This window comes from Choloepus didactylus, chromosome 16 (genome assembly GCF_015220235.1).
Source record: "Choloepus didactylus isolate mChoDid1 chromosome 16, mChoDid1.pri, whole genome shotgun sequence".
Classification (NCBI taxonomy): domain Eukaryota; kingdom Metazoa; phylum Chordata; class Mammalia; order Pilosa; family Megalonychidae; genus Choloepus; species Choloepus didactylus.
Genome location: NC_051322.1, coordinates 29,581,760 through 29,866,895, shown reverse-complemented (window position 1 = coordinate 29,866,895; position 285,136 = coordinate 29,581,760). Strand labels below are relative to the sequence as shown.

Genomic DNA, 285,136 nt, shown 5'->3' with positions numbered 1-285,136 from the left:
TTTGAATAAAAATGAAGCTGAATTCATTATTACAAATTTTTTACTAAGAATTCACTCTCCCAAATGAATATTTATTTAGGCTACACACAATTATTCCCAAAAAGAAGATGAAAAGAAAGATTCTTCTTTGATGAAGAGAAATTACATTTAATTAAATAACATAGCAACTCAAAATCTAACAAAAGAATGACATTTATTGTGTGTGTGTGTGTGTGTGTGTCTATTTAAAAAGAGATGAAGTATTTGTATTAAATGGCATTTTAAAAAATCCTTTCAGAAACAGATGTAGGAGGAGAGCACTCTGGATGTTCTATATTTTGCAGAACATCACTTTTCTACTTTGGATTTTTGCAATTTGAATGGCGCGTTTGTTCCAGTGTCTCCATATTCAAGGGCATCAGAACTTGGTTTTGATTACAAGTTATACACATTAAAATGTGATTTTAAATTATACACATTCCGTTCTTCTACAGGTTGGAAGATAGGTTTTAAATACTCAACAATCACCCCAGGACAAGGTCTTCTCTCGACACATCAAAGTAACAATCTTTTCTACCTTACTGAATTTCTGTCTGGAGACTGATTATTCAGAGTCCGATATTTATTTGCTTACCACATTTGCCTTGGTTGTCCTGACTGTGTCATTAAACATATATTTATTCATTTGATAAAAGTTTATTAAAAATCTCCTGGGTGCCAGGCTCTCTGCCCAGCACTAGGGCACAGGGGATATAAAGATAAATATAAAGATTAAAAACCATATGGTTCTTGCCCTCAAAGAGACCACCAGCTGGCAGGCCACGGCTCTTCTGTCCAAAGTCTGTTATGAAGTTTGTTCAGCACCATCAGGGCCAGGACTTAGGTGAGGCTAGAGAGACAGCTGGGGCTCAGCATTTTGGGAGATCTCCCTCTTGGGATCTCTGAGTGCAGGACGACCTGAGAGTGAGTGCTAGGTGCCTCCTAGCTTCTCCCTAATCCCGGCTCTGAATGCAGTGGCTTTCACTGACAGGCGAAGCAAGATCATTCAGTGTCATTTTACATACGACCGAATGGAAGCTCCGAGAGGGTGACTTGCACAAGCTACACGGATTTTAAGTGGTGGAGGTGGGACCTCAGCCTAGGACCCTGACTCCCAGATTCTTTTGCAGTGCTGTACGATTGTTCTTAATTGTTCATCTTTGCATGTGGAATTTAACTTTTCCTCTTTCATTGTGATCTACATCTGCCCCCTCCCTACCACTGCTCCCGTTTGGGCCTCTCTAAGATTCCTGCAGAAGCATCCTACCTGGTTCCCTGCCTCTTTCCCCAATCCATGCAGCACGCTACTTTGGGAGTCATCTTTCCGGAGCACCCAGACCGTCATGCCACTTCCCTGGCTCCCCACTACTAACAGAATAAACCCCCTCCAGGTCAGCATTCCAGGCCTGCCTGTGCCCTAACCCAGAAACCTGCCTGCCCGATGCACCCCCCACCCCCTCTTCCCCTCTGCTGCCCTTTCCCCATCACACAGACATACTCTCTCATTCTGCCATCTCATCCCAACCAGCCACTTTCGCTTCCCTGGATGGACTATACTCGGTGTCCAGTTTTCATGCCTAGGAACATGCAGCCCTCCCCCCATTCTGTGAAGTCTTCCTTCAGCTGCCATTTAACTATTTTTTCCAGGCCTTGTTGGAACCCCACACTGGAAGGCATCCTAAATCTAACAGCCTGAGGGGCTTCTCCCCATGCGCTTTGTATTCCTGTGCTGGCCTTTACCACCAACCAGTATGTATTAGAATTATTACATAGGGGTCTCTCTCCTGGCCCCGGGTGAAGCCTGGTGGAAGCAGATGTGTGTTCTCTTCCCCAAAAGCTCCCACTGCAGAGCCAGAGCACCCAGCATGCTGCTTTGTACCTGGTGGGCTTTTAGCAAGTGATTCCTGCATTGGTTTGCATTTTTACCATTTTCAGCACATTTTTAGTCTTTCTTTTCTCTTTAACAGAAGCAAACATTGCTTTGAAGCATTCACCCTACTTGTATTTATTCTATAAAGCCAAGACAGGAATTATAATGTTAGCTTATGAAAAAAAAAGCCTTTTCTTACTTCCCAGCAGCTAATTAAATGCAATAGCTTGTTTAAGTAAATGGAAATTTTGTTTAATACTAATTTCTTGGTGGGAGGGGGTGAACTTATCTATGACAAGAGGCTTTCTTTTGTATAAAAACTAGTCACTCCCCAGTCACTTCTTTGGATAATACCACTATCAAATGGCCTCTAATAGAGAATTACACAGGCAACTCTCTTCAAATTGGGCAGCTCCTAACAATGGCTCTTTACTGATGATGAGAATGTGGTATTGGGATGGAATTAGATGTGGTAATTCTAAAGCTAATGCTCCCTTTTCATTATTAAGGCACATCACTTCATCAATGTAGGAATTGCAGACTCCCCCCCATACACATACACACACACATCCCAATGGTTTTCTAAGTGTACAATTAGGATAGTTCTTGAGCTGGTGGTATCCTGGAAAAGTTAGAGGCCCGGGATTCTTTGCATGATTTTAAGAATGGCATTTATTCTACACATGCCATGAAAGGGATTGATCAAGCACAGTCAAACTCCCTTCCTCCACTTCATCACTCCTCTTCCACCTAAAATGTTTAATAATTAAAAAAAAAAAAAAAATAACCACCACCTGCAAAATGTGGAGTCAGGTGGGATATTTCTAACGTGCAATGAATTTTCAGTTTTTCTGCTGAAATCAAAATAGGCGTTGTCAACCAGGCAAGCTTCCAAATATGCAAGTTCCAGAGCAGATCTGGGAGATGTGCCTTGAAATATAGCTAGTGTTGGCCAGTGGGAAACTACAAGAATCTCAAACTGATCGAAAAATGAGCTTCGGAAAAGTTTGAGTGAAAACTGAAATTCTGTAAAATCAATGAGCTTTTAAAAAATCATAGTTGGGATTTGGTTATTTTCAAGGAAATGTGAATGAAGAATTATCTCCTATTTTAACTGCCTTCAAGGTTTGAGTTTAGGACTTTTTAAGAAGTAGCCAGCCAGTTTTTGAGGCTCGGGTTTCAGGACCTACAAACCTAAGGAAAAGGAGAAGGCAATGACGAGGAAACCTGTAGAGATGTTACTCAGTTTCTGGAATGCTGGGCTGCCTCATTCATTTCTATTGTTAATGAGGGAGAGGGAGAGGGCTGGCCCTCTGTCTTCTATTCTCTGTCACCACATGTCTATTACTCTTTGCCTAGGTGGGTTCAGAACCCAAACTTAGGGTTATCATGAAATCACCAGATTGAGAGTGACTTCCTGGCATAACAAACTACCACCAAGTAACTCATTCCAATTATCACTAATGTTCTCAGAGATCTCCTGGAAAAATTTGCAAAATTTCCAGAGTCTCAATGCTTCAATCTTGAGCATCTGTTTCTCTATAATACTATCACTTCATTGATTTGGGCCTGGGTAAACAATTATGATCAATAGTTTAGAATGCATGTCCTGGACATATTGTGATTTATTCTCACAAGGATAGCAAATAGATGGAAGCTGAAGCACCCACCTTAAGGAGTTTATAGATTAATTAAGGGATCAAAACAAATTCCCCTGACTTCCTTCACTGCCCACTTCACACCATCCCACAGCATCCAGCTAGTCCTCCTAGAACCCTCAGGAACTTTTCAAGGTTAAGTTCAAATATCTCATACAGATCCTCAAAGTTTCCCAGGCATTGCCCCCATTTTTCCTTCCAACCTTATCTCCTCTGGACTGTTATGCACACCCCTTCCCCTCTCATCCCCCATTCCAGGCAGCCCAGTCTCTCGTTCTCATGAACATCTTTTGCTTATTTCAGCCTCCTTGTCATTGCTCATGAAAGTTCACCTCAATGGCCTTGGTCAACAAAGGCTTTATGTAAGAGATGGTTCTAGAAAATGAAAGACTATTTTAAAGTTCTCCCGTTGTGGCTGGAGTTAGTTAGCTTCCATCTCTTCACTTTGGATTTGCTCATCTTCATCCTAATAATCTTTTATATGTCAGTTTTATATGTAGTAAAACTTAATTGATTCTCATTATTTGGAATTTATGGTAATGCAGACAAGTGTTGATTTGAAGATTGATTTTTACAACTGACAAATAGCATCAGTTAATTTGGTATGAGCAAACTTGATGGGGGAAAAGTTTGAATACCTTAGAAAATCACATATTTTTAAAGCAACTTCAAGCACTTTAGGGATACCTTTCACAAAAAAATGACTGAAGTGATAATTAGAAACAAACATGTTTATTAAAGTGAGATTCATTAGGTAATCTAATATTTTATTACTTGGAGGTATCATAATACTTACAAATAATAGAAATGTACTTCCTTGACATATTATGTAATTTATCTTTGTCTTTAACACAGATCACCTTCAATTTAGTGCATCATTAAAATAATTCTCTAGGCTTAATTCCTGGCTCTAAGATTTACTGAAGGCAAGTTACTTTTAACATCTTTGAGGCTCAATTACCTCATGTGTAAAATGGGGAAAATGATAACTCTTGTGAGACTTGTGAATATTACATGTATCTACTTTGTGCCTAGCATCGGGAATATAATGATTGACAAGGATCAATCTGTTATCTCCAAGGAGGTGATGCTCTGGAGGGAGACAGACTAGTAAGACAATAGTGCAGAAGCAATAGGAAGTCGTAGGTGCTATGACAGAACATAGAAAGGTGCAAGGGGAGACAAAGGCAGGAGATGTCAGTTCTTGGTGGGGAAGTCATCAGCATTCTAATAATCTGATTCCTCTACATCAGAGACTTTCTCCAGAACCAGCATTTTTCTAAGACTGGTCCAGCAGTGTGAGCTCAAATAAGAAAAATTTGGTTTTGTTTCATGTTGTGAAAGAGACATTCAGTTAGGATTGGCAAAAGTCATTTTCAGTGGGTTTGTTCAGATGTGTTTTCCCTTGGTTAATAATTGCATATGTTATAAACACTTTAATTAAAATATTTATTAGAAGAGGAACTTTCAGGGAAGATGGTAGAGTGGGGAGCTGCAGCTAGTAGACAGGCAAAAACTGCCTGAAACAACTGCTCTGGGGCTCTGAAAGCCAGGGGAGTACCGTGCAGCATCCAGGGAAGAGCAGACAAAGACATTGAGAAACTGCTGTGAAAAACTGTGAATAACTTGCTCAGCTGTGGTCCTGGCACCCATTCCCCACTCTCGAGGCAAGCAGACTCAGGTCTGGTTCCTGGATAGCTGGCTACTGTGGACAAAGAGGGACTTGGAAGTCCTCCTCAAGAATGGGGGCCAGGGGAGAGCACAGCTGTGTGCACATCACAGCTTTTGGTCCACAAATTTAGACTCTTTTAGCTGGCCCCAGACTGGAGCCACTGAACCATTGTTTTGACTCTGCCTCTGATAGGGGTGGAGCCAGAGGACATTTAAAAACACACTGGCTTCTTAGGGCTGCAGGGAACAGCTTTCCAAAGAGCATTATCTGCTGGAGAGACCAGCAAAGTGCAGCCTCAGGAAGCCAACAAAAAGGCTTTTTAGTGTCTTTCCTGACCCTCTCCCCAGGGCTCTTTGGAACTGGTCTGGGCACGCTTCAGGGTCCCTGGCCCTGTTTTGGCTGGAATATACTAATGAAACAAGTGTGATTCTTGAAGACGATCATATAACTATATAGCTTATATGGTGTGACTATGTGATTGTGAAAAACTTGTGACTCACATTCCCTTTATCCAGTGTATGGACCGATGAGTAGAAAAATGGGGACAAAAATAAATGTGTAATAGGAGGGGAGGAGGAGAATGGGATGTTTTGAGTGTTCTTTTTTACTTTTTTTTTTTTTAATCTTCATTTTATTGAGATATATTCACATACCATGCAGTCATACAAAACAAATTGTACATTCAATTGTTCACAGTACCATTACATAGTTGTACATTCATCACCTAAATCAATCCCTGACACCTTCATTAGCACACACACACAAATAACAAGAATAATAATTAAAGTGAAAAAGAGCAATTAAAGTAAAAAAGAACACTGGGTACCTTTGTCTGTTTGTTTGTTTGTTTGTTTCCTTCCCCTATTTTTCTACTCATCCATCCATAAACTAGACAAAGGGGAGTGTGGTCCTTATGGCTTTCCCAATCCCATTGTTGCCCCTCATAAGCTACATTTTTATACAACTGTCTTCGAGATTCATGGGTTCTGGGTTGTAGTTTGATAGTTTCAGGTATCTACCACCAGCTACCCCAATTCATTAGAACCTAAAAAGGGTTGTCTAAATTGTGCATAAGAGTGCCCACCAGAGTGACCTCTCGGCTCCTTTTGGAATCTCTCAGCCACTGAAGCTTATTTCATTTCCTTTCACATCCCCTGTGCCAGTTTGAATGTATTATGTCCCCCAGAAAAAGCCATATTCTTTTATGCAATCTTGTGGGGCAAGCATAATAGTGGGGATTAAGTTGGAATGTTTGGATTAGGTTGTTTGCATGGAGATGTGCCCCACCCAGCTGTGGGAGGTGACTCTGGTGGGATACTCCCATGAAGGTGTGGCCCTACCCATTCGGGTGGGCCTTGATCAGTGGAGCCATAAAAAACATGCTGACTCAAAGAGACTGAAGAGAGTGCAGCTGGGAGTGATGTTTTGAAGAGAAGCAAGCTTGCTAGAAAGGAACATCCTGGGAGAAAGCCGTTTTGAGGCCGGAGCTTTGGAGCAGATGCCAGCTGCCTTCCTAGCTAGCAGAGGTTTTCCGGACACCATTGGCCATCCTCCGGTGAAGGTACCCGATTGCTGAGGTGTTACCTTGGACGCTTTGTGGCCTTAAGACTGTAACTGTGTAGTGAAATAAACCCCCATTTTATAAAAGCCTATCCATCTCTGGTGTTTTTCATTCTGAAGCATTAGCAAACTAAGACATCCCCCTTTTGGTCAAGAAGATGTTCTCCATCCCATGATGCCGGGTCTATATTCCTTCCCGGGAGTCATATTCCATGTTGCCAAGGAGATTCACTCCCTTGGGTGTCTGATCCCACATAGTGGGGAGGGCAGTGATTTCACCTTTCAAGTTGGCTTAGGTAGAGAGAGAGGGCCACATCTGAGCAACAAAGAGGCATTCGGGAAGAGGCTCTTAGGCACAATTATAGGGAGGCCTAGCCTCTCCTTTGCAGCAACAGTCTTCCCAAGGGTAAATCCTGTGGTAGAGGGCTCAACCCATCAAACCACCAGTCCCCTATGTCTGTGGTCATGTTAGCAACCATTGAGGTGGGGTAGGCCAATACCCCTGAATTCTCCACAGGCTCCTCAAGGGGGCCCTACATATTTTTTCCTTGTTTTTTTTTTTTTTTAACTTTTTTTTTTAAATCAACTGTATGAAAAATAAAAAATAAAAAAAATAATTAAAAAAATACAAGAAAAGAATATTTCAAAGAGACCATAACAAAGGAGTAAGTAATTTTTATTCCTTTTTTTTTTTTTTGGAGTAATGAAAATGTTCAAAAATTGTTGTGATGAATGCACAAGTATACGATGATGTGAACAAGTGATTGTACACTTTGGATGATTGTATGGCATGTTAATATATCTCGATAAAATTGCATTAAAAAAAGAGCTGTAACACAAAGCCAATCAACATCAAAACCCTAGACAAGAGAGAGAAACTGACTTTCAGATTAAACTCATCAAGATAATCAGACACCTAGACATATGTAAAAAATTACAAGCCATACTAAGAAACAGGAAAATATAGCCCAGTCAAAGGAACAAATAAAAAGGTCAGAGGAGAGACAGAATTTGGAACAAGTAACCAAAGATGTTCAAACCAATCTCCTAAATAAATTCAAGGAGATGGAGGAAAATATGGCTAAAAATATAAAGGATATTAGGAAGGCACAGGGTGAGCTTAAAGAGGAATTCAAAAGGATAAAAAGAAGCATAACAGTTTATGGCAATGAAAGGCACAATAGAAGAGATTAAAAATAGACTAGAGGCATACAACAGCAAATCTGAACAGGCAGAAGAAAGAATCAGCAAACTAGAAGAAAGGACAATTGAAATCTCACAGACAGAACAGATAAAGAAAAGAATGGAAAAAAAATTGAGCAGGGTCTCAGGGATTTTAATGACAGCATGAAGCACACAAAAATATGCATCATGGGAGCCCCAGAAAGAGCAAAGAAGGGAAGATGGGCGGATAGAATATTTCAGGAAATAATGGCCAAAAATTTCCCAACTCTTATGAAAGGCATAAATATACAAGTCCAAGAAACACAACATACTCCAAACAGAATAAATCTTAATAGACTTACTCTGAGATGCGTACTAACCAGAATGTCAAATGCCAAATATAAAGAGAGAAACCTGAAAGCAGCAAGACAAAAGCGATTTGTGATGTAAAAGGGAACAGCAATAAGATTAAGTATCAATTTCTCAGCAGAAATTATGGAGGCAAGAAGGCAGTGGTATGATATATTAATGGTGCTGAAAGAAAAATTGCCAACCAAGAATTCTTTATCAGGCAAAACTGTCCTTCAAAAGTGAGAGAGAGTTTAAAATATTCACAAACAGAAACTGAGGGAGTTCTTCAAGAAGAGACCTGCCATACACAAAATACTAAAGGGAGTTCTGCCGCAAGGAAAAGAAGAGAGGCTTTGAGGAGAGTGTAGAAATGAAGATCAGTAAGGATAGCTAAAAGAGTAAAAAGAGAGAAAAATAAGATATGACCTGTAAAAACCCAAGGATAAACTGGTTGATGTAAGTACTGCCTTTTGAGTAATAACATTGGATGTCAACGGATTAAACTCCCCAATCAAAAGACACAGATTGGCAGAATGGATAAAAAAATATGATCCATTGTATGCTCTCTACAAGAGACTCACCTTAGACCCAAGGACACAAATAGGTTGAAAGTGAAATGTTGGAAAAAGATATTCCATGCAAACAATAACCAAAAAAAGAGCTGGTGTCACTATACTAATATCAGACAAAATTTACTTTAAATGCAAAACTGTTAAAAGGAACAAAGAAGGATACTATATATTACTAAAAAGGGCAATCCACTAGGAGAAATAACAATCATAAGTATTTATGAACCTAACCAGGGTGTCCTAAAACTCATGAGGCAAACACTGGCAAAACTGAAGGGAGAAACAGACACCTCTGAAATAATAGTGGGATGCTTCAATACCCCACACTCATCAAAAGATAGAACATATAGATGGAAGATCAATAAGAAAACATTGAACTTGAATAATATGATAAATGAGCTAGATCTAACAGACATATACAGAACACTGCACCCCAAAACAGCAGGACATACATTCTTCTCAAGTGCTCATGGATTGCTCTCCAGGATAGACCACATGTTGGGTCACAAAACAAGTCTCAATAAATGTAAAAAGACTGAAATTATACAAAAAAAAAAAAAAATTTCTCTAGCCATAATAAAATGAAGCTGGAAATCAATTACAGGCAGAGAACTGGAAAATTCAGAATATATGGAGGTTAAAAAACACACTATTAAACAATCAGTAGGTCAAGGAAGAAATTGCAAGAATATCAGTAAATATCTCAAGATGAATGAAAACAAGAACACAAAATATCAAAAATTATGGTATGCATTGAAGGAAGTGCTGAGAGGGAAATTTATAGCCCTAAATGCCTACATTAAAAAAGAAGAAAGACCTAAAATCAATGACCTAACTGCACACCTAGAGGAACTAGAAAAAGAAGAGCAAACTAATCCTAAAGTAAGCAGAAGGAAAGAAACAACAAAGATTAGAGCAGAAATAAAAAAAATTGAGAACAACAACAACAAAAAAATAGAATCAACAAAACCAAAAGTTGGTTCTCTGAGATGATCAATAAAATTGACAAACTCTTAGCTGGACTGATGAAAAAATATAGCAGACACAAATAACTAAAATCAGAAATAAGAGGAGAGACATTACTAGTGACCCTATAGAAATAAAAAGGATCATAAGAAGATACTATGAACAACTATATGCCAACAAATTAGACAATTTAGGTGAAATGGACAAATTCCTAGAAACACATGAATAGCTACTGTTTCTGTTTGCTAATGTTGCCATTATGCAAAATACCAGAAATGGATTGGCTTTTATAAAGGGGGTTTATTTTGTTACAAATTTGCAGTCATAAGACCATAAAAGTGTCCAAACTAAGGCATCAACAAGAAGATATCTTCACTGAAGAATGGCTGATGGCATACAGAACACCTCTGTTATCTGGGAAGACATGTGGCTGGCGTCTGCAGGTACTTTGATCCCAAGTTGCATAGCTTTCAGCTTCTGATTCCACTGGCTTTCTCTCTAAGCATCTGAAAGTCCTCTCTTAGCTTCTCCAGGGCAAACTCTGGGCTTCATCTCTTAGCTTAGCATCTCCAAACATCCTTCTGTCCACATCTCCAAGCATCCCTAAGCATCTCCAAGTGTCAACAACCATCTGGGGCTGTGTTGGCTCTTAGCTTCTCTTTTAAATACTCCAGTGAACTAATCAAGACCCACCCTGAATGGGTGGGGCCACACCTTCATGGAAATAATTTAATCAGAGATTCCACCCTAATCAACAGACTGATCGGTCTGCCCCGACAAGATTGCATTAAAGAATATGGCTTTTCTGGGGGACATAATATATCCAAACTGGCACACCTACCCTGGCTCAAGAGGAAATACAAGACCCCCACAGACCAATTACAAGAGATTGAATCAGTCATCAAAAAGCTCCCAAAAAAGAAAAGCCCAGGACCAGATGGTTCACAGGTAAATTCTACTAACCATTCCAACAAGAATTAATATTAATTCTGCTCAAACTCTTCCAAAAAATTGAAGAGTAGGGAACACTACCTAACCCATTCTATGAAGCCAACATCACCCTATACTAGAGCCAGATAAAGATACTACAAGAAAAGAAAATTACAGATCAATTTCTCCAATGAATATAGACACAAAAATCCTCAACAAATACTTGCAAATCAAGACTTGGAAAAGCTAGTTATCAAATTTATTTGGAAGGTAAAGGGGCCAGAATTGCCAAAAACATCCTAAAAAAGAAGGAAGTGGAAGGACTTCCACTTCCAAACTTTAAGCCTACTATAAAGCCACAGTGGTCAGAACAGCATGGTATTGGCACAAATGTAGACATATTGATTAATGGAATTGAGTTGAGAGTTTGGAAACAGACCCCCATATCTATGGTCAACTGATTTTTGATAAGACAACCAAATCCACAAAACTGGGACAGAATAGTCTCTTCAGCAAATGGGGCTGAAAGAACTGGATAGCCAAAACAAAAAGAATGAAAGAGGACACCTACCTCACACCCTATACAAAATTTAACTCAAAGTGGATCAAAGACCTCAATATAAGAGACAGCACAATAAAGCTCTTAGAAGATAATATAGGGAAACATCTTCAGGACCTAGCAGTAGGAGGTAGCTTCTTAGACCTTACACCCAAAGCACAAGCAACAAAAGAAAAAATAGACAAATGGGAACTCCTCAAAATCATAAAGCTTTTGTGCTTCAAAAAGCTGTCAAAAAGATGAAGAGGCAGTCAACTCAATGGGATAAAATATTTGGAAACCATGCATCTGGTAAGAGACTGATATCCTGCCTATATAAAGAAATCCTACAACTCAATGACAATAGTACAAACATCCCAATTATAAAATGGACAAAATATATAAAAAGGTATTTTTCTGAAGAGAAAATATAAATGGCTAAAAAAGACATGAAAAATGTTCATCTTCACTAGCTATTGGGGAAATGCAAATCCATGCCACAATGAGATACCATCTCACGCCAATAAGAATGGCTTCCATTAAACAAACAGGAAACAGTAAATGCTGGAGAGGATGTGGAGAAATTGGACTCTTATTCATTGCTTGGGGGAATGTATAATGGTATAGCCACTGTGGAAGACAGTTTGGCAGTTTCTCAGAAAAACTAGATATTGAATTACCTTACAATCCAGAGATTCGACTTTCTGGTATATACTCAGAAGATTTGAAAGCGGTGACATGAACAGACATTTGTACACCGATGCTCATAGCAGCATTGTTCAAAATTGCCAAGAGATGGAAACCACCCAAGTGTCCTTCAACAGAGAGTGGATAAACAAAATGTGGTATATACATACAATGGAATACTATGCAGCAGTAAGAAGGAGCAAGGTTCTGAAACATATGGCAACATGGATGACACTTGAAAATATAATGCTGAGTGAAATAAGTCAGACACAAAATGAGAGATACTGTATGTTACCACTTCCACGAACTCCCTGATCAATGTAAAATCAATATCTTATAATGTAGAATATTGGGGACCTAGTGATAGACAGAAGCTAGTGAGAGGGAATGATAATCTAATACATTCAGATATGTTAATGATGGTGAACTCAAAGGTATGTGAATGGATGGGGTGGTGATTGTTTGTTAATGGGATTAAAACTGTCAGAGCTGTATTAAAGACAAATAGAATTGGAAGGGCTGAAAAGAGCTACAAGGTGTGTTAGGTCATGAAAATTATTTAAAATGGAGAGTGATGAGTATTGTACAACTAAGGGATGATAATGTGAGACATGGATGGACTATTGTAAACATAACGTATGCTATGTGAACTTAGGAACCCCTACTTTATAAGTCAAGCCCTCGATCTTGAGGCTTGCTCTGGTGAAACTTATGGTTGTAAAGGCAAGGCTAAGCCCACCTATATTTATGCCTAGGAGTCACCACCAGAGAACCTCTTTTATTGCTCAAATGTGGACTTTCTCTCTCTAAGCCGAACTCTGCAAATAATTCATTACCCTACCCCAGACGTGGGACGGGATCCTCAGATGAATGTGTCTCTCTGGCGACATGGGATGTGGATTCCAGGAATGGGCCTGACCCTGGCATTGAGGGATTGAAAAAGCCTTTTTGACTAAAAGGGGGAAAGAAAGGCCCAAAACTGGCTAAGAGAATTCAAGTAGAGTCAAGAGGCTGTCCTGAAGGTTTCTCTTATGCAAGCTTCAGCTAGATTTGCCAAACGACCACAGTATGATAAGCCCAAGTCAATAGTAGTCCCGAAAACCCTAAAGAATACCTGATCCCCATCTGAGACTCTATAAAATTTTCACTCACTAAGTTTATTCTTCAGAAACTTAAATCCTCCCGAGAACTCCTATGCCAGCTAAGTCCCAAAACCCAGAGGCAATAGCCTCTTTAAGAGTATCAACCAGATATGTCCCCTTTTCCCATAATGTCAACATTCCTTTTCAACATGAATAAGCTAGGGTGGTCACTGCTTAGCCATCCCTGAAGTTTAGGAAAGTGATTAGACTAGAGGAAGGGGTAGCAACAGACAAGATGAAATTAACGAAGGATTATGAATACTGCATCTCTATATAGTTTTCTTTCTCTTAGTTGCTAGGGTACTAGAATAGCTAGAAGGAAAGAATTGGAATGGTGGAACTGTAACCCAAAGCATCTTTGAAATTTGTTCTATAGCTACTTGCTAAATTGTAATTTGGATGTTATCACCTTTTTGTATATTTGTTATATTTCACAGTAAGGAAATAACTGAAACTATGGTACTTAACTCATAACATTTTTGGAAATTTCCTATATAACTACTTGTTAAATCATACTTCAAAAGATATTGCCTTTTTGCATATTTCCTTTCACAATAAGGAAATAACTGACACTGTGCAACTGTAACCCATAATTTCTTTGAAATTTGCTCTTTAACTACTTGTTACATTGCATTTGGAATGTTATCACTTTTATGTATATATGTTACATTCTTCAATAAAAAATACGATTAAAAATACTTGCAAATTGAATCCAACAGCATATTAAAATAATTCTACACCATGATCATGTGGGCTTTATTCCAGGTATGCAAGGGTGATTCAACACAAGAAAATCAATTAATCGAATACACCACATTAACAAATTGAAGGGGAAAAAACACATGATCATATCGATTGACATAGAAAAGCCATCTGAAAAAAATCCAGCATCCTTTCTTAATAAAAACATTTCAAAAGATAGGAATAGATGAATTATATGTTATTATTCCTCAACGTAATAAAGGGCGTATATGAAAAACTCACAGCTAACATCATACTTTATGTGGAAAGATTGAAATCTTTCCCTCTACTATCTGGAACAAGACAAGGATGCCCACTATCACCACTGTTATTCAATACTGTGCTAGATATTCTAGCTAGAGCAGTTAGGTGAGAAAAAGAAATGAAATGCATCCAAATTGGAAATGAAGAATAAAACTTTCACTATTTGCAGATGACATGATCCTATATTTTGAAAGTCCCCCCAAAAAAGCTACAAGAAAGTAATTAGAACTAATAAATGAGTTCAGCAAAGTGGTAGGATACAGGATCAAAACATAAAAATCAGTAGTGTTTCTACACACTAGCAATGAGCAATCTCAGGAGGAAATTAAGAAAAAAAATCCATTTACAATAGCAACTAAAGGAGTCAAATAACTAGGAATAAATTTAACCAGGGATGTAAAGGACCCATATTCAGCAAACTACAAACATTGCTAAAAGAAGGCAAAGATACCTAAGCAAGTGGAAGGACATTTCATGTTTATGGATCGGAAGTTTAAATACAGTTAAGACATCAATTCTACCCAAATTGATTTACACATTCCATGTAATCCCAATCAAATTCCAACAGCCTACTTTGAAGAAATGGAAAAGCCAATCATTAAATTTATTGGGAAAGGTAAAGGGCCCTGAATAGCCAAAAACATCTTGAAAAAGAAGAACAAAGTTGGAGAAATCACACAGCCTGGCTTTAAAGCATATTACAAGGCTACAGTGGTCAAAACACAATGACATGGCATAAAGAAAGGTATACTGACCAATAGAATAGAACTGAGAGTTCAAAAATAGACCCTCACATCTATGGTCAACTGAGTTTTGACAAGGCTTCCTAGTCCACTCAGATGGGACAGAACAGTCTGTTCAACAAATGGTCCTGGGAGAATGGGATATCCATATCCAAAAGAGTACCTATAACTCACACCTTATACCAAAATTAAGTCAAAATGGATCAGAGACCTAGATATCAGAGCCAAGACAATAAAACTCCCAGAAGAAATTGTAGGGAATCATTTGCAATATCTTGTGGTAGGCAGCTGTCTCTTAGAACGTACACCCAAAGCACAAGCAACAAACACAACAAATAGATAAATGGGACCACCTCAAAATTGAAGACTGTTGTGCTTTAAAGAGCTTTGTCAAGAATGTGTAAAGGCAGCCTATCCAGTGGGAGAATATATTTGGAAACCACATATCTGATAAGGGTTTAATATCCAGAATATATAAAGAAATCCTACAATTCAATAATAAAAAGACAAACAACCTAATTATAAAATGGTCAAAAGACTTGAATAGACACTTTTCCAAAGAGGAAATACAAATGGCTAAAAAGCACATGAAAAAAATACTCAACACACTAGCTATTAGGGAAATGCAAATCAAACCACAATGAAAAAAAGAAAGAAAGAAAAGAAAAAAAAAAGAAAGAAAGAAAACTACAAGTGTTGGAGAGGATGTGGAGAAATAGGAACACTTATTCACTGCTGTGCAGTGTAAAATGGTGCAGCCACTGTGGAGGACAATTTGGTGGTTCCTCAGGAAGCTAAGTATAGAACTGCCATATGATCCAGCAATCCTGCTACTAGGTATATACCCAGAAAAACTGAAAGCAGGGACGTGAACAGACATTTGCACACGGACATTCATAGTGACATTATTCACAATTGCCAGAAAATGGAAGCAACCCAATTGTCCATCAACCAATAAATGGATAAACAAAATGTTATATATACATACAATGGAATATTATTCAGCTATAAGAAGGAATGAGTCCTGGTGTATGCTGGATGAAACTTGACATTATGTTGAGTGAAATAAGCCAGACACGAAAGGACAAATATTGTATGATCTCACTAATATGAGCTAATTATAAAAAGCAAACTCATAGAATTAGAATCTAGAATACAGGTTACCGGGAGATAGAATGATGCTTAATTTTTATAGAATTTCTGATTAAGTTGATTGTAAGTGTTTGGAAATGGATAGAGATGATGTTGGAACATCATTGTGAGCATAATTAACAGCACTGAATTATATTGGTGAATGTGGTTGAAAGGGGAAATTAGGGTCATGTATGTCCCTAGAAGAAAAGCTAGGGGATAAAACACAGGACTGTATAACACAGTGAACTCTGTTGTAGATGATGACTGTTGACTGTAGAATGTTAAGAATGTTCTTTAATGAACTATAACAAATGTACATCACTATTACAAGGTGTTAATAAAAGGGTGATATAAGGGGAAAATATACCTAATTCTAACTTTTAAAAAAGATTTATTAGTAGGGGAAAATATAAATATGTCTTTGTTTTCAATGATGACAGAGATTCATCTTTGCCTATCAGGATGAGTTCTAATTCATGGGAAGATAGTCAATGGGGAAAAAATGATTTCCTGTTTTTCTTCAGGGCCAATGTGAAGTCATTCACTTTTTTGACTCTTGGTCACTTGTGATGGCCATATTTGTATGTGACACTAGGAATTGTGTTGGCACCTATTTGTGACCACCAGCCTCTGGATTCACTCCCTCAACTTTTGGCTAAATGATGATAAGATTAGAAGTTCAGTTACTTCATGTATCAACTAGTATTTTCCAAACTGCAAATTGTGACTCATGAAACCCATTCAATGGGTCTTAATCAGCTTTTTTTTTTTTTTAAGAGAAGAGGGGAAAAAATAGAATAGAAAAATATCCGAATGTGTTTCACCTAGTTAGGTAAAGACTATTTCTTAAAAATTTTGTTTTAATTGTGTGTATATGTGTATGTATGTATGTGTGTTCTGTCATAGTATAAAATATATTTCTTGTTGTGTCACAGTCAAAAAGTTAAGCTACTTGTGACTCTAATCCCATGATGTTTTAGCCATCTAGCAAACATTTGTTGAATTGATTTGTATTTGTAGATTTACTCAACCAATAATTTCTAAGTTTAACATGTACATAATACTGAGCATGTAACCCCTCATTTAAATTTTGTGAAAATGCAGGACACTAGCAAGTTCTCAAAGGTTAATAAGATTCACTAAATGCCTTTTTTTTTAGGGATCAATCATCTTAACCCATTTAAGCTGGTTTAACCCCCACTTGGTGTCAAAAATAGATCCTGAGTTCTCTAAACTGGTGTCCAGAGAAAAACCCTGTGAAAGCATGAGTTTCAATGGGTCATTAGCAAACAGCCTTCCAGTCTATATTGGCTTCAGGAACACTAGTCCTAACCAGATTCAACCCCTTCCCTCACAGTCAATGAGCATGTCTACATGATGTCCTTTCCCCCAGAAGAGACAATGTCACAGGTCCTGGTCCCCAGTGGTCCTTTTTCAAGTCTTGGGTACTGAGAGGTATAATGCACCCCCAATCTCATAAAGCCAGCAGCTCTACCACCAGAGGCTTTGCCCACCCCAGAGGCCACATTCTCACTGCCCCTCGGTAGGCACAGCTCCCCACTGTCCAGAGCCATCACATTCTCAGTTTCCAAGATGCACCCCTGAGGATCTCCTGCTGTGCCCAGGAGACTCAGCTTGCCAGATCTGGGCCAAGCACCAGGCCTGCACTACCTGCTCTTCCCTCTCCTTTGCCTGCCTGTATTAGATAGATCCTCCTGCAGGTTTCAGAGTTCTCTCCCTGCCTTGGGCAAGGGGGCCAAGCTGTGGCAGGGTCACTGGACTAAGAATACAGTGACAACTAAGACCTGGTCTCAGACCTGCTTCTATTCTGGTGCAGGGCTTGGTAGTGGTTGCTCTGCAAACATGTGAACAGACAGGAAGTTAGGCAAGACTGTCAGAGGCCCCCTGCCTCCTTCACACCCTCACTCCAAAAGGCAGTGTGTACCCGTGCCCCATCAGCAGGAACCTGCTTCTCAGGTGTTCATGCCTCTGCCATGGGCACCTGGAACAGCGAGCCAGTGCTTCTTGGAGCAGGGCTTGTTGCTTCCCCTCCCCACTCTCCTGAAGGGCAGGCATAGTCAGGTATCCAAGTCCCGCAGTCTCCGGTGACTCTATATGAAAGTCCAACTTGGATCAGTCCGGCTCCGTGCCACTTCTGCTACCTTCCTGAGCTTTCTGCACTCCCCTGGCAAGCAGGCAGAGTAAAAGCTTCCACAGTAAGCAATCGACATACTGAAAAGTCATCTTTTCCCCTGTCCTGATCTGCGTCCACCTTATGCTGAGGATTAGTGGGTGTTTCTCAGCCTCATTCCCCATCAAACCTTGGCTTCTACTCCTTCATTCTCTCTACCTAGGCTTCCCCATGATCCGAGAGCCCCAGGGAACAGGGGAAAGGGACAGGCTGCCTCATCCCATCCCAGAGTCGGGAGTCACAGACCACAGGCATCAGGGCTGTCTAAGGAACCCAGTTTGTCCTTGCTTCCATTCCTTACAAATTCTCCCCAGTGGTTGATCATTACTGATGCTGCCTGGTTTGTTCTGTGGAGAGACCAGCCTTCAAAGGTCCACATTCCTGTAGGGAGAGCTGGAGAGGGGAGAGCAGGAGTGGCTTCGGTGGGGTGGAAGCCACAGCCCATTGCCCAGGCAGAATCTGCAGAGGGGTCCATTTTGGTACCCTTGGTTCCAGATCCAAACATGCTACCAGTCCTGCGTCTGTCTCTCAGAGCAGCTCTGAGTTCCAGACGCTCAATGTGGGCAACTCATGAATGCAGCAACCCAAAACAGCGGATGAAACAGAGCCACTGGCACTCCTTAGGGAGACCCTCTTTAGAACCTGAAGAGAAATTCTTCATTATTCCTCTGTGATCTGGAATAGTAATTACTTGCCAGCATTTTTTTTTCCTAATTAAAAATAATCCAGCAACCAGTGACAAGTTTTTTAGCTGTCAGTCGTCTGGTTTGGGACACGGCAGCAAAATGGTTAAAAATTTGCCCTTGTGCCCAGGAACTTGGGCAGAAGTCTCACTCAAGGCCAGTACCCAGCCTGGCAGAGACTGTCTGCACCATCAGGCATCCTCTGTGCCACCAAGATGCGGGAGAGGAGGGCCAACTCAGCTCAAGGGGTGTGGGGAGTTGGCGAGGCTGTCAGCTAAACCTGATCCTGCAAGAGTGAAGCAAAGCCAAAAACGGCAGCAGGAAAGATAAACAAATGCAACCAAAAGAAAAAGAGGAGCAAAGGGAAAATAGCTCAAAATAACTAACCAAGAAGCTAAAGAGGATTTATCTGCAGCAAATACAGAAACTAAAAATGAGGAGAGTCAAGCCTCTAATGAAGCAGGAGAGAAAGTCTGATTAACACTGGATATCATGTTTTATCAGCAGCCCTTCTGACTTCCTTCTTGTACAATCCAGAGGACTATTTTTTATTAACTATTTTGTGATGCAAGTTCTTAGTAGCTCTAGAAGAAACATTTTTAAGGAAATTGAAACCCCACCTCATCCCATGTTTTAAGTGCGAATGCTTTTTTTAAGAGGTGAAATCATTTGCTGGTTTTTGTTTATTTTGTTTTGTTTTATGAAACAATCAAAAAATAGTGGGATATTGAGTTATGGGAGACTTTGTCTTGTATGTCAACATTCCATGGGCAGAGGTGGTGGTGGCAATTTTTATATCCTATAATGCAACCCATACTAAATGGCAATTTGGAGTCACAGTCATACATTTACTATGTTTTAAACACTTAAAATTACTTCTAATCCCATGTTTTCTAGTAGAACTGTTTCCTTAAAGAAAACCACTCCCTGATCCTGGCTCTCCCTGCCAGAATTGCGTGTGCATACTCTGTGACATCTTTGGTCATGGTGTCCACTTTTCCTAATAACTTTGTTATATGATGTGAAAGACTGGAAATTTGAGTATTTAGTGTACAGTAATCACCAAAATCAACTTTAGAATGTTTTCATCATCCCAAAAAGAAAATTCCATCCCCATTAGCAGTCACCCTTCATCTGCCTCCTCTCCACCCCCCACCCCCCCACCAGTTGTAGAGTGAGGGTCTGCAAATCTATTGATAATTAAAGAAAGTGAGGCCCAGAGGTAATTCAAGGCTACACAACTAGAGCCCAGCTCTCCTTTCTTCTCCGTTTAGTGCCCTCCCTGAGAAAAACCACGTGTCCTCCTCCAGGGAGGAATTTGAGATTCTGCCAGACAGTCGATTGCTCAGTTGTACTCATTTATTTTTAGTGTTGAGAAAAGAATGAATATCCCCAGGAATTTTCCAACCGTCAATAATCCCATGGCTATACCAATTGTATGATTGTGGTGCTAGGTATTTGCTTCTTCTGCTCTGGTTTATCAGTATATTACATTCTTACACTTATGCATCCTGTTTATTTCCCCTTGGTAGGATGTATAAAGCACCCTACTCAGGTAGTGTAGAGCTATCTGAGGCAAAAACAGTGTTTGTTTTTTTTTCTTAAACAGTTTTATTTCACACACCAAAACATTAGCTTTTTACCCACGCAACTAAGGTTTAACTCTTAACAGTAATGTCAGCAAAGAGCCATGATATAAATTGTTCAGAAATGCTTCCTGTAGTAGGGGCCTTTCCCAGGGACCCACAAATAAACCCTGTGCTGGGGAACAGCAGTGTGAGCCTGGTGCCTGGGACAGACGGTGAATGTGGGCTGACTCCCTTGTTGGAAGTGCCTGGAGATAAAACTCATCCCCTAGCAGATAGGCCTGCTCCTTCCTTCCCCTTCTGCCCTCAGCACATATAAACATTCCCAGACTAAGTAGGTAAGTTTTATGGCACCTGAAGGAGCAGAGTCCTTCCACTATGACACAAGCACAAGATGTGTGTAGACCACCTCCCCACGTCGGCCACAGATTGAGATCTGCTGGCCATGGGGAACAGATGCTTGCTAGTGAAGCTGACCTTGCTTTGTCTCTTCTATATGGGAGTAAAGCTTTTCCATCCAGTGCCTGTGTCTTGTGCTTTTGCTGGTGACCCTGACACCTGCAAACCATGGGACTGCTGCTCCCGGTGGGAGTCATCGGTCAGCTCTTTGTTACCCTCCATGCAGTGAGACTCCTTCCCTGGAGGTCATAGCTGGTGCCTCTTCTTCTGCAGGACAGTTTGGCACAGCAAGCAAACAGCCAACACACCCACATTATCCCCACCTGAAATGTAGAAAGAGCAATGTGAAATGCCAAAATTAAATTATGTAATGGGTTATGTGATTCTAGGGTGTTCTAGTTTGCTAATGCTGCCAGAATGCAAAACACCAGAGATGGATTGGCTTTTATAAAAAGGGGTTTATTTGGTTACACAGTTACAGCCTTAAGGCCATAAAGTGTCCAAGGTAATGCATTGACAATCAGGTACCTTCACTGGAGGATGGCCAATGGCATCCAGAAACCTCTCTTTAGCTGGGAAGGCATGTGGCTGGCATTTGCTCCGGAGTTCTGGTTTCAAAATGGCTTTCTCCCAGGACATTCCTCCCTAGGCTTCAGCTCCTCAAAAATGTCACTCTTAGTTGCTTTTGGGGCATTTGTCTTCTCTTAGCTTCTCTGGAGCAAAAGTCTGCTTTCAAAGGCCATCTCCAAAATGTCTCTGTAAGCTGAAGCTCTTCTCTCAGTTCCAGTGCATTCTTCAAAGTGTCCCTCTTGGCTGTAGCAAGCTTGCTCCTTCTGGCTGAGCTTATGTAGTGCTCCAGTGAACTAATCAAGGTCCACGCTGAATGGGCAGGGCTACACCTCCATGGAAATTATCCAATCAGAGTTATCACCCACAGTTGGGTGGGGCACATCTCCTTGGAAACACTCAATCAGAGAATTACAATTTAATCAACACTAATACGTCTGCTCCCAAAAGATTGCATCAAAGATAATGGCGTTTTGGGGGACATAAAACATTCAAACTGGCACACTAGTGTTTCTAGTAAATAATTTTATGGTGGAAAATAATTCTATTATGCTTTCCTTCAGTGTGCATAATGATAATATAAATAATTTTAAATATCCTTTTGCTTCCATGATTACTTGATTGAAATCAGACAAACTTTGGGCTTTAACTTTCTTATATTTGTTATCAGAAGGTGGTGTTTGCATACATTTCCTCTAATTTGAAAAGGTATTGTTTATGTTTGGTGCAACATTAAGCAATTTGCTGATTTTGAGCTTTGTTAAAGAAAATGACATTAAATGCAATAATTTTTTTATAAAGATTTTCAACATCTTTTCTTTTAGATGGTGTTGCAATGTTGTTATACATATTTATAATTTATATTGCATGTATAAAAATATTGCAGGTCACAAATAATACATTTGTTTTACATTATTATAACATGGGGTGGGGGGGTGTATTTAAAACTAGTATCCAGTAGTTTTTCCCCTTTCATTGTAGATTTTAAGATGTATGGTTTCCTTAAATACCTTTGTTCTTCCCCTCCTCCCCAAAGTCATTAGTTTGCAAACGCAGAAAACCATCGGTTATGTTTCAAAGCTTTTAGATGATGTCTGTATCAGTTTTGTACATCTGACATAATGTAGGCTTCCTGTGTTGTTGGCTAGATAACATTATTGACTTGTTAAATTATAATCCAAGGTAGGAATAATAATATTTTTATTTATGGTTGCTGACTGGCTCCAAAACAATATCTTTAAGAATTAAATATATACTGTGTTCATTAGGGGAAAATGTAGCCCTAATAGTTGAAAATTCCATTGACTTTTTCTCTAGGACTAAATCAAATCCAGCCTGATTTTCTATGGCTTTAGAAGTTTTAAAGATTTTAAGTTTCTTAAAAGTTATTGCCCAAAATTAACATTTTGCGGATTGTTAAAACGTCATATACGATTTACAAGCCACACACTGCTGATATATTTGAATTAGAGTGATACTTCACAGTTATCATAAGTTATACTATGAGAGCTCCCTAAGTCTTTAGTCTAAGCTTCCAGACATTATATGTGATTGTAGAATCATTTGAAATTTAACTTTGGTAAAAAACTTCTTAAGATTGGTGGTTGTAAGGAGGTAGTAGCTATAGAAACTGACATCTGGATTGAGCCTCCAACTCTCCTTTCCAAGTTTACACTATAATGTAAACTTAACCATGGCAAAGTCCTAAAAAAGCCTAAATTTTGTCAATAACGGCAATTTTTACTGAAGGGACAGTCTGGGCCAGATATAGTTAACATACAATACACATGTTGTTTGATCCTACATAGTTCTGAATTGGGATAATCTATTGCAAGGATTTTCACAGCCTTTATAACCCTTTGTTCAAAAGCCTTTCATAGATGTGTGAGCAAGTACAACAGTTACAGGCTAAGTGGATCTGGCTGAAGTCATTGGGGGGGGGGGTACCTAGTCGTTCCAGGGCAGGGGCTTCTACCCTCTCATGTGAATTGAAGGGCTGAAGAAAGTCTTGGTTCATGCAGAGCATATTTTTGTAGCTAATAACTTAGTAAACTTGTTTTTGCCACTGACATTGATTTTTTTTTTTTTAATTTGAGTTGTTTTTCATAGTTTCCCGCACTTTTCTTTATCATAGCCAAGGCGTTTCGAAGTTTACAGCAACAGATATGAACTGCTTTTATACTCAATTGTTTTCTAACTTTGCTCCTAACATTTATCTTCATTGTCCCCTAATCATGGCCATTGGGCATACTCGGTAACTAGAATAAGTTGGTAAAATTCATTTTCACCAGAAGCCTCTGTGGGGACCCAGGGCCTCCCTGCTATACTGAAAGTGAGTTATTTGGCATAGCTGATTGGAACAGACTTCGGAGGGGGTGGGGGTGGGAAATGTTTCATAAACAAAGCACTGAAACTCCCCTCGCCTGATCACTGTTGATAACAAATCTCCACCCCCTGTGTCACAAGACGCTGGGGAAACTGTAATCACACCCAATGGAATGTCCTTGTCCTAACCCTTATAAACCATCCCCTGGCATACTCCCCACCCCACCCACTGTCCCCACCCCACCCCCGCTCTTTGCCGGGTGCTAACTTCCACCTTTCCTTGGAGGCCACCAAGAAGAACCATCTCCTGGCAGTAAGTCCTATTAAATTCATGTCTAACTCCATGACTTGTGGGTTCTTCTATCTTAGGGCTGAGCTGGGTTGGAACAGCCTCAAAGCTCAAGGTCTGGAAAGAGGCACTTCTAGTCTAGGAATCCTGCCCTCCCTTCCCCCCCAATAGATATTTTCCTGCCCTTGCATACCTGCTGCTGACCCTGCTTATCCACAAGCAGGAGCTTTTGCAGAGAAACTTACACTGAAATTTGTGGTCAGTCCAAAATAATCTTATCCTTTTCTTTCAGAGGACTTCCATGGCTATTTATGCAGGTGCATTCTCTATAAATTGATCTGATCAGGTCAACTTTGAGAGTTTCTCAGGTGCTGCAGCGACAGTGCAATATTTTTTAAAAGAAATTCCCCGAGCTTGCCGGTCATTTAAATGGAGATGGTGGTTTTAAGGATCAAGTGAGACTGTATATAAGTGTTCAGTATAGTGCCTGGCACCTATAGAAACACTCAACATATGGTTGTTGTTATGAGTCCCCATATTCCTCTATGCACTTTGCCCACTGGGATTGACAATCTCTTCCCTGTATAGTAGGAGAAGGTGACATCTTGCAATATTACTTTTCCTATACCTTTAAGTTGAACTGCGAGTTTAGTAAAGAAAAGGAACCAACATTTATGATGTGCTCAGCCCTGCCGGACATTCTTTAGCTAATTATATCCATGACAGTCCGATGAGGTAGACAGTATCCCCATTTCTCATATAAGGAAACCAAGGCTGAGAAAGACAGTTGTGTGCTTGATTGATGGAAAAGCAAAAGCAAGCTTTGAAAGGAGCCTATCGTAGTTAATCAGCATTCTATGTGGACCAGGATTTCTAAGGCCTCTCAATGTGATGAAATTATGAACTGCCACAAAATTAGAAGTACCTCTCTAGTTCTTAAAGGAGGAGCTTGGTTGATGATGATGTCACAAAATATAGTAAATATAACACCCATTTGTGTTTTCTAAGAGCCTAACAAATATAAAGGAATGCAGCCTGGCTTTTATTTTCATATAAATGACAACTGTAGTAGAATGTCAATGCCATATAATTATATATTCTCTGTTTACTTGGGTTGGATGATAAGGCAAAATGAAATGTGATTTATATTCACACATTTGCAAAAAAAAAGAAAAAAGCCGATCAGCTCACCCATTTAGATCATAGGTCTAATTAGGCAAAAGTCAGTTTTCATGCACGTGCCGACCACCCAAGTTTTGTATCCAGAGAGCTTCCTTGCTACAAATTGTGTCCCTGACCCTGCCTGCTTATTTTATTAACATGTGTCTTTAGGATCTGAGTGGGGGAATAAATCACACAGAGAAAAATGATTTCCATGCATAGAAAATTCAATGGTCAGTGATATGTTGAAAGAAATTATGATTTCTTATTCTTAGGCTGGTTTTGGCTCATTATTATAAGATATTAACTACTACCCATAATTGGTTTCATTTGTTAAAATATTTTAACTTTAACTTGATTTCTTAATTTTTATAGCAATGTATTTTCCAAATCTGTTGACTACTGAGTAAAACTGGTGCTTACCTATTTTATGGAGAAAAACCACATCATCATTAGATATAGTGGCATCTGAAATAAATTTTAAAAATTAAAAAAAAATTGAAAGCAAGAACCTTTCAAGTAGGCTAATGTATTTTTTGTGCGACCTAGTTTACTTGATTTAAGGGCCTCAAAAGTTAGGAACAATGTATTCTGCATTGTTATAAATATAGCCATGCATTGTTTGTCCTTTCTTTGACTATCAAGACATTTAAGACTCAGCAAAGGATTGCAGAATTACATAGCCAACCTAGAATAGCCTGTGGTTTGAAGGTCCAATAACCACGGCCAAATACCCACTGGTGAGATAGGCTTATAGCCACACTCTGCCTTCATGTTGAGGTGTGAGGATATTCCAGGCCTAAAATCTGGGAACAGGCCCAATACTTCTTGAGTCAAAAGTCAGAGCATGGTCACAGTTGTTGTATAGTTCTGTTTTAATACAGGCCCCTCCCAGCAAACAGCTCCACAACAAAATTTGTGGTTCTTCAAGCCCTAGAATAGAATCAAAGATGTGAACCACCCTTATTCTAGAAAAAGGCATTCTAGAAAAGACATGTTATAAAGGTACACACCTTTTCCCAGCTTGTATGCCCCTCCTGCCTCCCAAATCAGAAACTCAAACCTTGTTGATTTATGATATGGGCAACCAAAAAGGGGAATCTAAGCAAATTACAGGTTGTTTTTTGCTTCTGTGATACATTTATCTACTACTAATAAAATAAACTACCATTAACAACATTAATGTTCAGATGAACTCACTGAAACGTAGAATCCTGAACATATAGGACAGATCCATATCAACAAGGAGAGGAGAGAAGTACTAGGACCCAAACAGTGTTCTTCCCCTCAACTTGTATTGAGACTCCTCTCCCCGCTCTCCTGATGCTCTCTCTCTGTCTGATGCCATCATCAATTTTTCATCACCCAAGACGGAGTCATCTTGGACTCTTTCCTCTTTTTCATCTCCCTTAACCCATGTTTGGGATTGAAACACATTCCCCACAAAAGGCATGTTCAGGTCCCAACCCCTGGTCCTGTGAGCGTGAACCCATTTGTAAACAGGACCTTTGAAGATGTTATTAAGGTGTGCCCGAACTGAATGAGGCTGAAGCACTTATAAGTGAAGGAAATTGGACACAGAGAGGAAGCCATGGGTGGAAGCAGGATGTCAGTGGAACCAGAGGAGAAAGAAGAAGTCACCATCATGTGCTTTGCCATGTGAGAGAAAAGCCAAGGACCAAGGATCGCCAGCAGCCAGCAATAGAATGCCCAGTCTTAAGGGAGAAAGCATCATCCTACTGACATCTTGATTTTGGACTTCTCCTAGCCTCAAAACCATGAGCCAGTAAATTCCTGTTGTTTAGTCAACCCACTGTATGGTATTTGTTTTACCAGCTAGGAAATTAAAACTACCCACTAGTCACCAATTTCTAGTCATTATTTCCTTGAAAAGTCTCATGTTTTCTCTTCTTCTGTTCTCATCAAGTACAAGTCCTATCATCTCTTACTCTAGTCTCCTCTCCATCCGATCTTCCCAGTACATCCTTGCCAGATATCTTCCTGAAATGCCTTCTTCATCAAGTCACTTTCTGGTTCAAACACCTAGAATGGCAGGTGCCTGGTGCCTCTACATCAGTCTGTAGACCACTGCCAGGAGGTCCTTAATAATTGAGATTCCTCCACTAGACATTCACCTCCTGGATGGCAAAGCTGGTCTTAATGACCCCCTGGTATAAACCTGCACAGTGTACAACACAGAGTAGGCACTGAGTAAACTCCAACCAAATGAAGCAATGAAACTTGAAACATGTGGAGCATGTTAATTATAATTAAATTATAATTTAATTATTACTGGAGCAGAGTAGTTAATGAGTGGTATGAATGGTTTGCTTTTGTATAGGCGAGAAGGCATGGGAAAGGCTTTTGATAGGTCAGTGCTTTGCAGGATCTTGTAGATTCTTGAAATCCATCTTGGGTGCAGGACAATAAAACATAACTATTTTATGAGTACTTGCAAATAGTAGAAGTGATGTCAAAAATTTCTTAAAGCTTACTATGCCTAAGTTGAGGTTATAATAAATATTCTGATAATAACTCATTGATTTTTTTGTCATATATGCTCACACAAAAATACAATTACTATAAAGAGAGCCACTTAATATTTCTGGGTCTAAGAGTCCTCATCTATAAACCGAGGAGGCTGCACAAACTAGATGGTTTCTATGTTCCTTCAGTTATGATGTTATTTGATTCTGTATACAAAACCACCCTTCTCCTCCTTAAACCAGCAGTTTCATTAGTTTGAATGTAGGCCAGTAAAATTCTCTCTTTCCCAATTTTTTTTCTTTGGGGGGATCATAGGGTTAGCATTTTTTCATTTTTTTAAGGAAAGGAATTTTGACTTTTGGTACCACCGCTCTACAAACCACCACCATCCTGTCATTTTTTTTTCTTTAGCTTTAAATTGTACTTTAATTCTCAATAACTATAACCTACTGGTTAATTGAACCAAATGTTGAATATTTCGATGACTTACTATGAAGTGTGTCAAATCAATGATAGAATGCGCAGAAAAATGGAGGTTATTTTGGGGAAGGTGTAAGGTGGCTAATGTGGAAAATGGTTAATGCTAGTTTTAAACCAAAAATGGTACTATATGCAATGGGAGTTAAATTAATATAGTATAAAAGAGAATAGCTTAAATAAGCTGTTACACATATTACAATAGCAAAGTTATGAAAGAATGAACTGAAGACAAGAACAGTTCTGAAAATTTTCTTTTCAGTCTACTTTCACATAGGAATAGGCTTTGTTTCCATACAGTTTGATGCCTGGTCTATACCATAATATATCAGAAAAATAAATTCTTTAGCAATGTAGAAACAGTTCATAAAATTCTTAAAGTTTAATTTTCTTTGCCAGACATGCCAATGTTAAACTGACAGCTATAAATTAAAGCTATATAGACAATAGGTATAAGTAGTATAGAACAAGTTAAGAATACTACATTTACTGGATTTAAAAAAATTACTGTACTTTCTTAATTAATGTGTGCTTTGTGATAGGGATAACAGGGACTTTGTTTTCTTAGAAAAGATAATAATATGTAAGATTATAACACAAGATAATTTATAATATATATGTGCTTCAATAGCAGCCTGGTTCATGTCATCTTGACTTTGAAGTTAAAATTAGAAGTACAATACCTAGGACATAACAGTTGGGAAAGACAATATTTATTTTAGGAAAAAATGGAGCATATCAAACTCTTAGGAGCCTAAAATCTCAAAATCTTCTGTTTACTATAAACCTCTAAAATGACCTTAAAATTGCATTATGAATGAAGTTTACCACATTGACCAAAGAATCTTTCTTTACTATTCAAAATATGTCCTAGCAATGAAAATCAAAACATTTTTTTCCTTTCCAGAAAAACATGGCATGGGTTGATAATGAAAGAATTTTGAATAAAGCCTAACAAAACAATTTACCTATGCCACCTGTTCTGAAAATTTTGTCCATAATTTAGTGTTCTGGTTGCATCTTCACTAACAGAATTTTAACCCCAGAAGCAGCAGTCATTTACAACAAATTTGTTGCCAACATCAAAGGAAAAAATTATTTTAAAAAATGGCGTTTGGGGATATATACACAACCATGTGATGATACTATGAGCTATTGATTGTATACTTCAGATGGCTTGTATGGTATGTGAGTATATGTCAATATATATTGCATTTAAACATGGTGCAAGAGCTATTTTGGATTTTAGTACAACATGTCACAGAAAGGGATGTGAACACCAGTTTGTAATTTTATATATACACACTCCAAAGAGGCTGTCAGTACCCAAAGTATTTTTATTGCTACAAGCAGTGGATTTTTGGATATGTTTTTAAGGGCTGCATAAAAATAGATTCAAGGAACAGATTAAATTAAAGTCCTAGATTAAAATGTTTGGCTTAAATAATGTTCTACAACAAATTTCAGGTTTATATAGGAAAAGTTATATAACTTAGTAAGAAAATGCCATGAACTATTTTCTACACTATACTAAATGTATTCCCCAAGAGGGAAAAAAATTTAAACATCTAAAATGTATTAGATTAAGATTACAAAACCATCAAAGATCTTTTGAACATACTTCTGTTTACTGATTTAATAATATACAAAATATTGATTTCATTATGGACCCTGAAGAAATGAACTGGTGACAATTATCTTTTGCACAACATTATCAACTCACTTTAGCCACAAGCATGTACCTAGTATGTATGTGTGTACAAGAAATATGTTCATTTATTTCTTATCGTATCATCCACAGGTTTACTTAGAACTAAAGATGAAGGTGTAGAAATGTGAAATATGTTAAGTGGATTTTTTCTTTCTTTCAAACAACATCCCAAGTATGGCCTAAGTAGCCTGAAATTATAAAACACTTAACTGGGATTTTTTGTTATCTACACAGACTGCTAGAATGTAAATTAAATTTCCCAAATTAGCACATTAAATAACAAAAACAGCCATAAAACAGGCTGAAAAGCATTAAATGTTTCATATATTGTGAGTCTTTAAATGATCCAATTTCTATAGAAAAATTTTATTCACAATATAATGTGACAGAAATTGCCACAGGAATGATACACTAATTGCAGTAACATTGCATGTACCAGCAGCTTTATTTTTCATAGCTATTTTTGTTTTTAAAAATTAAATCTCTCCAGTTATGCTTTTCACATGGTCTTAGATCTGTCATGTAAATGAAAAAGGAATGCCATATATTTCAAAGAGAAAATGTCTCATCATTTTGAATGTGAATTTTTTTGTAAGAAACATGAGGTATACCACTGAACCCTAAAACACATGTTTAGATTTGATTTTTGTCCAACTTCAGGCAATCTCTTTCTATTTGTAAAACACCAAGAGGATCAGTCTGTGATTGTGTTTGTGTCCGCTGAGGTGGCAATAGGGGTGGTAACTGAAGCAGTACCCTTGGTTCCACCAACTGTCCTGGGTTTGAAGGTGGTGGAGGAGACAGTGTTCGCAGGTTCTGCAATTTCTCCATTGTATAAGAAAAGCTGACAATGTTGAATGAATGTTTCAACAACAGGTTGAAGGATTTTAGACAGAAGCTCTCAGTTTTCAAAATTGGGTCTCCTCAAGGCTAACCCTGCTTATAATTGTGCTTAAGAGTCTCCCCCTGAGTGCCTCTTTGTTGCTCAGGTGTGGCCCTCTCTCTCTAACTAAGCCACCTTAGCAGGTGAACTCACTGCCCTCCCTCCTATGTAGGACCCAACTCCCAGGGGTGTAAATCTCCCTGGCAACGCAGGATATGACTCCCCGGGATGAATCAGGACCCAGCATCATGGGATTGACAGTATCTTCTTGACCAAAAGGGGGATGCAAAATGAAACGAAATAAAGCTTCAGTGGTTGAGAGATTTCAAATGGAGTCAAGAGGTCACTCTGGTGGGCATTCTTATGCACTATATAGATAACACTTTTTAGGTTTTAATGTATTAGAATAGCTAGAAGTAAATACCTGAAACTACCAAATTCCAACCCAGTAGCCTTGACTCTTGAAGACGATTGTATAACAATGTAGCTTACAAGGGGTGACAGTGTGATTGTGAAAACCCTGTGGATCGCACTCCCTTTATCCAGTGTATAGATGGATGAGTAGAAAAATGGGGACAAAAACTAAATGAAAAATAAGGTGGGATGGGGGGTGATTTGGGTGTTCTTTTTTTATTTTTATTTTTTATTCTGATTCTGATTCTTTCTGGTACAAGGAAAATGTTCAAAAATAGATTGGGATGATGAAAGCACAACAATAAGATGGTACTGTGAACAGTTGATTGTACACCATGGATAATTGTATAGTATGTGAATGTATCTCAATGAAACTGAATTAAAAAAAAATTGGGTCTCTGTTGCTGACAGGGCGGCACAGGAATGAGACACAGACACAAAGTTAAGAATTAAGGGACCAGGGGGCCCACTGCATCTCATGCTAAGTGGATGATAATGCACCTTTGCTCCAGTTATTTATTTCAGAAGATTGGGGAGTATATGCTAAATGTCCTCAGGCTCTGGAGAGCCCACCAGATACCTATGTTTACATCCTGTTGCATATCAGAAGGAACAATCTAGGTTTAGGACAATAGTAAACATTGTTGTCATAGTCACAAGACACATATCTTTACAGGGCGGGCCCGCACGGCCGTTCCATGCAGGCCTGAGGCTTAGCGTTCTAAGCCACCACCCTAGATATGCCTCAGGCAACATGGAAGACTCAGTTTCCCACATGTCCCCCTTTTTATTTTAGCTGCTGGCCAGATCTCTGTCTGCCACTTGGACTCCAATCTGAGCCGGGCGTGGGAAACAAAGTAGCCACAGGGGCAGGAGACCTCCCTTAAAAGGGATGAGGGTTCAGACCCTTGCAAAGCTGGGGGGGGTGAGGTTCTGTGCCCCACCTCTGTTGGCCCCCAAGTTTTCTCCTGATGACTCCTCTGTGACTGTGCCTGTCTTAGGTTGTTCCTTCCCTGAGGAATCTTACCCGTCTCTGGCTAACCAGCCATCCTCTGGGGCCATACAGGGTGATGTAAGGGAGGGGCAACACCCCCCAAAAGGGTTAGTTTTGTCTCCTTCACAGCCTATGCCCCATGGCCTCCATGCCCAACAATGGTTTGGACCCAGGCAGCCAAAATAAGAAGGAGGGAAAACTGAACGAACTGTTTTCTTTTGCATTGCCAACGTTTATATCTTGTTGCAGCAATGGGGGGTTAGGAATATAAGCCCAATAGGTATAATTTCCAGAATAAGCACATGCCAGAGATATACTCACAGCAATAGCAATAAGAGCCAACATTGCTGCCATCAGATTAGAACCTGTCATAGGCAGCTTGTCTCGTTGGACTTGTTTTTCAGCATCCTGACATAATTTCTTTATCTGACCCCAAGTTGGATGTTGGGCTTCCCTACTTCGGGGTGTTGGCCTGATCACTGTTGTCTTCAGTGTCAGACCCTGGAACTGCATCACTCGACGTCCCATAGGAATTTTCTTTTCTTTGCTGGGTTCATGGTACGGCTTCAGTCGTTGGGCTGGTATCCAAAGTGGTGCTCGTCTGTCACCTGAGGAAACACAAGCATAACCTCTTCCCCATGTTAATAAAGTACCCATTGTCCATTCATTAGTTAGCATGTCCTTCCACCATATAGGAGGTGCTTTCTGGAAATAATGTTTCAGTATTATCTTTTCAGCTGGAAAATGTCGTTCTGCGGCAGTGCCACCCAGTTTTTCATAAAAATTTAGAAAATTTAAAGTAAATAAAGCTTTTGATAATCGTTCATGGGGAGTTCCATCATCTCCCCCTTTTTGTTTTGTTAACATAGTTTTTAAAGTATGATGGGCATGCTCAACAATAGCTTGTCCTCGGGGATTATAAGGAATACCAGTGATATGATGAATGCCCCAAGTTGTAGTAAAAGTAGCAAATTTTGCAGATGTATAGGCTGGGCCATTATTGGTTTTTAAAGCACGGGGCAAGCCCATAGAGGCAAAACAGGCAAAAAGGTGAGTACGAACATGTCGAAATGTTTCACCAGTTTGTGCTGTGGCCCAAAGAAAGCCAGAGTACGTGTCAGTGCTGACATGAACAGTGGCTAAGCGGCCAAAGGAAGGGGTATGAGTAACATCCATTTGCCATAAATCATTGGGGGCTAGACCACAAGGGTTAACACCAGGATCCTGCAAAGGTGCAGCAGTAAGGAGTTGACAATTAGGACAAGAAGAAACAATATCTTTAGCTTGTGTTCTAGTAAGGGAAAATCGAGCCATGAGTCCTTGCACATTGAGATGAGTAAGCGAGTGAAAATGAGAAGCTTCTGAAATAACAGGCAGTAATAATTTATCCGCAGCAGCATTGCCAGCTGCTAAAGGGCCTGGGAGGTTGGTATGGGAACAAATATGGGTAATATAAAAAGGAGATACACGAGCGTGAATAGCTGATTGTAGCTCAAGAAAAAGGTTAAATAAACAAGGAGGCAACTGTTGCTTAATGGATGCTGTTTCAATTTTACTAGCTACATGAATAACATAGGCAGAATCAGATAAAACATTAACAGCCTCAGAAAAATCTGTTAAAACGGCTATTACAGCAGCCAGTTCAGCTTGCTGGGCAGAGAAATGAGGAAGATCTACAACTTTGGACTTAGGGCCAGTATAGGCAGTTCGACCTTTAGATGACCCATCAGTAAAAACAATGGGAGCATTGATTAAAGGCTCACAAGAAGTATACTTAGGCAGTATCCATTGTGTACGTTGAATGAACTGGAAAAGATCATTTTTTGGATAATGATTATCCAGCTGGCCAACATAGTGAGCTAGAGCAATTTGCCAAGCTAGATGTTGTTGCAAAATAACTGAGAGTTCTTTAGCAGTTATAGGGAGCACAATTAAACGAAGGTCAAAACCATTGAGTTGTTTTGCCTTTTTTCTGGCTTGAGCAACTAAAGTAGCTAAGAGATCTAGATAAGGGGAAATGGATTTTACAGAAGAATTGGGCAAGAAGATCCTTTTTACAAGCTTATCATTTTGCAAAAGCAAGCCTGTGGGGGATTTAGGAGTGGAAAAGATAAGTAGAGATAAAGGTTGTGTAGGATCAACACGGGATATCTGAGCTTGGTGAACTTTAGCTTCCACTAATTGTAATTCCTTCTCTGCAGCTGAAGTTAAAAATCTAGGGCTGTTTAATTTTGAATCCCCACAAAGGAGAGAAAATAGGTTGGAGAGCTCATAGTTAGCTATACCTACTTTGGGGCGAAGCCAATTAATATCCCCTAGTAGTTTTTGTAAATCATTTAAGGTAGTAACAGCATCTCTGCGGAGTTGTACTTTTTGGGGTTGAATTGTAAGTCTATTGATACTAGAACCCAAATACTGTACAGGCATAGTACGTTGCACTTTGTCAGTAGCAATATGCAATCCTACATCCTGTAAAGCTTTTTGAACAGCATAGAACAAAGCTTCTACTTCAGTCTCCTGAGGTGCAGAGCACAAAATATCATCCATATAATGGATTATATAAGCATTAGGAAAATTTAAATAGACAGGCTGTAAGGCACAGTCGACATAATATTGACATATTGTAGGACTATTTAGCATACCTTGTGGTAAAACCTTCCACTGATATCGTTTAGAAGGGGTTTTATTGCTAAGGAACAAAATAGTAAAAGCAATTTTTTCCTTATCTTGATCAGCTAAAGGGATGGAAAAGAAACAGTCTTTAATATCAATGACCACTAAAGTCCAGTTTTCAGGAATCATGCTAGGATTGGGGAGCCCAGGTTGTAAAGGTCCCATGGGCTGAATGACAGCATTAACACCTCTTAGGTCAGTTAACATTCTCCATTTTCCTGATTTTTTCTTTATTGGGAACACAGGAGAATTCCAAGGACTAAAAGACTCTTCGATATGCTGCAAGGACAATTGTTCTTGAACCAATTCATGTAAAGCCTCTAATTTTTCTTTTGTAAGCAGCCACTGCTCTACCCATACCGGTTTTGTTGTAGTCCATACTAATGGGGCAGGTTGGGGAGGCGAATGAACAGCGGCTGCCACTAAAAAGGTTTATATCCTAAACCAAATTGATCACATTTGGTGAGACTTGTGTGGGTGAAGGGGTACCTTGCAAACATACGCCAAGCCCACAGCTAGGGGCATACCCCATATTTGCCATCATTTTGTGGCTTTGAATACTGTACACTCCACTAGGAGGAGGGATATGTACAGTAGCACCCCATTGTTCAAGTAGGTCTCTGCCCCAAAGATTAAGAGGAAGAGCAGCCACATAAGGTTGTAAAGTGGCCTTCTGTCCCTCAGGGCCAAGGCAAGGCAAAATATGAACACTTTGCATAAGTTCCTGAGGGGAGCCTAGGCCCACAACAGTAATTCGTGCCTCTTGCAAAGGCCAATGTCGGGGCCAATGTTGTTGACTAATAATAGAGACATCTGCACCCATATCTATAAGTCCAGTAAAGCTATGCCCATGAATTGTAAGAGTACACATAGGGCATGGCTCCTGCAGAGCCTCTGTGAGAAAAATTCCTGCCTTGCCTGTGCTACCAAAACTTCCATTTTCCCAATTTTTAGAGGAGGAACCAACAGGTACATAAGGTAATAATAAGAGTTGAGCAATTCTTTCTCCTTTATGGGCAGTCCATGGAATAGAAGAAGACATGACTACCTGAATTTCCCCAGTATAGTTAGGGTCAATGAATGCAGTGTGTACACGAACACCCTTAAGATTGAGAGAACAAAAGACCCACCGTCCCTTTAGGTAAGGGGCCATAACAGCCGGTGGGGACCTTAACAGGATTATTGGGGAGAAGACATACTTCAGCATTGGCAGCGAGGTCTACTGCTGCTCCCTGCTGTAGCTGGGGAAAGCTCCAAGAAGGAGGGCTTGGAGTTGGTGGAGGGACAGCACATGGCCTCCAGATCTCCACGCTGCCTGGCTTCTGCCAGACCCTGCTGTACACCAGAGAGGTGGGCAGGTTTAACTACCGAGGTAGAGCTATGCTCAGAAAGAGGCAGCAGAGGAGGCGGGAGCCATTCCTTCCAGCAAGGCACAGAAGGAGGTTTTGGGCATTGACAAGAATAAAAAACTTTAGCAGATTTTACTGGATCTTTTTTACCCTTACCATCATCAGAAAGAGGATTGGGAGCAGTATTGTCATCAGACTCATAGTCTTCCTCATCATCATCAGTTTTTAAAGGCTTAACAACAGACTTAATTAAAGACCATGTAGACCAAATAGTAATAGGTAAATTAACTCCTTGCATATGTTTTTGTTTCAATTCCTTACCTACCTGCTCCCAGTCATACAATTCAAGGGAGCCAAGGGTAGGGAACCAAGAGCAGTATTTTTCAATAACCTGTAGCAATCCTAAGATTTGTGACTCCCCCACCTTGACACGGCTGGCCCGCAGCAGCTGCCGTAAGAGGGAAACATAGGGAACATATTTATTGTGTCCTTCAACATTACCCATTACCCTGCTTATAATGCTCAGGGTCGTTCTACAAGGAACGCACACAAAAGACGGCCATTACCTTCACCCGAGTTCCAGTGCCGCTGTACCTCAGTCGTTCAAGAGATTCTTCTGTCAGGAACCAGGTCCAGTTCTTCGAGCCCCACGTTGGGCGCCAACTTGTTGCTGACAGGGCGGTGCAGGAATGAGACACAGACACAAAGTTAAGAATTAAGGGAGCAGGGGGCCCACTGCATCTCATGCTAAGTGGACGATAATGCACCTTTGCTCCAGTTATTTATTTCAGAAGATCGGGGAGTATATGCTAAATGTCCTCAGGCTCAGGAGAGCCCACCAGATACCTATGTTTACATCCTGTTGCATATCAGAAGGAACAACCTAGGTTTAGGACAATAGTAAACGCTGTCATCATAGTCACAAGACACATATCTTTACAGGGCGGGCCCGCACGGCGTTCCATGCAGGCCTGAGGCTTAGCGTTCTAAGCCACCAACCTAGAGGTCTCCTCAAGATTGGCCAAAAACAGACGGATAAGTTGTCTGCTGTCATTAGGTTGATTTTATTTTGCTAACTAACCCTGTTTAGATGCTGTTCCAGTTTGCTAATGCTGCCATTATGCAAAACACCAGAAATGGATTGGCTTTTATCAAGGGGGTTTATTTTGTTACAAAGTTATAGTCTTAAGGCCATAAAGTGTCCAAGGTAAGGCCTCTCTACAATGGGGTACCTTCACTGGAGAAAGGCCATTGGCATCCAGAAAACCTCTGTTAGCTGGGAAGGCATGTGGCTAGCCTCTGCTTGCTCCCAGGTTGTGTTTCAAAATAGTGTTCTCCAAAATGTTGCTCTTGGGGCATTTGTCCTCTTTTAGCTACAGCTCCTCTTCAAAGTGTCATTCTCAGTTGCTCTGAGTTTGGGCCTGTGTGGCTCTTTTTAAATACTCCAGTAATCTGATAAAGACCCAACCTGAATGGGTGGGGCAACACCTCCATGGAAATAATCCAATGAAAGTTCTCGCCCACAGTTGATTTAGTCACATCTCCATGGAAACACTGAACCAATAGGTTCCAACCTAATCAGCACTAATACATCTGCCCCCACAAAACTGCATCAAAGATAATGGCGTTTTGGGGGACATTGTACATCTAAACTGGGACACAGGCATTATCACGTATCTGAATACATCGTAGTTTACAGGATGGAATTTCTCTATAATTTCTTTCAGTGCGTGAAGATGTTCTGTTTTATCTGGGTTTTTGCTGCTTCCAATATCTCTGGATGAAGAGAATATGAAATTAAAGGATCTGACAGATCTGCAAAGAAAGCTTTAAGAGCTCCACCTACAGCATTTACTGTTACTTCCATTGATACTAGATTGATACTATGATCTTGACCAAACTTTTTTGAATGTTATCTTGATCAGTTTTATTCCCACTAACATGGTAGAGTTCTTCAGTACCTAACCCTGTATCTTCAGGAAATGCCACACATTTTTCAAGAAATAGTTGTATGGGTTTCTCAGCTGTAACCAGATCCTGGGGGACATCCCAAAGTAATTACTTTACCAATTTCTACATCTTGATGGATTGAAGTTCTTAGTTTTCTTTTTCTGCTTTTTATCTTCTTTTAGTTTGTGGGTTTTCCCCTTCATTTTCTTATCATCTAACTCCTGGTCTCCTTTCCAAGTTTCAACTGGAGAAAGAAATGGATATTCTTCACTTCTACCATGTCTTCCTTTTCCTTTTGTTTCAGAAATGGTGAAAGCCTCATCATCACTTGCATCTGAATGTGTTTTTCCATGGTATGACTTAATTTTACCAAACAAGGTTTTAGCCTTGTATTTGTATTTTGAAGACCTCCATTCCCCATGAACTTTTGAGGTTCTATCAGAAAATCCATTTTCTTCATCTCCTTGGGTATTATTTACAAATGAGTTTCAAATTTTAATAATGTGATTATATCATCTGGAACAACATAAATCTCATCAAATAGCTCTTCTGCTTGAAAATTGTGTCAATAATTTCCACATAATTATTGGAAGGATCTATATCTTCTGGATGTGCCAAAGGCACCCAAGAAATCTGTTTGGATTTTTACCAATACTACCCTCAGTTGTGTTTAAAAGATTTGGATCTGCTTTCTTTACATTTGTTTTAGGCACAACTGGTTAGGTTTAATACGTGGAGGCACTTAATGGTTGTGTTCTTAGTCATGATAGTTTGAGGTGCTATGAATAGGATATTCATTTCCTTTCAAATCTAATCTATATCTGGAATGGTCATTAGGTGTTGGAAGTAACTGTACAGCATCCCCAGTTGAATTATAAGGAGGTGGTGCCTCTGTGTCATCATCTGAATCAAGGTAGTTTTTATCAGAAAACAGTTTCTGGGAGATGGTAGAAAAATATTTCACTCTGAAGTGTTGATGCCCTTGTATTATCAGAAAAATAGGAATTTTCTATCACATTTTTATCACTGAAAAAAGACCTCAGTTTGCTAATGATACTGAGAAAAAGAATAAAATGCTGGAAGGGTAGCCAGTAACTGTTAGCAGCTGTTCAAGAATGGTGTCCTGAACTTCAGATAGAAATGCTCAAAGCATTCCCAGTGATGCTTTCTGTTTGGCAGAGTAAACAAATAAATACCCATGAACCAGTTCCTTTTTCTTTATTCCATATTATTTATGATAATATTGTGATCTGTATTCCTCTTTTCACCAATGATTTTATCAAGCATTAAGGATAAATGCTGTTCAGCTTGAGCTGCACTGCAAGAATGAGAATCAAGGAAGGGTGAAAGAATAAGATCCACACTAAATGGATCACCACATGTGGCACACATGACAATTCTCAGGTCAGCTTCTGAGACATCCTTATTGGTGCGAACTGGGCTCACCACATCTAAATTGTGTTTAACTGATTCCAATTCTCCTCTTGGAGGTTTAGCTTTTTGGGGTTTTATTAAATTTACAAGGATAGGTATCAGCAGGTACATCTACAAAAGGACACTGTAACTTGTTTGCCAATTGCTGCCCTTGGTTCCTGAGAATTGGTAGATTCTTACTAGTGAAATCTCTCTGATTAGCCAGAATTAATGTAAATGGAAGATTAGCCATATATTTATCTTTTCTGATCTCAGAAGCTTCAGTTGTTATTTTTCCAATAAATTCCCCAATAAAATTCAGTGACTCAATGGAGTTAAAAACACAGAAGCACCCATGTGGTCCAAAGGTGGCAGTTTGTACCTGATTCAAAAAGTAAGGCAATTTGGCATCATCTGGCTAAAGATCAAGTTCATAAATTTTTCCATCTAAGGCATACTCATCATCAGACTATGCCCTTATCTCATCTGCTAGTTCTTGGGCAAGGCCATCTTTCCCTATAATAAAAAGGTTAAATTTATCTATATTGGTACTATCATGATACAACTTTAAGTCACCATGATCCAATTGAAAAACACTATTGGCAAACAACTGCTCCACTTTAATGTCTGTGTGATTTTGGCCACTAAGACATGTTTCTTTACCAGGGTGCTAAACTCTATTTGCTTAAGTAGAAGAGATTTCCTGTCAGGTGCAAGTTTCTGTAAAGCTTTATATCTAGGTTCTTCACTCAGAACTTGTGCCAGGTTGAATGTATTATGTCCCAAAAAAAAAAAAAGCCATTATCTTTGATGTAATCTTGTGTGGGCAGACGTATAAGTGTTGATTAGATTGTAATTCTTTGAGTGTTTCCATGGAGATGCACCCTACCCAACTGTGGGTGATGACTTTGGTTGGATAATTTCCATGGAGATGTTGCCCCGCCCATTCAGGGTGGGTCTGAATTAAATTACCGGAGCCCTATATAAGCTCATACAGAAGGAGTCAGCTTGCTACATCCAAGAGGGACACTTTGAAGAATGCACAGAAGCCGAGAGAATAGCTGCAGATGAGAGACAGTTTGAAGATGGCCGTTGAAAGCAGGCTTTTGCTCCGGAGAAGCTAAGAGAGGACAAACACCCCAAGAGCAACAGAGAGTGACATTTTTGAAGAACTGCAGCCTAGAGAGGAATGTCCTGGGAGAAAACCATTTTGAATGCAGAACTTTAGAGCAGACGCCAGCCACGTGCCTTCCCAGCTAGCCGGGGTTTTCCGGACATCGCTGGCCATCCTCCAGTAAAGGTACCTGATTGCTGATGTGTTACCTTAGATGCCTTATGGTCTTAAGACTAAAACTGTGTAACCAAATAAACCCCCTTTTATAAAAGCCAATCCTTTTCTGGTGTTTTGCATTCTGACAGCATTAGCAAACTGAAACAGAACTGAATGAATTTCTCTCATTTTATCTGAACTAGATGTTGCACTAAGATCTAAATCATAAAAAAGTTCAGAATGCTCAAAAAGCATTTCCTGAAACTCTTCTTTGGCAGTTTCAACTATTTCTCACTGATGCCTACTTACACCTCTTTGCTATCAGCCTCAGTGATATATTTGAAGGCTTCATGCTCCATTATAAAGCACATAACTTCCTCCCACAGCTGCCCAGCTGAAATGAATTGATTTTTTTCCCAAAGTCTTTTTAAATTTTTCCTTCCTCTTCCATGATATTAAATGTTGCACATGGTTCTGATAGACTTTCTCAGCTTCTAAAGTGCTTAAGAGGTCACATGGACTCCACCCATCAGTGACTTTGTCTATATGATCAGTTTCATCCCCAAGTGTTTTCTCTAGCACCACAACACGTAAATGCAAATCTATTCTCATTTCCATTAACGTCAAAGCTTCTGACCAATTCAAATGTTCAGTCTCTTCTATATTTGGCAAAAGAGTACTAAAAGCTCTTGGTAAAGTATTTATATATTCTTCTCTCCTTTTTCTTATATATTCCTGTTTTAGTTGTTCTATATGTTTTGAGAGTGTATTTCTGGCCTTTCTTGTTAAGTATTCTTCATAATCAGGATGAATTTTTAATTTATTACAGACAGTTTTCCAAGTAGCATGATAATCTCTTACAGTCTGCACAAGTTTTTCAAACTTATCTGTTGCCGTGACAACAACTTGTCTCTATGTTTTATAAGCATCCAGATAGGGTATGATTTTAGGCTTGCCATGAGTTTTATTCATCATTTGTACCATTGTGGTGAAACATGTCCCATGTTCACATTAAATTGGGCTGATGTTTCCACTACAAAAAGGTTCTTTATGTTTGAAGCAAATGCTTGAACTTCTCTAAGATAATGATCCACACATTCATTGCAATGAGTTGCTGTTATTATTACAGGTTTTGTTTTATTTTGAGAGTTGGACAGGAAGGTTATTCACAAATTAAGTTGATCATCAAACTTTCTATTGCATCCTGACTTACATCAATGCACAATAAAAATCCATCTGCATTGAGCTTCCCTTCAGGTATTTGCTTCTGTTAAAAGTCTTGCTCCAAACCTAGTTGACCAGTGCAAACATACATTAGTTTTTCTGCTGACTGCAATTTAGAGGCAGCTGCACGTTTTATATATGGTTGCAAATGCATACTCTGATGAGTCAAGAAAGTCTAGTCATCTGTTCAATGATATGAATTTTGCCTTCTACTCCATCCTTACCAACTTGTGTTATGTCACTTCAGTATATAAAAAGTGATCCTTGTTTACTACTTGTTCTCCAGAGTCTATCATGCTAAGCGCAGAAGTATGCTCTGAATAATATTCATCTGTACAAATCTATTGCACAAACAAGACTTTCCAACACCACAGTTCCCTTTGTCTTTTCAGTCTCCCACAGAGTCCAACTACACTGATAGTGTATAGGATGGGGGAAGAGGCTCTTTGTCTGTTTTTCCCATCATAATTCTCTTCTCATGTCTCTACATTTATAAAGGTAACCAGATATACTTTTCATTTTGAAAATAAGGTCATCTCAACACTCAGATCCCAAATTTCAGAACTATATTTGTTTATTTGTATTTTCCTCATTTCTGAGCAGAAAGGTCTTCAGGATTAAACGGATCATCTTCCTAACGCGGTCTCTCGCCTGCGTCCCCTCCTGGACGGCAGCGACCTTCCTGGTGCGCGCGCCGCCGCCGCCGCCTCCCCTCTGCGGGTCTCTCTTCCTGCGCGCGCTCCCGGGGCACCGCGTCCCCGCAGCAACTTCCCCCCGCCGGCAGCCCCCACACCCCGGAAACACCCAGGCCTGCGGCTCCCGCTCCCGCCACCTGACACCCCCCCTCCTCCTTCTCCCTTCCGCTGCTGCTCCAGGCTCGGTGATGGCTGCTGTCCGGGCTTCCTCGCACTGACAGATCTCATTCTGTCATTTTAACAAGCCATTTTAAGACCAGAAGTGTAATCTCGGAATATAAAATAACCCTTGTGTGTAATCCCTTTAAATTTATGAAAAACTCATTTCAACATCCCCATTTTTCTTCTCTCACCACAGATGAGTGAAAACTTTGTCATAGACTGATACCTGTTGTCATCCTGACATCACCTGTTTTTTTCCTGTGTGTGTCATACTATGTATTGAACCAGCTTCCCCATCTGCAAAGCAGGGATACGAGTAAAGGCACCATTTTATCATCCATAAAGATAAAATCTAGAATTTCAGGTTGAAATATAAATTAAAGTAAGGGTGATGGGTCCATCCATCCATCAGAAAGATGTTTCTATTCTTTCTGCTACACCACCAGTTTCCAAATTAACAGCTGACAACTGGACCTTTCCCTGACTCTGAAGGTGGGGGTGGGGGGGGGGTGAGTGAAACTGTAATAGCTGGCGATGCTTAAAAATGAGCATTTACTACCAGCTTCCGCTTTATACACCACATCAGTGAGTTGTGCATGCTGAAATGAGACTGAGGAACATGCACAACATCGATGGAATACAGATAAAATGCCCCATTTCTGTGTGTTTAACTTGTCCCCATTTTTCATGGCTCAATCCAAATGTCCGCTCTTTCAGGAAGGCCTCCCCATCTCTCCAGCCACCAGTAATATGTCCTCTTTTGAACTTCCTCAGAATTGTTTGACCCTATTTTATGGCAGTTGCCGATTTCTCCACCTTTGTGTTGTGGGAAAATTTGTAAAAAAACATTATTTCCTTTACCAGATTGTAAAGTCCTTCATGTCAGATCTGTGTCTTAAACATCATGCATAGCCAGAAACGTTCACAGAGTAGCCCACAGGAAATGGATTCTCAGTCAATTGAGGGAGGAATGAAGCGAGGCATGAAGAAAAAGGAAATCTGTTACATAAAGAAAAGGCTTTCCTGCATGGAAAAGTGCTTTAAGGGAGTATTCAAGAGAAAGTGAGACAGCAGAAGAAAAAAATGAGCTGGGTTAAAAGCCAACTGATTAAGGAAAGACTATGTCTAGACAAAGAGCAGATTGAGGTAAGAGAGCCTAGGAATATTTTATTTATATGGGTGACACTTTGCTTCACAGCTTGTGCTTTCCTTCTGTTAACCTGTTGCTTTTCAACATCACTTACTGAAGGAGTTCACCAGTTGCCCTTTCCTGTAACATTTGTGGAAGCCTCAAATTGGAAGTCAGAGTTAGGTATATGCAACTACCACAAGTAGGCTTAAACTCTAAGCCAAGAAGCCAGGCTCTGGGCTAGAATGAAACAGCTGTCTCTATGAAATCAATTAACTGGCTTGGTAAGAAACCTCTTCCCACTGCAAATGAACAGATTTGTCCCTACAGCCAAGTCACTGGAACATCTCGTTCAGCCAAACCGTTTTTTCTTCAAGGCAACCTCTGCCAATGCTGAAGATACCAGCCTGTTCCATCCTCGCCCAGGACACTAGCTTCACACAGAAACTTAGCCTGAGTCAGCAGGGGCATCGGGGCAGAAACCCCTGTCTCTGATTAGATTCAAGGGCACTCACCCACATACTGCCTATCAGACCAGCTCTTGCAGCTTGGATCTTATTTTCATTTGATGCAAGCTCAGCTTCAAACCTATGAACAACATCAGCCATATCTGGCTTCCCATGATTCATCAGTCTCCACAGAGCCTTAAACTCACTTGTCCAAGACAGAACCCTTTACCTTTCTGCATGCCAAGGCTGCTTTTCTTTCTGGCTTCTCAATCCTTGATAGGCATGCCTATTTCCCAGGTCAGGGAGCCTCAAAGGACTTACTCAGCTGCCGGGGTCACCACCCATCCTTGCTGCAACCTCCAGGGATTATTAGGAAAGACTCCCACCCCCACTCCCCCAAAGCTTGCCATTAAAACCAAAGTTAAGTCAAAGAAAAGAATGTTCAATCCCCTTTCCTATGAAGGGTTTTACAGCCACTCCCATGGCACAGAAAGCAGTAGTCAGTCGTAAATAAAGAACATGTAGTTTGCACCGTTGAAAAGATCAGAGTCTGAGGGGCTTCTAGACCCTGTTCCCAAAGGCAAAGCTCCCCCAAACCTCCCTTATGTCTTCCTTCTGCCCGAATCTCAACGAAGGAGGGTGCAATGTTTGCAGAACAATTGAACTGTCCTTTATCAAGCAATCTGTTTTTATTTCCGATTCTGGGACTCTGCCTAACCATGCAATGATCACTTTCCATTCTCTCACACCTTTTTCTAAAACCTATTCCCCAAATGTTAGAAAGAGTCCTCCCCCTCCTTCTGAAATAGAATGGTATTTCTAAAGTGCATTTGATCATGACACTACTCACACCCCACCTCCTTACCACTCCCCAAAAGCTTCCAGTGACTCTCCGTTGCTTAAAGAACCAAGACCACAGCCATTTGAGGCTTCCATGTTTGAGCCCCTTTCTGCCAGTCCAGTCATAAATTGTCATACCCTGGGTTCTGCTAAAAGAACAAGCCCTAAGACATCTACCCCTCTATCTGGAATGCATCTCTATCTGAAATGCATCTCTACCTATCGACAACCTAGCTTTCATTCAAGGCTCAAATGAAACAACACCTGCTACGTAAGCCTTCCTTGATTTTTCCTACCTGAAATGCTTCTTCCTGCTCTGGGCTCCAATGCTTTAACAGGCACCTTCTCTGTAGCATGCATCACTCTTTACTTTGTGTCCCAGCAACGTATGAAACACCCTATTTCCTCCTTCAAATTGCAAACTCCTTAAAGTCAAGGAAAGGTCATTGATCTTTAATCCCTTTTAATGCCTAGCAGAATCTCTGACATAACGTTACTTAATAAACTATTTGTTAATACACTAGTGGTGAATTTAGTCAACAACTTTTGTTTATAGGTAAATAGCTTCAACTTCAAATTCAAACTTTTTGAATTTGAGCACATCCTGCCAGGAGATTACGTTAATCATTTCTCATATAATCATACTCTCAGTCCAGAGGTTAATTTATAAAGGAATGAGCTTTAACTATGGATCCAAGTAAATTATATTCCACATAATCGTGTGGTGCCTACCTGCCACTTTATATAAGAACCAACTCTAATATATTCCCTATGAATTGGGGGAGGAAAAGAACCAGAAGGGCGAGGAACATATTCAAGGTCTCCGGCAGGAACAAGGGCAGAGATTAGATTCAGAAGGCTGCAAGGTCGGGGGAAGGGAAGGGTTTCCACTGAGGTCCCGGGACTGGTGATCATCAGAGCAGGTAGTGAGTCAGCCCCGAAGGTGCTGATTAATAATCCATGAGAGTTGACCACAATGTCAGGTCTTTTGCAGGCAGGTGGCTGCCCCGTCAGTGTGGTACATGGAAAGGAGGAGTTCTGCTCCCATAGCCAGGAGAGCTGGGTGTTGGCCTGGCCCTTACTAGCAGTGGGTCCTGATTAAACTGACAATCCTCCCCCTATCCAGGCCTCAGCTGCATCTTCCCAGAATAATGACAACATGGGACTTACAAATAAAATCTGGAGGATTTTATTCAATTAGTCAGTAAACACTCTCAGTGAGTGTCTTTGTTGCATCTTTGGGAAGTGCAAAAGAGCTCAGAGCCCTACTGGGGAGGGCAAACTTAACACCCCTGAACAAAATAAACAACTAAGTTGAGGGGGGCAGTTAGAATAGGGAGGAAATAAAAGAGGGCCGACCCATGGAGTGTCTGGAGAGTCAAGCTGGAAAATCTGACCTTGAGTAGAAGAGGATAAGAGGAGAGGGGAAGGGGCCAGGGTAGAAAGGGAGCAGTGTGGAGGAGGGAGAGCATTAGATTTCAGACTTTTACAAGACATCTTCTGTCTCTTCTGAGCCTTAAAGTGTCCTAAGCACTGTGTGAGATATCGAACAGCAAGCAGGTTCAATCTAATGGTCAATAAAATATTTTAGGGCCCCCAACAATAGCGCTCTGGCTAATAATCTTGGTGGGGGATAAATACCAGACCACCTTCTGAACTATCAGACTCCTGTAATTTGTACTGGCTTCTCACCAGTCCTGGCTTCACACTTCACCTCCTCAGACTCCAGAAAGATACAGTAGCTGATGTGGGAGAAATGAAATATTTGCCCAGATTTCTGATTTGAAGTTCAGTGCTTCTTCCACAACCCTAATGTGGGAGCTTGATGTGATAAAAGTGCGGTTTTTGAAAGATAAGTTGGACAGGCATTCGTTAAGATGGATGAGTATTGCAAGGGGAGGAAGATCATTTATGAATGCTGAGGAAGGCAGTGTCAACAACAGGAATCAGGTCTTGGTGATAAAGTCATTATAAAGGATGAAGGAAAAATCATATTCAGATTCTGCTGATATTTATTGAGCACTTATTACATTTCAACTTATACACTGGAGTGCTGCTATATTTCTACTTTATTTGATCTTCACAACTACTTGGCAAAGATAAGTTTCATGGAGAGATGTTGAGAGATTGGCCATGGTCCATGGCTAGTAAGTGGTGGAGCAAAATTTGAATTCAGGCATCCTGGCTCCAAGTCCCATGTTCTCTTCATGCCATTATAGATTTACAGAAATGGCGTTTACAGAAGCAGCAAAGTTGGAAAGAGTTGTTCATGGGTAGAAAATATGCTGGATTTGATTTTGGACATGACGGATATGAGCTGCTGATAGGACATCCAATGGAGGTATTCTAAATGACCCAGCTCACCGCCCTCTTTCCATCCTGACTCACGTGAAAGCAAACCCCACCCCCACCCCGAGAGCTAGTGGCATCTGCTGCGTAGTTCCCACTGCCACACCCTGGGTCTTGCTGTCTCAGCCAACAGCTCCACACCAGCTCCACACCCAAATCCCACTTTCTGTCTACAACTCTCCAGCCCTCCAGCATTCCGATCCTCTTACTCCCATTATATATGCCTTTGACTTTTTGGAAACATCTGGCCCCTTGATCTTTTAATTTTCTCCCAATCTTTTATTATTCCCTCCAAACTTCTGCACCTTCCCAAATTACCCTAGAGTTCTTAGTTGATCATCCAAATCCTCCTCTTACCAGCACCTGCGATTCCTTTGCACTCCTATCCCTCCTTAGCATCTCTCAAATAACATCCCAAGCCTGGGTCAACATTACAATCTGCCTTTACACTTAACCTGAATTGCTGGAGAAAGATTTCTCTGCCTTGAAGAGACAACTTACAAATCCATGATCTCCAACCTCATCTGGGTCCTCAGAAACCTCTTATTCCTTTCCCTGCCTGGGGTCCCTCTCTCCTTGCCCCCTATTTCATGGAGAAAAGCTTAAGGCCATCACAAATGCTTTCCCCAGCTCTTTCCTATCTGTAACTGTATCAACACCCACACTTTCCCTCACTGCTTTTCCTCCCACAACAGAGAATCAATCGGCTGTCCCCTCTGGTCCTCCTCTGCCCCCCACAGGACCCCTCATGACACTGTGTAGTTCTCCCATACCATCATCTTTTCCTCCTCTGGCTCCGTTCTTTCAGCTCTAAACATGTTCCAACTTCCCCTCCTTGACCTCCCTTGACTCCATCCTTCCTTAGCTGCCACCCACTTCAGTGTGGCTTTCATTTGTGACTAGCTAATGAAACTATGTAAAACCCTAAGATCTTAAATGCCCTCCTAATTGACACATCTAATCTTTGTCTTCCTGGACCTCTCTGCTCTGTTCTTTAAAGCCCATTATTTCCTCGTTCCTGAAGCTCTGTTACATTGTCTCCAGTCCTCACTGCCAGCTCCCTCTCTCCCCTTCTTACTGTCCCTCTCTGGCTCCTTGGGAAGCTCTTCCTTTGCCTGCCCTAGCAGTCCGTTCAGTCAGGGTCAGATCAGGAAAACGAAACCACACTGGGCCTTTCAAACAGAGGGACTCAGTGCATTCAACCCGCTGAATTGTTTATACACACACTGGAAAGCTGAAGAACTCTAAAAGGGAGTGCCTGCGTGTTCCTCTGAGGCAGTGAACCCCAGCTGGAGCTGGGAGCGAATAAAGAATATTGAGGCTGGAAGTGGAGCTGTATTCTGTGCCTGAGCAATAATGACCGGAATTAGAAGGAGGAGGAAAGTCCCACTCTGCCCACTTTGTGCCTTCTCGTCTCCCTTCAGTGGCTCCCACTGGCAGAGCCCAGCAGAAATCCAACTGGCAAGGAAGACTGAGGAAAGCACTTTGCAAATCCCAGCTGTAGCCTCAAAGAGCAGAGTGTAGAAGGGAGGGCTGGGAGCCAATGGACAATACAGTGACCACTTCTCACTGAGCACATATTGTAGGAAGGGTGTCGGTCTTCTAGTAGTAAACTCTCACAGTTCTAACCACTACCTAAGTGCTGATAATATCCAAATCTACCTAGCCAATTCAGACTAGTGCATTTCTGAACTTCAGGTACATTTTTTCCCCAGTTGCTTGCTGGGCCTCGAATTAAACTGGCTACAAACTAGAGTTGTTGTTTTTCCTCCTCAACCTGCTCCTACCTTTTTGCCCTCTGTCTCAGGTGGTGGCATGTCCTATGCCAGGTAGCTAATCCAGAAGCCTGGAGTCCTCCTCAACTTCCCTCCCCTCCCAATTATCTTTCTGGTCCCTCACCTCTGCTCCATCACTGCATCAGTGTCTTAGCTTGAGCTCTTGTTCGGTTCCCCCTGTACATTCCACAACCTCCTAAATGTTTAACTGGGCTCACCTCTTGCCCCTCTTAACTCACACAGCTGCCCAAGTGATCTTTCCAAAATCAAAAACTGGCCATGTCAGTCCCTTACTCAAAACCCTAATGTCCTTACCTCATTTGGTCCTAACTTCCTCTCTTGCACCATCTTGTCCCTTTCTATCCTGCCCCCCCCCGCCCCGCTCCAACAATTCTGAATTGTTGGAGCTATGTGGTTTCACACATTCTGTTCCCTCTGCCTGGAAAACCTTCCTCCTCCATACCCTCTCTAGGCTAACCTTACTCATCTTTTAAAACTCAGGTCAGCTGCCCCCCAGAAAATGTTCCACAAAGCTCAAATAAGAGATACACAGGGTCACCGGGAGTCTCAGTGCCTGGCTTGATGACTGGCACACGGTAGGTCCTGCTAAATGTCTGTTGCATTAAAATTAATGAATTTACCACCCCCATTCCAGATGGGTTTGGTGTCTCTTCTCTATCCCCATAATACTTAGCAACATTTATCTCTATTATTGCACTAATATTTTAATTATCTTTAGATGTATCTGCTTTCCACCTCACTTCACCCATCTGTCCTTTCTTGCCACACCCTTCACCACCAGGGAGGCCAGGGACAATCATATACATGTTTGGTTGAAACTGAGCAGGCACTCAAAAAATATTTACTGAATGAATGGATCCTACAGGGGAGGAAAGGACTGGATCAAAGGTGAAAATTCAGGGTGGAGGACCCAAATTTGGGAGTTGTCTCAGTGGAGTGAAGGGAAGTTAATGAACTCAACCTTGGAGGCAGTTTAGGGTTGACCCTTGGGGATCACCTCTAATCATGGAGCAGGAGGAGGTGGTGGAGATGGCAAACATAAGGCCAGAGATTGTAAGAACACTGTGCAAGGAAGCCAAAGGAGGAGTTTCAAGAAGGATGGGAAGGCCAGAACGGTCAAATTTTTTGCTGAAAGAATAAGGAAGTTGAAGAGTGAGAAAAGGTTTTGAGTTTCACCAAAAAGGAGGAACTTTTGCACAAACAGATTCAATAAAGTCATGGAGATGGAAGCCAGATTGTAGGAGATACAAAAGGAGCTGGCTCAGTAAGAGAGAACATATCTGTAGGCTATTTGTCGAAAGGGCTAGGCAATGTGGAGGAGTCCCCCATTTGGATGGAGTAAAATGAGCTCCAGAATGTTCTTTCTGTCACGTTGTCTTCTCAGTTCTCCTTTCTGCCCTAACAAGTACAGAATAGGCTGACAGTCATGGGGTCCACGACAGGAAAACAGTTCAGTTTCCCTTTTCACACTATTATCATAATGATATTTTAATATTATTTTCACAAGTATCATAAAATAAAATTCTTTTCCATCCCCAAACTTACATGAGGATTACTGCCACTACTCATGACTATTCAGAGAATGTGAATGAAATATAAAACTATGAACATGTCCTTTATCTTAATATAAGGAGCTAAAATACATTTCCTACCAAAAAAAGTTGTAAAATGATTTTTAAAAATTCTCTGTAGTAGGCTTTCAAAACTGTATTCTAGAGAAATTACCCCAAGAGTAAGAATATCAGTTATAAATTACTTTTTTAACACATGTAACACTATGTGCCCCTGGCAAATTCCTCTTAACAAGAAACAGAAGATGACTAAGAGAAGTTTCCTAAATTATAAACCTTGGAGGCTGGGACTTTGGCCAATTTTCAACATGAAGGCAACCTCCCAGTGCTAATCAGTTAAACCTACATTTGTGTCATAATGCTGATTCACCCAGCAACAGGAAAGCCCAGGTAGAATTGCCCCAAGCAGAGTTCAATAAATCTCAAATGGAGCAGAGTCTGCTGGATGTCACAAAAAACATGTTGACAGAGAATGTCTTGGCATAACCTTGAAATTCAAAACCAGACAAAAACAATTGCTACAGGAAGCTGCTTTCCAGTATCACAAGGTGAACTCTTAAACTGCTGACAGGCAGTTTTTTTTAGCTAATGTTAAAAACTTATAGCCTACTACAGGGATTTTTAACCACAGTGGGTATGTGAACTTGGGATGGCAAAAATTTCTTTATTTTCATTAACCTCTGGTTGGAGTTTAGCTTTCTTTTTTCAGTTATGAATGTAGGGGATGAACCACTAGTATAAACAAAAATAACAGGCACTTTCATGCCTCATATCAGTTGCTGCAGATATTTTAAATCTCATTTATACTCATCCTTTCTAGTTATTAGACCTACCATTAGATTTTTATTTAAGGTGTTATAAAGCAGCAAATATATTATACCACAAATTTGGAGTATTAAAAGTATTTTGACAGCTTTCTTTCACTATAATTGGATTCTTCAGTTTTTCTATGTATTTTGTTTTGTGCATTTAAAAAACAATTCTGAGGAGTGTGCAGGCTTCACCATACTGCCAAAGTATTGAAGGCACAAAAAATTAAGAAATCCTGATCTGGTACTTTATGAGCAAAGTTATTGTTTCTTATTGCAGATACAAGGGTATGAATAACAGATTTTATATGCTTTATTGGTGGACTTAAGTTGGAATTAGATATTTCTTTTAAATTGTGGTAACATACATATAACACAAAATTTCTGATTTTAACCCTTTTTAAGTATACACTTCAATGTTATTAATTACATTCACAATGTTGTACCACCATCACCACCATCCACTACAAAGATGTTTTCATGACCCCAAACAGAAACTTTAAACCTATGAAGCAATAACTCCCCATTTCCCCCTGCTTCCAGTCTCTGGTAACCTCTAATTTACTTTCTGTTTCTATTAATTTGCTTATTGTAAATATTTTATATAAGTGCAATCTTACAATATTTGTCCTTTTGTATCTGGCTTATTCCACTCAACATGATGCTTTCAGGGTTCATTCATGTTGTGGCATGTATCAGAACTTCATTCCTTTCTACAGTTAAATAACATTCCATTGTATGTAACTACCACATTTAGTTTATCAGTTCATCAGCTGATATATACTTGGGTTATCATTTTTGCAAAATAGTGTTTTAGTAGTCATTCCATGTTCTTCTGTGCAATTTAAGTAAAATTTTGGTTCAGGTGTGTGCCGGTTTGAATGTATTATGTCCCCCCAAATGCCATTATCTTTGATGTAATCTTGTGTGGGCAGATGTATCAGTGTTGATTAGATTGTAATTCTTTGAGTGTTTCTGCAGAGATGTGCCCCACCCAACTGTGGGTGATGACTCTGATTGGCTAATTTCCATGGGGGTGTTACCCCACCCATTCAGGGTGGGTCTAAATTAAATCACTGGTGCCATATAAATGAGCTGGCAAACAGAAGGAACTCAGTGCAGCTGTGAGTGACATTTTGTAGAGGAGCTACAGCCAAGAGGGACACTTTGAAGAATGCACAGAAGCTGAGAGAGTAGCTGCAGATGAGAGACAATTTGAAGATGGCCATTGAAAGAAGGCTTTTGAGCTGGAGAAGCTAAGAGAGGACAAATGCCGCAGAGCAACTGAGAGAGACATTTTCCTAGAGAGGAACGTCCTGGGAGGAAGCCATTTTGAACCCAGAACTTTGGAGCAGATGCCAGCCACGTGCCTTCCAAGCTAACAGAGGTTTTCCGGACACCATTGGCCATCCTCCAGTGAAGGTACCTGATTGCTGATGTGTTACCTTGGACACTATATGGCTTTAAGACTGTAACTGTGTAACCAAATAAACCCCCTTTTATAAAAGCCAATCCATCTATGGTGTTTTGCATTCTGGCAGCATTAGCAAACCAGAACAAGGTGTAAGGAAGTAAAAATGTTCTACTTCCCTTTGGATGCCTGTTAATCCAGAATACTCCCAATTGCTAAACTGGTGCAGACCCCTAAGAATTGGTAAACTGGTGCAGATCCCGAGATGCCCAAGTCCCCAAGTGGATACTCTGGCAAGTGAGTCAAAGCTCTAGGAAGGTCCTGAGGTCCCCCAGACATTCCTGAGGTACCTAGTAGCCATGGAAAGCACATCTGGAAGACCTCCCAGCCCAGAGGTACAGCTTGCTGTGGGGGATGATTTGCTCTGGAAAGTGTTTTACAGTGTTAACAATTCCAAAGTGAAAAAAGTATTGGGAGGTAACGTACACCTGGGAGACTTCTTGTGTAGCTAGACCACAGTTTGTTGATGAAAAAATATATGAAATATTCAACTCAACAATGTCAGATAGGTTTTTAGGGTTCCGTTATCCCAAGTACCAAAGAACCCTTCAGTTATTGCTTGGTGAGAAAGATATTATAATCAGACCTAATTTATTAATTTAGTTTCCCTTAAAATACTATATCTTTTGTAGCTGCTCTGTTGTCCAGAGGAATCTTGAATACTTTATAGAAAAATGTCCCTGTACTGCCCCCAAGAGATAGAATCCCAGGGATAGCTTTTGATACTCATGAAGTCCCAAATTATGAAACCTGCAGGGTCTGTTAGGGACACTTCATGTTAAGAGTTATGGCCAAGTTGCCAGGAACACAATTTGGATGATCAAGGCAAAAAGTTTCTGGGGTATTCTTTCCGGACATCAGCCAGATATTTTGCATCCATCCCATTTGGTACAAACTGTCTACCCAAGGCCTAGTTCATAACTACATATCTAGTAAATGGACAATAAAATTATATTTTATAAATATGCATAAGTCTTAATGTGGCAAGGGAAGAACAACTCTGTTTGCCTTGGCACAGGAACTTCTTGAAAGTAAAGAAAGTGTCAGGGGCTTCTCATCATCCCTTATCTACAATAAAAACAACAACACTCAAAGCAGTTAGAGTTTGCAGAATCTAGAACCTTAGAGGTCCTCAGAACCTCTCAAATGTTAACGTGCATGGATCCACGTGGAGATCTTGTTACACTGCAGATTCTGAAATTGCAGGCCTACAGGTGGGTATTTTGGAAGGTGAGCCTAGATTTTGCTTTTTTAACAAATTCCCAGGTGATGTCAATGCTGCTGGCCCTTGAGTCCTCTCTCAAGGCCTTATGGATAATGACAGAGCCAGGACTTGGATTTAGAATAACACCAAGCAGCCTACAGTTCATTTTAGGAGTGACTTAGTAAGACTAGACCACTTTCATAAAAGAAAGAATTTCCACAATGAAAGACCCTAGTTTATTTTTGCCTTACTCCTTCCAGGTTACTTAATACCTAGGAGAAGAATCAAGTCTGGTTATTATTTTTAACATCAATACAATAATATCCATAAACATTAAAGTACTAAAGTGCTATTTTTCCTAAGGACTAAAGGTTTTTCTATTGTTACTAGACCTATGATATTTTTGTTTTTCACAAAAATTTCTAGAACTTTCCTTAAAATATTTGGATAACAAAGACACTGCTAATTATGGTGTTATTTTCCTCTTTTAGACATCCTGAAAAGTTACATTTATTTTAATTATGTAAAGAATTGTTAGTACTCTTTTTGGACATAACTCTCTCCATTGGTCCTTCATTGTACTTTGGGAATAATGAAAACATTATTGTTTCTTAATGATGGTACTTACTGATACCAAATGCTTTTAGTCTCACTTCCAGCTTAGGTTGACAGGAGGTGTGTTTCTGCAGTGTCTAGCACAAATACCTTTAGTTATACTTGTATTTTTTTAAAGATTTATTGCATTTTTAATGACCCTAATTTATGGGAGAACAATCTCCAGTGGTGTACTCAGCATTCTTTATTGATTTCTATGCTCTCAGATGGGGTAGTGTAAACCCAAAGATGTGATTAGCACAATCTATCTGCCTTTGTTATAGAAAATGTGTCAACAGAATACTGAGGATTCTACTCAAGGATACTACATTCTCATTAAAAAGAAAATGGCCTTCCATATTCTATGAAATCTCAATAACAACAGATTTTCTTTAAGGAAACATAGTAAGTCTATTTTTATGGCAATTAATACAAAGGTGTTCCCAGGCATCTTCTAATTTTAGGAAGGCCAGGGAATGTGGGCCTATCTTGAGATAACTGGCATACATACCACTTGAAACTCTGTGGGTATAGCAGATAAGCCACCTGGCCAGGTGTGCAGGACAGCCTGCCCCTTTAAGGCTCCTCCCCCTTAACTGGTGAGAGGGCCAGACCTCAAAGCTTGAAACAGCAGTGTGGATTCCCACCAGCACAGCTCTTAGCCTAAACAAGCAGATCCATGCCCTTCCCTATTTTCTTCATGATATTGCCCCACACCTATTTCCTCCTTCGCTATTGATTTCGTCCTTGGCATCTGGTTTGACTTGATCTTGCGCCTTGTAATCCATTCTTCTCCCAAGAAGAGCTTGTGTCTTTTTTTTAGATTCACCGTTGTTTATATTGTCTGCATGGACATTTTGACAATTTTGATAAAGTCCCGGTGCAGTACTCTGGGCGGCGCCACCAGGATGGGGGTGGGGCGTCGTGTGTGGGGCAGGGTGGGAGGTGGTGGAGGGGGTAGAGAGGTCGAGCTTCATGAACCGAGAATGGCTCGCTCCTGGCTCTCAGTTCAGGACACCAGGCAGAAGCCCACAGGTAGCAATGCATGTCGGAAATAAAGCGGTGCCTGTAAGGGAATAAACGCTCTCTCGGTTCTGGAGGAGAAAAGAATTTATTTACAATCTTGCAAGATGGGGCGTCCAGCCAAACACGCGGGAGGCTGGCGCGCCAGAGGAAGAGAATGGCGATGTTTAAATCCCCTACTCCTAATTCGCAAGTCCCTCCCCTGTTTCCCCATTGACTGGGTACTACAGAGGTTACAGCCTATCCGAGAACACTAACTAATTCATCTTTTGAGATTTTAATTTGTACAGCCAATCCCAGAGAGCCAACTAGCTCATTATTGAGATTTTGAACTGATTAGCCAATGCCCCCCCAAATTTTTATTTTTTGCTGTGAGTTCCCGCCTCTGATACTACCTCATGTCTCTTTACATCAGGCAGATTCTCTCTTCTCTTTGTCTGGGGCTTGTTTAAACTGGTTTTGCCTCCATTTCCCTTATTCCATGCTGTCTCTATGTGAAAACGAAACTTATTCCTTTCTTACAGATTCCCTCCTCTTTCTTTTTTAAACACTTTTAGTTTTCACATTTTAGATTCTCAAATTTGCTAAGGAACTAGCCTTTGAGCACACAGGATTATGTAGCACCCAGCTGTTATAAACATTTTGGCTGGAATGATAAGGAAAATTAAAATAGATGTTGCAATTCCTTTCCATTTCTCGAACCAATTTTCCAACCATTCTATGAGTGGGTTGTTAATGCTAGAATTCTTTTCTAGTTTCTGAAATAAGGCTGTTAAGCCTTGTAGGGCTTTGGTGATAGTTCCATTAGGCGCGGTATTATAGGGGATGAATGTGCGACAATTTCCCCCAACTATAGCACAGATGCCTCCTTTTTCAGCTAGCATCATGTCTAGGGCCATTCTGTTTTCCCATGCCATTCGGCTAGTGGCATCTAACTGTTCTGCTATTTCTTTAATGACATCCCTGGTATAGTTGATAAATTTTAGCTGATGATTGACATTTTTATTGATGGTGACCCACCAGAATAAGGACGATTTAAATTCTGCAGCTACTTGATTTTTAGCTTTAAACTCATTAGGAACTTTCTGGGGAACCCCTATACTATCTACAAACATTTTTTTTATTGAAGGAACTAGGTACACTTTGTACATTTTTCTTTTCTCCTTTGCCTTGGGTTGGTACTTTTTTATTACTTTCAAATGCCAGGGTAAATGAGATAGCCAATTGAACCAGAGCACAGGTTCCTCCCCACCTTTCAGGTAGTGTTGGCCAGAGGATGCCCTTCCCACAGTACCACCAGAGGTCTGCTCGGGGTATAGTTAGGCTGGAGAAGTTGCCAGTACTATCCTTGCTCACATTCCACACCTGTGTACACAGAGCCATGGTACCAAGATCCTGGAGCCCTTCTTCCCATCTGGAGAGACAGGCAGAGTGGTTTCCGGGACCGAGGTGAGACGCTGGTATGGCTTTGACACTTCCCTTCTGGACTGGAGGGAAAAGGGAGGACAACGTACTACAACTTTCACCAGGAGTAGCATTTTGAAAGAGGAGTGTTATACATTTAAACTCCCTTTCATGCTTTTTCATCCCCAAGGGGAAGGGCATAATCTGAACAGTGGGTTGTTTGGTTGTACAAGCATAACAGTCACTTCTGTTTAGACTCTGGATGGTATGTTTGCCCGATTCTACCCAGGCATTTGTATTTCCATAACCTGTCTCTATTTCTGTGGTTTGCTTTAAGTCTTTGGTCTTAAGTGTTCTAATGACCTTGGGGTCAATTTGAACTGGAGAGTTAAATTCCAGCCAAGTTTCCCTTAATGGTTTTTCCTCCAACCTGGGTAAGACCCATCCCTCATACTGTGTGGTCCACCAAGCAGTGTCCCAAGAATAACAGGGGTTAGGTGTCTCATAAGTTATACTCTCAAATGTTCGCCCCCCAACAATCTTGCTTTCTATTTGAACAGTCTGCTTACATAAATGCTTATATTCCTCACTCAGTTGTTGCTGACGTTTTAGATTTTTACAGCTCATTACTTGACAAACATCAAATTGTACAGTTTGAGACTTTAAGCCTTTGACTACACTTATAACCAGCTTAGCAGAACCTGTTACTCCTTGAATATAGAACATTATGATCAGTATAAGCAATTTCATCATTAAGCTATACACAGAGCACAATGCAAACATAGGGTTTAATTCAGCCCTTCCTCCCTCCTAGTATGTTCTTTCAACTGTTGCCTATTTAAAGTGATCCTTAGGGGATCTGAGGTAGGAGTCACTTTCCAGGATTCAGGTTGAGTTGCTGGATACTTATCGTCTGGTTCAGGCACCGGTCCCTTCACTCGTGTGTAATGAGTCCAGCCTCTTTCTGCCGTTCGGACTGCCGTCTCAGTTGTCAGCAAGACCTGATAGGGTCCTTCCCAGATCGGTTGAAGTTTGGATTCTTTCCACGACCGGATCAGAACCCAGCTGCCAGGCTGATGTCGATGGGCAGCAAATTCAAGAGGCGGGGTCTGAGCCAGCAGTCCACAGTGCCTGAGAGATGATAAAGTAGAAGACAAGGCCAGTATATAATTCTTAAGAAAAAGATCTTTTGTGTCTAGGGAGGGGAGCTCTCCAGTCCACCTGGGGAAAGGCAAACCAAAAAGCATTTCATAAGGGGAAATTCCCAGTTCTTTTCTAGGGGCAGTCCTGATTCTTAGTAGAGCTATAGGTAAGCACTTGATCCAAGGTAACTTTGTTTCCAAAACTAATTTAGAAAGATGTTTCTTTATGGTTTGATTCATTCTTTCCACTCTCCCAGAGGATGGTGGATGCCAGGGAGTGTGGAAGTCCCAAGTGACACCCAGGCTTCTCATGACATTCTGCAACACACAGGAGGTAAAGTGACTGCCATTATCAGAGTCTATATTTTCCACTAACCCATAACGGGGAATGATTTGTTCAAGGATAACTTTAGAAGTTCCCAATGCTGTAGCTGAGGATAGAGGGTAGGCTTCCACCCATCCAGTGAGGTGGTCGACAATTACCAAAATATATTTTAAACGACCGATTGGTGGCATTTCAGTATAATCAACTTGAATGCTCTGGAATGGTCTCAGGCCCGGCTCTCTTCCCCCTTGTACCTGTTTTCTTAAAACCTTTTTATTAATTTTTTGACAAATTATGCACCGCTCACAGATTTGTTTAGCAACTGTATAAAGGCCTACACATCCAAATTGTCTAAGTACTACATCACACATGGCTTGTACCCCCCAATGACTCCCCTGGTGTAGGACTGCTAATATCTCCCTCATTATTTGTTTATTTAACATTTGTCTGCCATCTGGGAGAAACCATTTCCCCTGATCATTTAAGGTTGCTCCTAACTGTTTCAACTCTTTTACTTCTTTGGCAGAGAATGTAGGGACCCCAAATTCCTTAGGGATAGAGGGTATTAGGATCATTATTTTTAAAGGGGGGTAGAGAGAGGCCTCCTTAGCCTTTTCATCAGCCAACCTATTGCCTTTTGCCTCAAAAGTAGGTCCCTTCTGGTGTCCATTTATATGCACCACTGATATTTCTCTAGGTAAGAGTAGATTGGTTAATACTTGTTTTACCAATTCCCCATGAACCAGTTCTTTTCCTTTGCTATTGATTAATCCCCTTTCTTCCCAGATCTTTCCAAAGGTGTGGACTACCCCAAAGGCATACTTAGAGTCAGTGTATATTGTACCATCCTTTCCTTCTAATAATTTGAGGGCTTGATTTAGTGCATACAATTCACAAGTTTGAGCTGACCACTTATTGGGCAATCGGCTAGCTTCTTTTACTTCACAAGTTATCCCATCCACAACTGCATAGCCATTGTGCCTTTCTCCTTCTAGGACTTTGGAGGATCCATCTATGAACAGTCTTTCCCCCGAGTGCAGGGGAAGATCCCTTAGGTCAGGTCGGACTCGAGTTTGGTATTCAATTAGGTCTAAACAGTCATGCTCAGGGGTCTCTACTTGCTCAGGCCCCTTCCAGAGGAAGGAGGCCGGGCTTAGGCTATGATCTGTTGTTAAGACCAAATCATCTTTTTCCATTAGGATTGCTTCATATTTTAAGATTCGAGAATCAGTTAACCATTTCCCTGCCCTTTGAGACAGAATAGTTCTCACTTGATGAGGAGTACTAACTACTAATGCCCCTCCAAAGGTTAATTTCCTGCTTTCTTCTACTAAAAGGGCAGTTGCTGCAATGGCTTGAACACACCCAGGCCACCCCCTAGAGACTGGATCTAAAACCTTCGAAAGGAAAGCCACCGGCCTTCTTTGGCCTCCCCAGATTTGGGTTAGGACCCCCAAAGCTGTTCCCTTATCTACTGTAACAAACAGGTGAAAGGGTTTTTCGAGGGAAGGAAGTGCTAGAACAGGAGCTTGCACCAGTGCCTGCTTGAGTTCATTTAATGCCTTTATTTCCACTTCCTCCCATTCTATCTTGTCAGGCTCTTCCTCTAGTAATTTTTGGTATAGCTCTTTAGTTCGAGATGCAAAGAATCTATCCACAATCTACAGTACCCTACCAATCCCAGGAATTTTCTTAGCTCTCTTTTTGTTTGAGGAAGAGGCAACTCTACTATGGCCTGGATTCTTTCTGGATGGATTTTTCTTTTTCCTTCACTTATGAGGTGGCCTAGGTACTTAACTTCCCTTGCTACAAATTGCAGTTTACTTTTAGATACCCTTAATCCTTGTTCCCCTAAAAAGTTCAGTAGATTTTTCGTAGCTTGAGCCACCACTTGCCTTTCTTTACCTGATATTAATAGATCATCTACATATTGCAGAAGGGTGATTTCAGGTGGGACTGGAAATTTTTCCAGTACCCTCTCTAACTCTTGCCCAAAGAGATTGGGGGACTCCGTGAAACCCTGAGGTAAGACCGTCCATCTGTATTGCTGCTTTCGCCCATTGAAGGGATCTTCCCACTCAAAGGCAAACAGGTCTCTACTTTCTGGATCAAGGGGACAGGCCCAGAAGGCATCCTTTAAATCTACTACACTAAACCACTTATGATGGAAGGGAATTTTACTCAGGAGAGTGTAAGGATTAGGAACTACAGGGTGTCAAACCTGGACAATTTTATTAATGGCCCTTAGATCCTGCACCATTCTCCAGCTACCATCTGGTTTCTGAATGGGGAGAATGGGAGTATTAAAAGAGGACATACAGGTTTCCAAGAGTCCATCCCGAAGGAGACCCTCAATGATGGGTTGGAGTCCCTGTCTTCCTTTAAGAGGAATAGGATATTGTTTCTGGCACACGACCTCCCCTTCCTTTTTTAACTTGATTTTAATTGGGGGAATTTGCAACCCTCCCCTGTTTCCTTCTTTTACCCATACCTCCTCCTTAATGTCTCTTTCATCTTCTTCAGTGAGCAGGGCCAAAACCTCAATCCGTCCATTCCTTACCTCTAAATCCAGTCCCATAGGTATTATTAGGTCTCTTCCTAATAAATTACGCCCAGCTTCTGGGATGTGCAACAAGGGAGCTATGATTTGATTATTTTCCCAACAAATGTTAGTAGGTTCAAGAATGGGAACTTTAAATCCCTCCCCTTTTACCCCTGTGACGGTGAGGGAACTGCCAGAGAGCCTGGCCCCCTTTGGAAGATGATTTACAGAGGAGCAAGCTGCTCCAGTGTCTACCAAGAATGTAATTTCCTCTTGATATGGGCCCACCTTTAAATTTACTAAAGGCTCCCGGTGGGCTTCTGAGATGAGGAGCCTCTGACTCTCCTAGTCTTCAAAATTCATTAGCGGTATAACTCGACCCTCCTTTTGTAAGTCTGGGCACTCCCTTTTGAAATGGCCAGGCTTTTCACAATGATAACACCCTGCAGAGTTCTGCATTTTCCTTGCTCCTTTTTTTAAATCAGCCCAGCCCCCTCCCCTATCTCGCCTCTGTCTGCATCCCCCATTTCCTGTTTCTAATCTTTTCTTGACCAAGTGGTCAACAGTGGCTATCATGACTTTAGCCTGCTGCTTTTGTTTTTCGTCCTCCCTTCTTACAAATACTTTCTGTGCTTCCCTTAATAACTCCTCCAATGGCTTATTCATCCATCCATCTATTTTCTGAATCTTTTTCCGAATATCAGGCCAAGATCCCTTCACATAGCTGACCTTTAACATTCCCTGGGCTACAGGGTCATCAGGGTTCATACCTGAATATTTCCTTACTTGTTCTCTCAATCTTTGTAGATAAGCAGAGGGAGACTCATCTTTCTCTTGATTTACCTCAAAGGCCTTATCCAAATTTTGAGATTTGGGTACCGCCAATTTTATTCCCTCTACAATGAGGTCTCTGAGATCCTTCATTTGTGCCCTATCCTCTTTATCATTATTATCCCAATCAGGGTCAGTATTTGGAAATTTTTGCTCTGCTGCCATCACCCCTTGCCCTGGCGGGTGTTGCCTTTCCCATTCTTTCATAGCAGCCCCTCTTATCATTCCTATCTCCTCTTTTGTAAAGAGGATGTTTAATATGGACATAAGTTCAGACCACGTGTATAGGCTAGAGCCTAGGAACTGATCTATTTGCTCAGCCAGCCCCATTGGGTCCTCTATTAGCAATTTCATCTCCTTCTTAAAATTTCTTACTTCTGCACTCGTTAATGGGGCATTTACATACCCGACTTCCTTTGGCCCCATAGGCACCTCCCTCAAGGGGTAAAGGGATTTAACGGGGTGATGTTCCCTTACTCTCTTTCCTTCAAGAGTTTTTGGAAATGGAAAATTCTGTACATCCTTTTTGCACTGTATTAATTCTTTCCTCAACCATTGATGGGTCATATCTGGTGGGGCAGTTGGCGCCGATGGGCCTCCTGATTCCCCTGGAACCTGTGCGGACCTTATTAGGTCCTCAGACTCTAACAATCTCTGCCCTGGGGGAGGAGGGGAATAGTAGGGAGGAGGAAGGCTTAATAAGGGGTCCCAGGGTTTAGATTCTACCAACTCATCTTCCAAGTTTGGGTTTTTATCTTTCACAAGGTAAAGGGGAGTTTTTTTTTTTCTTTAGCCAGCACGTGGCATAATCAGACTCCTCCTTAGAAAAGGGTTTCTTCTCATTAACATAAATTACAAGGTTGGCACAGAGCCAGTCCTCCTCTGACCCATACTTTGGCCAGAATACGTCTGGTGGTGAAATGCTTTCTTCAGTCCAAATGTAACAACAGTATTTAATCATTTTCTTTTTGTCCTTTCCCTTGGTCCGATCGCTATCGGTCCAATATTTTAACATCCTACCTAGTGGGCTATCTGGAGGGATGTCCCCGAGGGACTCTATAGGTGCCCCCTTTTCTTCTTCCCCGGCCGGCCAACTGCCTCTATTTCCCATCCTGAGTCTTGTCTGGGCTTCTTTCTCTCAGTTCCTTTCGCTTCGTCTGTCTCTGGCCCTTTCCCTCGCGGGAGAAGGGAACCGCAGATTGAGACTCCGCACTCGCTTCGTGCAGTATGTCGCACGTCTCAGTCACACACAAGCAGCTCCAGACTCATCAGGAATTCCCGACCACCAAGGCAATATATTACTTTCCTTACCTTGGTCCGTGCACGGAGTTGCCTGGTCAAACAGAGGCAAGCCCTTTCCCCCTTTTCTCATCCACAACCGGCAGATCCAAGCGTCTGGTCTCGGGCCCTTTAGCTGCCGGAGATGGGCCCCCAATGGCGGAGTCCGGGACCGCTCAATCAGCGGGGCGCGCCTTCCCTTTGTCCACCTCGGGGGTCCCCCTCCGAAGCTTTGGATCCCGGACGAGCCCCCAAGTTGTCGGAAATAAAGCGGTGCCTGTAAGGGAATAAACGCTCTCTCGGTTCTGGAGGAGAAAAGAATTTATTTACAATCTTGCAAGATGGGGCGTCCAGCCAAACACGCGGGAGGCTGGCGCGCCAGAGGAAGAGAATGGCGATGTTTAAATCCCCTACTCCTAATTCGCAAGTCCCTCCCCTGTTTCCCCATTGACTGGGTACTACAGAGGTTACAGCCTATCCGAGAACACTAACTAATTCATCTTTTGAGATTTTAATTTGTACAGTCAATCCCAGAGAGCCAACTAGCTCATTATTGAGATTTTGAACTGATTAGCCAATGCCCCCCCAAATTTTTATTTTTTGCTGTGAGTTCCCGCCTCTGATACTACCTCATGTCTCTTTACATCAGGCAGATTCTCTCTTCTCTTTGTCTGGGGCTTGTTTAAACTGGTTTTGCCTCCATTTCCCTTATTCCATGCTGTCTCTATGTGAAAACGAAACTTATTCCTTTCTTACAATGCACAATGCAAACTTTATTTTACATTAAATATGGATTACATATATAATTCAAACAGAGGTGTGTAAAGTACATAGATTTCAAGGGTACAGCTTGATGAATTTATGTACACATTTATGTTGACATTGTAACAGAGTTAAGAATTAACAAATGATTATGATAACTGAATCATTGTATAGATGCTTTTTAACTTTCTAGTATATTGTAGCATAGCCAAAAGCTAATACCTGAAATTACTGAACCTCGCTGAACTAGTCCCAGCCCTTGTTTATATTTGCTATTGCAATGGTAACCACTCCATCTTCCCTTGTTTGAATTCATGAAAAACCCCTAAACTCCTTAAATGGGAAGACAGATTTTTAGGCCACTAGGCCTTCTGATCTCCTGCTTCTCACTTAGCAATAAACTCTTTCTCTCTTTGAAACACCAGTCTCTCAGGAATTGGTCATTTGTGCCCATCGGGCAGAGAACTCCCCACGTTTGTTCAGGAACAATATCATCCAGATAGAGACATAAAACATTTCCAGCCCCCTAACCCCAGAAGTTTCCCTGGTGGCCCTTCTCAATTTTCCCCAAAGATAACTACTTAACTGACTTCTATCACCACAAAGTTCTCCTTTAAAAGCTAAGTTATTAAAACTCATCTAATAGTCATTTCTGTATTTACAGCAACAAGTAAAATATCATGATTATTTCTCATTCTCAATAAATGCAGCTTTTTAAGTAATGTAATGAGCAATTCTTGCAATTGTCTGCTTAATCCTAGTAAAATTGGAATGAAAACTACATATAAACTTTCCCTAATTTCTTGTACCATAAGAGGAGTTGCACTTTTTGATCATACAAATGGAGATTCACAATTTCTTATCTGAAACCCTTGGAACCAGCTGGGTTTCAGAATTGAGAAAATTTTGGATTTGGGCCAAACATTATAAGGAGCATATAGTATATATTACATAATACCCACTGTGGGATCTGGGACAGTTCCTCATGAACACATTTATACATCTGCAGAGAAAAAGATGACTACATTACAGTGAGGAAATAAAAGACTGTAAATAGCCTTGTGACAAATTCTTATTTGTTGCCAAATAAATTCTGGCATTACTAAAATTATATAAAAAAAAAGTTTGGGTTTTGAATTTATGGATCAGAGTTTGCAGACCTGTGCAGGTAATATATTAGTTAAGCAACCTTTCTAATTAAGTCAAAGCTTGTTTTGATGTCCTCCTGTCCTCCACAAAACTTTCTGAGGTAATCCAAGTTTAAGAAGTGATTCCTTTGAGAAGTGATCTTTGGAACTTTTACTGCACTTTGAGCTTATTCTTCACATATTGCCTTAATAAAATTTTTTTATAATGAAATGTTCAACTATATACGAAAGTACAGAATATAGTATAATTACTACCATATATAACATCACTCAGCTTTAACAAATAGTGACATTTTGCCAATCTTGTTTCATCTATCTGCATTCTTTTCATAGAATAATTTAAAGCAAATCCAAGACATCATGATCATGCAACTTCATCTGTAAGTATTGAGTTAACACACTGGTTTTTATTATACTTATAGGAGTAAATGCTTTGTCTCCACATACAATATAGACTCCTTGAGGGAAAGTAGTCTTTTTCATTGCTGCTTCCTAATTAGCTCTTCTCAGCAAGAAATTCTACACAGAAAACTAAACTCTTAAAATTATTGGTAAATGCAGGGCACTGGCCAGTGGTTCTTAAACTTGGGTGTGCATCTGAATCACCAGGAGGCTTGCTGAAATGCAGACTTCTGTGTCTCAATTTCAGAGTTTCATATTCAGTTGGTCTGGGTGGAGCCTGAGAATGTGCATTTTTTTTTTTTAATCATCATTTTATTGAGATATATTCACATACCACGCAGTCATACAAAACAAATTGTACTTTCGATTGTTTACAGTACCATTACATAGTTGTACATTCATCACCTAAATCAATCCCTGACACCTTCATTAGCACACACACAAAAATAACAAGAATAATAATTAGAGTGAAAAAGAGCAATTGAAGTAAAAAAGAACACTGGGTACCTTTATCTGTTTGTTTGCTTCCCCTACTTTTCTACACATCCATCCATAAACTAGACAAAGTGGAGTTTGGTCCTTATGGCATTCCCAATCCCACTGTCACCCCTCATAAGCTACATTTTTATACAACTGTCTTCGAGATTCATGGGTTCTGGGTTGTAGTTTAAAAGTTTCAGGTATCCACCACCAGCTACCCCAATTCTTTAGAACCTAAAAAAGGTTGTCTAAAGTGTGCGTAAGAGTGCCCACCAGAGTGACCTCTCGGCTCGTTTTGGAATCTCTCTGCCACTGAAGCTTATTTCATTTCCTTTCACATCCCCCTTTTGGTCAAGAAGATGTTCTCCATCCCACGATGCCGGGTCTACATTCCTCCCCGGGAGTCATATTCCACGTTGCCAGGGAGATTCACTTCCCTGGGTGTCTGATCCCACGTAGGGGGGAGGGCAATGATTTCACCTTTCAAGTTGGCTTAGCCAGAGAGACAGGGCCACATCTGAGCAACAAAGAGGCATTCAGGAGGAGACTCTTAGGCAGAATGTGCATTTTTAACAAGTTCCCAGGTGATGAGGATGATGATGGTGCTGGTCCAGGAACACATTTTGAGAACCCCTGCATTAGCGCAAGAAGGATATCAACATTGCTACACCTGCCCAAATAAACCAGGTGTTCTTGTCATTTAATTAAAGCATTAATCCTATGGGATTATTTGGGAGGCGTACAGGGAGAAATAATTTTTAAAAATGCCTAATCTCATGGAGCTTGTAAGATACTATATAAGAAGTACATAAAACAGAGATACAAGAGAGCTATTTAAAAAATACTAGGCTTAAAATACACAAGGTTTCTATTTGGGATGATGGAAAAGTTTTGGTAATGGATAGTGGTGATGGCAGCACAACATTGTGAATGTAATTAAAAGCACTGAATTATATATTTGAATGAGGTTAAAAGGGGAAATTTTAGGTTTTATTCCAGAATAAAAATTTTTTAAAAATACCTGTGTAACTACATAACAGTGAACCCTAAGAATTAAAAAAAAAAAATACTGGGGCTGGGGTCCCATATACGAAGTTTCTTTTTAATTGGTAGGATGAAGGTTCTTTTTAATTAGCTAGGCATCAGTAGGTCCTTTAAACCTACCAGGTGATTTCAATGTGCATTTACATACTATTGCCAGTCTTTGCTGAAGAGGTCAGATTAGACTTTGAGTTATGAAGAGGATCTTAATAGACATCTTACAGTGAGGAGGGCCTTCCCCGATTTGAGGTTGCTGTGAGGTGACATGATGCTCCAAATGCCCTTTCTGGTCTTTTCAAAACATTGAACTGTACATAAAAATATTTTAAAAATTCGGACAGTTTGTACAGCAGAGTTTGTATCCTCATTCTACTTATTAGTGGTACTGCTGGACAACTCAACCTCTAAGTTCTCAGTTTGTCATGGCAATTATGTGATTTCAATATATAGACAAGGAGCCATTAGCGTAATGCCTAGCAAATAATGTCTCAATAAATGATAATTATTATTTATTGAACACCATCTGCATGCCAGGCACGGTGCCTAACTGAAAATCTTTTGCATTTGGATGCTTTAAAAAAATTTTTTTTTGATTTTTTTAATTGTAGAATATAACATATATACATAGAAGTGATAACTTTCCAAGTGGAATTAAACAAGTAGTTAGAGAGCAAATTTCAAGGAATATTATAGGTTACAGTTCCACAGTTTCAGTTATTTCCTTAATGTGAAATATAACATATATACAAAAGGGTAATATCTTTCAAAGTATGATTTAGCAAGTAGTTATATAGGAAATTTCCAAAGTTGTTATGAGTTACAGTACCATAGTACTAGTTATTACTTATTGTGAAATATAACATATATACAAAAGGTGATATCTTTCAAATTATAATATAACAAGTAGCTATAGAACAAATCTCAAAGGATGATATGTATTACAGTTCCACCATTTCCATTCTTTCCTTCTAGCTATTCTAATACCCTAGCAACTAAGAAAAAGAAAATTATATAAATATTCAGTATTCATAATCCTTTGTTAAATTCTATCTTGTCTGTTGCTACCTCTTCCTCTAGTTTGGATGCCTTTAACTTTCCAAAGCCCTTGCATGTTTGCCCTCCAGTTTCCTCCTTGCAAAGCAATTTGAGGTAGGAAAGCAAAGTTTAATTGTATCCACCAGCCAGGAGAACCAGACATTGAGTGACTTAAGAGAGTGTGAGAGATAGTAAAAGAACTCCACTATTCCAGACTCTCAAAGTGTGCTCTTTCCCTTGATGTAAAAAATAAACAAACAAAAAAACCCCCACAAAATACAAACATAAACAACTGTTGAAGAGCCGAGGTACTGTCCAAGTAATCTGCAACCCATTCAACACACACACACACACACACATACCCCAAATGATCCCAACTACCTTCCTTTTATCATTCCCAGATTATCCACAGCTGGGATGTCTAATCTGCGGATAATGTATGCTCTGCTTGGAGTCATATTTCTTGTTCCGTTGTATTTCCAGTCCAGGATTGTCCGGTTATGGCTTCAGTCCTGAAAAGAACCCTGCATTTACAAGAGATTCCTTCATTATAGTCCCTCTTTTGCTGCGTTGGTTACCATAGCAGCCACATCTATCAGGCCCCACCCTTCAATGTGCAGAGCAGCAGTTGCTCCTGTCTTTACACAATTGTCGCAGGGTTTGAGAGCAGACAATTTACTTTACTCCTCAGTTTCCACTATCCTACATTTCCATCACTTTTTTTCTTATTCCATTGGCTTTGCCTCTTTTTTATTCTTTACATCTTTAGTTTTAGATGGTCATTACCATACCTTGTTTTTAAACATACACCAAGTTGCTTACAATAATTTTTTGTGAAAATATTTTCCGAAATAGGAATAAAGAAATATCCTCCAGGCAGGGGTGGTTACAGGTGTATTAAGGAAGGATCCTTATTGCTTTCAAGGAGATGACCAGTTAGGGAGATGACCAGTTAGTATTTCCAGTGTTTTTCCTCGAGATTGCAAGTCTATTTATGGGGATTGAGACTGTAGGGATGATTAGTAAATTCTCTGCGGGCCAGTAACTGTGTCAGCAGCTTGGAGAGTGGCAAAGAAATGTACAGAAGGCGACACACACACACACACACACACACACGTTCCATTACAAACAAGACAATGTAGCTCAGTTTCTACAGTGCGGAGGCCTAGTATTTCCTGGGTCCTCTTTCCTGCCTCTCCATTCCTCCGCCCCGAATCAACGTCTTAATTCTGTTGTCCATCCTTTCCCTTCCTCCACTGGTTGTCCAGGTTGAACCCCAAGTCCCAGCCTTCCTCTCGTCCCCTCCAACTCTGAGCCTGGTACCCACCGACTTGCCCCCCAGTTCCCGCCCGCGCCTGCGCAGAGCCTCCTCTCGCGCGAGCGCGCTGCCCATTCTCCCGCCCGCCCCACGCGGGGTCCTGGGTTATCCAGCCCCGGCCCCTTTCGTGGACGACGAGCCTCTCGTGTCTCTGAGCTTCTCCTCCTCTACCCGGCGCCTCCCACATTCCTCAGGATCGCATCCCCACGAGCACGCGCTCACCCTCGAAACCGTAACTTCAAAGAACTAGAGGAATGTCCTGCGGAGGCAGGAACCCCAAGCGGGCCAGAATCTCCGGGAGCTCCGCCCCCCGGTTTCGGATTCCTGCCTCCCCATTGGTCGGCGCTCCCGTCACTTCCCGCAGTGGGCCGCGCGGACCTTCCCCCGGGCTCCACCTTCCCGGCTCCCTGCTGCCGGCTCCTTCGCCGCGTTACGTCTGTCTCCAGGCTCACTCGCCGAGGGTCCGGCGGCTCACACCCTTCCGAGCCTGAGCTGGCGTCCACTGGGGGGAGCCCAGAGAAAGGGAGGGGCGCGCCGCGGAGGAGCGGAGCATTGCCTGGGTGGGCCGTGGCCTCTCCTCCGGGAGCACCTCCGGGAGCACTACCTGTCACCAGGAGAGACAACGGGTAAGGCTCCGCGCGGCGCGCAGCTGCTGGTGGCCGGGCGCGGCGGGGCGGGGGCGGGAGCTCGGTAAGGGCAGCGGGGCCGGCCTCCAGCCTCCTGCTCCCTGCCCGACCGGCTGGGGAGCTGAGCGCCGCCCAGCCGCCGGCTTCCGTGCTGCGACCGACACTGGTCCTCGCTTAGAGGAATGGGGGTGGGGTGGAGGATGTGATGGGAAGGGGCTGCCCGAATCCGGGCTGAGGGCGAGGGGTCGCGGGGAGCCCCAGGTCGAGAATCCGCAGCGCTTCTGCGGGCCGCGTTTGTGAGGTGCTGTTTCCTGGTTTTTAGATTTGCGGGTCCCAGGGCGCTCGCTACCTCGGTCCCAGAGTGAGGCCCCGTGGCCTCCAAATCTCGAGCATCTCTTTTACTCTGCTACTGAGCCCCTTAAAGATGGATTTTGTGGCTCTAAACCCCATTAGGCAATAGACCTCCTTTTCAGCGGGGAAGAATTACGGACATGAGTGAGACATTTTGTGCGTTTGTTCCTCATTTTAAAGAAAGGAGATTGTTGCACCTAGAAAGTTCTATGACTGGCATGATTCTGTCCACTCATATGAAATTCCTGCCACGGACTGGGGATTGGCAGGTGTTTCCGTGATGCTCGCAATAACCATCTCTTGGCTTGTGTGGTGTTACACTTGGGTTTCTGGATTGACTTTCTTGGTTCCGAAGATAATTCTAGAAGGTTTATGTTGCCTTGATGAGAAGCATGATTAGGATAACAAACCTCAGCAGAAGTGATTCTTTACAAAAATCGTCTCATGTCTGTTAATTTCTCTTCCTAATAATGTTTGTGGCAATCAGTTCTAAGCAGACCTGTTAATAGCATTGTTATCTGTAAGCGTTGCAATTGATGATGGTGATGATAACAATAGAAGCAGGTATTAATTGTTAGCCATGGGCCTGGCACTGTTTTGTCTACGTGGATTATCTCAAAACAACCCCGTGAGGGTAGTACTGTTAGTACTCCAAATCTCCAGTTTACAAATGAGAAAATTAGGGCTTCGGAAGGTTAGGTAACTTGCTCAAGAGCACAAGCCTGGATTCAAATTTAGGGAATCGGAACTCATAGCCACCACTCTTAACGCGTGTCTCTTGAGCACTGTTAATGTTGTTAGGCTAATTGCAATGTTGTACCCATAGGTTTGATCCTTATTTTCTAAGCATTCTGGAAGTTAAAGAAAAGAGAAACAGTCATTTTCAAAAAATGCTTATCTTTTGTGTAACTACTGTAATTAAGCAGAACTACTTCAGATGAGTTTTCACAGCTATGGTAACAATACTAAGTTACCTGGTTTGCAAAACTACAGAAACATCAGTCTAACTTGTCTTCTAATATCGAAACCTTAAATAATTGGCTTTGAGCACTGATTTGTAAGCTGGCATTTTTCATTCTTGGGAATTTAAACATGATTTTGCTCAGTAGCTATTCCTGATAAAGCAGGTGTCTATGCTTAATGTTTTTGTCTTTCAAAATATTTGTCATGAAAACATTTAAAAATTTGTAAAGGAAAACTCATTTACTGCTTGAGAATTTCTTTGGTAAATTAAAAACTCCTATTACGATAGTGTTCAGGGATAATTCATATTCAATTTCATGTAAAAGTAAGCTTTTCTAAACTACTGATTTTTGAATTACGCTTACATGAAAATAAATTCTAATTTATGTTCGTATATTTGAGACAACGTAAACAGCCATGTTTTAAAGTACAAATAATACTAAAATCTATAGTTGTTTACTGAGACTCAAGATTAGAGGCAAAATTCACAATGAATAACAAAGTTCTTACATATTTGATTTTATAAAAAGGTAATCATTTTTTGGCAGTCACTATTTTGATTATATGACAGCATTTAATATATATACATCTTTTGGCAAATAGTACAGATTTTAAGAATAAAAAATATATATGGATTCTGTAGATAATGTTTAGGGTGACATTTGATGTTACCTGGATCTGTATGTCATCCAAATTGTTATTCTTGACCTTGAGATTTAGTGCAAAATAGTTAATTGTTTAACATGCTTATTCTCATAGTCTCTTAATATGGATTTCACCATGAGAAGATGTTGATGCAGAAACTAAAGGGCATTTAGAAGACACTTTAGTCTATTTTTACTAATAATAATGCTTAAGATAACTAGCATTTACCTAGTGCTGGGATAAGCATCTTGCATGGATTATCTAATTTAATTCTTAAAACATCTCCATTTAATAGGTTGTGTTGTTTATCATCCCCATTTGAGTGGAGTGGAAACTGCAACTCAGGAGGTTGTGATTTACTCTTGATACAGAGTTAGTAAATGGCAAAGCCAGAATTTAAATCCACGCAATCTGACCCCTGAGCTTGTCTTTGGAACACTTGGCTAGACTGCCTGCATGTGGATTTTATTGAATAAACCTGAAAGCTAAGTAGTCAAACTCTTTTTAATGAAGATGGTAAAGCTCTAAGGGCTTGATACTTTGTATATCATCATTACTACACACAACTCTGCAAGATAGGATGTCCCCTCCTCCATTTTCCCATTTAATTGATAAGAAAAGTAAGAGGTAGAAGTTAAGTCAGTGGTTCCCAGGCTTTTGAACTTCATGGACAAGTTAAAAAAAAAAAAAGAGAGAGAGAGAGAGAGGGAGCACACAAACAAGTGTGTGGGGAATTGAAAACAGACGTGAGATCACTATCCTTTAATTTTGTTAAGGTTAAGGACTCTTAAAAACTACTAAATTCATGACAGGCATCCTTTCGTAAAAGAAAGGTCCTTTTAAACCATGAAACAGGTGGGAAGTTCATAATTACAAGATAAAAATGAAGAGAAAAAATTAGTGTTATGAGAAACTTCATTATATTGTCCTTGTTTTACTCGTGTGGTCACAGACCAGTGAAAACATGTCCTGGGCCAACACCAGTTTGGAGACTGTCATTTGACTGTCTGAGACCAGTTCATTCCCATGAATCACGGGCATACCCACACCTGTGCCTGTGTGACACAACTGATTCCACACTGGTAGTTAACTAAACCCAGGTTCAGACTCAGAGCTTATGCTTGTTGCATCAACACATGGGCTCTCCCTACCTTTGGTCACTAGGGATGGGTCTTTCCCAGGTGTTAACCTTCTTTCCATCCAGGTAGGAGGCCAGGAAGAGTGGTCTCAAGCAGCCAATATCCTAGCAGTTTTAGTTTCAGTCCAATTTACAGACACCACTCAGAGCATTGGTTCTACTGCCTCCCAATTCAAGAACCCCTCCTTTCAAGAAGGGGCAGGACAGCATGAATCTGCTCAAACCAATTTGTTCAGATGGACCACGGCCACACCAAGTGGAGAAACCATGGGCAGATCTCATGCCCAAGAGACTCAAGTAAGCAGGCTTGACTTCTGTATTTATTCAAAATTAGAAGCCCCACCTTCTTTTGTTTCCTGTCTTTACTTCACCTATTCTTTCCCAGCATCTCCCTGAGGTCGTCTGTTAAAGTAAGTGGCCTTACTTGGGTCCAGGTTAGTTCTGTAATTCTTCCGTCATTTCTGTGTAATATAAAGAGTTATGTTTCCCCACTTTATCTTATTGCCTCCAGCTGGTTTTAAGCCCACCTCTGGGTCTCTTTCTTTTAAACTATCTTTGGGTTCTAATTTTGGCAGAGGTTTTGTTTTTTTCTTTATTGTTTTATTAATGCCTACTTGTTTTAAGGAAACTTCTAAACTTTTCCATTTTATTTTACTCCCTATCACTTGATAATAATGAAGTTCTCTAATAATTTGAGTGATATAACACATTTCTCTATTTATTATACTCTTGTGTATATTACTTCATTTGAGCATTATAGTTACCTATGAGGTAGATGTTGCAAGTAGTAGTATCTTTGTTATACAGACTAGATTCATTGTTTGATAGGAACAAAATTTTAACAAGGAGATGAAAGTAGAAGATTTTATGTGGCAGAATGCTCCTCTGAAGTTGAATACTGATCCAGAAATGCATTTTTTTCAGGTTGTCTTTGATATAAAATAATAAAATACATTCCATACCATTTTAGACCTGCCTACTGTACTGATGACATTGTAACACTAATCTTTTCTTATGGTGTCAAAGTTCCAGTTGTGGTAAACAATGATATTTCTTCTGGGAGAGCCATACAAACATATGATCGATTTAAAAAAAAAAAAATTTTTTTTAATGGCACAGTCAAAATTTAAGTAAGGTTTTTTTTCCCCTCCATTCACTTGACTGGTGACCATCCTGTTTTGTTAATATTTTTGCTAACATGTTTGGGAGGAAAAAGAAAAGCTATTTGGTGCATGTTTTCTCTACCACTGTGTTGCTATAATTAATATTATTAGTAATTCAGCACTATTTTCCTAATTATAGAAGTAATAGGTGTTCATTGTACAAAATTGGTTTATACAGAATCCTGACCTTTAGAGCCAACTTCTAGTGCTTTCTCCAGTACATTAATAAATGAAAATAAAATGACATGGATTTTTTTATGCAACAGATGTTGTCTTGAGAAGATATGTAAAAGTCATGCTTGAGTAATTTGAAATTCTAGAGGGGGCTAAAGGAACTTGCTGTTTAAAGGAATCCAGTCAGGAATTCCCACATAATGCAAATTATCCTTGTCTCTCACAAATAGGAATGGAGTTTGCTCAAAGCAGACTCTACTTCCGTTTCTTCTTCTAGATTGTGCATATTAAGTACCTATCTGATACTATATTGAGGTAGTGAAGATAATTCATAGATACAAATGCAAGAGGAGTTATAAAAAAAAATCTTGGAAAGCCTATACAAGCCTCTATTTTTGAACTTAAAAGATATCAAGAAAAGAGTAAAATAGATATTTTCATGGTATAAAAATTCACAAAAGAGCTGTAGTGGGACCTTTCAGTTCACTGATGATAGAACATTAAGAGATTATCACATGGTAGTTACTTGATATATTCTATTGACTGTTTTTGAAGGTTGACTTAAAACCAAATCTGTCATGTATAAGTTCCATGGGGGCTAAAAAGATGAATCATACATGGGTTGCTATAAAGTTAAGTGAGGAATATAAGAATAATGCTGACTTTAGGCCTCATTCTGGCCCTGACTGCGGTAGGTACTCAATAGATGATTACTTAATTTTAACTACTTAATTAATTAACTAGGTTTAAAATGAAGATTGAATCAACTTCCAGTTGAGATGGCAGATTAGGCACATTGGTAATATTTTCCTGTTCTAAAAACACAGAAATGGTAGGTAAAACTGAAGCCAAGTTGGAAGGCAGGAAAGGGAAATCTCCACATGCCGAAGTGAAGAAAGAATCTATGATAGAGAGTTGGAGTTGAAGACAAATATTCCATGAGTATACAAAGAACAAATAAAAATTACTTAGGGGAAGATGGTGGAGTAAGAAGTGACAGTGCTCACTCCTACACCCAAAACACCGGGAGGACAGGCAGAAACTGTCCAAAGCAGCTGTTCTGTGGCTCAGGAGATCAGGGGAGTACTGTGTAACATCCAAGGAAGAGCGGATTGAAGAGACGGAGAAACTGTAGTGAGTGAACTTGCTTGGCCATGGCTCCTAGCGCCCACCTCCCAGCCTCAAGGCAAGCAGATTCTGGTTGGCCCAGTTCCTTCCTGGCAGGCTGCTGTGGACTGGGAGAATTGGGGAATCTTCCCAGGTGCAGCACAGTTCTGATCCAACTGTTGGCCTGCAAAATTGGACCTATGGGACCGATAGCCTTGGCCCCTCTGGAAAGGCACCCACAGCACCATTGTCTTCACCTTCTTCAGAAACAGAGCAGAGAGAGGTTTAAAAATAACCTGCTTTTGTAGGACCCTGAGAAATAGGTTGCCAAAGAGGACCATCTGCTGAGTAGGCTGGGAAAGTGTAGTCTTGAGAAGCTGCTTTCCTGACCCCTCCCAGGGCCCTTTGAACTAGTCTGTGCCCTCTGTGTGGGTGCCTGGCCCTGTTTTGGCTGGGAAATTCTAATGAACCAAGTGCCAAAGAAGAGCTTTAACACAAACCCAGTCAACAGCAAAATCCCAGACAAGAGACGGAAACCAGCCTTCAGAATGACTTCATCAAGATAACCAAGTGCCAGATATCAACAAAAAAAATTACAAGCCATGCTAAGAAACAAGAAGATACGGCCCAGTCAAAGGAACAAATTAAAAAGTTGATGGAAAAGGAAGAGATGTTTATTTGGTGCAAAATCTATACTTTCTGTAGCACACTAAATAATTTAACTTGAACAGTCAGTTTATTCAAACATTATAATTACATGGAACTTTGAATAGGAAGTGAGATCTGGTTGGTTTGTACGGGTTAGTGTGAAACTCCAATACATCCCAAAATAATTTGGGCAGAAAATAAAAATGTATTTGCAAAGCCCCACTGAGGGATTGGGGAAATGTGGAAATATTAAATTCCCTACCTGGAGAATTACTGATATTCTCACAAGCATTGGGAACTACTGAGAAGACACTGTGTGTGCTGGTTTGAATCTGTGATGTACCCCCAAAAAGCCTATGTTCTTTTAATCCAGTCTTGTGGGGGCAGACCTATTGTGGGTGGGAACTTTTGAATAAGTTGTTTCCATGGAGATGGGACCCTGCCTATTCAAGGTTGGTATTACTCCCCTTGCTGGAGTCATCTATGAGAGGTTAAAAGGCAGAGACATTTTGGAGAGATTTTAGACAGAAATCCAAGGACATTTTGGAGAAAGCCACAGAAACCAGAAGCTAAACCTGGGAGAGAAGGACCAGCAGACTCCAATCATTTGCCTTCCTATGTGACAGAGGTACCCCAGATGCCAACGGCCTTCTTCAGAGAAGGTATTGTCCTGTTGATGCCTTAATTGGGACATTTTCATGGCCTTAGAACTGTAAATTTGTGAACTAATAAACCCCCATTGTGAAAGCTAAACCATTTCTGGTATATTGCATTCCAGCAGCTTTAGCAAATCGAAACACTGGGTAAGCATAAAGAAGAATTTGAAAGCATGCAAAGAAAAATAATAGATCTTATGGGAATGAAAGACACAATAGATGAGAAAGGATCAGCAGCCTAGAAGATAGGACATTTGAAATCGAACAGAGAAAAGAACAGATAGAGGAAAGAAGGAAAAAAACTGAGCAGTGTCTCAGAATTGAATGATAGCACAAAGTGCACAAACATATGTCACTTGTAAAACTGAAGGGACTAATAGATGTTTCTACATAATAGTGGGAGATGTCAATACATCACTCTCATCAAGAGACTAGAACATCTAACAGAGGATCAGTAAGAAAACAGAGAACTTGAAGAATATAATAAGTAAACTAGACACAACGGACCTACATGGAATACTGAACTTCACAACAGCAGGATATACAGTCTTCTCAAGTGCTCTTGGATCATTCCCCAGGATAGATCACAGGTTGGATCACAAAACAAGTCGCAATAAATTAAAAAGACTGAAATTATACAGAGTACTTTCTCTGATCATAATGTAATGAAACTGGAAATCAATAACAGGCAGAGATCGGAATAATTTACAGATAATATGGAGGGTATATAACCCACTCTTAAAGAATCAGTGAGTCAAAGAAGAAATTGCAAGAGAAATCAGTAAATATCTTGAGATGAAAGGAAATGAGAACACAACATATCAAAACTTATGGGACGCAGCAAAGATAGTGCTGAGAGGGAATTTTAAAGCCCCAAACACTTACATTAAAAAGGGAGAAAGAGCCAAAATCAAAGACCTAACTGCACACCTGGAGGAACTAGGAAAAGAAGAGCAACCTAATCCCAAAGCAAGCAGAAGGAAAGAAATAACAAAGATTAGAGCAGAAATAAATGAAATTGACAACAAAAAAACAACTGAGTGAATCAACAAAGCCAAAATTGGTTCTTTGAGAAGATCAATAAAAATAACAGATCTTAGCTGGACTGACAAAGAGGAAAAGAGAGAAGATGCAAACAAATAAATCAAGCCAATTACAAGTAAGGAGATTGAGTTAATCATCAAAAACCTCCCAACAAAGAAAACCCCAGGACCAGGTGGCTTCACAGGTGAATTCTATCAGTCATTTCAGGAAGAATTACTACCAGTCCTGCTCAAACTCTTCCAAAAAATTGAAGAGGAGGGAATACTACCTAACTCATTCTATGAAGCCAACATTACCCTAATACTAAAGCTTGATAAAGGTACTACAAGAAAAGATAATTACAGATCATTTTCTCTAATGAATATAGACGTAAAAATCCTCAATAAAATACTCGCAAATCAAATCCAACAGCACATTTAAAGAATTATACATCAAATTGAAGGGAAAAAAAAGCACATGATCGTATCGATTGATGCAGAAAAAGCTTTTGACAAAATCAACATCTTTTCTTAACTAAAAACACTTCAAAAGATAGGAATAGAAGGAAACTTCCTCAACATGATAAAGGGAATGTATGAAAAACTCACAATTAACATTGTACTCAAAGGTGAAAGATTGAAAGCTTTCCCTCTTCTGGAACAAGACAAGGATGCCCACTGTCACTACTGTTATTCAACATTGTGCTAGAAGTTCTAGCTAGAGCAATTAGGCAAGACAAAAGAAATAAAAAGCATCTAAATTGGAAAGGAAGAATAAAACTTCCACTGTTTGCAGGTGACAGCCTATATTTAGAAAGTCCTGAAAAATGTATGTCAGAGCTACTAGAGCTAATAAACAAGTTCAGCAAAGTGGTAGGATACTAGAACATCACGGAAAGATCAGTAGTGTTTCTATACACTAGTAATGAGCAATCTCAGGAGAAAATCAAGAAAAAAAAATTCCATTTACAATAGCAACTAAAAGAGTCAAATAACTAGGAATAAATTTAACCAAGGATATAAAGGTTCTATATTCAGAAAACTACAAAACATTGCTAAATGAAATCAAATATACCTAAATAAATGGAAGGACATTTCACGTTAATGTATTGGAAGTTTAAATGTAGTTAAGATGTCATTTCTACCCAAATTGATTTACAGATTCAATGTAATCCCAATCAAAATGCCAAAAGCCTACTTTGAAAAATGAAAAAGCCTATCATCAAATTTATTTGGAAGGGTAAGGAGCCCCAAGTAGCCAAAGACATCTTGAAAAAGGTAGAACAAAGTTGGAGGACTCTCGTTTCCTGACTTTAAAGCATATTACAAAGCTACAGTGGTCAAAACAGCATGGTACTGGCATAAAGGTAGACATATTGCTCAATGGAACCGAACTGAGAGCTCAGAAATAGACCTGCATATTTATGACCAGTGAGTTTTTGACAAAGCAGCCAAGTCCATTCGATTGGACAGAACAGTCTCTTCAACAAACGGTGCTGGGAGAACTGGATATCGATATCTCAAAGAATGAAAGAGGACCCCTGTGTCAAATCTTACACAAAAATCAACTCAAAATGTACCAAAGACCTAAATATAAAAGCCAGGACCATAAAATTCCTAGAATAAAAAAATGTAAGGAAGCATCTTTAAGAGGGTTTCTTAGCTTACAACCAAAGTGCAAGCAATGAAAAAAAAATAGATAAATGGGACCTCCTTAAAACTGAATGCATTTGCACATCAAAGGACTTTCTCAAAAAGGTGAAAAAGCAGCCTACTCTGTGGGGAGAAAATATGTGGAAACCACATATCCAATAAAGGTTTTTAGCATCCAGAATATATAAAGAAATCCTACAACTCAACAATAAAAAAAAAAATTTAAAAATGGACAAAAAACATGTACAGACATTTTTTCAAAGAGGAATTACAAATAGCTAAAAAGCACAAGAAAAGATGTTCAACATCACTAGTTATAAGGGAAATGTAAATCAAAATCACAATGAGATATCATTTCATACCTGCCAGAATGACCACCATTAAACAGACAGACAACTACAAGTATTAGAGAGGATGTGGAGAAATAGAAATACCTATTCACTGCTAGTGGGAATATAAGATGGTATAACTGCTCTGGAAGATAGTTGGGTGATTTCTCAGGAAGCTGTGTGTAGAACTGCCATATGATCCAGCAGTCCTACTACTTGATATATACTCAGAAAAACTGAAGCAGGGATGCGAACACATATTTGCACACCAGTGTTCATAGTGGCATTATTCACAATTGCCAAAAGACAGAAACAACCCAAGTGTCTATCAACCAATAAATGGACAAAATGTGGTATATGTGTATATATATATTTATATACATACATGTATATATATACATTTATATATTTTTTATATACATATGTGTGTGTATATATGATGGAATATTATTCAGCTGTGAGAAGGAATGGAGTCCTGAAGCATGTGACAACATGGATGAACCTTCAGGACATTATGTTGAGTGAAATAAGTCAGACAGAAAAGGACTAATACTGTATGATCTCATTAATATGAACTAATTATAATAAGTAACTCATAGAGTTAAAATCTAGACTATAGGTTACCAAGAGTTAGAATGGGGAGTGGATGCTTAATGTGTGCAGAATTTTTAACTAAGTGAATTTAAATATTTGGAAATGAATAGAGGTGATGGTAGCACATTACGGTGAATGTAATTAGTAGCAGTGAATTATGTGTGCAGTCGTGCTTGAAAGGGGAAGTTAAGGGTTGTGTATGTCACTAGAAGGAAAGCTAGAGGATAAAACATGGCACTGTATAATGAAGTGAACCTTGTGGTGGATGATGACTGTGATTAATAGTACAAATATAGGTTTTACACCCAGAATGATGCCTGCAACTGAGGATTCCTCCTGAGAAGATGGCTCCTTGTCAGTATGGCTAAGGAATTTGTGAATAGCAAAATCCACCCTGGGATGGTGGTTGTGTTCATCAAGCTCACCTGCCCCTACTACAAAAAGACCCAAGATATTTTCTGTCAGATGCCCTTCAAACAAGGACTTCCAGAATTTGTCGATATCACAGTCACCAGTAACACAAACATGATTCAGGATTATTTCCAAGAGCTCATAGGGGCAAGAATGGTACCTCAGGTCTTTATCAGAAAAGAGTATATAAGTGGATGCTCTTATAAAGTATGCAAAAGAACGAAAAACTGGAGACCCAGCTACAGCAAATTGAAGCTCTAAAATAATTGCAGAGCTGACTCCAATGATGTCCCCCTTGGGAACTGGACAGCCTCACCAGTGAAGACATGGATGGATCTGGGGCCATTCTTACCCAGCTACAGCAACTGTTTATTCTGAAATACAGTTATCAAAATAAGAATAGAGTATGGGAATAGAGTATGGGCAGGGGGAAAAGCTTGTCTTCTTTTTTTGGATTAGTATTAAAAAGTAGACCAACTTTCCCCACACCGTGGGGCTGAAAAGATTGATGGACTGTCTCGGTTTCTTCTGGATTGGCCTTTTGGGTTCCAAAAGATCATGGCAAGTTCTGGTTTAGGATTCATCCATTGACCCAAAAGATGTTCTTTTGCACATGTTTTTCTTACTGTTCTCCATGTGCCAGCACTCTTCTACCTCTAAACCAGTGTTTCTCAACAACAACCATGTTTATTCCAAGCCTCCTGAGATGCATCTATATTTTGCTTTTGGTACTACCCGTCAGCCAAAATTATTTTCCTGGGTTTGACTTTCTAGAGTTTGCATTATGAAATCAACAGCTTCTTAAATGTGCTTTTTCAAACTACATGCATATCTCCCTTCACTGTCTTCACCCCACCTTATCCCATTTTGGGAATCATTGCCCTGAGCCAATGTTCTCAACCTTGACTACTTCTCATGGGAAAATATGCAATGAGAAAATAGGCAACAATTCCATGAAATGTCTGAGGACCCAAGTTGAGAAACTCTGCAGGAAAAGTTAAGCACTGTTAGTCTTCACTTGGTGCCACAGGGGTCAGAGACACAAGTGCAGCTGCTGCAGTCATTAGGCAGTATTTTTATATAAGCTTGTCCAGGTAATCCTGAATGAGTGTGTATTATTTTGGAGTATCATCAAAATTAAAATGCAAAACTAAAAAATTCTCTTAGAAATCTTGTAGCTCCCTCCACCAAGAATATATCTGTGGAAGGAGCTAAATTTGAGAAACACTGTCCTATATGATTCTCAATTTTTCTTTTCATTTTTCTTTTTTCCACTCTTTGAAAATTTAAGAATCCATTACCATGAAGTTTAATTTTGTGTTCTAGAATTGCAAGATTATGTTCATTTCCTTTTGTGATTGCTAGTATGAATTAATTTCTCTTCTAAAAAAGAAAAACCCATAGATGATTGTTATTTTTGTTAAATTCTTTTCCATGTCTTAAGCTTTTAAGAAATGGTATTAGTTGAAATACACAGAGTTAAACCTTTATTCATGTTTGGCCCCTCCTCTCATAAATAAAGGCATGTGTTGCTGTCAAAAAAAAAAAAAAGTACAAATATAAAGTTCTTTCATGAACTAAAACAAATATATGTCACTATTACAAGAGTTTAAATAATAGAGTGTTATATGGGAAAAATGCACCAATGCAAACCATGGGCTATAATTAACAGAAATATTTTAATATTCTTTCATCAACAGTAACAAATGTACCACACCAATGCTGGGGGTCAATAATGGGGGCAGAGGGTAAGGTGTATAGGAATTTTTTTTTTTTTTTGGGAGTAATGAAAATGTTCTAAAATTAATTGTGGTGATGAATGTACAACTATGTGTTGATACTGGGAACCATTTATTGTATACTTTGGGTGGATTGTATGGTGTGTGAATATATCTCAACAAAACTGCTAAAAAAAAAACAAAAACTACTTAGGTTCTTAGGTATTTGTGGCTTGCCCAGAGATGGGAACTGATTTCTCGGATCTTTTCAATATTGGGAATCAAAATTGTAGTCTCTGTGAAGCTGGGTACTGGGAAAGCATCATCCTCTCCAAAAGTGCAGCCAGAGAATTATGTTTCCTGGCAGAGGTTAACACCAGAGTTAAGTCACCCACCTCACACCAGGGGTAGAATCCTAAGCCTGAAACTCACTTGGATTTGGGTTTGGAATTCTGCTTCTGAGGAGTATAACCGTCTGACACAGAAACTAATATAGAAACTGATTTTGAACTGTAAACCCTCTAGATCTCATGCAGAGTCAATCTTAAAACTTCCTCCTAAGACAGATTCTACAATACACAACATGTATACGACACTGCCATAGATAGCTCCTACTTTTAAAAAAAATGAGCTCAAGGACAAAAAGTTACCTGTGAGAGAGTATAAAATTTATATCCAGATGCTAGAACAATCTTAAGGATCTTGAAAGAGATTTAAAATAGGTATTTAAAGGTTTGTAGACATAAAGGATGGAATTACATTCATGAGACAAGAATAGTAAATTATGAAACAGGTATTGAGTATTAAAAAGGACCAAATAGAAATATAGAGACAGAAAATAATTAAAGTTAAAAAAAGAAGAAGGCATACCAGAAATTGATAGCTAAAGAGATATAAGAATTTAGATGGTGGAGAAATTGTTTAATTAGGGAAATCAAATTTTGTCTTGGAAAATGGGATCTATAAGGGAAAGGGAGTAAATACATCAAAAAAATTAGGAAAAACATAGCCAAAGGTTCTGGTGCTGAAAAATTTAGCACATTGAAGGGAAACAAGATTAGAACCCTGGATTGTCACTAAATAGCTGAGAGGGGTTTGATAATGTCAATCTCTGGGATTTTGTTTTCCCTTCTCATTTAAGAGGTTTAAACTAGGTGATGTCTAAGACTCGTGGTAACTATAGTTCTGATTCAAGGAAAGTCTAAGTACATAAATCCATTAGTTAGAATAAAGCACTCTTTAGTTTGAGCTTTATGTACTTTGATGTGTGATATTTACTCTTCTGCTCTAGGAAGGAAAGCTGTATAAAGGACATCAAGGTAATTATGTTTTGAGTAGATAATTTTCTTCAATAATGTTTCTTTTGGCAACAGCCCCATTATATTAAAAATTCTTCATATTTCCTTAACATGAAAAGTAAGTGTAGGAAAATTGGTGGCATTAGTTGCTTCTAGAGAAGTTAATTGGCTAGTGAGGGTTGCGGAGTGGGGTGGGGGGGGCATGTAGGAAGGAAACTTTCCTTTTGTATCTTCAATTTCCAATCTGTGTAGATGTAATATAAACTCTTAAAAGTAAATAAAATTTAAATTGAAAACAAGTAAGCTACATGATTGTGGATTCTAAATTTTGCTTTCCTTTCTAAACAGTAAACGTATATTTTTAAAAATACCTATATTTTGTATAAATATGTTCTTATTAAATTTTTTTGAATAATACCAAATTACATCAAGTGAAAACCAAAAGTTGCACCTCACAATTCTCCATCCCCCTAAGACTTTCCAGGTCTTTCTGTATGCATTTTTGTGCATATCAATTTACAAATAAAGTGTTTTGTTTTTATCTTAAAGTAAGTGGAATCATGCTATATGCAATTTGCATTTTACCCTTTTCACTGAACAGTGTCTTACCATTTTAATATCTATAGATTTTTCTGATTCTTTTTTCCCACCCAAAGGAAACAATTAAAATTAAAGTTTTAATCTGTTTAGAATTGACTCATATAAATGATTCCATAGGAAGAAAAAAATAAGTGAATGAATTAACTTTAAAATACCAGTATTTTTGAATATCTATGCGATTCTCATTCTTTTTAAATTGTTACATAGTATTCTATTTTTTCCCCCCAAAGAATTTATTGCTACATGTGAAGCAGTAGATCAGATCTGTCTCCCCAAGTCTAAGGAGTTTAGGGTTTTCATGGATTCAGTCAAGGGGAGATGGAGTTGTTACCATTACAGTAACAAGTACAAACTAACTTTTGGCTATTCTATAATATACTAAAAGGAAAAAAATCTCTATAATGATTCAGTAATCATATCATTTGTTGAATCTTAAATTTCTCGGTTACAATTCCTTTTGTTTTTGTTCATTCCTCAATCTTGAGGGATATCTGGGTGACAGATGTTCTAAGTTCTCCATGCTGAGAAAGGGGTGTTGACATTGTGGGGTAGAGGAATGAAAGTGTTTGTCATTCTTGGAGAGCCTGGTACCTCTGGGTTTCAGGGCTTAACTGGCTTAGGAACAGTCCAGAGGCTTAAGTCTTTGAAAAATAAACTTAATAAGTAAATTGAAAACTAGAGGTTTAAATAAAAGGAGCAAAAGGATTATGATTAGGTGATTTATAACTGTGTTACATTGGGGAAATAACTTTTTATAACCTGGAGTGTTTCTTGGGGTTTTCAGGAATAGTGTTGGCAATATCAGGTTGAGATCTGCCTAAGGGTAACCTCCGGAATGACCTCCTGACTCTCTTTGAAATCTCTTAGCCAATGAAACTTTATTTTATTTCTTTTCCCCCTTTTAATTACAAATCCATGGTAATCCCATGGTGTCAGGGAGGTTACCCTTGAAAATCATGTCCCATGGTGTCAGGGAAATTTACCTCTGGAAGTTATGTCCCACGGTGGGGGAGGGGGGAGGTAATGAGTTTATTTGCAGAGTTTGGCTTAGACAGAGGCCACATTTGAGCAATATGGAGATTTTCAAGGATGACTCTTAGGCATTGTGTCAATACAGAAATTGGTTTTGTAAGCATAAGCTTCAAGATAGAGGACTTGGATTATCAGGTATTATTAGATATTTCCTTTTATTAGACAGAACTCATAAATTTTAGAGTTTATTTTTATAGGTCTCCTTGTTACAAGTTTAAATGGGGATAATTTATGTTTTTCAATCTTAGGTTTAGACCTTGCAAAGTTCTTTGATTACAGTTTTAGTAAATGAAGAGCCCCTATTGCTTGACAGACGAGGAGGAATTTCCCGGGTGAGTAAGTTTAATAATTCTATGCTTTCTTTCCTCAGTCCCTCAAGGGAATTGGAAATACTTTTTCATTTTTACCTAAAATACTCTGAAATGCATCAGGGCATTATATTAACCTCTACAGAATACTAAGATCTCATTTCTTATTCCAGGTTCCATATCAAACAAAGCTGAATTAGGTTGTTCAAATAAACTGAGCAGACAGATTGTCAGATAGTGTGCTTTATAAAGTTTAAATTTTTTGACAAAATAAATCCTCCTTTCTTTGGTGTCTCATAGAAATTAAAGTTTTAAAAATACAGTTGATATCACCCTTTACCCTGTATTTTATTTCACTTTAGTTTTCAACTAGATCAGCCCCATTCACTTCTTTAATTGAAGTCTGATTCTTTCTTTAGCTTTTTAGCAGTTGTATGGCATCATCTTTTTAGAATTAACGCTGCTTGTTAGTACCTTAGAACTATAGAACTTTAACTTTGAGTCTCAGGTATCACACAGACACCCAAAGTTCCAGGGAGCTACCAGATTATACACAAAGAGCAGAGCATCTCAGAATTTAGAAATCACAGTTAAAGATCAGGAATAAATGTGACTACTGTAAGAGCTAACAATCTAGGCGCTAATTTTCTTAGAAGCATTTCCTAAATGAAGCTATTTCCAGAAATAAAAACATTTGACAATTGATTTATATTGGGGTCATCAACCACAACCGTATCAGAAGTTTTGTCCTGTCTTACCTCTCTACATTTACAGGGTTATGTTAATTAACAGGTAGAACATAACTTATATACTTGCCTTGCTTCTATTTTAAAGTCCTGTTTTGTTGAATATGAAGTTCTGACTTGTAGCTGACCACGTGTACTTTTAGAGAAGCATCACAGCCAAGTAGTGTAACTAACAAGGAGATTTGGTCACTTCCATGACATGTAACTTTCTTCTAAGGATAACTAAAACTCTGACCAAGAAAATCATACTGCTATCTAACATCAAGCCTAACATCAATATCAGGACATAATGTGGGTAGTGAGACTATTGTCAACTTTTTAGGAATTTTATACAATCTCTAAATATATGAATAACATATCACACAAACAAATTTAACAGAAAGATAGAAAATCCCTTTAATAACTATAACACTTCCTATGTAATATATTGAACTACTTTTAGCGCCTCACTTTTACAAGGTGAAAGAACAAATCTTTTGCAACAGTTTGAAATAAAAGATATATTTTAGGACTTGATTTTGGGAGGGAAGAAAAAAGCTTAGTTCCTTTAAAAGTGAGAAGGCTTGTTTATTAAAATAAAGGATGTTTAGGTCAAGGTCAACATCAACAAGGATATTATTCTGATATGACATAGAATCTTTCTGGTCTAGACAGAATACTCAGATAGTTAAAAACTTTTTATAACCTTTCATTAACAGCACACCAACAATCCACATTATTTTAACAGAGAGAAAACTAAACTCCAGTTTTGTGTGAATACACAGTTTGACACAGAAGCTCTTAAAAAATTCTAAAAACAAGCCTAATGAGTTTTTGGCCAGCATTGACTATGACAAACAGAATTCACTTCCTCGGACTTCTACAGAATTCTCTATTCACCCAGGCCTTGCCTTATACATTTTCAAGGACAAAACTACATACCTTTCCTTACCAAAGCACATCTTGTATACTTGACATATCCGCATAACTTAAGTTACCAAAAATATCTTTGATACTGTCTTTTTAAACATCCTACAAAACATAGTTTTTAAAATAAAGTTTGTCAAAATAATAACAGTTTCATTAAACACAAATTGTTTTTCACCATCTTAAAGATTTATAGTGGTAGCTTATTTTATCAGTAAACTTGTATAAATTTAGGGAAAAGGTTCCTAAGTAGAATAAAGTTATATCTGTTTTGTTCAAAAGTCATCATAAAAACAAGAATAGGACTAGACTTTGTCACTGAAAATTTTTTTTTTTTTGCAGCTAGTTTGCCTTTTTTTTTTCTATTGGAGGTTAAAAAAAATCTGTTTTCCTAATATCCTAAAATTATGAACAACCTCAAAAGCATACTGACTGTCAAGCTCTGGAAAATATACTGTAATTGTTTAATTTGTGCCAAGCATAAATTCAGGAAAACTTTTCCATAGCTCTCAAGGACATTTTCCTTTACTTACTGTACTTTGACAGATCTTATTCAGCTCCCCCTATCCCAAGGCTATTTATGTTTTGATATTGATCTGTTGATTGCAGTTACTGTTGCAAAGGTATTATTTGGAAAAAATAATTTTAAATTGGGGAATTCTCTCAGAACAAACATGGCCTATTCCAAAACATTTACCCTGTATTTACCATTTCTAATTTCTAGGCTCGGTAGAAAGAATTTAAACCAAGCCCATACCTTCCCCATCTTTCTCCCCCCAGCCCTTCTCCCATAGCTGCCTCAGCTGGTTTGGCCAAGGTTTTTTTTTTTTTTTTTTTTTTTTAAGAGCATCATTGCCCTTTATTCTTTTTTTTTTTTTTTTAATCATCATTTTATTGAGATATATTCACATACCACGCAGTCATACAAAACAAATTGTACTTTCGATTGTTTACAGTACCATTACATAGTTGTACATTCATCACCTAAATCAATCCCTGACACCTTCATTAGCACACACACACAAATAACAAGAATAATAATTAGAGTGAAAAAGAGCAATTGAAGTAAAAAAGAACACTGGGTACCTTTGTCTGTTTGTTTCCTTCCCCTACTTTTCTACACATCCATCCATAAACTAGACAAAGTGGAGTTTGGTCCTTATGGTGGCCAAGGTTTAAGAAGCCCTGGGGACGGATAGGTGAGACAGAAAAGGAGGAAGCCTGGTTTTAAAAGTTTTTAATGAGGGTGGTGGGATTTAAAACCTGTAAGATGACCTTAGTATTGATGAGAGTTCCTATGCCCTGCTCTTAGTTGTTTCTAATTATTAGATCTATTTTACCTGAAGAAGTGACCCTGAGGATTGGAAAAGCCTTTGCTCTTTCCTGAGGCAGCCTGTGCTGCTGTCTGGAGATTCCAGTTTCTTTCTAATGTCCAGGTTTGTTTGCAGTAATTATAAGCACTAAGACCTTGAACCCTGATGCCTAAGGTTTGTGTTTTTTGTTTGTTTGTTTGTTTGTTTATATATATATATATATATATATATATATATATATATATATATATGTACTTATTTATCTTTAAGCAAGTTGAATAGAGCTCTTTGAAGAATTTTGTTTGCTAATTTGGCATTACCATCCAGAAGTAGGAAAATATACATTGAACAGACAGACACAAATAGAAGATTAGACACAAAAACCAGAAACAAGGAAATAACAAAACTCACTAATTTGAACCTTACTTTTTCATTATTTTCTAGTATGCTTGAATATGAGCCCAATTGGGGTTGTAGGTTGCTAGTATTGAGGTAACTAAGCTTCCTATTTTCTTTGGGTCTTCTCTATAGAGTGGGGTATTATTTTTCTAGTTATATAAATCTGATGTGGAGAATGGTGTACGCATATATACAGATTCTTTTGGGCTTCCCTGTTTGTTCCTGTAAGCACTTGGAATTTTTCCGACTGGCTCAGTTGCTGGTTTTAGAGAGCAGCCCTGGCCAAATTTAGTGCCCTATGGGTGCGGGAGGGGAACACCATTTCTAGCTCAGGCTCTTTTATCTCCAGTAAGGGGGTATACAAAGGAGCAGTTAAAGGCTGTATAGGAGCTTTCACACTTGAATCAGGGAGGACATTTTTCTTCTTTCCACTAATATTTTGCAGATAAAATTTTCTGTTTTCTCATTAACATTGACTTTTTTTTGTTTTGTTTGTATAAAGAAATAAAAAAGAATGCCTAAGCCATCCCATACCCCTTATCCCCTCTATTACATATATATATATATATATATATATATATATATATATATATATATATAGTCATTATTTTATTACTCATAGACTGGTTAAAGGGAATGTCAATCACCAGGTTGTCACTATCACATGGTCACATGATAAAAGCTATATAGTTATACAGTTATCATCAAGAATCTTTCTACTGGATTACTGTTCAACAGATTCAGGTGTTTCCTTGTAGCTATTCTAATACACTAGAAACCAAATAGGAATATCTATATAATTTATAAGAATAACTTCCAGATTGACCTCTTGACTCTATTTGAGGTCTCTCAGCCACTGAAACTTTGTTTCATTTCTTTTCTCCCTTTTGGTTAAGATGGCATTCTCAATCCCATGATGCCAGGGCCAGGCTTATATCTGGAAGCCCTGTCCCTTGTTGCCAGGGAGATTTATACCCCTGGGAGTCATGTCCCATGAAGGGGGAAGGGTAGTGAGTTTATTTGCAGGTTGGCTGAGAGAAAGAGGCACCTGTGAGCAACAAAAAAATTTTCTCTGGGGATGACTTTTAGATATAATTGTAAGTAGGTTGAGCTTCTCCTTTGCAAGAATAAGTTTCATAAGGACAAGCCCCAAGTCCAAGGGCTTGACTTATTAAATTGCGATTCCCTAATGCTTGTGGGAGTATCAGGAATTCCTCAGGTGGGGAAGTTTAAATATTTCCGCATTTTTCCTAGTCCCTCAAGGGGACTTTGCGAATATTTTTATATTTTCTGCCCAAAGTACTCTGGGGTGCATCAGGATATCATATTAACCTGTACAGAATAACAAGATCTCATTCCCTATTCTAAGTTCCATGTAATTATGCTGTTTAAATAAACAGGTTAAATAAGATAGTATGCTACAGACAATATAAACTTTGTACCAAATAAACATCTCTTAAGTAACAGTCACGACTCAGGGATAGATGCGATTGCTGTAAGAACTTACAGTCCACGAGCCTTTACAACAAGCCTCGCTGAATAGTCCACACTTCTGCATCGTTGATTGCCCAACCCCTGTCCACATTCTATCCCCTGGTACCTGTGCTCTCGAATTCAAGTCTCAGCATTTGTTCATTGTGGTAAATTTACATTAGTGAGGCCTTACAATATTTGTCCTTTCATTTCTGGCTTATTTCACTCAATGTAATGTCCTCAAGGTTCATTCACTTAGTTGCACACCTCGTGGCTTCATTCCTTTTTGCAGCTGTTCAGTGTTCCACTGTATGTATACACCACAGTTCACCCGTTCACCCGTTGATGTACCGTTAGGCTGCCTCTGTGCATTGCAGATCGTGAGTACTGCTGCCATAAGCAGTGGTGTGTAAATGTCTATTCTGTCCCTGCTTTCAGTTCTTTCAAGCATGTACCAAATAATGGGTTGAAGAATCACATGGTGAGCCTATACTTAGCCTCCTGTGGAGAACATTGACTTTTTTTTCCTGTTTTAAAATGCTTTCCTTTATTTTGAAATTATTCCAAAGGTAAATGAATGTAGAGAAAAATTAGAAAATGAGCAAAAATAAGAGCATCCAAATTCTAGTATTAAATATGAACACTGATATTTTAAAGTATATTCTTCCATGTACTGCCCCATGTAAAAAAAAAATAACACACACTTTCTCAATATAAGACCATGCTATACATACCATTTAGTAATCTCTTTTTCACCTTACACTGTATTTTGAATATCCTTCCATGTCAATAAAATATAATCTACATTATCTTTTTTTAATAGTTTGTTGAGATATATTCATATACTCCACAATCATCCAGTACAGTCAGTTGTTCATGGTACCATCATAAGGCTGTGCATTTATCATCACAATCAGTTCCTGAACATTTTCCTTACTTCAAGAAAAATAAAAGTAAAAAAGAACACCCAAAACATTCTATTCCCCCCATCCCACTCTACTTTTCATTTAATTTTTGTCCTCACTTTTTACTTATCTCTCCATACACTGGATGGAGGGAGTATGAGCCACAAGGTTTTCACAATCACACAGTCATACCGTGTAAGCTACATAGTTACATAATCGTCTTCAAGAATCAAGGCTACTGGGTTGCAGTTCGACAGCTTCAGGTATTTCCCTCTAGCCATTCCAACACACTAAAAACTAAAAAGGGGTATCTACATAGCACATAAGAATGCCCTCCAGAGTGATCTCTCGACATCATTTGAAATCTCTCAGCCACTGAAACTTTTTGTTTCATTTCTTTTCCTTCTTTTGGTCAAGAAGCCTTTCTTAATCCCATGATGCCGGTTCAGGCTCATCCCAGGAGTCATGTCCCACATTGCTAGGGGGATTTACACCCCTGGGAGTCATGTCCTATGTGTGTGTGGGGGGGGTGGGGTGGTGCGGGCAGTAAATTTACCTGCCGAGTGGGCTTAGAGGCTTAGTGGCTACATCTGAGCAACAAAGAGGTTCTTGGGGAGACTCTTAGGCACAATTATAAGTAGGCTTAGGCTCTCCCTTGCAGTAACAAACTTCATAAGGGCATGCCCCAAGATCAAGGGCTTGGCTACTAAATTGGTAGTCCCCAAAGAATACTGACTTTTAAGAGAGACAGTGTGCATGTGACATCATCACATCCCATTTTGCTTTCTGTTGCAGAACAAATCTAATTGTAATACAGTGTTTTATTTTGTTTTATTTTTTATTTTTTTTGTGGTTTTTATTTTTTATTTTTTTCAATAGAATCATTCTCAGGCCATTTCTGTCTTGATTCTAAATCATATTGAGGCCAAACTGTATTATAGAAAAAACTATTTTTGTTTTTTTTTTCATAGACTCATAACTAAAATCTTTCCGGTTTTTCAAAATACATCCTAAAGGGCTATATTCAGGTATGCTATTAGAATTAGAACTTTCCATTTTAAAGAATTTCAGTAATCGGTACCCAATTAGGAACACTTGAACAATACAAATGCAGTAACACACCAATTAATAATTTAAACAGATACTTAACACTTACTATATATTTAAGTAACACACCAATTAATAATTAAACAGACACTAAAAGACTAAATAACAGACACTGAAACACTGTATCTAAGTAACACTCCAATTAACAGGCACAAAACAATTCTATTAAATACCAATTAATTGTTGGATTACTTATTTTTCAGGAGTATGCTAAACAGAAAAACTCAGGTCTGGGCCTCAAACCCTATACAGAAGGGTACTCAGAAAACAAAACTGTAGAAGCCCGAGTAAGGGGGAGCATTCTGGAAGCAGGGCTCAGGGCCTTAAACCCGGGTCCAGGGGCCTTGAACCCCTGTACTAACTTCCTGATCCACTTCTACTTGGGGACCCAGTCAGTCAGAAGTCCAGACCAGGAACTGGAAACTGTTTCTCCCTTTGAAGCTTTAAAGCACCAAGGGCCTGGCCTGCTGGCAGGGAAAAAAACCCAGTTGCTGAGCCTTTAGACTAAGAGTCTAGCGCCTGCAGAATGCTCAATTTACCATGCTAACCTGCCTGTCCCCAGGCAGTCGGACTCTTTACATCTTAGGAACCTTGTCCTGCCTGAGTCGCCAAATTGATACGGAACAAAGGTGGGGTTCTCTGCCCAATGTGCATAGCAGTTAATCTGTGACACTGGCTTTCAAAGAAAGAGTTTATTGCTTTGCACAAAGCAGGAAGTCAGATGATCTCTTGGCCTAAAAATCTGTTTCCTACATGGTATTCTATAATATGGACATAATTTATTTAACCTTTCCTTGTGAGCATTTCAGATTGTTTTCAACTTTTTAATTATAAATAATGTTTGTCCATAGTAGTGTCCATCTAATTTCTTTGTGCACATTTACGAGCATTTCTCTAGGATAGATACCCTAGAATTGGAATTGTTGGGGTGAAATTTGTGATCAAAATTAGATTTTGCCAAATTCCTCTCTAAAATGCTATCAATTTATACTGTCGTGAAAGGTATATGAGTTGTTTTTTACATTTTAACCAACACTTTGATAATTTAGGTAAAATATTGAAACTGCTTTATGTTTTTTTTAAATTTTTTTTTAGTTTTTATTGAGATTGTTCACATACTGTACAACTATCCAAAGATCCAAAGTATACAATCAGTTGCCCATGGTACCATCACACAGCTGTGCATCCATCACAACAATTTTTTTTCAATTTTTAGAATATTTTCATTACTCCAGAAAAGAAATAAAGACAGAAAAAGGGAACTCCAATCCTCTCATACCCCTAACCACCCCCTCCACTATTGATTCATAGTTTGGTATCGTACATTTGTTACTGTTGATGAAAGAATGTTAAAATACTACTAACTGCAGTATATAGTTGGCAATAGGTATATTTTTCCTCCCATATGCCCCTCTATTAACTTCTAGTTATAGTGTCATATATTTGTTCTAGTTCATGAGAGGGATTTCTAATATTTTTGCAGTTAATCATGGACATTGTCCACCTCAAGATTCACTGACTGCCTTATGTTTTAATTTACATTTCCATGCCCACTAGTGAGGTTAATCATTTTAAGATATGTGTTGTCCATGCATATTTGTTTTTGTTGAGGTTTTTTTTTTTTCATTTTTAATCGTAGAATATAACATATATGCATAAAAGTGACAACTTTCCAAGTGCAATTTAACACGTAGCTAGCAAATTTCAAAGATTATTATAGGTTACAATTCCACAGTTTCAGTTATTTCCTTATTATGAAATATATATACAAAAAGGTAACATCTTTCAAAGTATGATTTAACAAGTAGCTATACAGGAAATTTCCAAAGTTGTTATGAGTTATAGCACCATGGTTTCAGTTATTTTCTTATTGTGAAATACAACATATATACAAAAAGGTATAGCTTGCAAATTACCATTTAACAAGCAGCTATAGAACAAATTTCAAAGGATGCTTTGGGTTACAGTTCTATCATTTCATTTCTTTCCTGCTAATGATTCTAATACCCTAGCAACTAAGAAAAAGAAAATTATATAAATATTAAGTATTCATAATCCTTTGTTAAATTCCTTCTTGTCTGTTGCTACCCCTTCCTCTAGTTTAATCACTTCCCCGATCTTCAGGGATATTTAGGCAGTGTGATGGTTAGGTTCATGTATCAACTTGGCCAGGTGATAGTGCCCAGCTGTCTGGTCAAGCAAACACTGCCTTAACAATTGCTGCGAGGATGTTTGTGGCTGGTTAATAAACCAACAGGCTGGTTTATTAAATCATCAGTCAATTAACTGCAGCTGTGACTGATGACTCACCAAAGGGTGTGTCTTCCACAATGAGAGAATGCAATTGGCTGGATTTAATCCAATTAATCAGTTGAAGACTTATAAGCGAGACAAATAGAGGACCTTCACTTCTTCTTTGGCTGCCCAGTGAATGTTTCCTGAGGAGTTTGTCGAAGTTGCTGGTTCATTTCCTGAGGAGTTCATCAGACATCTTCCTTGGAGTTGACAGTTTGCTGACTGCTCTACAGAATTTGGACTCGTGCATACCCACAGTTGTGTGAGTCACTTTTATAAATTTTATAGTCATAGACACCTCTCATTGATTCTGTTTCCCTAGAGAACCCTAACTAATACAACTTGGTACCAGGAGTAGGGTTTGAACCCACGCGGACACATGTCCATCGGAGGCAGTGACCACCCTAACCTGTTCATGTTGAAAAGTGGTGTCAACTTTATAAGCAAAGGGGACACATCTAGTTGATGTTCTTGAAGAGGCTGTTGCCTCTGGGTTCTGGGACTTAGCTGGCAGAGGAGCACGCTGAAGTAACCCAAGTTTCTGACAAATAAACTTATTGAGTGAAACCTTTATAGAGTCTCAGATAGAGATCTGGGCACTCTTTAAGGTTTTTAGGACTACTGTTGACTTGGGCCTATCATATTGTGGTCATTTGGCATATCTAGGTGAGGTCTGCATAGGAGTTAACCTCCAGGACAACCTCCTGACTCTATTTGAATTCTCTTAGCCACTAAAACCTTATTTTGTTGCTGTGCCAGTTTGAATGTATTATGTCCCCCAGAAAAAGCCATATTCTTTGATGTAATCTTGTGTGGGCAGACATATCAGTGTTAATTAGATTGTAATTCTTTGAATGTTTCCATGGAGATGCACCCCACCCAACTGTGGATGATGATTTTGTTTGGATAATTTCCATTGAGGTGTTGCCCCACCCATTCAGGGTGGGTCTAAATTAATCACTGGAGCCATATAAATGAGCTGACAAACAGAAGGAACTCAGTGCAGATGTGAGTGATATTTTGAAGAGGAGCTACACCCAAGAGGGACACTTTGAAGAGTGCACAGATACTAAGAGAGTAGCTGCAGTTGAGAGACAGTTTGAAGACAGCCGTTGAAAGCAGACTCTTGCTCCGGAGAAGCTGAGAGAGGACAAACACCCCAAGTGCAACTAAGAGTGACATTTTTTAGGAACTGCAGCCTAGAGAGGAATGTCCTGGGAGAAAGACATTTTGAAACCAGAACTTTGGAGTAGACGCCAGCCACGTGCCTTCCCAGCTAACAGAGATTTTCTGGACACCATCGGCCATCGTCCAGTGAAGGTACCTGATTGCTGATGTGTTACCTTGGACACTTTATGGCCTTAAGACTGTAACTGTGTAATGAAATAAACCCCTTTTTATAAAAGCCAATCCATCTCTGGTGTTTTGCATTCCGGCAGCATTAGCAAACCAGAACAGATTTTGGTACCGAGAGTGAGGTGCTGATGCTGCTGTGTTTGCAAATTCCAAACATGTTGGAACGGCTTTTTAAATGGATAAGGGGAAGATACTGGAAGAATTGTGAGGAGCTTGATAGAAAAGACCTAAACTGCTTTGAAGAAACTGTTTGTGGAAATATGGACTCTAAAGATACTTCTGATGAGGCTTTGAGCAGAAATGATGGATGTGTCATTGCCAACTGGAAGAAAGGCGATCCTTATTTTAAGGTGGCAGAGAGTTTGGCAAAGTTATGTCCTGGTGTCGGATGGAAGGAAGAATTTGAAAGCAACAACCTGGAATACTTAGCTGAGGAGATCTCCAGACTACATGTGGAGAACGTACCCTGGCTTCTCCTGGCAACTTATAGTAAAATGCGAGCAGAGAGAGATAAAGTTAGAACTGAACTCTTGGGTTCAAAGAAACCAGAAACTGATGGTTTGGAAAATTCCAGGCTTCCAGAGGATGGATCCCCAGAAGCTACAGCCCAATGTGAGGATTTAACCAAACATGGAACCCAGCTGCCATTTCTCTACAAGCCAAGATTGGAGATGGAGTTATCCAGAAAGGATTTGTGGAAAGTCCTATTCTCTGACGGTTTTGACCCCTGTGTGCTTCATACGAAGCCAACAGAATTTTTGCAAGATTTTTATAGATGGAGCCACTGCCTGTCTGAACTAGAGGCGACAGATAAGGAACAAATTGAAGGAAAAATTTCTTCAAAGACAGAGCCATGGAGGTTGAGGTTTGCAGTCAGGAGGTCTCAGGCTGAGAGAGTGGAGTGGCCCACACACACGGAAAGGGTGAGTTTGCACCGGAGGTCGAGGATGGGACTTCTGCCTCGATGCTCTGGAAGAGTTTTGCCACCCCAGGACTCAAAGAGGGTGAAGCACATTCCCAGGGGATTGGGGAGAGCCTGGCTGCCACCCCATTGTTCTGAAGGGGTTCAGTGTATGCCCCGGAGATGGAAGAGAATCCGGGTACTGCCTCGATGTTTGAGGAGAGTGGGGCCGAAAAGATGGTCTCCCCAGTGTGTGGATATGTTGGAGCACTCACCACAGCGTTTGGAGAGGAAAGGGCTGCTACAAAGGCCCTTAGGAAGGGTTAGACTCCTGCTCTCTCAAGCCCCAAGGATGCAACATTGTTTTGTAAATGACTCTCAGACTTTGAAATCTAATGGAGCTTGTCCTGCAGGTTTTAGGAATTCTTTTGGTCCTGTGAACCCTGTTTTCCTTTCAGTTTCTCCTTATGGCAGTGGGAATATTTATCCTATGAATGTCCCTCCTTTGTATATTGGAAGCACATAACTTGTACTAGAGCAGTTGCCTTTCTTTTCCCCTTTTTGGTCAAAAAAGCATTCTCTGTCCCTTGGTGCCAGGGTCAGGCTCATTCCTGGAATCTGTGTCCCACGTCGCCAGGAAGGCTCATTCATCTTGGAGGTCCTGTCCCACGTTGGGGTGAGGTATTGAGTTGTTTTTTGTCTTCACTGGTTTTTCTCTTGGGTTTGTCTTTTTTTGGGTGAGAGGAGGGTTGTCTTTTTAATTAATTTTTAAACGCTCTTCATCTATTCTAGACAGAAACCTTTAATATATTTGAAGGAAATGCTTTCTTTTAGTTTTTTATTTATTCAGCTATTTATGGTGTCTTTAAGTTTACAGAAGTTTTAAATCAAAAGTCAAATCTGTCCATTTTTTTTTAATGGCATCTGGATTTTACTTTTTTTGGAAAGGCCTCTTGTACTCCAAGATTATAAAGGCATTCTCATGTATTTTTTTCTAATTCTTTTATATGTATAGATTTTTAATGTTTAGATCTTTGGTGTTTGGAGCTGTGTACCCCAGAAAAACATGTTCTTAAATTTCATCCATTCTTGTGGGTGTGAATCCGTTGTAAGTAAGACTTTTGATGAGGTTACTTCAGTTAAAATGTGGCCTCAACCAATCAGGATGGTCTTAATCCTGTTACTGAAGTCCTTTATAAGGAGATTGAAATTCAGACAGACAGAGAGCAAGTCATGGAAGGCAAAAGCTGAAGGTCAGTGGAACCTGGAAGAGAATGGAGAGACCAGGAGAAGCCGCTATGTGCATTTCCATGTGACAGAGGAGCCAGGGACCAAGGATCACTGGCAGCCAGCTCCAGAATGCCAGTCTTCGAGAAGAAAGCATTGCTTTGTTGATGCCTTGACTTGGACTTTTTTCGTAGGCTCAAAAGCTTGAGGTACATTGATTCCCATTGTTTAAGCCAACCCATTGCATGGTAATTGCTTGAACATCCAAGGAAATTAAAACATCTTTAATCTATCTCAAATTTAGGTTTTGATGTCTGCAAGGGGAAGTCCCTACCTTGTTGTACTTTTTCAGAATTTTCTTGGGTTTTCTCACATTTACTCTTTCAAATGAAGTTGAGTCTTTCAAATGTACTTAGATGCTGAGTCTAAACCATTGTAAAGGTTCCTTTTGGGATTTTTATTGCATTTGCATTAAATCCACACATTTTTACAATACTGAATATGCTTATTTAGAAACATGTAGCTATCCAAATATGGGATTGTTTTATTTGTTCATTTCCCTGTTAGTTATAATCCTAGATATTTTATTATTTGTGTTGCTATTGTAAGTTGGCTCTTTTATTCCATTATATATCTTACTTTACTATTGTTGATACATAGTCTAGTAGGTTGAATATATCTAAGCCCTAACCCCTGGAACCTGTGACTTATTTGGAAAAAGGGTTTTTGTAGATGTAATTAAGGATCTTGCAATGCTATCTTGGATTTAGGGTTGACTATAAATCAGTAACAAGTGTCTTCATAAGCGAAAGGTAGAGGGAGGTTTGAGACACGGGGGAAGGCAGTGTGAAGAGAGAGGCATAGAGTGGAGTGATGTGTCCACAAGCCAAGGAAGGCTGGGGACTGCCTGCAGCCACCAGAAGCTAGGAGAGAGGCAAGGCACAGGTTCTTCCTCTGTGCCTCCAGAAGGAACCTGCTGTGCCAGTGCCTTGATTGGGGTTCCTGGCCCCACAACTGTGAAAGAAGAAATTTCTGTTGTTTTAAGCCACCTGGTTTCTGGTAATTTGTTACTGCAGCCCTGGGATATTCATACACATAGATATATGCTCATTTTATACCTACCCACCTTACTCAGATCTTTTTATTCTAGAGTTTTTTCAGTTAATTATTCCTAATTTTTTAGATAGAAAATTGTATCATCTGAAACTTTAGATAGAATTGTACATAAGTACACCAAAAATAACACTTCTTTTTTATCCTAAGAAAAACAGTTCACTGGTCATGAAGTGAAAATCTAGAATATTAAAAATTACCCTTTAAATTCCCTTGACTTACCCATTAAGTAGGATATACAATTCTATACAATAGTAAGTGTAAATATACAGAGTAATAACAATAAAGGCTCTAGATGTAAAATATAATTTTACAGTATTTTGAATTAAAATATTGAGATAGTAGCATAAATGAATCTTTAAGAAGAAGACAATAAAGCTGAACAGTTAACCCCTTTCATCCTGGTTATTTTTGTGACTCTTATGACAATGGAAATGCAGCAGTTAAAAAAAAATGCAGATGATGGTACAACATCTACATAGTGAATGATCATATAATTCAGCTGAGTGCTGTATATAATTCCAATAGTTTGTATTTCTGTTCCCCTGCAAGCACTATTATGATGTTAGAGCTTGATGTCTCTCTAGGAGATGGTCATGTTAGCACTGAGTAGCGGAGATTGACAGGAAATAATTTGCTTGTGTTTAACTCTAAAAGTTGCTTGCAAGGTTCATCTGCTGGTGGTTTCTCTTGTTATTGTCTTTTAAGCAGTTCAAATGTTTCTTACGAGAATTTCAAATCTCCTGCACATTATTTTGAGGTTCATTTTATTGATAGAGCATTTTGGGTATTAAGTCATTTGGAACACTTCAATAAATTTAATCATTTTTGAACACTTCAGTAAATGAAGATTTCAGATTGCTGGCTTTTGTTCTCAGTGGGCATCTTTCTGTTCTTCATGTTTGGTACATTCTTTGTTAGTGTTTCTTTAAGGCCCTTAATTAATTCTTTAGATTCTTCCTTGAGGATGTGAGCAAAGCCGTCTCTACTCTCTTGGCCTGGCCACCCATACAGTGCTTTTCACTTTTTGTGTCAAAGATCGGGAAACCTTGCACAGCCTTTCCGTTTTATTTCCTTACGTTCTTTGACTATTGAAAGCTTGATTGCATCCATGACCATTTAATATGAGTGAGACATTCACTGGCAGTGTGGAAGGCCTTCCAAACCACATCACACTTAATATTGGACACATCTTGAATGTTGGTAAGGCCATGAGCCTGATGCATTACAGTCTTGAAACAACAATTCATACCTTACTGCAGAGGTTGGTGGAAGAAATGGTGTGGTGGGGGTGGGGTCGGCCAAAAGACAACTTCATCCTGCAAACTGGAGGGCTTCAGTGACCAAGAGTTGAATGATCAGCAACACTTTTTTTTTTTTTTTTTTTTTTTACTTTATAGCAATTTTATTGATATAACACATAACATACAATCAAAGTGTACAATCAGTTATAACTGTATTGTCATATAGTTGTGCTTTCATCACCACAAACTTCGAACATTTTCATTACTCCAAAATATAAAATGAACATTGAAATAGAAAAGAACATCCTAAACCCTCCATTCCCTCCTCCCCTCATTGTTCATTTACTTTTTTTTAAGTTTAATTGAGATATATTCACACACCCTACAGTCTTCCACAGTGTACAGTCATTCTCAGCATCATCATACAATTGTGCGTTCATTCCCAGAATCAAGTTTTAAATCTTACTCCAAAATAAAAATAAAAGCAAAAAAGAACATCTAAATCTTTCCATACCCTCCATCCCACCCTAACCTTCATCAAATTTTTGTCCCCATTTTTCCACTCATCTGCCCATACACTGGATAAAAGGAGTGCGAGCCACAAGGTTTTCAGTCAACACAGTCACACTATTCAATCTACATAGTTATACAATTGTCTTCAAGAATCAAGGTCACTGGGTTGCAGTTTGACAGCTTCCAGTATTTCCCTCTAGCCATTCCAACACACTAAAGACTAAAAGGTGATATCTATATAGTGCATAGGAATACCCTCCAGAGTGACCTCTTGACTCCATTTGACTCAGTCACTGGAACCCTACTTTGTTTCATCTCTCTTCCCCTTTTTGGTCAAGATCCTCTCAATCCCTCAGTGCTGGGTCCAGGCTCATTTCCAGTAGTCATTTCCCACGTTGCCAGCGGGATTCACACCCCTGGGAGTCATGTCCCATGTAGAGGAGAGGGTAGTGAGTTCACCTGCTCAGTGGGCTTAGTGAGAGATGAGGCCACATCTGAGCAACAAAGAGGCTCTTTGGGGGGGACTCTTAGGCACAATTATAAGTGGGCTTAGCCTCTCCCTTGTAGCAACTAGCCTCACAGGGGAAGGCTCCACAATAGAGGGCTCGGCCCACTAAATTGGCAGTCCTCAATGTTTGTGGGAAAATCAGCAATAATCCAGGTGGCAAAGTCCACAGGTGGGGAAGTCCAACAATTCCGCATTTCTCCCCAGCTCCTCGGGAGGCCCCACAAATACACTTACACTTTCTGCCCATTATCACTCTGGGATGGATCAGCAACACTTTTAAAACAGGCTTTATATGAAGTCCGGCTTGGCTTCTGGATTGAAATATCTGTGGAACTGTAAGGGATTTGTAGCCTGTATTGCAGAAGTTAGCAAACTGTTTTTTAGAGGACCAGATAGTAAATATTTTAGGTTTTCTGGGCTACATGCATCTCTCTCATATAGTTGTTGGGTGTTTTTTGTTTGTTTTTTATGTTTTTTTTTATTTGTTTTTTACAACCTTACAGAAAATGTAAAAACCATTCAAGGGCCTTACAAAAACAAGCCACTAGCTTGTTGCTTTTTAGAGCAAGCCCAGCTTTAAGTGCCTAGCTACATTGCCATAAAACAGTGCAGTCTTGAGACACTTTGGAGCAGGCAGTTTGTCTTTCTAGTGCTGAAACAAACTGTGGTGGGGCTTTCTTTTTTCTTTCTAAAAGCTTTCTGGTTGTGTCAACATTTACAAAGTCTTTTCTTAAACATTAGAGGAAACTGAAACTGAGTTAAGGGTATATGGAACCCTCTGTACTATCTTTGCAATTTATGGGTTAATCTAAAATTATTAGACAATAAAAAGTGTATTTTAAAAATCTTGTTCTTGAAGATAACCTGTTTCTTCTGTGATTTTCTTTAGTTGGCCAAGCAAGGCTTCCATTCCCTCTTTATAAACAAAAGCAGCCTCACTAGCAGTGTACACATTTTTGGGATTCATGTTGTTCCTAAAACTCCTAAGCTATTTTTGGGAGGCTTTGCATTTCTTCTCATCAGAAAGCTTTCCCTTCCTTTGGTAGTAAATTTGATCAGAGAAGTAAGGCCAAAAACCTTTCTTGCAACATGTTGCTATCAGTAGTTACATAGTTAAAAGTCATATCTTCCAGCCTAAATGTAATGCCATTTCATTCACTGACATCGTATCATCCAAGTGAATTGCTACTCTGGCATTTATTACCATGTTTTATTGACAGTTAGACTTCTGCTTTTAAAAAAATTATTTTTAAATAATTTCAAATTTACAGAAGGGATGCAAGGGTTGTCACAAAGAAACTATGTATTTAACTTTCTGCCTCATTTGCTTTATCATTCTATCTACATTTATATGTATATGTATATACACATTTTTCTCTGAAACATTTGAGGATAGATTTCATTTCTCATATCCCTTTACCCCTTAATGCTTCAGTGTGTATTTTCTAAGAACAAGGGTATCTCTTATATAAAACAGTACAGTTATCAAATTAGAAACTTTAACATTATAAAATACTTTCATGTAATTTATAGTATGTTTTGATTTCTTGGCTGCTAAAACAGATACCATCCAGTGGGTTGGATTAACAATAGGAATTTAATGGCTCGCAGTTTCAGAGGTGGGAAGACTTACTGGAAGGCTTGCTTCTTTTCTTGGTCAGTATCTTCTGGGTGGCCAGCAATCTTTGGGGTTCCTTGGCTTTTCCATCATGTCAGTGCACATGGTGGTGTCTTTTTTTCTTTTCTGGGTTCAGTTGACTTCCAGAATCTGGCTGCTTCTGGTGGTTTCTCCTGTGGCCTTCTCTATAAGGCCACACCTTAACTAAAGATAACCTCATAAAAAAAGTCCTATTTACAATGGGTTCACACCCACTGGAATTGTTTAAGAACGTGTGTTTCTGGGGTACGTAACTCCAAGCCACCACATAGTGTATTTCCAATTTTGTCAGTTATCCCAATAATCTACTTTATAGCATTTTCCCCCAATATACAGTCCAGTGCAGGATCAAGTTTTGCATTTAGTTTTCCTGTTTGTTTAGTATTCTTTAAACTGCAGTAGTTCTTATAATTGTTTATCTTTTGTGATGTTAACTTTTTTGAAGAAAATGGGTCAATTATTTTGTGGTATCTCTCTTGATTCTTGATGGCACCAGTGATCATAGAGGATTGTTTTTGTCATATTTAGATACCACATTTGAGATCAGCATGCCATTTTTCAGTAAGTTCAACAGTTTTCTTTTAGTGTTAGAACTTTGAGCAAGTTTTTTTTTATTTGTTTTTTAAGTGTTATGTGAAATATACATGTTTCAACACTAGAATTATACTTTGCACCACAATATAAAGAGAATAGCCAGATTGGCTTCTCTCTTCTCATGGTCTCTCAGGGGGCATAAATTTATTTAATAGAATGATAAATGGAATTGCCTGCACCAGCAAATATTAATCTCTTTCTCTCCCACTTTTCTTTATATATGTAGTATAGTTGTAGACACATAAGAAATTTAGGAATGATTTAACTCCACTGAAATAAGAGTTTTTAAGTTGTGGACTTTTTAAAAAGAAAATTTGGCACCAACAGTGGTGATTTTTTTTTTTTTTTAATGTAGTCATTTTAATGCCTACTACTACTACTAGCATACCTTCAAATAGCAGTTATAGGTGTCATGCTAAGCTCTTACTAAGTTTATACATTCCAGTTACTCTTAATCTCAGAACACCAAGATAGAAGGTGGTATTCTGTCCACTTGACAATGATGACCTGGGGCACACAGCAGTCAAATAACTTACCCAAGAAACACAGTGGTGGAGAGAAGATTTCAGTGAAGGAGTTTTGCTCCAGGGTATGTGCTCTTATTCACTACTCTGTACTGCCTATAATATGTATTAAAATGTATCCCAAGTGTTCACTAATGTGACCGTGCTGTTATGAACCTTCTTATACAAGTGTCCATGACATACTGCAAAAATTTCTCTGCATACTATCCCTAAGCATGGAATTGCTGGGTCAAAGGATATGGAAATCTTAACTTTATTAGATTTTGCTGAATTGCTCATTAACATTTTTTGGTATATATGTTTGTTAGTTTTTAACCTGTTATCATTCATTTAAGCAGTGTATTTCCTTACATATTCATTGACATCTGGCATTGTCAGACTTTTAGTTTTCGCCAGTCTGATTGTGAAAGGATAGCCCTGTATTTAATTTGCATTTTTGTGATTATTTATGAAGTTGGGCATATTTTCTTATTCTTAATGGCCATTAATATTTCTTAAGTATTTTCTGTTCATTTGCTTTCATCATTTTTCTACTGGGTAAGATGTCTTTTTCTTATTGCTTTTTTTTTTTTTTAAATTCAATTTTATTGAGACATATTCACATACCATGCAGTTATACAAAGCGTACATTCAGTTGTTCACAGTACCATTATATAGTTGTGCGTTCATCACCAAAATTAATTTTTGAACATTTTCATTACCACACATACAAAAATAATAAGAATAAAAATTAAAGTGAAAAAGAACAATTAAAGTAAAGAAAAACACCGGGTGCCTTTTTTTGTTTTTTTTTGCCCCCATTTTTCTACTCATCCATCCATCCATACACTGGACAAAGGGGAGTGTGGTCCACATGGCTTTCCCAATCACATTGTCACCCCTCATAAGCTACAACAAATGATACTTGAATGCTTGAAATGTGACTAGTCCAAATGGAGATGTGCTGTCATTGAAATGTACACACTGGATTATGAAGATTTCATGTGAAAAATAATGTAAAATTTCTCAGTAATTAAAAAAATATTGATCACATGTTTGACAATATTTTGGTTGTGTTGGGCTACTAAAATTATTTTGCTTGTTTATTTTTATGATTTTTTTTTGAAATTCAGTTTTATTGAGAAATATTCACATACCATACAATCATCCATGGTGTACAATCAACTGTGCACAGTACCATCTTACAGTTGTGCATTCATCACCCAAATCTATTTTTGAACATTTTCCTTACACCAGAAAGAATCAGAATCAAAATTAAAAAAAAAAAACAAAAAAATAAACAAAAAGAAACCACCCAGATCACCCCCTCCAATCCCACCCTATTCTTCATTTAGGTTTTGTCCCTATTTTTCTACTCATCCATCCATACATAAAGGGAGTGCAATCCACAGGGCTTTCACAGTCACACTGTCACCCATTGTAATCTACACTGTTATACAGTCGTCTTCAAGAGTCAAGGTCACTGGGTTGGAGTTTGGTAGTTTCCGGTATTTACTTCTAGCTATTTCAATACATTAAAACCTAAAAAGTGTTATCTATATAGTGCATAAGAATGCCCACCAAAGTGACCTTTCAACTCCGTTTGAAATCTCTCAGCCACTGAAGCTTTATTTAGTTTCATTTCACACCCCCCTTTTGGTCAAGAAGATGTTCTCAATCCCACGATGCTGGGAGTCATATCCTGCGTTGCCAGTGAGATTTACACACCTAGGAGTCAGGTCCCACGTACGGGGGAGGGCAGCAAGGTCAACTGCCAAAGTGGCTTAGTTAGAGACAGAGGGCCACATCTGAGCAATAAAGAGGACTCAGGGGGAGACTCTTAGGCACTATTAGAAGCAGTATTAGCCTCTCCTTGCAGTAACAAGCTTCATAGGGGCAAGCCCCAAGAGAGAGAGCTCAGCACATCAAGATGTCAGTCCCCAATGTTTGTGAGAATATCAGCAACAATCCAGGTGAGGAAGTCCAACACCTATGCATCCTCCCCCAGCTCTTCAGGGAGGCCCCAAATATATATTTTTATTCTCCACCCAAATTACTTTAGGATGTGTTGCTATTTCATTCTAATCTGTACAGACCTACCATAGCTTACTTCCTATTCAAAGTTCCATGTAATTGTAGTGTTTGAACAAACTGACTCTAGAAGTTATATTGTTTAGAAAATATAGATCCTACACCAAATAAACATCTCTTCCCTTGGTCTCACATGGAAGTTGAAGCTTGAACACAGTCAGTTTCAACCTTTACCCTTTGGCCTGATTTGCTCTAGTCTTAACCAGATCTGCTTTATTCATATCTCTAATTGAAGTCCGGGCTCTGTTTCAGCTTTTTTTTTTTTTTTTTTTAAACAGTTGCTGTATGTGTAAATACTGATATTCATATCTGCTGAGTTCTAGCTCTGAATTTCAGGTGTAACACAGATACCCAATGTTCCAGAGACCAATCAGGTTATACATTAAGGGATCAACATCTTAGAGTTTGGAGACAGCCATTACAATTCAGGAATAGATTTGACTGGTATAAGAGCTTACAATCTAGGGACCATTACAATAATCATTTCCCTGTTAGGCTATGCTCTAAGATTTAATTCTGAGTTTACACATTGTAGTTAGTCCATATTGGTGAGGCATTATAGTGTTTGCCTTGGTTTCTGGCGTCCTTCACTCAACATGCTGTCAACAGGATCCATTCACCTTGATGCATGTCTTACAGCTTCACTCCTTCTCGTAGTTGCTCAATATTCCGTTGTATGCAGACACCACAGTTCACCATTCTGTTCCTCTGTTAGGGTACCCTTAGGCCATGTCCACCCATTGCAAATCATGAACGCTGCCTCCACAAATACCAGTGTGCAAATGTCTACCCATGTGTCCGCTCCTGGATCCTCCAGATACACACCCCACAATGAGGTCGCAGGACCCCATGGCCCCACATACTCAGCTTCATGTGGAGCCACTACAGTGACCTCCAGAAAGGCTACACTATTCTGCCTCCTCATCAACAGTAAATAGGTACATCCCTCTCTCTCTGTTTTCTCCAGCACTTTTACCTCTATTTATATTTTTTCTTACAATCTTTTAGAGATATATTCACATAACATACAACCATCCACAGTGTACAATCAGTTTTTCATGGCATCATCACATAGTTGTACATTTCTTATTGCTTTTTTAGAAATTTTTAATATCTGTATATTAATCCTTTGCAGAATTCATGCATTACAAATAACTTCTTCAATCCATGACTTTTTAAAAATGATTCTTTCTTTTGTTAAACAGAAGAGTTTTATTTTAATATAGTTAATCTTTTCTGTCTTTCAAGTATGACATGAGTTGGCAAACTTTTTCTGTAAAGGCCAGACAGTAAATATTTTTTTCAGCTTTGTTGACTATAGGGTCTTCATTGCAATTTCTCAGCTCTGTCACTGTAGTACAAAAACAGCTATAGTCAATAGGCAAGTGAATGAGAGTGACTATTTTCCAATAAAACTTTATTGAAAAAAATAGGTGACAGTTAAGATTTGACCTGTGGGCCTGGTTTGTCAGTCTCTAAAATATACCATCACTAAATTGCGTGGGTAGGAAGGGAGACGGATTATAAAATAGAGAGTCTACTTCCAATAATGATTAACTGTGTAGTTTGATTCTCTCTGGAAAAACAACTAGAAAAATTGGCCAAAATTTTAAAAATTTGCCTGAAGTTATCAAAGAGCTAAGTAGATGGTAAAGAACTACCGGGTCAAGCTCCAGGAGAAGATACATTTAGAAGGGTTGGAACCACTATTTGGGGTCCTTTCTCCCCTGGTGGTATTTGCACATTTTAGGAGAGGCAGTTAGGAGGCTGAGCAACATTTTGATTAATAGCTGTGGAGTACTAGGGAGGACTAATTGAAGGCTACGAAAGGGGCCTGGTAAACTCCCATGCTTTGGCATGCAACCCCAATGGGTTATAATTTAGGAGTAAGGGAGAACTGGAGGGAGGTTCCTGACCTTCACAGATACTGTAGCCTAGTTTCAGATTACCTCAGTACTAAAATTAAATTAGGGTAATACCCAATTGCTAGTCCCCCCAGGCATATTGCAAAGATGGGCATAAGGTAACATCATTCAGGGCTTCAAATTATTTCTACAAACAATGTTTTAAATACAAATTCCAGAACACAATAAGAAATAAGCAGGTATGCAAGAAAACAGGCCAACATAAATCAGAGAAATCTCACAATTTAAGAAGACAAATTAGGGCTCCAGATACAGGTTATCAAACACTAGGTATTAAAATGACTATGCTTATATTATTCATGAAGGTAAAAGACAAAGATTGAGAATTCTGAAAGATAATAAATCATTTTTTAAAAAACTACATATGGATTTGGCATGAATTAGAAAATGGTGAATCGGATGGTAAGTCAGGAGAAAATATACTAGAGGAAGCAATGAGAGATCATGGGCAGAAAAATACAGATGAGAGGGTGAGCATCAGAGAGGTTATGGGGGAAGGTCTAATATATATGGATAATTCATTTTCAGAGAGGAGAAGAGAATAGGGCAGAAACAATATTTAGTGAAAATATGACTGAGAATGTCCACAAAATGATGAAAAATATTCAACCACAAATTTAAGAATCTCTGTAAACCCTAAGCAGTTAAGTCCACACCTTGGCACATCACAGTGAAACTGCTAAAAATAAAAAACAGAAAAAATATCTTTAAATGAAGCCAAGAGCCTTTGTATATATTAGGAAGGTGCCTGTTGTTCCTGGGGAAGCATTACTGTAACAGGGTGCATGGCTTGGCCAAAGTGGCAGGCTGGATTTAGACTCCCAGTTTCTTCCTTGGGTGGTTTTGTAGGCACAGTGAACGATGTGCAAAACTATGTGTTATCCTCAGAAACTTGTGTAATAAATTATCTAAAATTAAGCAAAAGTAATATAACTTTTTAAAGAATCTGCCCTGTGCAGGTAACTCTTATTTATCCACTAACAGGCCTTCCTAGATCTTTAAGATTGTTTTTTCCTCCCTCCTCTTTTCCCTTTACTCAGTGTACCCAAATGCAATCAACCCTTCAGGATCCAGTTAAAATTACTTTCTGTCAACTGCACCAGCACATATAGTCATTTCTGTCTTTTCTGAACTTCTCTTGAGCTTGGGTGAAAACAAGGATTGGGGGTGGGGTAAGGTGCATGAGTTTCAAACTGCCAATTCCAGACTATCGGCAGTAACTCCTGTTGAGGATGATTCTTGAGTTGTCTAAACTCAGTGGCAAAGAGTGTTGTGATCAATTATTGCTATTTTTCCTAGAGATGGAAAAGAAGGAATAGGTATCACACATCATGTGAATTTTTCTTTTGGGCACCACCTACTTCTTGGCTTGTCAATAAATTAGAAATATCTAAAGCATAGATACCACATCTAAAACTTCCTGTTTTTCTTCAAGATGTTTGTTTATATTGTTTTTGCTGTTGTTACTGCTTTTATTACCCCTTCAGAATCTGTCATGGAACTAGGCATAACGGTGTTTGATAAATAACATTAAATTAAAAGAAAACAGCCAAGAGGCAGGGAAAGATGGTGGCATAGAGAGGAGTGGAAGCTAAGTAGTCCCCCTGGAACAACTACAAAAAACCAGGAACAACTACAAAAAACCGTAAACAACTAGTAAATAATCCAAAATAACTGCAGGGGGACAAACAAGACCATCCACTCATCATACACCAACCTGAATTGGGAGGAATGCCCAAGATCACAGCATAAAATCTGTAAGTAAAACCTGTGGATCCAAGTCGTGAGACCCCCTCACCCATAGCCCGAGCTGCAAAGCCTCGTGGTGCCAGAGAGAAGCTCTCTCCCAGCAAGCGAATATAGCTCAGCTGAGCTCCAACTGGGGTTTTAAGTAGCAAGTGAGAACTGCTCACTACAGGTACGCATCCCCCAAAAAACAGACAGAGGCTTTGGGTGACGACTGACCTTGGAGAGCTGGAGGGTCGCCTTGGACTGGGTCTGAAGGGGACGGGGACTATCTGTTTCTTTTTTGGCTCAGTGGAGAAAGCTCCAGTCATATTCAGTTTCCAGGGCTGTGACTCGGGGAAGGGTGGAGACAGCACAAGCAGAGAAAGAGACCATTTAAATGGTAATGACCTCCACCTGGGGGGTCTGTCTTCTCTAGGAGGAAAGGGGTGGGGCCCTTTCCATTCAGAACCAGACCCCAGAGCCTGGGGGAACACAGCCATACCTCCTCACACCAGTCAAGAATTATAGGCTAACAGGCATCACCTGCTGGGCAGAAAAGCACAGTGACCTGAGGCATCACAGGGTGGAGCAATTTTCTAAGATACACCCACAGGGAAACCAGATACTGAATATTTCTTCCCTCTGGGACCTGAGCCTGTTCTGGTCTGGGAAAACCTGATTTGGATAACCAGGGAAACGATGCCTAGACAATAGAAAATTACAACCTACACTAAGAAAAACAAAGTTATGGCCCAGTCAAAGGAACAGATGTACACTTCAACTGAGATACAGGAATTTAAACAACTAATGCGAAATCAAATCAAAAAGTTTAGAGAAGATATTGCAAAAGAGATAGAGGCTGTAAAGGAAACACTGGGCATATATACGGCAGAAATCAAAAGTTCAAAAAACCTACTAGTAGAATCTATGGAAATGAAAGGCACAACACAAGAGGTGAAAGACACAATGGAAACATACAACAGCAGATCTCAAGAGGCAGAAGAAAACACTCAGGAACTGGAGAACAAAACACCTGAAAGCCTACATGCAAAGGAGCAGATGGAGAAAAGAATGAAAAAATATGAGCAACGTCTCCGGGAACTCAAGCATGAAACAAAGTACAGTAATGTATGTATCATTGGTGTCCCAGAAGGAGAAGAGAAGGGAAAGGGGGCAGAAGCAGTAATAGAGGAAATAATTAATGAAAATTTCCCATCTCTTATGAAAGACATAAAATTACAGATCCGAGAAGCACAGCGTACTCCAAACAAAAGAGATATGAATAGGCCTAAGCCAAGACATGTAATAATCAGATTATCAAACGTCAAAGACAAAGAGAGAATCCTGAAAGCAGCAAGAGAAAAGCGATCCATTACATACAAAGGAAGCTTAATAAGACTATGTGCGGATCTCTCAGCAGAAACCATGGAGGCAAGAAGGAAGTGGTGTGATATATTTAAGATACTGAAAGAGAAAAACCGCCAACCAAGAATCCTATATCTAGCAAAGCTGTTCTTCAGATATGAGGGAGAGCTCAAAATATTTTCTGACAAACAGACAATGAGAGACTTTGTGAACAAGACACCTGCCCTACAGGAAATACTAAAGGGAGCACTACAGGGTGATAGAAGACAGGAGTGCGTGGTTTGGAACACAATTTTTGGAGATGGTAGCACAACAATGTAAGTACACTGAACAAAGGTAACTTTGAATACGGTTGAGAGAGGAAGGTGGGGAGCATGTGAGACACCACAAGAAAGGAGGAAAGATAAAGACTGGGACTGTGTAACTTGGTGAAATCTAGAGTATTCAACAGTTGTGATAAAATGTACAAATATGTTCTTTTACGAGGGAGAACAAGCAAATGTCAACCTTGCAAGGTGTTAAAAATGGGGAGGCATTGGGGGAGGGATGCAATCAGCATAAACTAGAGACTGTAACTAATAGAATCATTGTATTATGCTTCCTTTAATGTAACAAAGGTGATATACCAAGGTAAATGCAGATAAGAGGAGGGGATAGGGGAGGCATGTTAGACACTTGACATTGGTGGTATTGTCTGCTTCTTTATTCTACTTTGATTTAAGGTTAATTTTCCTTTTGCTGCTTCCTAGCTGTCATTTTTTTTTCCTCTTTCTTTTGCCTCTCTACCTTCTTTGACTCTCCCTCCTGCCTTGTGGAAGAAACGTAGATGCCCTTATATAGATAGTGGTGAAGGTGGTGAACACATAAATGTATGACCATGCAGAGAACCATCGATTATTTACTTGGGATGGAATGTATGGTGAGTGAACAAAACCATATTAAAAAAAAATGGGTTGATGAGAAAACCTCGAGGGCAATATACTGAGTGAAATAAGCCAGACACATAAGGACAATTATTGCAGGGTCTCACTGATAGGAATTAATTATAATATTAAACTCATAGACATGAAATATAAGGTACCAAGATATAGGATGAGGCTTAAGAATGGGGAGTGGTTGCTTAGTATGAGCAGAATGTTCAATTAGGATGAACTTAAATGTTTGGAAATGAACAGGGGTGTTGTTAGCAAGATGTGAGAATAACTAACAGCACCGAATGGTGTGTGAATGAGGTGGAAACGGGAAGCTCAGAGTCGTATATGTCACCAGAAGGAAAGTTGGAGGTCAAAAGATGGGAATGTATAAAACTGAATCCTGTGGTGGGCAATGTCCATGATCAACTGTACAAATACTAGAAATCGCTTCCATGAACCAGAACAAATGTATGACAATACAATTAGAAGTTAATAATAGAGGGACATATAGGGAAGAACTATATACTTATTGCAAACTATATACTACAGTTAGTAGTATTTCAACATTTTTTCATAAACAGTAACAAATGTACTATATCAATACTACGAGTCAGCAATTGAGGGGGGTTGGTTAGGGATGGGGAGGATTAGAGTTTCTTTTTCTTTTTTTCGTTTTTCATCTTTCACTTTATTTCTTGTCTGGAGTAATGAAAAGTTTCTAAAAATTGAACAAAAATTAAGTGTGATGGATGCACAGCTGTATGAGGGTACCCAGGGGCAAGTGATTGTACACTTTGGATCTTTGGATAATTGTATGGTATCTGAACAATCTCAATACAAATGAAAAAAAAAATAGACAATAACATAACAGTTGTATGATAGAATAAGCTACCATTAATATAAGTACTGAGACCATGGAAAAGCTGGGGCAATGATTTATGAAATAACCAAAATGAAATTATGAGAAACCACATTTTATAGACAACTATGAAAAAATATGTAGATATATAGACATGTTGGAATAGGCCACAAACAAATATAAATTATTGGGTTGATAGTAATTTTAATTGTCTGATACAATACTTATTAAATATATTTATAAAGCATTAATATTTCATAAAAATATACCAGTTATACTCAGAACTTTCAAATAGTGGAAGGAATTTCCTGATTCAAATTTCTGAAGGTTCCTTATGATTTTGCATATTAATATAAAATATTTCCCTTAATTTAAATCAATCTTTTCTCTAATGAAGTATATAAATATAATTTAATGTAAATTTATATTTATTAATATAAATGCATGTATATATTATATATAAATAAAATAAGCTTTCTCTAGACTGTAAGTATCTGAGGGTGAGAATGTGTCTTTTTATTCATTGATCTATCAAAAGCTATCAAAACTATCAAAACCATCAAAAAGAGTACTGCCTGGCACATAGTAAATTTTAATAAATACCTGTTTGATTAAAAAAAAAAAAAAAGAGCCAAGGAAAAATACAAGACATATTACCTTCAAAAGTGTGAAAATTGGCTTACTGCCAACTTCTCAAAAGAAACAATAGAAGTCATGAAATAATGGAACGGTATCTGCATAGTGCTGAAAGAAAATGACTAACAGCCAAATAATTTTATACCCAGTGAAACTATCCTTCAGGAATGAAGGTGAACCACAAGTATACAGTCAGTCAAATCCAAACTGTGGGACCTGTAGAGAATTCATTGCAAGAAAAAACTGAAAGAAAGATGGAGGAAGAGCCATTAGATTTTTAAAAGATTTGAGAGGCTATCAACTAGTCATAATCTGATCACTTTATTTGATCCCGATTTCAACAAGCTGTTAAAAAATGTGACATGTATGAGACAATTTGAAATGTGAACACTAGGTATTTTATATTAGGGTGTTCTCGCTATGTTTTTAAAACTTCTTTTTTATAGTTACATATTGAAATATTTAGAGATGAAATGTCTTGGATTGGCTTTGAAACGGCATGTGTGTGTGTGCATGCATGTGCATGTGTGTGTTGGTGGAATGGATGAAGGCAAAGATGAAACAAAATTGGCCATGAATTGTTAATTGTTGAAGCTAAATGATTGGCAAGTTGGGGTTAATTACATTATTCTGTAGTTTTAAAATAACAGCTTTACTGAGATAGAATTCTTATACCACAAACTTCACTGTTTTAAAATGAACAATTCATTGGTTTTTAGTATAGTTACAGAGTTGTGCGATCATCACCACTATCTAATTTTAAAACACTTCCATTACCCCAAAAGAAACCCTGTACATATTAGCAGTTAATCTTAATTCTCCTCCTCTTCTAGCCCCAGGCAACGAGCAATCTACTTTCTGCCTCCATTGATCTGTCTATTCTGGGCATTTCAGATAAATGGAATCATACTTTGCGTGGTGTTTTGTTACTGGCTCCTTTCACGCAGCATAATGTTTTCAAGGTTCATCTGTGTTATAGCAAGTATCGATACTCCATTCCTTTTTATGACTGAATAACATTCCAGTGTATGGATGTACTCATTTTATTCATGCATTCATGAGGTGATGAACATTTGGGCTGTTTCTACTTTATGGCTATTATGAATATGTTGCTCTTTATTTTTATCATTATAGGTTTTTGTAGGGACACAGGTTTTTAGTTCTCTTGGTTATATATCTAAGAGTAGGATGGCTAGATCATATGGTAACTGCTATTTAACATTTTGAGGAATTTTCAGACTGTTCCAGAAAGCTGCACCACCTTGCAATGCCACCAGCAAAATACAAAGGTTCCAATTTTTCCACATCCTCTCCAACACTTTGTGTATGTGTGTGTGTGTTTGGATGATAGCCATCCTAATGAGTGTGAAGTGGTATCTCATTGTGGTTTTGAGTTGCATTTCCCTATTGAGTGATGATGTTGAATATCTTTTCATGTGCTTATTGCCCATTTTTATATCTTTGGAGAAATGTCTATTCAAATCTTTTATCCATTGTTAATTGGATTATCTGGTTTTTTTTTTATTAAATTCAGTTTTATTGAAATACATTCACATACCGTACAATCATCCATGGTATACAATCCACTGTCCACAGTATGATAACATAGTTATGCGTTCATCACCACAATCTATCTCTGAACATTTTCCTTACATAGAAAGAACCAGAACAAGAATAAAAAATAAAAGTGAAAAAAGAACACCCAAATCATCCCCCATCCCACCCCGTTTGTCCTTTAGTTTTTATCCCCATTCCTCCACTCATCCATACACTAGATAAAGGGGGTGTGATCCACAAGGTCTTCACAATCACACTATCACCCCTTGTAATCTACATTATTATATAATTGTCTTCAGGAGTCCAGACTGCTGGGTTGGAGTTTGGTAGTTTCAGGTATTTACTTCTAGCTATTCCGATACATTAAAGCCTAAGAGGTGTTATCTATATAGTGCCTAAGAATGTCCACCAAAGTGACCTCTCGACTCCATTTGGAATCTCTCAGCCACTGAAACTATTTCGTCTCATTTTGCATCCCCCTTTTGGTCAAGAAGATACTCTCAGTCCCACGATGCCGGGTCCACATTCATCCCTGGGAGTCATACTCTGCGTTGCCAGGGAGATTTACACCCCTGGGAGTCGGGTCCCACGTAGGGGGGAAGGCAGCGAGTTCACCTGTTGAGATGGCTCAGTTAGAGAGAGAGAGGGCCACATCTGAGCAACAAAGAGGCACTCAGGGGGAGACTCTTAGGCACCATTGCTTACAAGTTTAGACTCTCCTTTGTGGGATTATCTGTCTTTTTATTGAGTTGCAAAAGTTTTAAAAATATTCTAGGTGCATGTCCCTTATCAGATATATGATTTGCAAATATTTTCTCCCATTCTGGCTTGTCTTTTCACTTTCTTTATTATAGAGGCATGAAGGGAGAAGGGGAATGGAAGTAATGGTTTGCTGCTTCTACTTTATTAAGTGCAAACCTTCATTTCCTTGTTTTTATGCTTCTGTATGGAGGAACCCTTCTTGCCTGTCTCCCCACGTTTCTTATCTGGTTGGTGAGTTTGAGAGAAGGAATTGAACCAGTGTGCACAAAGGAATTATATATTCTCTTCTTCAGGCTGCTCACCCATGTAGTTGGCCAGGTACTGGGGTAGTACTGTAGAGCTCATGAAAGCCACAGATGTAAACCCCGTCCGCCAGCACACCTTTTTCAGTAATAACACTTTTATTTTTCAAATTATCTGTATGAAATTAAGAAGAAAAATGACATGTATAGACCTTCTAAAATGCCATAATTTAACTTGCCAATTTTATTTGGCTTAGATATTGTTCAACAGTGGATAGCAGCTTACTCATTATTTAATATTTATTAAGATAATGTATAAAAGGCAACATTACAGAAATCCATAATGGAAAAGTTAAAAGTAAAGATTGATTATATAACCAAGTGAATGAACATGGCTAAATTACCATATTTTAGCTCTACCGCTCCAATCTTTATTTTTTTACATAATAGATGTTCTTTTATTTAATAATTGTCTCAACACTTCAATCAAATTTAATGTTTCTGGTCAGTTGCACATTGAAACTCCTAAGGAAAAAAACAGATACTTGACTAGGGGCTTGAAACAAATTTGGAGAGTAAGATTTATCTCTATTATTAATGATGAAAATAAGTTCAATTATAGTTATGTAAAGGATGAGATGAATTAGCCACAATCATTGAGTATTGGATGTACATTTTATTAGATTGATTCCTATTATATGTTTAGGCTATTAGAAGACATGCTGCCAAATTCAATGACATACCTCACTTCTTAGCTAGTACAAAATCTATGTATTTCCATTCAGTAGTCCCTAACAGCCTGTCTGGAAAAAGCAGTTAAAGTTTGAGTTCATGTTGATAAACAGTAAAACCTCATTGTTTATAGTTTGCACCTAACTCATTTTCCCTAAGTCCTCCCTCTTTGCCTTTTCTTAAATTAGATGGGATACAATTAAATTTTCTTTTTGAAAATAATGAAAATCATATGATTTTGATCTTTTACATGAGATTAAATTATGCTTAATTTAATAGTGTGGTTACAAATAAGATGAAACTGGGAAAATAGAAAGAGTTGTTACTCTTGCATTTTGACTGCCCATTAATGATTATCTCATTTGATCTTTGAATTTTAGTGATTTAAAATTCAGGTGCATTACATTTAGACATTGATTAGAGTACATTGAAATTCTAGGCCTGGATTAAGAATCTGGATAGCTTGGATAGCTTCTGAATGTGTCCGTTCTGGGCCTCTCATGTTACATACTTTGTACCTTCAAGCTCAACTCCCACACTGCTCTACCTGGAATTCACTTTGCTGTTTACTGGGTATTACCTTGTTTCCTGACATCTCTGAGCCTCAGTTTCTTAGTCTCTCAAGTGGGAAATAACATACCCTGCCACACTTTTGTGGATTAGAAATAGTGTAAGTGTTCAGCAGTATGTCTGGCACAGAATGTTGGTGCTTAAAGAGCAGCAATAAAGGATCCAGAGTGTTGTCAGGAAAAGTGAGTCGTCTTTGCCTTCACCTTACTGTCCCTCTCGACAGTGTTTTGCCTCTTTCCAGCCGTCCTCGTTTCCCTGGCTCCCCCATGCAACCTTTACAACCTACGAAGATATAAATGTCTGCTGAAGAAGCTCATTCATATGTGGAAACACAAGTTATTGTAAACTTATGAATACATTTCTCATTAGTGGTGTCTGTGCTTTGTTCTGCCCAGGTGCAGGAAAAGATGTTATCCCGGCTGAGAGCGGTGGCCACCCCTTGTTCCTGGGCCCACCGCCATTTGCACACCAAGGAGAAAGGCCGGCCGCTTATGCTGAACCCAAGAACAAACAAGGTTAGTACCATTAAACTTAACACACATCCTCTCTCTTCCTGGTAAAAATTTGATATATTTCAGGCTGATAAGATATGAAATTTCTATATTTTGCAGCTCTGTACTAAAACTCTTCAGAGGTACTTGCTTTCTGTGTATGAACTCTGCACTCTCCTCACGTGGCAGGAAAACAAGGCTGCTTGGTACCTCCCAGGTTTCACCCCTCACAACTCTCTCACCAGAAGAGGATTGACTTTTTTAGCTTTAAACCACCCACCCCCCCCCAACAAAACAAAACAAAACAAAACCCATAGTAGGATTCTGGCCTGGCCTTTGGGCAGATGTGGGATATTTAGATTTCCTCAGCTCAGATCAGGTTCTCCTCCCAGGCCAGTCAGGCCCTGGGAGGGTGGAGTCAAATTGTGAAATGAAATTTTACCTCAAGTCCAAACTATTCTGGCCTACACCCCATCTCCACCCAACCTTTTGGATTGGCAGGCACACAGATCATTCTTCCCGTTAATCAGACTACAGGTTTAAAGCGAGAGGCCTCTGACCCTTGTTACTACCACCCTTGGGGCAGAAGTGATGGGAATATTAAGGTCCAGGCATGACTTCATTCCTCATCTCAGCTGGAATCAATGGGCAAGGCTCTGTTTTTCAGTGATAGTATTAAATGGTAAGTAAACATAATTCTGGAAAGAGATTTTTTACAGGAAGCGTGCAAGCTTTGCACAGTTGGGCTACTTTTGATGTGTGAAATTTACCATTTGGGAAAGATGCATTCAGATTAAGGTATGACTTATTATAAAATAAGTCAGCAGTCAAAATATGCCAATCCCATTTGTTTATCAATATGGGGCAAAATAATTAATTGTATAGTATGGTAAATTTGGAGGATGTTTCAGGCATACAAAGGGGAATTTGACCAAGGATCATACAGAACATTCCATCTTTGCATTCTTGGTACCTGGAACAGAATGAAAATTCAGCAAGCAGTGGTGAATTAAAGGAGGGTTAGAATATCCTCTCTTGCTTTAGGCTCACCTGCACAAATCTTACTTACTCTTCAAGATGGAACTCGGATACAAAATCTGGTTTTCCTGTAGAGTCTTTTCACACTGCTATAGACTAGAGTGAGTGCGCCTTTCTGTGAATCCTTGTAGCAGTTTTTACTTTCCTGATCATCTGTCAAATAATCAATATATGTTGCTGTGTTTCTTTTCATGTCTTTAGCTGCTACTGAAAGCATTTTTACTATTTAAGTTTTCATGAGTTCATGTCTTCTTGACTATCTCAGGTTCCTTTTGGGCAGGGACCATTCAAATATTTCTTCATGTATTTTACAGTGCCATACATACAGTAGACATTTGATAAATATATTGGCTTCATTATTTTTTAATCCTTGTAGAAATAATTTATTTAAATTCTACCCTGGGGACTTAGGATTTATAAGAAATTTATAAGCACATTAAGTGGTGTTCCAGTTTGCTAATGCTGCCGTTATGCAAAATATCAGAAATGGATTAGCTTTTATAAAGGGGGTTTATTTGGTTACAAATTTACAGTCTGAAGGTCATGAAGATGTCCAAATTATGGCATCAATATTAGTATAGTTTCACCGAAGGAAGGCCAATGGTGTCTGGAAAACCTCTGTTAGCTGGAAGGCACACATGGCTGACATCTGCTGATCCTGGGTTGTGTTCCAGCTCCTCTCTCAGCTCCTGTGTGTTCTTCAAAACATTGCTCTTGGGGTGTTTTTTGTCCTCTCTTAGCTTCTCCAGAGCAAAGTGTCAGCAAAAGTCTGCTTTCAATGGCCATCTCCAAAATGTCTCTCTTGGCTGTAGCACCGAGCTCCTTCTGTCTGAGCTCTTTCAGAGCTCCAATGAATGGGTGGGGCCAACCTCTATGGAAATAATCCAGTCAGAGTTATCACCTTCAGTTGGGTGGGTCACCTCTCCATGGAAACAACCCAATCCAAAGTTTCCAACCTATTCAAGACTAAATATGTCTGCTCCCACAAGATTGCGCTGAAGAACATGGTGTTTTGGGGGACATAATACATCCAAACTGGCACAAGTGGTAAGTGAATTTTGAGGAGGAGAATAGTCTGAAATGCATTATTGTGCTTCTATAAAGAAAATAAAATCTAGTGCTCTGACCTTCTGAAATCTCTAAAGTTGGATACTGACCAAATGGTTACCCCATTAAAGGGCCACTTCTGGAAGCCCACCTAAGTATCAGGAAGAGTTTTGTGGTGTTTTTGTTTAAGAAGGAACATAAACCAGTGATTCCTCCCTTGTGGGTCATGGACTTCTTGGGTACTTAGTAGTTAAGAAATTAAGTTTGCATTTCAAACATTGTAGACCAAATTATTTTTCACATATTTATAAATATTTTTAAGAATATATTACTGCTTCAATTAATAAAAGAGTAATTAAAGGCAATACTGAATTCTTAGTCTTTTAAAAAGTGTATCTGTAACCACTGTCTCCTGAAGGTATACCTGTTGTTATGTAGGGAGTCTCTGAAACTTTTTGAAATTAAAAAAAGTCCTTATTTTTTTAAAGGTTTGGATGTTATTATGCTAGGTTATGAACAGGAGCTTAGGTGTTAATATTTTTTCTTTTTTAGAGAAGTTGTAGGTTTACAGAACAATCATGCATAAAATACAGGATTCCCATTTACCACTCTGTTACTAACACTTTGCACTGATGTGAAACATCTGTTACAATGATAGCACATTTTTATAATTGTACCTTAACTATATTCCATAGTTTAACTTAGATTTCACTGTGTAGTGCAGTTCCATGGATTTTGTTTTTTAATTTTATTCTGTTACCATATATACAACCTAACATTTTCCTTTTTAACCACATTCAGATATATATTTCAGTTAATTACCTTCACAATGTTGTGCTACCATCACAAACATCCATTACCAAAACATTTCCATTGTTCCAAATAGGAACCCTGTACCTTTTAAGCCTTAACTTCCCATTCCCTATCCCCACCCTGCCCCTGGTAGCCTATATTCTGGATTCTAAGGTCATGGCTAACTAAATTATAAAACATCTTAAGGGAACAACAACTCACACTTACATAGCATTTTACAGTATATAAAGTCATTTTACAGTTTCTTTTTTTTCCTCTACAGCAACCTAGATGAGGAAATTGGGGTCCAAAAGGCTTTATCTACATTCAAGATTATACAGCCAGTAAGGGGTCAGGTCTGGGACTCCCATCAGGGGTCATTAATTCTGCTTATTCTAATTGTTTCAAATCAGTGAGATCATACAATATGTGTCCTTTTAAGTCTGGCTTATTTCATTCAGCATGATGCCTTCAAGGTTCATCCATGTCATTGGATGTTTTAGGACTTCATTCCTTTTTATAGCTGAGTAATATTCCATTGCAGGTTGTGCTGATTTGGATGTACTATGTCCCCAAAAATGCCATGCTCTTAAATGAAATCTTGTGGGGTCAGACGTATTAGTGTTGATTAGGTTGGAATCTTTGGATTAGGTTTGTTTCCAGATGTGACCCACCCAACTGTGGGTAACACCTTTGATTAGATTATTTCCATGGAGGTGTGACCCGCTCATTCAGCGTGGGTCTTGATTAGTTTACTGGAGCCCTATAAAAGCTTACAAACAGAAGGACCTCAGAGCAGCTGCAGCTTAGAGAAACATTTTGAAGGCAGTTGTTGAAAGCTGATGCTGACATTCTGGAGAATGCCATTTTAAAAGCAATCTGGGATGAGAGGGATGATGCCTCACCAATATGGACTAACTACAATGTGTAAACTCAGAATTGAATCTTAGAACATAGCCTAACGTGGACACAATAATTGTAATAGTCCCTAGATTGTAAGCTCTTACAGCAGTTAACTCTATCCCTGAATTGTAAGGCCTATCTCTAAACTTTGAGATGCTGATCCCCTAGCATATAACCTGATTGGTCTCTGGAACAATGCATATCTCTGAGACACCTGAAACTCAGAGCTAGAGCTCGGCAGATATGAATGTCAGTATTAGTGCATACAGCCACTGTCAAAAAAAAAAAAAAAAAAAAAAGCTGAAAAAGAGCCCAGACTTCAATTAGTGATATGAATGAAGCAGGTTTGGTTAAGACCAGGGCAAGCCAGGCCAAAGGGTAAAGGTTGAAACTGATTGTGTTTTAAAACTTCAACTTTCATGTGAGACCAAGGGAATAGATATCTATTTGGTACAGGATCTAAATTTTCTAAATGGTACAGCTCTACAGTCAATTTTTTCAAACACCACAATTGCATGGAACTTTGAATAAGAAGTGAGATACGGTAGGTTAGTATAGGCTGGAGTGAAATAATGACACATCCTAGAGTAATTTGGGCAGATAATAAAAAATATATTTACAGCCTCCCCCTCCCCAGCCCCAAGGATCTGGGGGAAGGTTCGGATGTGTTGGACATCCTCACCTGGACTGGTGTTGATTTTGTCACAAACATTGGGACTGGCGGTTTGATGTGTTGAGCCCTCGAGCATGGGACTTGCCCTTATGAAGCTCATTACCACAAAGGAGAGTCTAAACTTGCATGTAATGGTGCCTAAGAGTCTCCCCCTGAGTACCTCTTTGTTGCTCAGATGTGGCCCTCTCTCTCTTTAACTGAGCCATCTCGACAGGTGAACTCGCTGCCCTCCCCCCTACGTGGGACCCAACTCCCAGGGGTGTAAATCTCCCTGGCAATACAGAGTATGTCTCCTGGGGATGAATGTGGACCCGGCATCGTGGGACTGAGAGTATCTTCTTGACCAAAAGGGGGATGCAAAATGAGACGAAATAGTTTCAGTGGCTGAGAGATTCCAAATGGAGTCGAGAGGTCACTCTGGTGGACATTCTTATGCACTATATAGATAACACCTCTTAGGCTTTAATGTATCGGAATAGCTAGAAGTAAATACCTGAAACTACCAAACTCCAACCCAGCAGTCTGGACTCCTGAAGACAATTATATAATAATGTAGATTATAAGGGGTGACAGTGTGATTGTGAAGACCTTGTGGATCACACCCCCTTTATGTAGTGTATGGATGAGTGGAGGAATGGGGATAAAAACTAAAGGACAAATGGGGTGGGATGGGGGGATGATTTGGGTGTTCTTTTTTCACTTTTATTTTTTATTCTTGTTCTGGTTCTTTCTGATGTAAGGACAATGTTCAGAGATAGATTGTGGTGATGAACGCATAACTATGTTATCATACTGTGGACAGTGGATTGTATATCATGGATGATTGTATGGTGTGTGAATGTATTTTAATAAAACTGAATTTAATTAAAAAAAAAAAAAAACAACAACCTGGGAGCAAGCAGACACCAGCCACGTGCCTTTCCTGCTAACAGATGTTTTCCAGACACCATCAGTATTCTTCAGTGAAGGTACCCTACTGTTTATGCCTTTGTTTGAACATTTGCAGGGCCATAAGACTGTAATTTTGTAACCAAAAACACCCCCTTTATAAAAGCCAATCCTTTTCTGGTATATACCACATTTTGTGTATCCATACATCAATTGATGGGCACTTGGTTTCTTTCCATCTTTTGGCAACTGTGAATCATGTCACTATGAACATCAGTGTGCAAATATCTGTTCAAGTCCTTGCTTTCAGTTTTTTTGCATATATACCTAGAAGTGGGTCATATGGTAGTTCTATACTTAGCCTTCTGAGGAACTGCCAAATTGTCTTCCACAGCAGCTGCACTGGGTGCTTATTTGAGCTCTGCAATTAACTAGCCATGAAACTTTGTCAAATCATTTAACCTCTCTAGGCCTCAGTTTTCTCACTTAAGTAATGTAGCTAATAGCACTTTGAACTATGTAGCAGCTATAAAAGTGTAAGTTTGGAGTTCTCCTTTCCTCCGCATTTGACTAATTTTTCAAATCGTTTTTAAAACAGCTCTGCATTCTTTCCTCCAGGAAGTTCACCCTGACTCCTCTACCCTATCCTTCCTTGTCCTCACACTGGGCTAATCCTCCTAGATATTCTCTTAGCATTCTTGTGCTTATCTCTCATTACAATTTATTATACTCTCTTGGAATTACCTAATTCTCCATGAGAGCATGACTTCCTTGGGAACAAGGACCAGGTCTTACTTCTGTACCTCAGCACCTTAGCATAGTTAGCACACACAGACCCCAATACCTGCTGGATAGATGAATTGATGGTTGGGCAAAGAAACAGATAGAAAAAGAAACCCTAAAGCAGTTGATGCTGTTGGTTTGGCAGATAATTAAATAGGGGATTTGTTTCGGGAAAGAAGTTTGGATTTAATAGGAGTATTGTTATCTACTCTTGCAAAGTAAGAAGATAAGAAGTAGCCTCCTTCACAACTCTTTTTCCCAGTGTGCTAATTTCTTGTTTCTCCTGAACTCATTTCATGTTACCAAATCTTAGCTAATTGAATGATATGTTAATATTCCTTTTTTTTTTAATCATCATTTTATTGAGATATATTCACATACCACGCAGTCATACAAAACAAATCGTACTTTCGATTGTTCACAGTACCATTACATAGTTGTACATTCATCACCTAAATCAATCCCTGACACCTTCATTAGCACACACACAAAAATAACAAGAATAATAATTAGAGTGAAAAAGAGCAATTGAAGTAAAAAAGAACACTGGGTACCTTTGTCTGTTTGTTTCCTTCCCCTATTTTTCTACTCATCCATCCATAAACTAGACAAAGTGGAGTGTGGTCCTTATGGCTTTCCCAATCCCATTGTCACCCCTCATAAGCTACATTTTTATACATCTGTCTTCGAGATTCATGGGTTCTGGGTTGTAGTTTGATAGTTTCAGGTATCCACCACCAGCTACCCCAATTCTTTAGAACCTAAAAAGGGTTGTCTAAAGTGTGCGTAAGAGTGCCCACCAGAGTGACCTCTCGGCTCGTTTTGGAATCTCTCTGCCACTGAAGCTTATTTCATTTCCTTTCACATCCCCCTTTTGGTCAAGAAGATGTTCTCCGTCCCACGATGCCGGGTCTACATTCCTCCCCGGGAGTCATATTCCACGTTGCCAGGGAGATTCACTCCCCTGGGTGTCTGATCCCACGTAGGGGGGAGGGCAGTGATTTCACCTTTCAAGTTGGCTTAGCTAGAGAGACAGGGCCACATCTGAGCAACAAAGAGGCATTCGGGAGGAGGCTCTTAGGCACAACCATAAGGAGGCCTAGCCTCTCCTTTGCAGCAACCGTCTTCCCAAGGGTAAAACCTGTGGTAAAGGGCTCAACCCATCAAACCACCAGTCCCCTATGTCTGTGGTCATGTTAGCAACCATCGAGGTGGGGTAGGCGAATACCCCTGCATTCTCCACAGGCTCCTCAAGGGGGCACTACATCATTTTTTTTTCCTTGTTTTTCTTTCTTTCTTTTTTTTTTTTTTAACTTTCCCTTCTTTTTTAAATCAACTGTATGAAAAAAAAAGTTAAAAAGAAAACAAACATACAATAAAAGAACATTTCAAAGAGACCATAACAAGGGAGTAAGAAAAAGACAACTAACCTAAGATAACTGCTTAACTTCCAACATGTTCCTACTTTACCCCAAGAAAGTTACATAATATAGCAACCTTTCTGTGAACTTGTTCCTACTATATCCATCAGAAATTAACAGACCATAGTCATTTCTGGGCATCCCCAGAACGTTAAAAAGCTTATCTGTTCTTCTTGGATTATTGTTCCCCCTTCCTTAATTACTCTCTACTGCTAGTTCCCCTACATTCTACATTATAAACCATTTGTTTTACATTTTTGAAAGTTCACATTAGTGGTAGCATATAATATTTCTCTTTTTGTGCCTGGCTTATTTCACTCAGCATTATGTCTTCAAGGTTCATCCATGTTGTCATATGTTTCACGAGATCGTTCCTTCTTACTGACGCGTAGTATTCCATCGTGTGTATATACCACATTTTATTTATCCACTCATCTGTTGAAGGACATTTGGGTTGTTTCCATCTCTTGGCAATTGAGAATAATGCTGCTATGAACATTGGCGTGCAGATATCTGTTCGTGTCACTGCTTTCCGATCTTCCGAGTATATACCGAGAAGTGCAATCGCTGGATCGAATGGTAGCTCTATATCTAGTTTTCTAAGGAACTGCCAGACTGACTTCCAGAGTGGCTGAACCATTATACAGTCCCACCAACAGTGAATAAGAGTTCCAATTTCTCCACATCCCCTCCAGCATTTGTAGTTTCCTGTTTGTTTAATGGCAGCCATTCTAACTGGTGTTAGATGGTATCTCATTGTGGTTTTAATTTGCATCTCTATAATAGCTAGTGAAGCTGAACATTTTTTCATGTGTTTCTTGGCCATTTGTATTTCCTCTTCAGAGAACTGTCTTTTCATATCTTTTGCCCATTTTATAATTGGGCTGTCTGTACTATTGTCATTGAGTTGTAGGATTTCTTTGTATATGCAAGATATCAGTCTTTTGTCAGATACATGGTTTCCAAAAATTTTTTCCCATTGAGTTGGCTGCCTCTTTACCTTTTTGAGAAATTCCTTTCAGGTGCAGAAACTTCTAAGCTTGAGGAGTTCCCATTTATCTATTTTCTCTTTTGTTGCTTGTGCTTTTGGTGTAAAGTATAGGAAGTGGCCGCCTAATACAAGGTCTTGAAGATGTTTTCCTACATTATCTTCTAGGAGTTTTATGGTACTTTCTTTTATATTGAGATCTTTGGTCCATTTTGAGTTAATTTTTGTGTAGGGGGTGAGGTAGGGGTCCTCTTTCATTCTTTTGGATATGGATATCCAACTCTCCCAGCCCCATTTGTTGAAAAGACCATTATGACTCAGTTCAGTGACTTTGGGGGCCTTATCAAAGATCAGTCGGCCATAGATGTGAGGGTCTATCTCTGAATTCTCAATTCGATTCCATTGATCTATATGTCTATCTTTGTGCCAGTACCATGCTGTTTTGGCAACTGTGGCTTTATAATAAGCTTCAAAGTCAGGGAGTGTAAGTCCTCCCACTTCGTTTTTCTTTTTTAGAGTGTCTTTAGCAATTCGAGGCATCTTCCCTTTCCAAATAAATTTGATAACTAGCTTTTCCAAGTCTGCAAAGTAGGTTGTTGGAATTTTGATTGGGATTGCATTGAATCTGTAGATGAGTTTGGGTAGAATTGACATCTTAATGACATTTAGCCTTCCTATCCATGAACATGGAATATTTTTCCATCTTTTAAGGTCCCCTTCTATTTCTTTTAGTAGAGTTATGTAGTTTTCTTTGTATAGGTCTTTTACATCTTTGGTTAAGTTGATTCCTAGGTACTTGATTTTTTTAGTTGCTATTGAAAATGGTATCTTTTTCTTGAGTGTCTCTTCAGTTTGTTCATTTCTAGCATATAGAAACATTACTGACTTATGTGCATTAATCTTGTATCCCGCTACTTTGCTAAATTTGTTTATTAGCTCTAGTAGGTGTATCGTCGATTTCTCAGGGTTTTCTAGATATAAGATCATATCGTCTGCAAACAATGACAGTTTTACTTCTTCTTTTCCAATTTGGATGCCTTTTATTTCTTTGTCTTGCCGGATTGCCCTGGCTAGCACTTCCAGCACAATGTTGAATAACAGTGGTGACAGCGGGCATCCTTGTCTTGTTCCTGATCTTAGAGGGAAGGCTTTCAGTCTCTCACCATTGAGTACTATGCTGGCTGTGGGTTTTTCATATATGCTCTTTATCATGTTGAGGAAGTTTCCTTCAATTCCTACCTTTTGAAGTGTTTTTATCAAAAAGGGATGTTGGATTTTGTCAAATGCTTTTTCAGCATCTATTGAGATGATCAATTGATTTTTCCCTTTAGAGTTTTTAATGTGTTGTAATACATTGATTGTTTTTCTTATGTTGAACCATCCTTGCATGTCTGGAATGAACCCCACTTGGTCATGGTGTATGATTTTTTAAATGTGTCTTTGGATTCGAATTGCAAGTATTTTGTTGAGGATTTTTGCATCTATATTCATTAGGGAGATTGGCCGGTAGTTTTCCTTTTTTGTAGCATCTTTGCCTGGTTTTGGTATTAGATTGATGTTAGCTTCATAAAATGAGTTAGGTAGTGTTCCATTTTCTTCAATGTTTTGAAAGAGTTTGAGTAAGATTGGTGTCAGTTCTTTCTGGAAAGTTTGGTAGAATTCCCCTGTGAAGCCATCTGGCCCTGGGCATTTATTTGTGGGAAGATTTTTGATGACTGATTGGATCTCTTTGCTTGTGATGGGTTGGTTGAGTTCTTCTATTTCTTCTCTGGTCAGTCTAGGTTGTTCATATGTTTCCAGGAAATTGTCCATTTCTTCTACATTGTCCAGTTTATTGCCATACAGTTGTTCATAATATCCTCTTATAATTTTTTTAATTTCTTCAGGATCTGCAGTTATGTCACCTTTTTCATTCATTATTTTGTTTATATGGGTCTTCTCTCTTTTTGATTTTGTCAGTCTAGCTAGGGGCTTGTCAATCTTGTTGATCTTCTCAAAGAACCAACTTTTGGTGATATTTATCCTCTCTATTGTTTTTTTGTTCTCTATGTCATTTATTTCTGCTTTAATCCTTGTTATTTCTTTTCTTCTACTTGGTTTAGGATTGGTTTGCTGTTCATTTTCTAGCTTCTTCAGTTGATCCATTAGTTCTTTGATTTTGGCTCTTTCTTCCTTTTTAATATATGCGTTTAGTGCTATAAATTTCCCCCTTAGCACTGCTTTTGCTGCATCCCATAGGTTTTGGTATGTTGTGTTCTCATTTTCATTCGTCTCTATATATTTAGCAATTTCTCTTGCTATTTCTTCTTTAACCCACTGATTGTTTAGGAGTGTGTTGTTTAACCTCCAGGTATTTGTGAATTTTCTAAGTCTCTGATGGTTATTGACTTCTAATTGTATTCCATTGTGGTCAGAGAATGTGCTTTGAATAATTTCAATCTTTTTAAATTTATTGAGGCTTGTTTTATGTCCCAGCATATGATCTATTCTGGAGAAAGTTCCGTGAGCACTAGAAAAGTATGTGTATCCTGGTGATTTGGGATGTAATGTTCTGTATATGTCTGTTAAATCTAATTCATTTATCAGATTGTTTAGGTTTTCAATTTCCTTATTGGTCTTCTGTCTGGTTGATCTGTCTATAGGAGAGAGTGATGTGTTGAAGTCTCCCACAATTATTGTGGAAACATCAATTGCTTCCTTTAGTTTTGCCAGTGTTTCTCTCATGTATTTTGTGGCACCTTGATTGGGTGCATAGACATTTACGAATGTTATTTCTTCTTGCTGAATTGCCCCTTTTATTAGTATGTAGTGGCCTTCTTTGTCTCTCAAAACATCCCTGCATTTGAAGTCTATTTTATCTGAGATTAATATTGCTACACCTGCTTTCTTTTGGCTGTAGCTTGCATGAAATATTTTTTTCCATCCTTTCACTTTCAGTTTCTTTGTGTCCCTATGTCTAAGATGAGTCTCTTGTATGCAACATATTGATGGTTCATTTTTTTTGATCCATTCTGCGAATCTATATCTTTTAATTGGGGAGTTTAATCCATTTACATTCAACGTTATAACCGTGAAGGCATTTCTTGAATCAGCCATCTTATCCTTTGGTTTATGTTTGCCATATTTTTCCCCTCTCTCTATTAATATCCTTTATTGTACCCATACCGAATCTCTTTAGTACTGAACCTTTCTCCAAGTCTCTCTGTCCTGTCTTTGTTTCTCTGTCTGTAGGGCTCCCTTTAGTATCTCCAGTAGGGCAGGTCTCTTGTTAGCAAATTCTCTCAGCATTTCTTTGTCTGTGAAAAATTTAAGCTCTCCCTCAAATTTGAAGGAGAGCTTTGCTGGATAAAGTATTCTTGGCTGGAAATTTTTCTCACTCAGAATTTTAAATATATCGTGCCACTGCCTTCTCGCCTCCATGGTGGCTGCTGAGTAGTCACTACTTAGTCTTATGCTGTTTCCTTTGTATGTAGTGAATTGCTTTTCTCTTGCTGCTTTCAGAACTTGCTCCTTCTCTTCTGTGTTTGACAGTGTGATCAGTATATGTCTTGGAGTGGGTTTATTTGGATTTATTCTATTTGGAGTTCGCTGAGCATTTATGATTTGTGTATTTATGTTGTTTAGAAGATTTGGGAAGTTTTCCCCAACAATTTCTTTGAATACTCTTCCTAGACCTTTACCCTTTTCTTCCCCTTCTGGGACACCAATGAGTCTTATATTTGGACGTTTCATATTATCTATCATATCCCTGAGGTCCATTTCGATTTTTTCAATTTTTTTCCCCATTCTTTCTTTTATGCTTTCATTTTCCATTCTGTCATCTTCCGGGTCACTGATTCGTTGTTCAACTTCCTCTAGTCTTGTACTATGAGTGTCCAGAATCTTTTTAATTTGGTCAACAGTTTCTTTAATTTCCATAAGATCATCCATTTTTTTATTTAGTCTTGCAGTGTCTTCTTTATGCTCTTCTAGAGTCTTCTTGATTTCCTTCATATCCCGTACTATGGTCTCATTGTTCATCTTTAGTTCTTTGAGTAGCTGCTCTAGGTGCTGTGTCTCTTCTGGTCTTTTGATTTGGGTGCTTGGGCTTGGGTTATCCATATCGTCTGGTTTTTTCATATGCTTTATAATTTTCTGTTGTTTTTGGGCTCGTGGCATTTGCTGAACTTGATAGGGTTCTTTTAGGGTTTGTGGACCTATTGAAGTCCTTATCTCTAATTTATCAGATCTACAGCTTCGTGGATTACACTTTCTCTAACTAACCAGCAGGTGGCGTCCACGAGCCACCTGTTCTCCACAAGCCAGTTCTCCCCTGCTTAGCCTTTTTGGTGAGTGGGGGAGTGAGTCTTGTGGGGCCCAATTGGTGTACCAAGCTTGCGTGTGTAGTTGGTGTTGCCTGCCCTGTATGTGGGGCGTGTTTCTGGGCAGTCGGGGAGGGGGGGGTGGCCCTAACAATTAAATCTCCCTGGTGATCCTAGAGTTTTAAAGCTGGTGCAATAGTCTAATCCTTCAGTTCAGTCCTGCCACAGTTTGTCTCTGCCACTGACCCACAAGTCCTTGGTATTGGCGTATGGCTCCTGAGACTTGCAAGTGGGCCCCTCTTCCAGGCTGTGCACCCCGGGTCCTCTGTTGAGGGATGACTGTGCTATGTCACAGGTGAGTGCCGTCCCCTCAGGGCAGTTCTGGGCTGCTGGGCTGTGTAGGGAGGCTCCCAGTCTGCTCAAATGATGGCTGAATGGGGCTTTGTTGATTCACACTGCTCCACCTTCCCAACTCTGGGACAATCAGCTGAGGTTGCAGGGACGGCTAATGTCCACGCCCAGTTTTGTGGTGTGTGCCTGTTATTTGAAGCCCTTCCGTCACACTGGGTTGTCTGGGGCAGCTCTGGGCTATGGGGCTGGCTATGGGCAGGAGTGTTTCCTGTCCACCAGGATGGTGGCTGTGAGCGGACACCCCCCTTTTCTTGGGAAGTTGTGGTGTTTAGTGAATTTTCTCAGCCACTGAATTATTGCCTTTTGTCTCAGAGCTCTCTTAGTTCTGCTCTTGACTTGACGTGCCCAAATTGAAAGTCTTTGAAGCTTTCTGTATTGGGCTTCTTAGAGTAATTGTTTTAGAGAAAGAAAAAAGGATTAAAAAAAAAAAAAAAAAAAGAAAAGGGTCCTCCTCAGAGATCTAATGGGTTATTGAAATGCTAAGAGACAAAGCAACCAGGGCCATTAAGGAAAGGTCCACAGGGCAGAGAGATCAGCTTTTCTTCGGGATTTGCATATGCGCCTTAGGGCCTGAGCTCCGCCCTTCCCCTTTCTGTGTTCACCAGAACTCTAAAAATCCTCTGCTTTTATTTTGGAGTTTTTCGTGTTGTTTTTTTTTTTCTATGCCTGTCTCCTCTCTGCTGGGCTGGCTGCTCACAGATTCTCTGGTGTCTGGTCTCTGTCTATCTGTGGTTGGAGTCTGGATCAGTAGAATGAGTTTCCGATAAGAGCAGCCACTGCAGTTCTCCCTTCTCCTTCCCGGAGCTGACAGCCCCTCCTCCCACGGGACTGAGGCTGGCAGGGAGGGGCGCGGGTCCCCTGGCCGCAAAAACTTACAGATTTCGCTGATCTCAGCAGTTTGACATTTTCATGAGTGTTGTATGAAGTATGCCCAAAGACAGATTGCTCTGTGGTGTCCAGTCCACGCAGTTCCTGGCTTTCTACCTACTTTCCTGGAGGAGTAACTAAAACATACAGCTCACCAGTCTTCCATCTTGCCCCGCCTCTCTCTGAATAGTTTTAAACTACATTTAAAAAGTTTTTAGTTGATAAGCATATTTTATTTGTATCTTAATTATGTATTAAGTATTGTAAGACATAGTTCCTATACCAAAAGACCACACACAATTTAGAATACCTAACATGAATAATTGTGGATTTTTAATGAATAAACCTTGCTACTTAGCTAGAGTGTGCCTTTTTCAGTGCTACTTTATCTAAATTAACACATTGTCAGAAATCTAAACAACCATTTGAATCTTCCTGGATTAACTGGTATTAGTCAGGAGTTGGCTATACAGGGCCTATCCGTGTTGCGGTTAAGGAAATGCATTATTTAAATGGACTCTATTTCCTGAGTCATTTGCCTTTTACTTCCTCTCTTTCTCATCACAAACCAAATCAGTATTAATGTTTCTGAAATGCTGTTTAGTCTCTCAGAATATATGTTTTGTATCAGCTTATAAATGGCTTAAGGATTTATTTTTTTTAAAATTGATATTAAAAATATATATTCGGGGCCCCCTGAGGAGCTGGGGGAGGATGCAGAGGTGTTGGATTTCCTCACCTGGATTGTTGCTGATGTTCTCACAAACACTGGGGACTGACGGCTTGACATGCTGAGCCCTCTGTCTTGGGGCTGGTCTCTGTGAAGCTTGTTACTGCAAAGGAGAGGCTAACCCTGCTTATAATTCTGCCTAAGAGTCTCCCCCTGAGTGCCTCTTTGTTACTCAGATGTGGCCCTCTCTCTCTAACTAAGCCACCTTGGCAGGTGATCTCGCTGCTCTCCCCTCTACGTGGGACCTGACTACCAGGGGTGTAAATCTCCCTGGCAATGCAAGATATGAGTCCCAGGGATGAATCTGAACCCAGCATGGTGGGATTCAGAACATCTTCTTGACCAAAAGGGGGATGCAAAATGAAACGAAATGGAGCTTCAGTGGCTGAGAGATTTCAAATGGAGTCGAGAGGTCACTCTGGTGGACATTCTTACGTACTATATAGATAACACTTTTTAGGTTTTAATGTATTGGAATAGCTAGAAGTAAATACCTGAATCTACCAAACTCCAACCCAGTAGCCTTGACTCTTGAAGATGATTATATAACAATGTAGAGTACAAGGGGTTACAGTGTGATTGTGAAAACCTTGTTGTGATTGTGAAAACCTTGTGGATTGTACTCCCTTTATCCAGTGTATGGATGGATGAGTAGAAAAATGGGGACAAAAACTAAATGAAAAATAGGGTGGGATGGGGGGGTGATTTGGGTGTTCTTTTTTATTTTTATTTTTTATTCTTATTCTGATTCTTTCTGGTATAAGGAAAATGTTCAAAAATAGAGTGGGGTGATGAATGTACAACTATATGATGGTACTGTGAACAGTTGATTGTACACCGTGGATGACTGTGTGGTTTGTGAATATATCTCAATAAAACTGAATTAAAAAAAATAAATATTCATTTTCAGGGCAGATTTAAGCTTTTAGAGGTTATTATAACTGACATTTTGTTTTACTTTCATTAATGCTTACCTAGGACGGTGTTTCTTAAATAGGAAGTCTGGGTAGTGTGCAGGTAGGGTTTATTATGATTACAGCTATAAAATGATAGCAGTTCCTTGGTTACAAGATGGGCTAACTCTGAACTGTACGTATAGTCTCCCACCCCCAACTTTTCTCCAGTGCTTCCTTCCTCTTTGTTGGCGGCCTTAGTAAGAGAAAAGCCAACAATTTTATTTATGAAGTGATAGGGGTGTCAGAGGTATAGGAGTCCTTCTGAAATTTAAAAAATTGAACACCATTGCTATTAACCAGTAATTAACAGCATCTATATTTTCTATTTTCTTTGTTCTCCCATAATATTAGTGAACATCTCTTTTAATCCAAGTACTTGTTTTCAAGATGCAAGATTATGAAGAGATATTACTATAGACTCTAATTTATTTCAGCCAAATTAAAATATCCTAAGGGTCTCCATTTAGAATAATGAAACCATAGGTTGTTAGAACTAAAAGAGCTAAATAAACAGCATATGCCCATGCAAATCATTAATTTAATTGGAGAAAGAGCTTTGAATAAGAGAATTAATGACCCCTTTACTTTGAGGATTAAGAAATTTAAGCCCTAAGAGGGCCCAAGCTTTGTATCTGGAGTTCTGGTTTTCTGATTCTCAGTTCTATGAGGGCTTTTGTTTATTATTATTATTTTTTTTTAGTTTTATCTTCCCCAGGCTAGTTTGCTAATAAACTAATTAAAAATTTTCTTCTGATTGTTATTATTTACACAGATAATAGTGTAGCTGTTAAAAGAAAGAAAAATCACTCACGATTCTACCAGCTCACTACATCTTCTGTTTTTATTTTGTCAAGATTCCTTTTTATGACTCAATTATAGATTTAATATGCTATTTTGCCATGGGGAAAGGTATATTATAAATATATTTCCATGATGCTTCATAAACTTTAAAATATATGGCTGCATAACAGTTTAGTAAATAGATGTGGAATCACAAAAACTGATGGGAGTCCCAGACCTGGCTGTATAATCTTGAATGTAGATATAGCCTTTTGGACCCCAGTTTCCTCATCTAGGTTGCTGTAGAGAAAGAAAAAAAGAAACCATGAAACGACTTTATATACTGTAAAATGCTATGTAAGTGTGATTTGTTGTTCCCTTAAGATATGTTTTATAATTTAGTTAGCCATGACCTTATTGTTGAATACTGTTTGCAATTTTTGCATTATAAACCATTATTCAATAGTAATGTTATCAGTTTTAAAAATAACTATTTGGTGAGAGGCGGGGCAAGATGGCAGACTGGTGAGCTGTATGTTTTAGTTACTCCTCCAGGAAAGTAGGTAAAAAGCCAGGAACTGCGTGGACTGGACACCACAGAGCAATCTGTCTTTGGGCATACTTCATACAACACCATGAAAACGTGGAACTGCTGAGATCAGCGAAATCTGTAAGTTTTTGCGGCCAGGGGACCCGCGCCCCTCCCTGCCAGGCTCAGTCCTGGGGGAGGAGGGGCTGTCAGCTCCAGGAAGGAGAAGGGAGAATTGCAGTGGCTGCTCTCATCGGAAACTCATTCTACTGATTCAAACTCCAACCATAGATAGACTGAGACCAGACACCAGAGACTCTGAGAGCAGCCAGCCCAGCAGAGAGGAGACGGGCATAGAAGGAAAACAACACGAGAAGCTCCAAAGTAAAAGCAGAGGATTTTTGGAGTTCTGGTGAACACAGAAAGGGGAAGGGCGGAGATCAGGCCTTGAGGCGCATATGCAAATCCCGAAGCAAGGCTGATCTCTCTGCCCAGGGCACCTTTCCTTAATGGCCCTGGTTGCTTTGTCTATTAGCATATCAATAACCCATTAGATCTCTGAGGAGGGCCGTTTTTTTTTTTTTTTGTTTTTTTTTTTTTTTTTTAAATCCTTTTTGCTTTTTCTAAAACAATTACTCTAAGAAGCTCAATACAGAAAGCTTCAAAGAATTGAAATTTGGGCACGTCAAGTCAAGAGCAGAAATAAGAGAGCTCTGAGACAAAAGGCAATAATCCAGTGGCTGAGAAAATTCACTAAACAACACAACTTCCCAAGAAAAGGGGGGTGTCCGCTCACAGCCACCATCCTGGTGGACAGGAAACACTCCTGCCCATCGCCAGCCCCATAGCCCAGAGCTGCCCCAGACAACCCAGTGTGACGGAAGTGCTTCAAATAACAGGCACACACCACAAAACTGGGCGTGGACATTAGCCTTCCCTGCAACCTCAGCTGAATGTCCCAGAGCTGGGAAGGGGGAGCAGTGTGAATTAACAGAGCCCCATTCAGCCATCATTTGAGCAGACTGGGAGCCTCCCAACACAGCCCAGCAGCCCAGAACTGCCCTGGGGGGACGGCACTCACCTGTGACATAGCACAGTCATCCCTCAACAGAGGACCCGGGGTGCACAGCCTGGAAGAGGGGCCCACTTGCAAGTCTCAGGAGCCATACGCCAATACCAAAGACTTGTGGGTCAGTGGCAGAGACAAACTGTGGCAGGACTGATCTGAAGGATTAGACTATTGCAGTAGCTTTAAAACTCTAGGATCATCAGGGAGATTTGATTGTTAGGGCCACCCCCCTCCCCGACTGCCCAGAAACACGCCCCACATACAGGGCAGGCAACACCAACTACACACGCAAGCTTGGGACACCAATTGGGCCCTACAAGACTCACTCCCCCACTCACCAAAAAGGCTAAGCAGGGGAGATCTGGCTTGTGGAGAACAGGTGGCTCGTGGACGCCACCTGCTGGTTAGTTAGAGAAAGTGTACTCCACGAAGCTGTAGATCTGATAAACTAGAGATAAGGACTTCAACTGGTCTACAAACCCTAAAAGAACCCTATCAAGGACAGCAAATGCCACGAGGCCAAAAACAACAGAAAATTATAAAGCATATGAAAAAACCAGACGATATGGATAACCCAAGCCCAAGCACCCAAATCAAAAGACCAGAAGAGACACACCTAGAGCAGCTACTCAAAGAACTAAAGATGAACAATGAGACCCTAGTACGGGATATGAAGGAAATCAAGAAGACCCTAGAAGAGCATAAAGAAGACATTGCAAGACTAAATAAAAAAATGGATGATCTTATGGAAATTAAAGAAACTGTTGACCAAATTAAAAAGATTCTGGACACTCATAGTACAAGACTAGAGGAAGTTGAACAACGAATCAGTGACCTGGAAGATGACAGAATGGAAAATGAAAGCATAAAAGAAAGAATGGGGAAAAAAATTGAAAAACTCGAAATGGACCTCAGGGATATGATAGATAATATGAAGCGTCCGAATATAAGACTCATTGGTGTCCCAGAAGGGGAAGAAAAGGGTAAAGGTCTAGGAAGAGTATTCAAAGAAATTGTTGGGGAAAACTTCCCAAATCTTCTAAACAACATAAATACACAAATCATAAATGCTCAGCGAACTCCAAATAGAATAAATCCAAAAAAACCCACTCCGAGACATATACTGATCACACTGTCAAACATAGAAGAGAAGGAGCAAGTTCTGAAAGCAGCAAGAGAAAAGCAATTCACCACATACAAAGGAAACAGCATAAGACTAAGTAGTGACTACTCAGCAGCCACCATGGAGGCGAGAAGGCAATGGCACGATATATTTAAAATTCTGAGAGAGAGAAATTTCCAGCCAAGAATACTTTATCCAGCAAAGCTCTCCTTCAAATTTGAGGGAGAGCTTAAATTTTTCACAGACAAAGAAATGCTGAGAGAATTTGCTAACAAGAGACCTGCCCTACTGGAGATACTAAAGGGAGCCCTACAGACAGAGAAACAAAGACAGGACAGAGAGACTTGGAGAAAGGTTCAGTACTAAAGAGATTCGGTATGGGTACAATAAAGGATATTAATAGAGAGAGGGAAAAATATGGCAAACATAACCCAAAGGATAAGATGGCCGATTCAAGAAATGCCTTCACGGTTTTAACGTTGAATGTAAATGGATTAAACTCCCCAATTAAAAGATATAGATTCGCAGAATGGATCAAAAAAAATGAACCATCAATATGTTGCATACAAGAGACTCATCTTAGACACAGGGACACAAAGAAATTGAAAGTGAAAGGATGGAAAAAAATATTTCATGCAAGCTACAGCCAAAAGAAAGCAGGTGTAGCAATATTAATCTCAGATAAAATAGACTTCAAATGCAGGGATGTTTTGAGAGACTAAGAAGGCCACTACATACTAATAAAAGGGGCAATTCAGCAAGAAGAAATAACAATCGTAAATGTCTATGCACCCAATCAAGGTGCCACAAAATACATGAGAGAAACATTGGCAAAACTAAAGGAAGCAATTGATGTTTCCACAATAATTGTGGGAGACTTCAACACATCACTCTCTCCTATAGATAGATCAACCAGACAGAAGACCAATAAGGAAATTGAAAACCTAAACAATATGATAAATGAATTAGATTTAACAGACATCTACAGGACATTACATCCCAAATCACCAGGATACACATACTTTTCTAGTGCTCACGGAACTTTCTCCAGAATAGATCATATGCTGGGACATAAAACAAGCCTCAATAAATTTAAAAAGATTGAAATTATTCAAAGCACATTCTCTGACCACAATGGAATACAATTAGAAGTCAATAACCATCAGAGACTTAGAAAATTCACAAATACCTGGAGGTTAAACAACACACTCCTAAACAATCAGTGGGTTAAAGAAGAAATAGCAAGAGAAATTGCTAAATATATAGAGACGAATGAAAATGAGAACACAACATACCAAAACCTATGGGATGCAGCAAAAGCAGTGCTAAGGGGGAAATTTATAGCACTAAACGCATATATTAAAAAGGAAGAAAGAGCCAAAATCAAAGAACTAATGGATCAACTGAAGAAGCTAGAAAATGAACAGCAAACCAATCCTAAACCAAGTAGAAGAAAAGAAATAACAAGGATTAAAGCAGAAATAAATGACATAGAGAACAAAAAAACAATAGAAAGGATAAATATCACCAAAAGTTGGTTCTTTGAGAAGATCAACAAGATTGACAAGCCCCTAGCTAGACTGACAAAATCAAAAAGAGAGAAGACCCATATAAACAAAATAATGAATGAAAAAGGTGACATAACTGCAGATCCTGAAGAAATTAAAAAAATTATAAGAGGATATTATGAACAACTGTATGGCAACAAACTGGATAATGTAGAAGAAATGGACAATTTCCTGGAAACATATGAACAACCTAGACTGACCAGAGAAGAAATAGAAGACCTCAACCAACCCATCACAAGCAAAGAGATCCAATCAGTCATCAAAAATCTTCCCACAAATAAATGCCCAGGGCCAGATGGCTTCACAGGGGAATTCTACCAAACTTTCCAGAAAGAACTGACACCAATCTTACTCAAACTCTTTCAAAACATTGAAAAAAATGGAACACTACCTAACTCATTTTATGAAGCTAACATCAATCTAATACCAAAACCAGGCAAAGATGCTACAAAAAAGGAAAACTACCGGCCAATCTCCCTAATGAATATAGATGCAAAAATCCTCAACAAAATACTTGCAAATCGAATCCAAAGACACATTAAAAAAATCATACACCATGACCAAGTGGGGTTCATTCCAGGCATGCAAGGATGGTTCAACATCAGAAAAACAATCAGTGTATTACAACACATTAAAAACTCGAAAGGGAAAAATCAATTGATCATCTCAATAGATGCTGAAAAAGCATTTGACAAAATCCAACATCCCTTTTTGATAAAAACACTTCAAAAGGTAGGAATTGAAGGAAACTTCCTCAACATGATAAAGAGCATATATGAAAAACCCACAGCCAGCATAGTACTCAATGGTGAGAGACTGAAAGCCTTCCCTCTAAGATCAGGAACAAGACAAGGATGCCCGCTGTCACCACTGTTATTCAACATTGTGCTGGAAGTGCTAGCCAGGGCAATCCGGCAAGACAAAGAAATAAAAGGCATCCAAATTGGAAAAGAAGAAGTAAAACTGTCATTGTTTGCAGATGATATGATCTTATATCTAGAAAACCCTGAGAAATCAACGATACACCTACTAGAGCTAATAAACAAATTTAGCAAAGTAGCGGGATACAAGATTAATGCACATAAGTCAGTAATGTTTCTATATGCTAGAAATCAACAAACTGAAGAGACACTCAAGAAAAAGATACCATTTTCAATAGCAACTAAAAAAATCAAGTACCTAGGAATCAACTTAACCAAAGATGTAAAAGACCTATACAAAGAAAACTACATAACTCTACTAAAAGAAATAGAAGGGGACCTTAAAAGATGGAAAAATATTCCATGTTCATGGATAGGAAGGCTAAATGTCATTAAGATGTCAATTCTACCCAAACTCATCTACAGATTCAATGCAATCCCAATCAAAATTCCAACAACCTACTTTGCAGACTTGGAAAAGCTAGTTATCAAATTTATTTGGAAAGGGAAGATGCCTCGAATTGCTAAAGACACTCTAAAAAAGAAAAACGAAGTGGGAGGACTTACACTCCCTGACTTTGAAGCTTATTATAAAGCCACAGTTGCCAAGACAGCATGGTACTGGCACAAAGATAGACATATAGATCAATGGAATCGAATTGAGAATTCAGAGATAGACCCTCAGATCTATGGCCGACTGATCTTTGATAAGGCCCCCAAAGTCACCGAACTGAGCCATAATGGTCTTTTCAACAAATGGGGCTGGGAGAGTTGGATATCCATATCCAAAAGAATGAAAGAGGACCCCTACCTCACCCCCTACACAAAAATTAACTCAAAATGGACCAAAGATCTCAATATAAAAGAAAGTACCATAAAACTCCTAGAAGATAATGTAGGAAAACATCTTCAAGACCTTGTATTAGGAGGCCACTTCCTAGACTTTACACCCAAAGCACAAGCAACAAAAGAGAAAATAGATAAATGGGAACTCCTCAAGCTTAGAAGTTTCTGCACCTCAAAGGAATTTCTCAAAAAGGTAAAGAGGCAGCCAACTCAATGGGAAAAAATTTTTGGAAACCATGTATCTGACAAAAGACTGATATCTTGCATATACAAAGAAATCCTACAACTCAATGACAATAGTACAGACAGCCCAATTATAAAATGGGCAAAAGATATGAAAAGACAGTTCTCTGAAGAGGAAATACAAATGACCAAGAAACACATGAAAAAATGTTCAGCTTCACTAGCTATTAGAGAGATGCAAATTAAGACCACAATGAGATACCATCTAACACCGGTTAGAATGGCTGCCATTAAACAAACAGGAAACTACAAATGCTGGAGGGGATGTGGAGAAATTGGAACTCTTATTCATTGTTGGTGGGACTGTATAATGGTTCAGCCACTCTGGAAGTCAGTCTGGCAGTTCCTTAGAAAACTAGATATAGAGCTACGATTCGATCCAGCGATTGCACTCCTCGGTATATACCCGGAAGATCGGAAAGCAGTGACACGAACAGATATCTGCACGCCAATGTTCATAGCAGCATTATTCACAATTGCCAAGAGATGGAAACAACCCAAATGTCCTTCAACAGATGAGTGGATAAATAAAATGTGGTATATACACACGATGGAATACTACGCGGCAGTAAGAAGGAACGATCTGGTGAAACATATGACAACATGGATGAACCTTGAAGACATAATGCTGAGCGAAATAAGCCAGGCACAAAAAGAGAAATATTATATGCTACCACTAATGTGAACTTTGAAAAATGTAAAACAAATGGTTTATAATGTAGAATGTAGGGGAACTAGCAGTAGAGAGCAATTAAGGAAGGGGGAACAATAATCCAGGAAGAACAGATAAGCTATTTAATGTTCTGGGGATGCCCAGAAATGACTATGGTCTGTTAATTTCTGATGGTTGTAGTAGGAACAAGTTCACTGAAATGTTGCTATATTATGTAACTTTCTTGGGGTAAAGTAGGAACATGTTGGAAGTTAAGCAGTTATCTTAGGTTAGTTGTCTTTTTCTTACTCCCTTGCTATGGTCTCTTTGAAATGCTCTTTTATTGTATGTTTGTTTTCTTTTTAACTTTTTTTTTCATACAGGTGATTTGAAAAAAGAAGGGAAAGTTAAAAAAAAAAAAAAAAAAAAAAAAGAAAAAAGACAAACAAGGGGAAAAAAAAAAAAAAAAAGATGTAGTGCCCCCTTGAGGAGCCTGTGGAGAATGCAGGGGTATTCGCCTACCCCACCTCCATGGTTGCTAACATGACCACAGACATAGGGGACTGGTGGTTTGATGGGTTGAGCCCTCTACCATAAGTTTTACCCTTGGGAAGACGGTTGCTGCAAAGGAGAGGCTAGGCCTCCCTGTATTTGTGCCTAAGAGTCTCCTCCTGAATGCCTCTTTGTTGCTCAGATGTGGCCCTCTCTCTCTGGCTAAGCCAACTTGAAAGGTGAAATCACTGCCCTCCCCCCTACGTGGGATCAGACACCCAGGGAAGTGAATCTCCCTGGCAACGTGGAATATGACTCCCAGGGAGGAATGTAGACCTGGCACCGTGGGACGGAGAACATCTTCTTGACCAAAAGGGGGATGTGAAAGGAAATGAAATAAGCTTCAGTGGCAGAGAGATTCCAAAAGGAGCCGAGAGGTCACTCTGGTGGGCACTCTTATGCACACTTTAGACAACCCTTTTTAGGTTCTAAAGAATTGGGGTAGCTGGTGGTGGATACCTGAAACTATCAAACTACAACCCAGAACCCATGAATCTCGAAGACAGTTGTATAAAAATGTAGCTTATGAGGGGTGACAATGGGATTGGGAAAGCCATAAGGACCAAACACCACTTTGTCTAGTTTATGGATGGATGTGTAGAAAAGTAGGGGAAGGAAACAAACAGACAAAGGTACCCAGTGTTCTTTTTTACTTCAATTGCTCTTTTTCACTCTAATTATTATTCTTGTTATTTTTGTGTGTGTGCTAATGAAGGTGTCAGGGATTGATTTAGGTGATGAATGTACAACTATGTAATGGTACTGTAAACAATCGAAAGTACAATTTGTTTTGTATGACTGCGTGGTATGTGAATATATCTCAATAAAATGATGATTTAAAAAAAAAAAAAAAAAAATAACTATTTGGTAATTTCCTAAACCCTGAGAGATATTCTAACTGTACTTTGGTGGGAAAGGAATAAAACAGGCATTTTTTTTTCCCAGCATGCTTACCTTCAAGAGTCTAGTTTAGGTATTTTTATCAGTATTGACTTATGTGGAGAAACAGCATTTAGCTAAAGGAAAATAACTCAGGATCTTTTCAGACTAGCGGAAGGAGCTAAACCTCAACTATATAAATTAGGAGGGCATGCTTACTGCGACATAGATGGGGGAAAATACAGACTTCTGGAGGGAGAAATGGCAAAGGGAGATGGAGAAAAGTAGAATGGTAGGTTAGAAGAAGGTTGCTCATTAAAGAACTAATGGAGACATTATTTTTAAACTAATGTCATCACAGGCTTGTTTCATGTATTAATGCCATGCTAGCAAATTCAAGAATTTGATCATCTGACATAAATGACAATTCCATAAAATTATTTCTTTGATAATCATTTTATCTTCATGCCTGCATTCTAAGTAAAGCACTCTGAGTGTCACTTAAATCTAAATAGGAGACAAATACTGGAATTTTGCATAGCCAACTCTTTTATCTTTGGAAATAAGAGTGGGTAAAGCACTTTTAAATGAGCTGCATAGTTAATGAGACAGAACAGAACACAAAGGAAACATGAGGCACAAAGGATTTAGAAATTTGAGTCTACCTCTTTTTTTTCTTGGTCGGTCTAGCTAAAGGCTTGTCAGTTTTGTTGATCTTTGCAAAGAATCAGCTTTTGTTTTCATTGTTTTTTTCTATTCTCTATTTCATTTATTCCCACTTAATCATTATTATTTCATTCTTCCTATTTGTTTTGGGTTTAGTTTGCTTTTCTTTCTTTCACAGTTTCTTAAGGTGGAAAATTAGGTTATTAATTTGAAACTTTTCTTTCTTTTTTAAATCAGTGTTTACAGGTTTAAATTACCCTCTATGCATTGCTTTGATGTATCCCATAAATTTTGAGAGAGCTCAATCAAGTTTGAGACATAGTTTGAGAGAAAACTCAAAATTACTAAATCCTTTATTTATAAGTATGTTTAATTTCCAAAATTCCTGAATTTTCCAAATTTCATTGCATTATTAATTTCTGATTTCATTGTATTGTGGTTGGATAACATACCGTAAATGACTTATTGAGACTTATTTTATGGCCTAACATAAGGTCTATTATGGAGAATGTTCCACATGTACCTGAGAAGAATGTGTATTCTTCCATTGTGGAGTGGAGTGTTTTGTAGATGTTTCTTAGGTCTTTTTAGTTTAAAGTGTTGTTTAAGTCTTCTCTTGTTGATCCTCTCTCTAGTTGTTCTATCCATTATTGAGAGTGGAGCATTGAAGTCTACAGCTAGTAAATTGTTGAAATATCCGTTTCTCTCTTCAGTTCTATCAGTTTTTGCTTCGTGTATTTTGGGACTCTTGTTAGGTGCATGAATGTTTCTAATGGTTATATCTTCTTGATGTATTGACCCTTTTATCATTATAAAATGTCCCTTTGTCTCTAGTAATAATTTTTGTGTTACAGTCTATTTTGTCTTTTATTATAAACACTTCAGCTTTTGCTTTGTTACTGCTTGCATAGTATATCTTTTCATCCTTTTACTTTCATCTTATTTGTGTCTTGGGATCAAAAGTGTCCCTCTTGTAGACAGCAGATAGGTTGATCATGTTTTTTTAATCCATTCTGCGAATCCCTGCCTTTTAATTGGAAAGCATAATCCATTTACATTTAACATAATTACTGATAAGTTAGGAATTGTGTCTGCCATTTTTTTACTTATTTTCTATATCTTATGTATTTTTTGTTCAACTGTTCCTCCATTGTTGCTTCATTCTTATAGTTTCCTTTAGTTCTTTGACCATATTTAAAATAGGTGATTTAAATTCTTTGTCTAGTAAGCTCAGTGTCTGGGCTTCCTCCAAGACAGTTTTTATTAACTGCCTTTTTTTCCTGTATATGGGCTAGACTTTCCTGTTTCTTTGTGTGTCTCATAGTTTTTTGTTGAAAATGAACATATTTAGTAAAATAATGTGGCAGCTCTGGAAATCACATTTTCCTCTTCCCAGGGTTTGTTGTTGTTGTTACTGCCGCTATTGTGGTTTGTTTGTTTAATAATGTTTCTGAACTAATTCGTTAATATCTGCATTCTTGTTGTATATGGCCACTGAGGTCTCTGCTCAATTAGCTTAGTGATAAGCTAATGATAAAACAGTGATTTCCTTAAATGCCTAGAACCAATAAGTCTCCCATAAATTGCTGTGGGGCTCTCTGTTCATGTGGGGGCACAGCCTCAACACTCATATAGACAGTTTAAACTCCTTAGTCTTCACTTTCTGCTTGTGCAGAGTCTCAAGATTGGCCAGAGGTGAGAACTTAGGGTCTTTTCAGGTCTTCCCTGGACATATGCACCGCCCTATGTATGCACGTGGCCTTCTAAATTGCCAGGGATATGTTGAAGCTTCGTAAAGCCCTATATGGACATCTCATTCCCCCAACTTTTTAAAGCTTTTTGGTTAGCCTACTGTTTGATCCAGTAGTTAACTACCTTAGGCAGCTGCAGTGTTAAACAGTTGCCTCTGATTGTTTTCAAGGCTATAGTGGAGCAGGGGAGACACAATGCTAATAGGATAAATTTAAATGCCACAAAGTTCACAAAGCGTTTTTTTTTTTTTTCCCCCATGAAAATGTTTCCTGTATTGCTCATGTTTTTGGTTAATTTCTAGAGTTCTGAAAAAGTTGGTTCTGATAATTTTTGCTAGCTTTCTTTTTGCTTGGGGGAGACAGGATTTTCAGAAGTCCTTATTCCACCGTTTTTGCTGATGTTACTTTGACACAAATGATTTAACCCATAGCTGAATACCAGAAATTTTAAAAAGATATTTATGATGTAGGTTAATTTTGTCTTTACTTTGGTATCATTTCTTTCTGACCCCCCCTCTCCCCCCACCAGCCTCACTCCTTTCTAGGAGGATAGCCTCTGTAATCAGTTTGGTTTCTATTCTTTCAAACAATATTTTGCTGATTTTTTTTTAATTTTATTTTGAAATAAATTCAAAGTTACAGGAACAGTTGCAAAAACAATACAAACCCCATACACAGCATACCCTGACCCCCCTCCCCCAATACCCCGATCCATCAACTTTAACATGCTGTCACACTGCCATTTCTTTCTTTCACTCCCTCCCTATCTATCATCCATCATCTTCTCTGTCTTCTGAACATACGAGAGCAAGCTGCACACATCCTTGAACAAACACTATAATTCACATATACAATTCCCACGAACAAGAACATTCTTTTATGCAATCCCATTAGGCACAGCTAAAAAGTTCAAGAAATTCAACATTGATACAAAGCTTACATTCTAGATTTCCTTTTTTTTTTTTTCCCTTATGTCCCAGCTGTGTCCCTTTGAGCCTCCTGTCCTCCATCCTCAGATCCCATCCAGGATCATCCTTGGCATTCAATTGTCATCTATTGAGACTGTCTTTTTTTTTTTTTTTTTTCAATTGTGGAAACATATATACAGCCTAAATCTTCCCATTCCACCCCCTCCCTAGCATTCCATTAGTGGGATTAATCACATTTAGAATGTTGTAATACTATCACCTTCCCATCATCCTTTACTAGAAATTTCCCTTACCTCAAACAGCAACCCTGCACTCATTTCTTAACTCCCCATTGCCCTTTCCTCCACTTCTCATAACCCATACTCTACTTTTCATCTCTATGGTCATATTCTCTGATAATTTCTTTGTGTTTACTGTGGGGCTTAAATTTAACCTCTTAAATCCATAGCAATCTTGGTTTTCTTTGATACCAACTTAACTTCAATAGAACCCGTAAACTATGTTCCTATACTCCTCCATTCCCTTGACTTTGTATAGTTCTTGTCAAAAATTACATATTTTACATTGAGTCCAAAACCACTGATTTGTCATTAGAGTTTATATATTTTATATCCTGTAGGAAGTAAATAGTGGAGTTACAAATCAAAAATTATTGACTTCTATTTGTATTCCATTGTGGTCAGAGAATGTGCTTTGAATATATTCAATTGTGTTTTTTTTTTTTTTATTTATTGAGGCTTGTTTTATGTCCCAGCATATGGTCTATTCTGGAGAAAGATCCATGATCACTAGAGAAAAATGTGTGTCCTGGTGATTTGGGATGTAAGGTTCTGTATATGTCTGTCAAAATTCTCTATATATCTCTCTCCTTTCTTTGTTTCTCTGTCAGTAGGGCTCCTTTAGTATCTGAAGTAGGGCAGGTCTTTAATTGGCAAAATCTCTCAGCATTTGTTTGTCTGTGAAAAATTTAAGCTCTCCCTCAAATTTGAAGGAGTTTTTTGCTGGATTAAGTATTCTTGGTTGGAAATTTTTCTCTCTCAGAATTTTAAATATGTCATGCCACTGCCTTCTCACCTCCATGGTGGCCATTGAGTAGTCAGTACTTAGTCTTATGTTGTTTCCTTTGTATGTGGTGAATTGCTTTTCTCTTGCTGCTTTCAGACTTGCTCCTTCTCTTCAGTATTTGACAGTCTGATCAGAATATGTCTTGGAGTGGGTTTATTTGGATTTATTCTATTTGGAGTTCACTGGGCATTTATGCTTTGTGTATTTATATTGTGTAGAAGGTTTGGGAAGTTTTCCCCAACAATTTCTTTGAATACTCTTTCTAAACCTTTACCCTTCTCTTCTCCTTCTGGGACACCAATGAGTCTTAAATTGGGACTTTGTTTTATCTATTGTATCCCTGAGATCCATTTCGATTTTTTTCTCCATTCTTTCTTTTGTTCTTTCATTTTCTGTTCTGCGGTCTTCTAGGACGCTGAGTTGTTGTTCAACTTCCTCTAATCTTGTATTATGAGTATCCAATGTCTTTTTAACTTGGCCAACAGTTTCTTTTATTTCCATAAGATCTTCTATTTTTTTATTTACTCTTGCAATGTCTTCTTTATGCTCTTCTAGGGTCTTCTTTATGTTCTTTATATCCTGTGCCATGTTCTTCATGTCCTTTATATCCTGTGCCATGCTCTCATTCTTTGACTGTAGTCCTTTGATTAATTGTGCCAAGTACTGTGTCTCCTCCGATCGTTTGATTTGGGTCTTTGGGATTGGGTTCTCCATATCGTCTGGTTTTAGCAAATGCTTTAAGATCTTCTGTTGTTTTTGGCCTGTTGGCATTTGCTTTGCTTGATAGCTGTGATCTTCCAGGACCTCTGCTGAGGGAAGGCTGTGCTATGTCACAAGTGCGCGCTTTCCCTCAAGGGAAGCCCCGGGCTGCCGGGCCATGCAGGGGCATTCCCAGCCTGATACATAAATGGCTGAATGGGGCATCTCAACCCCCCCCCCCCCTTTTCGCACTGCTTTGCCTTCCCAGCTCCGGGACGACTAGCTGTGGTTGCACCCAAGGCCACTGTCCACGGTTGATACTGTGGTGTGTGCGGGGTGCCGTGGGAAGCCGGCTGCAAGGGATGTGGTTTCTTTCTCCTTTTGGCTCTCCCCTCTGTCTCTCTGGCCCCGGGACAATCAGCAGCAGGTGTGGGATGGGCTATCCTCCATGCCAGACACCGAGGCGTTGGCTACAGCCCACTCCTGCAGTGCTTCACTGCACGGTTCTCACTGCTGTATCTGCAGCCACTCCTGGGTTTTTTTTTGTTTGTTTGTTTTGTTTTGTTTTAAAAAGAACTAGTCCGTCTCCAAATGCCAACCCACAGTTTCCCCACACTGCAGCACGGCTGCGGGACTTTCAGCTGGCTTACTCACTCGTTTCAGAATGCAGACTCCCGGTTTCACCAAGTGCACAGTCCCTGTGGTTTTAGCAGACCTTGTCCAGCTGGTACATCACTGCAAGTGGTATTCTGGGTGACTTTCTGGTGTTTATCTAGTATTTTTCATGGCGGTGTTTTTTTGCCCTGTCTCACCTAGCTGCTATCTTAGGTTCTCCTCTTGACAGTGTTTTAAAACCTCAGCTTCTTGGGAGAGTTGGGGGACATACCTGTCTCAGGACAGGGAACCCAGAGGATCTCTCTGTGGAGAAAACCTCAGCTGTTTTCAGCCCGCAGTGTTCAAAAATTGTGAATCAGAACAAATCATTTTTTTCAGCACCAACACCAGAAGTTGACTGCTGTGTTCAAAGCTGAGATTCTCATGGGTGTTTGCAGGATCTTCAGGAATAAAACCTGCAATCGTTGGGAAATGTCACCTGAAATTTCCTTTATTTCTATTTTATCCTCCTTCATTAGGTCCTTACTCCTTCCTTGGAAACTGGTGATATCTCCAGCTGTCTTTGTGGATGTCTGTTTGTCAATTCCAATTCCCAACCTCTGCTTTAACAGGTGGCTTCATTTGGACAGGCATCTCGAGATGCTGGGAAAGGTTCCCCAGGGATGGCTACTTTTGTTGATTTTATTTATAAAGTATGCATGTGTGGGTCTGTAATATGTAGTTTATGTTTTGTGGGTTTTCTAAACATAAGTGGGTTAACAGGGTGTTTTGATTTACAGTTGGGTTTTTGTTCCGTTTCTTTAACTGCATGTCTTGGAGATCTTTCTACTAAATTATTTATAGGTATGTTGACCAGTCTTTGTTAACTGTTGCATGATATTCCATGGTATGGATGTACCATAGGTCCCTTAGCTATTCCATAACTGATGAACTTTTAGTTAACTATAATAGCCAGAAGAACTGGAAACAATACTACAATTAATCTCTTTGTATATGCCTCTTTTTAAAAAACATTTTATTGTTAAAATTTTCCATTTTAACCACTTTCAGATATACAACTAAGTGATAATAATTACATTGACAATATTGTGCTATCATCACCAACATCCATCATCTCAAACAGAAACTCTGTTTTTATTTTTTAATTATTTTATTATTTAAATAATAACTTCCGCTTTTCACCCACCCCCTCATCCCACCCACTAGCCCCTGGTAACCTACAATCTATGATTTGTCTCTGTGAATTTCCTTATTCTATGTATTTTATATAAGTGAGGTCATACAATATTTGTCTTTTTGTGTCTGGCTTATTTAGTCAACATGAAGGTTTATCCATGTAGTAGTATGTATCAGTTCATCATTCCTTTTTAAGGCTGAATAATGTGTGTATGTATATACCACATTTTGTTTAACTGTTCATTTGTTGATGGATACTTAGGTTGCTTCTACCTTTTGACTATTATGAATAATACTGCTATAAACATTGTTGGACAAATATATGTTAAGAGTTCCTGCTGTCTTGATTGTATGCTTTGGATGACTGTATGGTATGTGAATATATCTCAATAAAATTACATTAAAGAAAAAAAAAAGAGTCCCTGCTGTCACTTCTTTTGGGTGGGATTGCAGGTCATATGGTAATTCTGTGTTCAGCTTTCTGAGGAACTGCCATACTGATTTCCACAGGGGCTGCTTCATTTTGCAACACAAACAACAATGTGTAATGTTTCCGATTTCTTCACATCCTTGCCAAAACTTGTTATTTCCTGTTTTTTTTTTTTTTTTTCTTTTTAAATAATAGCCATCCTAGTGAGTATGAGCTGGTTTTGATTTGCGTTTCCCTGATGACCAATAATGTTGTGCATCTTTTCATGTGCTTATTGGCCATTTGTGTATCTTCTTTGGAGAAATGTCTATTCAAGTCCTTTGCCCATTTTTAAATTAGGTTGTGTGTTCTTTGATTTTTGAGTTGAACCAACAAGAGATATCTGTAAATACAAGATTTTATAAAAGCGTCTTACACAACTGTGGGGATCCACAAGTCCAAATTCCGTAGTGCAGGATGCATGAGTCCAAATTCTGTGGGGCAGGCAGCAAATTGGCAACTCCGATGAAGGTGACTGATGAATTCCTCAGGAGATGCTGGCTAGCCAAAGAAGAAGTGAAGGTCCTCTCTTTCTCCCTTAAAGGTCTTCAACTGATTGGATTAAATCCAGCTGATGGAATTCTCTCATTGTGAAAGACACACCCTTCATTGATTTAATCAGTCACAGGTGTAGTCAATTGACTGATGATTTAATGAACCAGCCTTCTGGTTTATAAACCAGCCACAAATGTCCTTGCAGTAATAGTTAGGCCAGTGCTTGCTTGACCAGACACCGGGGCACCATCACCTGGCCAAGTTGACACATGAATCTAACCACCACAGATGGTTATGCCAGAAGTAGAACTGCTTGATTGAAGAATAAGTGCATTAAGAATTTTTGAGGATATTTTCAAATTGTCTACCAAAATTCTAAAAATAGTATCTCTTTTATCATGCCATCAACAATGCTGGATACTATTAATCTTATACATTTTTGACAGTCTGGGCAAAATGATATTCCATCAATTTTTTAAAAATTGCATCTATATTGCATTTTAAAGGACATCATTGTTACCCAGTAAGTAATATTTTTTAATTCTTTTATTTCTTGTCTTTAGGGAATGGCATTTACATTACAGGAACGACAAATGCTTGGCCTTCAAGGACTTCTACCTCCTAAAATAGAGACACAAGATATTCAAGCCTTGAGATTCCACAGAAACTTGAAAAAAATGAGTGATCCTTTGGAAAAGTAAGAGTTGATGAGATGTTTAATCTTTTATTGATCTTCTAATAAAAATATTGGGGGTATTATGATTATTGTGGATTGAAAAATATATAATCTTATAATGAAGGTTTTTTTTTTTTTTACCTTTTTTTTTAAAAATTTATTTTGAAATAAATTCAAAGTTACATGAATAGTTGCAAAAACAATACTAGCCCCATACATGGAATTCCATCATACCGACCCCCCTCCCCCGATAGCTCAATCCGCCAACTTTAACATGCTGTCACATTGCTATTTCTTTCCCTCCCTCCCTCCCTCCTTATCTATCATCCATCATCTGTTGCTCTGTCTTCTGAACATATGAGAGTTAGCTGCACACATCCTTGAACATACACTATAATTCACATATATACTTCCCATGAACAAGAACATTCTTTTATGTAATTCCATTAAGCACAGCTAAGAAGTATAAGAGATTCAACAATGATACAAAGCTTACATTCTATATTTCCTTTTCCTTATGTCTCAACTGTGTCCCTTTGAGGCACCTGTCCTCTATCCTCCAATCCCATCCAAGTTCATCCTTGGCATTCAATTGTCATCTAATTAGACTGTCTTTTTTTTTTTCAATTGTGGAGACATATATACAGCCTAAATCTTTCCATTCCACCCCCTCCCTAGCCTTCCATTAGTGGGATTAATCACATTTAGAATGTTGTAATGCTCTTTCCCATCATCCATTACTAGAAATTTCCCTTCACCTCAAACAGCAACCCTACACTCATTTCTTAACTCCCTATTGCCCCTTCCCCCATCTCTCTTAACCCAAACTCTACTTTTCATCTCTATGGTTATATTCTCTAATAATTTCTTTGTGTTTACTGTGGGGCTTAAAATTAACCTCTTAAATCCATTTCAATCTTGTTTTTCTTTGATACCACCTTCACTTCAATAAGGCACATAAGCTATGTTCCTATACTCCTTCATTCCCCCACCTTTATATAGTTGTCTAAAATTACATATTTTACATTGAGTTCAAAACCACTGATTTGTCCTTAGAGTTTGTGTATTTTTTATCATGTAGGAAGTAAATAGTGGAGTTACAGTTCAAAAATTATTGATCTCTATTTGTATTCCATTGTGGTTGGAGAATGTGCTTTGAGTATATTCAATTTTTTTTTTTTTTTTTTAATTTCTTGAGGCTTGTTTTATGTCCCAGCTTATGGTCCCTTCTGGAGAAAGATCTGTGATCACTAGAGAAAAATGAGTGTCCTGGTGATTTGGGGTGTAAGGTACTATGTACGTCTGTTAAAATTCTCTATATCTCTTTCTCCTTTCTTTGTCTCTCTGTTGGTAGGGCTCCCTTTAGAATCTGAAGTAGGGCAGGTCTTTGATTGGTAAAGTCTCTCAGCATTTGTTTGTGAAAAATTTAAGCTCTCCCTCAAATTTGAAGGAGAGTTTTGCTGGATAAAGTATTCTTGGTTGGAAATTTCTCTCTCTCAGAATTTTAAATATGTCATGCCACTGCCTTCTCACCCCCATGGTGGCCGCTGAGTAGTCACTACTTAGTCTTATGTTGTTTCCTTTGTATGTGGTGAATTGCTTTTCTCTTGCTGCTTTCAGAACTTGCTCCTTCTCTTCAGTATTTGACAGTCTGATCAGAATATGTCTTGGGGTGGGTTTATTTGGACTTATTCTATTTGGAGTTCACTGGGCATTTATGCTTTGTGTATTTATATTGTGTAGAAGGTTGGGGAAGTTTTCCCCCACAATTTCTTTGAATACTCTTTCTAGACCTTTACCCTTCTCTTTCCCTTCTGGGACACCAATGAGCCTTAAATTTTGACGTTTTATTTTATCTATTGTATCCCTGAGATCCATTTCGATTTTTTCAATTTTTTTCTCCATTCTTTCTTTTGTTCTTTCATTTTCTGTTCTGTGGACTTCTAGGACACTGAGATGTTGTTCAGCTTCCTCTAGTCTTGTATTGTGAATATCCAGAGTCTTTTTAATTTGGCCAACAATTTCTTTTATTTCCATAAGATCTTCTATTTTTTTATTTACTCTTGCAATGTCTTCTTTATGCTCTTCTAGGGTCTTCTTTATGTCACTTATATCCTGGGCCATGGTCTTCTTGATGTCCTTTAAATCCTTTGCCATGTTTTCGTTCCTCGATTGTAGTTCTTTGATTAATTGTGTGAGGTAGAATGTTTCTTCCGAAATCTTGATTTGTGTGTTTGGAGTTGGATTCTCCATATCGTCTGGTTTTATCATATGCATTAAGATTTTCTGTTGTTTTTGGCCTCTTGGCATTTGTTTTGCTTGATAGGTTTTTTTCAAATTGTAACAAAAAAAAGGATATCGATCTAATTTTTCAGAGACATAGTTTGGTGACGTACGCTTTCTCTAACTAACCAGCAGATGGCGTCTGTGAGTCACCTATATCCCTCAAGTCAGTTCACAACCTTGTTCCCGCGGTGTGTGGGGAAATGATTCTTGTGGGGTTCAGTTGGAGAACTCAGTTTGGGTGTGTTGCTGGAGCCGTCCGCCCTGAATGTGGGGCGTGTGTATGGGTGGCCAGGGAGGAAGGGCAGTTCTAATGTTCAAATCCCCTTGGTTCCAGGAGATTCCAGGCTGCCACAAGAGTCTAAGCCTTCATTTCAGTTCAGCCCCAGACGCTCTCTCTTGCTGCTCCACAAACCACCGGATTGGGCATAGCGCCCCTGGGTTCTCCGAGCAGGTCCCCCCTCCCAGCCGCGATCCTCCAGGAGCTCAGCCAAGGGAATGCCGTGCTACGTCACCAGTGTGCGCCGTCCCTCAAGGGAAGCCCTGGGCCGCCGGGCTGTGCTGTGGCACACTCTCAGCTCGTTTCAGAATGCAGAATGTCCGAGGCTGTCTTTACTGCAATGCCTTGCGGGCTGAGAACAGCTGAGGTTTTCTCCACAGAGAGAGAGAGAGAGGGATAGAAAAACTCCTGGGTTCACCTGTCAGCCAGAGATAGCACCCGATCCTCTGGGCTCCCTATCCTGAGACAGATATATTCCCCGAGTCTCCCAAGGTCAGTTGTCACCAAAAGCCTCTGTCTGCTTGTTGAGGATTCGCTGTCTGTATTGAGCAGTTAATGTTAAAACCTCACTTGGAGCTGGGCTGAGAGAGTGCACGGCGCGGCTTCCGTTTTGGAGGGGCTCTCGGCTCTAGGCTCTCTGCTCTCAGCATGGGTCCGCAGTTTTACTTAAAGATTTTATGCTGTGATCTTGGGCATTCCTCCCAATTCAGGCTGATGGATGATGAGTGGGCAGTCACGTTTGTCTCCCCGCTGTTATTCCAGGTTATTTATTGGTTTTTTGTTCATTTATGAATTGTTCTGGGGGAGACTAAGTCTTCCACTTCTCTCTATGCCGCCATCTTCCCAGAATCCTCCCATAATGAAGTGTTTAGTTTTATCAGGTAATTGTTATTTTTATGATGCTTGTGTTTCCTTTACTTCAGTGAATAGTTTGCTTTTATTCACTATTGTAAAAGTGGGCAGAAATCGGTCTTTTTTGCTTAAAATAACAGAGCATTTCTAGCTTCAATGAAACTTGAGAAGCAAAAGATACTAATTATTTGAGCCCAATTTATTCAACAACTTTTATTGAGCATCTGCTTTGTGAGTGCTATACTAGCCACTGAGGACATAAAGTGCGTAATAGGTTGAGTGACCATGTAATACATCATCCAATCCAGGACACTTTTTGATGATAAATGCATTTCTTTCTTTATTTAGATGTTTAAGCTCTCACACTAGGTTTTTACAAGCTGGTGAAGACTGACAAATTATTTCTCCCACAGAACTATAACCACACATTCCCAGACAGTGTAAATATATGGTTGGACTAACATTAATACACATCACCATTTTATCAATTACATAATAAAATAAATTATCAAGTATCCAAATATTAAGTTACACAGCTCAAAAGGCATGTAAAATATTAGATGTCCGCTGAATCATTAGCAGAAATCTACTTTCTTTTTTTGCAAGAGAGGTTGGGAAGAGAAGGAAAAAATCACACTTGGAATAAAAATAATGGTTGGTAAACAACTTCCAATGGATATGGAAAAAAATTACAAGAATTTCAGAAATTGTGATTAAGAATTATTGTAGCTACCCTAACAAAGCATCTCTACCTTTTTAAAAAAAAATTACTAAATTAAAGAGCATATTCTACATGTTCTGCATAAGACAAAAGCAACATTTTACTAAAATATTTAATAGCCCCCTTACCATTCATTTGTCAGGCCCTCCTGGTTAAGTTGCACCCCAAAGTGCAAACATTAAATTAATTGCTAGGCTTTTTTGTCTGGAGACATTCAAGATGTGCTTCTGTACAACACAGATTTTCAAAATGGAGGTTTTCTCTAACGCCACAAGATGAAATTTATAGATAAGACATTAAAATCCAACAAAATTCCATGGCTGAGCAAACCTGATGTATACTGGTATGAATGTGGGAGATGTAAACAAAATGAACAGGCAAATAACTACACAGGCCCTACTTTCAATGTTTGAAATGACTGAAGGAATAAACCACATAAAGTCTAGAATGTTCATAGTTCGTGGGATTTCTAGACATATAATATACATACTGTGCTGGGTATTTTGGCACCTGATCTCTAAATTTTTTATATATTGATAAGATTCTGGCATGGGAAGAGATTTAAAGACGACTTATAACTCAGTACTGCATAATTTCAGGAAAGGTCAATTGTTACAAATGATAAGCCTATTTTAAAAGCTTACCAGCAAGAATCTTTTGCTAAGTGTCCAAATAGGCTGATTGTAACCCAAACATAGAGATTGCAATTCTGTCAAACTTGTAGCACAGTAAAACTGCTTTTCAATACTCCTATGGAAGCTTCATTGGACTTACTCACCAACATGTTGCCTAATATGTATGTCAAATTATATCCTTCCTCTCTCAAATTCCACTTCCAAGGCAATAGTATCAGGCACCCCAGTTTTATTGACTGCAACAGTTTCTGTGACTATTGGAGTCTTTGAAGTGCAGCCACATTTTAGGGTGATACTTCTCCAAATACAAAACTTGCCTGCTATTTAAAGCTCCACCCCGCTTTTGTCTTGCAAACTGTACTGCATCTTCATATTTCATTCCGCTTTCAATCAGTGCTAGGGCAACAAGCACTAAGCTCTCCCAAAGCCTGCAACACAATGAACAGCCATGCAGCAACCAGGTTCTTCCCAGAACTTAACTTTTACAAGACTTAATGAATCATCAACAATATGGTTGGATGATGGTGCACCATCATCAAAAGGCCAGTCAAGAACATGGATGCCTTCTTTCTCCACAACAGCAATGTCATAAGTTGCTTCACATACTCTTGCTATTGTGGTAACTCCATACTTCTTTTTTTTTTTTTTTTTTTATTAAATTCAGTTTTATTGAAATACATTCACACACCATACAATCATCCATGATATGCAATCCACTGTCCACAGTATGATAACATAGTTATGCGTTCATCACCACAATCTATCTCTGAACATTTTCCTTACATCAGAAAGAACCAGAACAAGAATAAAAAATAAAAGTGAAAAAAGAACACCCAAATCATCCCCCCATCCCACCCCATTTGTCCTTTAGTTTTTATCCCCATTCCTCCACTCATCCATACACTAGGTAAAGGGGGTGTGATCCACAAGGTCTTCACAATCACACTGTCACCCCTTGTAATCTACATTATTATATAATTGTCTTCAGGAGTCCAGACTGCTGGGTTGGAGTTTGGTAGTTTCAGGTATTTACTTCTAGCTATTCCAATACATTAAAGCCTAAGAGGTGTTATCTATATAGTGCCTAAGAATGCCCACCAGAGTGACCTCTCGACTCCATTTGGAATCTCTCAGCCACTGAAACTATTTCGTCTCATTTTGCATCCCCCTTTTGGTCAAGAAGATACTCTCAGTCCCACGATGCCGGGTCCACATTCATCCCCGGAAGTCACACTCTGCGTTGCCAGGGAGATTTACACCCCTGGGAGTCGGGTCCCACGTAGAGGGGAGGGCAGCAGTAACTCCATACTTCTTAAGGTCCTCTATAAATTTGCTTAAGGTTGCATTGGTTGGATTGCATGTAATAAATCTTATGGTCTTGTATGTGACTTCCCCAGGAGGTGGGTGGTTCATTCGAGCCATGCTAATTTGTTAAAAAACACTCAAAGTTTATGAAAGAATTAAAACATTAAAATAGAAATGATGTAAAGAAACTGAAGTCTACTTCAGTATACTCCACTTGAAATTCTCAGTGCTTTGAGTATGAGGTTGGGAGTAATGGGAAATGAAATGAACCTCCTAACAAGAAGCAGTGATTCTTCAATCCAGTAATACTGAGGCAGTATAAAGAAGTTCACTGAGGTTTACCCCATCCAGGTCAGAACTCTTGTAAAGTGCTCTGCGGATTTCAATTCAACACTTCTGCGTCCAGGTTAACCACTCTTATGAGGGTTTCTAGGTGGAGAAGTAATGAGTTTCTACAGTTCACTTGTCTGCATAGAGGTTGTGCTGTGCCTGGCAGTAATCTCCACTGCCCTTCAGAAACTCCATAAATGTGTGACCAAGAACACCACAGAACTGAGGAATATGTTTACTTGTTGAAGATTGTGGCCTAATCATACAGCGGGTCCCGAGGCGGTGGTGAACCAGGTGGCGCAGTGGCAGCGGCTGCAGGGCAGAGGGCGGCGGTGGTTGTCGTGAGGCAGGCAGCGGAGCAGGAGTCCCCAGAACACTTTTAAGAGTGCAAAAAAGGCATTATTGAAACTGTTCTTGGCAAACTAGGATGACTGGTTACCCCCATAACACAGCCCTGCTCTCTTGGAACTTACCAGCAGTTTCACTATGTGTGGTAGTGTTCAGTACAGTGAGAAAACAGTACATGCAGGCTGTATTCTGACAGCATAAAGAGGAGTACCTAGCCCAACTTGGGGAAATCAGATAAATCTTCCTGGAGGAAGTGATACCTGAGCAAATTTTAAACAATATATTGCAAGTAGCAGGCAAATGAGAGAAAAGGGCAAGGTATTCTGGGTAGAAAGTTCAGCCTGAATATAGGACAAAAAATATTTGTTGGGTTTGTTAAGTGTATGTAATTCTTGGTGACTGATGAGAGTGGTTTCTTTGATGTGATGGGGCAAAAAAAAAAAGATTGCAAGTAGATTGAGCAATGAGTGGCAGAGTAGAAATACAAGCTGTGCTTTTAAGAAGTTTAGGTAAGGGGGAGGAAAGAGGTTGCATGGTAGGTAAAGCAGGCTTGGGGTTAAGACATTATGTTTCAGGCTGGGAGAAAACTGAACATGTTTATGGTTGTGAGAAATGAGCTGAGGAGAAAGGATAATTAATAGAGCAAGGTCCCAGAGAAAGTAAAAGGGCTTTGGGTCAAGTGCAGAGGTGAAGAGGCTGGCCTTGAACAAGAACAAACAACAGCTCATGCTCTGAGGCAGGGCAAAGAAAATAAATATAGGTATAATATGGGTAAGTAGTAGGTGATGGAGCAGAGGTTGTGGGAACTCATCATATCTGATGACCTTGATTTTCTTTATGAAGAAGATGATGATCATATCTAAGATTTGGAAGGGCTAAGGTTGAATAGAATTGTTGAGGAGAGAGAGAAATGTTTGAAAGAGGCATTTAGCCATGAGATGAAGCTAAACAAGGACAAGGACAAGGTAAAGGGATAAGGGTAGACCCTGAAGGCCTAGTAATGTGATCTTGTTTTCATTGCTGTAATAACAGCAATGTTATTTTCCCACTGAAAAGTTGAAATGTAGTATTGATTCAGTTTTGGGACTTTGCTGGGCTGGCAAAGGTGCTACATTAATTCATTCAGGACTGTTATGTGCCAGAAGTCATTCTAAGGTCTGGAACTACTTGCCTTCAGGGAGTTCACTATCTGGTGGAAAAGACAGTCACTGTGAAAGGGTAGTATAGCGATAAAGATGTGCAGAGGGTCCTAAAGGGTGATGACAGGGAGAGATTTGTTCAGAGTTGAGAGATCTGATCATAGGATCCAAGGTAGGGAACAATGAGGAACCAGAAGGGAGCTAAGAGATTGGAGGGAAATGAAGTGATCAAGGAGCGAGAGATCCCTCAAAGACTTATGAAGTGAGGACATTGTATAACTAAATACCAAAATGGTAGAACATTGTGATTAGAGAGTGGAATAGTGGCATTCAAAATTTCTGAGCTAAAGCAATTCTAGGTTGAGACAACAAGATCCATGTGAGGCACTGAGGAAAGTGATAAAGGGAGATAAAGATGAAAGGGATAATATTAAAGGGTCCAGGAATTGCGCTATTCCTCTCCACCACATGCCGGAAAGTTACCTCTGCTTTCCTTAACATTTCTGCTGTCTACTTCACAAGGTTTTCTTCTTTAGACTGAGGAGAAAATCTGCTTCCCTTTAATTTCTATCAGAAAATTTTCTGCCCATGGTACTATATAGAAAATATCATTCCATTTCTAAATGGCATCACTTCTCCTTATTTACTCACCAAATATTTGCACACCAGTTTGTATGTCAGGGACTTGGCTAGTTCCAGAAATACAGAAGTATATAAGGTGACACACCCTAACTCACAGTATCATCTAGGCCAGGGGGAAAATGGAAAGTCAGGAAGTGGAGTGAGTTACAGAAGGAGTAGCATATTATGGAACCAAAAACAGGTCTGGTGAGGGAGGAAATCTGGCAGGTAGGAAAGGGCCCCCAGTATGTAGTCCTGAGCTGCATTCTGAGAGCCTGAGTGTAAGGACCATGCCTGGTGGAGTTAGTAGGGTGTGCCAACTCCAAGGGAAGAGTTGGAATGCATTTGAGGAACTAAAAGAAGTTTAGCATGGAGGAGATGAAGCTGGAGGGTAAGCAGAAATCTTTTTTGCATTTGGAAGCTATTTAAGAGCAGAAATGACCAGAATTAAGTTTTTAAGGGAATTGATTGGTACAGGGGAGCAAAACTGTGTATAAATACTAGTTAGACTTAAGGTGATTACATAAATGACTATTGTTGTTTGTAGGAAATATACATGGAAATATTCTGTGTTCAAGGAGTATGATATGTGCAACTTGTTCTCAGATGTTCAGAAGATAGATAGGAAGAGAGGAAGGATATGGCAAAGGTGGCAAAATGTTAAAATTGGTGGATCTGGTATCTGGAGTGGAAAGTATAGTGGAGTTCTCTATATGAGGTTTGTATTATTTTGCAGCTGTCCTGTAAGTTTGAAATTATTTCAAAATAAAATTTTTCAAAAAGAGAAAAATTAAAGAGACAACAACAATTAAATGCAATACATGATCCAAAACTGGACCTAATAATAGAGAAGAAAATGCCCAAAAGGACATTTGAAAAACTTAGAATATAGGTTGAATGCTTTATATCAACGCTAAATTTCTTGATAACTGTACTTAATGTGGTTACATAAGTGAATATCCTTGTTCTTTGGAAATATATATGGAAATATTAAGTGTTCAAGGAACATGATGTCTTTAAGCCACTCTCTAATGTTTAGAAGACAGATAGACACATAGGTAGGTAGGTAGATGAAGGGAGGGAGGAAGGAAGGATGGACAAATGTGGCAAAATGTTAAAAGTTGGTAAATCTGGGTAGGGGATATGTTGGGTTTTTGCTGTATTGTTTCTGTATTATTTTTGCAACTGTCCTATAAGGTTTAAATTATTTCAAAATAAAATGTTAAAAAAAAAAAAGACTGGTTAGAAGACTACTGAAGTAGTCCAGATGAGAATTGATGGTAACTTGGACTGGATGAAGATGGAAAGAAATGTTTATATTTGAAAGTTATTTAGGAGGTAGAATCTGTAGGACTTAATGATTAATTAGAATGGGGTAGGGAAGGTGGGAAAGGAAGAAATCAAGAATAGACTCTGAGTTTCCCATTTGGTCAAAGGATGAAAGGAGAAGAAACAAGTTTAGGGGAAGGATGATGAGTTCTCTTTTAGACATATTTAATTCAAGATAATAACTGATTTTTCAGGTCAGTATTTCCCAGTTCTTTATATTTTATTTTTAGAAAATGGTTATTTATATATTTGTTTACATGAATTGACCATTCCATCTTTTGTGCTACCTCTGTGCTCTATGTAGACTTTATAATGCCTGTAACTCTCCTGGATTCTAAATTCCATGAGGGCAGGGGTCACATCCCTGGAGTTCAGAAGAGTGCCTGGCACACAGTGTTTAGTTAGCATTTGAATGAATGCCACTTTATTCTGCTTCCTTATTTACAGGTCAGTCTCCTACTACAATATTAATTCCTTAGGGCGGGGCCTTGTTTATCTTTGCATTTCCAGTTCCTTCCATAAATCCTGGTTTACCCCAAGGGCTCAGTAAATGTTAGCTCCATTTCTCTTATGTTCTTCATAATCATCACCATTATCCACCACTTAAGTACATTTTTATTTTTGTTAATTTTTGTCATGGGTATTAAATAGTGATTATTTAGGGTTTTGTTTTCCTTTGGGGTGCTGGGATGAGGGGCTCAATTTTTAGACCTTTAGGTTTAACTTGCAAAAACCAAAACTTTGAATGGAATGCAGGCTGACTTTGACATTCTTTACTGTGATTTATTTCAGATACATCTATATAATGGGAATTCAGGAAAGAAATGAGAAGTTGTTTTATAGAATATTGCAAGATGATATTGAAAATCTAATGCCAATTGTATATACACCAACAGTTGGTCTTGCCTGCTGCCAATATGGACACATCTTTAGAAGACCAAAGTAAGGCTTTTTTAAAAATATATATTTGTAAATGATTATTGTGTGGGGGAAAAAGTCACTCCATGATACCTATTACATTTCCATTTTCTATGTCTTATCTGACTACATTTCTTACCTCACAAAAGCTTAATTGGATAGAAAGGGATTAATAAAAATGCACATTTATTCCTGACCTTCTTTAATTGTGGTTGAAGAGTAGTTTTAATTGTGGTGGCAGATTCTCCAGAATTATTATCATTATCATTGTCCAGTTTTTGGTAATCTGGTCAAATTAAGGAATTGGTTTTCTCATTTTTTGTCAGCTTTAATTTGTTGTATATTCTCCTTTTTTATGAACTTCAGTGAATTTTAATATCACATGTTCTATCACTTTCCAAATATTTTAAGCAGATACACAATTGGAATGAATCATGGCTAAACTCCTTGAATGAGTCCCTTAATCCCTCTGAAACTGTTTTCTCATTTGTAAAATAGGGCTAGCAGGATCCATCAAGGAGCTGTTGAGACAAGCATATGAGGAAACTGATGTGATAGGTCTTTATAAATTTATAAGCATTATAGAAATGTCATTTTTACATAATTTGCATTTTTTTTTTTTGTATCATTCCTCTGTTTTCATTTTCTTCAGTCCTTTTTTATCTTTCCTATGCCCAGGCTGACATATCGATAGTAATGTAGAAATCCAAACAAGATAGGCTAGCAATTCCTTCCATCTCCCCTCATCCACTCTAGTGGCTCTCAGACTTTAATGTGCTTAAGAAAACCCTGTGGGACTTATTAAAATTGTGGATCCTGGCCAACTCCCTCCCCTTCCCCTCCCCAAGAGTCTGATCAAATGAAGAAAGGTCTAGGGTCTGGATCTTAATGAGCACCTCAGTGATTGTGTTGCAGCTATCCCTAGAAAACCTCTTGGTTCTATCCTATAGGCTGCCACCAACTCATGTTTCTAAAACATTTTTATGAAGTAGCCAAAGTTCAGCTACTTTAAAGTTTCTTTTGTATTTAGTGATTCTAAACTTGGATTAAAGGAGGGAGGGAAATTAAAAAGTACTGATGCCTGGGGAGAAACTTTAAAAAATACTGATGACTGGGCCCCACCTCAGAGATTTTGATTCCATTAGTCTAGAGTTGGGCCCAGATGCTGGTGTTTTCATAAAAACTCCTGGGGTGATCCTGGTGTGCACCAGAGGTGAGAACTGGCGTGATGCATAAAGAGCATACCTCTTGGGTGAGGGCAAATGCTATGTATCATTTGTGCAGTGTACTGTACTATGCAGTTTGTTTAATTTTTACCTAGAAAATAGTCAGCAAATCTTGTTTGGTTGATTAATCTGAACTCCAGGCTAATTAAATCAGAGTCTCTGGGGATGGGACCCCGAGCATCAGGCGTCTTTAAAGAGAACATCATCAAGTGATTCTAATAAGCAGCCATGGTCAAGAAACTGCCCAACTAAATTGATTATTTGCACTAGGACAGTGATGTCACAGTCAAGATACCCAAGAGAAAGTTAATTGTAAGAATCAGCTTGAAGATAGTGGGGACCTGTGAGCCTTCATGTCTGCTGACCTATTTTCTAGACCCGTTTCCATTTTTATGTGTTTTTTTTTTAAGAATCTGTTTTAATTATTTCAGTTGGATAACTTTTCACTTGTTCCTAATTCTTCAAGTATGTCAGCTTCTGTGTAAATTTACTGTAATTTTCCTGCCTCCTTTCCTCCAAATTTCAAGCTTCCCATTTCAGCTTTAACAGTTTTAACAGTAATTTGCTTAGCCTTTTTGTACTCTTCTACATTGGTAATTTATCCTTACATTGTTTTTTACTGGAGGTGTATTGAGCTTATTTGAACATGAGATGTGGATACATTCTTCTTATGTCAAATGGCCAGTCATTTAACAATACTCTTTGTTGCAGCTGCTATATGAGTTACAGTTTGGAGTAGTTGAAAATGTTTTGAAAATAAACCAGTATGACAGCTAAATCTGCTTAGAAATTATACCATTTTGATGTTTTATTAAAATATCTAGATATTCCAATTACAAACAAAAACTTAGAAACAAACGAAAAACTGTTATGAAATGCAAAGGTGTTTTTGTTCTGTTGCAGGGGATTGTTTATTTCAATCTCAGACAGAGGCCATATTAGATCAATTGTGGATAACTGGCCAGAAAATGATGTTAAGGTACTAATAGCACAACCCTCCTTTTCACAATGTGTTTTCTTTCTTTGTAAGTTACCTCTAAATTTCAAGAACAGTTTTTCATTGTTGCTCTGATTTATTTTACATTTACGTATATGCAAAGTTAGTGCTGTGTATCTCAGGATATCGTAATAGTAATGTTGTAAAAGGGTTACTGGTGTAGAGTTTAACTCTGAGAAGGAAATTGGAGCTATTATAAGGTGAGCCCACTCACTCTCAGTATCACTGGTATCTCCTGCCTTTTCTATATCCCTTTTCTAGTTCAACTAATATTTTTCTAGGCAGAGAAAATACATTAAAATGCCATAAAAAGTTTTATCCTGGTGGGTGGTGAAGAGGATTGGTTATGCTCTTTTTCTTCTAAATCATAGATTTAGCTTCTTACCAGATATAAATTTAACAAATATAAACTTTTGTCAATCTGACTGTCTTTCATGAATTAAAATTGAATAACTTTTGTTTTCAAGTCTTTTGGTAGGCTTTTGTGTACAGACAATGATCTTACTTACCTTTATTACATGTGTTTTCCTTACCAAAATAAATGATGAGAAATTTAGTTCTAATAATCTAGAAAAATATTTGGTCAGATAATTGAAACTCACAATATCATCCTAGAACCTCATAGGTAGGTATATATTTTTTATCCTGGATCTTTTTCTCTTTCACGGCTGCTGAGGTTTTTCTTATTTGGCACAGGTTATTATGAGTGCTGGAATAGTGTGGTTTTTATTTCTAAACTCTTATTTTTCTCTTACATTAATCTCTTGACCAGAAGTTTGTTCACCTCTCCCATAGTTAGTCTTTCTGAAGGTATTTAAGTTGGTCCTCAAGTCAGAAACATTCTATTCCTAAACCAGAGTCAGAGGGAAGTCTCTTTTTAACATCTCTTAATAGGCAAAAGTTCTAGAATTTTAAGTATGCTTGTTTGCTTTACTTTGGAAGTTAGTCAAGAAAGAGTTTTATTTTTAAAAGTGAGGGTAAAAATGTATGAAGAGAATCAATCTTTTAAAAGATACTTTTCTTTAGGGCCTCTTTTTGGCAGTGTTTAATTTGTTTTTTGTTTTTTGTTTTGTAATTAAGGCTGTCGTGGTGACTGATGGAGAGAGAATTCTGGGCCTTGGAGATCTGGGTGTCTATGGAATGGGAATTCCAGTAGGAAAACTTTGTTTGTATACAGCTTGTGCAGGCATACGGCCTGATAAATGCCTGCCAGTGTGTATTGATGTGGGAACTGATAATCCAGTGAGTAAAATTATTTTCCCCCTTTGACCTTCTTCCTATAGTTAAAATTTTTTTATTATATGTCTTTTTTGAAGACGATAATAAAAGAAGGGAAAATTTTGTGATTAGATGTTACACTCTTTTTCTTAAACTCCACTTTTAATTTTATACAAATAATAGTAAGTTAAGCCTTTTTAAAGCTTCTTGAAGAAGGGTAATAAGATTTTAAAATATTAGTAATTTCTTTAATTTGAAATTTTTGTTTCATATAATGTGTTTAACTGGTTATATAATAAAAATGATTTTATTTTCTAGGCACTATTAAAGGATCCGTTTTACATGGGCTTGTATCAGAAAAGAGATCGCTCACAGCTTTATGATGATCTGATCGATGAGTTTATGAAAGCCATTACTGACAGGTATTTTTTTTTTTAAAGTTTGGGCATATGAAAGCATCTTTAATTAAAAAAAAAACAAACAGAACAAAACAAAAAAATGAAACCATGGTTTTGTTTTCTTTTCCTTTGTCTCTTATGAAGATAGGCAGAAAGAGATTGAATTTTTGATAACTTTGGTTCTGTCTTGCCTGATTGGATCTGCTGATTCTTGGTGGTACCCTACAGGCTCTTGCCATGCTTTCTTCAATTATCAGATATCCTGCAGGAGGTCTGCACTCACTGCTCCTATCATGCCCTCATTATCCAGTCCTTCTTTCAGCTCTTGGCACTCAGGCTCACTTCCAACATTCCATTGAGTCTCCAGCACAGCTTCCGTGATTTACTCACTAACTGTTTGGTCTTTGTCCCTCTCCACCTCTCTGCAACATACAACAAGGTTTTCCACTCCCACATCCTTAACTCTCTCTTCCCGACTTTCCTAACTTGGTGTTTCTCCTACGTTTCTCTTTTGTCATCTTCACTGGTTTCTTTCTCTTTTATTAAATGTAGATGACTATAGTCCTCTTTAAGCCACTCTTTGACTCCTCTTCTCTTTGACCTTTATGCACTTGACTCCTAAACCCATGAAAAGCCACCTCTGTCATCCAGTCTCTTTTCTGAGGACTACATTTCTAACAACCGAAATCTTCCAACTGGATATTCTTTTGTTATTCCATATCCACATCTAAAACTGAACTTCTCTATCCAAACTGTCTTCTATATTCTCAGCCTCCTTAATTGCAATGACATTCACCCCATTGCCAAACCTTTAATCTTGATGTTATCTTTGACTCTTCCTCTTTCTCCATCAAACCCCCATGCAGTCAGTCAATCCTCAGATCTAGTTGGTATTATCTTTTGAATGCCTCAGAAATATATATGTCATCTTTTCTGTCACCACAGCCTTCCTGTAGATACTTATCTCTCTTCTGTATCCTTGTAATAACTTCTTCCAGTTTCTCTTGTGTGCACCTTACCACCAGATTAATCTTTTTAAAAATGTGCATCTCATTATGTCATTGTTTTGCTTGATATCCTTAGTGGTTTCCTATTGCTATAAGATCAAGTTCAAACTCCTTACCTTTAGAGTCTGGCCCTGGCCTACTTTCTCAAATGACCGACACTCAGAAATTAATTTTTCACAAAGTTGACATACCTAAAACTGAACTTTTCATGTCCCTAGAAATTGCTATTTCACTTTTTCCCCCTCACTTTCCTACTGTGGACAACCAAATAGTATCTTCTCAGTCATCCAGGTTGCTTAGCTTTTTAACAACTTATCACTCACTTCTCAGTTGGTCCTTCTCATGAAGTTGTTTCTTTATTCTAATGTCTCATTTTATCTAATGTTCCTTTGTTTCCTATGGTTTCTGCTTCATATCTTTTTATCTTCTTATCATAGTAATCTCCTAGCTGTTTCTCCTGTCTTTCTCCTCTTTCCCCACACCAATACATGCTGCCCATCACTTGCAGGTTTGTCCTTCCTAAAGGGCGTCTTAGATGAATTCTTTCCTTCTCTGAAGCCTTCAGTGATTCTACATGAGATGCAGGATAGAGTCCCCATTCCCTAATTTGGTGTTCAAGATTCTCCCTTACCTGGCCCCAACCTACCTTAACCAACTTATTTTTATCCGTTAAGTTAACTGCTGAAATATATAGCAAGACTATTGAAAACTCAGGTTTACCAAAATATGCCTTGCTTTTCTTCTCACCCCTTTACTATTTGTTCTCCTTTCAAGGGTCCAAATGCAGCCCCTTCTCCTTTTCAGGCCTTCCCTTTACTACCCCAGTTCACCAAGATGATAGATGTCTTCTTTATCTGAATGCTCGTGTATTCAGATACTGTTCCGGTTTGCTAAAGCTGCTGGAATGCAAAATACCAGAAATAGATTGGGTTTTACAATGGGGGTTTATTAGTTCACAAATTTACAGTTTTAAGGCCATAAAAGTGTCCAAATTAAGGCATCCAGAGAAAAATACCTTGACTCGGAAGAAAGGTTGCTGGCATCTGGGGTTCCTCTATCACATGGGAAGGCACATGGCCGGCGTCTGCTGGTCCTTTGTGCCTGGGTTGCATTGCTTTCAGCTTCTGATTCCAGTGGCTTTCTCTTTAAGCATCTGCGGGTTCTCACTTAGTTTCTCCAGAGAAAACTCTGGGCTTCATCTCTTAGCATCTCCAGACATCTTTCTGTCTGCATCTCTCAGTGTCTGGGCCGGTGTGGGCTCTCTTAAGGACTCCAGTGAACTAACTAAGACCTACTTTGGATGGGTGAGATCACATCTCCATGGAAACAACCTAATCAAAAGATCCATCCACTATAAATCTGCACCTACAAGATTGGATTAAAAGAATATGGCTTTTGTGGGGTACATAACAGATTCAAACCAGCACAGATATGCAAATATTTTCAACCACTTTTTAAATATATATTTTCCTGTGTTGCTGTTTGTGCCGGTTTAAATGTATTATGTCCCTCCAAACACCATTATCTTTGATGTAATCTTGTTGGGCAGACTGATCAGTGTTAATTAGATTGTAATTCTGTGAGTGTTTCCATGGAGATGTGCCCCACCCAACTGTGGGTGATGACTGATTGGATAGTTTCCATGGAGGTGTTACCCCACCCATTCAGGGTGTGTCTAAATTAAATCACTGGAGCTGTATAAATGAGCTGACAAACAGAAGGAACTCAGTGCAGCTGAGAGTGACAGTTTGAAGAGGAGCTACAGCCAAGAGGGACACTTTGAAGAATGCACAGGAGCTGCAGATGAGAGACAGTTTGAAGATGGCCGTTGAAAGCAGACTCTTGCTCCAGAGAAGGTAAGAGAGGACAAATACCCCAACTGCAACTAAGAGTGACATTTTTTAGGAACTGCAGTCTGAAGACGAATGTCCTGGGAGAAAGCCATTTTGAAACCAGAACTTTGGAGCAGACGCCAGCCACGTGCCTTCCCAGCTAACAGTGGTTTTCCGGACACCATTGGCCATCCTCCAGTGAAGGTACCCGATTGTTGATGCATTACCTTGGACACTTTATGGCCTTAAGACTGTAACTGTGTAATGAAATAAACCCCCTTTTATAAAAGCCAATCCGTTTCTGGTGTTTTGCATTCCGGCTGCATTAGCAAACTAGAACAGTGTTTAACTGTCAATGTAATGAGAATACACATATAAAATATGTACTTTTTAAGACTTAGAGTCTTTTCCTTTTTAGGAAATTATTTAGTGCTTACATGTTGTTCTGGTTTGCTAATGCTTCACTGAATGCAAAACACCAGAAATGGATTGGCTTTTATAAAGGGCATTTGTTTGGTTACAAAGTTATAGTCTTAAGGCCATAAAGTGTCCAAGGTTACCTTCACTGAAGGATGGCCATTGGCTTCTGGAAAACCTCTGTTAGCTCGGAAGGCACGTGGCTGGCATTTGCTTGCTCTCAGGTTGTGTTACAAAATGGCATTCTCCAAAATGTTGCTCTTGGGGTGTTTTGTCCTCTTTTAGCTGCAGTTCCTCTTCAAAATGTTACTCAGTTGCTCTCCAAATGTCACTCTTAGCTGCTGTGCAACTGGGCCTGTGTGGCTCTTTTTAAAGTACTCCAGTGATCCAATAAAGACCCATACTGAATGGCTGGGGCAACACCTCCATAGGAATAATCTAATGAAAGGTCTTGCCCACAGTTGATTGCGTCACGTCTCCATGCAATCACTGAACCAGTAGGTTTTCCGACCTAATCAACATTAAAACGTCTGCCTCCACAAGATTGCATCAAAGATAATGGTGTTTTGGGGGCCATAATACATCCAAACTGGCACACATGTGCTGGGCGTTCTCCTAGTACCTGGAAATAGTTTATGAAAGTTGGTATCTCATAGCCCCCTTCATGGTACTACATTCGTTTTAAGCACCCATGAACATTTTTTGAATGCGTAGTAGATTTCTAACATGTTGGGCCTAGTCATTCATAGGATCTGAAAATTGTCATTTGTACTTAATTGAACTAACATAATAACATCATTTTTAAGTGTTATCAAAGGAATATTACACAGGAAAGCTATTTAGTAGTGGTATTGTCAACACAACCATTCTGGGTTTTGCTGTTTTTAGATATGGCCAGAACACACTTATTCAATTTGAAGACTTTGGAAATCATAATGCATTCAGGTTCTTGAGAAAATATCGAGAAAAATATTGTATCTTCAATGATGATATTCAAGGTAAAGCAAAAATTAAACTTTAGACTTTGATTCTTCGTAATGTTTTTAATTCCTACTTTAAAATTTTTAATGTGCCCATTTTTTATGTTTAAAAATCTTTTTCTTACAGGGACAGCTGCAGTAGCACTAGCAGGTCTTCTTGCAGTACAAAAAGTTATTAATAAACCCATCTCTGAACACAAAATCTTATTTCTTGGAGCAGGAGAGGTAAGTTTTTGTTTGCTTTTTTACAATTTAAAAGCACTCTATAGAATTGGAAAATGGGACAGAATGTTGACATTATATAAAAGACCATAACAAGCTTATAATATTGTTGAGATAGAAGTTACAAAGTCAAGACCTCTGTTGTAAAGTAGATGATTTAAAATATGTTTAAAGAAAATATCAGAAAGATTCAACTTCTGTGATTTCTGTGGGGAGCATAAGCCAAATATTTTTACAATGTGTGAAAGTTCAATTCATAATATATAATCCTAAGATATAAAATAATAATTCAAGCATTGTAATATACTGTAGTCTTTATATTCTAAATTTATATTTTGTTGGGTAGGCTGCTCTTGGAATTGCAAACCTTATAGTTATGGCTATGATGGAAAATGGTGTCTCAGAAGAAGAGGCACAAAAGAAAATCTGGATGTTTGACAAGTTTGGCTTATTAGTCAAGGTAAGGTCTTTAAAGTTTGGAGAAGCAAAAGAATGTTGCTGTTATAATGATATTTTGAGTTGGATTTTAAAAATATTCTTTCTTAAAATCTTACATCTCACCATATTATCCAAATTGTACCATTGGGGACCTTCCTGTATATTCTCAACAAAAATGCTCCTGTCTCAAACTTTTTTTTTTTTAATTCATTTTATTGAGATATAGTCACATACCATGCAGTCATACAAAGCATACATTCAATTGTTTATAGTACCATTATATAGTTGTGCAGTCATCACCAAAATTAATTTTTGACATTTTCACTACCACACACACAAAAATAATGAGAATAAAAATTAAACTGAAAAAAGAGCAATTAAAGTAAAAAACACTGGGTGCCTTTTTGTTTTGTTTGTTTGATTTTTTTTTTTCCTTCCCCCATTTTTCTACTCATCCATCCATAAACTAGACAGAGGGGAGTGTGGTCCACATGGCTTTCCTAATCACACTGTCACCCTAATAAGTCACATTTTTATACAATTGTCTTCAAGATTCATGGGTTCTGGGTTGTAGTTTGATAGTTTCAGGTATTTACTGCTAGCTATTCCAATTCCTTAGAACCTAAAAAGGGTTGTCTAAAGTGTGTGTAAGAGTGCCCACCAGAGTGACCTCTCAGCTCCTTTTGGAATCTCTCTGCCACTGAAGCTTATTTTATTTCCTTTCACATCCCCTTTTTGGTCAATATGTTCTCCATCCCATGATGCCAAGTCTAGATTCCTCCTTAGGAGTCATATTCCATGTTGCCAGGGAGATTCACACCCCTCAGTGTCAGATCCCATGTAGGGGGTAGGGCAGTGATTTCACCTGCCAAATTGGCTTAGTTAGAGAGAGAGAGGGCCACATCTAAGCAACAAAGAGGCATTTGGGAAGAGGCTCTTAGGCACAATTACAGGGAGACCTAGTCTCTCCTTTGCAGTCACAGTCTTCCCAAGTGCAAGTCCCATGGTAGAGGGCTCAGCCCATCAAACCACCAGTCCCTCATGTCTGTGAGCACATCAGCAACCACTGAGGTGGGGAAGCCCTACACACCTGCATTCCCCACCAGATCTCCAAGGGGGCTCTGCATATTTTTACATTGTTTTGTTTTGTTTTTTTTTAACATTTTATTTTGGAATAAATTCAAAGTTACAGGAACAGTTGGAAAAACCATACAAACCCCATACACAGAACTCCAGCATACCCTGACCCCCCCGATACCCCTGATCCACTAACTTTAACATGTTGTCCCACCGCTATTTCTTTCCCTCCCTCCCTTTCTCCCTATCTATCATCCATTATCTATTGCTCTGTCTTCTGAACCTATGAGAGCTAGCTGCACACGTCCTTGAACAAACACTATAATTCTTATATACAATTCCCATGAACGAGAACATTCTTTTATGCAATCCCATTAAGCGCAGCTAAGAAGTACAAGAGATTCAACAATGATACAAAACTTATATTCTATATTTCCTTTTCTTATGTCTCAACTATGTCCCTTTGAGCCTCCTGTCCTCCATCGTCCGATCCTATCCAGGGTCATCTTTGGCATTCAACTGTTGTCTATTTAGACTGTTTTTTTTTTTTTATTCTCAACTGTGGAAACATATATACAGCCTAAATCTTCCCATTCCACCCCCTCCCTAGCATTCCATTAGTGGGATTAATCACATTTAGAATGTTGTAATGCTATCACCTTCCCACCCTCCACTGCTAGAAATTTCCCTCACCTCAAACAGCAACCCTACACTCATTTCTTAACTCCCCATTTCCCCTTCCCCCATTTCTCTTTGATACCAGCTTAACTTCTATAAGACACATAAACTGTGTTCCTATACTCCTCCATTCCCCCACCTTTATATAGTTCTTGTCAAAAATTACATATTTTACATTGAGTTGAAAACCACTGATTTGTCCTTAGAGTTTGTGTATTTTATATCATGTAGAAAGTAAATAGTGGAGTTACAATTCAAAAAATCATTGACTTCTACTTGTATTCCATTGTGGTTGGAGTATGTGCTTTGAATATATTCAGTTTTCTTTTTTCTTCTTAAATTTATTGAGGCTTATTTTATGTCCCAGCCTATGGTCCCTTCTGGAGAAAGATCCGTGATCCCTAGATAAAGATGAGTGTCCTGGTGATTTGGGATGTAAGGTTCTATATATGTCTGTTAAAATTCTCTTTATCTCTTTCTACTTTCTTTGTTTCTCTGTTGGTAGGGCTCTCTTTAGTATCTGGAGTAGGGCAGGTCTTTTATTGGCAAACTCTCTCAGCATTTGTTTGTCTGTGAAAATTTTAAGCTCTCCCTCAAATTTGAAGGAGAGCTTTGCTGGATAAAGTATTCTTGGTTGGAAATTTTTCTCTCCCAGGATTTTAAATATGTCATGCCACTGCCTTTTCGCCTCCATGGTGGCCACTGAGTAGTCACAACTTAGTCTTATGTTGTTTCCTTTGTATGTGGTGAATTGCTTTTCTCTTGCTGCTTTCAGAACTTGCTCCTTCTCTTCAGTATTTGAGAGTCTGATCAGAATATGTCTCAGGGTGGGTTTATTTGGATTTATTCTATTTGGAGTTCACTGGGCATTTATGCTTTGTGTATTTATATTGTGTACAAGGTTGGGGAAGTTTTCCCCAACAATTTCTTTGAATACGCTTTCTAGACCTTTACCCTTCTCTTCCTCTTCTGGGACACCAATGAGTCTTGAGTTTGGACGTTTTATTTTATCTATCGTATCCCTGAGATCCATTTTGATTTTTTTGATTTTTTTCTCCATTCTTTCTTTTTTTTCATTTTCTGTTCTTGAACTTATAGGACTTTGAGTCTTTGTTCAACTTCCTCTAATCTTGTATTGTGAATATCCAGGGTTTTTTTAATTTGGCCAACAGTTTCTTTTATTTCCATAAGATAGTCTATTTTTTTATTTACTCTTGCAATGTTTTCTTTATGCTCTAGGGTCTTCTTTATGTCGCTTATATCCTGGGCCATGGTTTTCTTGATGTCCTTTAAATCCTTTGCCACGTTTTCGTTCTTCGATTGTAGTTCTTTGATTAATTGAGCCAAGTACTGTGTCTTCTGATACTTTGATATGGGTGTTTGGACTTGGGTTCTCCATATCGTCTGGTTTTATGATATGCATTGAGATTTTCTGTTGTTTTTGGCCTCTTGGCATTTGCTTTGCTTGATAGTGTTCTTTCAAGTTGTAAAAAAAAAAAAAAAATCTAATTTTTCAGAAACACAGTTTGGTGGCGTACACTTTCTCTAATTAACCAGCAGGTGGCATCTGTGAGTCACCTATACCCCTCAAGTCAGTTCTCCCCAACCTTGTCCCCGCGGTGATTCTTGTGGGGTTCAGTTGGTGAACTCAGTTTGGGTGTATTGCTAGAGCCGTCTGCCCTGAATGTGGGGAGTGTGTCCGGGTGGCCAGGGAAGAAGGACAGCTTTAATATTCAAATCCCCCAGGTTCCCGGAGATTCAAGGCCGCCGCAAGAGTCTAAGCCTTCATTTTGGATCCGTCCAAGACCCTCTCTCTCGCTGACCCACAAACCACTGGACTTGGCGCAGTGTCCCTGGGTTTTCCGAGCGGGCCGTCTTTCTCACCTGTGATCTTCCAGGACCTCTGCTGAGGGAATGCTGTGCTACATCACAACTGTGCACCATCCCTCAAGGGAAGCCCCTGGCCGCCGTGCCATGCAGGGGCACTCTCAGCCCGATGCAAAAATGGTTGAACGGGGCATCTCAGCACCCCCTCTCTTCACACAGTTCCTCCTTCCCAGCTCCGGGGCAACTGGCGCAGCTCTGGGCTGTGGGCACAGCCCTGGGCAGGAGTTTATCCAGCCCTCCAGGGATCCAGCTACAAGCTGCGGGGCTTCTCCCTCCCTCCAGCTCTCCCCTGAACTCCCCTGGTCCCGAGGGTATCTGCCGCGAGCTATCCTCCACGGTCGACAACGAGAGGCCAGCTCAGCTCGCTCCTGTCATGTTTCGCTGCGCGGTTTCCACCATCGCAACTGCAGCCGCTCCTGGGTTTTTCCCTTTTTTTTTTTTCTTTTTAAAAGAACCAGTCTGTCTCCAACTGCCAACCCCTGGCACTTGTTTCAGAACGCAGACTCCTGGTTTCACCAAGTATATGGCCCCTGTGATACTAGGAGACCTTATCCAACTGGCACATCGCTGAAACCGGTACTCTGGGTCACCTTCTGGTTTTTATCTAGTATTTTTCACAGAGATGTTTTTTTGTCCTGTCTCACCTAGCCGCCATCTTAGGTTCTCCCTCAAACTTCTTTTAAAAAGACTTTTGCTTCATATTTAAATCATAATCTTTTGTTGGCACCATACTTACTCTTTCTTGCTTTGTTTGCTCTTAACAGATCAATTAGGCATTGTACATTAAGGTTATATTTGGCTCTTGTAAAACTAGGTTTTTAATGAGAACACAGAACTTCCTAATTAAATTTTTAGCAGTACATCCGATATATGAGCATATTTTGGAGACCATAATCTCATGTAACAATTTAATAAATAATCTATGGACCATTTCCCCAGAAAAAGGCACATACTTGAAACTAATTCAAGCATAACAAGTAAAGAGGTTCTCTTCCAGGTTAACTTCATACCCTTTAGGCCTGCCTTCCATTGATTACCATTTTTATTAGCTTAAGAAGTGTCTTGTATCTTACAATATGTGATACATTGAAATACAGGAAAACTGTTTCATAGTTGAACCTATCCAGTAAGTAATGCTGTTGTATTTTTGCCATAATCTAATGATATAGTAGCTACTTATCATTTACATCTATGGAGCAAGCTGTATCACTGTATTTTGTTCCAGTTCAGATAGCTTTTCTTCTTAAAATTAGTACCAGTATTCTATTAGTGCAAGAATAAAATGAAAATTAAAAATTAAAGTGAATGAAAAATCTTGAGTGCTTAAATTATGCATAGTTTAAAATATACAAGATATTAGGATAAGACTTTACATTTATTATCTCATTTCATCCTCTCAACCCTGTAAAGTTTTATAAATGAGGAAACTTAGGCTAAAAAAGGTCAGGTGACTTTTCCAAGGTCACCAGCTTATAAGTGTGGAGATAGGATTCAAACCCAAGTAGCCTGACTGTGAAGCCTGTGCTCTTAACTATCTGCACTATCTCCCAAGCAGGACTTAACGACCATTTGCCATCACACTTTGACAAGGATGGGGGAGAGGATATATTTTTTACTGGTACACAATTAGTTTGGTGCTTGTTTTTTTTTTGTGTGATATTGGCTTCCATCAAATGTTTTGTGATTTTTAAAATCATATTTGTAGGTCAGGACTAGAATGAATATAATATTAATAACTACATGGTATTTCCTTAGCGAAAGTTAACAGTTCCCTGCTCATCCGTAGGTTCAAAGTATATATTTCTTGTAGGGTATGCAGGTAACTTGATCGGTGGGCTTTAGCCTTCCAGTCTTTCCTGGTGACCCTATACACTGCCCTCCCTTTTGAGACTCTGAGAGTTTCCTGTGGAACCCCCATATGGCAGAACTTTTAGTCGTGCTGGGAGCAAAGAAGCTACTATATTCCGAAAATACAGATTTGTTGAGGCTGTTTTTCAGTCCTTTAACTTCCCAGCCAACTGATGATGGTGTGCTTCTTTCCCAGACCCTGCTGTTCCCTATCTGGGGTTATTCTGGAGTTGTGATGGAAAAAATTCACTTTTGGGGGAAGTCTTTTCTTTTGCCAATATGAGAATATAGGTTTCTCAGCCTGGCTGGTTTTGCAATCAATACATTTTTGCCTGCTTTAAATCTTTGACAAATTCTTCATTGTTCTGTTCTGTTAGTTGTATCTCTCTTGGCTCTGAATCATACTAAGGGTTTTTTTAATTGTTTTTGACCTGGTATTTGAGGAGGAAAGTATGTTTCTTCGTTCAGCCATCTTGAACCAGAATTCTGTGTTCCTTTTTTTCCTGAACTTTTGTTTCTGAACTGTTGGTAGTATAAGTCCACAGTCTCTATCTGCAATTCGAAAATCCTAAGAGCTCTGAAGTCCCAAAGATTTCTTTTGAAATTTATTTGGTAGTAAATCTGTCTGATTTGAACTTTTCTGGTAACAAAACCTTACCTGATCTTAGTTGCTAGGGTACTAGAATAGCTAGAAGGAAAGAACTGAAATGGTGGAACTGTAACACATGGCATCCTTTGAAATTTGTTCTGTAGTTATTTGTTAAATTGTAATTTGAAAGCCATATCTTTTTGTATATATGTTATATTTCACAATAAGGAAATAACTGAAACTATGGTACTATAATTCATAACAACTTTGGAAATTTCCTGTATTTCTATCTACTTGTTAAATCATACTTTGAAAGATACTAATTTTTTGTATATATGTTGTATTTTATAATAAGGAAATAACTGAAACTGTGTAACTGTAACCTATAATATTTTTTGAAATATGCTCTTTACTTGTTAAATTGAACTTGAAAAGTTATCACTTTTATATATATATGTTATATTTGGCAATAAAAATTATGACTAAAAAAAAAACCTTACCTGAACTAACGGGAGGCTTAACTTTTGTACTTGGTGTGACTATTCATGAGTTTTGTTTAGCTGTAGGGTGCCCACTGAGGAGTATTTGTAATATTTGACTTATTACCATTTTATATTTCTAAAATGTGAAAAATTACGAATTCCAGAACACATATAGCTCAGACAAGGTATTACAGGACTTTGCACCATATTGGATTTAGGAGAACTTTAGATTCAGAGTAAGTAAGTTTTTGAGAGGGACTAGAAAGTTTCTAGGTATAATGGGATTTGATTATACTTTATGTTTTGGTTTATAGACACTATGAAGATAGAATTGGAAGATACAAGCTGAAGAAAAAAGTAAATGAAAATGAAAAGATTGTTGTAGAAACGATATGTGACTTATAATGATGTATTTGCATTTAATCCTCAGTATGCATTTACTAAAATATATATGTTTTATCTGAAAATTCAGGGGAGGAAATCTAACATAGAATGTCATCAGGAACCATTTGTTCACGCAGCTCCAGTGACCATACCTGATACTTTTGAAGATGCGGTAAATGTACTTAAGCCTTCCACTATAATAGGTGAGTAAAGTTGTTGATAAATTATTCCATTTAATTAACTGTATGTTACCAGTCGTAACTACCATTTAGGATTACTAAAAAATGAATTGACAGATTTTATCTACTTTTAGCATATATGATGTTTTCTCTGGTAGTTTTTTGGTAACAGTGCGTAAAAGTTCAGTTTTAAGTATTAGAAACCATGCAATTGATTATGCTTTGCTTTTAGAGTTGGTTCAACAATAAGGTTCAGAACTTGGAAAAGACTGAGGTCATTTGACAGAAAAATCCTCTCTAGAGTCAGAGATTTTCATTGGCAACTTTCATTGTGTTTTGAGTTAGACATTGCATAGACTGACATCAGACGATGCCAACACAGCATTAAGTTCTCAGCAGATACAGTAATAATCTTTCAAAAGAGGAGCTGTTTAATTTTCTATATAGCTATAAAACTTGAATCTACAATTTTCTATATAGCTATAAGACTTGAATCTTGTTAATTTTATTATTCATGTAGGAGCCCTATTGAATGTTAAAGTGTAAAACACCTACCAACTGTTAAGTTCCTGTTGTCAGGAAAAGTATGTCTGTATTAGCTTCTTCGTTGATTCGGACTCATAATTTTTTAGAGCTAGAAGAAATCATAAAGATCATCTAGTCCATTTTTCTAATAACTCGATATAGAAACTTAAGAATCTGTCCACTGACTCCCCTACCCCCTGAGGGTCAAGGAAACAGAAAGATGTTTTAAAAATTCTCTGAGAATTCATGGATCCCTGAGAATATGTTCATGTACTTTCACATAGAGAAACACTGTGAATCAACTCCTTTTTTGGCTTAGGAGACATTATGCATCTTGCCGAAAATTTGTGGCTATTACACATAGCTAGTGGTGATGGAGCAAGCACTAAATCCCAGTCTCCAGATCAGGACTTTTCTTTATCATATAATGGAGTTTATAAAATTGAAATATAAATTGTTTTAACTGTGTGTAATAGAATTATTCTTACTGGTGAGTACTCAGCTGAGGCATCACTTGGTCATCCCCAAATTCCTACCCTGGGCCAAGTGTTCTTCCTTCTGGCTGTGCTTCCTTAATACTGCCTGCCTCCGTCATAGCACCTGTTACGGGTTTTCTGATTTTCTGTTTACCTGGCTGTTTTTCTTTCAAATGTAAGCTACCTGCATTATACTCATTTTTTTATATATATATTCAATTTTATTGAGTTATATTCACATACCTTACAATCATCCAAAGTGTATGATCAGTTGTTCACAGTACCATTATATAGTTGTGCATTCATTACCAGAATCAATTTTTGAACATTTTCTTTACCACACACAAAAAAAGAAAGAATATTAAAGTACAAAAGAATACCCAAGACATCCCATCTCCTTCACCCCTCCCTATTATTCATTTTTTTTTTCATTTTTATTGAGATTGTTCAGATACCATACAATTATCCAAAGATCCAAAGTGTACAATCACTTGCCCCTGGGTACCCTCATACAGCTGTGCATCCATCACACTTAATTTTTGTTCAATTTTTAGAAACTTTTCATTACTCCAGACAAGAAATAAAGTGAAAGATGAAAAAAGAAGAAAAGGAAACTCTAATCCTCCCCTATCCCTAACCAACCCCCCTCAATTTTTGACTCCTAGTATTGATATAGTACGTTTGTTACTGTTTATGAAAAAATGTTGAAATACTACTAACTGTAGTATATAGTTTGTAATAGGTATATAGTTCTTTCCTATATGCCCCTCTATTATTAACTTCTAATTGTATCGTCATACATTTGTTGTGGTTCATGAAGTGATTTCTAGTATTGGTACAGTTGATCATGGACATTGCCCAACATAGGATTCAGTTTTATACATTTCCATCTTTTGACCTCCAGCTTTCCTTCTGGTGACATATATGACTCTGAGCTTCCCCTTTCCACCTCATTCACACACCATTCGGCGCTGTTAGTTATTCTCACGTCTTGCTACCAACACCCCTGATCATTTCCAAACATTTAAGTTCATCCTAATTGAACATTCTTCTCATACTAAGCAGCCACTACCCATTCTTAAGCCTCGTCCTATATCCTGGTACCTTATATTTCATGTCTATGAGTTTACATATTGTAATTAGTTCCCATCAGTGAGACCCTGCAATAATTGTCCTAATGTGTCTGGCTTATTTCACTCAGTATATTGCCCTCGAGGTTTTGTCATCGACCCATTTTTTTTAATATGGTTTTGTTCACTCACCATACATTCCATCCCAAGTAAATACTTGATGGTTTTCTGCATGGTCATACATTTATGTGTTCACCACCTTCACCACTATCTATATAAGAGAATCTACATTACTTCCACAAGGCAGGAGGGAGAGTCAAAGAAGGTAGAGAGGCAAAAGAAAGAGAAAAAAAAGAAAATGACAGCTAGGAAGCAGCAAAAGGAAAAATAACCTTAAATCAAAGTAGAATAAAGAATCAGACAATACCACCAATGTCAAGTGTCTAACATGCCTCTCCTATCCCCCCCTCTTATCTGCATTCACCTTGGTATATCACCTTTGTTACATTAAAGGAAGCATAATACAATGATTCTATTAGTTACAGTCTCTAGTTTATGCTGATTGTATCCCTCCCCCAATGCCTCCCCATTTTTAACACCTTGCAAGGTTGACATTTGCTTGTTCTCCCTCGTAAAAGAACGTATTTGTACATTTTATCACAATTGTTGAATACTCTAGATTTCACCAAGTTACACAGTCCCAGTCTTTATCTTTCCTCCTTTCTTGTGGTGTCTCACATGCTCCCCATCTTCCTCTCTCAACCGTATTCATAGTTACCTTTGTTCAGTGTACTTACATTGTTGTGCTACCATCTCCCAAAATTGTGTTCCAAACCACACACTCCTGTCTTCTATCACCCTGTAGTGCTCCCTTTAGTATTTCCTGTAGGGCAGGTGTCTTGTTCACAAAGTCTCTCATTGTCTGTTTGTCAGAAAATATTTTGAGCTCTCCCTCATATTTGAAGGACAGCTTTGCTGGATACAGGATTCTTGGTTGGTGGTTTTTCTCTTTCAGTATCTTAAATATATCACACCACTTCCTTCTTGCCTCCATGGTTTCTGCTGAGAGATCCACACATAGTCTTATGACGCTTCCTTTGTATGTAATGGATAGCTTTTCTCTTGCTGCTTTCAGGATTCTGTCTTTGACATTTGATAATCTGATTATTAAGTGTCTTGGCGTGGGCCTCTTCATATCTCTTCTGTTTGGAGTACGCTGCGCTTCTTGGATCTGTAATTTTATGTCTTTCATAAGAGATGGGAAATTTTCATTAATTATTTCCTCTATTATTGCTTCTGCCCCCTTTCCCTTCTCTTCTCCTTCTGGGACACCAATGATACGTACATTACTGTACTTTGTTTCATCCTTGAGTTCCCGGAGACGTTGCTCATATTTTTTCATTCTTTTCTCCATCTGCTCCTTTGCGTGTAGGCTTTCAGGTGTTTTGTTCTCCAGTTCCTGAGTGTTTTCTTCTGCCTCTTGAGATCTGCTGTTGTATGTTTCCATTGTGTCTTTCATCTCTTGTGTTGTGCCTTTCATTTCCATAGATTCTACTAGGTTTTTTGAACTTTTGATTTCTGCCGTATACACGTCCAGTGCTTCCTTTACAGCCTCTATCTCTTTTGCAATATCTTCTCTAAACTTTTTGAATTGATTTAGCATTAGTTGTTTAAATTCCTGTATCTCAGTTGAAGTGTACGTTTGTTCCTTTGACTGGGCCATAACTTTGTTTTTCTTAGTGTAGGTTGTAATTTTCTGTTGTCTAGGCATGGTTTCCTTGGTTATCCAAATCAGGTTTTTCCAGACCAGAACAGGCTCAGGTCCCAGAGGGAAGAAATATTCAGTATCTGGTTTCCCTGAGGGTGTGTCTTAGAAAATTGTTCCACCCTTTGATGCCTCGGGTCACTGTGCTTTTCTGCCCAGCAGGTGGTGCCTGTCAGCCTATAATTCTTGACTGGTGTGAGGAGGTGTGGCCGTGTTCCCCCAGGCCTTGGGGTCTGGTTCTGAATGGAAAGGGCCCCACCCCTTTCCTCCTAGAGAAGACAGACCCCCCAGGTGGAGGTCATTAGCATTTCAATAATCTTGCTCTCTGCTTGTGCTGTCTCCGCCCTTCCCCGAGTCACAGCCCTGGAAACTTAAAATGACTGGGGCTTTCTCCAATGAGCCGAAAAAGAAACAGATAGTCCCCTTCAGACCCAGTCAAGGCGACCCTCCGGCTCTCCCAGGTCAGTCGTCACCCAAAGCCTCTGCCTGTTTTTGGGGGCTGCGTACCTGTAGTGAGCAGTTCACACGCGCTACTTAAAACCCCAGTTGGAGCTCAGCTGAGCTATATTCGCTTGCTGGGAGAGAGCTTCTCTCTGGCACCACGCGGCTCCGCAGCTCGGGCTATGGGGGAGCGAGTCTCCCGACCTGGTTCCGCAGGTTTTACTTACAGATTTTATGCTGTGTTCTCGGGCATTCCTCCCAATTCAGGTTGGTGTATGATGAGTGGATGGTCTCGTTTGTCCCCCTGCAGTTATTCTGGATTATTTACTAGTTGTTTCTGTTTTTTTGTAGTTGTTCCAGGGGGACTGCTTAGCTTCCACGCCTCTCTATGCTGCCATCTTGCCCCTCTCCTCTATACTCATTTTTGTATCCTAATGGCCTAATACAATATCTGGAACATTGTAAGAGCGTAATAAAAGGTCATTAAACTGAATTATCAAGAAAGTGGATTACTTTGGCAGGATGATCTTCTATCCCTTCTGAATTCCTGTTATTTTGTAATGAATATCACAGGGTTTAATAATTTAACATTTGAAATGTTTTATCTTCTTAGAGTGATAGAGATAGTTGTCTACTTTTTAAAATCTCACTCAGTGTACTTAAGTGAAAAGTGAAAGTTTTTAGCATTTTGTTTTTTTCTTTTATGTTAAAAGTTGTATTCCAATAGCATTATCTCAGCAGTGCAAGCTCTGTCTCGAGAAATGGGAGTTTACCTGAGCCTTTGTTATGTGGTAAACCTATTGTAGACATTTTATTGATAAAAAATTATTATACCTGTAATGAAGTTGGCCTTTTTTCCCCTATTTATTACAGGTGTTGCAGGTGCTGGCCGACTCTTTACTCCTGGTGTTATCAAGGCTATGGCCTCTATCAATGAAAGGCCTGTAATATTTGCATTAAGTAATCCTACAGGAAAGGCTGAATGCACGGCTGAAGAAGCATATACACTTACAGAGGTATTAATCGATAATTTTAAGAATTGATTATTTTTCAATTATTTTCCCTCTGTTAGCTTGTTAGTTACACATTCTTGTATATTTCTTTTTGTGGTTACCCTAAAGATTACAACATGCAATCCTGGGTCATCAAAGTCTGATATGAATTATTGCTTATACCACTTCCGGACGGCAACTACTTTATAATTCCATTTTAACACCCTTATACCTTTTGTGATATTGTTGTGCATTTTAATTCTCTCCATATTTTAAACCTCAAAAGACATTGTTTTATACCAAAATTATTTATTTAGATTTACCAACATTCTTTTTTTCTGTTAATCTTCCTTCCTCATGTCTATGCTTCTATCTAAGATCATTTTCCTTCTACCTGAAGAAATCATTTTACTATTTCCTTCAGTATGGATATGATGAATTCTTAGTTCTTGTTGGAAAATTTCTTTATTTTGCCTTTATTTTGAAGGATATTTTCACTGTGCATAGAATTAAAAGTTGGTAGGTACTTGATTTCAGTACTTTGAAGATACCATTCTAATGATTTGACTTTTTTCCTATATAAGTCATTGTTGTTGAACCTAGGTGTGATTTTCTTGGTGTTTATTCTACCTGGGGAGTATAGTGCTCCTGAATCTTTTGGAAAAACCTCAGCCAGTATCTCTGCTTTGACCACATTCTCTCCTCTTCTGGGACACCAGTTACACAAATGTCATACTTTTTCAACCTATCTTGTATAGCTTTTCAACTGTTTTCTGTGTATTCTATCCTTTTTGCTCTCCATTTCAATCGTGATTTTCTTTAGACCTATCTTCCATTCCGATTCTCTTTTCAGCTGTTCTATATAAACTGGTGTTAGGTTCTTAATTTCAGTTATTGTATTTTTCATTTTCAGAACTTATATTTGATTAATTTATTAGTTAATTTATTTAAAACCACATATTACAGAAAAAAATCAACTTATGAATACTGTTTTTTTGCCCTCATATTTGGGTAACAGATCTTTTTGCTCTCTTCACATGCATCTTCACCATCAGTGTTTGTCTTTGGGAGGGCCATTTTTTTTTATTTGTCTGGAACAGATTTTTACTTTTATCCAAGTTGTTTGAGATTCAGATCAGTTTTTTTTAATTGTAGATTATAAGTGATAACTTTCCAAGTGTAATTTAATAAGTAGTTAGCGAATTTCAAAGAATAGTATAGGTTACAGTTCCAGAATTTCAGTTATTTCGTTATTATGAAACATAACATATATACAAAATGGTAATATCTTCCAAAGCATGATTTAGTTAGTAGATATATAGGAAATTTCCAAAGTTATTATGAGTTATCATACCATAGTTACAGTCATTTCCTTATTGTGAAATCTAACGTATATACAAAAAGGTATGGCTTTCAAATTAGAATTTAACAAGTAGCTGTAGAACAAATTTCAAAGGATGTTATGGGTTACAGTTCCACCATTTCAGTTCTTTCCTTCTAACTATTATAATACCCTAGCAACTAAGGAAAAGAAAATTATATACATTCAATATTCATAATTCTTTGTTAAATTCCATCTTGTCTGTTGCTACCCCTTCCTCTAATTTAATCACTTTCCCAATCTTCAGGGATGTCTAGGCAGTGACCACCCTAACCTGTTCATGTTGAAAAGGGGTATCAATTTTATAAGCAAAGGGGACAAATCTAGTTAATGTTCTTGAAGAGACTATTGCCTCTGGGTTTCGGAACTTAACTGGCATAGGGGCACTCCAAAGGATTTAAGTTTCTGACAAATAAACTTAGTGAAATTTTTAGAGTATGGTATTCCTATTAATTATAGTCCCTAGTACGCAATGTGTAGATTTTTCCTATGTACCCTTCTGTTGTAAACTCTCTGTGCCAGTGTCATACCTTAGAAGTATATCATGCAAGCACCTATCTCTATTTGTGGTGCTGATCTGTGGGAAATGCCTTTAAACAACCCCTTTCATTTCTATTCACCTTCAATACAGCTCTGATACTTACAATCCCATTAACAATCATCACCCCTGTCCATGAGCACACCTTTGAATTCCCTATCATTAACATATCTGAACATTTGAGACTATCATTCCCCCTCATTAGCTATTGTCCATCACTGGGTCCCCAGTATTCTTACATTATAAGACATTGATTTTACATTGTTTATACAGTTCATAGAAGTAGTAACATACAATATCTCTCCTTCTGCATCAGACTTATTTCACTGAATTATATCTTGAAGGTTCATCCATGTTGCCATATGTTTCAAGACCTTGTTGCTTCTTACTGCTGCACAGTATTCCATCGTATGAATAGACCACATTTTGTTTATGCACTGGTCTGTTGAAGGACATTTGGGTTGTTTCCATCTCTTGGCAATCATGAACAATACTGCTATGAACAACGGTGTACAAACGTCTGTTCGTGTCACTGCTTTCTAATCTTCTGGGTATATACCAAGAAGTGGAATTGCCAGATCGTAGGGTAATTCAATATCTAGTTTTCTGAGAAACTGTCAAACTGTCTTCCAGATTGGCCGCACCATTATACAGTCCTACCAGCAATAAATAAGAGTTCCAATTTCTCCACATTCTCTCCAGCATTTGTAGTTTCTTGTTTGTTTAATGGCAGCCATTCTTACTGGTGTGAGATGATATCTCATTGTGGTCTTGATTTGCATCTCGCTAATAGCTACTAATGATGAACATATTTTCATGAAATTTTTAGCCATTTGTATTTCCTTTTTTGAGACATGTTTTTTCAGATCTTTTGCCCATTTTATAATTGGGCTGTTTGTACTATCGTCATTGAGTTGTAGGGTTTCTTTATATATGCAAACTATTAGTCTTTTCTCAGGTACTTGGTTTCCAAATATTTTTTCCCATTGAATTGTCTGCATCTTCACCTTTTTGAAAAATCCTTTTGAGGTACAGAAGCTTTTGGTTTTGAGGAGTTCTTTATTTTTTCTTTCGTTGCTTGTACTTTGGGTGTAAGGTCTAAGAAGCGATCCTAATACTAGGGCTTGAAGATGTTTCTCTACATTATCTTCTAGGAGTTTTATGGTACTGTCTCTTATATTGAGGTCTTGATCCACTTTGAGTTAATTTTTCTATAGGGTGTGAGGTAGGGGTCCTCTTTAATTCCTTTTGTTATGGCTATCCAGTTCTCTCAGCCCCATCTGTTAAAGAGCAGTACAGTAGATTTGTGGGCCTTATCAAAAATCAGTCAACTGTATATCCAGGTGTCTTACTTCTGAGCTCTCAATTCAATTCCACTGATCAATATGTGTATCTTCATGCAAATGCCATGCTTTTTTTGACCAGTGTAGCTTTATAGTAAGCTTCAGAGTCTGGAAGTGAAAGTCCTACCATTTCGTTCTTCTTTTTTAGGATATTTTTGGCAATTCGAGGCCCCTTTCCCTTCCAAATAAATTTGATAACTAGCTTCTCCAAGTCTGCAAAGTAGGTTATTGGACTTTGGGTTGGGATTGCATTGAATCTGTAGATCAATTTGGGTAGAATCGACACGTTAACAATATTTAGTCTTCCTATCCATGAGCATGGAATATTTTTCCACCTATTTTTGTCCTTTGTCTTTTAGTAAAATTTTGTAATTTTCTGTGTAGAGATCTTTTACATCCTTGGTTAAATTTATTCCTAGGTACTTGATTTTTTTAGTTGCTATTGTGAATGGAATTTTTTTTTTTTTTTTTGATTGCCTCTTCGGTTAGGTCATTACTAGTGTATAGGAACATTATTGACTTACATGCATTAATCTTATATCCCACCACTCTGCTGAATTTGTTTATCACCTCAAGTAGCTCTGTGGTCAAATTCTTAGGATTTTCCAAATATAAGATCATATCATTTGCAAATAATGACAGTTTTACTTCTTCTTTTCCAATTTGGATACTCTTTATATCTTTATCTTGGAGAATTGCTCTGGCTACAACTTCTAGAACAATGTTGAATAACAGTGGTGATAGTGGGCATCCTTGTCTTGTTCCCGATCTTAGGGGGAAGGCTTTCAGCCTCTCACCTTTGAATACTATGCTGGCTGTGGGTTTTTAATATATGCCCTTTATCATATTGAGGAAGTTTCCTTCAATTCTTATCTTTTCAAGTGTTTTTATCAAAAAGTGACATTGGATTTTGTCAAATGATTTTTCAGCATCTATCATGATGATCATTTGATTTTTCCCTTTTGATTTGTTAATGTGTTGAATGACATTAATTGATTTTCTTATGTTGAACACCCTTGCATGCAAGGAATGAACCCCACTTGGTCGTGGTGTATAATTCTTTTAATGTGCCTTTGGATTAGATTTGCAAGTATTTTGTTGAGAATTTTTGCATCTATATTCATTAGGGAGATTGGCCATAGTTTTCCTTTTTTGTACTGTCTTTATCTGGTTTTCATATCAGAGTGATACTAGCTTCATAAAATGAGTTAGGTAGTGTCCCGTTTTCTTCGAGTTTTTAAAGAGTTTGAGCAGGAATGTTTGGTAAAATTCCCCTATGAAGCCATCTGGCCCTAGGCTTTTATTTGTAGGTAGTTTTTGATGACTGATTGGATCTCTTTGCTTGTGATTGGTTTGTTGAGGTCTTCTGCTTCTTCTTGCATCAGTCTAGGTTGTTAATGTGTTTCGGGAAATTGTCCACTTCCTCTAAATTGTCTAGCTTGTTGGCATACAGTTGTTCATAGTATCTTCTTATGATTTTTTAATTTCTTTGGGATCTGTGGTAATTATCCCCTTTTCATTTCTGATTCTGTTTATTTGGGTCTTTTCTCTTTTTGACTTTGTCAGTCTAGCTAAGGATCTGTCAATCTTGTTGATCTTCTCAAAGAACCAACTTTTGGTTTTATTTATTCTTTTGCTTTTTTGTTCTGCAGCTCATTTATTTCTGCTTTAATCTTTGTTATTTCTTTTTGCCTACTTGCTTTAGGGTTAGTTTGCTGATTGTTCTCTAGACTCCACAATTGCTCAGCTAGGTCTTTAGTTTTAGCTCTTTCTTGCTTTTTGATATATGCATTTAGGGCTATAAATTTCCCTCTCTGGAGAATACTGGTTGTAAAGTGGGCCCCAAGCAGGCAGGTAGGGAGCCTGGTCACTGGCACCCCATACGTGGGATGTGGGCTCTGCCTGCCAGTTCTCTGCCTTCCCTGTACCTGTGAGTCTCGGGTGTGGGAGGGACCCCTGATCACCAATATGGTGCCTCTCCCTTCCCGGCTTCTCACCAATATAAACCCTCAGCAATCACAGCCTGCTGGGCGCCCGCACAGGAGCTTCCCGCCATCCAGCTGTGGAGGATCACTCTCCAGCAAACTGTCATGGTAGGTGGATGGAAGCAGAGAGCCGCTACTCCCTTGCCCAGCAGTGGTGGTTTTGCTGCTGCCAGCCTAGGGGGTGAGGGGTGGAGGTGTTCCCGTTGGGAAAAAAACTCACCGTGTTCCTTGAGCCACCATCTCTCCTCTGTTTTTGTTGGGTGTCCCCTCCAGGTGCTGTGGGGGACCCTCTATGGCCGGTCACACCCCAAAACTACGGTCTCTGGTTTCCTCTGGCCCCTTTCTAGCTCTCAGTTAAGTTTTGAATCCATTGATGCTGCCACTGGAAGTTTTATTCCGATTACAAGCACCTGCTTGTATGCTCTTAGGATAGTTGTTTTTTCCTACTGTTCTGTAAGTATGTATTTGTAATTGCCACAACATAATCACTTTGTGTTAATTCTAGTAAGTAATCTTTAAGTGTCTCTAGAAAGTGATCTTTAAAGGCTTGTTTACAGTGATATCCAGTAGTTATAGTTTCAAAAATAACTGATAAAAGTAGAATAGTATAATTAACCAATCCCCTTGTACCAGTCATGTGGCTTCAAAAATAAATAACTCATCACTAGTCTTGTTTCATCTACATTCTGCCCACCCCAGATTATTTTGAAGCAGACCTCAGACATATCCTTTAATTATAAATATTTTAGTATAAACCTCTAAAACAAGAATTCTTTAAAAAAATATAATCACAGCACCAATATCCATCTTACAATTTTAACAATAATTTTTTAATACTTAAAGTCTTGATTTTTTTGTGCAGCTTGCAGTTCTTTGTTGAAATTTTCTACCTCATTTAATTTCTTGGATATATGAATCATAGTTATTTTAGTGTCTGATAACTCTTAATATCTCACTCTCTCTGAGTCCATTTCTGTCTTCTGGTTTATTTCCCTCTTGGTTATCCATTCTTGCATTTTTGTAAGTCTGGTTATTTTTTATTATGTGCTGGGGTGGGGTGTGAGTTAAGAATTGTGGTGATAATATGAGGCTCTGGGTGATGTTCTCTTCCTCCACAGGGGCTTTACCTCAGTTGGTCAGGACACAGCCTAGTGAGGGCTAGTCCATTGCCAGCACCTTTTCTCCTGACGTGTACCCTTTGGGGTGCCATTCAGGACACCTGGTGTGTTTACCAGTACCCCTCATCCTTAGTTGTCCCTGAACTTTAATTTTTCTCTCTCTGGCATCAGAGTCTCCTGATGGCTTGACTGTTTTTCCTTTTGAAATCAACCTAGGAGAGAAAAGCTTCAAATTCTAGGCTCACATTATCTTGCTTTCCTCTTCCTTTGGATGTTGAATATCTCCCACCACCAAACTTTTACTATCTTGGTAGCTCTCTGCTTCCTCAAAAATATGTTTAATATATTTGTCCAGTTTTTTCCATTGTAACCAGAGGGAGAATTGTTAGGAAGCAATCTAGAAGACAATTACCAAAGCCGAGCTCTCTCTCAGAACTTTCTGAACTTAATATTCATATTCTTGATGTAGCTAGCATTTAGTTCTCATTGTTGAAAATTTTATGTTGCACATATATATCCTCAGAATTCCTACTGCTGCTCTTTCATCACTCTGAGTTAGTCAAACTAAATTCCCTGGACTATTAGTTTCCAATAGTGCTGCTTTTATTTAATAATTATTTCTTTTAATCAAAATATATATTAGTTTTAACTTGATTGCTCATCTTCTTCATAAGTCTTACTATTTAAAACTATTGGTTACTGCCCCAAAACTTAAATCTTAGTCTTACACAGTTATTATTAGGTAAATATACTTGGTGTTATTTGGCACTTTCAAAATACAAAAAATTTAAATGTTTTGAGGAATTTTCAAGCATCTAACAAATTTACTTTGGGAATAAATACTAGTGTACTAAATGTACATTATAGGGATGAGTAAAAAGTCCCCAAAGGAGACTGGTTTGATATACTGTATTCCGTCAATTTTAAGATGAAGATTCTTTTACATTTTTTATAACTTTGAGAATGTGCTCTCTTTAAAAAATGTGCTCTTTAAAAACAAAAGTGTTAAGAAAGCATTGTATCATAGCTTAATTTACAACATCTTCTTTCTTAGTGTTACATAAAACAATGACATAAATTTTTGTTTATTTGCAGTCACCGCTCTTGTCAGTAGAGGGATGTCTTCTTACTCTAGCCCCCTCTGCTGCTCAGTGAGAAAAATACTTTTTTTTTTTTTTAATGTCCCCATTTTAACCACCAGTTGCTCATAGAACAAAGAATAGGCCAGCTTGGACTTCCGAACAAGAATGCTGGTGTCTTTAAGGTTTGCCCACTTTTAAGCTGTTGGTTGATTATGGAGAAAAAGGGATGGGCTGGAGAAGAGAAACTGCTGTGGAATCTTGCCTTTCAAGAGGAGATTCCTAAGCTCTTTCTGAATCTCTGATTTACTGATACTGTGAAAATAAAATGTTTCTCCCATAAAGTGCTATATTGTATAATCTAATTTTTATAAAGCTGCTAAAATCAATGTTGCCACAAAATAACCTATTTTTTTATATTACATCATCATTGTAATTAACGTAACATTAACCGTGAACTAAACATAATCTGCAAAGAAAATTTGTGTCACAAATGGACTGATATGCGTGGAATAAGTAGACAGTTATATAGCTGGCTGGAGTTTCAGGTGCAATTTCAACTGCATGGGCATCTGTTTCTGTTAAAAATACTGAATGAGCCAGTAAAATTTATTATACACCATTGCAGAACTTAGTACTAAAATTGATGGATACAGCAAGTTCAGATTTTGATTTTCTTCAATAAGGCAACGTGCCATTTTTTTCTTTTCAGGGATGATAGTATAGTTATACTATGCCTTTTTTAGAAATTGTCTTGCCATTAGAGCATATTACAAAGACCATGGCAGTGTAGTTATTAACAAAAATCTGGATTCACATTTAACTGCTTTAGTTTTTGAAGTGTGATTTTATGCAAATTACTTAGAACTTTCTCTAAGCATTAGTTTTCTCATTTTTTGAATAGTGAAATAGAGATCATGATAACCTCATAAGGTTTGGGTTTTCATTATCTCGGCAATTTTATTATCTACATTTAAATCTTTTAAATTTTTTTATTTTGAAAAAGTATGGGACAGTTGAAAAATAATACAAAAACAAATAAGAGAACTCCAGTATACCTCCTACCAGATAGCCAGATTTACAAACTTTTGATGTTTTGCTACACTTGTATATCTTTCTTTTCTCTCCCCACCCCCATCTATTTTGTAAACATTTGAGAGTAGGTTACATACAAAATACTTCTTGAACACTAACTACTTGTACATTTCATAAGAACAAGAATATTCACTTATGTAACCACCTTGAGTACAGTTATCAAGTTCAAGAAATTTAACATATGAAGCGTGCAGTATACCAATTTTTTTCAGTTGTTGCATAATGTCCTTTGAGGCATTTTCTCCATTATGAGATCCAGTCCAGGATCATGTACTGCATTTAATTATCACTGTCTCTTTAGTCTTTCTCTTTTTTTCAATTGTGTTCACATATATACAACATAAAATTTCCCATCTCAACCATGTCCAAAAATATAATCAGGTGGGATCAATCACATTCACAATGTTGTGCTACCCTTACCACCATCCAGTCCTAAAACTTTTCCATCTCCCCGAACAGAAGCCCTGCACCTAGTATGCATTAACTCCCCATTCCCACTCCCTCTGGCCCCTGGTAACCTGTACTCTACTTTCTGTGTCTATGAATTTGCATGTTCGTTGAGTTATTTCATATCAGTGCATTCCCACAATATCTGTCTTTTTGTGTCTGACATTTTACCAAACGTGATGATTTCAAGGTTCATCCATGTTGCAGCATGTATCAAGACTTCATTCCTTTTTATGGCTGAATAACATTCCATTGCATATAGATACCACTTTTTTTTTTTATCCATTCATCTGTTGATGGACATTTGGATTGCTTCTACCTTTTTGGTTGTTGTGAATAGTGCCACTATGAACATCGGTGTGCAAATATTTGTTAGAGTCCTTGCTTTCAATTATTTTGGGTAGATAAACTAGAACTGGGTTTGTGGGGTCCTATGGTAGTTCTATGTTTGACTTTTTTGAGAAACCACCAAACTGTTTTCCATAGCAAAGCTGCACCAGTTTATATTCTTACTAACAATGTACTCGAGTTCTTATTTCTCCACATCTTTACCAGCACTTATTTTCCATTTTTTAAGAATAGCCATACTAGTGGGTATGAAGTGGTATCATATTATGGTTTTGATATGCATTTCTCGTAATGCTTTTATGAGGGCTAAATTAACTGAGTTAACATGTAAAAAGCAGAAACAGCAGATGTGCAGTAATTGGTGGCAATTAAAATTTTATTGCTTTCCCCATTCATTCACATATGTTTACATCAATCTGTATTATTTGGGATGGTATTTGTTGGCCACCTACATTTTAATGGACATAAAAGCATTGTCAGGTTTTCAAAAGTTTAACATTTTTCACCTTTATTTGGATGTACTACACATAAAATGAACCTCATTCTAATAAAAGGATTTTAATGAAAGGATTATGTTATATAATAAATTATGCCCTGTGTCCAAGTAATATATTGGTCTTTACTACAGGATTTAATTTAGTATGAATTCTCCTCAATTTTCAAGTCCACATAATGTAATAAAATTAAGGTCTTTTCATTTCATTACAGGGAAGGTGTTTGTTTGCAAGTGGCAGTCCATTTGGGCCAGTGAAGCTCATTGATGGGCGATCCTTTATGCCAGGTCAAGGAAACAATGCATATATTTTTCCAGGTAAATGTCACATTATTTATGTTATAGAAAAATAGTTAATTACATAAAATATTTCAGGGAATTCTTTAGAGTTTATGATTAAAATAACAGTATTTACAGAATTTTGATATGAATTTACAGGGAATCTCAAGGAATTCAGCAAGTTTGCTCTTTCCCCTTAAGGTTAATTCATATTGTTAATTAAACTTATCATACTTCTCAGATATAACCACTGTCAGTGGTTTGTTTTTAGCTTTTCTGTGGTTGCCATCTTAGTTGATACTATTATCCCTCTTTATCTTGATTCATCAACTCTAGACTATTCCCACTATGAAATAATATATATAGTGTATATGTAACTTCTAGTACGTTGCTTCCCCTCTCCACCACTCAATTTTTATTACTTTTAATTTTTCTATTAGCTTTATCTTTATATAACACACCTAAAGAAAGAGCTTTTGTTAGTAACTTAAGACAGTTTTTATTAGCTTGCCACAATGAAAAATGAAACAAATCTGCCGTTTAGCTTTATCTCTTTTCATTTCATCTTTCAGTTTTGGTTAGTTAATATTTCTACATTGTAGAGGGTTTTCTTGTTTTCTCATTTTTTTATATTTACATTGTTCCTTTGTCTTCTGTGCTTTGTCTATGGATTGATTCTGAAACTGAAAATCATGATTATGTAAATGTTATTCACTAAACAAATACACTAGAGTATACATCTAATGTCAGAATTTTACTCAAAGTAAAGTCTTTCAAACATCAAGTAGAATGATTTCTACTGTAATTTCTTGCCAGCTTTCTTCATCTCTTCTTGCTCCTGCTTCACAGCACACTGGTTCTTGAATCCCACGTTGTTCTGACTCTTCTCTCACACGTACGCTCTTTCATGCTGTGTCTCATTTTTCTGGAGTACATCTTTGAATCAAAGTTTTTTATAAAGCATGTATGATAAACTTTCTGAGTTTTTACGTAACTGAAAATGTCTTTATTTTGTCTTCTCACAAGACTGATAGTTTGGCTGGGTAGAGATTTGTAGAGCCAAAGTCATTTTGAAAACATTCTTCCATCCACTTTTTTTTTTTTTTTTTAACCTTTGGCTATAGCCTGGTGTTTATTTTATGTTGTTTCTAAGACTACGACAAATTAACATTTACTCTTAGAAAAATATTTTTTCAATTAAAAAATCTAGCATTTATCCAAATGGTATATACCTGTGGCAAATAATTTATCTTAGATATTAGGTAATTGTGATAACAAAAATGAACAATAACAAAAAAAACCTCTTTGCGTAGATTGAGTTTTTAAGAAATCATCTGTGGAACATGGTTAATTTCTATGTAGACTGACCACAACCTCAATAATGGTCCTGAGTCAGAAGCGTCTCAATTTTTAGGGTGGTTGTGATCACAAGGCAGTGGAGCAAATGCAGTGCAGTTTGAGAGGAAGCAGTGGTAATGCTAGATTCTTCCATTCCCTTTTATCACCCACTGTTATTGATGAGAAATCTGGTATCAGTGAGAGTCTCATTCCTTTATATATACTAGCTTTTTCTGTGTTTTTCTTTTTAATCATTTCTTTCATCACTTCTGGTTCTTCCTTATGGAATTTGTTAAGTCATGATCAAATCCCTTTATTGTCCTTGACTTGTAAATTTTATTGCACATTTTTCACCTCTGCTTTTTAAATTCTGTAATATGGGAGGTTTCTCTGGCATTTTCTCATTCATCTATGTTTGTCCTGTTTTTTTTAGCACTTCTAGTATGCTTTGTTTCAACAGTCATTTTTTTTTCTGTGTAATGGAAAATTTCAAACATGCACAAAAATAGAATAGTTTAATGAAGTCCCATGTTCCTATCTCCCACCTTTTAGCAGTTATCAGCGTATAACTCGGTCTTATTTAATCTTATACTCCTCCCACCCTACTTATTATTATTATTTTAAAGCAAACTGGAGCCTTCATATAATTTCATTCAAAATTACTTCTGAATGTATCTCAAAAGTATTTTTAGCATAACCATAATACTGGTATCACACTAGATTAACAATAATTGGTTAATATCACACATCAATTCAGTGATTCAACACTCATTTTTGATTCCCATTAACTTTTTTAGTAGCAACTTTTTTTTTTTAAGGTTACAGAATACTCAAATTTCTCTGGTGATTCTTATTAGGATTCTTTTAAATGTTTCTTCCTTAGTGCTGGCTTTTTTCCCATAAATGTCTGGTGATCCTTAGGTGTCCATTCATGTTGATGAATGACTCTGTTGAGTGAACTAGGGAGCTGGCCTGGGCTTCCTTTGCACTGGGGTCAGTCTTTCCTCCAGCAGGCCTCACCCTGAATAGCTGTCAGCAGGCTCTTATTAACAAGTAGACTTATAGCATATGTGGGCTCACGCCATGACTACTGTCCAAGTAAAGGTTTTTATCCTGTGAATATCCTCGTGGTTTTGTATATGAAATTTCTTCCTTTCCCCTCCGTTGAGTAGTGGTTGTCTAAAATTCTACTCTGCTTACTTCTTGAGACCTACCATTTATAACAGAAACTCTCCCATCATCCATAATCTCTCTTAGTGGTAATGTTCAAATTCAATCTGTTCCATCCAGTAGTATCTCTTGGGGCATGAAGGCATAGAAGAAAATGCTTTTCTGCTGATTTTAACAAAACCATTTTTAAAATATCATACTCTACTATTAAAAATTGTCAGTTGATTACTTTAAAATTTTTTTTATAAAGTCCTAACATTTATTGGCACTATAAATATAGAAAAGCAAAAGGACCAAAGAATGGGAGTAAAAATAGGCCTGAAAACAGAAAGACTAAAGACTAACTGCAAGCCTATTTATGAAGCAATTGAGAACTAAGGTTCTGGTAATGTCTGAATTATGCATCCAACAACCAAAACAACTGGGTAAAATTTTAAAAACCTTAAAAGGATCAAAAGGCTAATGGGTTTTTAGGTAATTCTGGATTAAAATTAGGGAAAGAACTACAGCTCGGAGATCAGCAAAAGAAAATTAATAAACTGCAAGACAGATCAGAAGAACCTATCCAGAATGAAGCACAGGGAGACCAAAAAAAAAAAAAAAAATGTGCCCCCCCCCCCTGCCCCCATACAGAAAAACAGCTGAGAGACATAGCTTTAATTGAAGTCCCAGAAGAAATGAGAATGAAGACCTCAAGGAAGTGGGATTTAGGAAATGGATTCAATTTTGAAAGAAGCAAAGGGAAACCCTGTGATAATAAAGGGATTTTCCAGGATAACAGTTCCTTATCTAGAATGGAGAGCCACCAGACCAGACTGAACAGAGCAGAAGGCCTCAACAGAGATTTATTCTAGAGGATGAAATCAGAGAATACATGAGAAATATTAGAAGATTTGGAGAACTGAGAGTTCCAGAGTGAAATAATGTTAAATACTGAAGGAAAAAAAAGGACAGTATTTAACTTAAAGGGAAACAAAAGGTTATACAGAAAAGGAAATGCTTCAAGTAGTAGCATTTAAGAAGTCATAAACACTGATTGAACAATAAATATCAAACCAGAATTCTGCTCTAGCACTGGAAGAAGGGGAAAGGCTGGAAGTGTTATAGAGAGCTACCTATTTCCTGCAGAAAGGAGTCAGGTCAGTGGAGAATCACTAAAACTCAATCAGAAGAATTATAAGCATGTTGTTTAAGAGGCAGGGAGATAAATATTAAAATAATCAGCTAAAAGAAGTAAAAGTAGTTGCCTTTGTAGAACAAGAAATGAAGGGTGAGAGGTGGATGAAGAGCTGCTGTTTTTGGAACAAGACTTGATGAATTGTGTGCATTTATACTTTTTGATAAAGGTAAAAACTTTTGAGAAAAGTCGTTGGATATTGCTAAAATTGTTTCAGCAAAAAAAATTATAGCAGTTGACAAAGATCATGTGACTATATTTTGAGATTCAGATTTCTGTTTTCTCTTGACTGCTTTCTGTTTTCAGAAGGAGCTGCTTGGAGTGGAAGTGCGATACCGTTTGTTTGCTTAAATCTAGGAATGTATTTGCTTCCTTTCATAATAATTTCATAATTACAAAAGTGACCTTACTAAATAAAGTATTTAAAATGTACTGTAGGTGTGGCTTTAGCTGTTATTCTCAGTGACATCCGGCATATTAGTGACCAGGTTTTCCTAGAAGCTGCAAAGGTAAGTGTTTTAAATATTGTTTAGTTCTTTTATAAAGGATGGATTATAAAGATAAATAGATCTTAAAATTAAAAGCAGAGAGAGAGAATATGGGTTAAATCTGTCTTATGAATGAAAAGGAAATTTTGATTTGTCTACTTTTGCATAAAATTAATTTTTAATCATGATTTAAATTATTATAACACATTTATACATTTATAACACATGCTATAATATACACTTATAACACATACTATAATACTTATATATCTCTGAAAGTATATATAAATATATTTATTTATTTATTTATTAAAATATATGTATCTGAAAATTTAATGGAATGTACTGGTTTATTTGGAGTGCTAGCCTGTTGGAGTTCCAGGCTCTGCAAGATGAATTCTGAAGAATCCACATTAATACCAATACTTATGTCTGTATTGTAATTATAATCACTGTTGTGATTATAAGTGTGCCAAGCCCTGTGTGTATAAAGCTGTTTTTCATAACAGGCACTGACAAGTCAATTGACAGATGAAGAGCTAGCCCAAGGGAGACTTTACCCACCACTTGCTAATATTCAGGAAGTTTCTATTAACATTGCTATTAAGGTAAGTAAAAATTTATACCTCTTAACATAAATTTTAATGACATTTCTTATTAGATGAGTAATGTAAGTTTATTAGAGATAAATTTGAAGGGTACAAAGAAGAAATTTTAGATTGCCTATATTCTGTCAGACTATAACCCACATTAATGTAATTGGTTTCACGCTGTACTTTCCCACTTAATATATTGTAAACTTTTTCTTGTGTATGTCAGTGATTATTCTTAGTGTGATCATAAATGCTGCACGGCAGTCTCTTTTTAGATCATAATTTGTTTATTTCTCAGTGTTACAATTTTTGCTTTCAGTGTTACAATTTTTGCTTTAACCATCAAATGTAACTTTTAAAAACTCAAGAGGAGAAGGAAAGCCAGTTGGATTTACCTGTGCTTTTGTTCACCTTGTTCTTTCTTCCTTCCTTATGTTTCAAGGTTTCCTTTTTCACATCCTTTCTGTTCATTCAGGATACGTCTGCTGGTGACAAAATTCTCTTAGTTTTCCTTCATCATTTGGGACACTGAAGCTTTTAAATAATGCTGTAGTAAACATTCTTGTAGATAAATCTTTGTGTGCATGTGATTGTTTTTCCTTAAGATAAATTCCTAATCACAAGAACCAAAAATAATTAATGTGTTTAAGGCTTCTGATACATATTACCAAATATCTCTTCAGAAAAAATGTATTGATTTACTTGCCAGCATTTAGGTGTGTGTATCTGTTTTTCCACACCTTTGCCAATACTTAGACTTGTTATTTTTTAAGATCTTACATATTTAATAGGTAAAAATGGTATTTTATTTTTATTTAAAGCCTTTATTGGTAGTGAAACTATTTTGTTTATTGAATAATTGTATTTCTTCTGTAAACTGCCTGTTCTGGTATTGATTTATAAAGGCTGGTGAAGGTAGTGATCCCTCTGCGATGTTGCAGATAGAATAAATGACACATGGGAAACTAACTGTATGTAGTTGTTTCATATGCCATTTTAAAAAAAGGTTTTTATGGCATTATATATTTTCTTTATTTTATATATTCTTCCTTTATGTCCCTTTACCCTCCCCATTTACAACTGTCTTAAATATTTTCTCTAAGGACAAATTTTGTGTCCAGAAAAGCCAATAGGCACAGACAACAAAAGCTTCAACACAAGCCTGCTTTCTTTGCCAAAGGTCCAGGAAAGGGGCAGTCTAGCCAGTGTTACCATTTTCGCTTTAACCATCCAATGTAACTTTTAAAAACTCAAGAGGAGAAGGAAAGCCAGTTGGATTTACCTGTGTTTTTGTTCACCATGTTCCTTCTTCCTTCCTGGTGTTCCCAGGTTTCCTTTTATCACATCCTTTCTGTTCATTCAGGATACATCTGCTGGTGACAAAACTCTCTTAGTTCTCCTTCATCTAAGAATGTCTAGAATTTCTGTTCATTCCTGGAGGATATTTTCACTGAGTATAGGAGTCTCGGATTCTCTGGACGTAGTCCTTTCCTTTCAGCACTTGAAAAATACTGTGCTATCTCCTTCTGGCCTCCAGATTAAAAAGTGTGTCATTCTAATTGTTTTTTCCCTATATGTAAGATGTTCTCTGCCACTCCTTTCAAGACTTTTTTCTATCTTTACTTTTACAGTTTTACATAATGTTTTGCTGTGGATTACTCCTGCTTGATGTGTCTTCTACATCTTGAATCTGTAGATTTATGTCTCTTGTTAATTGAGCAACCCTCAGCCCTCCTCCTCCTCTCCTAAGACTCAGGCCCTGATCACGTGAGGTTTTTGGTCTGTTTTGTCTCTGTGGTTCAGATTAGGTTATTTCTGTTGTTCTGTCTTCCGTGTTCACTGATTCTTTCCTCTGTCTACTTCATTCTGCTGTTGAGCTAATCCACTGAGTTTTTAAATTTCTTTCTGTTCTACTGTCTTTCATTCAGAAATTTCCATTCAATTCATTATATATCTTCAATTTCATTGCTGAGGCTTTATTTCATTACCGAGTCTTTTCATATGTTTCAGGAGTGCTCATAATTGCTTGTTGAAGCATTTTTATCATGGGTGTTTAAAAAATCTGTTGAATAACTTCAATATCTCTTTCATCTCTGTTTTGGCACCTATTGGTTGTCTTCTTCATAGAGCTTGAGTTGTCCTTTGGAATGGCAATTTTTTTTTTTTTTTTGAAACCTGGACATTTTCATATTATGTTGAGACTCTGGATCTTATGTAAACATTTTTAACTGGCTTTTCCTCACACCACTCTGGCAGAGGAAGGGGGTAGGTACTATCTTGTTACTCTTTACTGCTGGTCTCTACTAACAGGGTAGTGGAGTGACCTCGTCACCACTGGGCAATGATGAACGTCCAGACTCTCCCTTAGGCCTTCTCTGGCACATCGTTCCAACAAGGAGTGGAAGTTCTGGTTCCCCAGGTAGTCTCCACTGACATCACAATGTGTGTTAAGGGTACAGGCTCCCTGTTACTGGCAGGCAGGAATGAAAGTCCTCCTCTCTGCTTGGCCTCTCTGACACCTCCCTGGCAGGAGTGTTGGGTGCCGCCTTACAGTCTCCCAAGGATAGACGTATAGGCTCCTTGGTGGGCCTTTGCTAGCATGGGTGGGGGTGGAGCCTCAGTTGTGTGTGTGGTGTTTGGCTGGAGTAGAGCAGTCACAGTCAAAAAGTTTTCTGTGTTGCTAGACTGCCCCTTTTCTGGTCCTTTGGCAAAGAAAGGTTGTCAGTGCCTTTTTTGGCATTTCTTGACTGCCAGCTTCTTCAACCCCAAGTCTGGGTTATCTAAGGCAGAAAGAAAACCCAAGGAACTCAGTACTGGACTCTTGCTGGTATGCCTTCTTCACCCCACTAATCTTTAGAGTCTTAAATGTTTGTTTTGTTTTTTTAACTATATAATGTCCAAGTTTCGTTCTTGTACTTAGAAGGAATAGGGAAAAGTATGTCTACTCCATCTTCCTGGAAGCAGAAATTTCTGCCTATCTTTTTTTATATCATTTCTTTTTTCCTGTTACTATACAAGCTGAGAGTAGCAGCTTGGCTTTCTTTCCTTTGATCAGCAAACTGTACTAATGACATATGTGTTGTGTTTATTTGGCTCTTGTATTTTTTTAGTCTTCTTAGGTCTTTATTGCTAGTGATTGCCCCTGAGGTTCTAGTCCTTCTCTACTTTTTTCATGTCAATTATATTAATATTTTTGTAAAATGCTTCCTACACATTTTTCTATCACAAAAGATAGTGAGATTGAACTCCTGGGACTGAGGATTACTTTGAAAAACACCATTTTAAAATTTCATTTTTGGAAGCAGAAATGAACTTTAATAGTGGTCACTCTTTGCCATAGGATCCAAGTATCATTACAATTTTTAAAATTTAAAATAAAGCTAGAACATAACAGTCTACTACCCTGTTTGGAAGCTTTTCATATTACCTCATTTTACATATGAAAACACTGAGGTTCAGAGGGTTTATTTTCACCCCAAAGTGTCTGGGTAGGTTACTGAGATCAAAATCCACTCAAGCCAGCTACGGTGGAAGATAGTCTAGCTTAACTGTTGGATTATAGATTCTTTGGGTTTAAAACACACTGTCATTTAACTCCAATGGCAAGTTACTTAAACTCATCTTCAGTGTTTTCAGCTATAAAATGAGAATATAGTACTTAGCTCATCCTAAGGTTCTAATGAATCTTAAATGAGCTAAATAAGTAAATCACCTAGAATATGGCTAGCACTAAATGATGGTGGTTGTGAGTGACCATGTACAGATTTTAGCCCACACTTTAGTTGACCTTACATTTTTAATATCCAACACCTGAATTTAAATAATTTCTATGTCTCTTAATCCAAATTCTAGAGCAAACGCATCTGGCTTACTTTGGATTAGGTTTCACCCTGGTCCAGTCATGTCCAGGAAGACAGCCCCTGAAGCCCACCCTTTCATCAGGGTCGTGGGGGAAGGACATGGTCTGGGCACCTAAGTAGATCTACTGAGCTGACACACAGGAGGAGCTTAAAATTGTTTGTTAGATTGAAGTATTAAGGAGATGCTAATAATTCTTTTTTAGGGGGAAGGGGTGACCCTAAAACACATCAAATTTATGATGAGATTGCAGGTGATTTTTATTTCATCATTTAAACTTTCCATAGCTTCTGAATTTTTTGAAATGAGTCAAAGTAATGTAATTTCTTCTATATTCATTTATCTGTGTTGGAATAGTCCTTTTTCTCTAATAGGTTAATACTTGCAGTCCACATAAATATCTTACTTGTTTTTCAGGTTACAGAATATCTATATGCTAACAAGATGGCTTACCTATACCCAGAACCTGAAGACAAGGCCAAATATATTAGAGAAAAAATATGGCGAAGTGAATATGATTCCCTGCTGCCAGATGTGTACGAGTGGCCAGCAACTGCGTCATACTCTCCCCAGACAATGGAATAGAAGCACTGCCACTGATCAGTACTCCCAGCTGCAGGGAACTCGGCCTTTTGTTTCCCCAGACAAAAAGATGAAGTTATCAGAAGATTTCTGACCTTTCCTGTGTTTTATTCTCCCCACAAATCTACACCTATTAGGGTAGATGTATTGACTCTATCAATGTCCTCCAGCACCCTACAATCAAACAAACATAATGACTTAATTATAATTTGTAGCCCATACTACACCAGAGAGTTGTTAAAAATATATTTATGAATGTCTTTACTGACTTGTACTCTTATTCATGCTTGCCATTGTGTTTGCTATTTACCATCTTCTCTCACCTAGTTCTTTTAGAGCTACTAAAACAGAAATTCACTTTTGTGGATATGAGTATAAAATATTGAGAAGCCAAATTTAACCAAGTTCCGAAGGAAAATTACTGTTATTGTCTAAAACTGTTTCATTTTTCCTTCATGCTCCAAAATTCCTTTACACTAGATGATAGATTTGGGGAAATACACAAAATTTATCCTATTATTTTCTGGAACTAAATTCATGCTTAACTATAATCATTGTGAAAGAGAAACTACTGCTGCCTTTAGACAAATAAAATAGTCCTTGTTTTCAACCATGTATAAAACCCATAGTATTACTTTTGTATTTAATAAAACTAGTATCTTAAATTGCTTCAATTATGCTATTTTATTGGCCAACTAGAAATTTGTTTGCTTAATATGAAAAACACGTTTTCATTTTCTTTACTTCTAGATGATTCTAGGGATGGGGTATAAGATACTTACGACCAAAGTAATGTGACTTTTTTTCTGAACAAATCAATCATGTTTCATATCTGAATGAGTTGTATTTAACTGGAGAGGCAATACTCTTATTCCAACTTTACTTGTTATTACCTGAGGTAATTTTGAATGTTTCTCTGATACATTCCTTTGAGTATCATTAGGAGTAACTCTTTTCCCACTGAGTATAGTTTTAATTTTTAAAAATCACCAAAATTAATTTAAAACTAAATGTAGGGATGAATCTGGTAAGCATTCAGACTGAAAAATACTATTTTTAATGCCAATAAAATAGATAATTGACTAGTGAGACCAGGGTTTCTTATATAGCTTACATATTAGAAAATTCTAAGGGAAAATCCAAAAAGCATTTTGAGAAATAATAGTTTTCCTATATGTCTACCTAACATGGCTGCTTTGCGGGAACAAAACTTCTAAATGCTTGGTCTAGAATATTAACCAAAAATTGTTCATAATTACCTATTGGCATGTACATTATTTGATTTTTCTCTCCAGTTACTGATTGATAGGTTAGAATGTGATATTCTATAGGAAAAAATTACTTCATTTTTGTTGTACATCTTCTGCCCATATTGATTCTAAATGAATATAATTTAACATTTCAGGAATGCTGCAATGTCACTGCCATTTGCAATGTGTAGAAATGCAATTGGTTCATCCACTAATAGAACAAAGAAGTCTGTTTTATAAATGTCATAAAATAAGCAACTATTTGTTTCAATTAAAGATGAAAGTTTTTTTTTAATGTTACTTTCATCAAAAAATTACTGCTAAAAATATTTTGTTTGAAATGATTTCAGTTTAGCATTACAAATATAGTAATTACAAACTGGTTGTTTGCTTAATGGCTTACTGAAGGCAGGAACATATGCTGAATTAGAAAAGCAATTTTACTAAGATGTTTGCTTAAAATCCAGTCTTCATGGAGTTTAAGTATTTTAAGGAAACCAAGTCTACATGGCTTATAGCGTACTTAAAAGAGAAATCCTATATTGCTTTATCATTTTCATTGTTATTTACCAACCAGTATTTTAACAAGTAACTATTATTGAATGGAAATGGAAATACAGTCAAGAACTTTCCTATCAGCACTGTGAGAGGGGCACAAAGAGAAGGCCTTAATGGCATCAAATTGGGAAACAAACTAGAACATTTTGGCCTTCTACGTAAACTTTGACCTAGTGAGAAGGTAATACTTTTGAAAAAGCAATGGAGCATCTCGTTTATTATAAGATATATTTTAAATGATCTATTGTATTATATGAATAATATAAAAGGTGAGAACAATTAGAAAGTAATTCTATAAAATGTAGGTGTGCAATAGGGAATTTCTGAGATCGATTTTAGCCAAATAGTTGACAAAATTAAATTTCTGCCCAATGTTTTATTATACTTTGCCTAATGACCTTTAAAATTAACTGAAATTAAAAGTATATTTTTGCAATTGATATTTTTGTGTTCTCTTTGGTAACACCCCAGTCATAACTGTTGACTTCAAGAAAGGCACACACGGCAAAAGTAATTGCTTATCCTTTCTCACCTTCACATTTAGGATAAAAAAAAAAAGGAAAGAATAATCTAGTTTAAATAAAGGGAAAATGCCTTGTGTGAATATATGATACTGGATTGCCTTACTGTAGATGGGTCCAGGAATCAGTCTAAAAATTTCATATTGCTGTGAGTTTTTTCTCTCTTGTGATATATTAATTGTAATGAAATGTGTGTTCTTATATTTTCTTACTAAAAATTTTCTATATACAAAAAATGTTTTAGGACCTTGTTTTTTAAAGCTTGCTGTGTATAGGGCACTTTTGAAACCTTTTATTTTCTTGAACTTTAAAAAAAAGTACACTCCAGAATACCTGATCCCTTGGAAAACATTCATAAATCCACATATGGGCCACCAGTTGTGCTCCTCATCTGTTCTCTTCATTTGTTTTTGTTCAGCCTCCTAATCTACTGCCTTATTTAGTTTAGTTGTACAGCAAAGGAATTATTTCTCACATCATTTCCCCATCCCACACACTAACCCTAGTATAAGAATACTAAAACAGGCAAGAGTGTATGTTGACTTTGTGACTGAGGGGAGAAAAAGTATACTGGCTGATACCTATGAGTGCTTCCTTCAAACCAAGCACTGTTCTAAGTACCTTACATTATTTCCTCCTTTATACCTCACAACAACCTTTATGAAGTATAGGTACTAACTTTTTTTCGCTTTTCAAATGCAGAATCTTAGAGGTGAAGATCATGTAGCTGCTAAAATGGCAAACCCAGCACTCAGACCTCTCACATCACCGTCTGACAAAACCCAGATCCTGTTTACATTAGACCCTCCACCTCCTCCAAGCCAGCAGCCCGGGCAGCAGAACACGGTTATAGAGGAGATCACAGTCTCACCTGACAGTCAAAATCAGTAACTTCAAGAAACCCTTAATGCTGCCTGGCATTTCCCTATCCAGTTACTCTCTGATAACGTTCCCTGTTCTCACATCTCTGACATCCTCTTGCATTCTCACCCTTGACCTATTTCACAGAGAAACAGAACATCAGAAGACAATGTCCTCACCGTCTCTCTCCCCCTATCTACCCAGTGCCTTGAGAGAAAGAAAAGCAGCCCCGACATCTAGGATCAGGCCTGCTGCTATCAGCTAGCGCTTGTTGCTACAAACTGGCTTGGTGCCTACAACTAGGGTTTGGTGTTTTCCTGATGAATGTAAACATTTCACAGAACAGCAGTATCAGACAAGAGCACTCTGACCGTCACGGATCAAGACAAAAACAAGGCCAATCCGTAATGATGTGTGTACACAGACAAAACACAAGTATTGTCCAAACCACAACGACCAAAAATGATTAACTGCTGATTCTTTACCAAATATAGCTGTAGTCTCACTCTAGTCTAAACTCTCCATAGGTAAGATGTATTGAGCTACCCAATCAAAAAATTGTCCCTACTTCCTGACAGTACCCAACCCAGAGTGAGCTTCTGTTTCCATCGACCCTCTGCAAAATCACTCAACTGAAGACCACATCCTGTAACAGGTGTTGACACCCACAGTTCCCTAAGGTGTGCATTCTCCCCTGTTGCAATCAATAATAAACCCAATTTGGTCGACTACAGGTGTGTTCCTGGTAGTCTTTGGCTGGAAGGCGCTGACAGCTTGCATCTGCATGAATAGTACATGGCTGAATGCCTCTATGCCTTTACCCACATTTACCAATTGTTTGTATTTTGTATTTTTTCCATTTGCTTTATCGTTCCATCTCCCTCTCTTGCTCATAATATACACATAAACATTAATTTTCTAAATAATTTGAGAGTAACTTGCAAATATGATACTCTTTTACCCCTAGGTAAAATGTATTTCTGTGTGCACTCCTAAGATCAAGGCTGTTCACCTGCATAATCACTATATCGTTATGACCAAAATCAGAAAATTTAACACAGATATAGTACTATTATAAACACTTGTCCCCTTGAAAGCTACAGTTTTCCATTTTTAAATAAATTGTGGGGAGATGTTTTCAAACTACTGTAAGTAACCTCTTCCCTATTAAACTTTCACCCACTAGTTTTACATCTATTGATGATTTTCTGACTAATAACTTCTAGATTTATTAGTTGGGATTCTATTGTAAGGAACACTTTTCTTCTTCCCTATTGTATTCATTTATTTATATGAGGATGGACTCATGGATTCATATTTTGTTTGATAGAATTTATAATCCATTGTCATTTATTTTGATGCTCAAATTGTCTAAGGTTAGGCCATTCAGGCACCCCTTCAACCCGGTTCCTAAGTCCCTTTGACAGGTCCCCAAACTGGGCAATTTCTTTCTTTCTGGTATAGCAAGATGTCCCAGGCTCATCTGATACTTTCCTTTCCCCAACTCTAAAGATCCCTCCTTTTTAAAAATAATTCCGGGGGGATCCAAGATGGCAGATTAGAAGAGACAGAGCAAAACGCTTCATGAAAAACACTAGATAAAGGACAGAAAGTGCTCCAGAACAGTGGCTCCAGGGTTCCACCGGCTGGGCAGGGACTTCTACATCCACAGTGATGGTGTGCTTGGAGGAACTGAAAGGCTGAGTTCAGAGACGGGTGAGTGTTTGGCCCAGAAAGCCACTGGGGAACAGGCAGCTGGAGGCGTAGTAGAGCATGGTGGGGAATAACTCCCACACCCCAGGCGCACTCCTCAGTACCTGGTGTGGGTGACAGCCCTTCACAGATCTGCAGCCAAGAGCCCCTGTGCCAGGGACTGACCTTTGGAGTAGCCAGACAATCGCGGAAGGGAGTGGTTTCCATTCCCCAAGCAGCCATCTTTGCAGCTGGCTGGGAGAAACCCCTTCACAGTGCTGCAGCTGAGAGCTTCCCTGAGGGAATTCAGGATTCAGAGGGCTTGTGACAACACCCACTTTTCCTCCACAGAAGCCCATGCTGTGCACAGCCTAGAGTAAGGGGTGCTGCATGAAGTGCCAGAAGCCCTCCCCCAATCCCAGGAACTCATGGGCCCACGGCAGAGGGGGACTGCGGGAATCTGAGCTGGAGGGTGAGATGCACAGGTCTGCAGCCCCAGGGTACTCCACCTGCAGCAGAGGAATGGCCTGGACCACTGTGTCCTGGAGCAGATTCCCTGCAAAACTGTATAGGGAATGCCACCCATCCATAGGGCTGTTAATCCCCAATGCACACAGAAAACGGGTGCACTGATTGCACCTCCACATGGTTTGGGCCTCCACTCAGTGCACAGAGGAAGTGGGGGAGAACTTGCTTCAGGGTAAGAGGTGGCTCAGGAGTGCCATCTGCTGGTAGGTCAGGGAAAGTGCACTGCACCAACCTGTAGCTCTCTCAAAGATAAGTGTTCAAATAAGTCTAAATATCTTAAAAGAACCCTGTCAAGATAATCAAATGCCAAGAGGCCAAAAACAACAGAAAATTATAAAGCATATGAAGAAACCAGAAGGTATGGATAAGCTAAACAACCAAATTAAAACAACAGAGGAGACACAGAACTTGGAGAAATTAATCAAAGAAGTACTCACAAACATAAATATCATGACTCAGGATATAAATGACATGAAGAAGACCCTAGAAGAGCGTAAAGAAGAATTTGCAAGAGTATAAAAAAATAGCAGCTCTTATGGCAATAAAGGATACTGTTCATCAAATTAAAAAGATTCTTGTTAGGCAAACCATAGATACCCAACAAACTCCAAGCAGAATAAATCCAAATAAACCCACCTGAGACATATTCTGATCAGACTGCCAAATACTAAAGAGAAGGAGAAAGTTCTGAAAGCAGCAAGAGAGAAGCAATTCACCACATACAAGGAAAACAACATAAGACTAAATACTGACTACTCAGAAGTCACTATGGAGGTGAAAAGGCAGTGGTATGACAAATTTAAAACTCAAAGAGAAAAATTGCCAGCCAAGAATTCTTTATCCAGCAAAGCTCTCTTTCAAATTTGAGGGAGAGCTTAAAAGATTCACAGACAAACATTGAGAGAATTTGCTAAGAAGAGATCTGACCTACAAGAAATACTAAAGGGAGCCCTACCGGCAGAGAAAAAAAAGGAGAGAGGTCTGGAAAAGGGCACAGACCTGAGTTTTAGTCAGGGTATGTTAAATGAAATAGAGAGAAGGAAAGAAATGTATCTGACAAATAAAAACCAAAGGATATGACTGCTGATTCAAGAACTGCCTTCATGGTATAACACTGAATGTGAATGGATTAAACTCCCAATTAAAAGATACAGATTGGCAGATGGATCAAAAAATATCAACCATCAATATGTTGCCTATAAGAGACTCATCTTGGACCCAGAGACACAAAGAAATTGAAAGTAAAAGGATGGAAAAAAATATTCCATGCAAGCCACAGCCAAAAGAAAGCAGGAACAGCATTATTATCTCAGACAAAATAGACTTTAAATGCAAGGATATCATAAGAGACAAAAAAAGACCACTATATACTAATAAAAAATACAATACAACAAGAAGAAATAACAATCATAAATGTCTATGCACCCAATCAAGGTGCCCCAAAGTACAGGAGACAAACATTGGCAAAACTGAAGGAAGCAATAGGTGTTTCCACAATAATTGTGGGAGAATTTAATATGCCACTCTCTCCTATAGGTAGATCAACCAGACAGAGGACCAATAAGGAAACTAAAAACCTAAACAGTGTGATAAATGAATTTCATTTAACAGACATATAAAGAGCATTACACCCCAAATCACCAGGATACACATTCTTCTCTAATGCTCACAGAATTTTCTCCAGAATGGGTCATATGCTGGGCCATAAAAAAAGCCTCAATAAATTTATTCAAAGAACATTCTTTGATCACAATGGAATACAACTAGAAATCAATAACCATCAAAGATTTAGAACATTCACAAATATTTGGAGGTTAAACTACACACTCATCAACAATCAGTGGGTTAACCAATAAATAGGAAGAGAAATTGCTAAATATCTAGAGATGAACAAAAATGAGAGCACAACATATCAAAACTTATGGGATGCAGAAAAGGCAGTATTGAGGGGGAAATTATAGCTCTAAATGCATACATTAAAAAGGAAGAAAAGCTAAAAAAAAAAAAAAAGAACTAATGTAACAACTAAAGAAACTAGAAAATGAACAGCAAACTAAATCTAAACCAAGTAGAAGAAAATAACAAGGATTAAAGCAGAAATAAATGACACAGAGAACAAAAAAAACAATAGAGAGAATAAATAAAACCAAAGTTGATTCTTTGAAAAGATCAAAAAGATTGTCAAGTCCTTAGCTAGACTGACAAAATCTAAAAGAGAGAAGACCCAAATAAACAAAACGATAAATGAGAGAGAGGACATTACTGCAGATCCCAGAGAAATTTAAAAAATTATAAGAGTAAACTATGACCAACTGAACACCAAAAAACAAGATAATTTAGAGGAAATGGACAACTTCCTGGAAACACATCAACAACTTAGGCTGACCAGAGAAGAAACAGAAGACCTCAACCAACGAATCACAAGCAAAGAGATCCAATCAGTCATCAAAAAGCTTCCCACAAATAAACGCCCAGGGTCAGATGGCTTCACAGGAGAATTCTATCAAACCTTCCAAAAAGAACTGACACCAATCGTATTAAACTCTTCAAAAAAACTGAAGAAAATGGAACATCACCTAACTCAGTTCATGAAGCTAAAATAACTCTAATACCAAAACCAGGTAAAGATCTACAAGAAAGGAAAACTACAGACCACTCTCCCTAATGAATGTAGATGCAAAAATTTTGAACAAAATTCTTACAAATCCTATCCAAAGACACATTAAAATACTTACACACCATGACCAAATGGGGTTCACTCCAGGCATACAAGGATGGTTCAACATAAGAAAATCAATGTAATACAACACATTAACAAATCAAAAGGGAAAAATTAAATGATAATCTCAAAAGATGCTGAAAAAGCATTTGACAAAATCCAAAATCCCTTTCTGATAAAAACACTTCAAAAGTTAGGAACTGAAGGAAACTTCCTCAATATGATAAAGGGTATATATGAAAAACCCACAGCCAGCATAGTAATTGACGGCTAGAGACAGAAAGCCTTCCCTCTAAGATCAGGAACGAGACAAGGATGCCCACTGTCATCACTGTTATTCAACATTGTGCTAGAAGTGCTACCCAGAACAATCCAGCCAGACAAAGAAATAAAAGGCATTCAAATTGGAAAGGAAGAAGTAAAGCTGTCATTATTTGCAGATGATATGATCTAATATTTGGAAAACCATGATAAACTGATGACACAGATACTTGAGCTACTAAGCAAATTTAGCAAAGTAACAGGATACAAGATTAATGCACATAAGTCAGTAATGTTCCTATATACTAGAAATGACCTAAATGAAAAGACACTAAAGAAAAAGATTCTATCCTCAACAGCAACTAAAAAAAATCAAGTACCTAGGAATAAACAACTAGGGATGTAAAAGACCTATACATAGAAAATTAAATAACTTTGGAGGGACCTAAAAAGATGGAGAAATATTCCATGTTCATGGATAAGAAGGCTAAATGTTGTTACGATGTCAATTCTACCCAAATTCATCTACAGATTCAATGATATTCCATTCAAAATTCCAACATCCTATTTGCAGACTTGGAAAAGCTAGTTTTCAAATTTATTTGGAAGGGAAAGATGCCTTGAATTTCTAAAAACATTCTAAAAAAAGAGAAACAAAGCAGGAGGACTTATACTTCCTGACTTTGAAGCTTACAATAAAGCCACAGTAGTCAAAACAGCATGGTATTGGCACAAAGATACATATTGATCAACAGAATTGAACTGAGAATTTGGAAATAGACCCAAAATCTATGGTCAACTGATCTTTGATAAGGCCCCCAAACCCACTGAACTGGGACATAACAGTCTTTTCAACAACTGGGGTTGGGAGAACTGGATCTCCATATTCAAAAGAATGAAAGAGGACCCTCTACTGTGGAAAGCCGCCGCCGCCGCCGCCGCCGCTGCGGGCGGGTGCTCTGCGCACGGGAAGCCCCCGGGCCCGGGTGGGCTCGTACCGGGCCGCGTGTGTGTGCCGTTTGGGAAGCCGCGAGCGCCCGGCCGAGGGGTGCCGGGGCGCGGGCGTCTGCGCTGCTGCCCGGGGAGCCGGCGCCGAGCCCGCGATCGAGTAATGCCCAGCGGCCCGCCCAGTCCCGGCTCCCACTCTGTGGAAAGCCGCCTCCCGAATCGGGCCTAGCGTATGCGCTGCAGCCTGCTCTAGAGTTACCCCCGCCCACCGAGTGAGCCAAGATGGCGCCTGCATCCTGTTTCCGCATAGTGACGCATGTATCCGCCACCCGCTCCTACCAATCGAAATCCTGTATACGCGATACTAGCCTAGAAGCTTATTGGTTGTTAATTATGTATAAAAGGTCTTACCCGGACGGGGTAGGGTGAGACAGCCCACAAGGAGCCGTACCTGACGGCCGCATCGAGGTTGTTCTCCCCCGAGGCGTCTTGCCCCGGGCGGAACCTGTAAAGATGATGATTGCCTAGTCCCATTAAAAGTTTATCTGCTTTACCACCGCGAGTCCTGAGTGATCACAAGTGCTCCGGGTAAGACGTTGTCCGCACCCTCTCTCCCCTTATTTCTCTGGTCCCCATCGCCGGCCGACCGAGGACTCGAGGCGGGGCGGAGAAAGCGCCGGACAAGTGGTGGCCCGTACGGGGAACACACTCCTCAATCGACCCCTCGTTCCCCTCGACCCGACGGAGACGTGCTCCCGGGATTCGCGGCTTGACCTCCGCGACTGATCACCGCGAGAAGGTAAGCACCCCCTTTCCATACGAGGACTAGGGCCCGTGGGCGTTCAGGTAGCCCCGGGGACTCGGAAGAGCTCTCCGAGTGATTAAGAGATAGCGCCGACTGCAAGCATGGGGCAGTCTGAAAGCTCACCCCTATTAACCCCCTTAAAGACCCTTTTGAAACAGCGGGGTATCTCAATTAAGAGAAGTTCTCTCCAGCGATTTCTTGATGATGTGGCCACTTTTGCCCCCTGGTTTCCTTGTTCTGGCAGCCTTAGTCTGCCCTCTTGGATGAAACTTGGCCGTGATATAGACCGAGCGCGCCAAACGGGTGTCTGTTTGGACCCGATTCTAGTCCTTATATGGGAGACTGTTAAGGGCCATATCGCTCCCTCCACGTCACAGTGGAAAGGCCCTGACCCGGTGCTCGGCTGGGCCGGAGGCTCTGTTTGTGTTTTTCCCCAGGAACCAGGACGTCAACCGGTGTGGGTTCCGGAAAGACTGGTGGGAACCGTGGCATCACCTGGGGAGGCCGGGGAGCAGCTGTCAGAAACGCCAACGAATATACGGCCTGGGCCATTGGACCAAGCCTCCGGCCTTCAGGGACTTGAGAACATTAGGGAATTGAAGCCTGTTAGTTTCGACCTTTCCACACTGGGCGAGACTGTAAAAAATCTGTGGGACCAAGTCACCTCTTGGTTCTCTTGGCCCAATTTGACTAATTGGATTCTCTTGATGGTGGGACTATTGGTGGGATTAGTCATTGTTAAATCTTTGCTAGAACGCCTGTTTCAAGCGCGGCAGTACCGTGTTATCACTATGATGGCTATGTCCTCCACCTTTGATACCCCCAACAGCGACCATTCTGATGGCCATACCCCATCCTGGCCGCCTCGGGCGGGGCACTCGGGAGCGAGGTTTATAGCTAAGCGCGCAGCTGTGTCCCGGGTATGACGGGCGACGCCAGCAGTCATAATTTTTGTCTCAGGTGGGTCTCTAGGGCAGAGTCCTAGTTGTGGCCAGACTGGACCCTAGCCATTGCACAGAGACACCTAGTGACACCCCCGACTCTGGTTACTGCTGTTCCTGCCCCCGTCGTTGTTCCCCAGTTGCCAGGCAAAGCACTGCAGGGAGAGTCACGTTGCTTCCAGCTTACGGACTCTCCGGTCTCCATATGACGTGAGCATTCTGGTTGGTGCTAGAGGCTCCGCCGCTAGATGGCTGAGGCCTAGTCCAGACTCCCCAAAGCACCAAAGAGGTTGTGAACCATTTGGGTTCATGGGAGCACGCTCATCACTGGAGACACTGGGTCAAAAATAAATAAGAAAGGGGGAGATGTGGAAAGCCGCCGCCGCCGCCGCCGCCGCTGCGGGCGGGTGCTCTGCGCACGGGAAGCCCCCGGGCCCGGGTGGGCTCGTACCGGGCCGCGTGTGTGTGCCGTTTGGGAAGCCGCGAGCGCCCGGCCGAGGGGTGCCGGGGCGCGGGCGTCTGCGCTGCTGCCCGGGGAGCCGGCGCCGAGCCCGCGATCGAGTAATGCCCAGCGGCCCGCCCAGTCCCGGCTCCCACTCTGTGGAAAGCCGCCTCCCGAATCGGGCCTAGCGTATGCGCTGCAGCCTGCTCTAGAGTTACCCCCGCCCACCGAGTGAGCCAAGATGGCGCCTGCATCCTGTTTCCGCATAGTGACGCATGTATCCGCCACCCGCTCCTACCAATCGAAATCCTGTATACGCGATACTAGCCTAGAAGCTTATTGGTTGTTAATTATGTATAAAAGGTCTTACCCGGACGGGGTAGGGTGAGACAGCCCACAAGGAGCCGTACCTGACGGCCGCATCGAGGTTGTTCTCCCCCGAGGCGTCTTGCCCCGGGCGGAACCTGTAAAGATGATGATTGCCTAGTCCCATTAAAAGTTTATCTGCTTTACCACCGCGAGTCCTGAGTGATCACAAGTGCTCCGGGTAAGACGTTGTCCGCACCCTCTCTCCCCTTATTTCTCTGGTCCCCATCGCCGGCCGACCGAGGACTCGAGGCGGGGCGGAGAAAGCGCCGGACACTCTACCTCCCACCTTACACAAAAGTTAACTAAAAGTAGATCAAAGTCCTCAATATAAAAGACAGTACCATAAAACTCCTAGAAGATAACATAGGAAAACATCTTCAAGACCTTGTATTAGGTCGCTTCTTAGACCTTACACCCAAAGCACAAGCAATGAAAGAAAAAAATAGATAAATGGAACTCCTCAAAATTAAATGCTTCTATACCTCAAAAGAATTTAACAAAAAGGTTAAGAGGCAACCAACTCAATTGGAAAAAATATTTGGAAACCATGAATTTGATAAAAGACTGATATCTTACATATATAAAGAAATTCTACAAATCAATGATAATAGTACAAACAACCCAATTATAAAATGGGCAGAACATATGAAAAGACATTTCTCTGAAGAGGAAATACAAATGGCTAAACAACATGAAAAAAGTATTCATCTTCACTAGCAATTAGGGAGATGCAAATTAAGACCGTAATGAGATATTATCTCACACCAATTAGAATGGCTGCCATTAAACAAACAGGAAACTACAAATGCTGGAGAGGATGTGGAGAAATTGGAGCTCTTATTCATTGTTGGTGGGACTGTATAATGGTATAGCCACTCTGGAAGACTGTCTAGTGGTTCCTTAGAAAACTAAATATTGAGTTACCCTTTGATCCAGCAATTTCACTTCTCAGTATATACCCAGATGATCTGAAAGCAGTGATATGTACAGGTATTTTCACACTGATGTTCATAGCAGCATTATTCACAATTGCCAAGAGACGGAAACAATCCAAATGTCCTTCAACAGACGAGTGAATAAACAAAATGTGGTATAAACACATGATGAAATACTGCATGACAGTAAGAAGGAACAATGTCATGAAACATATGACAACATGGATGAACCCCGAAGACATGCTGCTGAGTGAAATAAGCCAGGCACAAAAAGAGAGATATTATATGTTACCACTAATGTGAACTTTGTGAAAAATGTAAAATAAATGTTTTATATCATAGAGTGTAGGGGACCTAGCAATATACAGCAACTAGTGAAAGGGGAAATGATAATCTAATAAGAACAGATAAGTTATGGAGGGTAATGTTAACATGATGGGAACGCCGAGAAACAACTATGGTTTGTTAATTTTGGGGGATATGGTAGGAACATGTTGGAAGCAATGCAATTATTTTAGGTTATTTGCCTTTCTTATTCCTTTGTTTTGCTTGAAATGTTTTTTTTTATTGTTTATTAATTTTTTATAAAGTTTTAAAAAAAAGATCCTTGAGACACATAACACCAGATTTGAAGAAGTAGAAGAACGAATTAGTGAACTCAAAGATAATGTGATGGAAAGTGAAAGCACAAAAGGATGAATGATGAAAAAAAAATTGACATGGAGCTCAGGGAAATTATGGACAACATGAAGCGCACAAATATAGGAAACATTGGTGTTCCAGAAGAGGAAGAGATGGGTAAAGGACTAGGAAGAAATTGTTTGGGAAAACTTCCCAACCCTGCTAAATGACATAGATATGCAAATCAAAGATGCCCAAACTCCAAATAGAATAAATCCAAATAAATCCACCCCGAGACATATTCAGATCAGTTTGTCAAAAGCTGAAGAAAAGGAGAAAGTTCTGAAAGCAGCAAGAGAAAAGTAATTTGCCACATATAAGGAAACAACATAAGTCTAAGTACTGACCACTCAGCAGGCACCATGGGGGTGAGAAGGCAGTGGTATGACATATTTGAAATTCTAAAAGAGAAAAATTGCCAGCCAGGAATTTTTTTTAACCAGCCAAGCTCTCCTTCAAAATTGAGGGAGAGTTTAAAATTTTTACAGACAAATAAATGCTGAGAGAATTTGCTAACAAGAGACCTGCCCTACAAGAAATACTAAAGGGGGCTCTACCAGCTGAGAAAAAAAGAAAGGAGAGAGAGGTCTGCAGAAGGACACAGAATGGAAGAGTTTTAGTCAAGGTACCTTAAAGGAAATAAAGAGCAAGGAGATAAAATACATCTGAAAAATAAAAACCAAAGGATAAGATAGCCGATTCAAGAACTGCCTTGACAGTAATCACATTGACTGTGAATGGATTACACTCCACAATTAAAAGATACAGATTGGCAGAATGGATTAAAAAATATCAACCATCAATATGTTGCTTACAAGAGACTCATCTTAGACCCAGTGATGCTAAGAAACCAAAAGTTAAAGGAGGGAAAAAATATTCCATGCAAGCCACAGCCAAAAGAAAGCAGGAGTAGCAACATTAATCTCAGATAAAATAAGACTTTAAATGCAAGGATGTCATAAGAGAAAAATAGGGACATTATATAATAATAAAGGGACAATTCACCAAGAAGAAACAATAATCATAAGTGTCTATGCACCCAATCAAGGTGCTCCAAAGTACATGAGACAAATAATGGCAAAACTGAAGGAAGCAATAGAAGCTTCCACAATAATTGTGGGAGACTTCAATATATCACTCTCTCTTATAGATAGATCACCCAGACAATGGACCAATAAAGAAAATAAGAACCTAAACAATGTGATAGATGAATTAGACTTAACAGACATATATAGAGCATTACATCCCAAATCACCAGGATACACATTCTTCTCTAGTGCTCATGGAACATTCTCCAGGATAGATTATATGCTGGGGCATAAAACAAGCCTCAATAAATTTAAAAATATTGAAATTATTCAAAGCACACTCTCTGATTACAGTGGAATACAACCAGAATTCAATAACCATCAAAAATCTAGAACATTCACAAATATCTGGAGGTTAAACAACACACTTATAAACAATCAGTGGGTCAAAGAAGAAATTGCAAGAGAAATTGTGATATATCTAGAGACGAATGAAAATAAGAGCACAACATATCAAAACTTATTTGATTCAGCAAAGGTGGTATTGAGGGGGAAATTTATAGCTCTAAATGCATAGGCTAAAAAGGAAGAAAGAGCTAAAGTCAAAGAACTAATGGAACAACTGAAGAAGCTAGAAAATGAACAGCAAACTAATCCTAAACCAAGTAGAAGAAAAGAAATAACTAGGATTAAAGCAGAAATAAATTACATAAAGAACAAAAAAAAATAGAATAAATAAAACCAAAGTTGGTTCTTTGAAAAGATCAACAAGCTTGACAAGCCCTTAGCTAGACTGACAAAATCAAAAAGAGAGAAGACCCAAATAAATAAAATAATAAATAAGAGAGGGGACATTACTGTGGATTCTGAAGAAATTTAAAAAATCGTAAGAGGATACTATGAACAACTGTATGCCAACTAGATAATTTATAGGAAATGGTTAATTTCCTGGAAACACATGAACAACCTAGATTGACCAGAAAAGAAATAGAAGACCTCAACAAACCAATCACAAGAAAAGAGATCCAATCAGTCATCAAAAAGCTTCCTACACATAACACCCCAAGGCCAGATGGCTTCATAGGGCAATTCTACCAAACTTGCCAAACAGAACTGACACAAATCCTACTTAAACTCTTTCAAAAAATTGAAGAAAATCGAACACTACCTAACTCGTTTTCTGATGCCAACATCATCCTAATACCAAAACCAGATAAAGATGCTACAAAAAAGGAAAACTACAGGCCACTCTCCCTAATGAATATAGATGCAAAAATTCTCAGCAAGTACTTGCAAATCAAATCCAAAGACACGTTTATAAAATCATACACCATGACCAAGTGGGGTTCATTCCAGGAATGCAAGGATGGTTCAACATAAGAAAATCAATCAATGCAATAAAATAATTCCATCACTTGGCTTTGAGGTCAACCATGCTGTTCCACACACCTCCTCTCTCCTCATCCTGATTCTCCTTTGCTGATTCCTCCTCCTTTACACTGGAATACCCTGGGGATAAGTCCTTAAATTTCTTCTCTTTCTATTTACCCTCACTCTTTTGACCTCCTGGTTTTAAAACTATTTAACATGCTGATGATTCCCAAATCTATAGTCTAGTCTGGACCTAGTCTGAATTCCAGACTTATGTATCCTATTGCTATACTTAATATATCCACGTGGACATTTAATAGACATCTGAAACTTAACTTCCTCCCCTAAACTTGCTCTTCCCAGAGTTTTCCCCATCTCTTATAAATGCCTCAGATCAAAAGCCTTGGAGTTATCCTTGACTTCATCTCTTTGTCTCATGCCACACTTCAAACCATCAGCAAATTTCATTGGCTCTATTTTCAAATGCATTCAGAATCCAACCACTTCTTAATGCCTTGCCTGCCAACACCCTAGACTGAGGCACACTATTTAGATTCTTGCAATGCCTTCCCAACTGGTCTCCCACCCTTGCTGCCTACCATCTATTCTCAGTAGAGCATCCAGTGTCATCCTTTTAGACATAAAATGGAGAAAGTCACCTTTCTGTTCAAAACCCTCAATGGCTCCCTATATCACTTACAGTAAAAGTTGAAGTCCTTTTAGTACCACCACCATAACTTACTTCTCTGGCCTCCTCTCCTACTGTTCTCCCCTCTTTCTTACTCTATGTCAGTCATACTTGCCTTGAACATGCCAGACAAACTCCCCACTCAGGGCCTTTGCATACACTGTTGCCTCTGCCAGGATCACTCTCACTAACTCCTTCTTTTGCTTCTGTACCTTCTTCAGGTCCTTGCTCAAAAATCATTTTTTAGTCAGGCTTTCTCTATCTTACCTTTTTCAAAATTGTAGACCATGGAGATACCCAGAAGATGGCAGCATAGAGAGGAGTGGAAGCTAGTTTACCCCCTTGGAACAACTAATAAACAAACAGGAACTAGTAAATAATCTGGAATAACTGTGGGGGGGGGGGACAAACATGACTGTCCACTCATCACACACCAACCTGAATCGGGAGGAATGCCTGAGACCACAGCATAAAATCTGTAAGAAAAAACTGCAGATCCCTACCCCCACAAACCGATCTGCAAAGCCTTGTAGTGCTAGAGAGCAGCACTCTCCAAACAAGCAAATATAGCTCAGCTGAGCTCCAACTGGGGATTTAATTAACAAACATGGACTGCTCAATACAAGCTATGAATCCCCAACAAGCAGAGAGAGACTTTTGCTGATGACTGACCTTGGAGAGTTGGAGAGGAGTGGCCACAGACTGGCTCTGAAAGGGGTTTTGTGTCCCTTTTTCAGCTCAGTGGAGAAAGCCTCAGCCATTTTCAGTTCCCAGCACTCTGACTCAGACAAGTGTGGAGATAGCACAGGCAGAGAGACTATTCAAATATAAATGACCTCTCCCTAGGGTTGTATCTTCCCTAAGAGGAAAGTTGGTGCCAAGCTCTACTACCCACGTTCCATTCAGAACCAGACCCCAGAGCCTGGGGGAAAACAGCCATGGGCCACACCTCCTTTCACCAGTCAGGAGCTACAGGCTGACAGGTGCTACCTGCTGAGCAGAAAAGCACAGTGACTTGAGGACTTACAGGGTGTATCAAACTTCTAAGACACCCTGAGGGAAACTGAATTCTATTGCCTCCTTCCAAGACCTGAGCCCATTCTATTCTGGGAAAACCTGATTGGGGTAACCAAGGAAACCAGATGCCTAGATAACAGAAAACTGAACCTAAACTAAGAAAAACAAAGTTATGGCACAGTCAAAGGAACAAACTTCCACTTGAACTGAGACACAGGAATTTAAACAATTAATGCTAAATCAATTCAAAAAGCTTAGGGAAGATATGGCAAAAGAGATGAAGCATATAATGAAAACACTGGGCATACATAAGGTAGAAATTGAAAGTTCAAAACAACTGGCAGAATCTATGGAAATGAAAGGCACAACACAAGAGATGAAAGACACAATGGAAACATATAACAGCAGATCTCAAGAGGCAGAAGAAAACACTCAGAGACTGGAGAACAAGTCACCTGAAAGCCTACACACAAAAGAACAGATAGAGAAAAGAATGGGAAAATATGAGCAACGTCTCTAGGAATTGAAGGACAAAACAAAATGCAGGAAAGTATGTGTCATTGGTGTCCCAGAAGGAGAAAGGAAAAGAGGCAGAAGCAATAAGAGAGGAAATAATCAATGAAAATTTCCCATCTCTTATAAAAGACATACCATTACAGATCCAAGAAGGGCAGCATACCCCAAAAGAATAGATCTTAATAGGCCTATGCCAAGACACTTAATAATCAGATTATCAAATGTCAAAGATAAAGAGAGAATTCTGAAAGCAACAGGAGAAAAGCGATCCATCACATACAAAAGAAGCTTGATAAGACTATGTGCAGATTTCTCAATAGAAACCATGGAGGCAATAACGAAGTGGAGCAATATATTTAAGATACTGAAAGAGAAAAACCACCAACCAAGAATCCTATATCCAGCAAACCTGTCCTTCAAATATGAAGGAGAGCTTAAAATATTTTCTGACAGACAGACAATGACAGAGTTTGTGAAAAAGATACCTGCTTTAGAGGAAACACTAAAGGAAGCACTGCAGACAGAAAGTAAAAACAGGAGTGAGAGACTTGGAAAACAATTTGGGGAGATAGAAGCACAGCAGTGTAAGTACACTGAACAAAGATAACTGTGAGTATAGTAGAAAGAGGAAGGTTAGGACCATGTGGAACACCAGAACAAAAGGCAAAAGATAAAGACTGGGACTGTATAACTCAGTGAAACCTAGGGAGCTCAACGATTGTAATAAAATGTGCAAATATGTTTTTACATGAGGTAGAACAAATGAATGTCAACATTGCAAGGTGTTAAAAATAAGGTGGGATTGGGGGGGAACATACAATCAATGCAAACTAGACTATAATTAACAGAAACTTTGTATTATGCTTCCTTTAATATAACAAAGGCAATATATCAAAGCTAAATGCATATGGGGTGGGGGAGATGTAGGGAAAGGGTATGGGACTCCTGGCATTGGTGATGTTGTCCGCTCTTTATTCTACTTTAGTTTAATGCTCTCTTTCCTTTTGTTGCTTCTAGCTATCATGTTTTTCTTCCTCTCTTTTTTTCTTTTTCTTTTATATCTCTACCTTCTTTGACTCTTCCTCTTTCTTTGCGGAAGAAATGAAGATATCCTTATATAGATAGTGGTGATGGTGGTGAATACATAAATACATGACTATACAGGTATACAATTGTTTACTTAGGATGGAATGTATGGTGTGTGAACAAAACCATCTTAAAAAAAATGGGTTGGTGAAGAAACCTTGAGGGCACTATATTGAGTGAAATAAGACAGACACTTGAGGACAAATATTGCAGGGTCTCACTGATATGAACTAATTATAATGTGTAAACTCATAGACATAAAATATAAGTTTCCAGGATATAGAACGAGGCTGAAGAATGGGGAGCGTTTGGATATTATGAGCAGAATGTTCAACTAGGGTGAACGTAAACGTTTGGAAATGGACAGAGGTGATGGTAGCTCGTTACAAGAATAACTAACAGTACTGAAAGCTGTGTGAATGTGGTGGAAAGGGTAAGCTCAGACACATGTATCACCAGAAGGAAAGCTGGAGGTTAAAAGATGGGAATGTATAAAACAGTGAATCTTGTGGTGGGCAATGTCTGTGATTAACTGCACAAATATTAGAAATCTCTTCCATGAACCAGAACAAATGTATGACACTATAACTGGAAGTTTATAATAGAGGGGCATATAGGAAAAAATATATATATATACCTATTGCAAACTATATACTACAGCTAGTATTTTAACATTCTTTCATCAACAGTAACAAAAATACTATACCAAAACTATGAATCAATAATGGCGGTGGGGTGGTTGGGGCATGGGAGGATTTGAGTTTCCTTTTTTTGTCTTTATTTCTTTCCTGGAATAATGAAAATGATCTAAAAATTGAAAAAAAAATTAATTGTGGTGATGGATGCACAGCTGTATGATGGTACCATGCGTAACTGATTCACACTTTGGATCTTTGGGTAATTGTATGTTATGTGAACAATCTCAATAAAAAACTTTAAAAAAGATCTACAATACGATGTCATTTCACACCCATAAGAATGGCTGTTTTGGGGAAGAAAAAAAAAAAAAAGCCAGAAAATATCCAGTGTTAGAGAGTATGTGGAGAAATAGAAACACTCATTCATTGTTGATGGCAATGTAAAATGATGCATCCACTTGGAAGACAGTTTGGTGGTTCCTCAGAAAGCTAAGTTCAGGATTACCATATGACCCAGCATTCCCACTTCTAGGTATATACCCAAAAGAATTGGAAGCAGAGGCTTCAATACATGTTTGCACATTGATGTTCACAGCAGCATTATTCACAATAACAAAGAAGTGAAAACAGCTCAAATATCCATTAACTGATGTGGTCTGATCTATACAATGGAGTATTATTCAGCTACAAAAAGGAATGAAGTACTGGTACATGCCACAACTTGAATGCGCCTTGGAAATATTCTGCTAAGTAAAAGAAGCCAGACACAAAAGGTCACATATTGCTTAATTCCAGATTAGGTAATCCATCAAGACAGAAAATAGATTAGTCGTTGCCAGATGCTGGGGGCGGGGAGTGGTGAGGAGGAATAAGGAGCAACTGCTAATGGACACCGAGTTTCTTTGTGGGGTGATGAAAATGGCCTAAAATTGATTGTGGTGATGGTTGCACAATTCTGTAAATATACTAAAAGTCATTAAATTGTCCACTTTTTAATTGGACGACAAAAAAACAAAACAAAACTGTAGATCGTATTTCCCAGCACTCTGCAGAACTTATCACTATCTGATGTGCATATATTCTGTTTTATTTGTTTATTATCTGTCTCTCCCCAGTAGAATATAAACCCCATGAAGATAAAGCCTTTTGCCTGTTTTGTATTTCCATAACCTCAAAGAGTGCCCAGTTCATTATTTGTTGAAAGAATGCATTATTCATCTGAGAAAACACTGATAGTTTCAGTAAGTCCATGAAGCCCCTGAAATAGTATGTGATCCTGTGTTTGTGCCTTTAGGAGGGAGAGAATCCATCATCTTTATCAAGAATTTTAAAGGATCCTCCACTCAAAATAGGTCAAAAATGAGTAGTCTACACACCATTTTTAACTAATCTGTCATGCTTTTTTATTGGAATCATTGGCATGGTGAAGTATAGTTCCTACTTTCATCAAGGCCGAAATAAGTAGACAGACAAATAAAGGCCTTTCATTGCTGCTAAAAGCAAGTAATACTCATTATTGTCAACGACAATAGCAGTGACTCAATACCCTCTTCCAAAACAGTATTTCTCTGTTCTTGAATCCTGAACAATACGGACCTCAAATACCATCTAGTCCTGTCAACAGAAGTCAACTTTACAAACAAATAGCATTCTTTCTCAAGCTGAACTAAAAATTACACATAAGACACTGCAGTCATAGCAACCATGAAAATGCACTTCTTGGACCTCTGCCTGCTAGGAGCATAACTAATGCCCCAATTGTTGCACTCTGAAACCCATCACAGTTGCATGGAGGCCACACTTCCTGCAGGTGTGCTCAATCCATAGCACAGGCCCATTCCTGGGAGAAAGAGGACTCTGACGGGTAACTCTGGATCAAGTCCTCTGCCGTGGCCTCACTGACCTTCCCTCAGAACTGTGCTTCAATCTAAGGTGCTTCCACCCAACTCTTCTTCCTTCTCACACTTCTTCCCTTAGGTCAGACCCACATCAGTGTGAGGGCTCTCACGCCTGCCCTGTTCCCTCTCCACCTTCTCTCACAGACGAATTTCCCTAGAAACTTCTTACATATTTAATCCTGTCTTTGTGTCTGTTTCTTGGAAGACCCAGACTAACACAGCAGGTAATTCAGGAGGTAGGTCTGTCAGTCAGAAACACTGAAATTATTACAGCTACTAATAAGGTAATTAGACTTCCTGGATTTTCTGAAATTGTTTCTTTTCCAAATATACTGTCCCAACTACAGACCATGTTGTGAACAAAACCAAACCAACTGGGACATATGTCCCCACCCCACTCCCAAATAGGTCCTTTCAGGTCAAAAGCAGAACCAAAGAAGTTTGGAATGAGGGTTAGCTACTCTCCCACAACCCTGTTACCAGATTTTAATAAAACAAGTCTCAGACCAAATTCTGTGAGGTATGCAGACGTTTAATAAGTAAATATTCATTAACAAGCAGATACAACACAATTCACACTACCATACTGTACATTCCTACCATCATTTTAAAGCCTTTGACCATGCCTTATAGGAAAATTTTACTCAAGGCAAACAACATTCCAGAGACAGAAATTCTGTGCCCTCTAGTTGGCACAATGAAATCAGAAATGGCTCCACCCAGGATAGAGAGGGAAACCAACACCAGGGGCCATCCCATGGGCATAGGTTTTAGCCAACTGGATTACTTAGCCCTGTTCGTGTAAGGGGTGGAGAGACTCTCAATTATTTTAGCCAAACCACCTATAACGAATACCTTGCATTTCACCAATGAGAACCCATTTCTAACATTCAAGCTAACTGAAGTCAATAGAGACATCAATATAATTCCCTTTTTAACACTCAATATGCTAATTAGTAGAACATTGCTTTGATCAAAATGATAAAAGCAGAAGGTCTGCTGGTAGCTACTTTTGTAATGTAGCCCTTTCTGATATAAGATGATCACTTCTGAATTTGTGATAGTATATTAGCACCTCAAAAACTAAAGCTTAAATTAATAGACAGATACAGAATATCAAATAAACATACTGAAATATTTAAAAGCAAATTATAGCCACTGTAATAGATCTTCTATCCCAGTTTGAATTTGTAAATAGTCACCACAGATTTGGAATGAGAAGGATGGTTTTAAAAAAAAGCTATCAAGGAAGGTAAAGGAAATCATTAACTTAAGTGAAATCCAAGTACTACCACTGCAAAAAGAAACACAATGTTCAATAAATGAAGACAACATAGGTGTGGATGGAGGAAACATAAGTTCAGTACTGATTGGTTAAGTTTGAGATGAATATTAGATATTGTTTGAGTGACAGCTGCCACCTCTATTATATTGGAGCAATTCTCCACTGTACATACTGCTGCATGGATAGAGTGCTGTTTTCCCCTATGAGAGCCAAATTGGGTTGGGGGTGGGGATCTTTCTCCTCCCAGACCTCATGGAAGCCAAGAACAGCATCAAGTTAGTCAGTTGTGTTGATGGGCATGCTCTCAGAAAGTACCAAGAGAAAAGACTGTGGGAAGATGGTGGAGTGGGAAGTTCCAGGATTAAGTTTCTCCATCAGAACAACTTTTAAATAGGAAGGAACTGTCTGAAACAACTATTTTGAATCTCCCGAGTTCAGTAATACACTGTAGAGCATCCAGGGAAGAAAAAGAGGAAGAAGCTGGTAAATTAAGGTAAAGACTAATAAATTGCTTTTTCCACGTGGTGTTTCCAGGTGTCTATCCCCTCACTCTGTAGCAGAGTCCTGTGGGCACAGGCCCTTGGACAGCTTGCTGGTGGCAGAAAGGGACATAAAAATATACTTCCCCAAGATCAGGAGTGGGCACAACCAATTGCTGATCATGGCTTGTGATTAGTGACTTCAGGTTACTGGGTGTCTGGCTCTGAGGGTGGCCGATGTTCTGGCCCAGAGGAAGGTGGCTGGGAAGACTAACAATCGCTATGTTTCCTCAGGGCTCTGGGGGAACATTCAGGGACTGCATCTGCTGGGCAACTCAAGAAAGCATACCTTTGGGGAGCCATGGAAGAAGCTCTTGGCACTCTTCCTGATCACTTGTCTCCCCAGGGCACTTTGGAGCTGGACTGTGCACCATTCATGGGTCCCTGGTCTTGTTCTGGATGGAAAAGACACCTCTCCAGAGTGCCCCATCCTGGAATTTGCCCTTTGGGAAAAAGCAGCTTGAGATAACAATGAAAGTAGTGTAAGAAAATACTGAGGTGGACAGCCTGGGGCAAATTATTACCTGCTTTAAACACAGAGAAGGGGGAGAAGGTCTGTCTCCTGGGAAACAGAGAGGGCATTCAAACTCCTGTAAATAGGGGAACACAAAAGCAACTAAAAAGCACAAGCCCAGGGCAAGACACAGGCCCAGAAAAGGACAATCCTGTACAGTACATTTGCCTTGGGCAGACTTTCCCAGTAAGATGGCTGACACTCAAAAAAATCTCTGTCATACCACCAGCTGGTTACAAAATTAAGAAACAGACATCTCAGGGAATAAATCCCAGAGATAACATCTTAAAATATTAAAATGTACAATGTGTAACAAAAGAATACAAGACAAAGAAACAAGAAATGATGGCAATCAAAAGGAAGAGGATAAAAATCCAGAAAACATCAATGAAGAAGACCAGAATGTGGACACACTGAACAAACACTTTTAAAAAATACTCTGAAAAGTACTCAAGGAGATAAAGGAAAATAGAGAAAAAGAACTAAAAGATATCAGGAAAACAGTGAATGAGCAACTGAGAATCTTAATAAAGAGAAATTTTAAAAAAGGAACAAGGAAGATGGCAGAACAGGAAACTGCAGTGCTCATGCCTCTACCAAAACAGCTACTGGACAGGCAGAAACTGTCCGAAACAACTGTTCTGGGGCTCTGGGGAACAGGGAATTACTGTGCAGCATCCAGGGAAAAGTGAGATGAAGAGACTGAGAAATGTAGTGAAGAATTTTGAGTAGCTCACTTGGCCACGTCTTCTGGTGCCCAGCACCCACCCTCAAGGAAAGCAGCTTTAGGTCAGTCCAGTTCCTGCCTGGTGGGCTACTGTGGACTGGGGGGGTTGGGGAAGTCCTCCTCCCCAAGAACAGAGGGGGACATGGCCCAGTACTGATCCAGCCACTTGCCAGTGAATTCAGACCACTGGGTCCTGCTGCTTAACCTAATTTCAGGCAGGTGCCATTGCACCATGGTTTCAAACCACGAAAGGAGTCGTCAGCAGAGGGCTAAAACACCGTGTCTACTTAGGGATGCAGCGAATAGGCTGCCAAGAGTGCCATCTGCTGGGCAGGCCAGGAAAGCACAGCCTTGGAAAGATACAAAAAGGGCTTTCTGGTGTCTTTCCTGACCCTCTCCCCAGGGCCCTTTGGAATGGGTCTGCACATCCTCCGTGGGTCCCTAGCCCTGTCTTGGCTGGGAAATACTAACAAACCAAGCGTCAAAGAAGAACTTTAACACAAACCCAATCAACAACAAAATCCTATACAAAAGAGAGAAACTGACCTTCAGAATAATTTCATCAAGATAATCACATGTCCAGATATCAGCAAAAAATTACAAGCCATACTAAGAAACAGGACAGTATTGCCCAGTCAAAGAACAAACTAAAAAGTCAGAGAAGATACCAAATTTGAAACAACTATCCAAACATGACTAACAAATCTAAATAAATTCAGGAAGATGAAGGAAAATATGGCTAAAGAGATAAAGGATATTAAGAAGACAATGGGTGGCTGGAGATTCAAAATGGCTGATTAGGGAGAGACTGGGCTCACTTCTCCCATCAGCAGAACAACTAGGAGTCAAGAAGAAACTGTCCACAACAACGAATCTGGGACTCTAGAGATCAGGGGAAATGTTCTACAACACCCAGGAAAATGTGGGACAAAGAGACAGAGAAGCTACAGTGAGAGAATGTGTGTAACCCCCCTCAGCCCCGGTTCCTGGAGCCCAACCTCCACTCTAGTGGCAGAAAGTGTCCAGTTCTCCAGTCTCTGGTCAATGGGCAGCTCCAGACTGAAAAAGCAGTGGAAGTCCACTTTCCCAAAAACAGGGCAGGACATAATCTAGCAAAATGCGAGCTTTTGACCAGTGAATTTGAACTTCTGGGACCAGGAGCAGATTAAACCTGCCCTGCTCAGTGTGGCCATGCCATTGTTTGGAGTCAGCAGGGAGATTCCCAGCCTTCTGATGGCTGAGGAGAACAGGTGGCCGAAGGGCACCATTTGCTGGCAGGTGAGGAAAGCATACCTCTGGAAAGACATCTAAAAGGCTTGTGGGTAAAGAGGGCCATATGCTGACCAGGCCAGGAAAGTGAACACTTGGGGAGCAGAATTAAAGGCTTTAGGCATCTTTACCTGACCTTCTCTCTGGGACCCTGTGGAACAAGTATACACCCACTTCATGGGTCCCTGGCCCAGCCCTGGTTGGGTAATACTGAAAAAGTATCAAAGATGAGCATTAACACAAATCCAATCAACAACAAAAGCTTTGATAAAAGAATCTGACCTTCAGAGTAAACTCACCAAGATACTCCAATGCACGGAAATCAGCAAAAAAAAAATAACAAGCCACATTAAGAAACAGGAAGATATGGCCCAGTCAGAGGAGCAAATTAAAAAGTCAGAAGAGATACAGAATCTGGAACAAGTAATCAAAGATGTTCAAACCTCCAAAACAAATTCAACAAGATAGCTAAAGAGATACAGGATATTAAGAAGACACTAGGTGAACACAAGGAAGAACTTGAAAGCATGCAAAGAAGAATAACAGATCTTATGGGAACAAAAGGCACAGCAGATGAAATTAAAAATACATCAGAATGGCCCTCTCTCTCTCTAACTGAGCCATCTCGACAGGTGAACTCACTGCCCTCCCCCCTACGTGGGACCCAACTCCCAGGGGTGAAAATCTCCCTGGCAACGCAGAGTATGACTCCCGGGGATGAATGTGGACCCGGCATCATGGGACTGAGAGTAACTTCTTGACCAAAAGGGGGATGCAAAATGAGACGAAATAGTTTCAGTGGCTGAGAGATTCCAGATGGAGTCGAGAGGTCACTCTGGTGGACATTCTTATGCACTATATAGATAACACCTCTTAGGCTTTAATGTATTGGAATAGCTAGAAGTAAATACCTGAAACTACCAAACTCCAACCCAGCAGTCTGGACTCCTGAAGACAATTATATAATAATGTAGATTACAAGGGGTGACAGTGTGATTGTGAAGACCTTGTGGATCACACCCCCTTTATCTAGTGTATGGATGAGTGGAGGAATGGGGATAAAAACTAAAGGACAAATGGGGTGGGATGGGGGATGATTTGGGTGTTCTTTTTTCACTTTTATTTTTTATTCTTGTTCTGGTTCTTTCTGATGTAAGGAAAATGTTCAGAGATAGATTGTGGTGATGAACGCATAACTATGTTATCATACTGTGGACAGTGGATTGTATACCATGGATGATTGTATGGTGTGTGTGAATGTATTTCAATAAAACTGAATTTAATAAAAACAAAAACAAACAAACAAAAATACATCAGAAGCACACAACAGCAGATTTGAACAGACAAAGAAAGATCAGTGAGCTAGAAGACAAAGTTTCCAAATTCGAACAGACTAAAAAACAGATAGAGAAATGAATGGGAAAAATTGAGCAGAGTATCTGGAAACTGATTAATAACACAAAGCACACAAACGGTCATGCAATGGGTGTCCCAGAACAAAAAGAGAAGGGAAAAGGGGCAGAAGGAATATTTGAAGAAATGGCCAAGAACTTTCCAACTCTTCTTAGAGGCATGGATATCTAGGTCCAAGAAGTGCAACATACCCCAAACCAAATAAATCCAAATAGAGCTCTTCCAGGACACATACTAATAAGAATGCCAAATGTCAAAGATAAAGAGAGAATTCTGAAAGCAGCAAGAGAAAAGTGATTCATAACAAGAAAGGAGGCCCAATAAGCCTAAGCCCCAATTTCTCATCTGAAACCATGGAGGCAAGAAGGCAAGGGTATGTTATATTCAAGATAGTGAAATAAAAAAACTGCCAGCCAAGAATGCTCAATCCAGCAAAACTGTCCTACAAAAATGAGGGGTGTGTTTAAGATATTCACAGATAAGCAGCAACTGAGAGAGTTGCTTAACAAGAGAACTGCCCTACAAGAAATACTAAAGGGAGTCCTGCAGGCCAAAAGGAAAGGACAGGAGAGACAGGCTTGGAAAAGAGTGTAGAAATGAAGATTATTAGTAATGGTAACTAAAAGGGTAAAAAGAGACACAAAAATAAGATATGATGCACAAAAACCAAAGGATAAAATGGTTAAAGTAAATATTTCTGCCTTTACAGTATAACACTGAAAATTAATGGAATAAAATCCTCAGTCAAAAGACAGAGATTAGCAAAATGGGTAAATATGGGTCATCTATATAATGTCTGCAAGAGACTCAACTCAGACCAAAGAAAACAAATTGGTTTAAAGTGAAAGGCTGGAAAAAAGATACTCCATGCAAACAGTTTCCGAAAAAAAAAAAGAAAGAAAGAAAAAGAAAAGTTAGGGTAGCTATACTAATATCAGATAAAACAGATTTTAAATGCAAAGCCATATTAAGAGACAAAGAAAGACACAGTGTATTAATAAAAGGAGCAATCCACCAAGAAGAAATAACAGTCATAAATATATATGCACCTAACCAGGGTGCCCCAAAATACATGAAGCAAACACAAACAAAAGTGAAGGGAGAAAAAAATGCACCTACAATAATATTTGGAGACTTCAACACACCACTCACATGAATAGACAGAACATCTACACAAAAGATTAATAAGGAAATAGAGGACTGGAATAATTTGATAAATGAACTAAAACTAACAGACACAGACAGAACAATTATCTCAAGACAACAGGCTATACATTCTTCTCAAGTGCTCATGGATCACTCTCCAGGAGAGACCACATGTTGGGTAACAAAACAGGTCTTAAGAAGTATAGAAGATCAAAACACAGCACTTTTTTATGATCATAGAGAGATGAAAGTAGAAGTCAACAACAGGTGGAGGACCACAAAATGCACAAATTTATGGATGTTAAATATACAACACACTCTTAAGTAATCAGTGGGTCTAAGAAGAACTTGCAAGAGAAACCAGTAAATACCTCAAGATGAATGAAAATGAGAACACAATACATAAAAACTTACGGGATGCAGCAAAGTCAGTGCTGAGAGGGAAATTTATAGCCCTAAATGCCTATATTAGAAAGGAATAGTCAAAATCAAAGACCTAACTACACATCTGGAGGAATTAGAAAAAGAACAAATGAATCACAAAGCAAAAAGAAGGAAAGAAACAACAAAGATTGGAGAAGAAATAAATGAAATTGAGAACAACAACAAAAATAGAATCAACAAAACCAAAAGAGGTTCTTTGAAAACATCAACAAAATTGATGTTTAGATAGACTGACAGAAAAAAAAAGAGGGAAGATGCAAATAAGTAAAGTCAGAAATCAGAAAGGGTATATTACTACTGACACCACAGAAATAAAAAAGATCATAAAAGTATACTATGAACAACTGTACACCAACAAGCTAGACAACATAAATGAAATAGACAATTTCTAGAAACACATGAAAAACACCCACAGACTCCAGAAGAAATAGAAGATCTCAACAGATCAACTACAAGTAAAGAGATTGAAACTCTCATCAAAAACCCTGCAGCAAAGACAACCCCAATACCAGATGGCTTTACAGATGAATTAAAACAATTATTCCAGGAAGAATTAATACCAATCCTGCTCCAACTCTTCCAAAAACTTGAAGAGAGGGAACACTACCTAACTCATTCTATGAAGCCAACATCACACTAATACCAAAGCCAAATAAACATACTAAAAGAAAGGATAATTCCAGACCGATCTGTCTAATGAATAGATGCAAAAATCCTCAACAAAATACATGCAAATTGAATACAATAACACATTAAAAGAATTACACACCTTGATCAAATGGCTTTTATCCCAGGTATGCAAGGTTGGTTCAACACAAGAAAATCAATGCCATATACCATGTTATCAAACCAAAAGGGAAAAACCACATGATCATCACAATTGTTGCAGAAAAGGCATTTGACAAAATCCAGCATCCTTTCTTGATAAAAACCTTTCAAAAGGCAGCAATCAAAGGAAACTTCCTCAACATGATAAAGGGAATATATGAAAAACACAGAGCTAACATTGTATGCATTGGTGAAAGACTGAAAGATTTCCCCCTAAGATCAGGAATGAGACAAGGATCCCCACTGTCACCACTGGGCAATCAAGCAAAATAAAGAAATGAAAGGCATCCAACTGGAAAGGAAGAAGTAAAATTTTCACTATTTACATAAGACATGATCCTATATCTGGACCCCCAAAAATCTACAACAAAGCTACTAGAGCTAATAAATTCGGCAAAGTGGCAGCATACAAGATCAACATGCAAAAATGAGTACTCTTTCTACACAATAGTAAAGAGATATCCAAAAGAGAAAATCAAGAAAAAAATTCCATTTACAGTAGCAACAAAAGGAATCAAATATGGAAATAAACTTAACCAAGGATGTAAAGGATCTATATTCAGAAAACTACAAAACATTGCAAAAAGAAATCAAAGGAGACTTAAATAAACATGAATCTATATTTATATATTCCCTGTTCATAGATTAGAAGTTTAAATGTCATTAAGATGCCAGTTCTACTCAAACTAATCTACAGATTCAATGCAATACCAATAAAAATCTCAACAGCCTACTTCATAGAAATGGAAAGGCTAACATCAATTTTTTTTCTTTTTTTAATGGATGCTTTATTTAAACAGATACAGATAGTTTATTTAACAACTATTTTAAGTTTTAAAAACTAAACCCAGGTTCTTGAACTTGGAAGAAATTTAATTCCAGTTAGACCTTTGTAGTGTGCTCCTCATTGTTGATATTGTTTTGTATTTAACATGATAGTGAATATTTTCATTCACTATCATGTTAGTGATAATTAAAATGACTACTTATATATAATTTCTAGTTTCTAAGCTATCTGAAATTAGAAAACATGATTTATCAAATCTGGTAGCATCTCATTGTTTTAAATAATGTCCTAGCATTTTGCCACTTAAAGTGTGATCCTCAGCCCTGCTTAAGTATCACCTGGAATCTTACTGGAAATACAGAATCTCAGTTTTCAACCAAGGCATATATATCATAATCTGTCCCAATTTTCTTTTAATGGGCAAAAGACTTCAACAGCTATATCACAAAAGAAAATGTATGAATGGATAATAAGTTGATAATAAGGTGTTAAATCAGTCATCAGGAGAATGGCAATTAAAACCACAAAACACACCATTTGATATCTCCTGGAATGGCTAAAAGAAAAAAAATACTGGCAACATCAAATATAGTAGAGGAAATGAAGCAACTAGAACTCTTATACGTTAGTTGTAGAAACCACTTTGATGAAATCTTTGGCAATTTTAAAAATAAAATTAAGCATATGTATAGCCAATGGCCCCACAATTCCAACATTAGGTAAGTAACAAAGAATGAAAACCTATATTCACAATAAGACTTAGATGAGAAAGTTTAAAGCAACGTGATTCATAGTGATGGAACATTTGCTTTATGCTTGTATTATACATCATCTATGATGATGGAAATATTCTATAGCTTGTTTTGGATAGTGGTTACACAGGGATAGTTAACAGTCAAAACTCATCAAACTTAAGATCTTCACATAGTATTTTTTTTTATTAAATTCAGTTTTATTGAAATACATTCACACACCATACAATCATCCATGATATACAATCCACTGTCCACAGTATGATAACATAGTTATGCGTTCATCACCACAATCTATCTCTGAACATTTTCCTTACATCAGAAAGAACCAGAACAAGAATAAAAAATAAAAGTGAAAAAAGAACACCCAAATCATCCCCCCATCCCACCCCATTTGTCCTTTAGTTTTTATCCCCATTCCTCCACTCATCCATACACTAGATAAAGGGGGTGTGATCCACAAGGTCTTCACAATGACACTGTCACCCCTTGTAATCTACATTACTATATAATTGTCTTCAGGAGTCCAGACTGCTGGGTTGGAGTTTGGTAGTTTCAGGTATTTACTTCTAGCTATTCCAATACATTAAAGCCTAAGAGGTGTTATCTATATAGTGCATAAGAATGTCCACCAGAGTGACCTCTCGACTCCATTTGGAATCTCTCAGCCACTGAAACTATTTCGTCTCATTTTGCATCCCCCTTTTGGTCAAGAAGATACCCTCAGTCCCACGATGCCGGGTCCACATTCATCCCTGGGAGTCATACTCTGCGTTGCCAGGGAGATTTTCACCCCTGGGAGTTGGGTCCCACGTAGGGGGGAGGGCAGCGAGTTCACCTGTCAAGATGGCTCAGTTAGAGAGAGAGAGGGCCACATCTGAGCAACAAAGAGGTACTCAGGGGGAGACTCTTGGGCACCATTACATACAACTTTAGACTCTCCTTTGTGGTAAAGAGCTTCATAAGGGCAAGTCCCATGCTTGAGGGCTCAGCACATCAAACCGCCAGTCCCAATGTTTGTGACAGCATACGCTAGGGGATCAGCATCTCAAAGTTTAGAGATAGGCCTTACAATTCAGGGATAGAGTTAACTGCTGCAAGAGCTTACAATCTAGGGACTATTACAATTATTGTGTCCACATTAGGCTATGTTCTAAGATTCAATTCTGAGTTTACACATTGTAGTTAGTCCATATTGGTGAGGCATCATCCCTCTCACCATGTTTTCTCCAACACTTTTTACTCCTATATATATTTTTTCCTACAATTTTATAGAGTTATATTCACATACGATATATTTATCCACAGTGTACAATCAGTTGTTCATGGTATCATCATAAAGTTGTACATTTATCACCACAATCAGCATTTGAACATACTGATTACTACAAGAAAAATTTTTTTTTTTTTAGCAATAAGAAAAAATGATAAAAAGAAAAATAATATGTCATACAATACAATATACTACTAAGGACAGCAAATAACACCACTACCAAGAATCCCATATTACTCCCCTATATCCCCTTCTCATATACATTTAGCATTGGCGTATTGCCTTTGTTACATTTAATGGAGGTATACTACAATGTTACTGTTGACCATACACTCCAGTTTGCTTTGATTATGTTTTTTCCTGAATACCATCCCTTTTTCAAATTTCTACATGGTTGACATTCATTTGCTTTCCCACATGCAAAAACGTTTTTATATTTGTATATTTAGTAACAGTCATTGGCCACTCCAGTTTTTGCCACGTTATACAGTCCCAGTCTTTATCCTCTATCTTTACCTCTGGTGTCATACAATCTCCTATCCCACCTCTTTCAGCTTTACTCACAGACATCTTTGTTCAGTGTACTTACAATACTGTGCTACCATCACACAGTATTATGCTATCTATTTCTGGATCTATGCAATCAATCCTAAACATCCTATAGTCCTTCAGCATCAAATGGCTGATCTCTGCCCTCTTTCTATCTCCTGGACGCCTGTGTTGTCAGCTTTTAACTCCCAAAGTTTGTTCATTAATGTCTGTTCATATTAGTGAGACCATACCGAATCTGTCCTTCTGTTTCTGGCTAACTTCACTCAACATAATGTCCTCAAGGTTCATCCACATTATTACATGATCCATGTCTTTGCTCTGTCTTACAGCTGCATAATATTCCATCATGTGTATATACCACAGTTTGTTTATCCACTCGTCCTTTGATGGACATTTGGGCTGTTTCCATCTCTTGGCAATTGTGAATAATGCTGCAATAAACATCGGTTTACAAATGTCTGTTTGTGTCTTAAGTTTCAGTTCCTCTGAGTATATACCCAGCAATGGAATAGCTGGGTCATACGGCAAATCTATATTTAGCTTCCTGAGGAACCTCCATACTGTCTTCCAGAGTGGTTGCACCATTCTACATTCCCACCAACAATGAATAAGTGTGCCTCTTTCTCCACATCCTCTCCAGCACTTGTCATTTTCTGTTTTTTGGATAATGGCCATTCTGGTAGGTGTGAGATGATATCTCATTGTGGTTTTGATTTGCATTTCCTTAATAGCCAGTGAAGTTGAGCATTTTTTCATATGCTTTTGAGCCATTTGTATTTCCTCTTCAGAAAAATGTCTGTTCATGTCTTTTGCCCATTTTTTAATTGGATTGTTTGTCTTTCTGTTATTGAGATGCAGAATTCCTTTATATAGTCGGGATATTAAACCCTCATCTGACATGTGGTTTCCAAATATCATCTCCCATTGTGTAGGTTGCCTTTTGACTTTTCTGACAAAGTCCTTTGATGTACAAAAGTGTTTAATTTTGAGGAGATCCCATTTGTCTATTTGTTCTTTGGTTGCTCGTGCCTTGGGTGTGAGGTCTAAGAAATCACCTCCTTTCACAAGATCTTTAAGATATTGCCCTACATTTTCTTCTAAGAGTTTTATGGTCTTGGTGCTAATATTTAGGTCTTTGATCCACTTTGAGTTAATTTTGGTATAAGGTGTGAGATGGACATCCTCTTTCATTCTTTTGGAAATGGATATCCAGTTCTCCAAACACCATTTATTGAACAGGCTGCTCTTTCCCAGTTGCTTCGGCTTCACTGCCTTATCAAAGATCAGTTGTCCACAGATGTGAGGGTCTACTTCTGAACACTCAATTCAATTCCATTGATCAGTATATCTGTCCTTATGCCAGTACCATGCTGTTTTGAGCACTGTAGCTCTGTAATATGCTTCAAAGTCAGGTAGTGTGAGACCTCCCACTTCACTCCTCTTTCTCAAGACATTTTTGGCTATTCGGGGCACCTTACCCTTCCAAATAAATTTAGTTATTGGTTTTTCTATTTCTGTAAAGTAAGTTGTTGGGATTCGAATTGTATTGCATTGAATCTGTAAATCAGTTTAGGTAAAATTGCCATCTTAACTACATTTAGTCTTCCAATCCATGAACATGGTATGTTCTTCCATTTTTTCAGGTCTTGTTCAATTTCTTTTAGCAGTTTCTTATAGTTTTTTATGTAAAGGTCTTTTGTGTCCTTGGTTAAGTTTATTCCTAAATACTTGATTCTTTTGGTCGCTATTGTAAATGGGATTTTTTTCTTAATTCCCTCCTCTTGTTGCACATTACTTGTGTATAGGAACACTACAGATTTTTGTGTGTTGATCTTGTAGCCTGCTACTTTGCTGTATTCATTGACTAGTTCTAGTAGCTTTGCTGTAGATTTTTCTGGATTTCCTACATACAGAATCATGTCATCTGCAAATAGTGAAAGTTTTACTTCTTCCTCGCCAATTTGGATGCCTTTTATTTCTTTTTCTTGCCTAATTGCTCTAGCTAGAACTTCCAGCACAATGTTGAATAGCAATGGTGATAGTGGGCATCCCTGTCTTGTTCCTGATCTTAGAGGAAAAGCTTTCAGTCTCTCCCCATTGAGTGTGATGTTAGCTGTGGGTTTTTCATATATTGCCTTTATCATATTGAAAAAGTTCCCTTCTATTCCTATCCTTTGAAGTGTTTTCATCAGGAAAGGATGTTGAATTTTGTCAAATGCCTTTTCTGCATCAATCGAGATGATCATGTGGTTCTTCTGCTTTGATTTATTGATGTGGTGTATTACATTAACTGATTTTCTTGTGTTGAACCAGCCTTGCATACCGGGAATAAATCCCACCTGGTCGTGGTGTATAATTCTTTTAATGTGCTGCTGGATTCGACTTGCGAGTATTTTGTTGAGGATTTTTGCGTCTATATTCATTAAAGAAATTGGTCTATAATTTTCTTTTTTTGTAGTATCTTTGCCTGGTTTTGGTATTAGGGTGATGATGGCTTCATAGAAAGAGTTAGGTAGCTTTCCCTCTTCTTCAATTTTTTGGAAGGGATTGAGCAGGATTGGTACTAATTCGTTCTTGAATGCTTGGTAGAATTCACATGTGAAACCATCTGGTCCTGGGCTTTTCCTTTTTGGGAGCTTTTTGATGACTGACTCAATCTCTTTACTTGTGATTGGTTTGTTGAGGTCATCTCTTTCTTCTTGAGTTAATGTTGGTTGTTTATGCTTTTCTAGGAAGTTGTCCATTTCATCTAAGTTGTCTAGTTTATTAGCATATAGTTGCTCATAGTATCTTCTCATTATCTCCTTAATTTCTGCAGGGTCGGAAGTTATATTTCCTTTCCCATTTCTGATTGCATTTATTTGCATCTGCTCTCTCTCTTTTTTTTTTTTTTGTTAGCCTAGCCAGTGGTCCATCGATTTTATTGATTTTCTCAAAGAACCAACTTCTGGTTTTGTTGATTCTCTCTATTGTTTTCCTGTTCTCAATTGCATTTATTTCTGCTCTAATCTTTGTTATTTCTTCCCTTCTGCTTGCTTTGGGGTTAGTTTGCTGTTCTTTCTCTAATTCCTCCAGGTGAGCAGTTAACTCTTCAATTTTTGCTCTGTCTTCTCTTTTAATATAGGCATTTAGGGCAATAAACTTCCCTCTCAGCACCACCTTTGCTGCATCCCATAAGTTTTGATAAGTTGTGTTTTCATTGTCATTTTCCTCTAGGTATTTACTAATTTCTCTTGTAATTTCTTCCTTTACCCACTGGTTTTCTAAGAGGGTGTTGTTTAGCCTCCATATGTTTGTGAATTTTATGACCTTCTGCCTTTTATTTCTTTCCAACTTCATTCCATTGTGGTCTGAGAAAGTGTTTTGTATAATATCAATATTTTTAAATTTGTTGAGACTTGCTTTGTGACCCAACATGTGGTCTATCCTAGAGAATGTTCCATGAGCACTTGAGAAAAAAGTGTATCCTGCTGTTGTTGGATGTAGTGTTCTATAAATGTCTGTCAAGTCTAGTTCATTTATCATACAACTCAACATCTCTGTTTCTTTAGTGATCCTCTGTCTAGATTTTCTATCCATTGATGACAGTGGTGTATTGAAGTCTCCAACTACTATTGTAGCGGTATCTATTTCTCCTTTCAGTGATCGCAGTGTTTGCCTCATGAATTTTGGGGCATTCTGGTTTGGTGCATAAATATTTATGACTTATGTTTTCTTGATGAATTGACCCTTTTATTAATATATAGTGTCCTTCTTTGTCTCTTTTAATTGTTTCGCTTTTGAAGTCTAACTTGTCTGATATTAATATAGCTACTCCCGCTTTTTTCTGGTTGTTGTTTGCATGAAATGTCTTTTTCCAACCTTTCACTTTCAGTCTATGTTTGTCCTTGTGTCTAAAGTGAGTTTCTTGTAGACAGCATATAGATGGGTCCTGATTTTTAATCCATTCTGCCAGTCTGTGTCTTTTTATTGGGGAGTTTAATCCATTTACATTTAGTGTTATTACTGTAAGGGCAGTACTTTCTACTACCATTTTGTTTTTTGGAATTTATATGTCATTTCTTATTTTTTCCTCTCCTTTTATCTTTCCTGATAATCTTCATTTCTGCACTCTTCTCCAACTCTCTCTCTCCTGTCTTTTCCTATCAGCCTGTAGCACTCCCTTTAGTATTTCTTGTAGTGCCGGTCTCTATTCACAAACTCTCTCAGTGTCTGTTTGTCTGAAAATGTTTTAATCTCTCCCTCATTTCTGAAGGAAAGTTTTGCTGGATATAGAATTCTTGGTTGGCAGTTTTTCTCTTTCAGTATCTTAAATATATCATGCCACTGTCTTCTTGCCTCCATGGTTTCTGCAGAGAAATCTGTACATAGTCTTATTGACTTTCCCTTGTATGTGATGGATTGCTTTTCTCTTGCTGCTTTCAGTATCCTCTCTTTGTCTTTGACATTGGACAATCTGACCAGTAAGTGTCTTGGAGTAGGTCTATTGGGATCTATTCTATTTGGGGTATGTTGTACTTCTTGAATCTCTAATTTTCTGTCTTTTATAAGAGTTGGGAAATTTTCAGTGAATATGTCTTCTATTACTCTTTCTGCCCCTTTTCCCCTCTCTTCTCCTTCTGGGATACCCATAACACGTATATTTGTGCGTTTCATGTTGTCACTCAGCTCCCTTAGACCCTGCTCATATTTTTCCATTTTTTTCACCATCTCTTCTTTTGTGTGTATGAATTCAAATGACCTGTCTTCCAGTTCACTGATCCTTTCTTCTGCCTGTTCAAATCTACTGTTGTGTCCCTACATTGTGTTTTTCATCTTCTCCATTGTGGCCTTCATTCCCATGAGTTCTGCCATTTGTTTTTTTAAGTTTATGAATTCTTCTTTATGGTCAGCCAGTGTCTTCTTTATATCCTTCAGCTCTTTTGCTATATCTTCCTTCATTTCATCAAATTTATTTAGCATTAGTTGCCTCCACTCCTGTGTCTCAGCTGAGCTATTAGTTTGTTCCTTTGGCTGGCCCATGTTTTCGTGTTTCCTGGTATGGCTTGTTATCTTAAGTTGTCTAGGCATCTGATTCTCTTGATTAGTTTATTCTGGAGCTTGTTTTCTGTCTTTTACCTAGTGGTTTTCTTGTTGGTTGGCTTTGTTTTCTGGCCTCTGTTATTCAGTTCAACTTATTCTAGACCTCTAACTTAGGTTCTATTTAGTTGATCAGAATTTTTCCCCTCTTGTTTTTTCTGTTTCTTGCTCTGCCTCTATGTAACCTTTTTGTGAGTGGGTCTCCTCAGATATGGTCGACCCTAGTCAGATTTTCCCAGTCTAGTGAGGCCCAGGTCTCATTGGGAGGGTATGGAGTTTTCCTGAGAATGAGACCCTCCTATGAGGCCTTTAGAATTGGTGCTTTTCCTCTCCTATCCAGCAGGTGGTGCTGGCCAGCCCGCAGCTCCCCCACCAGTGTAAGGAGGTGTGGAGCCTTTAGTTCTCCTGGTGACTCTGATCCTGTCAGGGGCGTGGCTGACTGAAGCTGGAATCTGAATTCCAGCCCCTGGGGTCTGAGTTCCCAGAAGGAGGACTGCCAGTTGAGCTGGGCCTCCCTCCACTCTCCCAATCCTCAGAACTCCAGTTGTCTCTCAGGGGCACTATTCCCTTCTCCTCTCTCCTCTTTGGGGCCTCTCCAGGTAGATTCCTTGATCAGCCTGAGTTGCCAATTAAAGACGGGGCTGAAGGGCTTCAGTAGTGAATACGGAGTTCAAAGACACTGTGGGTACTCTGTCTCCCCTCAAGCCCAGCCTAGTTCCTCAACCTGGGCTTTCCGATAGAAAATAACCACATATATTACTTTTAGATTTAAAAAAAAAAAAAAAAGTAGAAAAGAAATCAAGAAAAAGAAAAAAGGAAAAAAAAAAGAGTCTCTTTTAAACGTTTTTCCCCAGCCTGTAAGTTTTGTCAGTGTCTGAATAGAGCATTTAAAGATATGCTTTGGGCTACTGTCTGATAATTACTCTCCAACCGCTTCAGTTCCACCCCTGCCGGGGGCTATTGAAATGCAAAAAGATAAGGGATCAGTGAGAAGCCAGAAGGGGCAAAATGTAAGGGAAAAAAAAAATGGCTTTTTTGGAGTCTGGGAATGGGTGCCCGCTTTTACGTGCCCCCACTTCTTGGAGCCCAGCCTTTCTTTAGCACCCCAGCTCCCAAAGTTAGTTAATTAATTTGTTAATTAATTCTGCAGTTGAGGCTGGTTTGAGCCTCCCTTCTTGCCCTCAGCAGATTGCTGTTTTTTGGTCCCCCCCCCCCCTTTCACGGAGCCGGCAGCAAGACAGTCTGTGAGGTCTGGGTGGGGAGGGGTGCCAGACCCCTGGTCCGGGTAACTTACAATGTTTGCTGCGATCTCAGCTTTTCCTCCAATTCCAAAGTTGTGTCCAATGTGTGACTGGTTACTGGAGACCCCGAAAACACTGTTTCATATAGTTCTTGGGTAATTGCCAGCTGCTCTAGGGGAGAGACGAAATTCTGCTCCTCACCACTCCGCCATCTTGCCCCGCCTCCCCATAGTATTTTTTTTAATTCATTTTATTGAGATATATTCACACACCATGCAGTCATACAAAACAAATAGTACATTCGATTGTTCACAGTACCATTACATAGTTGTGCATTCGTCACCAAAATCAATCCCTGACACCTTCATTACCACACACACAAAAATAACAAGAATAATAATTAAAGTGAAAAAGAGCAATTAAAGTAAAAAAGAACACTGGGTACCTCTGTTTGTTTGTTTGTTTGTTTTTTTCCTTCCCCCATTTTTGTACTCATCCATCCATAAACTAGACAAAAGGGAGTGTGTTCCATATGGCTTTCCCAATCCCATTGTCACCCCTCATAAGCTACATTTTTATACAATCGCCTTCAAGATTCATGGGTTCTGGGTTGTAGTTTGATAGTTTCAGGTATCTACCACCAGCTACCCCAATTCATTAGAACCTAAAAAGGGTTGTCTATATTGTGCGTAAGAGCGCCCACCCAAGTGACCTCTCGGCCCCTTTTGGAATCTCTCTGCCACTGAAGCTTATTTGATTTCCTTTCACTTCCCCCTTTTGGTCAAGAAGATGTTCTCCATCCCACGATGCTGGGTCTAGATTGCTCCCCAGGAGTCATATTCCATGTTGCCAGGGAGATTCACTCCCCTGGGTGTCTGATCCCATGTAGCGGGGAGGGTAGTGATTTCACCTTTCAAGTTGGCTTAGCTAGAGAGAGAGGGCCACATCTGAGCAACAAAGAGGCATTTGGGAGGAGGCTCTTAGGCACAATTATAGGGAGGCCTAGCTTCTCCTTTGCAGCAACAGTCTTCCCAACGGCAAGTCCTGTGGTAGAGGACACAAGCCATCAAACCACCAGTCCCCTATGTCTGTGAGCACATTAGCAACCCTCGAGGTGGGGAAGCCCAATACCCCTGCATTCTCCACCAGCTCCTCAAGGGGGCTCTGCATATTTTTTTCCTTGTTTTTTTTTTTTTTTAATTAACTCTTTTTTTAATCAACTACACAAAAAATTAAAAAAAAAATTAAAAAATTTAAAAAAACATACAATAAAAAACTTCAAACAGACCATAACACGGAAGTAAGAAAAAGACAACTAACCTAAGATAACTACTTTACTTCGAACATGTTCCTACTCTACCCCAAGAAAGTAACCTAATATAGCAACATTTCTGTGAACTTGTTCCTACTATACCCATCAGAAATTAACAGACCATAGTCATTCCTGGGCATTCCCAGAATGTTAAATTTACCCATGATAGCTTATTTGTTATTACAGTATCGTTCCCCCTTCCTTAATTGCTATCACTAGTTCCCCTACATTCCACATTATAAACCATTTGTTTTACATTTTTCAATGTTCACATTAGTGGCAGCATATAATATTTCTCTTTTTGTGCCGTAAATTAATTAAATTAAATTAAATTCCAATTTAATTTGGAATGGTAAAGGACCTCAACTACCCAAAACCTTGTTGAAAAAGAAAAGTGAAGTTGGAGGGCTCACGTGTCCTGATTTTAAAGCACATTATAAAGCTACAGTGATCAAAACAATACAGTATTGCCATAAAAACAGGCATATTGATCAGAAGAACAGAACTGAGAGTTCAGAAATAGACCCTCACATCTATGGTAAATATATTTTTTACAAGGCTCCCATGTCCACTCAACTGGGACATAACAATCTCTTCAACAAATGGGGTTGGGAGACCTGGCTACATGCAAAAGAATGAAGAAGGACCTTTATCTCACACCCTATTCAAAAAATAACTCAAAATGAATCAAAGACCTAAATATAAGAGCCAGTACCATAAAAAAACCTAGAAGAAAATGTAAGTAAGCATCTTCAAAATCTAGTGACAGGTGGTGGTTTCTTAGACTTCACACCCAAAGCACAAGCAATGAAAATGAACAGATAAATAGGAACTCCTCAAAACTGAATACATCTGTGCTTCAAAAGGACTTTGCCAAAAGGGAGAAAAAGCAGCCAACTCAATGGAGAAAATTTTTGGAAACCATACATCTGATAAGGGGTCGACATACAGAGTATATGTATAAACCCTAAAACTCCACACAAAAAAAGATACAACCCAATTAAAAAATGGGGGAAAAGCAGGAACAGACATTCTTCCAAACAGAAAATACAAACGGCTAAAAAGCACATGACAAGATGCTTATTTTCAGTAGCTATTGGGGAAATACAATTCAAAACTACAATGAGATATCACTTCAAAACTACTAGAATGGCCACTATTAAAAAAGTGAAAACTACAAGTGTTGGAGGGGACGTGGAGGGACTGAAACACTTATTCACTGCTGGCAGGAATGTAAAATGGTACAGCTGCTATGGACAATGGTCTGGCAGTTCCTAAAGAAGCTAAGAATAAAGGTGCCTTATGACCTGGCAATCCTGCTATTCAGGATATACCCAGAAGATCTGAAAATAGGGATACAAACAGACATCTGCACACTGATGTTCCCAGTGGCATTATTCACAGTTGCCAAAAGAAACAACCCAAGTGTTCATCAACAGATGAATGAATAAACAAAATGTGGTGTGTGTGTGTGTGTGTGTGTGTGTGTGTGTATGTGTATATATATATATATATATATATATATATGATGGAATATTATTCAGCAGTAAGAAGTAATGAAGTCCTAAAGCATGCAACAACATGGATGAAACTTGAGGACATTATGCTATCTGAAATAAGACACAAAAGGAGAAATATTGAATGATCTCACTGATAAAAACTAATTATAATGTGTAAACTCATAGACATAAAATACAAACTATAGGTTACCAGGATATAGGATGAGGCTAAAGAATGGAGAACAGTTACTTAACATGTGTGGAATGTTTAACTAGGTTGAACTTAAACATTTGGAAATGGATAGAGGTGACAGTAGTACATTATTGTGAGAAAAATTAATAGTACTGAATTGTGTGTGGATGTGGTGGAAAGGAGAAGTTTAGAGTCATCTATATCACCGGAAGGCAAGTTGGAGGTTAAAAAATGGGAATGTATAACATCATGAATTGTGATGGACAGTGCGTGACTGAGTACAAATATTTAAAAGTTCCATCATGAACTAAAACACGTGTGCATCACTATTACAAACAGGTGGTAGTAAAGTGGTATATGGGGAGATGCACCTATTACAGGCTATGGACTATAGTTAACAGTAATATGCTAATTTTCTTTCATTAACAGTAACAAGTGTACCACACCAGTAACTAGGGGTTCTTAATACAGTATTTTGGATTTTTATTTTTATTATTTTTGTTGGAGAAATAGAAATTAATTGCAGTAATGAAAACACAACTATGTGATGATACTGTGAGCCACTGATTACATACTGTGGATGGAATGTATGATGTGTGAATATATTTCAATGAAATAGCATTAGAAAGAAAAAAAGAAACACTCAATGGAATTCTGCAGGCTGAGAAAGAAAAGTCAGGAGAGAGAGGCTTGGAGGAATGTGTAGAAATGATGATTATCAGTACGGGTAACTAAAAGAGTATAAAGAGACATAAAGAGAGATGAAAAAAAAAAGATGTGACATATAAGGGATAAAATAGTTGAAGTAAGTACTGCCTTTACAGTAATAACACTGAATGTTTAATGGATTAAACTCCCAAATCAAAAGACACAGACTGGCAGGAAGAAATTTTAAAATAAAATGACCCATCTATATGCTGTCTACAAGAGACTCATCTCAGAGCCATGGGCACAAATAGGATGAAAGTGAAAGGCTGGTAAAAGATATTCCACATAAACAGGGATCAAAAAAAGAGCTAGGGTAGCTATACCAATATCAGACAAAATAAACATTGAGTGCAAAAATGTTATAAGAGACAAAGAAGGACATTATATATTAATAAAAGGGGCAATCCACCAAGAAGAAATAGGAATCACATACTCAATATACACACACACACTTACATTCTCACAACAAATGAGTTCAGAAATAGAATAAAGCAGTCTTTGAAGAAAAAAAGCAAGATCCTCTAAATAAATCACGAAAATATCTGGCATGGGTGATAGCCTTTCGTGCACCTGCTGCTAATTGTCTCAGAGCAAGGAAAGCAGAGGTTATCCAAAAGGGGGAAATAACCACGCCCCTTACAGCCATCTTCCTGGTGGGCTGGGAACGCTACTGTCCGGCACTGATGCCACAGCCCGAGCCGTGCCAAAAAAACACAGTGTGACGGGAAGTGTTTCCAGCTTCACACGCACACATCATAATATCAGGAGTGGACAATAGCCCTCCAAGCACCCACAGCTAAGTGTCCCAGAGCTAGGAAGGTGGAGCTGTGCAAAAAGGGGGAAATTAACATGCCCCATACAGCCATCCTTTTAGCAGGCTGGGAACTCCCCTATACAGCCCGGTAGCCCAGAACTTCCCTTGAGGGATGGCGCGCACTTGTGACATAGCACAGTCTTCCCTCAGCAAAGGCCCTGGGAGGGCATGGCTTAGAAGAGGGACCCACTTGGAAATCCCAGGGACCATACACCAATACCAAGGACTTGTGGGTCAGTGGCAGAGACAATCTGTGGTGAGACTGAACTGAAAGTTTAGACTCTTGCAACAGCCTCAAAACTCCAGAATACCTGGGAGGTTTTAATTATTAAAGCTGCTCTCCCCTAACTGCTCAGACACACACCCCACATTCAGGGCGGACAGCACCAACAACACACCGAAACTTGGTGCACCAATTGGACCCCCACAAGAATCAGAACTCCACACACCATAAAACAAAGATGGGGAGAACTGGCTTGAGGGGAATAGGTGGCTCGTGGACACCACCTGCTGGTTAGTTAGAGAAGGAGTATGCCACCAACCTGTAGAGCTGACAAATTAGAGATTAGTCTTTGAGTCAGCCTACATATCCTAAAACAACTCTATCAAGTTAAGCAAATGCCCAAAACAACAGAAAATTTTAAAGCTTATGAAGAAACCAGACGATATGGAGAACCCAAACCCAAACACTGAAATCAAAACATCAGAGGAGACGCAGTACTTGGAGCAATTAATCAAAGAACTAAATACAAACAACGAGAGCATGGCACAGGATATAAAGGACATGAAGAAGACCCTAGAAGAGCATAAAGAAGAAATTGCAAGAGTAAATAAAAAAATAGATGATGTAATGGAAATAAAAGAAACTGTCAACCAAATTAAAAAGATTCTGGATACTCATAGTACAAGACCAGAGGAAGTGAAAAATGAATCAGTGACCTGGAGGATGCCAAAATGGAAAATGAAAGAACAAAAGAAAGAATGGAGAAAAAAATTGAAAAAATTGAAATGGACCTCAGGGATATGACAGATAAAATAAAATGTCCAAATATAAGACTCATTGGTGTCCCAGAAGGGGAAGAGAAGGGTTAAGGTCTAGAAAGAGTATTCAAAGAAATTGTTGGGGAAAATTTCCAAAACCTTCTACACAATATAAATACACAAAGCATAAATGCCCAGCAAACTCCAAGTAGAATAAATCCAAATAAACCCACTCCAAGACATATTCTGATCAGACTGTCAAATACTGAAGAGAAGGAGCAAGTTCTGAAAGCAGCAAGAGAAAAGTAATTCACCACATACAAAGGAAACAACATAAGACTAAGTAGTGACTACTCAACAGCCACCATGGAGGTGAGAAGGCAGTGGCACAACATATTTAAAATTCTAAGAGAAAAATTTCCATATTTAAAATTCTGAGAGAGAAAAATTTCCAACTAAGAATTCTTTATCCAGCAAAGCTCTCCTTCAGATTTGAGGGAGAGCTTAAATTTTTCACAGATAAATGCTGAGAGATTTTGCTAATAAAAGACCTGCCCTACTTCAGATACTAAAGGAAGCCCTACTGACAGAGAAACAAAGAAAGGAGAGAGAGAGATGGAGAAAGGTTCAGTACTAAAGAGAGTCAATATTGGTTCATTAAAGGACATTAAGAGAAAGAGGGAAAAAATATATGTGATAAACATAAACCAAAGGATAGGATTGGCTGACTCAAAAAATGCCTTCACAGTAATGACGTTGAATGTAAATGGATTAAACTCCCTAATTAAAAGATATAGATTGGCAGAATGGATCAAAAAATATGAACCATCAACATGTTACATACAAGAGACTCATCTTAGACACAGGGACACAAAGAAATTGAAAGTGAAAGGATGGAAAAAATATTTCATGCAAGCTACAGCCAAAAAGAAAGCCAGAGTAGCAATATTAATCTCAAATAAAATAGACTTTAAATGCAAGGATGTTATGAGAGAAAAAGAAGGCCACTACATAATAATAAAAGGCGAAATTCAACAACAAGAAATAATAATCATAAATGTTTATACACCCAATCATGGTGTCACAAAATACATGAGACAAACACTGGCAAAACTAAAGGAAGCAATTAATGATTCCACAGTAATTGTGGGAGACTTCAACACATCACTCTCTCCTATAGATAGATCAACCAGACAGAAGACCAATAAGGAAACTGAAAACCTAAACAATCTGATAAATGAATTGGATTTAACAAAGATATATAAAACATTATATCCCAAATCACCAGGATACACATTCTTCTCTAGTGTTCACAGAACTTTCTCCAGAATAGACTATATGCTGGGACATAAAACAAGCCTGAATAAATTAAAAAAAATTGAAATTATTCAAAGCACATTCTCTGATCACAATGGAATACAATTAGAAGTCAATAACCATCAGAGACTTAGAAAATTCACAAATACCTGGAGGTTAAACAACACACTCCTAAACAATCAGTGGGTTAAAGAAGAAATAGCAAGAGAAATTGCTAAATATATAGAAATGAATGAACATGAGGACACAACATATCAAAACCAATGGGATGCAGCAAAAGTGGTACTGAAGGGGAAGTTTATAACACTAAACGCATACATCAAAAAGGAAGAAAGATCTAAATCACAGAACTAATGGAGCAACTGAAGAAGCTAGAAAATGAACAGCAAACTAATCCTAAACCAAGTAGGAGAAAAGAAATAACAAGGATCAAAGTAGAAATAAATGACACAGAGAACAAAAAAACAATGGAGAGAATAAATAACCCCAAGAGTTGGTTCTTTGAGATGATCAACAAGATTGACAAGCCCCTAGCTAGACTGACAAAATCAAAAAGAGAGAAGACCCATATAAACAAATTATGAATGACAAAGGTGACATTACTGTAGATCCCAAAGAAATTTAAAAAATTATAAGAGGATACTATGAACAACTGTATGCCAACAAACAGGATAATGTAGAGGAAATGGACAATTTCCTGGAAACATATGAACAACCTAGACTGACCAGAGAAGAAACAAAAGACCTCAACCAACCAATCACAAGCAAAGAGATCCAATCAGTCATCAAAAAACTTCCCACAAATAAATGCCCACGGCCCAATGGCTTCACAGGGGAATTCCACCAAACTTTCCAAGAAGAACTAACACCAATCTTACTTAAGCTCTTTCAAAACAAGGAAGAACATGGAACACTACCTAACTCAGTTCATGAAGCTAACATCAATCTAATACCAAAACCAAGCAAAGATGCCACAAAAAAGGAATACTACAGGCCAATCTCCCTAATGAATATAGACGCAAAAATTCTCAACAAAATGCTTGCAAATCGAATCCAAAGAAATATTAAAAAAATTATACACCATGACCAAGTGGGAATCATTGCAGACATGCAAGGATGGTTCAACATAAGAAAATCAATCAATGTATTACAACACATTAACAAATCAAAAGGGAAAAATCAAATGATCATCTCAATAGATGCTGGAAAAGTATTTGACAAAATCCAACATCCCTTTTTGATAAAAAACACTTCAAAAGGTAGGAATTGAAGGAAACTTCCTCAATATGATAAACAGCATATATGAAAAACCCACAGCCAGCATAGTACTCAATCACAGGACTTGCCCTTGGGAAGACTATTACTGCAAAGGAGAGGTTAGACCTGCTTATAATTGTGCCTAAGTGTCTCCTCCTGAATGCCTCTTTGTTGCTCAGATGTGGCCCTCTCTCTCCAGCTAAGCCAACTTGGCAGGTGAAATTACTGCCCTCCCCCCTATGTGGGATCTGACACCCAGGGATGTAAATACCACTGGCAACATGGAATATGACTCCTGGGGAGGAATCTGGACCTGGCATTGTGGGATGGAGAACATCTTCCTGACCAAAAAGGGGGATGTGAAATGAAATGAAATAAGTTTCAGTGGCTGAGAGATTCCAAAAGGAGCTGAGAGGTCACTCTGGTGGGCACTCTTATGCACAATATAGACAACCCTTTTTAGGTTCTAATGAATTGGAATAGCTAGCAGTAAATATCTGAAACTATCAAACTACAACCCAGAACCCTTGAATCTTGAAGACAACTGTATAAAAATGTATATTATGAGGGGTGACAATGTGATTGGGAAGGCGATGTGGATCACACTCCCCTTTGTCCAGTGTACAGATGGATGAGTAGAAAAACGGGGGCAAAAACAAAAAAGAATCACTGGTGTCCCAAAAGGTGAAAAGAAGAGTAAGGGGGCTAGAAAGAGTATATGAAGACATAGCTGGGGAAAACTTTTCAACATTTCTAAACAACATAAATATGCAAACCAAAGAGGCCCAACTCTAAATAATACAAATAAACCCACTCCACGACATACACTAAACAGATTGTCAAATGCTGGATAGAAGGAGAAAGTCCTAAAAGAAGCAAGAGAGAAGGGATTCACCACAAAAAGGAAACCACATAAGACTAAATACTGACTACTCAGTAGGCATCATGGAAGTGAGAAAGCAGTGGTATGACATACTTAAGATTCAGAAAGAGAAAAAATGCCAGACAAGATTTTTTTATCCATCAAAGCTCTCCTTCAAAATTGAGGTAGAGTTTTAAACTTTCACACAAATGCTAAGAGAACATGTTAACAAGAGACCTACCCTATAAGAAACATTAAAGGGAGTTCTACTGGCTGAGAAAAAAAGGAAAGAGAGGTCAGGAGAAGGGCACAGAACTGAAGAGTTTTAGTAAGGTAACAAAGGGGAAAAAAAGAAGGGGGAGGGACATAACTGATGAATAAAAACCAAAGGATAAGATGGTTGATTCATGAACTGCCTTCATAATAACAACATTGAATGTGAATGGATTAAACTCCCCAATTAAAAGATACCGATTGACAGAATGGATTAAAGAGTTTGATCCATCAATACGCTGTTTACAAGAGACTCATCTTAGACCCACTCACACAAAGAGATTTAAAGTGAATGGATGCAAAAAAAAATATTCCATGCAAGCTACAGCCAAAAGGAAGCAGAGATAGCAATACTAATATCAGACAAAATAGACTTTAAATGCAAAGATGTCATAAGAGACAAAGAAGGACACTATATATTAATAAAAGAGACAATTCACCAAGAAGAAATAGCAATCACAAGTGTTTATGCACCCAATCAAGGTGCTCCCAAGTACATGAGACAAACATTGGCAAAACTGAAGGAAGTAATAGATGTTTCCACAATAATAGTGGGAGACTTCAATACACCACTGTCTTCTATAGATAGAACAACCAGACAGATGACCAATAAGGAAACTGAGAACCTAAACAATGTGATAAATGAATTAGACTTAATAGACATATATAGAGCATTACATCCAAATTACCAGAATATATATTCTATAGCACTCATGGAATGCTTTCCAGGATAGATCATATGCTGGGGCATAAAACAAGCCTAAATAAATTTTAAAAGATTGAAATTATTCAAAGCACATTCTCTGCCACAATGGAATGCAACTAGAAGTCAACAACCATCAAAGACCTAGAACATTCACAAGTATCTGGAGGTTAAAAAACACACTCCTAAAGAATCAGTGGGTCAAAGAAGAAACTGCAAGAGAAATTGGTAAATATCTACAGATGATTGAAAATGAAAACACAACATATCAAAACCTATGGGATGCAGCAATGGTGGTGCTGAGGGTGAAATTTATAGCTTAAATGCATACATTGAAAAGGAAGAAAGGGCTAAAATCAAAGACCTAACTGAACAACTGAAGAAGCTAAAGAATGATCAGCAAACCCTATAGCAAGTAGAAGAAAAGAAATATGGACTAAGGTAGAAATAAATGATACGAAGAATAAAAAAAAACAGAGAATAAATAAAGCAAACAGTTGGTTCTTTGAGAAGATCAACAAGATTGACCAACCCTTAGCTAGACTGACAAAACAAAAAAGAGAGAAGACCCAAATAAAATCAGAAACGAGGGCAGGGGACATTACTGTGGCTCCTGAAGAAATTTTAAAAATCTTAAGAAGATACTATAAACAACTGTACCCCCAACAAACTAGGCAGTTTAGAAGAAACGGATAATTTCCTGGAAACACACGAACAGACTAGACTGACATGAGAAGAAATAGAAGACCTCAACAAACCAATCACAAGTAAAGAGATTCAATCATCATCAAAAATCTTCCTACAAATAAAAGACCACGGTGGATGGCTTCACAGGGGGATTTTGCCAAACTTTCCAAAAAGAACTGACACCATTCCTGCTCAAACTCTTTCAAAAAATTGAAGAAAAAGGTACACTACCTAACTCATTTAATGAAGCTAACATCACTCTAATATCCAAACCAGGTAAAGATGCTACAAGAAAGGAAAACTACAGCCCAATCTCCCTAATGAATATAGATGCAAAAATTCTCAACAAAATACTTGCAAATCAAATCCAAAGACACATTAAAAGACTTACACACTATAACCAAGTGGGGTTCATTCGAGGCATGCTAGAGAGATTCAACATAAGAAAATCAATCAACGTAATACAACACATTGACAAATTGAAAGGGAAAAATCAAATGATCATCTCAATAGACCCTGAAATAGAATTCAAAAGAATTCAGAATCCTTTTTTGATAAAAATCACTTCAAAAGGTAGGAATTGAAGGATATGTCCACAATATGATAAGGGCCATGTATGAAAAACCCACAGACAGCATAGTACTCCACAGTGAGGGACTGAAAGCTTTCCCTCTAAGATCAAGAATGAGACAAGGATACCCGCTGTCACCACTATTACTCAATGCTGGGATAGAAGTTCTAGCCAAAGCAATCTGGCAAGGCCAAGAAATAAAAGGCATCCAAATTGGAAAGGAAGAAGTAAAACAGTCATTGCAAATGCAGACAATATGATCATATATTTGGAAAGCCCTGAGAAATTGATGATAAAGCTACTTGAGCTTAATAAGCAAATTCAGCAAAGTGGTGGGATACAAGATTAATGCACAAAAGTCACTAATGTTCCTATATACTAGAAATTACCTAACCAAAGAGACACTTCAAGAAAAAAATTCCATTCACAATAGCAACTAAAAAAATTCAAGTACCTAGGAATAAATTTAACCAAGGATGTAAAAGACCACTACACAGAAAATTACAAAACTTCACTAAAAGAAATAAATAAGGATCAAAATAGGTTGAAAAATATGCAGTGTTCATGGATAGGAAGGCTAAAGTCATGAAGCTGTCCATTCCACCCAAACTGATCTACAGATTCAACGCAATTCCAATAAAAATTTCAAAAACTTACTTTGCAAACTTGGAAAATCTAGTTATCAAATTCATTGGGAAGGGCAAAGGTCCTCGAATTGCCAAAAACATTCCAAAAAAGAAGAATGAAGTGGGAAGACTTACACTTCCTGACTTTAAAGCCTACTACAAAGCAGCAGTAGTTAAAAGAACATGGAACTGGCACAAAGATAGACATATTGACCAATGGAATCGAATCAAGAGTTGGAAATAGACCCCTAGATCTATGGATGATTAATTTTTGATAAGCCCCCAAATCCACTGAACTGGGACAGAAAAGTCTCTTCAATAAATGGTGCTGGGAGAACTGGATAGCCATATTCAAAAGAATGAAAGAAGACCCCTACCTCACACCCTATAAAAAATTAACTCAATGTGAATTAAAGACTTCAATATAAGAGACAGTACCATAAAAGTCCTAGAAGATAATGTAGGGAAACATCTTCAAGACTTGGTATTAGGAGGTAGCTTCTTAGACCTTACACCCTGTTCCGGTTTGCTAATGCTGCCTTTATGTAAAATACCAGAAATGGACTGGCTTTTATAAAGGGGGTTTATTTGATTACAAATTTACAGTTCTACCACCATAAAAGTATACAAACTAAGGCATCAACAGGAGGGTACCTTTACTGAAGAATGGCTAATGGTGTCCGGGAAACCTTTGTCAGCTGGGAAGGCAAACAGCTGGCATCTGCTGGTCCTGGGTTTTGTTTCAGCTCCTCTCTCAAATCATGTGCATCTTTAGCTTAGGATCTCAAACGTCCTTCTGTCCACAACTCTAAGTGTTTCGGAGCATCTCTGTCAGCTCCCAAGCATCTCTCCAAAAGTCTCCCTCAGCTGTTCTTGGGGCATTTTGTCTTCTTTGCTCTCTGTGTGAGCTCTCTTTAAAGGACTTTAGTGATCTAATCAAGATCCACCCTCAATGGGTGGGGCCACACCTCCATGGAAATAATATAACCAAAAGGTCTCCCCCACAGCTGGGTGAGTCACATCTCCATGGAAATCTAATCCAAATATCCCACAAGATTGGATTAAAACATGGCTTTTGAGGGAACATAATATATCCAAACCAGCACACATTCAAAGCACAAGTAATGAAAGAAAAATTAAATGGGAACCCAGTGAAATCAAAAGCTTCTGCTTCTCAAAGGATTTTGACAAATAAGTTAAGAAGCAGCCAATTCAATGGGAGAAAATATTTGTAAGCCATATATCTGATAAGAGACTTATACTCTGCATATACAAAGAAATCCCACAACTCTATAACAATAGCGCAAACAGCCCAATTATAAAATGGGTCAAAGATATGAAAAGACAGTTTTCCAAAGAGGAAATACAAATGGTTAAAAAACGCATGAAAAAATGTTCATCTTCACTAGCTACTAGGGAAATGCAAATCAAGACCACAATGAGATATCATCTCACACCAATTAGATTGGCTGCCATTAAACAAACAGGAAACTACAAATGCTGAAGAGGATGTAGAGAAATTGAAACTCTTACTCATTGCTGGTAGGACTGTATAATGGTACTGCTGTGGAAGACAGTTTGGTGGTTCCTCAGGAAACTACATTTTAAGTTACCCTACAATCTGACAGTTTCACTTCTTGGTATATAACCAGAATATATGAAAGCAGTGACATGGGCAGACATTTTTACACCAATGTTCATAGTGGCATTGTTCACAATTGCCAAGAGATGGAAACAATCCAAGGGTCCTACAACAGACGAGTGGATAAACAAAATGTAATATATACATATGATAGAAAACTATGCAGCAGTAAGAAGAAACAAGGTCCTGAAACATGACAACATGGATGAACCTTTAAGACATAATACTGAGTGAAATAAGTCAGACACAGAAGGAAAGATATTGTATGTTACCACTACTATGAACTTCCTGAACAATGTAAAATCAGTGTCTTATAATGGATAATATAGGGGACTTAGAGATAGACAGAAGGTAGTGAAGGGGGAATGATAACCTAATATGTACAGCCATGTTAATGAGGGTGAACTTAAAGGTATGGGATTGGACAGGGGTGATGATTGTTCATTAATGGAATTATAAATATCAGTGCCACATTGAAGGCGAACATGATCGAAAGTGGTTGTTCAAAGGCATGTATCTGACACATAAGCACTAAAAATATAAATAAGTGTTTGCATGACATACTTCTAAGGTATGATACTGGTACAAAGAGTTAACAACAGAGTGATATATGGGAAAAACTACCCACTGCATATTATAAACTATATTTAATAAGAATACCTTACCAGTACTACACTAATACTAGGGATGAATAACTAGGAGCTGATAAGAGCTTGGGGGTGTTTTGTGTTATTATAATTGTTTAAAATTGAGGGTGATGATGATTGTACAACTAAGTTAAGTTAATGTGAGACACTGATTGTTTATCTTGAACAGAATATATGTTATCTGAAATTATGAACCCCCTAGTTAATAAGTCAAGCCCTGGATCTTGAGGTTTGCTCTTCGGAAACTTAGGACTGTAAAAGGGGGACTAAACATACATATAATTATGCCTAAGAGGCACCCCCAGCAAACCTCTTTTGTTGCTCAGATGTGGCCTTTCTCTTTCTAAGCCCAACTTGGCAAATAAATTCATTAACCTCCCCTGTTCATGGGACATGACTCCCAGGAGAGTAAATATTCCTGGCAATGTAGGGCATGGCTCTCAGGAATGAGACTGGCCCTGGCATCAAGGGATTGAAAATGCCTTCCTGAACAAAGTGGGGAAAAGAAATGTAACAAAATAAGGTTACAGTGGCTAAGAGATTTCAAATAGAGTTGAGAGGCTATCCTGGAGGTTTATCTTATGCAAGTTTCAGTTAAACATTCCAAATGGCCACAGTATGTCAAGCCCTAACCAACAGCAGTTGGGAAATACCTAGGTCCCTAACTGAAACTCTATAAAAGTTTCACTCAGCAAGTTTATTTTTCAGAAACTTAAATCCCCCAGAGTGTTCCTATGCCAGATGAGTCCCAAAACCCAGAAGCAGCAGCCTCTTCAAGAACAGAAGTTCCCTTTCCCATAATGTTGACACCCCTTCTCAACATGAAAAAGTTAGGGTGGTCACTGCCTAGAATCCCTGAAGATCAAGAAAGTGATTAAATGAGAGGAAAGGGTAGCAACAGACAAGATAGGATTTAACAAAGGATTATGAATACTGAATCTTTATATTAATACTTTTTTTAGATACTAAGGTATTAGAATAGTTAGAAGGAAATAACTCAAATGGTAACCCATAACATTCTTTGAAATATGCTCTATAGCTATTTGTTAAATTGTACTTTGAAGGTTATCACCATTACATATGTTGTATTTTACAATAAGGAAATAAGTGAAACCGTGGAACTGTAACCCATAATATCCCTTGAAATTACCTATATAACTACTTGTTAAATCATACTTTGAAATTTATCAACTTTCTGAATATTAGATATATTTCAGAATAAGGAAATAATTGAAATTATGGAACTGTAACCCACAACATTCTTTGAAATTTTCTAACTACTTATTAAATTGTACTTTGAAAGTTATCAGTGTTCTGTATATGTTATATTTCACAATAAGAAAAGGTTAAAAGTGAAACAAAACAAAATGAAACACTTGCAACAAAGAAAAGCCCAGGAACAGATGGCTTTGCAGGTGAATTCTACCAATCTTTCCAGGAGAAATTAAATTCAATCCTGCTCAATCTCTTCCAAAAAATTGAAGAAGCGGGAATATACCTAACTCATTCTATGAATGCAACATCACCCTAATACCAAAGCCAGATAAGCATACTACAAAGAAAGAAAATTATAGCCCAATCTCTCTAATTTGAAAACATGCAAAAATCCTCAACAAAATACTTGCAAATCAAATCCAATAGCACATTAAAAGAATTATACACCTTGATCAAGTGGATTTTAGTTCAGGTATGCAAGGGTGGTTCAACACAAGAAAATCAATGAATGAAATGCACAATTATCAACAAATCAAAGGGGGAAAACCACATGATTATATTGATTGATGCAGAAAAAGCATCTGACAAAACCCAGCATCCTTTCTTAATAAAATCACTTAAAACAGCACTTGCTTAATAGGTGCAGAATGTTTTGACTAGGTTGAACTTACATGTTTGGAAATGGATAGAAACGATGGTAGCACGTTATTGTGAGAATAATTAACAGTACTGAATTGTTTGTGAATGTGGTGGAAACGGGAAGTTTAGAGTCATGTATGCCACAAGAAGGAAAGTTGGAGGTTAAAACACGGGAATGTATAACACAGCGAATCTTGTGGTGGACTATGATTGTGATTAACAGTAAAAATATAAAATATTTCTCCCATGAACTAGAAAAAATCTACAAAACTATTACAAGGAGTTAATAACAGAGTGGTATATAAAAGAAACACATCATTTGTAAACTATGGACTATAGTTAACAACAATATCTTCATATTCTTTCATCAATAGTAGCAAATGTACCACACCAATGGTAAGGATCAATGATGGGGGAATAAGAGGTATAGAATGTTTTGGGTTCTCTCTCTCCCTTTTCTTTTCTTTTCTTTTTTTTTTTGGATAATGAAAATGTACTAAAATTGTGGTGATGAAAACACAGCTATGTGAAGATACCATGAGCCACTAATTGTTTACATTGGATTAACTGTATGGTGTGTGAATATATCTCAATAAAATTGCACTGAAAAATAAAATTCAATAAAAATTTTTAAAAGCATGGGAAAAGATGCTGAATATCACTAGCTATCAGAGAAACACAAATCAAAACCACAATGAAATATCATTTCACACCTAATAGAATGTCCACCAATAAACAAAAAGAAAACTACAAGTGTTGGAGAGGATGTGGAGAAATAGGAACACTTCTTCCCTGCTGCTGGAAATGTAAAATGTTATAGCCTCTATGAAAGATGCTTTGGTGGTTCCTCAGAAAGCTAAGTATAGAGTTGCTTTATGACCCACTAATCCCCTACTTGGTGTAAACCCAGGAGATCTGAAAGGAGGGATGCAAAAAGACCAACGTCCATGGTGGCCTTAATCACTATTGCCAAAAGATGGAAACAAACCAGGTGTCCATCAACCGATGAATGGATAAACAAAATGTAGTATAAGCATATGATGGAATATTATTCAACAGTAATAAGGAATGAAGTTCTGAAGCATGTGACAACATGGATGAACCTTGAGGATTTTATGTTGAGTTAAATAAGTCAGGCACAGAAGGACAAACATGGTATGATTTTGCTAATATGAACAGATTATAAGTAAACTCACAGAGATAAAATCTAGAACTTAGGTTACCAGGAGACAGAAAGAAGCTAGAGAATGGGAAGTGGATGCCTAACATGTGTTAGAATTTTTAAGTAAGCTGAATTTAAATATTTTGAAATGGATAGAGGTGATGGTAGCACACTATGGTGAGTGTAATTAACAGCACTGAATTATGTGTGATTGCGGTTGAAAGGAGAAATTTAGGCCCAGGTGTGTCACTAGAAGGAAAGCTAGAGGGTGAAACGTATAACACAGTGAACCATGTGGTGGATGATGACTGTGATTAATAGTACAAATATGAAAATTTTCGTTCATGAACCAGACAGATGTACATCACTGTTTCAAGGAGTTTTAATAGAGTGTTATATGGGAAAAATGCACTTATTGCACACTATGGACTATAGTTAAGAGTAATATTTTAGTATTTTCAAATCAACAGTGACAAACGTACCATGCCAATTCTGGAGTCAATATTAGGGGTAGGGGTTAAGAAATATGGAATGTTTGGGGGTCTTCTTTGGAGTAATGAAAATGTTCTAAAATTGATTGTGGTGATGAATACACAACCATGTGATGATACTGCGAGCCACTGAGTGTATACTTTGGATTGTTGTGTGGTATGACTGTAGCTCAATAAAACTGCTTTTAAAAAAACATAGGTCTGTTATGACAAAGTGAATAATAATGTAAAACTAGGGACCACAGCTAATAGTGTAATTACAGTAATATCATTTATTACAAAGATACTGCACTAATACAAAATAATAATAGGAAAACTGTAGTGGTGGGTATGGTGGTTTGACATTTGTTATGTCCCCAGAAAGGAAATGTTCTTTTAATCCATTCCTGTGGGTGCACACCTGTTGTGGGTGGGATCTTTTGATTAGGTAACTACAATTGAAGAGTTGCCCCACGGTAGGTCTTAATCCCTTTACTGGAGTCCTTCAGAGACAAAATTGAGAGAAGCTTATAGTGAGCACCCCAGAGAAGATAGGAGAGGACCCCTAGAAGTTGAGATAGGGAGCCACTGAAGCCAGAAGCTGAAAGCAATGAAACCTGGGAAAGAAGGACCAGCAGACACCGGTCATGTGCCTTCCCATGTGACAGAGATGTCCATCTTTCTTCAGAGAAGGTGTCATCCTGTTGATGCCTTAATTGGGACATTTTCAGGCTGTAGAACTGGGATTTATTAGCTTACAAATTTACATTGTAAAAGCCAACCCATTTCTGGTATATTGCATTCTGACAGCTTTAGCAAACCAAAACAGTGGGTTTACATAGGAGCTCTGTATTTTCTGCATGCTTTTTATGCACATCTACAACTTCTCTGATTAAAAAAAAAAAAATGAGGTCATACTGGATTAGGTTGGGCCTTAAATTCAACTGACTGGTGCCCTTATTGGGGGAAGCTTAGAGCCACATCAACACACACAGGGAAGAAGGCCACGTGATCACAGAGGCAGAGACTGGAGTGCTGCAGCTATAAGTCAAGGAACACTAAGGACTGCCAGGAACCACCAGAAGCTAGGAACAGAAAAGTCTGGGTCCTTCCCTAGAGCCTTTAGAGGGAATGTGATACTGCCAACACATTGTTTTCAGACTTTCAGCCTCCGGAATTGTGAGAGAACAAATTTCTGTTACTTTAAGACACCTAGTTTGTGGTGATTTGTTATGGCAGCTCTAGGAAGCTAATACAATACTTGAAGTTTAAAATAATTTCCTCAACCTTTGTGTATGTTTGAAATTTTCCATAACAGAAAACTTTAGAAATGGAAAAAAAAATACTGTATCCACTATCCTCTAAGAGGAGCTGCAGGGCACTTTGATGGACAGTGTGCTGGCTTGAATCTGTCATGTACCCCAGAAAAGGCCATGTTCTTTAATGCAATCTTGTGGGTACAGACCTATTGTGGGTGGGATTTTTTTTTTTAATTTAGTTTTATTGAAATATATTCACATACCATACAATCATCCATGGTATACAATCAACTGTTCACAGTATGATCATATAGTTATGCACTCATCACCACAATCTATTTCTGAACATTTTCCTTACATCAGAAAGAATCAGAATAAGAATAAAAAATAAAAGTGAAAAAATAACACCCAAACCATCCCCCCCATCCCACCCTATTTGTCATTTAGTTTTTATCCCCATTTTTCTACTCATCCATCCATACACTAGATAAAAGGGGTATGATCCACAAGGTTTTCACAATCACACTGTCACTGTGTGTGGGATCTTTTGATTAGGTTGTTCTGATTAGATTATTTCCATGGAGATGTGACCCCACCATTCAAGGTGGGTCTTAATTAGTTCACTGGAGCCTTAAGAGAGTTCAGAGCCAACACAGATCCAGATGTTTGGAGATGCTAAGCTAAGAGATGAAGCCCAGAGTTTGCCCCAGAGAAGCTAAGTGAGAACCCACAGATACTTAAAGAGAAGCACTGGAATCAGAAGTTGAAAATAACACAATCAGGAAGCAAAGGACAAGCAGATCCCAGCCATGTGCCTTCCCAGCTGAGAGGTGTACTAGACACCATTGGCCTTTCTTCAGTGAAGGTATTCTCTTGTTGATAACTTAGTTTGGACACTTTTATGGCCTTAATTGTAAATTTGTGAACTAATAAACCCCCATTGTAAAAGCCAATCCATTTCTGGTATTTTGCATTCCAGTGGCTTTAGCAAACCAGACAGACAGAAACAAGTCATAAACCTCTGGGTGGGCAGGTCTATGAAGGGTGCTGCTATAGAGGACCCCTAGCTGGCCTATCATCAAGACTTGCTTGTAGACTATGTGTCTTCTTGAGCAGTTCTTAGCCAGATAAGTATCAAGATAAAGTTCACATTCCAGAGTTCAATATTTTGCTAAAATCAGACCCCCCACTTGACAAGGTCAACCTTATTTGTCCATTTCCACAACATTAATCTAAGTCTCACCCATCCTACAAGACTCAGCTCATGTCCTATTGTAACCAAGAAGTTAGGATTTAAGGGATGATTATGATTGCTGAATCATTATATAGATATACTCCTTTTGCTTTCTGGTATATTAGACACAGGGAAATGACTGAAATCTCTGAATCATAATCCAGCTGCCTTGATCTCTGATAATGATTGTATAGCCTTTGTATTGTGCCCTTGTGACTATAAAAACCTTGTGACTAACCTTCACTTGCACCCAGTTTATAAATATTAGGGGCTATCACTGAAGACAGCCCCTGATATTTATTAACGATGGGTCTTCGGTCAGCCCAGAACTAATCTACCCCAAGTCCAAGGTTATCTTGATGACCGAAGCTGGATCTAACCAAAATTGGCCCACCTGACATGTGCAGTAGCTTAGAATTAAACCTGTAAGTGACCTACACCTGATGATATTACTAAAAATCACACCCATATTAAGGCTGCCATTTTCTTACATACATTCTAGGACTAAGCATGTAACCAATCTGCACATGCTCAAATAATTAAATCACCTCTAATTACATCATCTGGGGTCATTGTGCTCATTATCCTAAAACCTGCCCATCTCTTAATACTATAAAATAATCAGAATTACTGCAGTTTGGGGAGACAGATTTTCAGTGGATAGGCCATCTGCTCTCCGGCTTCACGCCTAGCAATAAACCCTCTCTTTGACATGCCGTTGTATCAGGAATTTGTCATTTGAGCACATCAGGCAAAGAATCCATCGCCTTTGTCTGGTAACATTATCTCTTTTTCACAGACCCTTGGCCAGTGACCTCCATTTTTCCTTATTCTTATCACTTCCTTTGCTTTCTTATTTGTTCCCTCATATTATTAGGGGAATTGTTTCCTGTATATATAGCTTTTCCCAACCAGAGGGCAGGGGCCTTAAAACTAGGGCCCATGACATTTTAAAAATTATCTTAGCACCTAAAATAATAGTATTCACTAAGTAGGAGCTCAATTAATACTTGAATAAATAGTCTTTGAAGAGGCTATAAAGTACACCAACTAATGGTTTATTGAGTGAAGTGGTGGGGAGGGAGGAGGTTCATGATCCTTCTCTCCTGGTAATTAAAAAACAAAACAAACAAACAAACAAGACACTACAGACACAGCAATCCTATCCTTATGATGAAGTTGCTGGGTACTTCCACCACCTCAAGTACATCAAGCACAAAATCAGTGCATCCTATAGGAGTATGAAATACTTTTTCTTTTTTACCTTTTAATTTGAAATAATTTCCTACTTACAAGACAGTTGCAAAAAACAAAAAACAAAAAACAAACATCTCCCATTCAGATATTCAGATTCACCAACTTTTAATGGTTTGCCACATTTGCCGATACTTTGTTTAAAGTTGTGTGAAAGACAAATTGGGTGTCAAGTCTGACGACTATGACATTTTATTTGGGACACCAAAGTTTTGCCAAAGCAAAGGAAACCAGACTAGAAGCAGCTTCTGGTTTCTAGGGATGACAAAAGACTTTTACAGACATAAAAAGGAAATTAGCTTGACTCCTACTGATTGAACAATGGTTTATCCATCTTATAGGGGCTGATTTAGGGCAGGTATGCTGTATTTTTTTTTAAATTTAATTTTATTGAGATTGTTCACATACCATACAATTATCCAAAGATCCAAAGTGCACAATCAGTTGTCCCTAGTACCATCATACAGCTGTGCATCCATTACCACAATTATTTTTTTTCAATTTTTAGAACATTTTCATTACTCCAGAAAAGAAATGAAGACAAAAAAGAAAACTCAAATCCTTCCATACCCCTAACCAACCCCCCTCCATTACTGACTCATAGTATTGACATAGTACATTTGTTATTATTAATGAAAGAACATTAAAATACTACTAACTGTAGTATATAGTTTGAAATAGGTGTATTTTTTCCTTATACACCCCCCTATTATTAGCTTCCAGTTATACTATCATACATTTGTTCTGGTTCATGAAAGAGATTTCTAATATTCATAGAGTTAATCACAGAGACCGTCCACCACAAGATTCACTATTTTATACATTCCCATCTTTAAACTCCCAACTTTCCTTCTGGTGACATATGTGACTCTAAGCTTCCCCTTTTCACCACATTCACAGACCATTCAGCACTGTTAGTTATTCTTAGAATAACGTGCTATCATCACCTCTGTCCATTTCTAAACACTAAAGTTCAACCTATCGAAACATCTGCTCATAATAAGCAACCACTCCCCATTCTTTAGACTCGTTCTATATCTTGGTAACTTATATTTCATATCTATGAGTTTACATATAATAATTAGTTCATATCAGAGAGACCATGCAATATTTGTCCTTATGTGCCTGACTTATTTCACCCCATGTGGTGCCCTCAAGACTTCTTCATCAATCCATTTTTTTAAGATGTTTTTGTTCACCCACCATACTTTGTTCATGTACTTACATTGCTGTGCTACCACCACTCAAAATTGTGTTCCAAACCCCTCAGTCCTGTCTTTTCCTATCTGTCTGTGGTACTCCCTTTAGTATTTCCTGTAGTGCAGGTATCTTGTTCACAAACTCTGTCATTGTCTGTTTGTCAGAGAATATTTTAAGCTCTCCCTCATATTTGAAGGACAGTTTTGCTGGATACAGGATTCTTGGTTGGTGGTTTTTCTCTTTCAGTATCTTAAATATATCACATCACTTCCTTCTTGCCTCCATGGTTTCTACTGAGAAATCCGCACATAGTCTTACCAAGCTTCCTTTGTATGTGATGGATTGCTCTTCTCTTGCTGGTTTCAGGATTCTCTCTTTGTCTTTGATGTTTGATAATCTGATTCTTAAGTGTCTTGGCATAGGTCTATTCATATCTATTCTGTTTGGGTTACACTGCGCTTCTTGGATCTGTAATTGTATGTCTTTCATAAGAGAAGGAAATTTTCATTGATTATTTCCTCTATTATTGCTTCTGCCCCTTTTCCCTTCTCTTCTCCTTCTGGGACACCCATAACACGTACATTTATGCACTTCATGCTGTCATTCAATTCCCTGAGATGTAGCTCACATTTTTCCATTCTTCAACCTATCTGCCCTTTTGTGTGTAGGATTTCATATGTCTTGTTCTCCAGTTCCTGAGCATTTTCTTCTGCCTCTTGAGATCTGCTGCTGTATATCTCCATTGTGTCTTTCATCTCGTGTTGTGACTTTCATTTCCATAGATTCTGCCAGTTGTTTTTTCAAACTTTTGATTTCTACCTTATGTTCACCCAGTGTTTTCTTCACAGCCTTCATCTCTTTCATTGTATTTTCCCTGAACTTGTTGATTTGGTTTAGTATATTTCTTTGAAAATCTTTAATAGGTTGTTTCATTAAAGTGAAACAATATCTCAACAATATCTTGATTGAGGTGTAAGTGTATTCCTTTGACTGGGCCATATCTTTGTTTTTCCTAGTATAGACTGTAGTTTTCTGTTGTCTAGGCACCTGGTTTCCCTGGTTACCCCAGTCAGATTTTCCCAGACCAGAACCAGTTCAAGTCTCAGAATGGGGTTATATTCAGGTATATCTTAGAAGAATGACAGACTTTTCTGTGAGGTCTCCAGTCACTGTGTTTTTCCTAACCTGTCCAGCAGATGGTGCCAGTCAGCCTTTCACTCCCAACTGGTGTAAGGAGATGCGGCCCCTTCAGTTTCTGTTTTGGCCATTTTCCCCCAGGCTCTGGAGTCTGGTTCTGAAGGGAGAGCTGGGCCCTACCTCCTTGCTCTTGCTCTTTGGGAAGACACATCCCTTACAGAATTATCATCTGCATTTGAATAGTCTCTCTGACTCTGTTATCTCCACCCCTGTCTGGGTCACAGCGCTGTGACCTGAAAATGGCTGTGGCTGTCTCCTCTGAGCCCCTCAGGTTGAAAGAGAGAGAAAGGGACAGAAAGCCCCCTTTCAGAGCCAGTACATGGCCCCCCAGTTTCACTCATCAGCCAGAGGTAACACCTGGTCTTCTGGGCTCCCCTTCCCTAGACAAATGAGTCTTCTGGTTCTTTAAGTTCAGTCATCACTAAAAGCCTCTGTCTGCTTGTTGGGGGTCTGTAGTTCATATTCAAGTCCAAATTTGTTAATTAAAACCCCAATTGGAGCTCGGTTGAGCTATATTCACTTGCTGGGAGAAAGCTGCTCTCTACCACAGCGAGGTTTTGCAGCTAAGCCTGCTGTTTCGGGAGGGGGCTCCCAGCACAGTTCCACGGTTTTTACTTACAGATTCTATGTTGCAATCTCAGGCATTCCTCCCAATCCAGGTTGGCGTATGATGTATGGACAGTCACGGTTGTCCCCCAGCAGTTATTCCAAATTATTTACTAGTTGTTTCTGGTTGTTCATTAGTTGTTCCATGGGTCTAACTAAATTCCACTCCTCTCTATGCCACCATCCTTCCCCCTCTCCTTTATTTTTTATCAAAGGTAATGAACTAGGGACTAGATTGGCTTTCTGGGTCAGTTGTTTTGGAAGAGATTTCAACTTTCAAAAGATAAAGAGGAACCTAAAGAAGGCATAGTTTTTTTGTTTGTTTGTTTTGTTTTGTTTTTTGGCTCTGAGGAGTTCACGGGGCTTTTTGTTATTAGTCATAAATGTGATTGATAAGAAGTGTACCTATTAGGACATCTCTGAACCAAGGGTCCTCATGACCCCAGAAGTCAACCAAAGAGACTCAGATTAGTCAGATTTGGGAGGCATGTAAGCTGATTGGCTGCTTCTCTAGCATGGGCTTCTGCTGTCACCTCTTGGTAAACTTCTACTTGACTGTCATTGACAAATATACACTACTGGGTCCTCACTAGTGCAAACACACCTCCTTGGGAAGCCACAAAATAGTCTAATGCTAATCAATTTGGTAGAGTCATCGGCAAAGTTCCAAAACTTGTCAGCTAGCAAGCTGATGTCCTGCCCTAGCTGGGAGAGAGATTCCTCTAACTCTAAAGCTACCTTTTCTAATACCACCTGTTATCTTATGGTGTACCTCCAAACACAGGAGATACCTTCCCTGAAGACAAGGGGAACAATAGCAAGAAGAGAATACCCCACGAGTTTAGCCTGGGCTACGGGTTTTTCTGTGATCCTTTAGAGCTGTCTTTAGCCTGTCCATAATCTCTTCACAAGCTTTTACACTATGGGAAGAAGTCATAAGAGCCCCCATGTTTCTACTTTTCCCTTTTGGAAGCTTATCATAAATAGCCATTTGGGGAACAGCAAAAGCTATATAACAGGGAATAATCCAATTTATCAGTGGTACTTTGTATATCTTATGTCCACACACAAAATAGTGTCCTTGAAAAGCTTAATAAGGGTACCTATTGCCTTGAAGTAAATGGGATATTGGCATATGGAGGTAATTGGGAGTAAACTCTAAAAGAAGAAACATAACCATCATCATCTTCATTGTTATGTGATATCTTAGTACCATTTAACCAACAATTTCCTTTGCCTGAACGTTCAGCCTACCAGAAATTTGTGCCTTGAATGAAATAAGTTCTCATGTTATTAAAACCTTGGGGTGCTAGAAGGATGAAGAAATTGTGTTCAAGGTAGGAGTATATAGGGCAGAAACAGGGTAAAGAAGAGAGAAAAGAAAATCATGGTGAAGTAAGGGTATTATTGGAGGTGGAAACTGGGCATTGTAAAGGGTATATGATGAATAAGAGAACATTTAGACAGATGGTGAAATAGAAGAGACAGAAAATAAGATAAGGAAATTCAGGCATGTATTGATCCATGATCTTGGGCATCATCTACTTGTTCTGACATCTTAGACAGAAGCCATCCACATCAGATGCCATCTGCTTGTGAAATCCTTGTGTCAATTTTAGCTTGAGATCCAATATGGGAGTAACCTCTCAAGGGTCTGGAGCATGTTTTAGTTGTGGAACCATGTAGAACCAGGGGTCAATTCCCTGTAGTTTTACTACCTTAGTGGTGGTCAACAAGACTTAAAAAGGTCCTTTCCATCTAAGTTTCAAAGCAGTCTTTTGGGGCGGGGCAAGATGGTGGATTGGTAAGGTGTATGTTTTAGTTACTCCTCCAGGGAAGTAAGTAGAAAGCCAGGAACTGCGTGGACTGGACACCGCAGAGCAATCTGACTTTGGGCATACTTCATACAACACTCATGAAAACGTGGAACTGCTGAGATCAGCGAAATCTGTAAGTTTTTGCAGCCAGGGGATCCGCGCCCCTCCCTGCCAGGCTCAGTCCTGTGGGAGGAGGGGCTGTCAGAGCTGGGAAGGAGAAGGGAGAACTGCAGTGGCAGCTCTTATCGGAAACTCATTCTACTGATCCAAACTCCAACCATAGATAGACTGAGACCAGACACCAGAGAATCTGAGAGCACCCAGCCCAGCAGAGAGGAGACAGGCATAGCAAAAAAACAGCAAGACAAACTCAAAAATAAAAGTGGATGCTTTTTGGAGTGCTGGTGAACGTTTAGAAAGGGGAAGGGCAGAGCTCAGGCCCCACAGACTCATTTGCAAAACCCAAAGAAAAACTGATCTCTCTGCCCCCTGGATCTTTCCTTAATAGCCCTAATTGCTTTGTCTCTTAGCATTTCAATAACGCATTAGATCTGCTGGGAGGGCCCCCTTTTTTCTTTTTTTTATCTTTTTTTCATTTTCTAAAACAATTACTCTAAGAACCCCAATACAGAAAGCCTCAAAGACTTGCAATTTGGGCAGGTCAAGACAAGAGCAGAACTGAGATCTCAAAGCAGTCTTTCATTGATGTCTCTTCCAATATATCAAGTCTCTAGGGTTCCTCCGTCACAAGGAAAGGCACATGGCCAGAGTCTGCTGGGCCTCCCCTGGGGTTAGCTTCTGGTTTCTGTTGCTTTCTCCAAAATGTCTCCAGGCTTCTGTCTTAGGTTCTCACTCTCAGTTCCTGTGCATCCTTGCTTGTTACTCCCAGGGCATTTCTCTCTAAGCGTCTGGGGGTCCTCTCTTAGCTTCTTCAGGGCAAACTGTGGATTTCATCTGTCAGGTCCTCTCCTGGTTCTGGTTTCAATGGCTGTCTCCAAAATGTATCTGAGCTCTCATCAAAATGTCCCTGCCTTTTATCTTCTCATAGAGGATACCAGTAAACTAAGACCCACCTTGAATGGACGAGGTCACATCTCCACTGAAATAATGTAATCAAAAAGTCCCATCCACAACTGGGTGGCTCACATCTCCATGAAAACAACCTAATCAAAAGATCCCACCCACAATAGGTCTGCCCGCACAAGACTGGATTAAAAGAACATAATCTTTCCTGTGGTACATAACAGATTCAAATTAGCACACCTTACAATAATTGGCAATTTCACACTGTAGAAGTTTCAAGTCCAGTGAAGTAGAGGAAATAAGCCTCATAGGTCTTCCCATTATGACTTCAAAAATGGTTAGTTGGTGTTATCCTAATGGCCCATCAAGGCTAAAGGAGGAAACTTTGGCCAAGGTTGAGAGACATGGAGTCACATAATTTAGCTACTTTAACTTTTAAGATTCCATTTGTGGAGGCTTCCAGAAGATAGTGGTTAGGAGAGACAGGGCAAAAAAATAACTCCGTGAAAAATACTAGATAAAAGACAGAAAGTAATCCAGAACACCAGTTCCAGTAATGTACCACCTGGACAAGGTCTTCTAAATCCACAGGGACCATGCACTTGGTGAAACCAAGAGTCTGCATTCTGAAACGAGTGACTAAGCTTGCTGAATAACCAGCAGCCACGCTACAGTCTGGGGAAGTCATGGATCGGCATTTGGAGTCAGGCTAGTTTTAAAAACCAAAAGTGGCTGTGGCTATGACAGTGAGAATGGCAGAGTGAAGCGTGTCGGGAATAGTGCCCCCACAACCTGTGGGCACACCTCAATATCTGGCATGGACAATAGCCTTTTGCACACCTGCTGTTAATTGTCTCAGAGCAAGGAAGGCAGAGGTTAGCCAAAAGGTGAAAATAACCACACCCCTTACAGGCATCTTCCCAGTGGGCTGGGAAAGCTCCTGCCTGGCGCCAGCGCCGCAACCCAGAGCCGCGCCAAAAAACCCAGTGCGACGGGAAGTGTTCCAGCAACACGCCCACATGCCCCAATATCAGGCGTGGACAGTAGCCTTTAACGCACCCACAGCTAATTGTCCTGGAGCTGGGAAGGTGGAGCTGTGCGAAAAGGGGGAAATTAACATGGCCCATACAGCCATCCTTTCAGCAGGCTGGGAACACCCCTACAAAGCCCTGCGACCCAGAACTTCCCTTGGGGGATGGTGCTAACTTGTGAAGTAGCCGCTTTCCCTAAGCAGAGGCCCTAGGAGGGCATGGTTTGGAAGAGAGACCCACTCGAAAGTCCCAGGGACCATACACCAATACCAAGGACTTGTGGGTCAGTGGCAGAGACAAACTGTGGCAAGACTGAACTGAAGGTTTAGACTCTTGCAACAGCTTTAAATCTCCAGGAACACCTGGGAGGTTTGATTATTAAAGCGACCCTCCCTCTCTAACCGCTCAGACACACACCCCACATTCAGGGCAGGCAGCACCAACTACACACACAAACTTGGTGCACCAATTGGATCCCCACAAGATTCAGACCCCCACTCACCACAAAGACAAACTTGGGTAGAACTGGCTTGAGGGGAATAGGTGGCTCGCAGAAGCCACATGCTGTTTAGTTAGAGAAAGTGTATGCCACCAAGCTGTAGAGCTGACAAATTAGAGATAAGTGTTTGAATAATCCTACATATCCTAAAAGAACCCTATCAAGTTAAGCAAATGCCAAGAGGCCAAAAACAACAGAGAATTTTAGAGCATATGAAAAAAATGGACGACATGGATAACCCAAATCCAAATACTCAGATCAAAAGATCAGAGGAGACACAATACTTGGAGCAATTAATCAAAGAACTAAAGAGAAACAACAAGAGTATGGCACAGGATATAAAGGACATGAAGAAGACCCTAGAAGAGCACAAAGAAGAAATTGCAAGAGTAAATAAAAAAAAAGACAATCTTTTGGAAATAAAAGAAACTGTCAACCAAATTAAAAAGCTTCTGGATGCTCATAGTACAAGACTAGAGGAAGGTGAACAGCAAATCAGTAACCTCAAGGACAACAGAATGGAAAATGAAAGAACAAAAGAAAGAATGGGGGAAAAATTTAAAAAAATCAAAATGGACCTCAGGGATATGGTAGATAATATAAAACGTCCAAATATAAGACTCATTGGTGTTCCAGAAGGGGAAGAGAAGGGTAAAGGTAGAGGAAGAGTATTCAAAGAAATTGTTCGGGAAACCTTCCCAAACCTTCTAAACAACATAAATACACAAAGCATAAATGGCCAGTGAATTCCAAATAGAATAAATCCAAATAAACCCACTCCAAGCCATATTCTGATCAGATTGTCAAATAGTGAAGAGAAGGATCAAGTTCTGAAAGCAGCAAGAGAAAAGCAATTTGCCACTTACAAAGGAAACAGCATAAGACTAAGTAGTGACTACTCAGCAGCCACCATGGAGGCAAGAAGGCAATGGCATGACATATTTAAAATTCTGAGAGAAAAAAATTTCCAACCAAGAATTCTTTATCCAGCAAAGCTCTCCTTCAAATTTGAAGGAGAGCTTAAATTTTTCACAGACAAACAAATGCTGAGAGAATTTGTTAACAAGAGACCTGCCCTACTTGAGATACTAAAGGGAGCCCTACCAACAGAGAAACAAAGAAAGGAGAGAGAGATATGGAGAAAGGTTCAGTACTAAAGAGATTCAGTATGGGTACGTTAAAGGACATTAAGAAAGACAGGGAAAAAATATGTCTGACAAACATAAACCAAAGAATAGGATGGCTGATTCAAGAAATGTCTTCACAGTAATAATGTTGAATGTAAATGGATTAATCTCCCCAATTAAAAGATACAGATTGGCAGAATGGATAAAAAAAATATGAACCATCAATATGTTGCATACAAGAGGCTCATCTGAGACACAGGGACACAAAGAAATTGTAAGTGAAAGGATGGAAAAAAATTTTCATGCAAGCTACGGCCAAAAGAAAGCAGGAGTAGCAATATTAATCTCAGATAAAATAGACTTTAAATGCAAGGATGTCATAAGAGAAAAAGAAGGCCACTACATACTAGTAAAAGGGGCAATTCAACAAGAAGAAATAACAATCATAAATGTTTATGCACCCAATCAAAGTGCCACAAAATACATGAGACAAACACTGGCAGAACTAAAGGAAGCAATGGATGTTTCCACAATAATTTTGGGAGACTTCAACGCATCACTCTCTCCTATAGATAGATCAACCAGACAGAAGACCAATAAGGCAAATGAAAACCTAACCAATCTGATAAATGAATTGGATTTAACAGACATATATAGAACATTACATCCCAAATCACCAGGACACACATTCTTCTCTAGTGCTCACGTAACTTTCTCCAGAATAGATCATATGCTGGGACATAAGACAAGCCTGAATAAATTAAAAAAAAATTGAAATTATTCCAAGCACATTCTCTGATCACAATGGAATACAATTAGAAGTCAATAACCTTCAGAGACAGAAAATTCACAAATCCCTGGAGGTTAAACAACCCCATAATCAGTGGGTTAGAGAAGAAATAGCAAGAGAAATTGCTAAATATATAGAGATGAATGAAAATGAAAACACAACTGTGCTGGTTTATATGTATTATGTCCCCCAAAATGCCATTACCTTTGATGCAGTCTTGCGTGGGCAGGAAACGTATTGGTATTGATTGGGTTGGAGACTTTTGACTGGATTTTTCCATGGAGATGTGATCACTCAGCTGTGGGCAAGATCTTTAATTGGATAATTTCCATGGAGGTATGGCCCTGCCCATTCAGCATGTGCCTTCATTAGTTTACTGGAGCATTACATAAGCTCAGAGAGAAGGAGTGAGCTTGCTACAGCCAAGAGGGACACTTTGAAGAATGCACAGAAGCTGAGAGAGTAGCTGCAGATGAGAGGCAGTTTGAAGATGGCTGCTGAAAGCAGACTCTTGCTCCGGAGAAGCTAAGGAAGGACAAACATCCCAAGAGCAACTAAGAGTGACATTTTTGAGGAACTGCAGCCTAAAGAGGAACGTCCTGAGAGAAAGCCATTTTGAAACCAGAACTTTGGAGCAGACACTTAGCCAGGTGCCTTCCCAGCTAACAAAGATTTTCCGGACACCATTGGCCATCCTCCAGTGAGGGTACCCTTTGTTGACAGACACTTTATGGCCTTAAGACTGTAACTCTGTAACCAAATAAACCCCCTTTTATAAAAGCCAATCCATTTCTGATGTTTGTATTCTGGCAGCATTAGCAGACTAGAACAACAACATATCAAAACCTATGGGAAGGAGCAAAAGCAGTACTGAGGGGGAAATTTATAGCACTAAAAGCATAAATCAAAAAGGAAAAAAGAGCTAAAATCAAAGAACTAATGGAGCAACTGAAGAAGCTAGAAAATGAACAGCAAACTAATCCTAAACCAAGCAGAAGAAAAGAAATAAGGATTAAAGCAGAAATAAGTGACATAGAGAACACACACAAAAAATAGAGAGAATAAATAACACCAAAAGTTGGTTCTTTGAGAAGATCAACAAGATTGACAAGCCCCTAGCTAGACTGACAAAATCAAAAAGAGAGACGACCCATATAAACAAAATAATGAATGACAAAGGTGACGTTGCTGCGGATCCCAAAAAATTTTTTAAAATTATGAGAGGATATTACAAACAACTGTATGCCAACACACAGGATAATGTAGAGGAAATAGACAATTTCCTGGAAACATATGAACAACCTAGACTCACCAGAGAAGAAATAGAAGACCTCAACCACCCAATCTCAACTGACTGAGATCTAATCCGTCATCAAAAAACTTCCCACAAATAAATGCCCAGGGTCAGATGGCTTCACAGGGAAATTCTACCAAACTTTCCAAAAAGAACTGACACAAATCTTACTTAAACTCCTTAAAACACTGAAGAAAATGGAATACTACCTAACACATTTTATGACGCTAACATCAATCTAATACCAAAACCAGGCAAAGATGCTACAAAAAAAGGAAAACTACAGGCCAATCTCTCTAATGAATATAGATGCAAAAATTCTCAACAAAATACTTGCAAATCAAATCGAAAGACACATTAAAAAAACATACACCATGACCAAGTGGGGTTCAATCCAGGCATGCAAGGATGGTTCAACATAAGAAAATCAATCAATGTATTACAACACATTAACAAACCAAAAAAGAAAAATCAAATTATCATTTCAATAGATGCTGAAAAAGCATCTGACAAAATCCAACATCCCTTTTTGATAAAAACACTTCAAAAGGTAGGAATTGAAGGAAACTTCCTCAATATGATAAAGAGCAGATATGAAAAACCCACAGCTAGCACAGTATTCAATGGTTGGAGACAGAAAGTCTTCCCTCTAAGATCAGGAACGAGACAAGGATGCCTGCTGTCACCACTGTTATTCAACATTGTGCTAGAAGTGCTAGCCAGGACAATCCAGCAAGACAAAGAAATAAAAGGCATCCAAGTTGGAAAGGAAGAAGTAAAACTGTCATTATTTGCAGATGATATGATCTTGTACCTGGGAAACCCTGAGAAAGCAATGATACAGTTACTAGAGCTAATAAACAAATTTAGTAAAGCAGAAGGATACAAGATTAAGGCACATAAGTCAGTAATGTTTCTATATGCTAGAAATGAACAAACTGAAGAGACAATCAAGAAAAAGATACCATTTTCAATAGCAACTAAAAAAATCAAGTACCTAGGAATTAACTTAACCAAAGATGTAAAAGACCTATACAAAGAAAACTACATAACTCTACTAAAAGAAATAGAAAGGGACCTTAAAAAATGGAAAAATATTCCATGTTCATGGATAAGAAGGCTAAATGTCATTAAGATGTCAATTCTACCCAAACTCATCCACAGATTCAATGCAATCCCAATCAAATTTCCAACAACCTACTTTGCAGACTTGGAAAAGCTAGTTATCAAGTTTATTTGGAAAGGGAAGATGCCTCGAATTGCTAAAAACATTCTAAAAAAGAAGAACAAAGTGGGAGGCTAACACTCCCTGACTTTGAAGTGTATTATAAAGCCACAGTAGTCAAAATATCATGGTACTGGCACAAAGATAGTTACATTGATTAATGGAATCAAATTGAGAATTTGGAGACAGACCCCCAGATCTACAGCTGACTGATCTTTCATAAGGCCCCCAAAGCCACTGAACAGAGACGTAACAGTCTTTTTAACAAATGGGGCTGGGAGAGTTGGATATATGTATCCAAAAGAAAGAGGACCCCTACTTCACACTCCACACAAAAATTAACTCAAAGTGAATCAAAGACCTCAATATAAAAGACTCCATTTGTTCATTCTACCTTTCCTGACAATTGAGGATGGCAGGAACAGTGAAACTTTTCATTGATAAGTGAGACCTTACAAAGTTCCTTGATTATGGTTCCAGTAAACTGGGAGCCTCTATCACTTGAGAAAATAGCAGGAATTTCCCAGGTGGGGAAAATAAAGTCTAACAGTGTTTTAGCTACTGTGAGGATAGTAGCCTTATGACAAGAAAACGCCTCTATCCATCCAAAACTTAGACATATGATAAGAAGGACGTATCATATCCCATAGAAGGGGGTAGGTGTATAAAGTCCTTTTGAAGATGTCCAAAAGGGCCCTGTTGGTCCAAGTATTCGAACCTGTCCCATCTTTACACTTTTACCATGGTTTTGTTAATTGATAGGTAGAACATAATTTATACTTGCCACGCTTCTTATTTAAAATCTTTCTTTTTCCCCTGAAGATGAAGCTCTGACTGTGGCTGGCTGCAAGCATTTTCAGAGAAGTATCAGATTAAAACAATGTCACTAACTGACAAAGAAATTTGGTTGTTTTTGTGGCATGTAGCACTTTTTTTATGAATAACTAAAATTATAACCAATAGCACTATACTGTCGTCTAATATCATGCAGATCAGTATCAGTACATATCTTGGACAGTGAGAACATTTTCAAATCTCTAGGAATTTTATATAATCTCTAAATACTTATATGAATAACACTCTACCCATACACTTTAACCAACAGGTTAGAAAATCCCTTTTAATTTGACAAGCCTTCCCAAGCAAGTGATCACTTATCAAATGAGCCTAACTATTTCTAGCACCTCTTTTTTTTATAATGTAAAAGAATAAATCCTTTGTGATTTTCTAGGGGCCCTCTGGAAAATCCCAAAGATGGTTTGAAATCAAAAAGGTATCCTTTAGGGTTTAATTTTGAGAAGGCAAAACATCAAAAGTCGTCAGGAGGTTTGAACACTTGGCTAAATAAGATCATGAGTCACTGATAAACAATCGCCGGTTATCTACGTAACCAAAGTGACAAAAGATTTTAAAAGTAAATGAATATAGGAGGCAACATGATTGTTAAAAAAAAAAAAAAGGAAATAAAAAACTTAGTTATTTCAGAAGTGAGAAGACTTGTTCTCTTAAACAACAAAGGACAAGGTCAATATAAACATCAATGAGGATATTATTCTGATATGAAAGAATCTTTGCCTTCTAGGCAGATTACGCAAATGTTAAGAAAAACATTTTTATAACGTCTTACTAAGAGCAGACCAATAATCCAAGAAAACTTTGTCATTTTAACAGAAAGAAAACTAAATTCGTTTTGTATGACGATACTGTCTGATAAGAAAACTCTAAAAAATCTCATGAATCTATCAAATTTTAGCTAACCTTGACCATGACAAATAAAATTCCCTTTCCACAAACCTTTTATAAATGTCTATATCCTTTCAGGTTTCGTTCTACACATTTCTGCTTCTCATTCTGCCGCAATCAGTTATTGCACTTTAGGACAAAACCAAACTCCTCTTCTTTAACAAACACATCCTGCATACTTTACATACCTGCATACCTTGAGTTACCAAAAAGATCTTTGAAACTGTCTTCAAACATCTTACAAAACATAATTATTCTTAAAATAAAGTTTGTCAAAATAATACCTCAATTTGGTTAAACACAAATTCACGTTTTTTATCATCTTAAAGACCTAGAATATATAATGCTAGTTTTTTTAATCAGTAAACTTGTATAGATTTAGGGAGAATACACACAAATAGAAAGAAGTTGTGCTTGTATTGTACTTAACATTGATAGCTCAGAAGACATTTCTATTATTATTTAACTAATATTAAACTAGTCCCATTTATGAAAGGTTTATCTGAATTATATGAATGTGAATTTTTAAAAAAACATTTGGTTTTAGTTCTCCTGATTTTTTTTACATTGAAAGTAATAGAAGTTTGGTTCTTTACTTTCTGGGACTTTAGAGTATTAATTTATATATAAGCACTTATTTATCTTTAAGCAATTTGAATAGAGCCCCTTTAAGAATTTTTTATTTGCTAATTTGGTATTACCATCCAAAGGGAAGAAAACAAACCGACAGACACAGAAATATTAAGAATTAACAAATAATTAGGATAACCAAATCACTATATAGATAACTTTCTCTTACTTTCTAGTATTTTGTAGAATAGCCAAAAGGAAATAACTGAAATTACTGAAACCCACTGAACTGTAACTCAGATGCCTTGATCTTTGATAATGACTGTATAACTATATAGCCTTTATCTTGTGATTGTAAAGACCTCCTGACTTGACCCCCTTGTACTCCCTTATCCTGTTTTACAACTTTAGAGTCTTATGATCACAAAGATAACCCCATAATGTTTATTAATGAAGGAACGTAGTCAGCCCAGAACTAATCACTGACTAGTGTTTATAAGTTGTTACTGTAATCATTATTTTCACTTAGTTCTAGAGTAGTTCCACAACTTGACATGGTACTATAGTTGTTCATACTTGTTATTGTAATGGTTATTCTAGCTTAGTTCTAGCTTAGTTCCGCTGCTTTAAGTGACCTAACTGAAAAGGCAATTTAAAAAAAAAAAAAAATCCATTCACAATAGCAACTGAAAAAATCAAGTACATAGGAATAAATTTAACCAAGGACATAAAAGACATCTACACAGAAAATTACAAACTTTTACTAAAAGAAATTTTAAAAGGACAAAAAAAGGTGGAAAAAATATTCCATGCTCATGGATAGGACTACTAAACATTGTTAAGATGCCAATTCTACCGAAACTGATCTACAGATTCAACACAATTCCAATAAAAATTCCAACAACCTACTCTGCAAACTTGGAAAAGCTAGTTATCATATTTGGAAGGGAAGGGGCCTCAAATTGCCAAAAACATCCTAAGAAAGAAGAACAAAGCGGGAGGACTTACACTTCCTTTGAAGCCCACTATAAATCTACGGTGGTTAAAACAGCATAGTATTGGCATAAAGATAGACATATTGATCAATGGAATCAAACTGAGAGTTTGGAACTAGACCCCCAGATATATGGTCAACTGATTTTTGATAAGGCCCCCAAATCAACTGGTTTTCCAGATGCCATTGGCCATCCTTCAGTGAAGGTACCCCTTTACCTTAGACACTTTATGGCCTTAAGACTGTAACTTTGTAACCAAATAAACCCTCTTTATAAAAGCCAATCCATTTCTGGTGTTTTGGCGTCTGGCAGCATCAGCAAACTAGAACATCCACCCTGAATGGGTGGGGTAACACCTCCACGGAAATTATCCAATCAAATGTTTCATTCACAGTCAATTGAGTCACATCTCTACAGGAGCACTTATTCAGAGAATTCCAATCTAATCAACACTCATAAGTCTGCCCCCACAAGATTATATCAAAGATAATGGCATTTTGGGGGACACAACACATTCAAACTGGTACACATGCATATATAAAGAAATCCTACAACTTAATGACAAAAGTACAAACAGCCCAGTTATAAAATGGAAAAAAGATATGAAAAGAGATTTCTCTGAAGAGGAAATACAAATAGCTAAAAAAAATACAAAAAAATGTTCATCTTCCCTACCTATTAGGGAGCTGCAAATCAAGCACAATGAGGTATCATCTTACACCAATAATATTGGCTGCCATCAAACAAACAAGAAACTACAAATGCTGGAGAGGATGTGGAGAAATTGGAACTGTTATTCATTGCTGGTGGGACTGTATACTGGTACAGCCACTCTGGAAGCCAGTTTGGTGGTTTCTCAGAAAACTAGATATTGAATTACCCTATGATCTGGCAATTCCACTTCTTTGTATATACCCAGAAGATTTGAAAGCAGTGACACAGTCATTTGTACAACAATGTTCATAGCAGCATTGTTCACAACTGCCAAGAGATGGAAACAATCCAAGTATCCTTCAACAGACAAGTGGATAAACAAAATGTGGTATATATATCTGATGGAATACGCTACAGCAGTAAGAAGCAACAAAGTCCTGAAACATATGGCAACATGGTTGAACCCTGAAGATATAATTCTGCGTGAAATAAGTCAGACACAAAAGGAGAGATATTGTATGTTACCACTTCTATGAGCTATCTGAACAATGTAAAACCAGTCTTATAGAATATTGGGGACCTAGTGATAGACAGTAGCTACTTAATGGGAATGATAATCCAGTATGTTCAGATATCTTAACTATGTGAATTCAATGGTACGGTAATGGATAGGGGTAACGATTGTTTGTTAATGGGATTATAAATATCAGAGCTATACTGAAGGTTAATAGGATTGAAAAGGGTTGTTTAAAGGCATGTTTCCCACAGATGAACACCACAAATATAGATAGGTGCTTGCATGATATACTTCCAAGGTATGACACTAGTACAGAGTTGACAACGGAAGAGTATAAGGGAAAAATCTACATAATGCATACTAGGGATTATAATTAACCGGAATACCATTCTAGTATTACACAAATACTAGGGACAAATAATTTAGGGCTGACGATCTATGAGATGTTTTGGGTCATGAGAATTGTTTTAAATGGAGACGGATGAGAATTGTACAACTAAGTGATGATAATGTGAGATACATATGGATTAACGTGGATATAACATATCCTATGTGAATTTAGGAACCCCCTACTTTAGAAGTCAAGCCCTCAATATTGAAGCTTGCTCAGGTGAAACTTATGGTCATAAAGGGGAGAGTAAGCCATCTATAGTATGCCTAAGAATCACCTCCAGAGAACCTCTTTTGTTGCTCAAATGTGAACTTTCTCTCTCTAAGCCTAATTCTGCAAATAAACTCATCACCCTCCCCCCAAGGTGAGACAGGACCCCCAGGATGAATGAGCCTTCCTGGTGACGTGGGACATGGATTCCGAGAACGAGCCTGACCCTGGCATCGAGGGATTGTGAATGCCTTTTTGACCAAAAGTGGGGAAAGAAAGGCAACAAAAGAAGGTTTTAGTGGCTAAGAGAATTCAAATAAGAGTCAAGAGGCTGTCTTGGAGGTTACTCCTAAGCAAGCTTCACCTAGAAATGCTAAATGATCACAATATGATAAGCCCAAGTCAACAGTAGTCCCAAAAACCTTAAGGAATACCTAGATCCCTATCTGAAACTCTATAAAAATTTCATTCACTAAGTTTATTCTTCAGAAACTTAAATCCTTCAGAGTGCTCCTATACTAGGTAACTCCCAAAACCCAGAGGCAATAGCCTCTTCAAAAATATCAACTAGATGTGTCCCCTTTGCTCATAAAGTTGACACCTCTCTTCAACACGAACAGGTTAGGGTTGTTACCGGACCAAGGCAGTGGATTCTTCGCCTGATGTGCTCAAACGACCAATTCCTGAGACACCGGGGTTTCAAAGAGAGAAAGAGTTTTATTGCTAGGTGCAAAGCAGAACAGATGGCCTACTGGTCCAAAATCTCTCTCCCTAAACAGCAGTAATTCCAATACTTTTAAAGCATCAAAAGACAGGCAGGTTTTAGGATAATGAGTACAGTAGCCCCAGATTATGTAATTAGGGGTGATCTAATTATTGAGTATGTACAGACTGATTGCATGCTTGATTGCATGCTTAGTCACAGAACGTATGTAAGAAAATGGCGGCCTTAATATGATGATGGGCATGATTTTTCGTATTATAATGAGGTATAGGTGACTTGTAGGTTAAAGACTAAGCTACTGCACGTCAGGCGGGCTCATTTTGGTTAGGTCCAGCTTCGGTTATCAAGATAACTTTGGACTTAGGGTGGGTAGTTCTGGGCTGACCCAAGACCCTTCATTAATAAACATTAGGGGCTGACTTTAGTGATCATAAGACTTTGAAGTCAAAAAACTGGATAAACGGGTACAAGTGAAGGTTAGTCACAAGGTTTTTACAATCACTATGGCACAAGATAAAGGCTATACAATCATTATCAGAGATCAAGGCAGCTGGATTACAATTCAGGTTTCAGGTATTTCCCTCTGTCTTCTCTAGTATACCAGAAAGTAAAAAGGAATATCTATATAATGACTCAGCAATCATCATCAGTCCTTAAACCCTAATTCTTGGTTACAGAGTAGTCACCATCTAGACATCCCTGAAGATCGGGAAAGTGATTAAACTAGAGGAAGGGGTAGCAGCAGACAAGATGGAATTTAACAAAGGATCATGAATACTGAATCTTTATATAAGTTTCTCTTTCTTAGTTGCTAGGGTAGTAAAATAGCTAAAAGGAAAGAATTGAAATGGTGGAACTGCAAACATAGCATCCTTTGAAACTTGTTCTCAAGTTACTTGTTAAAGTGTAATTTGAAGATATACCTTTTTGTGTATATGTTATATTCACAATAAGGAAATAACTGAAACTATGGTACTATAACTCATAACAACTTTGGAAATTTCCTATACATCTACTTGTTAAATCATACTTTGAAAGTTATTACCTTTTTGTATATATATTTCATAAAGAAATAATTGAAACTGTGGAACTGTAACCTATAATATACTTTGAAATTTGCTCTCTACTTGTTAAAATGCACTTGGAAAGTTAAAAAAAATTAATAGAAATAAAATAAAATTAATTCAAATTAAAAAAAAAAGAAATTAGCACAAAAGGAGAGATATTGTATGTTACCACTTCTATGAACTCCCTGAACAATGTAAAATCAATGTCTTATAATGTAGAATATTGGGAACCTAGTAATAGACAGAAGTTAGTGGAGGGAGAATGATAATCTAATATGTTCAGTTATGTTAATGATGGTGAATTCAAAGGTATGGTAATGGATAGGGTTGATGATTGTCTATTAATGGGATTATAAGTATCAGAGCTATATTGAAGGCGAATAGGATTGAAAGTGGTTGTTTAAAGGCATGTATCCCACGGATCAACACTACAAATATAAATAGGTGCTTGCATGATATACTTCTAAGGTATGACACTGTTGACAACAGATGGGTATTGGGAAAAATCTACCTATTGCATACTAGGGCCTTTAATTACTGGTAATACCTTACTAGTACCACACAAATACTAGGGACAAATAATTAAGGGCTGAAAAGAGCTACAAGATGTTTTGGGTGATGAGAATTGTTTACAATTGAGAGTGATGAGGATTGTACAACTAAGTGATGATAAGCTGAGATATAATGGATTATCGTGGAACATACGCTGTGTGAATTTAGGAACCCATTACTTTTTAAGTCAAGCCCTCACTATTGAGACTTGCTCAGGTGAAACTTATGGTTGTAAAGGGGAGGGTAAGCCCACCTATAATTATGCCTAGGAATCACCTCCAGAGGACCTCTTTTTTTTTTTGCTCAAACGTGGACTTATTCTAAGACTAACTCTGCAAATCAATCCATCACCCCCCCCCCCCCAGGAGGGACAGGACCCCCCACTCCCACCCCCAGATAAATAAGCCTTCCTGGTGACATGGGACACAGATTCCAGGAATGAGCCTGACCCTGGCAACAAGGGATTTAGAATGCCCTTTTGACCAAAAGGGGGAAAAGGAAGGCACCAAATAAGGTTTTAGTGGCTAAGAGAATTCAAATTGAGTCAGGAGGCTGTCCTCGAGTTTACTCCTATGCATACTTCAGCTAGATACACCAAATGGCCACAGTATGATAAGCCCAAGTCAACAGTAGTTCCGAAAACTCTCAAGAATACCGGGATCCCTATCTGAGACTCCATAAAAACTTCTCACTAAGTTTATTTTCAGAAACTTAAATCTTCTAGAGAACGCCTATGCCAGGTAAGTCCTAAAACCCAGAGGCAATAGCTTCTTCAACAACATCAACCAGATGTGTCCCCTTTTCCCATAATGTCAACCCCTTTTCAATATGAATAAGTTAGGGGTAGTCACTGCCTGGACATACCTGAAGATCGGGAACGTGATTAAACTAGAGGAAGGGGGAGCAACAGACAAGATTGACTTTAACAAAGGATTGTGAACATTGAATCTCCATATAATTTTCTTCTTCTTAGTTGCTAGGGTATTAAAATAGCTAGAAGAAAAGATTTGAAATGGTGGAACTATAACCCACAGCATCCTTTGAAATTTGTTCTATAGCTACTTGTTAAATTGTAATTTGAAAGTTATCACCTTTTTGTATATATATTTCACAATAAGGAAATAAATGAAACTCATAACATAATAGTATAACTCAATATTTTTGGAAATTTCCTATATAACTACTTGTTAAATCATACTTTGAAAGATACTATCTTTTTGCATATGTTATATTTCACAATAAGGAAATAAATGAAACTGTGGAACTGTAACTCTTAACATTCTTTGAAATTTGCTCCTTAACTGCTTGTTATATTGCATTTGGAAAGTTATCACTTCCATGTATTTATGTTATAT

At 38.6% G+C, this 285,136-nt stretch overlaps 1 protein-coding gene and 1 pseudogene across 1 annotated transcript; one reads left to right on the top strand and one right to left on the bottom strand.

The window, feature by feature from the left end:
- Nucleotides 1-30,516: 30,516 nt before the first annotated feature.
- On the bottom strand, nt 30,517-38,606 carry LOC119511258 (annotated as a pseudogene).
- A 31,644-nt stretch (nt 38,607-70,250) lies between these two features.
- ME2 (malic enzyme 2) lies at nt 70,251-206,052 on the top strand. Its single transcript, XM_037805544.1, has 16 exons — nt 70,251-70,479; nt 118,826-118,945; nt 152,309-152,442; nt 163,057-163,206; nt 165,312-165,387; nt 166,486-166,647; nt 166,942-167,045; nt 171,166-171,275; nt 171,385-171,482; nt 171,826-171,939; nt 178,951-179,065; nt 184,192-184,334; nt 194,353-194,455; nt 198,540-198,610; nt 199,099-199,197; nt 203,458-206,052. Exons 2-16 carry the CDS (start codon nt 118,838-118,840, stop codon nt 203,623-203,625), a joined length of 1,755 nt encoding a protein of 584 aa, XP_037661472.1. The 5' UTR covers nt 70,251-70,479; nt 118,826-118,837; the 3' UTR covers nt 203,626-206,052.
- The last annotated feature ends 79,084 nt before the right edge of the window (nt 206,053-285,136 follow it).

Bases quoted from the DNA above. Each gene is read 5' to 3' on its own strand.
- ME2 (XM_037805544.1), top strand. From the start codon at position 118,838: ATGTTATCCCGGCTGAGAGCGGTGGCCACCCCTTGTTCCTGGGCCCAC. The intron at 179,066-184,191 runs GTGAGTAAAGTT...TATTTATTACAG, and splicing joins TAAGCCTTCCACTATAATAG to GTGTTGCAGGTGCTGGCCGA. The intron at 194,456-198,539 runs GTAAATGTCACA...AATGTACTGTAG, and splicing joins CAATGCATATATTTTTCCAG to GTGTGGCTTTAGCTGTTATT.